Raw genomic sequence first — 232092 nt, forward strand, 5'->3', positions numbered from 1 at the left:
GGAAAATACACAACTCCATCTGTTGAAATAATAATCCTCTATAAAGAATGTATGGTAATTTATTGTCATTTACCACCTCGCTCCTTTGACAAATTTTATGTATTTTGTTTAACACAGATTACCACAGATGGAGCTACTTTAACCTTGGCTAAACACAATTTTCATTTTTTTTTCTTCCGAAGTTACTTATGAAGGTGTGATTTTCTGTGTAAAGGTTAATAATAGGCCGGTCAACTAATATAAGTACAACATTCAAATGTACAGTTTTGACAAACAGATTGCGTGTCGTAATATTTTACATCTTGAATTCACAAAATTAATCATATCTTTTGATAGAGTGAATCGATTTCGATGAAACAAAAACTAAGTAATACCCCAAGTTACGTAGAATTTTTGTATATAAGCATTGTCTGCATTGAATTCGTAGATTTTACGTGAATCCCGAACGAACAAACAGATAAACAGATAAACAGACAAACAGACAAACAGACAAACAGACAAACAGACAAAAATGACAAAAATGATGGAAATGGGTTCTGTTAGTTATCCTTTAACATGCTGGCTATTTTTTTTGCCAATTTCTTCAATGTACAAAAATTACTTTTCTACAGATTTATTATATGTATAGATATAGATTATGTTATCTGACATTGAACTTGTATCATACTTGAAAATAATCGATTTCAGAATTTCAGACATCATCTACCTGAACAGATTTTGAAAGTCAACGTATTTTAGTTCAAACGAAAGTATATTGGGAACATTTATATTCATAAGCGCCGATTTAAATTAAAAACGGAAAATGGAAAAAGCAAAGTGTGATTGATCTAGCAGCACTATGCGAGTGAATGACGGCTATTTCGATTCCCGCGGTCCACTGGTCGAGTTAATACGATACCATTTGCATCGAGTCATCTATTCAAATTGCTTGATTGAGATACTTCGAAGAGTAATTAAATCGATTTCGATTCGTTCGAGTGCAGCATTGATTTTGTAAACATACGATAGACACGAATAGATCTTAACATTTATTTTAATTTCTATCGTAGATTGCATTTAAGTCGGTAGACGTTAATTTATGTTGCTGTACCTAAGTACCAGGTACTGTTACGGAGTGGGTCGGAAAATGGTTTTTAAAAAAAAACTATTTAATTGGCTAAAATAAAAATGTATTGAAAAATAATTAGAATCACAAGAAAATAGAAAGAAAGTTGCCCGACGGAAGTCCAATCCAAAACTGAAGAAATATTATTATCGCTAATTAAAATAACATCGGTTTCCTATTGCATTGACGTCAATGCAATTGGAAACTCAGCAATTTAATTTTATATTGGTAATAGGGGTTATTTCGATATAACAACCCCCCCGTTAAGATCGATCATCACATCTCAAAGTGATGAGAGATGTCAGGATTGATGTATGCTAAATCATGTATGCTAAATCGCGTATGCTTAAGTGGATTTACGTCGGACATTACAATAAACAAAAGAAACATATTTAAAACACCAAAATAACAACTAATTTCAAAAGACATGAATACAACTGTTAAGGATAGAAAAGTTACTCTAAAATAATAATTATTAACTACATTTATCATTATTTAGGATGCAAGGAAATCGAGATTAGAGTTAACAATAAAAGTATTTAAACAATTAAACATTATTGATTAATAAGAGCAATTATTAAAATCTAGATAAATCAAGATGACAATATGAAAAGAAAGAAAATTATAACTTAATTACAAACCATGTGCATTCATTACAAATTAATTATCATGAGTCTTGCCAAACAGAATATTCCTTTTAATAGGGGTTGGCGTCACTCGTAAGTCTTCTATAGACTCTGACTCGTCCTTAGTGACGGGTGCTATTGTATCACCATGAAATACAGTTTGAGAGGTCGGCACCGAGTTATTTTTTGTGTTATGACATTGGTTAAATATTTGAATGCAACATGGGGCATTAGTACGACAAAGTAACTTACGACTCTTATATAAAATGTAAAACAAGGTTAACATCGAGATGCATAAACTAAAAGACAAATAGTGAGTGCTATACATTTGAAAATGAGATGGATTTTCTATCTTATTGATCTCTTCTTCAAAGGAGTTCAAGTGAATACTGGCTTGCAGCAGAGAATCAAGATTATCTAAGTTATTTAACTTTGAGTAAGGTAATCGTTCTAGAGTTTTATTTAACTTAGATCGCTCACAACAATCATCTTGTAAGATGTTGAAATTTGATATTTTATTAGTTACATTTCCAATAACTGTTTCGCCAACAGCGGCGAATTGCAACGTCTTGTAAAAAGCCTTACAGTTCCTAGGCAAGGTCAAGATACCAGTGCCAAACAAAATAACGTCAGAACTTATGTCTTTATCATTACAAGTTATATGACACTTGCCAGGTTCGGATTGTACAAAAATCCAACGATTTATAGTTAACTTATGAAATAGATCAATTGAACCGTGAATAAGTTTTGTAACACAAATGTCAGGAAGTTTGCTAATCACATCACTTAAGAGAATCGTTTCACACGTAGGGTTAGCGATTGCTGAAAACACATTAGTTAACACACACACGTAACACTTATCACTTATTAACTTGCACTTGTCTATGTCTGCGATAAGTGAATAAAACATGCGATCAGCTGTGATTGCTACATATGAGCTAGTTGGCTCGATAAGAACGTAGGTATCTGGTTTCAACATATCGTAAGGAACAGGTAGGGGAATGATCCTATACAGGTCATACACCTGTGGTAATACGAGAGGGATCTTGACAACAATAATTACTTTATTTAAATGGAAAAAGCACACAAGTTGTGAAATGTCAATTAGATTATGTATATTTTGTAGCGTTAAAGGAACGGGAAGTTCATAATGGCTAGGAAGATTATTCCTATGCTTATCCAACTCACTGTACAGTTGGTGTGGACTGAGTACAGTGGGATGCAACACGTTGAGTTTTGCGAATAGAATAGCGTTGTTAATATCTTCGATATCAAAAGACAAAGTCATTATAATAGACTCTAATGAATTTAATAAGGAACTTAATTCAGATTTGATTTCTAGTTTGTTGTTACTATTCACAACTGTTTCTAATATTTTATGGATTGTTTCCATGTTCCTTAAAATGTGGTTTTCGTTTTCGTTGACCTTAGATATCGTGTTGTTGAAATATGATATGGTCGACTTAATAACATGAATGTTATCTTTCATGAGATGAGCGAGACGTTTCTCATCAGTTTGTACTTCGTCTATGGCTTTCGAAAATCTCACCGCGTCTTCAGAATCCAAAGTGCCAAAAATAGTTTTAAGGAGAGAGCCACCGAAGTCCATGAGACCTCTTTTAAAACGCATATGAGGTTTTTCGTCGACCAATAAATAAGATACGGAAGAAAACTTACTAACGTTAAGAATATGACGATTTTTTAGAGCGGATAACGAATTGATACAGTCGGACTGTATCTTAGAAGAAGCTAACGAGTTGCAGAATACATTGAGCTTTTCAAATAAAAATTCGACCTTATCTAAATTAGGTTGTACATGACCTATATCAACATATGCTATAACATTCCAATCACTATTAGTAAACTTAATGTCTAGAAGCTTATCAAAGTAGACGCCAGGACTGCTGACGATAGAAGAAACGTATTCGCATGTGATCGGCGATGACAGCGTCGATCTGAAATAACAATGAAACGCTCATGTATTACGTTACTACTGTTGCGTCACTGGCCGGCTTGATTTCGTCGTAGTGGTGACGTACGTGTTTACGATTAATAAGCAGCGTAACAGAATGGTTGCCATTTAGTTTTATTATTTTGAAAGGGCCTTTCCACACAGGATAAGGCCTTATTTTGCTTGTGATGGCAACGGACATATACCATGTCTCCTGTTTTATAGGACAATGGTTTCGTACGAGAATCATAATAAGTTTTTGATTTCTCTTTTGAGGATTGAATATTTTGGAGAGCCTTCTGACGACTGTAGTATAGTCGGTGATTAAGGGCTCGGATGTAATCCGTATAGGTGTTTGTATCAAGAGTATCGATGCTTGAAGGTAAGTAGGGTTTGAACCCGAAAAGCAATTCCAGGGGTGAGTAACCTGTGGTACTATGTATATTTGAATTATATGCTATCATAGCACTAGGAACATAGAGGTCCCAGGTATGTTGGTTCTCACCGATATATGATCTAAGGTATTCCTTTAGAGTAGAATGACTTCGTTCAAGGTTACCACATGTCTGAGGGTGGTAAGGAGATGCGAACACATGTTTGATGCTGAACAACTTCTCAAGTTGTTTGAAGACATCAGAGCAGAAATTGGTGCCTTGATCGGATATTATTAATTTAGGAATCCCCATATGGGATATGAATAGAACTAAAGATTTCGCTGTTTCTTCAGCGGAACAAGATTGCATAGGATAGGCCTGAGAAAATTTAGTCAAGTCATCTTGTAAGGTAAGTAAGAACTTATATTTGTGTTCATGTGTTTCAGGAAGCGGACCGACTAAATCGAGATAAAGTTTTTCGTTAGGCCGAGATGCTGTAGATGTTATAATCATAGGGCCTTATTCGTTTGTCTTAGAGGTTTATTTATTTGGCAAGAGCGGCAATTTTTCACATAATCCTCGATGTCTTGCCGCATGTTTTTCCACCAGAATTGGGTTTTGATTCTATCAAACATGCGCGATATACCCGGTGGCCAGCTAGAGGTGAATCATGATTATCTCTAAGAATGCTTTTGACCTCGTCAGGGGTCGGATAACGTATAGAATTACGATAGATGTTTACTTTTATATTAGTGTTATGAAATAGAAATGATAAAATATTATAAAGTTTTGTGTAAGATAATCTTGTGTAAGGATCTGTAAAGTCTGATATAGCGAATTCTTTTTCTTCCATATACCAATACTTTATCATTTCTCTATAATCACGAAGGAGGTTAAATATGTCCTTGTAACTCATTTCATCATAGTGGTTAAGTTTTAGAAATAAATGTGTAAATAAATGATTATCATTAGATGTGGAATAGTAAGTATTTAATTCGCGTTCTATGTCGCAAATTTTAGGTTCACTAGTGGAGGCGTCCATGATATCCTTGCAATATGGCACGGATTCATCTAAGTCAATGGACGTCGGATAAGCAATAAGCTTACACTTTGCTTTCATCAATGACTCGTTATGTTCCTGGATAACGGTGTCGAATGACACGTCAGGCTGTTTTATAATTTTAAGAAACTGCTCGTAAGTTTCTGATATAGATGGTGAATTACGTGCGTCTTCTTCGTTGTTAGAAGTCGATGGATTGCAGATAACTGAATCGGAGCCTTCGTTATCCTGTAATACATTTACGGGGAAACGCGATAAAGCGTCGGCGTTTGCATTTAATTTACCCTTTTTATAAACGATTTCATAATCGTACTCTTCGAGTTTAAGACGCCATCTGACGAGTCTAGATCCTGGATCTTTGACATTGAAAAGCCACACTAGAGGTTTGTGGTCAGTAATTATCTTAAATTTACGGCCATACAGATAAGGGCGGAATGTTTTCACGCCAAATAAGATTGCTAGGAGCTCCTTTTCGATAGTCGAATAGTTGCCCTCGGCTTTATTAAGGGTGCGCGAAGCGTACGAGACGGGTTTGTCAGACCCGATTGCGCCCTGAGATAGTACAGCACCTATCGCATAATTAGATGCATCAGTTGTTAGAAGAAAGGGTTGTGTAAAATCAGGATACTGAAGCAGAGGCGCCGAAGTTAATTTATCCTTGAGGGTGGTGAACGCTTGTTCTTGGCTGTTCGACCATTGAAATGTGGCATCTTTTTTCAGTAGGGCAGTCAGTGGTTTAGTGATCTTGGAGAAGTTATTAATAAAACGACGATAGTAGCCGACTAGCCCTAGAAACGATTTTATATCCTTTGGATTCTTAGGAGTAGGGAATTGAGAAACGGCCTTGACCTTTTCGGGATTTGGACATACACCTTTATCGGTGATTATGTGCCCAAGATAAGCGACCTCGCGTCGCAAAAACTCACACTTGTCAGGTTGGAGTTTTAAATTGAACTTTCGGATGCGGTCAAAACTAACCTGATTTTGTCCATATGAGATGTCAAGTTACTACTGTAGATTATGACGTCATCAAGATAAACATATGCATGGAGACCTTGGAGACCAGAAAGGACAGTGTTCATTAATTTCTGGAAGGTCGAAGGGGCGTTTTTAAGCCCAAAAGGCATCCGCAAGAATTCGTAATGCCCTGTACTGCTAGAATTAGTGTTTATTGAGAACCCCGTTTTTTGTGCATCTTGGGAGTTCATTCTGATCTGATGAAAGCCACTGGAGAGATCTAATGTACTGAAATATTTTGAGTGGCCTAACTGATCTAATATATCAGTAATAAGCGGCAAAGGGTAACTCTCAGAGACAGTGACGTCATTCAGACGGCGATAGTCTATTACTATACGCCATTTCTTTTTACCTGAAGCGTCCATCTTCTTGGGAACTACCCAAACAGGGGCGCTCCAAGGTGACGTTGACGGACGTATAATATTTTGATCGAGCATCTTGCGGATTTGTGAGTCCACTTCTTCCTTGTGGCACTCAGGAAAACGGTACGACTTTACGTGAATAGGGGCTGAATCACCCGAATCTATAGAGTGCTCGATCGCGTTCGTAAATGATAGAGGTTCGCCCTCTAAATGGAAAATATCTGTGTACTCAGAACAACATTCTAGCAGTGCCTCCTTTTCTTCGGAGTTTAGATGAGAACAACGTATTAGATTCAATACCTTTTGAGGTCTGTCAGATTCTGAATAGGATAAAGCATTGACGGATTCGTTTATATCTGTGGCAGTATCATATTCAAGAGGCGTTAACTGGACTTTAAAGTCTCGAACTTGGATATCAGAGTTAGTAGTATTTAAAACGGTTACGTTAATCCTTTTATTAGGCTTTATAGTAACAAGACAATTTGCGATATAAATACCTTCGCTAATAGAATGATCTAATAATAGGCCCTCATTATTTTTATAATGTTCAGGTGAGTAATTAGATACTGCGCATTCGATGACCGCTTCGGAACGTGCGGGAATGACGTAAGTCGGTTGAATATAGTTTATGTCCAGGCTCTGTCCGCATATATGAACTGATTGTGAGGTATAGTCAATATTGGCTTTGAAATGATTTAAAAAGTCGCTGCCAATGATACCGTCATACTCTAGGTTAATGTTATCGTCAACTACATGGAACTTAAACTCGTGGCGATTATTATTCAATGTAAAATACATCTGACACGTGCCTAAAGTTTCTGAATAGGTGCTAACATTATTAAAACCCTTTATCTTAGCTATTTCACGAGATAGCTCAGGCGCTTTAGTTAAACTTGACAGTTTGACCAAACTAATACTCGCTCCCGTGTCGATAAGAAGGCGCAACGGATGAATGGAAAGAGAAGTACTCACATATACGTGAGGCAATGACACCTTTTTAGAGTATGAAGATACCTCGTAGACAGGAATTTCGGGATTGATTTTAATTTCCTCTTTAGGATAATGCGGCATAGCGGACTCATTATGAGAAGGAAATTTTGGACTCAACGATACAGGGGCTCTAATAGGAGCTTGTTGAGATGAAATGGTATTTTGACTCGACGAAACAGCGGTTCTCTGTGGAATGTGTCGAGATGAGACAGAGTTTTGACTCAGCGAAACAGGGACTCCTTTTGGAGCGTGCTGAGATGAATTTGGCTTTAGACTCAACGATTCAGAGGCTCTTGGAAGAGTGTGTTGAGATGAAACAGTGTAACGACTCAGCGAAACAGGGACTCTCTTTGGAGCGTGCTGAGATGAAATAGGATTTGGACTCGACGAAACAGGGACTCGCGGAGGAGCATGTCGAGATGAAATATCAGAACGACTCAGCGAAACAGGGACTCTCTTTGGAGCATGCTGAGATGAAATAGAATTTGGACTCGACGAAACAGGGACTCTCGAAGGAGCATGTCGAGATGAAATAGTAGAATGACTCAGCGAAACAGGGACTCTCTTTGGAGCATGCTGAGATGAAATATGTTTTTGACTCAACGATTCAGGGACTCTCGAGAGAGCGTGTTGAGATGAGATATCGTTTTTATGCGATTTATTTATAAAGGTACGAGTGCCTAAATTATCCGGATAACGACGGCACATTTTCGTAATCCGTGGTGTTAGTTTAAAGAGTTTTCAGGGTCGTCGCCGTTCTCACAAGGAACATAATAAGGTGTCGGTGACGGCGCCGATGATATCGGCGGCTCGAATGTAACATGATGCATCGCAGCTGGACGGTCGCGATTCTCGGAATTAAACGTATTACGCCGTTCGCTATTATATTTTCTTTGCGGCATTGAGTAATATCGTGACCTCTGTTTTTGCAATATTTGCAGAAAAGTTGAGACCCCGAGTTATAAAATGATGTTGATGGTTGAGGCCCCGAAGGAGTAAATGGTGGACCTGTGCGCTTTTGTTTCTCCCGGCATTCAGCATCCGAGTGCCCGGGTTTACCACAGATCCTACATTTAGGTTTAATAGATGTTTTATACAGGAGGTTTTGTATCTTTTCCTCCTCGAGAGCCACGTTGATAGCATCATTAAGTGATTTTGGGTTTCTACATCTGACATTATTACTCAGTCGTGGATTTAATCCTAAACTAAAAGTAAATAATGCCAAATCTTCGGTCATAGCGATGCGACCGGATATGTCCTTCTTTAGGGATTCAGAATTATAAATTTCTGATTGAAGATCGGTGAGGCAGCTTTCTACACGCAGGGCAAATTGCGCAACAGTTTCGTTTGTTGTTTGCCTGCACGATTGTAAGTCTAGCAACAAATGATTATAATGCTTCCTCTCACCGAAATTTTGCTTAAGAAAACATTTCAACTGATTAAAATCCGAAAATATTTTATTAGAGCACGCAATCTGAGCTTTACCTTCAAGGCGTGATAGAATATATTTATTTAATAAAACTATTTGACTTGGTGATGCTAAATCTAAGGCATTTTGGCAGTTGGTGAGAAAGGCGGTAAGAGTTTCGCGCTCTCCTTTATAAGGGCTAATAAAATCACAGAGCACCTTGATGGGAAACTGTTCGCTCAACGACATTTTCTTAGAAGAGGAATTTTCGGCTGTTTCCGTAGACATTATGAACTTGAAAGGAAACTATAAAGGTAGACGAGTAGCACGTATAATTATGATAGAATAAGGTTTACGATATGTGATACCCTAGGTAATAAAAATACCTAATAAGAATTAAGAATATTGTAGCGATAACAGCAAAATAATATGTTCTACTCACAGACACAGGAACACGAAGAATTCGATACGCATTTTCTGGCACTGAATTAGCACGATTACTGGAACAGGAGGACTGCGGCGCGATAACTCGCGGCCAGCAGCAGCAGGAACGTCAGGAACAGCGGGGTGGCGGTGTACGGCACACGCGCGTGCACAACGCGTACGTGGCAGCACCACGCGGCAGCTCCGCGTGGCAGGGCGGCAAGGGCGATCACCGGCTCCTTGCGGCGATATCAAGGTGACAGAGCTCGCGTATATTGAGCTCTGGGAGATGGAATTTGGAAATTCGGGACGATCGGCAGGCTTACGCAGGACACTCGTAAGGCTTACTGTCGCGACTCGTCTTTGGAGATGACACTGAGTTTGTCGAGGTGTGATTTCACTTAGAAAATATAGACACCCCGGAGCTGGATTATCTCGTCGGCAACGTGAAGTTCACACACGATAACTTTTTCAGTTTTCAGGACACACACGACCCGTTATGGAATACCAGTGGAACGATTACGGCGATATCAACACTGGTATCCCACTTCTGACACCACTGTTACGGAGTGGGTCGGAAAATGGTTTTTAAAAAAAAACTATTTAATTGGCTAAAATAAAAATGTATTGAAAAATAATTAGAATCACAAGAAAATAGAAAGAAAGTTGCCCGACGGAAGTCCAATCCAAAACTGAAGAAATATTATTATCGCTAATTAAAATAACATCGGTTTCCTATTGCATTGACGTCAATGCAATTGGAAACTCAGCAATTTAATTTTATATTGGTAATAGGGGTTATTTCGATATAACAGTACCCACTGTTATCAGTCATTATTGGTACTCAATAACGTTTTATCTTAAAAGGTGATTTACGAATAGGGGTTTAATAACTTCAGCAACATAGGCATGATGGAATATGCAAAGTAGATAATAAATTCTCTTTTACGTCAAGAGGAAATTGGACTAAACTGTAGTCAGTACTAGAGTTAAAAGGGTTGGAACTTATTAACACTGTAAAATGACTTTTCCAACTTCTAAAGTAATTAAGTCTGTGCTGACGTTAGACAAGGTTTGTACTGACAGTTATATTAGTAGTATACATCGTAATATGTATCAATGCGTTGACTAATTGCGTATTAAACCCCGGTGAGTCGCTCGCGGAGCATCCGCGTTTTTGTTGCATCGCCATTCATGGAGCAGACTATTGCCTATTGTCCTTGGTGAGACGCGGCAGAGGTTAAACGTTCTTTATTGAGCTCTTTGATGAGTTCCTTTGTAAAGAATCGACCAGTTCCCTCGTAACTCAAATAAAAAGTACATGTATAGTCAGCAACTATGTAATACTTCTCGTTTCCCAAACTATTTGTTCGACTCAATAACGTTTTTGCGAAATTAAGTCGTGAGTAACTTTCCTTTATTTTTATGAAATAGGCAAGCAATGGCTAAAATTTGCGGCTTTCGCATTTATCTGTTGCTTTCGTAATCGTAATGAAGTTAGATTTATTTAATGTTTGATTAACTTTTGTAGTTTGTTTTGTTGAAATCAATCTTTGAGCAAAAAGAAAATAAAAGTTGTGAAGGAATGTTGGACTGTCTTTTGTTTGTTGTTCGCAACTTGCTTTGACCTTACCACAACAATAGACGGTATAATTTTGAAGCACAAAGTGACTACTAACAGTAAACCACCATCAGTCATTTAGGTGTCATGAATGGCGAAATATCCATTAAAGATTTCCTTTTCATGGCTTTCATAGCCGGCGTCGGCGTGGGCATCGCAACTCCAGCCATATTGGATTTCACAGTGAGGAAATTCCCGGGATTTTTTAAATTATTTTTCGCTTGCAGCTCACTGTTGCTGCTTTAAAGCGCTTGATATTTCATTCAGCCTTCATTAAACAGAAATGTGGAGTAGTGAGATGCAAAATGTTCGCTCTATTTTGTATGAGTTTTAATATTTAAACAAAACTGACTGGGCCTATTATACCTGCCATATATTGGCATTTTTGCGGACCGTATTCGTAGAAACTTGAATATGTTGACATTTTAGCGGAGATTTATTGATGCAATTCAGCGACACTTTAGCTCTTGAATAATAAGTTTTATTTGATTTTACTTGATGAAGCCTACTGTCGCATGCCAGTTTTGCGTGCGTATTAACATGATTTATAACAAAATTTTACACTGGCTGGAAGTAGGTAGTCTTATATCAATGGCGTAATAATTACCCATACGTGCGTTATAAGTAGGTATAATGACTAAATAATATACCAACTTCAACGCACTATTAAATACGTAACAAAATTATCGTGGACGTTTTAATACCATAAATCATCCTCTGACTCTAAATATCATTGAAACACGAATAGAAAAATAAAATTGCAGCTTAACACGTGCACAGAGAAGTCTTTGAAATAAGATCATTTGCGTCATTGGTACACATGCGAGGATCGCATGCGATCATCTCACGCGAAATCTTCTAGCCTTAAGAGTCAACGAACTCAAGCCTGTTTAACCACAAGGATAATTAAATATTCATAATATAATCAGTGATTACGCTGAGATTCTGGTATCCGGCCAGTTATGCGCCAACCCTATTATTTTCCCAATCACGCATCAGCTTAGGGACAAGCTAAAGACTTCTAGGTGACATCGAAAATTCATCCGTTCTGATGAACCAGCCAGGGTTTGCCAACGCTGCAGAAGGTAAAAAAATAAGAAAAGGCGAATGGTGAATTCGCGACTTCTGCCACTGCATAAACTTAGATTATATTTTAGTCTCCCTCAATGCATGCAGTATGCATGCACTTAAATAAAATACACCATACATTTATTCAGTTCTTTAAAAACCCACTGCTCAGTATGTGACACCGAGGTGGCGCGTCTGACGCGAATTTCTAATTTCGTACAGACTTCAGACAAAAAGAAACAACTTTTAATATGGAACAGAAATACCGAAATATCTAAATACAAGGTACTTAAGGTGTGAATAAAAAATCAATCCTTATACAATAAAAAAATGCAATTTATAGATGTTTAAAAAAAGAGTAAAATATTAGGAAGTTATATTATCACAAAGCATTAAAGGGACCCACCCAGGTGATGGGTAGGAAAGCCTTAAATTTTTAAAGTACATAGATCCTTTATCCTTTGATAATCTATCTAATAGGTATGAAAAGTAAAGCCTGACACGTCTTCAAAACTGGTCAAAGCCCATAGCTATCTAATCTTATAAGAAAGTGTTTTCCTCAACTGCTTTAAAGTCCCAGATCAAAAAATGCAAACGCGATCAATATTATCATTACCGAACATCATCAAATCCCATCAATCAAACTTTAAAGTATGTTTGGGTAGAAAAGCAGAAGCTCCGGCCTACCGCCCTTCCGAGCTTTGAATCTGTAAGCCGAAGTTCCACGATGCCCTCAGCGAAGCCCCGAAGCCAGACGAACAACGGCACGAACAAACGAAGCGACCACGATACGAATACCAGTCGGAAGCGAAATATCGTGGAATCAGTACGTCTCAGTCGCCCGCGCGCACGCGAACGCAAGTTATTCTCTTCGTCACACACTTGTGACTGTAAGTGGAGTGAAACTTATGAAAATCTAAAGAAATTGTTATCAAACATAGCTGTTTAGTGATACTTTACACGAGGAGTTCGTCAATGGATTTTTCTGGCATAGTACAGGTGGAGGTTCGCGCCACGAAATTTGTTTTTGTTTGCGCTGTTTGAGCCGGTGCACTAATTGCTGTTGCGGAGGTAAGCAAGATTTTTTGTTGTAATTGTTAATGGATAGCTGGACTTCGTTTCATTTGTTGTTCGCTTTTATATAATTATTTCGAAATAATTGCTCGGAGCGAGAACAGGTTTAATAATAAGTTAAAAATAAGGAACGATGGCAAATAAACTCGTGTTCGATGTACAGCCAATGGCAACGTCTTCTTTATAGTTATCGCTATTAAAAACCTGATGCATTTTATCCTGTTTCATTTTTATTCTACGTCTAAAGTTGTATTCTTTCGAATCAGTCAGTCATTACACACTTATTTCATTTGGTCACAAATCATTCATGCCATGTTCCAGAGGCTATAAAAAAGCTACCTTTTGCGTGTTTATATCTATCGAGCCGGCTCATCCGCCGACTGGAACCAGTTCTCGGCCAGATGATAGTTTGTTATTATTTTTTGCCCCGAGCGGGTATCTCAGTGGTCCGGTATCGGGGAACAACTACCATCTTACGCCACGCATCGTTCGTCACAATAAGAATATGAATTCGGAATGTCGCTAATGAGCCTCCTCAACAAATATGTAAAATGGAATGTATGGAACTTATCATATATGAACATGAAATGTTATGAAGAAGCTCTGTGGTAAATTAAAGGCATTTTGATGATAATATTCGCTCGGAATAAAGGCTTACTGGAGACGGAAATGTTTAACTTTGACAGAGAAGCTGAGAGGGAATTATTTTGACATTCAAGTTTGTAGGAAACTTGGGTAATATTTTAGCTTATTTGCTTTGAGTTCTTGTAACGGGTTCGTGGTTCATTACTTAAGTCACATAATCATTCCGAGGCTATTTTCTCTGATGACTTGGTAGATATGTATGACTGCGACATATAAAGAGCTACCTATAAGGTATCAGTTTATTATGTAAACATTTGTAAGTATGATAGTCGATTATTACCGTTTACCGTTCGTTAGTTGTGTCATTATGATTTTAATCAATGATTGATATTTTATGCCACAAGGTAAGAATCTTAACCACATCCTCTATCGTTTCTTGTCTATGAACCTATCTGTATGGTCATCTCTGTCGTTTAATATTTTTCAATTAGCCTTGTTATCTGCAGGCGATTTACTAATAATTACCCAATTAATACTTAAAATAGTTATGATAAAGAAATATATCTATAATAACAGTTCAAAGCTAGCTTTGGAACTGCTTGAGCAGATTCGTCGTTTACGCCAATTTACCTTCGAACGTAATATCAAATCCAACAGGATATGAGATACACAGATATCGAACCGATATAACGTGCATGCTACATAACATTTAAATTAAGTTTCCTCCATCCAGCCAGGAGACTTTATGAGATAAAATATTAAAACCCCGAAGCTCATCTCATACGTAGTCCCGGCTAAGTCTGATTGATGCATCTTCCAGACAAACTGAATCCTGGGCTCATCCGATATCGTGAATTAATTATCTAGCGCCAAGACGATCGGTTCTCTCGTATTAATTAAAATTCTGTCTTCGCCCCAGTGATTGGTTTAACTTAAGATAACAAATCTGGGCCCGCCTTACTTAGGCAAAACTATGGAATACTAAACACGGTTTTATGTAATTCAATAGTTGTTAAGCTATGTCGTTGGAACGTTTCCAGTTGTTGACTATATTACGGTAAAACAACAATCATAACACGTTTGGGAATTGTTTTAAGGTTGTTTAATCACGAGTTTCAAGGCAGTTAGTGGCTGGTTCTGCTTAGTGGCTGGGTTTTCCTGGTTTTTATACAGTTTTATATACTCTTCTGCTGACGTTTACAATGTTAACGACATTGCAACTCTTGATAAAAAAACCTACGTTGCAACACCTACAGTTATTTATTCATTCATTTATTTGCCTAGAGATAAGTTTATTATCATACACTTAATCTCATGTTTATTTATGTCCTTTGCTCAGAATGCAGTATTTACCTCAATATCAATTTAAAAATCAATAAATACTGAATATGCAGTAACTCACAATTTAATTGCCATAAAATCAATTATTTTCTCGACTAAATTGCGAAAATTTGTAGCTTGGCCTACTTTAAATAGGCAAAATCTATTTAATGCAGTTTTCGTTAACTGTTGCACTGCATTTAAGCGTAGTTTAAGATCATTAACTTAAATGGCTGTTTCTGTGTTAATAACGTCGACCAAATGAAACGTAAGTACATATTCTAGTTCATCTAGAAATCTATTATTGTCTATACGAGTAATGTTCCTATTTAAAATGTTATGGTCATAAATAGTCGTCATTTGTTCAATACCTTTTGTTTAATACAGCAGTCCTATATTCTCGTATCGTCTTAAAGCAGTGTTTCCCAAAGTGGGCGATAACGCCCCCTTGTGGGCGCTGCAGGTCTCAAGGGGGGCGGTAAGAGACCCAGAAAGAAAATGGGGGCGTTGTGTAGAGGCCTGGGGGGTGATTTGTAATTTTATTTAGCTAGGAGGCCTCTTAAACAACGACTTCTGAACATCAACTAATATGAATTACAAGATTGCACTCGCTACACTCGCGCCTTTCACTTAACAGTGACTATTTTCTAATTTCTTTAGGTATCATTGCGTCCCAAAAATCAAAAACTTTGCGCTCGCTACGCTCGCGGCTTCTTTTCGTTTTTGTTTTCACAGATGTTAAGGTACTGTTGTGCCCCAAAACTAAACAATTTGCGCGGTTTTTTATAACACTTTTTGGTACTTTACTGTTCCAAAACTCAAAAATTTCGCGCTCGCTGCGCTCGCGGCTTTTTCACTCGTCACTGATTTTTATAAAACATGTTTGGGTTCTATAATGTCCCAAAACTCAAAAATTACGGGCTCGCTTCGCTAGCGCTTTACAAGTTTGCAGTGATCTGTCTCCGGTTTCTTTATGTTAAACCAGGCAAAAAGCACCATGAATGATTTCTACACGATTTTTAAGTACCTACTTTAATTAACAATTTTAGTCCGTGATTAGTAAAAGTTTCGTTTAGAATTCCCCGTTAATAAACATATATAGGTCACAATAATTAATTAATTTAATTTGAAGTTATAGTGGTTTTTAAATAGGTGAAAAAATGGGGGCGCTAAAAAAATATTTATTCTCAAAGTGGGCAGTAGACAAAATAAGTTTGGGAACCACTGTCTTAAAGGATCCCAAATTGTACGAGGAAAACGGATAACTCTCGAAAATGGACAGACTCAATGGATATCTGTAATGGATTGAAATATATCCCTAAACTGATGACATTGTTTACGAGATAAACCTCTGGAAAAGCTTTCTGGATATCCTTGTCTGAATCTGCCTTCTTTTCTTTAAGTAATTGAACGCGGTTTATTTTTTTACATTGGCCCAAACCAAATATATAAGATGCTATAAGTATATATCTACTTCTTTGTTATTTAAATATCATTGGCACTACATTCAGTCGCAAACAAACAAAGGGTCAGTTACCGATATTTTCTACGCCAAATCATTGACGCACTAAACATGTCAGCAATAAATCCAGGTCGACTAAATATTAACATTTTTGAAAATTAAAAATTCTCGTTATCTAGGTAACTGTGATTTACTAAAATAATTATGAGCATTTCATTGAATTTTAATGACATAACTGTGTTAAATGAACATGTTCTGAAAACATGATACCTACTTACCTAGTTAATTCTGTTTTCAATAAACACACCTCAATTCATCCGACGTAAGTTCTCAAGTTTTTGGAACTCATTCTTCCAAATAGATAGGCCGAAATAAGGAGATCCTAATTCAATCAACTAGAACTAAGTATAGACGATATCTTGAACTCCGAGTCGACAGAAATAAACAACTAACAAAAGATAAGGACGATTTATTCTTAGGAAGGCATCAGTTCCTAATATGGCGTAAATCAATAATATCGATTTCTTGTTAGCTCTGGTTATCACATCCTGACAACTGAGTCAGGATCGAGGAACATGAGTTACTACGCTGACCTATCTTCGAACGTCATTGATAACGCAGGGTAAATGTCCTGCAGACATCCGGCGAAGACAATGGCAGCCTACCCAGTCACATTCACCTGATAATAAAAAAAAGTTTCTCAGTGACCACTCACGAATATAAACTTTAACCCAGTTATGTTAAAGATCAAAATTAATTGCGAGCTTGTGTAATGTCTGTTTTGTTATTCGGGTACCTATCTGTTTTCATATTTACATGTCTGATGATACGAAAATCTTACATAAAGTTTCTGCTCGACGGGAGGTAGTTCGTCAGAGCAGTTACACTAAAAAGATTACAAATTGTAATCCAATAATCTATCTATAAGAAAAAAATGTATTAGATCAGCTTAATAGATCAGTGAAACCAACCGTATCTACATAAAACCACAAAAAGTGGTTATCCTATCTTAATTCGGACATCTTTTCCCAACGGAAACATTAGGTCTTCAATAAAAAATTAACTTCCCCTAAATTATTGAACCGCATCGTTTGAACGGTAAGGTGTATCTTCCCCTCGACAAATTCAGCGATTTTTGGCTGACGACCGTTGAAACATCTGCATACTTTAGACGGGGGAGGATAAAAAAGCGACCGTTAACAAAAGTGACTAATTCACCAGGAAGAACTAAAAATGTATATTTATTGCCCACTTGTGGTAATCAATTTCCTTGCATTCAAACATTTGAATATTCAAATCAAAGATACGATTGCAGCAACGTTTTTATGTCATTAATTAGTAAACCATAGCATAACATAGATGTTCGTAGTAACAGTTACATAACAGTTAATATAACTAATGATGTAATGGATGCCGTACCCTGAAGGTTGGGACATCATATTTACAATCTGAACGCTCCCAGAATATTTTAATCTATTTGGAAACGTTGAACGCTTACTGATCAGTCATTTACCGTACATTTGCACAATAAATCTAGTTTTTATTTCACCACTACTAGCCCTACTTGTATTTTAGGAACTCTTAAATAAACTGTAAGTGTTTAGATGCTAATCTGAGTCATTAAACTCGGTTCACTGGTTTTGCGTGACGCTAAAACCATTACACTTTGACAGCAGTTACAATTTGCAGACAAAATAAAAACGAAAGCCCTACATCAACGAGTGAAATCCACCAGATGTTTGCAAACATAAATAGATGCTAATCGATACTGGTAACATCCACTGGCTAACGGAAATACTATTTAAAAGCAATGGGAACAGCCAGAACTAGCCCACCTGACGCGGGGGTGGTTAGATATAAATAATGTGCCAATTCCACCGTCCGGCTTTGTCGACACACTTGCAGTACATTGCCACGTTCAAATAAACGTTCTCGAAATAATGCTCCGTTGAATGGAAGCCAAATTATGGAAGTTGTGGTGTTGGATATCGGAAATCTTAAAAGCTTTGGCCATCTGGATGGTCAGGAAACGAAACCTCAAGAAGTATGTGCAGTAGTATTTATGTACTACATCGTAACTGGTCTGTTTGTTTATAAAATGACGTGAAACTTCCTTCACGGTCCTGATGTTATTACCGCAGTAAAAAGCCTTTTTTTACAATAGCCAATATAACTTTCGACGCCTTTTATTACATAGACCATTTTTATTCCGCTTTTGTGGGGGTGTCAACCGCACACCAAAATGCATAATAACAAAAACAACTTTGGACAAAACCATAAACTTTTTACCATATTCTCGTCGGTCATCTGTGTAGGAAGGCCTATTATAATAATGACCTTAATATTCATTTTTAGGGTTCCGTAGCCAAAATGGCAAAAACGGAACCCTTATAGTTTCGTCATGTCCGTCTGTCCGTCTGTCCGTCTGTCCGTCTGTCCGTCTGTCCGTCTGTCACAGCCGATTTACTCGGAAACTATAAGTACTACAGTGATGAAATTTGATGGGAATATGTGTTGTATGAACCGCTACAAAAATATGACACTAAATAGTAAAAAAAAGAATTGGGGGTGGGGCCCCCCATACATGTAACTGAGGGATGAAATTTTTTTTTTCGATGTACATACCCGTGTGGGGTATCAATGGAAAGGTCTTTTAAAATGATATAAAGTTTTCTAAAAAACATTTTTCTTAAAGTGAACGGTTTTTGAGATATCAGCTCTCAAAGTCGTAAAAAGTATGTCCCCCCCCCTCTATTTTTATAACTACGGGGTATAAAATTCTAAAAAAAATAGAGGTGATGCATGCTAATTAACTCTTTCAACGATTTTTGGTTTGATCAAAGTATCTCTTATAGTTTTTGAGATAGGTTGATTTAACTGTAATTTACGGAACCCTTCGTGCACGAGTCCGACTCGCACTTGGCCGGTTTTTTTCATCTAAGGCATAGCGTTGGATTCAATGCTAAGATATGGGCATAATGACTTGATTCTGATTTACATAATTATTTATAATATAACAAAAAATAGTATGATGCATTGTTTTATATAAAACTCGAGCGTGTACTTATTTACCGTGGGAACCCTAAACCATACACCGAATTATATTAACTTTAATGTTTTTATCGGAGTCAACAATTGGCTAGTTATTTCTAAGTGTAACGAGCTCACCAGTGTTCGGAACGAAGCAATGACGCCATTACCACAAGGATACTGTGAAATCACGTAAAACACAGTCATCGCGATACTAGTATAACAGGTGGGACGTGCAATACTGGTCGTTAGCATACTGTACCAGCGTGATATTCGGCAAGACCGGAATTCTGTCGTGTCAAATTTATGCTGTTTGCGACACGACGCAGCAGCAGTACGCAACCATGGCGAAATACACCTCTACTCTAACACCTCATTTATCTCTGTCTCCTCTAATATCAACCCGCGATGATACTTCACTATCAACATTTCAACAACCATCCGATCTCACGCTAATATTATTTCCACGTCCAATAGACATAATCCTCTCTTCATTGCTTTTCAATCTTCGACGGTGGTCTCATTTCCTTTCGTCAATAAAGAATAATGTAATGGTTTACCAGGATAAACTGTTCATTGTCAATGTAAGTTCAATCGAAAGGATTTAATGATAGAGCACGTTTTTCTTTGTCACGAATGTTACCAAGAGCGCGTTGACTGAAGGAGCAGTGAACTTTGCGGAGTGTCGAGGCTCTTCCACACCTGAGGTTTACTCGCACAGCCATTAGTTCCGACAATTTAAAGTTTCAAGATAGATATCACGTGCTTATCACACATTTGGTGGCCGAGGAAACTTAATGACGACACTATTAACTCCACATAGGATGAGAACGTTTATACTACTTTAACTTTTACTTAATAGGCACTCTTTCTAATGAAGCCATTACGACAAAAACTAATGACGCAATCTCTGCATTTCCGAGACTCGCATCCAATAAAAATGTACTTACCTTCATGAAGAATGTAATTGTTTACATACTTATCTTTTAAAAGCTTCCCGCAAGTCATCCAAGCAATAGCCTGAAAAATTGCGTTGTAATTGGTTTTCGATGAGAAAACGTATTATACGAGGGTACGAGTGCTTCAACTGCTTGATTGGCGTAATAATGAGTTCAAGTTTGTAATTAGGGACGAATAATTGCCACGGCCTAATAATGGTATTAATTACGAAGTCAATTCGTGTTTTCTCACACGAACGTGTGATATCATTTTGAGTAAGAAACACAATGTATTTGATATTCATTTGTTTTCGTTGTTATCTGAACAATTTTGATGGATGTTGTGAACGCGTTCACTTGCGTGTTCAAGTAATTTATTTCTGGTAGCCGAGTGGACTTTTACGGCGAAGTGAGTGACTATTTTAAGTGCTCCCGTCATGGCAGGCGGCATGCACTCGGCATCGGCATAGTCGTGAATCGTGACGAAACAACGCTTCACTTCAGCCGCTTGATAATTAACAAATTAGTTCCTCTGTTGAATTAATTTAAACCGAGATTTACTCACAACATCTATGTTAAGCCAATGATTCGCTGTGATATTAATTCCGCAGTCATTGACCACAGAGTTACTTTTGATGTCTCACATAAGCCTTAATCTACGTATCATTAATAATCGTGGTTCACGGATTCATTTTTTTATGACGAACAAGCAGACAAAAACAACAAAAAAACATAGCTATATATCTTCATCAAAGCTAAGTTACTTACAAGGTGATTTGGTGTTGCTATGGCAATGTTGTTCCATAACTTACAAGAAACAGCGGACCGAATGTAGTGCAATTATGCACTGTTAACGGTATAATAATTCTAGGGTATTGTTGGCCAACGCGGGGACTTGCAGCCCGTAATAATGGGACAAGCAGGTGGTACAAGTTTGCCTCTAAATGTTCCGACGAAAAAGCCTATTGTGCTGCATGACTTACTAGACTTAAATGGTTTTTGTGTAAGACGTCTTTAAATGAACGCATTATAGTGTTGAGTTCTTGTACATTACATGATGTTTAAACAGGTGATGCAATGAGAGTGTGTTATTGCTTGTCGTACGATAGACAATTCATTGTTAATCGTAATGCGTAGATTAACACAGTCAATTTACAAAATATTATTTCTAGGGCGCATTATTAGATCTGTAGTAGTAAACAATCATTCTAAATAGGTAACCGCATAATGAAATTTATAATATACAAAAGTTAAATGGCTCATTATTTACGGAAATAAAAGGACCATTGTTTTCTAAAATGACAAAATCCGAAAGGACCAAAACAATGTCAGTAACACTTGACATAAAAAGTGTTCAGCACAATTTTTTTTCACCGAAATGATTGCTTGCGGCCAGGTTTAGTATAATTGCGGGGCTTCTCACAATAAATAGTAGTCATTAGGGCCGCGGGCGAGAGCCATTATGTCACCGCCACCAGACTAACGCGCCAGTGCTCCGAGAGCCTTTGTAACACCACTTACACCTTTCAGAACTACAGGTTTTTCACACTAATTACTCGTCCTTACTCCACGTGTGTTTCACAGTTCTTCACAGTTCTAAATATCGTGTAGTATGCACTGTTTTGTTACGTAAAACTGCATTCGTTAAAATCGGAATACTCGGTTAAGAAATACGTATTTATTCTGAGAATGCGATATCATGAAGGTAAACGGGTCGTCTTGGTAACTGTCACTTCGTCATCATAAAGGCTAATGTCAGCGATTAAATAAAATGCTTTACATTAATTGCAACATCGCTTGACTGTGTGAATGAAAGTGTGGCTTTATGATACTTTGACCCTCGTTCACCTTGCTGACTGGATATTTTTCTAAACGGCGTGGTACTATGCTTGCATGGCTCGTACCGACACATGAAAAGAGGAATGGACCCCTCATTGTGTTTCATGATGATATTACTACAACTCAGTGAAAGCGGTATAAAGTGCAGCATAATGCAACTCATAGTTTATTACTGAAATGAAGACTTGTAATGCAAGCGAGGTGTCGTGAAGAAATGAGAATAATAATAAGTTTTATTGCTTTATGCAAAGTAGGTTCTGTTATTTATTATTATGAGGTTTAACATCTTTGATGCAATGCCGTCACTTGGTCTCGTGGTGCTTTTGATCAAGGTTTTGTACAACAACATAAAAATTTATTGGGTGACCCTTAACCTTTTATTTCCACAAAAGGTGTACTTATCGCTGACTTAAAAAATAAAGCAATGTAGACATGCGATGTGCTAGCGTAGTAATATTTCCGTGTAAGTCTGGGAAATAAAAGAAAGACTATAAAACGTTCCCGCGCCATTTATCAGTGAAGGGAAAATGCATGAGTAAGTAGCGGGCACAAGCCTTTTTGCGAGCTTTGTGGGTAATTGCCAACTTCCCGGTATTTTCCCTCAGCTTAATAAGCTGGCACTTTAATCATCTGAGTATGTGATAATCGTATCGAATCCCACAATTTAAACCTTCTCTTCTATATTACCTGCAATTACATTCTATGTATATTAACGTGTCTTCTGTCGTAGTTATTTAAGACAATACATATTCAATTCAAATCTGCTCTACTGTCTGTTGAAAAAATACTGTCTTGCAAGAAAATTATACCTATACATAATTATTAATTAATGAGAACAATGTCCGACAAAACATGAGTAATGATGACACTCAAAATCGAAGTACTCGTTCATTTTCAATTATGTTACTACTCATAAGGCTGTCTACAAACATACGATTAACACCAAACAATAACATTCTTCGATCCTTATAGAATCGTTGCATTTGAATATAATATGGCGGCTGTCGCGGGTGTCCTGAACAAAGGTAGCCTTGATATGTCAAGGACCGAACTAGACGCGGCGGTTGAGCCTGTGGTTTCTTCATACTACATTAGTTATAATTAACTGTGAAATGTTCTCGGTATATTGCAAAAACTAATTAAACTAAAGTCCCAGTTGTAAGTTGCTCATGTTTGGACGCAATATTTTGCTACTAATTTATTAATATTGCTCTAGATTTATCAGATTAGACCGCGTGGTTTGTATTTAAATATGTAATGCGGACTAATAAATCAACAAAAGTGATTTGCTCTGAATAAAGTTTATTAAATTGTACATTTTTTTCAGCTGATTTGTAAATCGACGACGTAAAATATGATTAAATAGCCAATGTTAATTCAATATGTTGACGATAAAATATCTGTCATGCAATAAAACTGGTATTCAACAGTGTTTTGCAATCCTGCTGCCAGTATCAATATCAACGTTTAACGATCCCAATACAATGTACTAATAAACGTAAATTAAATTAGTGAACAGTCGGACGGTCGTTGACGTTTTCTGACGTCGTTAAACCGCAAATATGTAAAGTTCCCATCGTGGAAGACACAAAAAGATGCATGCAACTAAAAATATTCAACAGAGATGATCTTCCATAAAGATTAAATAAGTACAGAAGTATATTTCGTGCATTTTATAAGTCAACTCAGCAGTTCAGGGTTACGATTAAGTCACGGCTACGTTTTTATAGCTTACGATCACGAAAACTAACAATACTGTGCTGTAAAAACTATCTATTTTGGAATAGACAAACGACTGCCCTCGTAAACATGTCAGCGTTATTACGACACGTCCAAAAGTTGTAAGTAGAATAATATTTCACGCTTATGCTGTGGCTACCTATGACTATATGCGTACGGGTGTATGTATGGATAGATAAATTGATGTTACAAAGCGCGTTTGACCGCGTAACAGGTGTCAAAACAATGCCAGATGGCTTGCAGCTCATTGACCGTATCTATAGTTTTTTTCGGAATATTCGAAACGTGGTAAATATGTATCTTTAGGTGATTTAAATCTCTTCTCTCATTCAGTCAAGGTAGAGAACAAAAGTACGTCTAAAACTAATTTTTACATTATTAAATAGGTATAAGGGTAGCCCAATGGAGCTTTCCAACAGTAAAATAATAAAAACCCTGGGTACCTGCTTAAAAAGCTAAAATGAATAAAATTACCATAAAAATACAATTAGTAGTCTCTGAAATCCACGGCCACAATTTGTTTTTTCGATTACAACGCCTAAATACATATTTATATTTACGCTATAAATGAGTCCCTTTATAATGACACTTTGTGATTCCTGTGAATTCCTTCGCATCCGGACCACCCTGTGACCTTCCCCAAAAGATATGTATCTCCATAATATAATTTTCCTTAAACCTCATACAGTTTATTTCGTATTCTATCATATTAATAGGCATGAGTACTACGTTAAGTAGCGTCCTACATTTTCACAAAAGCTTCCATCCACTCTGCCGTAAACATAAGCTTACAAAATCTGCACCTGCTGAAAACTAGAGTACCCACTGAAATGTTTGATATACCGCATGTTCACACAAAATGAAATTTCGTAACTACTTAAATCATGATTATGAAATTTGACTGAAAATAAAGCTGTGTACATAAAGTGCAGAGGAGAATATCAGCTCGATCGATATACCAGGTAATCGGATTTGCCGGCCGTTCCCCTGACACTCCAGGAAGTGACCCCACTCAACGGAAGAGTGAACTCAATAAGCCTTTATTTTCCCTTTATATTTGTCCCATATTCCTCTGAAAGGAAATGCACGCGTCGCCTAACGTGGTGGCCATGTGTGAAAATTGATTTTGTTTCACTTTTGTTTATGGTAATTAAATAACCTTTCAATTTGCGAATGTTGGCACTGTGTCACGAATTGGAAGGGTCAGTAGCTCTGTGAGATCCATTGTTAAAATCGTTGCTGTTTTGTTTTGCCTGATGACAGCTCGTGAATGGAACCATCACTAATTTTAATGATCCCAAAATATTTTGTCAAGTTATTTTTAGTACATCTCAAAATACAATGAATGACATCACCGTCACGTGTTGGCCAGCCCTCGTTAAACTGGACATAAAAACAAACACGAGTCCAGGTTTTTTTGCAACTTCTACAGATTTTTAAACCATGTCAATTACAAAAACTCGGTGAGAAACTACATTGTTCTTTACAGAACCGGACCTTAATATGGTATGTGTTAATTGTTTACAACAATAACGAAATCTTTTACGGTATGCTTCAAACAATTCACGTTTTGGAAGCTGACTGTATTATATTCTCACGAAACGAAACTGGACACGTTTGAAATAAAATGACAATGCTGTGCTAAGTGTAGTACAATTCGATCAATGGCCAACATAATCAGACCCTGCAAGATGTCATATGACATAAGTCTACATTTGTCGAATCAAGTCCATTTAAAATTAGTTCTTCATTCTGCCGGGTGCCAATTTATATTGGTTCTTTACACAGCCTGATGAGTTAGCGAAACATTGTGTCACAATGTCTTCATGTTTTCGTGATCCCTTAATGGAAATCTTTGTGTACAAAGCGTTGTACCTTGGAATGCAAATGTGCTCAGTATGCGTCATCGACAGGTATGGATCTATTTAATTTTGTAATTGACACCGTCCTAGGTTTAAGTCTCGATAGATTATGGTAATGCTCCACAGGATCATATTTAGCTTGACACAGTTCAGATTAGCTACGGTCCATATAAGAAAACCCAGCTCAAGCTACTCAAAATTAGATCTATCCAAACTAATTGAAGTCTGATAACTAATTTTGAATTCTGACAGTTTGATTTATCCAGGATTCAGGTTATGTCAGGTTCATCTAGATTGAATCTTCAATACATTCGATTAGATACCAGTATTTATGTCTCAACCTGTTTCGATTGCCGATCGCGAGGTAACATGATACGAGTATGTCTATAAGCTATTTAATTTTTTACTTCGAAATTATTATGCTGAATATTTCTTTACTGCTGTTATTAAAAATAGAGAATATTGAAGACTATTAGTTAGGCACATAAAATAGATAGTATATTTCGAATTTCATCTCCTTATTGCAGAGAATATAAAACAATCAGACACCAAAATAAATTCATCTTTTTGATACATATCACGTAACATTATCCTATTACATACGTAAATGTTGATATTATTCCGTTTCTATGTATCGACAAGATATTTCCGTGGAGATTTACGGCTCCTCAATATCACCTGGATATTATAATCTCATTCTTGGATGAAATTTGTTCACGTGCGAGAAATCCCGCCTGACAACGTATCTCGACTCAGACGACGTTTACTTTACTAATGTAGAATATATCCTCCGTCGCGCCTGCCCAAGCGTGATCCATGTCATCCTTTCGTTTCGGTATTAGCTTGCATTTTGGAAGTAAGACGGCAATGTACGGCTAGTTTATCGATATTGTCTAGATGATCAGCGATACGCGCGGGCCGCTCTAACCGCGGTGTCGACAAAATAACTTTAGTTCCGTGGAGAGTTCCCATCGAAGTGAACGTTCCGAGTCGCGCGAAGATACTGCGGCATTGCTTACATAGTTCTGTTAAGTGAACTGATAAAAATAAGTGTTTTGACGAATTTATATTAGTTCAGTGTTTATGTGACCACGTGGCTTTCATATTTTGTGTTACAAAACTTGTTAAGTGTTGAACTGTTCTTCGCAACTTTGAGATACTTTAAGGTATGTTACAGACTTGTTTTGAGTTTATTTATTTTTTTTTATTATAATCTTCTGACATTAAATATTTCTATCATTAGTCAAATAAAAATAGGTGTGTGCAAGTTATATTACTTGTATAACTTCTTATTTTTTATTTGTGTCAACTTTAACATAACCACATACCAAGATAATGACTAACAACAAGGTATTAAAATGCATTTATAAATGACAAATTCGTGTTTCCTTTGACAGGATGAAAAAATATAATTTTACTCTTAAAAAAAACTTAGCAATTACCTATGTATACTAAAATCTGAATTAATTGTCAATAACTTAGTTTATCCTGATACTGATCAAACTGAATCTTAAAGATATTAAATCACATTTATTACATGATTTCAGGTTAATTCACTCAACATATTAAATACGAACTCGTTCCCAATACAGTTTTTGTCGATTTTCATAGATTATCATAACAAACTGTTATACGAAACTGTGGCAAATCAAGTTACGTTATTATGCGCTCAATTGCGTGAATGATTTTAATGAGATTATGTGGTAATTAGTCATCGATTATGTATATCTGTTTTACATATGAGTTTATGTATTATTGCATGATAAGCTGATCTTCGTGTCAAGACGTCAAGTACAAAAAATGCAGCGCAACCGATTTGCGCAAGAAATAAACGCTGATGATTTTTTGTGGACATTTGTAATAAGTTAGTAGGTAAATTCTATTATTAGAATATTACCTATTATATTTATTATCGAATCTAATTTAAGAAAAATACCTTCCTCTCTTTTTATACAGATTTTTACTAATGCAATAAAATATAATATAATAGGTATAATAAAAATAGTTTTGTATTACGTGATAACCACTCAATATTTAACCGGTTTATTTTTATATTAAACTGAACCGCAAGTCTTAACAAATTTTGAATTATTATCTCCGTATACAAAATCGAATTAAATAAGATCTTGCATCAAAATGTTTGATGACTTGTCTATCAAAAGATTACAAGTTACGACACATAGATATAAGAATGTCCGTATGCGATGACAAATCGGTAGTAATCAGGTAATTTTTAATCAATACTCATGTTATTGGAATTTCTATAAACGGATTTAGGTAACATTCTTATACACAGACATTATATTACAAAACGGAACTTTTGTTTACGGGATCAAAATGGTGGGTACCGTTTTATCGTAATCTTAATGGTGTGAAATTTTAGTATTATGTAAGATGCTCTTCCACTTAAAATAAATGTTTATATTCCCATGTTCTTGCCGAATTTCTTATCTAAAATTGTTTTAAAGAAGTATCTTGTAAGGAGGCTCAAAAAAGTTGGAAGGACCCAGTTTAACAAGACAATTTAGGTCAAACTTAATAGCAACCTATCTAATAGTATCTTTAAAAAAGATTTATGTAAAGAAGCCGGGCACCTTGAAAGGGTCGTCCGGCTTATAAAAAACATTTTTCTTAAAACTATTTTTCTTGGTTGAGGAAGATACAGCGCCCGCAGGGAAGAAAACATTTTTGCAACGAAAGCTTATGAATATAAATTTTGAAATGTATCACGTGTAGGTAAGTTTAAAAATAACTTTAGAAAATCTAAAAGTAACTTTGGAAGGAACGCCTTACGACCGTCACTGAGGCGATGACAACCTTGTGAAAAACTTTTCACACCTTTAGAGACCTTTCAGCTTTCACAGCCCCATATGTGCCCGGGGGTTAACTTCGAAGCTTCCTGAACTACTCCACTACATTTTACTACTGACCTACGAAGAATTTTAAATCATTTTCCAATATAGCAACCATAAAAGGTCTACCTTTTCAACCTCCATGATTCGTTCCAAATTACTTTTGAATCTCTTTCGTGTAAACTCCTTGGAGGAGTAATCGAAACTTTTTTATAAAGCTACGCGTTTGAGGTCGAGGTGATTTAACACTTCACTTGCCGTTTATGTTTCCGTCATTAGCTTATTGTTGTGAACTGGGACAAACTATTATTTTGTCACCTTGTGTCTTTGTAGCTATTAAAATAACTTTAATATCTTCACACATACATTTACGACCTCGCTCTGTTGTTGCCGCCGGGAAATGCATGATTTACGTCGTACGGGAATGAACATTCCGGGGCATGATAAAGGAACGTTGTAGGACGTTAAAATTAAGTGTGCGCGGATTAACGATGCTTTCTCTCTGAGAACAGAAGTCATTGCCGGTGCCTGTGAATAGAAACGTCAATAGATTCCAGTAAGCCGTCCTTTGATGAGAGCGCAAAGGAACAGAACGTCGCACATACTAAATAAACATCATAACTTATAATATGAACGCGATAATAACTTTATATTCCGCGATTTAATAATAGCCATTCAACCGTTTTTAATAAAATTGGCGCAGCCGGATAAGGACAAAGGAAGTATCCTTTGCATAAAAAGTATTTCATCCGGCTACCCTTAAATTTCTATAGAAGGCGGAGGAGACCGCGTTGAATAGCCAATATGCATTTTATAAGCATAGCTTGAATAATATTTAGTAAGGTCTTATATTCTTCCTCAAGTATAATTACGTTGTAACTACTTCGTTGCTAGTCAAAGTCTAAAAAGCTAACCTATGTGGTGACACTTGACGTTATGATAATAATTTATCTCAATTAAAATAAAATTATCTCATACACCTTCAAAGATCTCAAAGTCTCATAGGTCAAATAACCATTCTAATGTATGTAAATCTAATAGTTAGTGTTATCAATCGCTGATAAGATAGCAATAACGCACTGAGTGAGACATAGAAGATAAAACCATATTAAACTTTACTTATCAATATTTTCTTTCTCTCGAGATCCTTGGAAGTGAGTGAAAGGCATATCATTGCATTATCTCATTTTTCTTTATATTGACTACCTCTTTATCAGAAACTCTTATGAAACAATAGCATTCTTCGAGTAAGAAGTCACAACAGTAGCGCACAATACTCGTGCGTAGTTTCTCATTCGTACTCTATCTATTGTAATGAGTAACACTCTCGTATGAACTGGCTTCCCATCAATAGAGATGTCAAAGAAAGGTAATGCGAGATAGTTACGCGTCTTACTTTCACAACATTGTCACGACAACTCATACATCGAGTGCTGCATACCATAATCTAATCGCATTCGATTCAAGATAGTTTGCTATCTGCATACAAACTTCTTCTCGAATTACGAAATTTATTATTGCACGATACGTTCGACGTAATCGATACATCGTCACGTTTACATTGTGAACATCGATATAACATTCACCTGGTTTTTAATTCAGTTAATTGAAAACTACCGCCATTTGTTTTGAGACAGCATGATTGATACAACTGCTGTGTTATAACGTTTTATCGTGATTACTCTTTTGTTTCTTGTAAAACTTAGTATAGAAAACAAAAGAGGAACATTTTTATCTAAACTTGTCAAGTTGATCGATAGCTTGGTGTGGGAAGAAGTGTACCTATTTTGTTTCTAAGCTTCAAATAGCGTAATAAAAATAATGAAAACGTCTAATTAATTACCTCTTCAACATTTCCTATCGATAAAGAAAGCAGAGTATACAATGTGTAGATGTTTTTCTTGACGTTCAATTGTTTATAAGCTTTCCTCATTTTAATTGGTTTATACAAGTTGATTAATTACCGAGTCGAGTACTAAATGTCGCGTTGATAAAGTATAGAGAAACAGTAAAATAAGCTTTTTATGACCTGGGAGCAGATGAGTAGACATTTATTAATTTACGTATGGGAAATTTTTCATTTTACGATGAGTACCTTGAATGTTATAAAATTAAAATAAATTCATAAAACATTAGGCAAAAGTAATTCGAATAGTGACACATACTTTTTTCTGAGAAAAATACTTCGGGTTTTCCTATGTTTACCCACCGTGGAAACTTAATGAGAAATAGGTAGTAATGTAATTATTTTTTTATGAGAAATCCACTTACTGTTTGGTTTTACGCTAAACCAACAAAGGTCGTACAAAACCACTGGAAACGGTAAACAAATACATAACTAAGGATCAGACCGCAGTTACAGCCTTATTTATTTGTCTAGATCCGCCTTAACCTCGCTATTCAAGTTTATTAAGAGATAAATTCTATGACTCATTAACTTCGTAAAACTAAGTTATTCAATTAAACGAGTAACTGTTGTCTTCATTTTCAGCAAATTAGATTTTTAGGAAAAATTGCGCAAGTAACGAACTTTTGACAGTAACGGTAAGTATATATCAGTAATTCTTGTTTGTTTTTTTTTCAATCCAGCCCAGCTTGACATTTTTACAATACCTACGATAACGTTATCCTGATTCATCATTATCATCTGCCCAGCCTTTTCCCTATATTGGGTGTTTAACAAGATGCACCTTTTTTTTTTTTGTTGTCGCTGGGCTAAAAATGCTATTACGCATCCCCTTCCCGTCGGGGGACGGGAGAGGGGTATGTGGGACTCCCCGGTTAAATCGTTTCCGGTATACCCACTAAAAAGGCCCAGCGGCACTCCGACCTCGCCTGAGTGGAGGGGGTCTGGGAATCTATGGCGTCCAGTCCCCCACCGGCGATTGCCCGCCTTACGGCAGGCCCCTCATACCTCCCTCTAGTAGGGAAGGGTCCTTATAATGGCCGGAGCGCAGGGGTTGATCCTTGTGATGCAGGCGGTGGCGCCCCCGTGCCTGTCGCCCGCTGATCACCCCCCGGGGCGGATGGGGACGGACATCGTGTTTGTCGTCTTCTGCCCCTTCTTCGTCTGCGAAGCGGCACCGCGAGAGGGTCGTTCTCCCGCATGCGCTCCGCCGCTTCCTTCTGTGACATAATGTCCTCACAGAAGGAGGCTACCGCTTCCCATGCCTCCTCACTTCCCAGCATGGCGGCAATCACGCTGGGAAGCGAGAGGTCGTTCCCGACCACTGTCATCAGGGCGCGGCGGGGTTCAGCCCACGATGAGCACACCTGAAGTGTGTGCTCTGCTGTATCCACCGTGGCTTCGCAGTGGTGACACTGTGGAGTCTCTTCCCTCCCAATCCGGTGCAGGTACGATCCGAAGCAGCCATGCCCGGACAGTACCTGCACCAGACGCATCGAAAGGCACCCATGCCGCCGATCGAGCCATCCGTTCAGGACAGGCCCAACGGCATCCAGCGTCCAGCGCCCGTACGTTGCCGAGGCAAGGTCTTCGGCCCAGTGCAGAGTTATTGCCTCCCTTGCCTCCTCACGCACCTCTTCCTTTTCTATCGGGTCTGGGCGCCGGTTTAGCGCCTTCTGCGCCACCGTCCAGTCGTACACTCTGGCGAGCACCCATGCCTCGAGCTCCCAGGGAGGGGTTCCCGCCAGAACGCACGCCGCCGCGAAGCTCACCGTGCGATACGCTCGCCACCCGCTGTGCAATGGCCCTTTGTGGCCTGCGGATGGCAGCGGCGTTCACTCGACTGGACAATGAGTCTGCCCAGATTGGGGCCCCGTACAGTGCCATACTTTTGAGTATGCCGGCGTATAGACGCCGGCATTGGTCGCCGGGCCTCCCGATGTTTGGGAGGAGCCATGAGAGGGCGCCCGCGGTCCTCATCAGGCGCGTCGACAAGCCGCTGAAGTGTGCTCTGAAGCGCCATCTACTGTCTAGGACTATGCCCAGATATTTCATCTGGGGCTGTACCTCAATGCGGACACCCTCCACATGGATATGAGCGTCGGGCGGTTGGTGCTGCCGAGACCCATGGAAGAACACGGCCTCGGTCTTGTGCAGCGCCACCGTCAGCCCTAGGCGGGAGATTCTGTCCACCACTTGAGAACCGCCCGCCGAGGCCAAGCTGGCCGCCTCTCCAAAATTTCTCCCTCGGGCAGTCAGAAGGGTGTCGTCTGCATAGCAGATGACAGAAGTGCCACGGGGAGGATGCCCTCAAAGCCAGTCGAATCCGATGTTCCAAAGGAGTGGCCCTAGAACAGAACCCTGCGGGACACCGGACTCGACGACGTAACGTCGGAGCTGGGCCGACTTGTCCACAAGGATGACTGTACGGTCCCTTAAGTAGTCAGCCAAAGTCCCCGCAGATACGGGGCACCCCATGGAAGCGGAGGGCCTCCAGTATGGTGGAGTGAGGAATTGAGTTGAAGGCGTTGGCTATGTCGAATGACACAGCCAGCAGTCCATCTCCTGCATCCATCGCCTCCCTCACCTGGCCCTTGAGTCGGGACAGGGCATCAATTGTCGAACGTTCAGCTCGAAAACCAAACTGAGCGTCCGCTAGATCTGGGCCAGTTGTGCTCAGATGCCTGGTGATACGGGCAGCGAGGATCCTCTCGAACATTTTACCGACCTCATCCAGTAAAACGATGGGTCGGTATGCCGATGGGGAGTCCACCGGCCGCCCTTCCTTCCGAAGAAGGCACAACTGGCCCTCCTTCCATGGCTTTGGGAACCTCTCACACGTCAGGCACGCACTGAAGAGGTCCCGAAACCTTTCTCCCATCTGGGAGGCGGTGATGGCCACCACCTTTGCGGGAACGCCGTCTGGACCTGGGGCCGTCTTTTTTCCCCTGAGGCAGAAAACTGCCTTCTCCACCTCGTCCTCCGTAACCGGCGGGACCTCCTCGGCCGATGGAGCCGCACCCTGCGGGGCGCTCATCACGGGTGGAGTGAAGTTGTCCCTGCGCGGAAACAGGGACTGAACAACCCCATCCAGTAACGACGGCTCGAGGGTCTCGGCAACTGGGGGACCGTACGGGCGCAATTTGTTGCGTGCCGCCTTGTAGGGCCTCCCAAAGGGATCCATGTCCAGACCCTCAAGCATCTCCGCCCTCGCGCGATCCTGGGCTGTGCCCATTTGAGCCGTCAATGTTGACTTGGCCTCTATGTAGGCTGCATAGAGGCGGTCCTCGTTGTCGAGGTCGCGAAGGCGCCGCCGCCTGCTTCTTGTGTAGGCCCGCCTGGCTGCCACACAGGCGGCCCGTAGATCCCCCAACTCCTCCGACCACCAATAGACGGCGCGCCTAGGAGGCGGACGATGAGACAGAGGCATGCTAGAGTTGCACACCTCGGTCAGGGAGACCCTTAAATGGGCCGCTGTGGCGTCCACATCCCGGACTACTACAGGAGGGGACAGCCAGTCCTGGACGAAAGCCGCCTCTGTAGCGGCCTCCCGGTCTAGGCGGGAGAGCGCCCACCGAACAAGATGCACCTGAGTAACACCATACCGGATCAATCGTACTGTTACTTCGGTAGCCACGAACTCCTCATCTAGACACACGGCAGTGTGTCCGCCAAGTTCGAGCAAAAAAGGCGACACACCGGCCGTGGGTTATATTACACGAACCATTTCGGGCCAAATTCGACCCCCCTGTAACTCAAAATCTATTTTATTTACGCATATCAAATTTCTAGTATCTGTTGAGACCCCCTCACTTATCTAAAATACAAAATTTCATTAATATACCTATTGTAGGTCTTGAGATATTGACGTCAGAAAATCGCTATTTTTACTATACACTGATTCACTTATTCACTTATTCACTTATTCACTGATTCACTGACTCACTCATCAAAAACCTAGACCACTTCCAATGGTCGTATTGACTTGAAATTTGGCATGGAGGTAGGTCTTTATGTCAAGGTAAAGGGAAAAATCTGAAAATGGCCAAGTGTGAGTCGGTTTCAAAATAATCAAGGTGTTTTATACCCGGTGTAAATTTATACCCCTAAGGAACTAAAACGAACTAAATTTATCTATATTTATATAATATATCTTCGAATGGTACAAAGGTTTGTATTTAGTCAAAGTAAAGTAAAAATCTGAAAACGGCCAAGTGTGAATCACTTTCGAAAATAACGAATGTGTAACTTTGATCCACGAACATAATATAATATATGATAACATGTCATGTCAGTCAGTTGGTAAATCTAGTCATAGTTAATCTAGTTCATTTCTTTGTAAGAAACATAGTGCATATTAAAAAATCTAAAAGATAGTATAAATGAGACATTTCTTTAACTAACTTCATCATAAGAAAAAATAAAATAAACAACCTTACAAAATAAATGAAATCCCACCCAAAACAAAATGTGAAAGACTGCCAAGTTCGATAATATGGGAATGCTTCGCCTATAAAAGAAGTGAGATCTGAATAAGTACCAAGTTCCATGCACATACCTCAGTTAAAAATAGTTACTTTTTAATGATGATTACTTGGCAAGTTTTAATAGAAAATTAAATACTTGATTCATTGCGTTTAGTAGGTTTAAAACAAGGTGTATGAAAACTTGCCAAGTAACATCATTAAAAAGTAACTATTTTTAACTGAGGTATGTGTATGGAACTTGGTACTTATTCAGATCTCACTTCTTTTATAGGCGAAGCATTCCCATATTATCGAACTTGGCAGTCTTTCACATTTTTGTTTTGGGTGGGATACATTACACCAATTAAAACTGACTATGGCTTTAAACCTATTTCCCAAGAAGACCTAGGTGTAGATTGATTCTCTTGAATAATATAACTGTTTTAAAAATAATTTCCTGCATAAACACGAGTTACTGCCGTGTTTATTGTTATTTGTTACTGGGTGCATCGGAAAGTTCAATGAACTCAGTTCTCTGATCATTCATACTTCATTCGTTCCGCGTTGATAGTGAGATTATATGGCTGTTATTAATTCATACAGATTAGCAAATGTTTGCTGAATAATATTGCGAATTAGTCATTCATCAATTCATTAATATTAAATGTTAGCATTGGTTTATTGTAGATATAAAATTAGAGGCGATAATCAAGGTGGCAATGTGGCAATTAACTGCCAGACTATAAAACAACAAGATATAGGTAAGATGATTGGAATTATTCAAAATTAATTTTGGATTTATTTTATCTGGTATCTCAAAAATTAGTACCTATCGAAATGCTTAAAATTTTTTTGATTGATCGATCAATTAAACATCAGAAATTCTATACTCAATGTCTATTCTTTAGTACCTACTTAAGTTAGTATTACAAACAGTTTATTGAACTTATCTTTAACGCACTTGTGATTAATTGCAGTTTTACACGATGATAGCTTTATTGCGCTAGGTAAATAAAATTAATTAAGTATCTACAAAAATCGTGAGATTTTCTAGAACCGATGTTTCACACCCTTCATTAGGTGTGACGGAAAAGTTACCTGGTAAAACAGGTTGTCTCTTGATTTCTAAAACCTTGATACCATAATCTAGTATTTTCTTAACATCTATTTTTAATTAAGAAACCATTAGCTACAAGCCCTTGTGTAAATGGACAATAATGTAATTTACAACAAAGTAAATAATTTAGGTAAAAAGTCTTACTTTTCTAAGAACCATTAATGAACGTTACCTAAAGTAAGTAAATCGATAGCAAGAAATTAGACAGCTTTAAATTGTGACCAGTCTAACAGGATTCCGCTCAATAACATGAATTTGTTTGTTCACAGATAGTGAGCTTACCTATAAACCCCAGACTCAGAACCCCAGCCTCAACTTGGTTAAGCTAGGTTTGGCTACTCAAACACAGCTGAGCTTAAACAGGCCGCCGATAGCAAACTTATTTCCGAAATTGGTCCAACAGTTCAGTTCATGTTGTATTAACCTACATAAAATAATGAGAGATAACACGTAAATATACTGATAACAGTGCAATGTGTTAGTTTTATCTCACACAATCCTGATAAAAAAAGCTATGTTAAGCTTAACTTTCATAATAATAACATTAGAATTACAAAGAAAACTGAAGCAATGGAACGCAAAAAAAATTACAATTTATTTTACGCGATAAAACAAAAGATTTTTCATATAAGATAGAAGATGGAGTAGCTAATGTAAAAATATGTACATTCCCACATCGGTTAGTAACGAGTATGTAAATATTACGTTGTACGAATTTCGTCGTACATTAGGCTCGGTAAGCGCGTGTATTATTTAACTATTCAACAAACCTGAAAGCTGCTCCGTACCTCAAACAAATGTTGTTCATTATGAACACTTTACTCTTTTATCTTGTAAATGTCCAAGTTTGCCGTCAAGTTTCACAATTTTGAGACAAAGAGCCTTGTGAATATTTCATGTTTTTGTTCCAAATGATATTCCTCGGGAGTCAAAGAAATATTTCCTAAACAAAAACTTCACATAGTGTGCGCGAGATGAATATTCATCAGTTTTTACAGCCACTTACCTCCAACCAGAGTCATCAGTAGATACTAGTTAGCATTCAAGTAAACAAGTAAATTGACGTTAATGACCCCACAAACCTGTGTCAACTTCACTCATTTTAGTATGTATTCATTCAATACAAACGGCGCAGAGGGGAAATTAAACACCGTAAATTCTCGGGCCATGTCCCTAAACCGCACCACAAACAAACTTGTAATTAAATTTGCCCCAGTTGTAATACTTTTCTTTTTGATGTCAACAGCAACAACGACTAATTACGATTACACAATGCCATGGACAAAAGATTTCACAGAATAATGTTGAACCACGATTAAATAATAAAAATTACTAAGTATACGTACGAGTAAACCCGAGGAGCTTTAGCGCCACCGTGTGTACGTGATATAACAACGAATTGTGCAAAACGCAAAAAAAGACCTGGGAACAAAAAAAGGGGTTTCCGCACGTCATAAAAGAGGAAACAACACGTAAAATGGTTTTCCGTCGCCGAGTCAATTTCAGTTAAATGCGAAACGTGGAAATTTTGTTTATTTGTTCATTATTCCAGTCAAAAATGGACTCAAAGGTTAACATTGTTGACTACAGGCGTGCAGATTGTTCTTTTGTACAGCGCTGAACTAAATTGAAAAACAGTTAGAGACAGTCGTATTTATAGGAAGGCCGAGTGTTTCTGCGCTCGCCCCAACTTTATTGACTGGTAGAGTGCAGTTCATTGAAGTAAAGCCACAATGTGCGTCCCGACACTCAATAGAATTGCCCCCGCGATGTTGGAGTAAGAAAAGGAAAAGGAAATGTTCCGCCGCGTGAAAGCCTAAGCCGGTTCAGCTTTGAAGAGTGCAGCCAACTGTGCCGACGTAAAATAGCCGTTTATAAAGTGGGGAAGGAACCTCTTAGAGATTGGAACGATTGCGGCTTTGTCGAAATTCCATATGGTGGCATTTTATGAGGGTGGTACAGATTTTTTATTGACGTCTTATTAGATTTATTAGATCAATGTTCTGGCGAAAAATATAAGCTGTTTTCAAGTAAGTTGGTAACATTTATCCATTGTACGCGTCGCTTTTCATTGTGTTATATTCAGTCAACAAGAAAAAAACAAAAACAACTCACAATCGTCGGGAAAAGGGCGACCGATTTCAACGTAAAAACAAACCCTTGTACTTTACCTTATCCTTTTAAAACGCCTTTTTTGTCACAGCCGTCCGTTTACCGCATAGCAGCTTTATGCGTAAAGAGGTAGAATACGCTATTTCCATTGAGGGTAGTGACCGGCCTATCCTCGAATGCGTCACAGCTAATCTTAGCGATCTCTAACACGTCGGAATGACGCGCCTTGACCTCCAACTGACTCATAGTAAGACAATCATTACAACCATAATTATGAGATGATTAAGTAGAATTACGAGCGTTGTTTTAATTGGATTCCATGTTTTTACCTACTATTGTTGGTTTAATTCAATTAGGAATTGAAGACAAACTTGACTATTGTTTTGATAGTTTCTTGTTTTATTTATGCCAGTTTTATTCGTATTATCTAAAAGTGAATGCTGTAATTCCTTCTATTGAAAATGAAAAGACGACAACATCGGCTATTGTTTTGTTTCCTAATAATACACAAATATACGGAACACAATACTACAAAAAATGTTATCTTTAAAATAATAGCTCTTGTTATAATCCTGTTTGTGTCGCCAAGTCACCATTAAGCGAGTAAACGAATGTGTTCGTACCGAGAATAAGCTGGTAAGTGACACCAAAAAACCGTAAACATGTATGAGTACGCATTTAGCATTGATTTCCATGCGTCTTGGAGTTTTCGACCTAAAGGGGCATGCGACCTGCATATTCTCAACATTTTCTTTGCGCAATGTAACTTTGTATTTAGTTTTTAAAGCTAGGTTATATTTATTATATTTACGAGGTAAATATTCATTGCTTTCGTTGCAGCGCCCTAATTTATTTAATTGAAAGTGCATCGTAAGAAAAAATAGTCACGTTGTTGGTGTTTGCCATGACACAACATGCGACATAGAAAGATTTACAGATAAATAGAAATATTTAATCATGTGTACATAACCTTTTAAATATTTATCAAAAAACAAACATGGTGTAACCTTGTAAAAAATAGGTCATGCGATATCGAGTCGTTATCGATATCGATACAATTGATGTGACACACCGCCCTCTATAGTGCAGTGCAAACACATTCGTTTTCTGTTTGCATAGATTATATTGCTGGCTCAACTACAAATTTATTTCGATCTCCATATTATCTTTGTAATAATAGAAATGTTTGTTCATCTTATCTCTAACCAATATCGGGTAAAACAACCAACTGATATTACTTTGTTTTTTCTTATCATCCTGTGAAAGAATTTCCAATATTTTCTGATCAATTTTCTTAAAGCCAAAAATCGTTTAATAATCGAATTTCCCAAGCAATCGCAAACTTTGATGAACGTTCAATCAAATTTTTGTGAGTTCCTTTGTGGTTTCTGTCAGTCCGGAATCTTCACATCCGTAAAGAAGCGTTTGTATTCAAATACTAACTCTGTGATCGCGACCTCAATATTGATCAGGTACGTGATACACGTCTTCATAAGGAAATTTTCACTCGAAACCTTTCGATTGCCATCGGTACCAAACCCTGAATAATCAATAGTTTTCTTTGAATGTAAAGTACCTTTAACGCATCGTGTCAATGAAAGTTTAACATTAGTTAGTACAATTCGCACATGCCTTGAAATAATTATGTGAACTAAGTGACTTTTCCTACCTTTCTCGACTAAAGACAAAGTTTTATTTTGTTTGAATAACACTCACAGTTATCTAGAATTCTAGACCGAGCTAAATTCCAAGAAAATTAACAGCGGAATTGTCAAAGTTTGTGTTCAAAATTATACCTACTGAACATTTCACACGACCTTCGCTTAGGTCACTATGGAAAAAGTAAGATCGTTATGCTCTTTCAGCCTACTTTTATGCGTACTAAAATTTGAGTAAAACATTATTGATATCTTTAAAATAAGCCAATTGTTCGCAGCAAGATCCAACGAAATTAGGGGAAATCGGTAGATTAATTTGAAACTTAGTCTTATGTAATCGTTTCAAAATTACAATTGTTTAAAAAAAGAAATGCCATTAGTAAAATACTCATTATATCACTGTCGGATAGCTGCACGAATAACTAATCAATAACAGTAATTTCTGTACACGATTTAATACAAATATCGCAAAAATAACATACTAATTAGTTCACATGCAACATCATCACGTCTTCTTTCTAAAAGTTTATTAATTCTCCTTTCAAACGCGTTGCGAAAAATTTCTTTGGAAGTGAAGTTCTCCATTTTATGTGAGGGCAAGACGTCCTTTCATTAAGACGGCAATATCTTGGCTCAACAACATGGCGGGAATCCAACGCGCCTCTAATTAGGATCTCACTTACAATCGGCCGGGGCTTGAATAGATACCAATAGTGTTTTATGACGTAAGTGCTATTTAGATAAGGAATCCGAGTGTACCCCGAGATTTAATTTGCCTCCTACTGGAGAATGTTTATTGCTTTACATCCCAATCTATGCGATAGGAATTTGTTTAGAGATAATAAAATGATGTTGGAAATTGACATTGTTAATTTTAATATGGCTGATAAAGGTGAAAGGGACCTTGTCAAAGACCATCAAGATTCTAACTTTTTATAGATAGTTCAACTCAGATTTGCGCGCGGCCCTATGTGTGCGTCGGCTTGTAAATATACAACTTTCATTCGTGTGACAGTGACGTCGTCCGAGGATGACGTGTTCTTATCGCTTTTTGTTATGAGTACAGTCGCTTACGAAAATACTAGTTATTAAGGAGAAACAACATTCAAAGCTTTTTATTATTAAATATAGTTTTTCATTATTTTCGTCTTTTCAAATTTACATTGACAGTATCTAAGAAATAAATGAGGTGAAATATCTAAGATGATTTAAATACTCCTTACATATTTTCTAGCTCAAGGTACGCAGACAATAAATATAATAATGTAAACAAAATGTGTGGGGAATTAAAAAAAATTATATTGCTTCGCATAATGTCGACCAAAATAAGACGGAAATAATGAAACTCGTAAATGAACGTATAAGTCAAATTGATGAAAGGATGTTGGGTAATACTTGTCGACATGTAAGAAAAAAGAAGAATGCTATAGACATTTTGACATGGAGTCAGAATTTATAATTCACCTTGGAGAGTAGCGAATCCGAAAATTCATCATTTGATTTTTTAAGTAGCGATTTAGAATCATTATAAATAAATAAACATTAAATTACGTAATAACTGTTTTTCTTTAAACACCCGTATGCAACCCCTAGATAACTGTATTTGTACCCGACTGTACCTCTTGTCACGCACACAAAGTCACTGTATATGTACAAGGGTTACCCACACATAAGGCCGCGCGCACGACTGAGTTGAACTTACTATACACATAAAACGAAAAGGCAGCTTTTTTATGTTAGACGTATAATAAAACTTTTCTGTCTGCCTACCCACACGGCAATAAAACCTTAGACACATATCCATTGACCCATGAAGCTCACTGTCTGGACAAAACGCGTGTATTGTTCCGTACTAAAACACTTGATATCATGCCAAATATGTATATGAATGGACTCATATCCTTCCACATTAAATGTATTGTTATTTCCATATAGATGAAACTGTAGCCTAACGTTCGTTCGTCGCGAGAAGGATGGGGCGAAATGGATAGGAAAGATAATGCTTCGGATAAATGTGTTGTGTTCATTATTCCTTGTTTTAGTCCACTGTCCTGGATACGGAATATTCTGAACAAAATGTCGCATTGTCATGTTGTGTTGTTCAGATAAAGGAATATGGAATTAGTTATAAGAATAAGTAAATATATTAAAGTAAGATTTTCTTGTTCCACATAAAGAACAGTTTCGTCGTAAAAACAGTAGACGAAAGTTTTTGTTGTTTCTAAGTAAGAAGTCCATTAGCAGTCATTTATAGTATGTTTCTTCGAATAGCTCGGATGTAGGTCGGTTTGGATCTTGAATTAACTTTACCTGATTACGTGACTTCCTTCAGATAATCTGTTACACATTTATGTTACAAACAAAACTGCTGAATAGACTTTAAATTATTTGATGTCAATTACCATTTTATTTTATAGCTGCAATCGCTTCAGTTTGAATTCCTAATTATTAATTAATCATAGTTAATGGTGTTTGGTTTGAACAACAGCTCTGATTAGACAAGGCCACTGGTATACATATTTATTTAGTAAATGTGGACTTAAGAAAAATTTGAAATTTTGAACAAAGCCGTAAGAAATAAATATTCACTTAGGATTTATTTATTACCAGGCTTATTAATTGGAGACTCTAGATTATAAGTGACATTGCCCTTAATAAATCTGTGTCTAAATAAAGTGCTTTGTCTCTACCTAATCGGTTTAATATACCGTCTTCTAAATACATATTATTATGTACTTACCTACTTAACTACTGAGTATGTTGCAGTCTGTTGTAATAAATTTAAAGTTTCCTAAGTAATTACTGGAATCCTGAATTGGCACATTAACGAACTTTGGCCGTAAAATTAACGCTGAAATTGCCGATACAAGCACATAGTAAGTACATATGAACGTTCGTTTAATGAAGGAAAATACTTAGTAGCATTCAGTCTTTTATCGTACAATTCACTAAACACAATTCTTTTTTGTTTCGATTCTCTTCGCTTGTGCTCGCTTATTGTCGGGGAAATAGTATTCCCTTATTTCAGCAAAAAAGTTGTTGATACGCCATTTACAGGACGATTGCTTTTTGTGTAACTTAGAAATTCGTTCAGCGTGAATTGCGTGAAAACTTACTACTGAAAATGTTTCTTAGGAATCAGTTGCTTTTTATGACAAGTTGTACAAGACAACCAGTTTTTCTTTAAAAAAGGACACCAGATATTCTTGCTCCTTGTTCCTTTTAAATATAAAAGGTCCCTACAGAAATAAAGAACGGGTGCGTTTTAATATCACAGTGGGCCCGCTCAGTACCCCCATTTAAATTCAAATATCTCCAAGGCAGCTTAAAAGGATAACACCATAAACAGGCTTCTAAAGAAAATAAAGACTATTATCGTTTATATGCAGCAAGTGTTAGAAAGAATGTGATTAGGAAGTCAGTGTTACCTAAGAACATAAATACTTATTTCTAGGAATAGTTTTATTGCACATATCGACATTTTTATTGTGTCCTAACGCGTCGGAAAGTCTTTAATAGACCGGACAAAAGATTTATCACTGTTTAATATAGTTAATCTCCCATTAAAGTTGTTAATTTCCAAGGAATTCGTGGAACAAGGATTTAATATTCCAACATTATCTAACCTTTACGACCGTTTAAAAACGTTCGGGCTCACACGGAGCTATTATAAATGCTCTGCTGAAATGATCACCGACATATAACAGCAATAAAATGTCTTAGTTTGAAATACCTTATGTTTTATAGCGAACCTTCTCGTCATGATTCCGTGTTTAGGAATATTAATTAAAGTATTACATACGAAGTCCATGTAGAATTATTTCGATGCTAAACGATAATTATGGTGCCAAACCTAACCCAAAAATTATGGTGTGGTATGAAGGGCACTTTCTTTATTTCCCAACAAACTGCTTCAAAAATAATACACTTAGGTATGTACGCATTCTTTTACCCGTGTAGCAACACTTTAACCGCGTTAACATCATACGGGTTTATTATGTTACAAGTATTTGCGGGCTGCCCACGCCACGTTCGAGATGACAGTCAATACTCATAAACTTAAACACTAACAAATGAAGGATAATAAACACGCAAACATAATACCAAGAGTTCGCAGTAATACCTTGAAATTATACAATCCTGAAGCAAAGAACTTATCTTTTTGATGAACTGTATAGTAAGCTTCTAATTATGTTTACCCTACGGGCTTAGTAGAAAGGTATGTACCTACTTAAGAAGGTGGACTAAAAACCATCCTAATACGAGGAAAAAACATTCTAACCCAGAATCCAACCAAAAATAGACGTCAGCGTAACAAACAGTGGTGAAAGATAAACTGTAAAGACCACCGACGATGAAAAGAAACAAATTAAAAGATAAAGATCAAAAACAAAATGAAAGATCGTTGACAGGCTCAATCTACTGTAGAGCGATTGTATCTGATGAAAACAGTTCCAGGTATTACCATTCGTAAATAGACTCTCACTAATCTCTCTGTGATGCTACTTAATGAAACAACTTTTCCTAACAAATCCAGTAGAAAATAAACTAGGTAAACATTCAATTTACGATCAGATCTAAGATAAAAACACAATGGTATGCTTAACTGTTTACAGTTTTTACAGCGTTTGCTAGTAAAAACGAAATATCCGAACACATTTGTCACGCACGATCGGATCCTGAGTGATGTCCTGGAGAGTTGAGACGTGTCGTAGAAACTGTGCTAATGACACATTTTCTCGAGTCGACATGTTCATCCCCTCTTTTAGAAAAACAGGAAAACACGAAGCTATAAAAATATGGGACCTTCAGTAAACATCGTTTGCTAATTACTGACGCTATTCGTTCCCGTGCGATAGGGGAGAAAGCGAATGGCTATCGATTGGACACGATTTAATTTGCTGACTGTAACTGGAAACGTCCTTGCTTCCTATGGTCTGGTTAATCTAGTTTAGTTTTTCTACGTTAGTTAGCCACGGCTGTTCGCTGGTGTAAAACTGTTGAAAAAAACTGTCTGGTGGAAACTGGACGTGTTCTAGAATCAAATATTTGAAGGAACACCGCCGAAGCGAAATTCCAAGCCTTTTAACACAAATCAAGCGTGTGAACGTTATTGGATGTTTCAATTCTGTCAACATAAGTTAGCGTAATCAAATAAATGTTTGTAGCAACTTCTTTGCAAATTCAAGATCAAGTTTACGAAAACATTCGTCGATAAGCAATTACGTGACTTTTCGCTTGGTTGGTAGACTGTGACGTCATTTCTTGTAAGGTACGAACCAAAATGTCATCCTGGCTTACATCACCTTCATTGCGCAGGTAAACAGTGTACCATTGATGATTCATATACGTTTTACGACTGGTAATGTAAAAACGTGTTTTTCGTGTGACCGAAGTAATTATAACCAGGCGCAAATTTTCAAAACTATCCGTGTGACTCCGTGCCTCAAATGTATCGTGGGTAAGTTTCAAACGTGGCATTCATACAAACGGAAATGTAAAGGAAATTACAAATCTTATCATTGCATTCAATAAAGTCGTAACTTTATCTGCTGAGTTTAGTTTCCAATAACGACTTTGGCACGGGTAACTTGTGTTGCCTATGAGACTTTTCCGTTACGGATCATTTGCGTGACGTTAACTATCTATGAGATTATGTACTTGAACTACTTTTTTAAACGATAGACTTAAATTATTGGCATTTGCTGCACGAGCAAAGAAAATATGATTGCACTTAAGTGGATTACTACCGATAGCTACTATATTTTTACTTCAAAGAACCATGGGTTTGATTGAACTTGCAATGAAATGTTAGTCTTGCTTGCATAACCTTATTACAAAGTTAGATGGGAAAGTTCCGCGGCGTACAATTCCGTAATACCGATAATAACGAGTATCGTATGGACTCCATTGTTCTTCTTCATGTAATGATTACGCCGGAATCTCCACTTTTCTTTTTACCTTTTGTAACTGTAATTTTAGATCTCATTATAATGCGTATAAAATAATAAGAAATTCCTCTTATTCATCTATCTTCTTGATTACTTACAAACACAGATGTTGAGAATATATTTGACTATGGTTTAGTCTAAGAGCCCTGCCTCACTAGGACGCCATGGCGACGTCGCCAGCGGCGCAAGTCTGGCTACCTATGGCAGCCAAAGGTCGCCAATTCGAGTGGCCATGGCGTCTCGACAGTCGGTTATTTAAATCAAATAAGTACTATATTTCGAGTGAGCGACACAAAATGACGGCTGACTGGCGACTACACTGGCGACTGAGTGGGGGAGGTGCGCTTTACCGTGAACATTATAGTGGCAACCATGGCAACGTCGCTAAGCTGCCACAGTAGCCAGAATCCACGTAGGGAACTGTAGCTCGTGGCCACGCCTCCAATTTGGCGACGTTGCCAAACCGTCGCCAAGTGAGTAAGAGCTCTGCCTCATTAGGACGCCAATGGCGACGTCGCCGGCTACGTATCCAAATAGTTAGTATTGAAATGTATGGAACCTAACTCACTTGGCGACGGTCTGGCAACGTTGCCAAATTGGTGGCGTGGCCACGAGCTACAGTTCCCTACGTGGCTTATGGCTACCGTAGCAGCTTGGCGACGTGGCCACAGTTGCCACTATAATGTACACGGTAAAGCGCACCTCCCTCACACAGTCGCCAATGTGCGTGCAATTTCTTCAGCGACGATGTAAACAATTGACTGTCGAGACGCCATGGCCACTCGACTTGGCGACATTTGGATGCCATAAGTAGCCAGACCTGTGCCGCTGGCGACGTCGCCATGGCGTCCTAGTGCGGCAGAGCTCTTAGGTTCCATACATTTCATTACTAACTGCTTGGATACGTAGCCGGCGACGTCGCCATTGGCGTCCTAATGAGGCAGGGCTCTAAGGTTCCATACATTACAATACTAACTGTTTGGATAGGTAGCCGGCGACGTCGCGATTGGCGTCCTAGTGAGGTAGGTCGGGCTCTAAGTACCATCTACAATTTTCTCTCAATATCAGATGTTGGTTTAGGAAAATTGAATTTTCTAATCAATTAAAGATGTTTTGGTAGACTGAGAGTTTCCAAAGGATTAACTAGAAGATCAATTTGTTCTGTGTAATGGAAACTTCTTCCAAGTGAATTTACTAAGTTCGATGGATCCAACTTTTATAAAGTATCTCTTACTTCAGGATTTATTTTAAAATCTCCTTCAGTGTAAGGATTGTTCTAAGTTCAGTTTGAACATAAATCCTCGTTTGATAGCTTCTTATTTATAGCTACGTAAGTACGTAAAAATAAAAGGTTTATCTCTACAGATGATATTCAATAACTGAAGAGGCATACATACCTACATAGATGCCATTACCAAATTTGAAACGCCAAATGTTATTGATTACATTCCTACTAAGCACTTATCCATAAATGGTTGCTCCTATATCAAATGAAATCGAACACCAGTCATCATCACATTAAATACACCTCTGAAGAGTTCTCAGGCGTGACAATTATGTAAATTCGAGCTGCCGATACCTACTGTTCATTATGTGAAACAAATAATTCTTCTGACTATATTAGTAATGAGTCGATATTCTCCACAGTTCCTTTGCTTACTTCCTGCATAATTTGTATGCGGAAACGTTGCAAAGACGTCGTTACCAGTAAGAGTACCTTATCGAATATAAAATGTGGTACTTTGGACTGAAATGACGCATTGTGGACTTCTAGTTAAGCAATTTTCCTCTGTTGGGTCATTATTGTGGTTTATATCTGTCAGTCTTTGTTTATCGATGTGTGTATTGTGTTCGTAAATGTTGTCTATCAGTCAACAAGTTCCCTATAATTTTAAACTTATGGTTTTGTGTTTAACACTGATATTTCCTCTTTATGTAGGTAAGCATGAGTGTCTGTGTCTTGTTACACGTACATGTCATCATCCGTCAACTCAGAAACTGCATGCACTTTTATGTTAATAAAATACGGTATTATGCTTCATTTTCATTCATTTGCATATTTATTATTATTTATCGTTATGCATTTATACGACGTACAAAATTGACACTGGCTCGACCTACTTCCAACTAATTATACCCGCAATAAATCATTACCCATTTATCTCGCTACGCTCAAGATCAGAAGGTTATCCGTGCAGTGCCACTTTTCCCGAAATAAATCGAACATTGAGTGGTATCATTATAAATTAACTAATTAAACTGCCCCTAACCTTTTCAATTACACTAATCGATAGGCATTGAGAAATTATGACACCCGGTTGAAGTACCGAGTGCTGCTGCAAAAAAAAAAACGATTTGTTACACAACTCTGGCGCAGCTGCCACTAGCAAGGTTAGACGTTACGTGATTATTAAATCGAGTTTGGTTTCGATTCTTACGATATTATTTGTTGATGGATGCCTTGTCGCGGCGACGTAACCAATCGGTAACTATGTTATGACTGCGCTGATGGATGTGTGAGATAATGTAATGATCTGTGAATGCTATGTGTTGCTCGGAACATGTAATGTGATGCTGACGAGCTGTGATCTGTTCGTGTTAGAGTAGTTAGCAGTTTTTGTCTCCTAGGAAAGAAAAATAACACGTTATCTTATCCTTACTAACATTATATGCTAAGCTAGTAACTGTCTGTCTGTCGGGATTGCACGCCAAAATTTGCTACACAGACACAGATAGGAGCCTGAGAAGGAACATTATTTTAGTGGGTAAATAGTTCTCTTGGGCGCAGGTGGGACCACAGGGAAAAGTTCATTATTAAAATAGTGTGCAAACTCTATTCTCCAAAAATACAAGGATTAATAGAACTTAATTAGAGGGTGGTAAGTATGCGAATGTCTAAATGCCGCCACGCAGATGTTTTGTAGTGACTGTAATGTAAGAGGTCAAAGGACAATGTTTTGTGGATACGTAAACTCGCAAAATTAGTATTAAGAAACTGGTTATGAACCTGCTCAAATTGAGTGTACGACCTCGACAGGAAAGAATTTTGGAGGCTTTAAACTCCAAACTACATCGTTTTAATGTGTATAATCGCAAAAATAAAAAAAAGCTTCCAGATTTGGCGCACAAACGTAATTTACTATGAATGCAACGTAATGCCATAAAAATAGTAACACCTAAGTCCTAAATATCTTTGTCCATCAATGACAACTTGAAGTAACCTTCGTAAATTAATTAACATTAGATTTTTACACTTATGCAAGCATTCACTTGTAGGTACTTGCAGAAATAGGTAGGTATGTGCAAATAGCATCGTAAAAGGAGACGGACAAGTTGAGAAACCTGTCTGGACTTAATAACTTTGAAGTGGTCAATGGTATACCACTTATAATACAGACAGGTAGGTAGATACTTGAGTTTGGAATTGCGACATCTTCTCGTTGACAAATGAACAGTTCTATACAAACTTCAGGCTGTTTGCGTTGGCTCAAGTTTCACTAAACTTTGGCCACCTATAGGATAGTTGCATACTTGCTGTTTGTTGGGGAACTTCAATATAAAGTACTTATAGGCTTTCTTGTTATTATCGCCTGTATTCAAATGATTTCTTTACATAATTATAATTACTAATCGATTGATATCTTTAAACCGACGCAAGAGGGGTGTCATTAGCTGATTGGTATAATTACCACTTTACATTACAGTAATTGGATACTATCTTTACGATACACACTCTTACGGCTGCGTGTGACCGACATAAGTCTTAAAAGCGCCTCCTACCCTAGCTAGAAGCTCAGCTTTTATCGCAAAGTTATAGCTCCAAGCAACTTTTATTGGAGCACTTTCGACTTGGCCACAATATCCAGGTTACATAATCTAATATTCCTTGTTGCAGTGCCACTATAATGGAGTGACAGTTGAAAATGCGGTGGTTCAAGAAGGGCGAGCCGCCGCGGCTACTAGCCGTCACGTCCGACGAACCTCGGCCAACACGCCGCTCGAGGATCGGTAAGACGACCAATTTGTTCAAATGATACGCTTCGATACTTATAGGAAAATCTTATTACTTAGAGTTAAAAAGATATTCAATTACATATAACCATTTTGGATTTTTTTTTAATCGGCAAAGGAGGACCGAGCAGGATACCTGTTTCAATAGAGGAAGTCGCAAAATATCAATTCGCGGAATTTGTAACATTTTTAACATTTAAGTTCTAATCGATTCCTTAAACCAATTTATGTTATCGCTATAAAATCCATTAATTATCGCAATTTTGAAGCGTAAGTATTAAAAATCTGTAGCCTCTCCTCGATCAAGTACCTATGATAATAAGGATAAACGAGGTCAAGCAGTAGCCTATAAAGGGGATAAAGTGTCGATCTCTTCAAAAACAAAGGAAAACCGTAACAAGTAAAGATAGGTATAATTCGGCGCGATACAATTCTCAATGTCTTTGCTATAAAATATGTATGTCTGAAACTCATCACAAAACACATTCATCACAAACTCATTATAGCTTAGCTTCACAATCGATATTTACACACATAAGAAAGGCACATAATCACAGTACGATATTATCATACTGCCAAGTTAAATTCACACGTTAACACTAAATGCGCTAAAACATTATAAAACTGAATGTTGAAACGGCCAATAGTTGAAAAAGCAAATGACAATTTGCGTCCTACCCACGTTTTCTCTTTAAAATAAATATTACGAAATGGCTAGACATTTATGATCGGAAACGCAAGGAAATGTAGCCAAGGTCAGTGACATTTGTAATTTCCGCGGTTTCGATTATGTTCTACTGTTACATCACTTTCAATAGCAAAGATATCGAAATCTATGGTTTTAACAGAGACAGTATGGACTTCGACAATTGTGGTTTTAACTTTCCCATTTCGTATAGGTACTTACCTATAGTGCCTACACAATTACTTATTATGTAATTAGCAATTATGTATTTGCTTCTTCTACTATACCCATCTAAGAACAGAATAGCAAAGATTACTAAATAGTTACTACGATACAAGGGCGATAAATTTTTGGTAAACAATTAATATTAACTCTGCAGTATTTTAAAATCTAAAAGGATCGTTGAATCATCCAATGAAATTCTGTGACATTCATTACCTACCTATCAGTACGAATCAATTTAATAAAATCATTCGACTTAACATCGTTGCCCACGAAAGCCTATACAAAACACATTAAACTGCATAAAGGGTGTTTAAAAGTGCATAAAACGCACCCACGCTGTGAGAGTTGCATCTTGCATTGTGTGGGCTAATTTTATAGTTGTCATTGTTTCCACCCACGATATCTAAAATCTTTGTCCTACAAATTGTCTTATTTCCTCCTGACCGAGTAAATGTAGCTTAATGATATTATCTTAGGGAACTATTTAAAGTACCGTTTAGTCATCCAATGTCTGCTTTTCCTCCATTATCTGCGCCAGTCGAAGAGGTCGCTGAGTCAGTAAACAATAAATATATTTCAGACTTATTAAGTTATTTGCAAATTACTCGTGCATCATAATAACAAATTATTTAATATAAGGAAATTATACATAGGTATAGCAAGTTGGTGGTGTACGCCAAAGTTACGCGTTAAAATAGATTGATGATGCTATATTTGTGTCTACAGAAGTCGGTGCATAGCCTAAACAATATGGTACATATTTCCAACTCATAAGAATCGTGCCGGTACAGAAATTTTCCTCTTCATCAACATGCAGCGACTTCTCAATATACACTTTAACAGTTCTGTATTTATTATGTTCTGAGATAATCTTGAATTTAATACAATGCTACAAAATGCACACTTCATCGTGTAGGTACATACCTATTATTTCAATACCATTTATAATAATTAATCAGAAAATAAATACATTTCCAATAGTATGTTTCTATGTACTTACGCATACATTATAACACGAAGGATAAAGTTTCAAATACGTAATCATGATTATCTAAATTAATTTCAATTCGCTCTATCCTCTAATAAAACGTCATTAATGTGTCTGTGAATGATATACTAATTAGCTTATAAGGTAATTTGTTCAATTCATTTGTATTCAAATTCGGACTAACTGTGAGCGCATGCACCCACTATTTACGAATAGCACGATTTGTCATTGTTAATTAATAGGCAACAGCCTATGCCTTACGTAATCACGCAAATGCCTCATGAGTATGCAATAGATACCAAAGAAAAGGAGAAAATAGGAAGTGACTACTTGACACTTGAATAGATGCGAGAAATGCTAGAATTTCATCTCAATAGGAATGTTGGCTTTACCTTAAGGAAAATATACCTGGATAATGACGTCATTAGGACGCCCGACGGTATTTACGGGCCATATTACTGACGCAATCAGTACGTAATTGACACGTCTAGTTGTCTCCTGTCACTTGATACTTTAACTTAACACTGGAAAGCCAGTTGCCGAGTCTAAGGGAAAGGGAACTTTCCCTAGAGTCTCCTCGATAACATGAATATGTATTACCGTAGCTGTTTACTTGAAAGTTCGAACTTCAGATCAGATTCGTCCGTGAGAATCGTATTGATATACAATTTACAATCCAAGATTCTGAAACTTCGTGACTGACTTTCTAAAATGTTAATTCAACACATTTTATCTTTTCAGATTTATCTCCAGTACGCTACCCCAATCGCAAAAGCAGCAGCAGCTCGGTTGAAACCAACTTCTACAATCTTAGCGATCAGATTATAATCGTTGAAAAATCTCCACATCGATGCCACCGGGCTGCCGAGACTCCAGTTAGTCGGCGCATATCTCTACAAAACGGCCCCGCTTCACCGCAGGAAAGTTATAATACATCGCGCAAAAACCGCGGAGGTTCACTGGAGAAAGAATACATGGTATGTAGAGAAAAGCGAAACCCGTTGCTCGACAAAGTAAAGAACACTAAACTATCTTGCTTCAAATCGAACGGTCCACTGCGGCATGGAGACGACGCTGCATCAACGTCTGGAAGTGACTGCAGTGGCTTCGGACACGTAGAAGATGTCACTAATTGTCGGTATACGCACAATTACGCTGACACTCATATTGAATTCGAAAATCATAACCCCTGGGTCAAAATGCCCAACTATGATGACGATGTCTTTTTCGTCAAAAGTATGACTAGTCCTGTTGAGTGTCAATGGAGAGAAGGCAAATCTTTTACGAACAGAGGCACTCGATGTTACAGCTCCGGCTCAGAGTGTGATAGATATCATGCAATACCCAAAGCTGGCGCTAAGCTTTCTAAATCTAGTGATCAAATCTTTAACGATGACTATGAAGCATACGATGATGCACCAATCGCGCTCAACACTCAAAAAAAGACTGATAAACTTAAGACTAAGGATGGAAAAGATTCGGTGGGGCCTAGTTCCTGTCTATCGGCAAAACTAAGAGCCATGTCTGATAGATATCTGAAGTCATCTACTAACAGATTTCTATCAAAGCTTTATAAGCAAGCGGGTGAACACGACGAGGAAGTAAATGCTAGTAATGATAATATTTTGAAAACAACCAGTGCCGTGAAAAGCCGAAAGAAAAGAGGTGGAGTAAAAGCTAAGCTACGCAGTTTTTCGTATGGCGCTTTGCCTGGCTTAGAAGAGTTCCAAAAAGGTCATTCAGTGTTTCATGATGATGTATATCAAATATCGTGCGATGATGAAAACGTTTTAATTCAAGATTGCGAAGATGCAGACTCAGGAATTCTTGTTAACGAATCGGCAGCCTCTTCTATTTTCGACAGTGACAGGATATCATCTCGCTGTGAAAGTTCTGCTTCTCAGGCAAACACTCTTCTTCCTAGTCATGGTAGGAGTGTATCCGGTGATCAAAGCTACATGAAAGCGAGAACATCGGGTAGAATGAGCAGGGAGAGGAAAGATTGTCCCAGACCAAGGCCTAGACAAACCCAAAGAGCTTTATCACTCGATCGTAAGGAAATTCTTAGGCGTATGCCAAAAAAAGAAAATGATTACGAGGAACCTCAATTTCTACAGCTTACCGAAAAACAGAAAATGCGGCAAAGGGACGCAAGTCAGGATTGCGGCATTCCACCTATTCCTCCATGTAGGAGACCTACAAGAGGTAGCAGGCAAGAGAAATCACAAAACGAGTTTAAAGTTGTAAGGATTATTAGGAACAATCCTTCAGATGAACTCGGAATATTCATTGCCAAAACCAAACTAACGGATGAAGGTCATGTGGGATATCTCGTCGCACATGTAGTACCCGGTGGATTAGCGGAGAAGTACGTAGCACTTTTTAGATACCACTTAAAGTTCCTTATTTGTATTGTATTTAACATTTTATTATTTTTTTTGCAGAGAAGGCACCCTACGTATTGGAGACGAACTGCTCAATGTAAATGGTCGAAGACTTCGCGATTTAACCATGGCTGAAGCTAAAGAAGCTCTTAAATCTGGAGCCGCCGAAATTGACATAGTAATTTGTAGGCAGCGAGATAAGCCAGCAGACGCCAGGCAAAGAGAACTATCCCAAAGGAATATAATATTAATGAGAGAAAGTTCTGTGGATTACGAAAATGCAATTATTTTGGGGAAGGAAAAACGTGCAGACAAATGTGACGTCAAAATAGACCGACGTCGGTCGCAGGATGAGTCGGCGTGTAATCACACAACGCTATCAGCGGCGGACGAGTCAGCCGACAGCGCGGCAGCGGCGCACTCGCACTTCCTCAAGGGTCAGAACGCGAGCTACAGCAGCATGAACAACAAGCTGCTGCGCCGGCAAGTCGTAAGCTATGGTGGCGCCAACAAGGACACCCTAGCGCTCAGTTGTGCCGCGGACGTTGTTAACGTCGACACGCCCGACGGTGTTGAACGGACAAAATGTAAAGACGATAGTGAACGTGAACCACAAACGCCGAACGCGGCAAACTTCTGTACCTTACCCCGGAGACCAAGGGCGCCAACGCATACTTACCACACTATAACATTCGAGAAAGGCCATGGGAAGAAACCGCTCGGCTTCACCATCGTGGGAGGTCGTGACTCACCACGGGGTCCACTGGGCATATTCATCAAAAGCATCCTACCACAAGGACAGGCTATTGATGATGGAAGACTGAAAGCAGGTAAGTTTCGTGCATTTAATTGATTACCTACAGTGTTTATTTTTCAGTTTTCGCGTAAATGTAATTGATAAATAATAACGAACTGCGATAATTTAATAGCATCGAGGAATGCAATGTGATAAGAATAGGAAGCCGTGTTGTGGTAGTTCGTCGAAACGGCATAATAACAAAGCGTTTAGTATCAACTAGCTAGGCTATTGTAACCCGAACAGCAGTGAGTACATGATACCAATGTTTATATGTGCATAATGATTTATCATATTCCTACAATATTGTCACGTCTCGGCTCTCAGTTCAAGTGTTATCAAAGGACTCTGTGGAATAATGTTTCAAACTTTGACCTTTAAACCGGCAACAATTAGGTAATAAATGTCGTACCTATATTTAAATTAAACCCTAGTTACACGTCCACTCGGAAAAAGCAACTAATTTGTTTCAATGTCATATTAATTTCAATAGAACATTAACGTCAATAAATGCAATGCTCTAAATAAAGCATTATATGACAACAAAAGTTGTAAAGTATGAAATAAAATATTATGTAGGTATTACAGTAATTGGTTTTTTCGTCTATATGTATGTACACAGTAATAAATAACATTATTCATAATTCTTTATGATGAAGATTAAGTTTCAACATAAATACAATTTTAGTACCTATGCTTAACATGGTTTTAAATGGCACTGTTAACAAATAAGTTGTGTCCCATTTCATATTATGCATCCTCTTGAACTAAGGAAAAATGTTTGAAACGTTGAATATCACCCAACCAATTGTGGTTGAATTAATTAAATCATTCCAGTTCATTTGGAAAAACCTGGATGTACTTACTGGGAAGAATGTTTAAGACTTTGAAGCGTATTTTCCTGCTTCGAGAAGAAATTTCTTACAAAAAAAATGTATAGGTGAAGGATACGCGGACAATGTGTCGTGCGAAATCTAATTTTAAATGGTTTTGCAAAAGATTGAAGGTAAATTAGTCCCTTCTAAAATGCCCATGTGATTGTTTTCAGGAGATGAGGTGTTAGCAGTGAACGGACACGCATGCCATGAACTCGCGCATGTAGAAGCACTGGCGCTATTCAAGTCAGTGCGCAGTGGACCCATAGAACTCAGGGTTTGCAGACGAGTCAAAAACCCACAGTAAGTAGTTTTAGCTCTGTACGTTTAACTTTCATGTGCAACGGAACTTATAACGCGACATTCATTATATTTCGTCCCTATAGGTAACAGAATAACTGCTACTTAATAAAACTAGCTAAAACACCAGTTCGAATAGGACTTTCTTTCCTTTGCCATAAGAAAGTAAAGTAACATGAATTTTATTTCGATTAACACAGCCATCTGCCTAGTCTTTCCCAAGTATGTTAAAGTCGGCATAAAAAAGTTGTCGTATATTAATTCAACATTTAACTTGTTTTCAGATCAACCAAAGCTAAATCTTGCACAGATCTTCTCAATGATGACGAGTGAAGCTAGAAGGCGCTGCTTCTGCTGAAGACTTTTGTGTACATAGCTCTTACGCATTATTACTTTTGCATGCCGTAGGTACTTCTATAATTTGGTTTATATACCTTCCAAAAATAATCTCACCTTACAAATAGACTGTTATCACGCTATCAAATAGCTTTAAATCTATCATATTTTAAAAGGGGTTTATAAACCATTTTTATGTTAAAACCGCGTATCTAATCGAGTCGGAATCTTTTGTGATCAAACAGCTCTGTCATGAAATCGATATGTCATGGGTGTCGTCGATCCGTTTCTTATATTACTTGATGAATCGTAAAAGTATCTTTGAATGTGCCATTTTAATAGTAGTTGCACATTAAACGCTTTCACTTAGGTTAACAAAAACTTGCTAAATCTGTTTTAAATGAATTCTGTACCTGACTTAATTTCTCTTTTGTTTTTCTTTAATTTAACAACGCTCAAACCTAGTGGATACCTAAACTGAGAAATCCAAAGATAATTAGGTATTTCTGAATCAATAGATTTTCCTACCTACTTTTAAAATGTATTAGATAATTACAGAATTATGTATAAACATGTAGATACACTAGACATAGAGCTCCAGAAGCCTAGATATAAACTTTTGCGACAGATATTCATTAGTTTTGAAAAATCTAGTGACTTAGCGTTAGTCAATACATAGTGTTAGACTTAAAATTCTCTTGAAATTAGCAATGAATGTATTTACGTGCAATAAATTATATCGAAATTATTGAAAGTAGAAATGTGCACATTTGATGTAATGATCTGTCTACTGTGATAGTTTTTTTTTTTTATTGACTTATTTTGAAACACTTTTTAGGTACGGTTGAAAAAGAGATCTGCCACTTGAGACATTAGCCCTCCTATTGCAAAAGCACTCTTTTTGAAGTTTTACATAACAAACTTACTCCAACTAATTAAACCCCATCTTGTAATAAGAGTAGACTAATGTTTCATGAAACCGTTCAATGAAATTATATTTACCTAAGCACTGATCTGTAAACATTTTATATTATTCATGCTCAGTTTAACAAGACTTCGCTCAGGCCTCAGCTTTCAAAATATGCCAGAACGAAATTGATCTTTAATGCTTTCACAATGGAACCGAAAATAGTATGATTTTGCATGGAATTAAGTTTTCATTGACTGTGGGGGCTGAGCAGGACTTAAACTTGAGCAGTTGACTGGTATTTTTTCTATACATTTTTATGAAATATTTTGGAATGAATTAAATTTAGTACACTGAACTTTACAGTGACATAAGTTTTCCAGTGATTCTATTTCTAAATATTTAATCGTTGGGTTAATCACTCGTAGATAGATGGTGAATTGTAATTTTGATTATTATTGTTATTTAGAATTTATCTGTGGTAGAAAAGTGTAAGGCAAACATTGAAAAATAACGTGGAAAGTTAAAATTTTAATCGAGACACTGATGGTAGGGCCATCCGTGTCTCATGTCATCATGAAATGATGAGGAGTGAAAGACAGATAAAGTTTTGAGCGTCGTAAAGCACCATATGTTTCTGACTACGTACGTATATCGCTTTTGACAAGCCATGGTAGAACCTACCATTCAGACCGATACGACAAAAATCTTTAAATTGTTTCAAATGAATCTTCACGTTATTTTTCAAATTTGTCTTACAACAGAATGCTTAAATTAAAATTATTGTATTTTCGAAGTTCGCTCGCGTTTTAACGAGTGATAAACTGTTTCTTAGCTATCGCAATTATTATTGTTATCAAGTAGGTGTCATTTTCTAATCGTTCGAAAAGGCTTATTATTTTATTATAGATAGGTACATATCATCAATTTATAATTGTAATGATTGATCGTTTAAATATAATAATCATAAATATATTTGTTGTTCTTTTATTTCTGTGTCCTCCTCTGTATTATATTTCTAGCCCATATCTGCTGTACTGTACACCAAATATTTGCAAACGGCTTATGTTTAACTGATCACCAGATATAGTAACAAATAGCAGACAAAAATAGTAAATGATCACCAAAATGAAACTCGCATTTTAATGTAAAACTATCACCAAAGTTTTAACACTTTGCTATCCTATTTAAGTGAAATTACTCCAAAATAAATCATGCGCAAGCCAAAAATAGTAAATGATCACCAAAATCAAACCACCATTTAAAGTAAGATTATAACCAAAGTTTTTAAATTCTGCAATCCTATTTAAGCAAAATGAGTCCAAATTAATCATTGTTATCCCAAAAGTAGTAAATGATCACCAAAAGTAGTAAATGATCATTAAAATTATACCAGTGTTTTAATATAAAATGATAATCAAAGTTTTTACATCTTGCTATCCTGTTTAAGTAAACTGACTCCAAAAAAATAAGTTCGGCCTGATACAATAGATGTAATAACATTATGGGGACCCTTTTCCTGCACTAGTGTGGAAAATTGTCTATTGCATGCCTCTAAACAGTGCGATAAGAGTGTGTTTTCGAGGGAGTGTATTGAGAAACACATTCTTCTTCTTCTTTCTCCTGCCCTGTTCCCAATTTTACTTGGAGTCGGCGCAATATGTCATTTTCTTCCATTTTCCCCTGTCACTCGTCATACTGACACTCACGCATGCATTGCAAGCCGGACACATAACTTTATATGGCATCATAATACTTTATTTGGTAATAAGCCTACATTTTATGGCAATCACAGTGACTTATTTAGGCAAAAATAATACATTAATTTGGTCGTCAAGAGTTGGTGATCATTTACTAAATTTGGTGGTCGAATACAATTTAAAGTGAAGTTGTGACTAAAATAGCTGGTACTATTACATTTTTAGACTTTATTTTTCTGGTGTTCAGTAGATATTTCTGGATACAAAACTTAGGGTATAAAAGCATTTTATGGTGGTCATTATATTTGTTCCCTTTGCAAACTGGTGGAAAATAAATTATAATAAATAAAACTTTGTTCATAAAAATATTTATTTCATGGCAGTCATTTAAAATAATACGAATTATTTAAGAATAGTTGAAAATACACTATTGCTAGTTATATCACTCTGACAGCTCCAAGTAGAGAAACTGCTTATATTACAAGACACCTTATATTTCGCATTTACAAACATTAGCAGGTGTATAATTAAGCTCAGTTAACTGATTAGAAAGTACATTCATCCTTCTAAGAATTTCAGTATCAATTCGTGATATTTTTTTTTTAAGTTATGGATATCTGCACAAATTAAATAATTCTTCCTCCCTGTTGTAGTTTTCAGTTGCCATTAAAGAAAATAGCTTTTGTATTTGTAACATATGTGCATATTTAGATTTGCACCTCAGAGTGAGCCAGAGTATTCGAATATTTGCGACCGCACAGCTGTCTTCAATTAACCTAATTATAAAATTAACTTAACCTAGTGTCAATAAAATATCTGTGCTACTTTTGAGTCATAATAAATCTGACCTACTATAGAATCATGAAGTTCATAGTCACCCAAGTCATGCTGTCCAAAATACTTTGCTATTATACATATAAAAATATTTAAAGGTGTTGCTAGTTCTCTTGCATTCTCATCATCTAGATTTAGACCGGCCCTGAAAACAGAAGAAACAGAGGTTATCAGTTATCAGATGCTTAATGAGTAGATGTCAGGAAAAAAAAAACAAAAAAGCATGATACTTCTTAGATACACCATAATTTTTTCTAGAATGATTGAGCAGAATGATACTAGAGGAAATTAAAGTAGGCCATTTTCTACTTGAGACCAAGTTAGAGTAAAGAACAATTCAGTACACATTTACCTAATTTCTGCACACCTTCTACAGAGATTTCTTAATAGAAAACTATCATCGGACTGTGGTGGATGTCTTGCAACAGTTAGTAGCGCATGGAGCCATAATCCTGAAATTTATAAAATTCATATGAAACCATAAATTGAATTAAGGAAAACAACTACATTCAAAGATGTAGATACTTTGTTTTGGTTACTGACACATTTTTTTAGTTAAATAAGCAAAAAGTATTGACCATCTACATACCTGTTCTACGGTCAATAGACTCTCCCGGTTTTATCCGTTGTAAAATTGATAGTATAGTATCCAAGCCTGTTTCTACCACACCATGAGACAACCCAACCACATGTGACAGTGTTGGTTCTGTGCTATCAAACACCTGCATCCACTGTATCTCACCGTCCTGCATGAAGTCTCTATATGTGTCTTGGAATATTGTTGGTAGTTCCGCTTTCTTACGAGCCGCCATACGTACGACGTACATATGAAGGTCTGAGAAATCAGCTATCTGAATATTCTGCCATTCTATTGTGGGTTTAAGCTTTTCAGGTTTTTCGGGTACTTTATGCTGGGAATAAATAAAATAATTTTAACCGATGAACGATTTAATGTTTCATAAGTAGTTTGTAGTGATTATAGACAAATAATGATTACCTCTTTTACAGTGTTACAAAGCTTCTTGCGAGTTTGTGATGCATCTAAATTACACTTGGTAACTGTTGCACATTTGGCGCGCTCCTTTATAACTTTTAGTAAGTACTCTTCGCCATTAGTTGGGATTTCCTTTTCTTCGACATTAGGACTGATTTGGAAACATTGTGTCCCTAAATACTCATGATCATCGTCATTATCCTTTTGCTGATGCTTAAATACGAACTTTTTGTCAGTCATGGTGTCTTAATAGTCTAGTCTATACGTATGTCACCGGCTCATTGATTTACTAAAATATAGTCTTATGATGGTAAAAATATTGTAAATTTTAACAAGTAAAAGAATTGAAAATAATATTATTATTTTAATGAATTTAGTTTCCTTTACTACACGTCAGTGTCAATGTCAATTTGCTTGCTGTCGGCCTGTCAGTCGTGCGCATAGACATAATATAGTTAACAGGACTGCGCACTTTTAACCAAAAAACGAGCCGAGTGAAACAGTTAGTACGGAGGCCGTCTGTCGAATCTTCCTGTTTTTATTACTGCTAATTCCCGCTAATTATTAAAAGCTTATGTCAGTATTTTAAGGTCACAAACTGCGTAAGTTAAAACTTCAATACCAATCTGTGTTTAATAATCTTAGCAAACTCGGATTGGTCTCACATAGCTTAATCTTATAGTCACCCTGTTAGAAAAGGACAGTAGGCCTTCGTGCTATCTGCTTCACTCGGCTCGTTTTTTGGGTATTAGTGCGCAGTCCTGTTTACTATATTACGTCTATGTGTTTCTGTCTGACAAAAGTTGAAAAGTGTCAATGTCGACTTTAGCTCGTTTTGTTTGATGGTTTTGATTTCGCTGAAGCGGATTGGATTCTCTGCCTTTGTTCATGAGAATTTCATGTGTTTTGTAACTAAATAACGCCAAGTATTTTCATTTGGACATAAAACCAAAGGAGTATGTGGACAGTACAATATCTGCTTTAATTCTGATGATGTCTACTTCAAGTAACATTTCGCAGTCTACTTATTCTCCTTCCGAACCAGAAACTCCTCAAGTAATTCATTTTTAAAATTCTGGTTTAGCTATTAATATTATATTGCTATTTTATAGAATATTAACTGTGTAATTTTTTACTGATTTCAGAACACGGCACAAAGTAGAATTCAGAATTTTGACCAGTCTCTTAACCATGCGGATCTTGGGCTGAGCATCGAACAGTCAATGAAGAATGCTCAAAAAGAGATGCACCAAAAACGAATTCAAGCATTAAGGAAGGAGCTTGACTATCTCAAATCTACAGAATGGGAGTTTGAATATGACAAAGGATTTGTCCAATAACAAAAAATCTATTTTAATTTTTCTTTTATTTACCTAGTTGTTAAAATAAAAACCAAACACAATGTTTTCGTATATAAAGTCATTTTTTAACTATTTCTTTTCTAACAATGCATTTGAAGAATATGATAAGGAAATGGAAAACTATTTGGCTGATGAACTTGTTAAACTTGATTTGGAACAAGAGGAAAGCTCAGAGGTTGCAGACGTACAGGATATACCTAGAAATGACTGTTTTGAACGGACGGGTGAGATCTTTCATTTATTTATATAGTTCTAGGTCTTTCATACAGGGGTACATAGTGTACTATGGCCTGTGCATTCTTAGTAACTCTTTTTATCATATAAATTATTTAATATGTGTTCTCTTCCACAATTCATCTGGCTGGCCTCTAGTGTCTGAACTTTTAAAGATTATGAGATTCAATGCCATCTGCATTCAATTTAAAACTTTATTTTCCATGAATTCCTGGGGATTTTTATAGAATAAGTGTAGTAAGTAGTGTCACTCTAAACAGGAACTTTGAAAACCCCAGAAGCAGTTGTTTTCAGTATTTGTAATTGTACGAATAAAACATTAAAATAAATATTAATTTCAGGTCTAATAACATACATAAGTGACGAAGGCAATTATGTTCTTATCGATGGAATGCTTTATTTTGACATTACCGCTTGTTCCGTAAACCTTAACTTAAATGACAAGGTTCTTTATTTATGCTACAAAAAATCCAAAGACTCGCTAGTTGTAGTGAGAATCCTTGAGAACCAAGGTGAACACTGGGGTGATTTTGACTTAGAAGTTCATGAGAATGGCTACAAAGTCATCGAACATGTAATCATTGGTGAAGTACAAATTCGACAAGACCGCTACGTCGTTATAAAGGAGAGTGACCTAAAATTCAGCCTGGATGACGTTGTTGCCACTTTTGTACCTATACAAGGAGATATGTTGGAACTGATGTGTAAGGTTCAGTATGATGAGGATAATCCTATGGATATATCATCTAATATGGTGAGTCTATCCTTTCATTAGCTCGGTTTAAAGATATTTATTTCTCATAAGAACTTACATACAGTTCACTTATAATGAGATACAAAGTACTTCCTATTAAATTAATTATTTACACCTCCAGGTATAGTATCTAGGTTTACATTATAGTGTGCATACATAATTCCTAAGTTTATTTTTAAATACGTTTAGGTTGTTACAATCTCTCATCTCATTAGGTAAATTATTGTATAGCTGTGCTCCTTCAAATAATATCGTTTTCTTCCCATAATTTGTTCGAACTTTAATGAGTTGTAGTTTATTTTTCTTTCTTAAATTATGTGTACTTGTTTTTGTAGGTAGTTGCAAGTCAGTTAAAACTTGATTAGATATAATTTTTTTGATAAGAATGCAAGTGTTATAGATGTATAATTGCTTAAGATTTAGTAATTTACTTTTTTTGTATAATAATTTTGTTGGGGTGAGGTAGTGGTATCGGAACAATATTTTAATTAATTTATTCTGTATCCTCTGAAGTGGGCTTATATTGGTTACAGCAGCTGATCCCCATACCTCAATTAGGTATTCTAGGTGTGATTTGATGAGGGAGTTGTATATGACTGTACGTACTTTTTGTGGAATACACTTTGCGACCTTACGTAATGCTCCTAGTGTTGACGTTAGTTTGGTTCTAGTATGATCAATGTGCATTTTCCATGTTAATTTGTCATCCAGCCACAGTCCGAGATATTTTTCATGATTTGATTGATTTATTGTTTCATTATTTATTCTGAGTTGTGTAAAGTCTGGTATGTTTTTATTTTTTGCCGCAAATATCATGAAAGATGTCTTTGAGGTGTTAATTGTCAAGAGATTGTATTTTAACCACTCGTTAATGAGGTCAAGGTCTTTTTGTGCGTCGGCTATAATGTTGTGGATTGATTTTCCATAGTAAAAAAGACATGTGTCGTCTGCATATAATGTTAGCTTTCCTGTTAAGCCAATTTTATTAAGGTTATTTATGTAGATTAAGAATAATAGTGGACTGATTATTGAGCCCTGTGGACAGCCGTATGGTGGCATGGTTTTGATTGCGCTTGTAGTATTCTTTATTTTAACTACCTGTTTTCTGTCTTGTAAGTAGGATTTAAAAATGTTAAGGGCCTCTCCAGTGACACCTATATTGGATAATTTCTGTAGTAGCTTTTTGTGACTCACTGTGTCAAAAGCTTTTTTTAAGTCAATAAAAATCCCTAACACTAGGTTTCCTTGATCTATGTTGGTTTTGATTTTTGTGATAAGATCAATAGCGGCTGTTTTAGTGCTTGATTGTGTACGAAAACCATATTGCTGTCATCCCTAAAGTTCCCCAAAACCAAAAATATTTTACAATACTCAATTATTCTAAAATAGCCTTTGAAGAAAACAAAATTAACATCTGGACTAGTATATCTAACTCATATATTTTCATGATAGTTATAACTCATAAACATTTTCAACAGGTAGTAGAGGTACTCTCATTCCGACCACTAAGGAGTAAAGTGATATCTACAGTAATAACTTCATGGAATGGAGAACAGGGGAGTTGTGATAAACAAATATTTTTTAACAAACACTGTGTGGTCACTGGCGGTGAACCTCATGTTGGAGCGAGGGTAAGACAAAACAAAATTGCATAATGTGGAACATCAGTCTTAATTCTGTTAACTTTTAAAGTATCATTAATTCAACATTATTATCAATACTTCCATAAACGCTTGATCCAGAGCCCAATATTAAGCTGATTTTGTTATAAGAGATATCATGGTATTTTATGGAACACTTATTTGATCTTAATATCATCTATTCCAGGCTTTTGTAGAAGCTGTTGAAAGTAATCAAGGTTCATTCTCATGGAGAGTCATCAAAATGGACATAACAGAGAATGCAAAAACAATTACTGAAAGCGCTCCCATCATAGACGATATAGAGGAAAGAAGTTTAGCAACTGAAGCACAGAATAACATAGAGGTTACATACCCTCTAAAGTTCGATAATGTAAACTTTCATGAGAAGCCGCAACTAACTCTTGCTATAACAAATAAAAGTAATCAACAAATAGTAATGTATAGATGGATGCTGCTATGCAAAAAAAGAGATTCGCAAATCAGTATCTATCCGCCTTTACCCAACTCGGTTAGATTGATGCCTAATAAAACATTTAACTTTACCATGACTTGCCATCCCAAGTTTTATGGAAAGTTTAAAGAACACATGATAATAACATTCAGAGGTTTTAAAGTTGAGAGATTAATTGAAATTAACATCTCAAGTGACAATATTGATGCAAGGGATGATTCATCAGTGAATGGCAGTCCTTACCGAAATATATCTGAAGTAAATCAGATTATGAAGGAAATGAGAAATGGATATAATAAATCTTATGTACCCGGTGTTCCCTTAAAAAAAACCCCAAACTTTATTTCTGTCAGATTGGGACAGTTTAATATACCCGAAAAAGTGTGGTCGGCAGTCATAGGCAATGAATATGAACAGCTTTCAGACCACAATGCAATTTTAGAGAGGATTGAGACGCGTTTACCTTGCCTATTAAATGATTTAAACATCAGCAATTATATGGACAGATGGCACATTCTTTTGTACTTGGAAGAGATTCAAGCAACAATAAATATGAAAAATTTCAACATGCCATCCGCATTTTTAGTGAGACATCATGAGTATCTGGGTGTTGAAATCAAAAAGCTGTCTGAAAGGAGGCCCTCTATAATTATTGGAGATAAAGTTATTGTAAAAGACATATGGGACGATAAGGCTTCATCGTATGAAGGCTACGTCCACGTTATCAGAGGAGACTTGTTACTAATGAAGTTTCATCCGCGATTCCATGAAAGTTATCAGGGTGGTGATGTCTCTGTAGAATTCCATTTTAATAGGAATACGCTAAGAAAAGCACACCATGCAATTAATTTGGCAATAACTAATCTGGGACCAAATGTCTTGTTCCCATCTCGCTTAGTAACACGGCCCCCACAAGTCCCATTGGAGAAATTAGCCACGATGAAATGGTTCAATGAAAAACTGAACCATTGTCAAATGGTAGCTATAAAAAATATTTTAATCGGAGAATGTCGTCCAATGCCTTATTGCATATATGGACCACCAGGCACCGGTAAAACCATCACTGTTGTGGAGACATTGTTGCAAATACTTACCCTCATACCAGATAGCAGAATTTTAGTAGCAACACCATCAAACAGTGCAGCTAATCTAATTACAGAAAGACTTTTACAATACAGGAACAAATTTTCTAGCTCCATAATCAGACTTATTGCAAACTATATGGTTGACTCAGAAAACATTCCAGAAGTAATAAAACCTTTTTGCGCCACTCTAAATATCGCAAAGGAAAATACCCATAGACCAACTCACACGGTTCATGATGGTATTAATATGAATGTGCCTGCTTCTTACGTAGCGAGATATCGAGTTACCATTGGAACTTGTAACTGTCTCGGGTCACTCCTCCAAATGGATCTACCTAAAGGACACTTCACCCACATAATTGTCGATGAGGCAGGACAAGCAATAGAACCGGAAATAATGATTCCCATGAGTTTTGTCAACAAAGAAACTGGTCAGATAATATTAGCTGGTGACCCTATGCAGCTTGGGCCTGTCGTAGTGTCTAAATATTGCCTTGACTTTGGAATGGACATATCTTTCCTATCCAGAATACTAGAAACATTCCCATATCAAAAAGACTTTGCGGCTTTCGAAAATGGGTTTAATAGCAAGCTGGTGACACAGTTGACTGACAACTACAGGTCTTTGCAAGAAGTTCTTACTTTGCCCAGTGAAATGTTTTATGATTCAACTTTGGTTGCTAAGTTTGATCGAAGTACACCATTTGTACCGAAGATACTTGATGTCGTTTCGGAAATATATGAAATAGCTGACAACACTAAAACCGGTGGTATTTTTGTGCATGGCGTCAAAGGCAATAATGCTAAAGCTGTGGACAGCCCTTCTTGGTATAATCCCGAAGAAGCTTCCATGGTTGCATTGACTGTCTGTAAGCTATACAAGAATAATATACAACCTGACGAACTTGGCATTATAACACCTTATGTAGCACAGGTGATTACTTATCCTAAATTCGAACCAATAAAAATAAAAGCCTATATCTAACTAATGCTAATTTTGCAGATAAAACATCTACGTCGCTTATTCGATCATATGAAATTGCGACGTCCGAAAATCGCCACAGTCGAAGAGTTTCAAGGACAAGAGAGGCCTCTTATTATCATTTCCACCGTGCGGTCCACTGAGTCTCTCATAGCTGAAGATCAGAAACACTCATTAGGTTTTGTTAGAAGTTCAAAGAGGTTAAATGTCGCGATTACTCGAGCTCAAGTGGCTGTGATATTATTTTGTGATCCACATTTATTAAGCACTGACCCCTTATGGAATAAAGTCATAAATCACGCAGTAAAAGAAAACAAATATATGGGATGTCAATTTTTGCCTGCCTGTAATGGGAACAATGAGCAAAATATTGATGACTCAGAATAAGGATTGGTGAAGCTAATATCATCCTCTTGCCCTTATCCCAATTTTATTTGGGGTCGGCTCAGCATGTTTTCTCCATCCATACTTTTCTATTCATAATATATACTGGCTCTGACTACCCATAACGACTGCCGAATGATACGATGTTCACTGACAGCCGGGACGTACAGTTCAAAGTGTTATCCGAAACACAGTCATTGCTGAAATAACTGTACAGTATCATCAAAATTTTGTTCAGTAATTTTTGCCCTTATGATTGAGATCCATATGTACAAATATAGTGTATTTTTATTTCGAAACCACACACAAGAATTCCATTAAATGTTAATAATGTATTTTGAATTTCTTTAACTTGATGCGCATTTTTTACTTACTTGTAATATTGAAACTTCCGAAAGAAACTTTATGCTACTTTAAGGCCGCTGTCATAACGTTTACTTGTAATTTTAGAAGCATCTACATGGCTATGTATCTTAATTTGTGCTTTTACACAAATTGGTTGTCCATGGATTGATAAATAGATTACTTATTCCAAAAGTCATTTTTATTCAAAGACCTAATTTTAATTGTTTACTTTGGTTTAAGATATTGTTAAGCATATTTTTAAATAAAAAATTGACCTTTGTCTGATTTTGTAGTTTTGCTTTTTAATTGATTTGAAATATTAATATACCTATTACCTATGTGTTATGTATGATAATGATGAAGTGATTTGAGTAATGATTTCACATTTAGAAAGCTACACTAGCTGCGCTGAATATGGGCTGTTTTATCCGGGTGCGAAAAGAAGTTTCCCGGGAACACCTACTCCATCCATCCAATATGGTTGAAAATTCGCATTCCATTCATTTGATGTCCCTGAATGTGATCACCACCCGCGCCGCGCCGCACCCCTCACAGAGAAGTAAAATAAACTAAATGATTATATACAGTGAAGTATGGAGACAGCAGTTAGGAACATCAAAGGCATTTAAAAAAATTGAAACACCCCCACTCCCAAATTTCTGGAGTACACCTTAAGAGGTAACACTAAAGCGCGGAGACCTGTCCTGGGGCGCTCCGCCCATAGAGTATAGTAATAGACCCACTTGCCCAGATGTTAGTACGTACGGTAGACTGCACATCAGTGGTAACTGTCATGCACCTTAACTCAATAGTAATAAGTATAGCTACAACTCGCTCCTTAAATTCTTCTTCGACTGATGCTGAGAAGCTTTTACGTAGTTCTGTACCCAAGTGTGACTTCTTATTCAAGTTTGAGCATGTAACGCCGCAAGACGTCATCAATGCCTTCAAAACTCTCAAGGCAAAAAACACCGGTGATTACTGGGGTATTTCCATTAAACTTTTAAGTCATATAATTGACATTGTTGCCCCCTATCTAGCTGTCACATTCAATAAATGCGTTGATGCTGGTGTATTTCCCGACCTCATGAAACAAAGTAAAGTCGTTCCCTTGTTTAAATCAGGAACCAAGTCGGATATTGGTAATTTTAGACCAATTTCAATTCTACCTGCGTTTAGTAAAATATTTGAAAAGTTAATACTCAAGCAGTTGCTCAGTTATTTTAATGTAAATTGCCTCCTCCATAGCGAACAATATGGCTTTACTCGGGGTCGTTCGACCACTGATGCTGGTGTTGCTCTTTTAAAACATATTTTTAATGCATGGGAAAACTCTCAAAACGCAATAGGGGTCTTTTGCGACCTCTCCAAAGCTTTTGATTGCGTTCAACATGACACACTTTTACGCAAGTTACGTTATTACGGCGTTCAAAATGGAGCTTTAAACGTCATAGAATCATATTTAAATAATAGATTGCAATGCGTAGACATCAACGGTGTCAAATCTTCAGGCCTATCAGTTCAATTAGGCGTGCCGCAGGGTTCTATTTTAGGTCCTTTCTTATTCTTAGTATATATAAATGATTTACCGTTCCATTTGAAAAATATATGTGATATAGTATTATTTGCAGACGATACATCTCTCATTTTCAAAGTTGATAGGAATAGAGAGCAATTTGATGACGTGAATAGTGCACTCTCCTTAGTTACGCACTGGTTTACAACAAATAATTTAGTTCTTAATGCTAAAAAAACTAAATGTGTTAAGTTCACTTTGCCTAATGTGAAACACTTAGGACCTAATATTATCCTAAATAATGAAGTTCTTGAAACTGTGAAGTCAACAGTGTTTCTGGGAATAACAGTTGATGCAAAGCTACAGTGGGGCTCGCATATATCCAGCCTCGCGGGAAGGCTTAGTTCTGCTGCCTACGCCGTCAGAAAAGTAAGACAATTCACTGACGTAGACACAGCTCGACTAGTCTATTTTAGTTACTTTCATTGCGTTATGTCCTATGGTATTCTACTGTGGGGCAAAGCTGCAGATATCGAAAACATTTTCGTACTACAGAAACGAGCCGTTCGTGCAATATATCAGCTAGGTAGCAAGCATTCCTTAAGGGAGCTTTTCAAAGAAATAGGTATCCTTACTGTGGCATCTCAATTCATCCTTGCCAACATACTATATATTAGACAGAATATTCATCTGTACACTAAGAAAAGTGATGTCCACAGTATCAACACTAGGAACAAGCATAAACTGTGCGTACCCATTCACAGGCTTCACAAGGTGCATGGAACATTTAAGGGGCTAGGTATACGATTTTATAATAAACTTCCTCAGTCGTTATTAGAATTGCCATTTGATAAATTTAAAGTCCAAGTCAAATCTATTCTGTCGAAGAAAGCCTACTATACTGCGATAAGAGTAGTTGGTCCTCATGTTAAACACCGGACAGCTTCAAGAGTTATCATTGATAGTTGATGTGATTTATTTTAATTTTATACGTGACATTTTCCATTTTTGTATGTATTCTGACAGATTACCACCATCGTACTGTTTTCACGATGGGTTGTTTCGCAATTTTGTAAATGGTTTACTAGCGACTGTGAATCTATTAGTATTAACTGTTTTCTTGTTATGTGGTTGCAAGTCGTCATGCTCCCTTAGACGGTATTGCTTGCGGTAGCGTCGGTGGTCGGGTTGCCTCCCTCCCTCAAAAATGTGCGAGGGGGGCGATGGCTGATCCTCGCGTTATGCTCGTGAACGGGTGCTGCTTGTGGTACCAGGTCGTCTTGCTGACTACATATTTCTTGACCCGTAATATAATGTGTATGACTTTTGATTTGAACAGTAGTCCTAGTTCACCGTTTTCATTGTTTATGTTGTAAATTTGTTTTTTTATATAATATATAAAACACATCGTGTTTCACATGTCGGTAGGTACGCCCAAAACTATACCTATTTTCACTGAATGGAGGCCTTATGTTCTCTCTTTTTTGTTTTTTACACATTATATATATATATTTTTTTTGTAGCTGCTTGAGCAATAGGTATGGTGTGTACTAGCTAACATGATTACATGTTTACTTGCTTTTTTTTATACAAATTTATGTGTATAATTTTGAGTGATATTTTTATTTATTTTTTTGTATACGGTTCAAACCATACAGACAGAATTGTGTTGCTGGGGAGTTTGTTCCACCACTTCTTCTTCCCAGCAAAAACACATAGGAAGTGGTGAAGGGCGGGCGTTTTGGGGGCTGTCTTTTGTAGATTTGACGTTCAAAAAGTGCTGATTTTCAGCCTACTTTGAATAAATGACTTTTGATTTTGATTTTATGATTTTCCTATAAAACTGTTACCACTGACCTGAAGTTCATCATCAGCCTATCGCAGTCCACTGCTGGACATAGGCCTCTCCAAGTGCACGCCACTGAGATCGATTTTCGGCTACTCGCATCCAGCTCCTGCCAGCCGTCTTGCGCAAGTCATCACTTCACCGTGCCTGAGGACCTGAAGTTGACTGTACCTATATTTTAGTGGATATACTACCATACATACAGCTACATTAACTCATGCGTAGGGAATGTGTACCTATAGAGATAGAGATTACTTACATAGGGGTAGTACATGTCATACAAAGCGAAATAAAGTAAATATATGTAGGTATCGCTGTCGCTTCCACCTTCACCCTTAGCGCCTGTATGCGCCGCGCACACTTCACACACAGGGCTCCTCTATCTATCTAAATATATAAAACTCAAAGGTGACTGACTGACTGACATAGTGATCTATCAACGCACAGCTGAAACCACTGGACGGATCGGGCTGAAATTTGGCATGCAGGTAGATGTTATGACGTAGGCATCCGCTAAGAAAGGATTTTGATCAATTCTACCCCCAAGGGGATAAAATAGGGGATGAAAGTTTGTATGAAACTTGCCCACGCAGACGAAGTTGCGGGCAACAGCTAGTACTAATATTATAAAGCTGAAGAGTTTGTTTGTTTGTTTGTTTGAACGCGCTAATCTCAAGAACTACTGGACCGATTTGAAAAATTCTTTCAGTGTTAGATAGCCCATTTATCGAGGAAGGCTATAGACTTTTTATCCGGGTTCGTGTCGTGGTTCATAAGGGATGCGGGTGAAACCGCGACTATGTGGACTTTTTGCTAAAAACATTCTTTGTAAAGGGAGTCACAACTATATTTATTTTTATGAAATTATTTGTGAATAACTTTTGCAGATTAAAATAATAAGAATTTATCGTACAACATCGTTAGTGGTAAAGCTATTTATTACGTTTTTTTTTTCGAAAATATTTACTTTGACAGATCAGTCTGACTGGTGTTATTTTTTTCTGTGGTGTATTTTGTTTGACTTACTTCGTAAACGCACAAGCAGACGTCACGCGTTGCGGATTACGAAAAACATTTATTATTTCTAATCAATTTTGGCTTAAATAGTCCTTATTTTGCTAGAAATATAATGTTTACTACCAAGAAACAAAATAAGTAATACCAGTTCATAGAGCGTCATTATAATTATGTCCAGAATGGAGGCAAATGGTGCGGTTTTGTGTGACAATTTGATTAAGTGGTTGCAGACTCTGGATCTTAAAGCAAAACATGGAAATCCATCAGGTAATTGTTGTTTTAGCATCCTACACTAACATTTGTTACGTTGGGATTAGAATTCAGGCCGTGAGTCCGGTGAATCCCGGCCCACATCCCTATTAGGCGTCGACCACTAAGTGGATAATTTCGTCACTTAGTTCTTGTTTTTATTTCATTGAGAAATCTTTCTCTCGTTTGCGGTATTGCTTAATTTGTAGTCATTTCTGCCATTGTACTCTCAAATGTTAATTTGAAACAATAGTCAAGTAATCTAGTGTATATTTCTGGGAAATCAGAAGACACTCAAGGTATAGTGACAATCTATAGTGCTATTGTAATCTGCCCACATACAGTGACATCTAGACTGAAACTGGAAGTGAGAAATAATTGTTAATGAAGTGAATGTTAAGCATATTGGCTTTATTAATCAGTTTTAAGCACAAGAATTATTCTAATGATTGTGATTGTGACTATAATTACCTTGAACTTTTTGAAATACATTTTATTAGTCAAGTGACATAGTATAGAGTGTGACATTGGAAATGAAGATAAATTCAATTATAGCTTAATCTTTTCAACTTGTATACTACAATTATATAAATAAATAATCAATATTTTACACAATTCCTACACGAAAATCTGTTTAGCTGAATGTTTGTAAAACTACTCAATTGTTTTCTTAATTGTTTGTTTATGTTTTCAGAACTGTCTGATGGGGTGGCGATAGCAGAGGCTCTCACACAAATAGCACCGGAATACTTTTCACCTGCCTGGAATTTGAAAATCAAAACAGATGTTGGACACAACTGGAGGTTAAAAGTTAGCAATCTGAAGAAAATATTGGAGGGTGTTGTAGGTATGTTGTAAATGAAATAATCTGTTTCCGTTTTATTTCATTATAACAACCAAAACAACTTGACAAATTAATGTTGATTTTCTAAGTTTCTTGTGTCAAGTCATAACTTCTTGTAACATCTTAGATTAGTCATTGAAAACTACAAGCATGTCTTCAATGCCACCAATTCACATCTTAAATTGGGCAGGCATGTTGGTAAAATAACTTTAAAAACTTCTATCAAAAATGTACTGAAGTACTATTCAGTAAAACAGTAGATGAGTAATTTAATTGCTAATGTTTTCATTAATTGTTTATTCTTTCAAGAACAATGTTTTATCTTGCACTATTTAGTGTCTCAGTCAATGCCATATTATATATTAGCATAAGACACGAATTATTTTGGGCAGGATACTAAAAGACAACACATTTCCTTGAAACTGAAAACTATTTTAATTCATAGTTGCTAGGCATTTTTATCACATATTTTTTTTATCTTTTCCTTTGTTTAATTTGATAATGAAATGGCAATTTAAACAATCTATGTATTACAATAAAGCTAGTTCTATAGATATAATTCCAATGCAAACCTTTTTGAAGTCAGAATTGCCATAGACAAAAATAAATGTTTGTTGCAGATTATCATCAGGATATTCTAAATTTAAGTTTACAAGAGTTTTCAAGGCCAGATGTAGTAAATATAGCGGAGACTGCAGATGCAGCCGACTTGGGGAGACTGCTACAACTTGTATTAAGTAAGTTTATTTTGGTATCATGGAACTGTTTGCACATAATACTTGTGAAGAGGATGAAGATAACATACTTTTTTTTCTAAACACACTATTTTATACTTTTAGATAATAACGATCTTGTAAACTAAATATTTTCTTGATCTTTGAAGACTCAATCGCTGCTCAATGCTTCCACTCTAAAAAGGGAAAATTTTATGAACAATAAATGTATATTTATACGTCACAAACAAAATTGTAAACAAATCCTTCTGTATTCAGGTTGTGCAGTCAATTGTGTAAAAAAAGAGGAATACATCACAAGAATTATGGAAATGGAGCTATCATGCCAGAGATCGATAATGCAAGCTATACAGGTATGATATATGCAAACCATTCATTTGCAATCAGAAAACGGTTCTATTGTTTGTCTTTTAAGGACACTAGAAACTGAGAAAGTTGCAATTTCTATGTATTAGAATAACTTGTAGGGCACGGTTTGTGGTAATATATTGTTGGCACTGAGCACATATTTTAGGTTTATTAGATTTAGATATTTATTGGGTGCTTTGTATTAGACAATTTGACTACTCTACTTTTCCCCTAAGAGAGATTTGATGGACACATAATTTGGAATTCATTTGGCATAGCATGTATAGGAGTAAATATCTAATAAATCAATTAAAAAGAGTTATAAAAATTACAATCAATACCCTTAATGGTGCTTAGAATTGAAACAATACATGTAGAATTTTTATTTTCATTTTATTTTCACTTATTTTATTTTCTTTTCCTTGTATGTCTGGCAACACACCTATATGTAAGTAAACCACTGATAGTATTGCTATTTCTTAAAATGTTTATTAAATGGCATACAAAATGTTAATGCACTGTATTGTTATAAAAAAGTAGAACATTACTGTTGACCTTGTGTTCACATTTGCAATCTAATTATACATTCACAAATTACAGTATGAATACAGTTATTACACCGGCGTGAGTGGTTTTTGCTGAATGCCACATTTAGCATTTGCAAACATTCATACATTACACAAAGCAAGTATTAAAAGGATAAAATATTTATCGTAAACAAGGACAGCTTACAATTAATGAAATGGGAAAGGATATGATCTATATTTTCCATTACAGTCTAAATAAAAAGCAACAAATCCATTAGAAAGTCAAATAAATAACTTTACTGCTATATTTATTTGCAAAAAAGTGGGACAGCGCGGATTCCCCTCATTATAAGTAATAAAATAAATCTCAAACACTTTATCATCTTATCCATCCGTAACCAATTAGACTGACTTCTTCTTATGCAATGTATAATTTAGTTCAGTCGACCGCCTTCACATGCATTGAACTATAATAGTATTACATTATATATTAGCGTACTTCGCTGTAATGTTCATCGTCGCAAGAGTTTAGTAAGCGTACTTTCTTGCTTCACGTCCAAAGTTGCATGCTCGACACTGAGCGGCAAAGAAATTCAATTTTAGTTACGCTCATTTTTAATGTCCTTGGATCACGATACAGTGGGTGGTGGATACGACAATACGTTATGTGTCTGTCAGTGGTAGAATGTGGCGCCGCTGGCACGTGTTTACTTAAAAGTAAAAGTTACAGTGAAACGATCTGAGTGGTTTGTTTAGAATGTTATTATTTTGTGTTAGGAACTACAGACGTTAACGCTGGGCGTGAATCGTGGCAGTGTGCACTTGGAGTCGCCGGCGGTCGAGCAGTCCGATGCGGAGATGAGAGAGGTCCTCGCGCAGAGGTGCCATGAACTCGACACGCAGGTTTGTTTACCTTCCTCTATATTATTATTGTTTTTAAGAACCGTAATCTGGATTAACGATGTGATTTACAGTGCTAAAGTGTTGCGAAACGGTAATTTACGTTATACTGTGTTGTTTATTTGTACCAAATAACATAATTCATCATTTTGGTTAGATTAATGTACAATTGTACATGTATAGGTATCATAACTTTGTAAATATTGTTTTTGTGTAGTTTATAGTATCTTCGTGATTTTTAGCTTTCTACTTGTTTATTAATATAAGCAGTATGTTTTTGTGAGATTCTGATTTTGCGTGTAGTTAATCTTGATCTGAGTATAAAACGCTCAAATAAGCCTCTGATGTTGTCACTATTGGAGTTTAATTATGGCCATCCTATATAGTTTACTGAATTACATTTCCAGATGTCTATCAAACGATGAAGATACAGAATTTCTTCTTCCTGCTCTGTTCCCAATTTTATTTGGGGGGTTAGCTCAATATCTTTTCCACTTCCATTTCTCCCTGTCATTCGTCATACTGACACTCACTCCCTTCTTATTCATGTACCTTATCTAAAACGCGTTCTAATACTTCAGGACTTAGACAGTACCTAATATCTTTACAAACGAGATGCCTCATTCAATGTTATGATAACCTTTCTGCATTGATAACATGCCGATATTTAATTAACACACTTCGTAACCAAATCACACTTCCAAAAAATTCAACAACGAATTAATCACAATATTTAATAATATAGTCACGTATTGTTTATCACTTTTTCTGATTGTTTAACTTTTATGACGACGAGGAACCAATGTATGGAGTGCAACCGTTTAGATCGAAGCGAACGTTGACACGAACTGTATTCCCAAATTGAATTTGCAATCGTAATTTGAAAATCGAATAATGTTTAAACTCCATGTTCCTTCTGATACGCTTCAGTATAGACTGCAATCATTAAAATTCCAGGTGAAAATACTACAAGAAGAGAAGATGACGTTGCTTAGTGAGGTGGCTCGATTAACTGCGGCACGGGAATCGGCTGTGGAGCCCGGAGACGCGGAATTGGATGACGCGGGCGCATCCCTAGGCCCTGCGCACGCGGGAACGTTGCGCTACACGACGATGCGAGCGCAACTTGACGCGCTAAAGGATGAATTGGACAAAGTTGAGCTACAACGGGATGATCAGCATGCGAGAGCTGATGCTTTGGAACGGGAGTTGGCGTTGATGAAGTTAAGGAATGAGGAGCTGCAGGTCAGTTTGTGTAGAATAATACCTTGTTTTATAAATGGTGAAGTGAGTCTGTATATTATATTCTAAGCTAAAAAAGTGGACCAATTTCTCACCGAAAAGGGCATTTATTTTCCGGATGCCCGAAAAGGGGATGAAGGTGCTGTCACGTGGTGGGAAATAGCTAGTGTATAAAATATCTAGTATAGTGACAGATAGATCTTAAATTGAAACTTCTCGAATATCTCAAATCATCTCTCTGCGCAAATGTTTCGAAAATAAAGGCTTTATTTTCGACTCTCTGCGATATTTTTTGTCGGTCAACCACTTAATCCAGTATTATTATACGAGCCTGATAATTAGCTAAATATTTGAAATGTGCAGAATATTTGCGATGCTCAAGGCCTTGGGCTTTGGGTAATAGTGCGTGTTAATTACACGTGTTAACTGTATTATTTATGACTTACGTAAAGGAAATCATGAACTCCAATACATAGTCAAGAAATATTGCCGATAAAACATTATATTGGCTATTATGGGGTTCGATTTGGTAAGAAAGTGTAGGGTTGGTTTCAAAATATTTGAAAACTACCTTTCTACCTATGGTATATACTACAAAAATGTTTCGTGTAGGTACTTTTCAACTAACTAATTGCAGTTAGCTCAATTAGCACCCATGTTTTTGTTAGAGAATGCTAACCGGATAATACGCCTGTAATTAGTGACACAATTAATTATATTTATGCTAATACACTTGCACCGTTCCGTTACATAACTATTGCATAAACGTCTACAACTATATGCAGTTGTTATCTAATTCAATTAAAATTCAATTATTTCGTTGCAGATGGCAGCTTCCGAGAATGTGGCGTTAAAAGATGAGTTAGATGCGTTAAGAGAAACGGCTGCTAAGGCAGCTGCTTTAGAAGCTACGGTAGCTTCGTATAAAAAGAGGATGGAAGAACATGTAGACTTGAGAAGACAGGTGAAACTTCTAGAACGTGCTAATACGGAACACGTACAGCGTGCTATAGAACATGAGCAAGCCGCCGCGAAAGCTAACGCGACACGGGCTCAGCTTGACATTTACAAGAAACAGGTAAGCAGTCTTCGTAACTGTATGAGTTGATATATATCTATTATAACTCACTAAAAATAAAAATAAAGAACAAAACACACAGTAATTTCTTAAAGAGTATATATTTATTTGTAGAATGTGCAAGGATTAGATAACAGGAAAAAAATATATTTTGCGCAAATTATGTGTGTTGCGCAATCTGCGCTAAAGTCAACATAACTTTGCGCATCTTTTTCTTATAAACTTGTATTCTCATTTTAAAATATTTTCTTCAGGTAATGGACCTAAACGAGAAGCTAGACGGCGAGATAACGAAGGCGGATAAGCTGGAGATAGAGAACAAGAAGCTGAGCAGCCGCGCGGCGTCGGTGCAGCGCGAGCGCGACGCGCTGCTGCACGAGCGCGACACGCTGCGGGACACCGTCGACGAGCTGCGCTGCTCTACTATTACTGCCGGTAACTATATAACACAAGCTGCAGATAGAGAACAAGAAGCTGAGCAGCCGCGCGGCGTCGGTGCAGCGCGAGCGCGACGCGCTGCTGCACGAGCGCGACACGCTGCGGGACACCGTCGACGAGCTGCGCTGCTCTACTATTACTGCCGGTAACTATATAACACAAGCTGCAGATAGAGAACAAGAAGCTGAGCAGCCGCGCGGCGTCGGTGCAGCGCGAGCGCGACGCGCTGCTGCACGAGCGCGACACGCTGCGGGACACCGTCGACGAGCTGCGCTGCTCTACTATTACTGCCGGTAACTATATAACACAAGCTGCAGATAGAGAACAAGAAGCTGAGCAGCCGCGCGGCGTCGGTGCAGCGCGAGCGCGACGCGCTGCTGCACGAGCGCGACACGCTGCGGGACACCGTCGACGAGCTGCGCTGCTCTACTATTACTGCCGGTAACTATATAACACAAGCTGCAGATAGAGAACAAGAAGCTGAGCAGCCGCGCGGCGTCGGTGCAGCGCGAGCGCGACGCGCTGCTGCACGAGCGCGACACGCTGCGGGACACCGTCGACGAGCTGCGCTGCTCTACTATTACTGCCGGTAACTATATAACACAAGCTGCAGATAGAGAACAAGAAGCTGAGCAGCCGCGCGGCGTCGGTGCAGCGCGAGCGCGACGCGCTGCTGCACGAGCGCGACACGCTGCGGGACACCGTCGACGAGCTGCGCTGCTCTACTATTACTGCCGGTAACTATATAACACAAGCTGCAGATAGAGAACAAGAAGCTGAGCAGCCGCGCGGCGTCAAATTAAATTGGGAATAGGGCAAGAGGAAGAAGAAGAAGTTAAGCCGGCAATACAAGGAGCGCTTGAAGTAGTCAGGGCGACAGCTTTAAGTTGTCGACCCCCCGAATCAGTTGCAACTGCTCGGGCGGTTCACTGTGTAGTCGCAGCTTGAAGCTTTCACCCCTGAGTGCTTCAAGCGACCCGTGTATGGCCGGCCGGTCGTGTTTAACGGATCAGGTTTATCACGAAAATGTCTACTGACGATTGTGGTAATTTTTCTTTAGGAGACAACTATCTTATTGATTTGAGTTTTGCCACAGTATTTTTAAAGATTTCAAACCATGGCTCAGTAAATCTGATTCCCATCGCACTTTAACGGATGAGAGATTTACTGACCCCTCAATTCGTGCCCCTAATATATGTTTGCCTTCCAAGACTATTTTTTATAGTGTGTGGCCAGTGACTTCAATTCTTATGTGGATAAATCATATAACTCATCTTCCCCTTTTTTCGAGATAAATCTTATAACCGCCATATTTACAAATTCTAGGTGCAAATGAAGACAACGTGTCCCGGGAGCTGATCCCCAATGACATAAAGGAGCAGTTGATTCGGCTAGAGCACGAGAACAAATTATTACGACAGAACCAAGGCGCTCAGGCGGACACGGCTTCTGTACAGGTGAGTTATCGTCACTACATATCAAAATAATGTACTACCTACAGTATTGCACACCTTAAAAAGGTTAAAAAGGAATTGCGCGATGGTATGTCTGTCTCTTAGGGATATCTCACAATACCGAAGCGAAGCGAAGGCGGATTTTCATGCGGTTTTTTTAAATAAAATAGAGTGATTGAAGAAGAAGGTTTACATATGTATTATAACATCCATTAAATAGTGGGGAAATACTGATATCCCGTGTGGCGAAGCCGGGGCGGGGTATGAAATAAATCTCTCAAGCTCCCCATTGATATATTTTTTATCTAAAGCCGGGTATCCACTTAGGGTGCTTACATAAAGAAACAGGTTACCGGTACAGACAAACCTGTCCGGGTAGGTACCGATCAGTGCAGGTATAATATTTCAATATAATCCAATTGAAACAGAAACAGGTACCTGTTTCTTTATAAGTGAGTGAATAGGATTGTATTGAAATATTATACCTGCACTGATCGGTACCTACCCGTAAAGGTTTGTCTGCACCGGTAACCTGTTTCTTTATGTAAGCACCCTTGGGTTCGCCGTGGTTTGCGAACACTGTGTGCTCCGCGAACGCGAACGTGTACAGTGTACACACTTAGGCTGCAACATTAGTGAACAAACTGCGTTCCCCTTTGAGTTCGCGCAAAAAACCGCTTCCAGGGCGCTCCGCCGTGCTTCGATCGTGCTCCAGTCGCGCTCCGCGATCACGACGTATCCATTATGTTTGGTTTGTGGAGTGGGCGCGTTCGCGAACCACGGCGAACCTAAGTGGATACCCGGCTTAAGGTTTTCTATAACGAGTAATATCAATTCACACAAACATGTTGTTGTTTCACGACAAAAAAAAAACAAAGTCAAAAATTCTTAGCGCCATTTTATATTTTTCGTTTGTTTACATCATTGTAATATTTCTAGGCTATGTTAGAAGACTACGTGGCGAGGCTAGAGAAACAGCGAGCGATCAACCGCGAGGCGAACCAGCGCATCATGCAGTTGGAAGCCACGCTAGAAGCGCCGCATCCTAGGCTGGCATCCGCCATTGAGGATAGCCAGAGAAAGTGTAAGTTACTTTAGTATATACTCGTTGCAACCTGCAGTTTTACTCGCGTTTAAGGGTACTTCTGTACGCGGGCCGATGAATACTAGCCTGTACAATATTATCGACTTCATTTCGAATGCTTAAATTGCTGACACACTTGATAAAATGACACGCCAACCGACGTACCTATAAACCTACTAACGTGCCAACTGATGTACCAAATGACGTACCTACTGGTTGATTAAGTGTATATTAAAACAAACTCATATTCATAATAATTTTATTATTGTTCGGGGATGTGCGTTGTTTGTTGATGTTGAATGAGATGAGAAACTCGCGATTATCGTTAACTTTGTTTATTTACGAAAATCGTTACAAAAATGTTAGTTGAATGCACGCCCGTGTACGATGACGACCGAAAATGCACTAAAAGCTAAAAATTGTGGGCCGAGGCTCACGTGTTTGCGTAAAGGTGTTCGGTTACTCCGAACATATTCCCGACCAGCAAAGATGAGGGAGGCTGGGGTGTGCATCCATTACAAAAAAAGTATAAAGTATAAACAAAAATACAAAAAATATTATTATACAATGTTAAACAAAAATAGAAAAATATTATTCCGAATCGTTATTAAAAACTAATTTACGGAACACGGGTCTGGGTTTGCTAAACTCTTTCATCTCGTGTTCTTCTTGAGCTTGCGATTGGTGTTTGTTGATCCTAGAAGTCCTGGGCATTGGTTGAGCTTCGTTGATCGTCTCTTCCGGGGTTGTATTCCAGCTTCTACATAATTTTCGATATAGGAAAACAGCGCATAAGATAACCACTATCCCCAATACGATGTAGATAACCGCATAGTGATGTATGTCGTGGTTAGACATTGAAGTGATACTTTCATATTTCTGTTCTTCTTTCAACTGTTTTAACTTCAAGTCTATCTCTAAGCAAGTTGTTGTGCACTGTTTCTGTTTCATTTGATTGGTTGTCCAAATTGTCCTCGTATCCTTGATCAATAGTCAGATTGATTATGTGGTTAATCGGTGCCAGGACTGCTGTTTGAGTATCATATTTGACCTTAAATTGACTCTCATAGTGTTTGTGTCCATGTATTGTAAAAGAGTTTGTTGTCATTACGCAATCGCTATCAAGAGTAATGACATTAGCGCGCATAAGTATGTGCGGCGTAATCCGATCTCCGCATATGATTCGCACTTGACACTGCTCGCAACATACATATAAATATGTGTTTATTTTTGTTAATGAAATGAACTGGCTTTTGCACGCGTCACTGCTTGTTTTGCATACATTATTTCTCTCCAGTATGCAAAGATCTTCATCTGACTTCATCTTGTATATCGGTGTGTTTGAGTCACACATGTATGTTGAGCTTCCTCTGGTTATACATTTCTGTAATATTTCTGTAGTTATAGGTGAATAATTGTCTTTCTGTAAGTTAATGGCAACGTAATCTGAAACTGGAGTGATTGCGAGAGTCATGTTTTTTCTGTACAACTTCGGTACTGCAATGAGGTGATAGAGATCATAAGTTTCTCTGTTGATTAATGGTATTTTTATCTCGAATATAAAATACTTGTCTGTAACTCTGGCTCTTATCTTCATAAGTTCGTATATTTGTTTCAAATCTGTGTGAATGTTTTCAATCGGTAGAGTAACGTCGCCTGTTAATAAGCCAGAAATAACATTCAATTGATGTTGTAGTTGTTTTGGTGTTAATAAATGCAGATTTACTCTTCCCTGGTAAACATCAGAAATAGTGTCCAACATCATGTTTTGAATGTTTTTCAGATTTTGAAGCATACTGTTCGCTGCAATTGCTGTTAGCATAAACTCTTGCTGTTTTGTTATTTCGTTTACTTCCGCTTGATAGTGTTCAAAGCTTTATCAAGGCTGTTCAGGTGTTTGTTTATGACTTTATGTTGCATGGCAACCATTTTCTCCATCCTTTTAATTAAGTTGTATTCAGATTCTACTACCGATGTTTGATTACTCCACAAATTCTTCAAATGTGCTTCGTTTCGTTTTATAAGTTCAATGTCTTGGGCGTACTGTTCTGCGAAGCGTTCATCTAATACGCCGAACAGTCCATTGGCGAGATATCCAATGCCGTTGATAAGCCCGCGACGCCGTCTGGAGTGCTCTATGAAATGTTGTGTCAGCAACAGCTGGTTATAATACTGCAACTCCGTGTACTCGTGACTTTGTTGTGGTACAATCATGTTACATTTGTTGGTATTGTTCATGCGATTGCAGGATTGTTCCAGATAGCTTGAATATTTTTTGAAGGCAGTTATTCCTTCCCAGTACGGTGACATATCGTAGTAGGCTACCAACGTCCACTGGTGTCGTATGAGTTGCATTTTGGCAATGGGATCAAAGTAGATTGCTTGATTTTCGTTCAGTTGGGTGATGTTACTTGTTCCGTAGGCATTTGAAATAAGAGTCATAAAGAATGTTAGTGCCATCACAACGGAGTACAATGTAGCGGAAATGCAGTGCCTCTTGTTTCCTTTCTTTCCTGTTTGTTTAGTTTGTTTGTTATCAGTTTTCGTTTCAGGTTCATCTTGCGCGGGTCGAATAGGTAATAAACACAATTTGACTATTGGCCGCTTGATGATCCCATGTTGAGTTTTCAGTGAAACAACACGTACATATCCGTCGCGCCCAGGGTGCAGTTCGACTACTCGAGCCATCGCCCACTTCCCGGCTGGTAAGTTTTCATCTTGAATAATGACCAAATTCCTACTTGAATGTTATCCTGAGGTTTTAACCATTTGTTTCGTGCGTTAAGTTGTGACAAATATTCCGACTTCCACCTCTTCCATATTTGTTGAAATAGTTGATTAGTCAAATACCATCTTGTTCTTCCATCTTCAGGTGTTTCTATGATTGTTACTCCTGCCCTGCCTGTGAGAAAGTGGGCTGGTGACAGGTAATCAAGATCATCAATGTTTTCTGTTAGGGCGCACAAGGGTCTTGAATTTAAACAGGCTTCAATTTGTGTTAGTATTGTGTAGTATTCTTCAAATGTTAATTTTTGTGACCCAATCACTCTTCTCAGGTGGTGTTTTAAGCTGCGAACCGCGCGTTCCCATAAACCTCCGGCACTGGGCCACGACGGGGCATTAAAATGCCATTCAATGTTCATATCAGCAAGTATACCCATGAAGTTGTTATCAAATGTTTGTTGCACTTGTTCGTGTTCTTGTTGTAAAATACGATCAGCGCCCACAAAGTTGGTTCCACAGTCGCTATACATATAGCGTGGGGCTCCGCGTCGGGCCGTCATTCTTCTTAGGGCCGCCAAAAAAGCTGTACTTGTTAGATCTGTTACAAGTTCCAGGTGTATGGCCTTTGTGACCATACAAATAAAAAGTGCAATGTAACCTTTCATCGACCTTGCGTTCCTTGTTTTGTTGCTCTTGATTTCAACGAAACCGGTGTAGTCCACTCCGGTGTGGTAAAAGGGCGGGCTGGCTCCGTACGTGCAGTGGGTAAATCACCCATTATCTGTTGATGTTGCTGTGGGTTGTTTTTGCGACAAATCACGCAGTTTCTCAGACGTTTTTTCACAGCGTTGTTCCCTCCAGGTATCCAATACTGCTGCCTCAGATTGGCCAGAGTAAGGCGAGGACCTCCATGAAAGGTAAGTTTGTGAGCTTCGTCCACTAAAAGCTCAGCCAGACGACTATCACGTGGTATGATCTTTGGATGCTTCATCTCCATGTTCAATGTTGAGTTTTCAAGTCTGCCTCCAATGCGTAAGACACCAGATGAGTCAATGAATGGATTTAAATTTAATATTTTACTTTTGTACTTAGTCTTTGCTTATTGCGTAAACATTCAATTTCCGATCTAAATTCCATTTGTTGCACGTTTTAATTATAAGTAATTTTGCTGCAGTAAGTTCATGTAATGTGAGATATGATGGCATGTCTGTTCGCTTAGGTGCAAATGCACGTAACAACCATGCAATTATTCTGTTTACTTTATTGAATGAGCTGTGTTTATGCAATAATGTTTCAATAATGTTTTCTTCTTGTTCTTTAACAGTACATGATTTATTTAACCTTACTTCTTCTTCTGTTGTGTAGGTTGGGGTCTCTTGTTCTTGATTTTCGAATGTTGTGAGCCATGAGGGCCCGTGCCACCATAAAATGTTGTCTCTTAATTGTTGTGCGTATAAACCCCGACTCGCTACATCGGCTGGGTTTTCGCCCGACTTTACATAACGCCAGCATGTGCTCGGTATTGTTTCAACTATTTGTTGCACTCGGTTGGCGACGAATGTTTTCCATCGAGTTGGTTCGCCCTGTATCCATCCAAGCACGACCATTGAGTCCGTCCAACCATATATTTGTGTTTTATGTTCCGAAAGTGCATCCTGTGTTTTCTTCATAAGTTTTGCTAATAAATGTGCTCCACTCAACTCTAATCTGGGTAATGTTACTGCTTTTTTGTGAGGTACCAGTTTTGTTTTGCGGCCAATAGCACTGGCTCTGTTTCGTCGTTGACTCGTGCGTATAAGACACAAGCAAAGGCTACAAGAGACGCATCGCAGAAGCCATGTAGTTCTATGATATCTTCCTTGCGACTGCGTATCCATCTTGGTACCTCATATTGATTAATTGCGCCGAGCTCGCTTTTAATCTTGATCCACTCCTTCTGAATTTCAATTGGCACTTCATCGTCCCATTTCATGTTTTTCTTCCAAACCCTTTGAAACAACAGTTTAAGTTTGGTTGATAAAGGTGCCATCCAACCTAGCGGATCGAAGACCTTTGAGATCTCCGATAACAGTGTTCGTTTTGTTATTCTGGTGTTGTCTTTAGGTTTGTTTGTGTTGTACTGAAATGTTAATTTATCTTCTGTTGAGTTCCAACATAAGCCCAATGTTTTCGAAATGTTTTCTGTTTTAAATGTAAATACTTCATTGTTTGATTTGTTTCCGTCCTTCTTAATGTTATCCAGTAGCTTTTTCTCATTCGACGACCACTTCCTTAAGTTAAAACCACCTAGTTTCATTAGTGCGTTCAAATCCGAGATTAACTGTTTGCCATCTTCAATTGTGTTTGTCCCATGTACAAGGTCATCCATATAAAATGCTGATTCGACAACTTTTGAGGCTTCTGGGTATGTTTCACGTTCATCGGCTGCTAGTTTTCTTAAAGTCATTATTGCCAGAAATGGAGCGGCGCGGGTTCCATATGTGACAGTTGTTAAGCAAAATGTTTGAATAGGATGTTCTAGAGACTCTCTCCAAAATATTTTCTGATACTTTTGATCTCTTTCATCTACTGCTATAAAACGAAACATCTTCTCAATATCACTCGTAAAAGCATATTTATACTGTCTCCATTTTAAAAGAAGTGTTTGTAGATCAATTTGTAAATTAGGGCCGGTATGCATGAGATCATTCAAACTGTACCCTGTATTTGTTTTATGAGAACCATTAAATACCACCCTGTATTGTGTTGTTAAAGAATCGACACGCTCAACTCCATGATGCGGCAAATAATACTCAGGTGTCTGGTTACTAATTGTTGTCGGTATCATATGTTCCATTGTTTTATATTCATTCATGAAGTTCTTATAGTCCTGAGCCAATTTTGGTTGCCTTTTAAATTTGTTTTCCAAGGTTCGAAATTGTGCCAGTGCAGTTTGTTTAGAAGACCCAAGTTTACTTGTTATGTCTTCCTTTAACGGTAACCTGACGACATAGCGTCCATCTTCTTTTCGTGTTGTAGTTTCGTTGTAAAATGTTATGCATTGTTGATCTTGTACTGATAAAGGAGACTGCTCACTGATCTCTTCTATTTCCCAAAATTTTTGTATCTGTTCAATGTTATGCACTATGTTGCACTGGTATGTTTTGGCGGTTCCACATAGCAACCAACCAAGTTTTGTTTGTTGTACGACGGGCTGAGTTGATTCGTCCCCTTTATCATGCCACTTAAAAGAATTAAAGAATAAACATCTGCTCCAAGCAAAATGTCAATGGGTCGACTAATGTAGAAATCGGGATCCGCAAGGGATATGTTTTCAATAATGTTCCAGTTTGGCTTTTGAATGTTTTGTTGGGTAAGTTTCCAATCAAGCTGTTCATAATAATGACGTCAGTTCGAAACTCGTAGTCACTGTAGATCGAGCGGCAATGAATGTTTAGTAACCCTTTTCCACTATTTTCCTTTTCTCCAACGCCAATAACCGTTCCTTTGCAATGTTGTCTTTTCAGATTTAACTGTTGCGCCGCCCTTTCTGTTATTAAGGAAACTTGCGATCCTTGGTCTATTAACGCTCTCATATCATGATAAGTTCCATCAGTACCCTTAACCTTCAGCATAGCGGTTGACAACAAAACCTCGGCTGATAAGTCATTTTCATTACTTTGACGCACGTGAGGGTTTTGAATTTCATTTTGTTTTGCTACATTTGTAGTCGATGTGTTGTACCCAATATTGCAGGCATCGTGAATAATGGTATTATGTTTCTTCGAGCATTTTCTACATGTTTGAGGTGATTTACATGGATTGCCATTATGACTAAATAAACAATTCATGCAGACTTTTAATTCCTTCACTGTTTTTAATTTCTGTTCACTGGACATTTCCAAGAATCTTTTGCAGTTATAAAGTCCGTGGCCGTTGTTGCATAATGGGCATTTTATTGTAGTTATGTTGCATGTTGATTTCGTAATAACTTGTTTGTCTGCGCTTCCCTTGTTGTAATTAAAATAATTGTTTGCTCGATGGTAAGGTAATTTTCCATATGATGTTGATGGATTTTGTTGAGAATATTGATTGCCAAATTTCTGTGGCAAGGTTTCGCTCTTGCGACGAGATGACTCTAGTGCAGTAAACTTTTTTTCCAAAAAGTCTAAAAAATCTTTGAGAACCGGTAACTCACGGCGATCTTTCAACGAGTCTATGTACTCGGAATGGGAGTCAACATCTAACTTTGATCCAAAAGATGTACAAGTAAAGGGTCCCAGGTGGATATGTCCACACCCAGGTTTGTTATTGCATTAAGGCACTCTTGAGTGACGTCATGCATCTTCTTGATTGGCGCTAATGCTTGATGTTTTAAAACTGGTAAATCTAGTAACATGTTGATGTGAGATGTAAATATAAGCTTTTTGTTGTTGTAACGGCGGTTAAGGATATCCCAGCAAACTGTGTAGTTGTCCGAACTAATCGGCAAGTGTTGGATGAGACGCTCAGCTTCTCCTCGAATCTTACTCTTCAGAAACTGCATTTTTTGCGCCTTAGATAGTGAAGGATTGTTGTGGATAGCTTCCGAAAATAAATCCTTAAAGGACACCCATTGGTTGTAACTGCCGTTGAATGTTGGTACTTCTAAGTTAGGTGTTGTTTTGTCTCTATGTTTTTCCGACCACATTTTAGAGTTAATAGACTTCTTCAAACGGAGGTATTGCTTTTCGTATTTATCGTACAGTAGTTCCAACTCTTCTTTACCTTCGGCTTCCAATTCACTTTCAATCTCCCAGTGAAGACAGTCTATGATTTTCCAGCGTGATTCCAATGTTTTGATCGCATCTTCAAGTTCCCAATGTTCTAATAAAATACCTACGTCGATGTTCGATATGGTACGCTGGAAGGCTCTGTAATTAGCTGTTTGTTTTCGCAGTTTTCGGTTAGCTTATTGTTAGTGTTGTTGGTTTCGGACTTCTCTTCTGTACTCTTGGTTACAGTCTCCGCATGTTCTTCCTGTTGCTTTATAATTTTGTTAGATCAACACTCTCTATAGTTTTGTTAGATGTTGTTACGTTTTCTCCAGCATCCTGTTTTATGTACTGTTCTATGAAGTTTAATGCTTCCAGATAGTAGTTTCTTGTTTCGATAAAGTAACCTCCTGTGAAGTAGTCACTAGAACGATCTTTACACTCCTTCAAAACATCATCATTCTCCTTATACTCTTGAAACATAAGTTTTAATTCTGTTGCTTTCTTCTTAGCCACTAGCTTCCTGCGTTCCATGTTCTCCTTCTTGAAGTTAGTGAAAATCCTCTCGATTAATGTTGTAAGCTCAGCTTGTCTTGTTAGAAGATCTTCCATTGTTATTGTTTGTTATTAAGTTGTTGTTAATGTTAAAATGTTAGCGCACACACCCTATACTGTTATTGCTGATTCCCTCTGTGCCCTGGTACTCGCTGTTGTGATACAAGCACCTCTCAAACCGACTGGTGAGACCCGCTTCTGGGAGGCCAGTCGATTTGATAGCACAAAACACTGGTAGACACCAAAACACAGCAACGCTCGAAGGACCAATGTTCGGGGATGTGCGTTGTTTGTTGATGTTGAATGAGATGAGAAACTCGCGATTATCGTTAACTTTGTTTATTTACGAAAATCGTTACAAAAATGTTAGTTGAATGCACGCCCGTGTACGATGACGACCGAAAATGCACTAAAAGCTAAAAATTGTGGGCCGAGGCTCACGTGTTTGCGTAAAGGTGTTCGGTTACTCCGAACAATTATTTTGACAGCATTTCTTCTTGACCTTATTTTACTACTATTACATAAATTATTTTGACCTGTGCAGCATTACAAGTGGAAGAATTACAAGCGGCCTTAGCAGAGGAACGGCGGCGTGCCACGAAGCTGCAAGAAGCTATAGCGGCCAAAGACGCGGAACTACTCGCTACTGAGGACAAATACAAGAAGTGCCTTGAAAAGGCTAAAGATGTCATCAAGTCGCTGGACCCTAGAGCTTCTGGTACGTTTAGTAAGTTTCAAAATAAGTACAGAATAAGTCGTTTTGTCCTGCCTAAAACAGAAATAGTTTTGTCGAACCGAGTTTAGTTATTCAATGTGTAATTTATTATATGTATGGATTCTCTATGGATACCATTACAACGTTCTCTAGACAGAAATTGGCCGAGGATAGGTGAATACGAGGAGTGTCGAGGGGCACTTCGCCCTACTTCGTAGAACTTTATCTCGCTATATTCCTTTCTCAATAGCTCCGATTAACTTTCCGGAGTATTTCACCTAGAAATCTCGTGAGCTGTGTGTGGAGGACGCTTTAAAATTAATGTTATATTATGATCCTTTTGATTGCAGCTCAACAATCGCTGTCAGATATAACGCTGGGATATTCGCGTCCCGCGGGAACCGTGGCTGGACCATCGCGACCCGAGATCGCGCCTGCGCCCAGTAATAGGACAGAGTGAGTTTTATTATTATTCAATTTTACCGTATTATTATTACACGCATTATATTCTCAAGACTTGTGTAAATTCAGCTTTGCATTTGACTTAACTAAACCATTATCTGCCTAGCCTATTCCCAGACTATGTTAAAATTATCTAGTCTAACACTTTCTGGTTTCTGACAACCTGTATCGACTGCCAAGGACATTCAAACTATGAAGATATAAAATAACCCACGCATTTCTTCTAGATGGAGCGGCTCAACCTCAGAGCCAGGCCGCGCCGGAGCAACCGAACAACGCTTACTAAGCACAGCGTGGTACACTCTCGGAGCTCGCTGTCACCGCGACGCCGTAGACACGCGGTTCACGCTGCTGTCGGCCGGCCACTCGTTCCTGGCCCGCCAGCGCCGGCAGCCGCCCCGCCAGCCGCCCCGCGCCCGCGCCTCCCCCGCCCCGCACGCGTCGCCCGCGCCCGCGCAATGACGTCACCTGATGTTGCAGCCAATGCTGGTGATTGAGTAAGACCTCTTCTATGCTCTGTCCTGTGTAGTCTTCTAAGGATACGGAACTTTGGTTGTAGTTCCTGCCAAACTTAGTGGCGGCAGAAACTATTGGTAGGTTAAATGGCTGAGGTGCTTGACCACTTCAAGTGCCTGTTTGACTTGGAGGTTATGAGGTTATGAGCTGTCATTAAGTTTGGGTGGAACTATACATAAGTAAGCACGTTGTCTTAAAGCAGTTTCAGACTGACGTATTTTGTTTGTCGCTCGGTTTGCCCTACATGCGCGTATTCGGGTGCCATCGCTCGACAATAGTTCTCAATTCTTAAGCGCGTGCGTAACCGCGCTTACAAATACGTTAGTGTGAAACTGCCTTATTGCAGTGTGTCCGATAAACCTTTTCAGTGATTCATTCGTGTAAAAGAGTACTTCTAAAACCATTCCTCGGTGTACGTCAAACGTATTCTTGATTCAAAGACTTTTGTGCATCACATACAACTGTGCCGCAGTGCCCTCTTTACTAACCACCTTACGTGGCTAACGTAATACCTGAGTATAGACTTGAGTGCGCTTCTGGACAGATTATACATAGTAGATATATATTTACATACTGTATTGTATATAATCGTGTATACTGTATTGATAACAAGGGTCAGAGGACGAAGCCTTGAGTGTTCAGGACGGAATCAAACGTAGATATAAAGAATCCACAAGTGTTCCATTTCCCATCGGTTCGTGTGAACAATATGTTAATTACGATTGGCGAGTGTATCTTTTGTAAATAATATTTGAGTGTGCGATTACGCCATTGTTGCTGGTCGCTGGTCGTCCCTTCCATCTTCATTTAATTCTACGTCAATTGGAATAACATATGATTTTTGTATAATTATGTATGAGTGTGAATCCGTAACCGTTAACTGTGGGAGCCTGAAGTTATTGGCTGTTAGTTTTTAAATATATAAAGACCATTATGTAATATAATAACTGTGACCTAAGTAGAAACTTTCTTACAATTATTTTATAATCAATAATGTCTCTTTGTATTAAAAAGACATTTTTTGAGTACTAATTTGCTCATATGTTTGTTAATTTAGATTAAGTTTGAACACATAAAATGTAACCACCTGGTTCACTTAGCCGTTATGTTAATAATTCATTGTGTGTATAAGGATTAGTTAATTCTATAAACCCTTAGTAGATATAAATTGATGCATTTGTGATTTTCTGAGATGGCTAACATTTGCGATAAGACAGCGATTGGTGCACTACTTCGTCGGAATTTTATATAATAAATCACGTAGGAAAGGTCGCTCGCAATGGGATAGTAAGTAGAATTCAAACTTGATAAGCTGTTGCAAATAATAATGAATGTAACTGAAAAGCGATCATAAAAAGCACAAATAATTTTCGTACTTGACCACAATCCATCGTTTTGGTATTCATTTGAGATGCACAAAAACCAAATCATATTATAAAATTATCGCTAATGTAAGCCAACCCAAACCCTTATAACGTTCAATATCTATTTACTCTCATTATTTAAACTTAATATTTTTCTCTTTTCTAAACTTATTCGCAAATGGGACGGAAAAAGTTGCCTTTCGATACAGAAACATTTCTGTCTCGCGGTGCTTCTCAATAGAAATTATGGAAGAAATATTTTGGAATATAGCCAAAAATGACTCCGATTTTATGGAGATATTTTGTATCTGCTTTACTCGCTTAAGCTCTCAGGGTTTACCATAAACTATAAATCCTATAAACGTAAAAGAGCAGGATATTTGCATTTTTTTCTTCTATTAAACGTATTAAGGGTTTAACGTGCAGCCGCGGAGCAGAATGCTATATTTTATGGGATTTAAAGTAATGGTTAAATCCCTGAGCCCATTTCCTCCCGTCCCTTCGAAATACAACGCCGCCAAGCGGACGTTGTGTCAATAAACTATTAACTCGCTGATTTATAATCATCGTTCTCTAATATTACAATACTTTTTTTGAACAATGACAATATTATTTTTTTGTTTAAAATCCTAGGTTAGGTTAATAAAGTGTGATCCTAGAACAAAACTTTGTGCACTATTACAATTTATTTTTAAGATGATAATTATAATAATTTTTATAACATCGTTTTATATCAGTATTTTGTTAATATTTATAAATGTTGTAACCGGAGTCTTGTCTAACCAGAATTTATTATTTGTTAATTTTTAGAAAACTTATATTATCACATTAGCAATCAGACGTCAATTTATTTTATCCGCATCGACTTTTCAATTTGTCTTTTTCATTAATTATATTGGTATTCCTACCAGTTCAGTAATGGAAGTTATTGTATTGATGCGAAGCAGTGCAAATTATTTATTTAATATTAGTATAAAATGTAATTTATTGTTAATGATGACAATATAGTTTTGAAATTTTTGATCTGATGTTTTACTTATTATATAAAAGTGTGTAGAAAAGGAAGAAGTTCTCATAGAAAAACAAAATCCATAACGTGATTTCATAATTTATTTGTAATTGAGATCACAAGCCACTTAAAATTTAACTTATATCACATCAAACCAAACTAAACAATCTATGTGGTCACGGCCTTACGATACACGGTCAAATTTAGTACACAACATGATAACTTAGGGCAACACTAAAATCACTAAACCAAAAATATCGTGTCAAAAAATTCTTAGCAAAAAAGGCAGTCAATTTCTAAAATAATAAAAAATAAAGTATCTAAATTTCTAAGTAGCTACCGCCTAAGTTACCAGGACTTATAAGAGCAAAACAATTGTTTGGTGATAGGTTTGTTTCTGAACTTGTAATAATTTTGTATCTATTACTCTTTTTAGACACGCAAGTAGATCTGGCTCATCACGAACACAGCCCCCGACTACACAACGTTTCGTTTACACTAGCTCGTGACACAGACCGCACCTGGCTTTATTATTTCCGTAGCAAGCGCTTAGCCTAAGGTTACAATATAAAGTCGAATTAGTCGAAGTCCTCATCAGAGTCTGTCTTCAAAACACTGTCAGAACCGGAGCCGGGCTCGCTGTCCACCGCAATCTCACTAAACAATAGAAAAACAACATTAATTATACAGCAAAACATATTAGACAACTGTTAGAAATGTTTGGCAAAAGCATCCATCATGATAAATATTAGTTCGAAATGCGCGCACGCTTCAAAAGAAATTTCGAAGAAATAATTCCGTCAGAATTTCCTGTTGTCCAAAAAATTCAAAACAAAATCCTCACAAGATGAATCGATCAATGCTAAATTAGTGTGTTAAACCTGCGCGTGATTACGGGCATTAGCGATAGTTAACCCTAGCCCTTTTTAACACACGGACCATAATTTCGTACATTCTTAAGTTGGTAAGGGATACTTATGACCAACATAAGGCAGGTAGATAGTTGCGAAACTTGTATGTGATTATTATCTGTTCGCGTATACGAGTTTGTGTATCTTGTTCTCGTACCTTGAGCTTGTGTAAACAAGCTTAAATAATGCGTTCATGCAATATGGAGGGATATTCTAGATAGGTAATAAACTATCGATCGCATTCTGAACATCATTATTCCATGTTGTAAAACCTCCTACAAGATAATTTTTACAAAATAGCAAGAATTTAGTCCCGTTTAATTTTTCGGTTATTTGCGAAATGTCAGTTCGTATCATGTAAACTGCAATATAGTAAATGGATAAGCAATTTTCATGCCCATATGTAAGTAAATAATGTGACGCTCAATTTTGTGGTCGTTATAGATAGGGCTGCCTTCCGTCCGGGTTTCCCCGGATTTGTCCTCGTCTGGAGGCCGTCCGGGGGCCGTCCGGGCGGGGTTTCAAGAAGTGTCCGGGGAAAACCCGGACACTTTTCATGTAAGGAAGCACCTCATTGAATTTAAGTAAATGTTAATATTAAATGGATTACAAATTAGGTATTATTTTGTTTAAAAATATCGTACTCGTTCCGGAAAAAATGCGATTTACCCCAAATGTCCGGGTATTTTTAATGTTTGTCCGGGTTTGGCGAAATTCGAGATGGCAGCCCTAGTTATAGATAAAATCCGATTATTTCGTGTTAGGTAAATGGAGGTTTAAAAAGTTTCTCAATGGCAGAATGAATGATTTGAAAACATAACCCTTCTTGACAGTCGGGTAAAAAGTGACTTGGTTAGTTTTTGTTTCATTTGTTCGTATTGTAACTTGCCTGTCTTTTTCTGCACCAATTAAATTGATCTCTATGATATTTCTGTCAAATAAATAACGATTCATAAATATGGCTGTTAATTTTTGAAAATATAGCTTATGAGATAGAATACTTTGTCTTATAATTAAAAGATTAAAATCCTATCTAAAAATAACTTTTACAACTTTAGAAACAATATTTTCAAGTTGAGCAAAATTTATGCCCATAAACTTCGTAGAGAATCTCTTGCGGTTAACAAAGTGGTCTGGATAAATAAAGTAAGCGCCAGTGTGGCGTGGCCCTTACGCGCTGGTGTTAAATTATTGGAAACCGCTTGTCAACATCAGTTTACTTATAGGGCTGGATATATTACGTCTGGTACATAAAGTGAATGACGGATGGCGTCAAGTCACTTACCCGTTCAGGTCCTTGGTGAGTTGTATGTCTACATTGGTAGCGGTGTCGTTGAGGCCGTTGAGAGCCTCGCAGAAGTCGCTGCCCACGCTCTGAAGGTGATGAGTGTTTAAGTGGAAGCCCTGGGAAGTGGTTAAAATATTATTTTATTTCACATTTCTGCGAATTGACTTGTTCAAGAACTGTAGGGGGAGATTATATATTTATGAACCATGCTATTCTCAACACGAGTCTCTAATGTCGTAGGTGCTAACATACTCAGCTAGGAATAATGTCATGACTTTTAAATATTGCCTCCGTTAAATAATATAGCATTCCATATTTAATCCATTGCTTAATTCCTGTCCTTCGATCACGACGAGTGAGGAGGCTAAATGTATTTCTACCAGTATTATTCATATGAGCATACGTCATGTCGTATTGCAGCTTCGTGTCATGAATTCGCGTATGGAATATGACATTATTGTTGAGTCATTCACGTACGCTGCATCACTGATTAGGTATTTATTGATAGGATTATCATGATGGCATCCTGCAGTTTTACAAGGCACTTGACAGGATAATTAATTATAGTTTTTATTATAAGTATGCACATAGACCGCTGGGTATGCCAATTAAAACTTGTTCTTGGACTAATTGCCGGCCATAGCCCTGAAGGAGTCCAAAGGTTTCTTTATGATTAGGAAGCAGTTTACATTAAATTTCTTGTTGAAACAATATTCTCTTATTTAAAGTTATGCCATAGGCGAGCAAATTGTTTCTATATTACCAATAATATGGTGGTAATTCGACAGCTTTACAATAAATATTGCTACTTATAATTAAAACAATTTGCCTACAATAGCGCATCGTATGGAAACATTCGCAATCACACCAGGCCCTCGCAGGGATGATTCATTAATAAAACAACGTACGAATAGCTGTCTTCCCACATAAAGAAGATGGAAGATTTGTAGCGACCGTCGGCCTTATCAGGCGGATCTGGTATCCAGTATGGGATGGACACCGCTAGATGTATTAGCCCACATGGCGGGTAACTAACTATCGTTATCATCAATCTGAAGATCTGTCATTTCTAATTGGAGTATAAGTGTGATAGAACGCGTATCATTATATAATTACTTCGGAATAATCCTCGTTTTTACATCGGTAGAGCAAAAAATAAAATTCATGCCTCTCGTTATTCACAATTTGTGGGGAGTATGACTATCCACTATAGAGTGGTCACACTACTACAGTATTAGTAATCTTGAGCTTTTAAATATAGTAGCTTGTAAATATAGTACTTATCAAAAGATGATACTGGGAATATTAAATCGTCAGTCTACTTACCTTGAAGGGCCCTCTATCAAATCCACAGAAGGAAGCTTCCATTGTGTAGGACCTAGTAACGCCAAGGTGTCTCCACACGGTGACCCTAGCTGTGCTCTCTCGTTCCCGTTCCACTCTGAAGGAGCAGGAACCCAGAGCGAATGCTGGGGATATCCGATGCATCAAGGCTGGCAGCATCTGCCATAAGGAATCACGAGGTTACGTCATTTGGTCCATTAAAAAGTAATGATAAAGTAAACGGATGTCGTAAAACGTGAGATGCTTAGCTTGCCATAAAGGAAGTTTAAATGCTGGTGTTTTTAGAACAAGGAAGTACTTATTTTTATAAATTAGAAATATAACGTAAAAGTGAGTTGAATTAAAAGTGACGTTCTCACCAACGTCTACGCTTCAATGACAGGTTTTATAAACCTTACAGACATAATTCTGTTGCTGGGGAGTTTGTTCCACCATTTCTTCTACCCAGCAAAAACACATAGGAAATGGTGAAGCGCGGGCATTTTTGGGGTAGTCTTTTGTAAACTTGAATAAGTGACTTTTTATCTAGTTCTCATCATGTTAGCTTACTAAATATTTGACTGGTTCGTCTGGCACTATCCGGTCGTTGCTACACCAGCTCTCAGCGCCCGCGCAGCCGTAGAAGAACACATTCTTCTTCCGCGAGTGACCGTGGTAGTCACAGTACACCAGCGGTGGCTTCTTCCACACGCGGACAAGATATTCTATTAGTCCCTGCAATATTAGTATACATTAACCATTAACTCTTTCAGCTTTAAAGTCTACCGTCACATTAATCTTTAGGTTGAGCAGCATGAGCAGATTCTTCTGACTGAAGTCCATAATTTAGAAACTAGTTTTTAATTAAAACTGTTCGATCTGAACTAACATGAAATCGGTTGTTCCATATATTTTCGCTGTTGCATTTTGATGCAAGCTTTCGACGAGGCAGTATATTTGATATGTATTTCATTCAGGAAATTATATATCTGGTTGGCTGTAAAGTTATCTCACCTTAGTATGATAAATAGAAGGATGCAAAACGGGACTCGGTTTACACCACCGTCGATTTAAATCTTCATTAGTCAAGCCGCATCGATGGCTGCAATAGGAAAAGACAATTTACAGGACGAGATAACCAGGAAATCTTATGAACGACAAGTTAGTGCCGATAGTGCGCCAAGACACGTCCATTGAATTAAAATGACACGACCGTGGGTCGAGAGTCAAGCGTTGTCAGTTAAACATCAGACATAATGCCGCGTTGAATCCGTTTATTTTACAACTTCATAAAGCACCTCGATTGTAGCGGTTATATCTCATTAGATGCGGGACACGAACGCAAGGAAAACTAATACACGGGCGGGTATATAAAATTTATAATTGATTCAAGCTCATATAAGGCTCTCCCATAGCACAAAGAAAACTTTACGGAGTTAGTTTAAAATGACAAGCTATTAACTGAAATGAAATGGGTGACCACGTAGGAATTCCTAGTGACATATTGTCAGGTGCGCCGGCGCAGCTGAGAGCACGCACATGCAATGCTGTCAAAAAACATTTCTCTATGACGAAGTGCTGTGCAGCGGCGACGTCTCCAGTGAATTGGTTATTGACAGACAATTGCGAATTGTATGCTATTCCAAAGACATCTTAAAACACATGTAATAAACATTAAAACTTCCTGTATGAGGATTTTAGTCATTAAATTTATAGCCTTTTGTGTCCCCGCCTGAATGGTTCAATGAGTAGGCCACACAAGACTTGGTACTGATGGGAATGCCTAGGAAAATCCATTATAAAATAATAGTTGGAAGATCAAAAACACAAAATGCGTTAAAACCTTTGTCTTCAAATATACCTCCTAGTACTACCTAGGTACTATAAAACATAAGAAATTATTTCTTATCATTCTTTTTATTAACTGCGAAAAAATAATAAAATGTCCAATACTACAAACCGGGCTGACGGTCAGTGACGAGGAATTGGATGTAGAAATGGATTTTATAGAAACATTCCTGAATATGTGTGATGTCATTTTGCCAAAGATCATCATCTGCTTAGTTGCGTTTTTCCAACTATATTGAGGTCGGCTTCCAGTCTAAATGAAACGGATACAGCTGAGTACTAGTGGTATACACGAAGCAACTGGCCTATCTAGCCTCCTAAACTCAGTTACCCTTATTTAAAACTGGTTCTAAGACTTTCTGTCTTCTGACTACCCGTAATGCCTGAAAAACTGTTAAAATGACAGCCATGGAGCAATTTAAAGAGCCTTGTGATGGAGGAACTCGACTGACGGTATTCTATCCACGGACCGAACACGCCTATTACTTAGACACGAGCTCCCCTCTCTGCCAAAGATTTAATATTATGTTTAGCACTCTTATCATTCAACATGGTATTTGTTTTTTATTGATAGTTTGTAGGGCACAAAAGCCGAGGTAATACATTTTAAAGGTGGCTATATCAAAGAACAGCATCATGAAATGTTCACACAGTGCGGTATGCAAGCAGAGGTCCGGAGCCACAGATTAACAGATATACTCGTCGCAATACTGAATGCTACAAACAACCGACCAAGTTATCAACCTTTTCGTTTTGCGCTAGGGGTTAAAAATTTACATCTCGCATTGGATTCAGATGTCCATACGGGTTTGTTTTCTTTTTGTTGTACCTACATATCAGTTTTAATTAAAGGCAAGTAGAATTACTTTTAATACCAATATTGAGAGGGGTCATTATTTTACCCTTGCAAATTTTTGTGCTTGGGCATATCTTGGATATCGTCTAGATAAATCAATCGATGGCTAAACCAGTTTGTAATTAATACTACTGTCGTGTAGAAATTGGATTCTTATATTTAGTCGGCAATATATCTAAACTTCCTCGTCACAGAATCACGAGACCCCCAGGTGCCGCTAAATGAAAAATAACAAACGTCAATTGTATCATTACTTACAGCTAGGTAGACTTAGTTCGTCTGCAATCTACGACTGTTCACTATATTTCTACCGTTATTAAAGGGCAATTCTTATAGAGTACGTGCCTCTGACATAATCGCATTCGCCAAGGTACCTCAGGAAAAGAATACAAGTAACTGTAATGGTGTTTATAAAACATTATTATGTCATTAAAGTGACCCTGTGATGTAACTCGGAAACTTTATAGTTCCCAGAACTGAAACATTTTATATTCACACCTCACATATCTTGATAAGTGATAATAAGCGAATGTGCGAAAGGTGTCTACAAAGCAGTTCCAGGTAAGGGCACAATTTTATAATTAGCAGCGTATGTTGCATGTTAGTTGATTTAGCTGGAATTTAATAATTTGTATGATTCAAAGTGGAGTTTTGCAATTCTGATTATTCTGTGTAGTGCGCATGGTTGGTGGATATTTTTTCCTGGAGCGGTCGGGCGTTCGTCCAATTAGGAGTGGTTCAGTGGAGTCGCATCATTAGCGGGCGCGGAGGCGGCGCGAGGCGCGGCGCGGGCGCAGCGCGACTCACGCCCGTCCCTGGCTGCGGCCTTCGCTCCGCGACCGGTTGCGCATCTTTTACTCTAATCAGGGAAAAAAATAAGCGTCGTCCGCATGCGCGAATGAAAGCGAACAAGCGAGAAGCTGCACCCCGTCTGCCGTGTTTTATGGTGGATTGTTGCGGTACCGGAGCAACGAACAGGGATGTCGCATGCCAGCACTTAATTACCTCTAACTAAGTTATTTTGCTGCCTTGCCTATTTAAAAGGCTGTATTCTGCAGAGAGAGTAAAGAAAGAGCTCTGCCAATTTTACTAAATCAATGTCAGTTCCTTTACCATTTAGTATCAAAAAACCTTATATCCTGCCTTGATCACACAAGAAAAAAAAATGTAGTTCTATGAAATGTGAAGAGACTTGTATTTAATTAACTGATGTCTGCTATCCACTAGTGCCGCTACAATACTTGGGTGTATTATCAACTTTATTAAGCAGTAACCCTTCGAGGCGCATAGTGACGACCGCGGCTGGTTCAAGGGTCTGCCTGCTCATCTATTTATAGCGCGCTGCGCACCGATGCTATCGGACCTCGGCAATACTTCGGGCTCGCTCGATCCCTGCCCGCCCTCTATGCACCCTTCGCATATCGTTCAGCCAGTAAATAGACCAAATAAACACTAGCATTTTATATTTATTCCACCTATTTATATCATATGTCCATTGTTTCTACCTCAGCTGGAATTCATAGCCGACGGCCAATTGCAGTCCTTGGCCCGAGATCGTCGTTATATTGCTCAAATTGCTCGTCGTCGATAAATAGGGATACTTTACGCTTTGTAAATGGACACCTAGAGACAGTAATAATTTAACGTCGGTAGATACCGGCGGAGACTAGGGTTCAGTTTAGATAAGTCGGCGGGCCCATGGCACACGTCACGCTCATCCGTATTCCTAGCGCGGAGGCTGTTTCCTGTGAGCGGTCCGAGAGCACGCGCAACCACGGGTCCTCGGCGAGCGCGTGTCGAGCGAAGGACGCGACGTTTGTTCGCCTGCTAGGTTGCGCGTTCGACGGAAGGCGAGGTGGAGCGGTCCGCGTTAGGGGACGCGGAGGGCTCGGTGGCGACGCCAGGATTCGCCAGCCGTCGTCGGCAACTCTGTATTCGTGGTCGACACCGGACACAGCGCGAGTTATTTACGATAGTCGCGAGACAATCGGCCGGTCGCAGCGCTTATCCGGTGCCTCCGCGACAATAACATGACGTGGTTATCTTTATTAAATAGCGTTCTATAGAATTAACACACGTGCCTAGCTTGTATTTATAGCCTTGCTGAATCAGTTACCAGGAATGACAGGTACATCCATTAGTTAGATGCAAGAGAATGTGGATAGGTATATTTATGGTGTTACCTTTGTTATTATATCTTCATGAGGATGACGTTCCAATGGTAAAGGGTTCTTTATTGTTAGTGTACAGGTCGTAAATTAGACGAGAGGAGTAACGGCGTCACAATAATTGATTTTATTTGCCGGGTGTTGGCGGAAGCGGAGCAATTCACCACAGGGCGGTTCAATGACACGCCACTTTTCTCCGGCGACAATCCTCACTGTCGGAATGCAGTCACCATTAGCCAGGGAGCACTCCAGCGAGGGTATTTATTATTTTCACAGCTCTGATTAAGGCCAAAAATGTTTTAAGTGCCCACCATGGGCGCTGGTTGCGTTTTTATGAGAATTTCAAATTGCTAAGGTTTTTAGCAAACGAAGTTGTGCGCTATTTGATTATATTCTTGCAATATTGGGATGGTATAATGGCCTCCACGTGTGGATCGTGTCGCGGCGACAGTGATGAACTTGATAAGCGCACATGGGCAGCACCTCTGCAGGGCAGCGGTGAACGCTTCCGCGCCGATCCGCTCCTATTGATTTAGGAGTCGCGGGTGTGATCAGTTTGACGTGCCTCACGACTGCTGCTGATATTCGTAAATAAAACAAACAACTCGTGAATCAAGCTAGTTATTTCTAGGTAGGAAGTAACGACCAAGAATAGTGCCTATCGGGTTAGAGACGGAATTTAAATAAATACATAAGGTACATATGTAGGTTCTTAAAACCGTTTACTAAACAATTCAAATTCACTGATCTTCCTATTAATGTCTACGCAGCAGTTTGGATTTTGTACCAAAGCTTTTGTATTATTAAAATTGCAATACCGTTACAACCGTGACAAGTTGTGATTACTGCACGGTGACTCATTATTTCCAACAGTTAAGTGTTACAATTTGCTCAGGACTGCCTTTACCTTCACGCCCGTTTTATCTAAAGTACTAGACCAGTATGCAATTAATACGTGTTCTATCAATTCAGATGTAGCACTGACTGCATACATTAGCAGTGCTGTAATTAAGGTCTCTATTTCCGAGGTGATTACTTGTCTTTTTAATGGTACAAAATGTAGACTTAACTAGCACATTACAAAGTCCTTCTGGAGAAGATTACACGTTTTCTCAAACACATGCAAGCAACGAAAATAATGAGAGCTAAGGTATGTGAAGGGGTCGCTATGATGAGCAGCCGTAGTCGGTAAGCGAGTGCCACAGAGGGCACGACATAGGAGTGCATTATTTACATAATAGCAACGACTGGGCGGCCTTGGCGCATCGCAGCCTCCTATAAATTCTGCTCTTCCAGTTCGCGTTGTTCAGCTTATCGCATTATATCAGTATCATCTCGGAACGTGCATCGTAATACTCGTAATGATTCATTACGACTGTGCACTGGTTTGGGAAGACAGTTCGAGTTGAATGATGATGGCGATGACTCGTCGACGGGTGTCGTTGACTCGGTCCATCCGTCTATTACAATGATGCAAGAGGCAGAGCGTGAACTATTCGCACGAGATCGGCGTTCTTTGTTAGCTGCGCGGCGGTCGGCGTTCTGTAAGCTGGGGGTTGGTTGCGTGGCGCGGTGCGTACATTGCCCGCGGCGGCGGCGGGCGGCGGCAACCGCGTGCGCAGCATTTAGCGCCGCGCGCGACCCGCTATTATGAGCCTCGCACTCGTAATTCATTAGCTGACTCCGCTCGCCTCGTATTATTTATGACCGCTTAGGTTTTGTACGCGAATACTTTCCTTGTAGGCACTTTCAAAGTTGTAGTCTCTTAATGGCGATACGAGTCAGGAATAATAATGACATCTGAATAGAATATCCGAGGTCAAGGATTTGCATCATACAATGTTCTTTTCACGGCTCTTTTTCATAGTTTACTGCTCAATGCTCGTGATTTATTACACGTCAAGTGTTTGTGCGCTTGTTGGAGTACATAAAATAGTCCCCAGTACCAATTTACCAGATACATTCAAAGCCACCATTTTTCTGCTTTCTCACGGAGAGACGCAAGACATTACTTTTAACGCAAGTATGAATAATACCTGTGGGCACTACTGTCAACTTAGTCACGGGATTATTATGGGTTAACATAGCCATTCCAAAGAGTTGTTAGAATAGTGTGAAATGTCACGGTTTGATGAGGATTGTTTCTAATAAGTTAGAATACACTTAACATTTATACGTTACGTTCGAAAGTTTTGATTGTAAGTTGCACCTATTAGAAACATTGCAAATTAGACAGGAAGATGGTATATGATAATTAAAAGTGGTTATTTCTTGACGGCCGGGACAGGAATCTTGGGCAGGATTGACGAGCAGCGGGAGGTGTCTGCGGATCCCGCGCTCGGTTTCCCGGAAGGTTCTGGATTATATTTTAATTGCCGGGTGTTGATGCTCATATCCTTGGTTAATAATTCAAGGTGAAGCCACCATCATAGTACATAATATAAATCGCGATACGGACGTGTTTGCGCATTACTTGCGGAAACGTCCGTTTTATACTTGACCGCTATTAATTCGCAACTATTATTAATCACGTTGTGCAAAATTTTACGACAGGAATTTATCGTCATCGTGTATGAACACGGACAGCTATGACGGCGACGCTCATAGAATATAATAAGCGTAGTGTCGACCAAGAAAATCTATGTTGAGAGCCTGAGAGCTGAGCGCAATCCCGAGGGAATCCGGAAGCACAATGGAGGCAACACTAATTGTGCAATTGAGCTTTAGATACGCCGCGCGCTGCTGCGTCGGCGCACGGTGCACCGATGTGAACACCATGATACGCCATGAATTTCCACTTTGAGTATTTGTGAAAGACTTTGTAACGGAAATAATATAGTCTGCATTAGCAGTAATCTGAGAATGTTTTCTAGATAGAATGAGGCAGGAATGTGGATAAGGAGATCATGCGATCTTCTGAGCGACGCTTTGTAAGCAGCCATTCATTAATAAATCTTGGTTCATTGATAAATTATGCTTCGGCTGAATGAAGAGAATTTGCAACAACACATAAAACATTGTGATTTAGGCTTATACCAAGACCTACCACAGAAATTAGTTTGATTACAGGGCATTACTCTACCACGATAAATTAGAATGTAGATAATTTCAATTAAAATACAGGTTTAAATTGGTCACGAGTGGTAGGTACCTACTTAACTTTTTACCCGACTGCCAAGAAGGGTTATTACTGTGTGTTCTTATGATTTGAAGCAGTTGCCATTGTCCGTTTATGATCCAGCGAGCATGTCCCGTCTATACTGTTGATCTAGTGTCAATATTTTTACAGTCAACTCAGATAACAAAGAACGGCACAACAGGCTGTTAAACACGACCTTCAAATAAAACACTTAGGACAGAAAACAGAAAAAAATCTACAGTTTCAATCAACAACCCATTAAGGTTCTTATGATATTCATAATAAGGATTAAAATAAAGGAGCAAGCATTGCTATTTGGTCGTGAGAAAGCAGTGATCGGCGCCACAGATGAGCCATTGAGATTGGTTTTACGATATTTCAAAATCACGTTCATAACCTTGAACCTTTGGGGAGGAAATCACACGTCAACACTACAAGATTATGATAACACCCGCAATTTTCTAGTTTCTGCCGCATATTGAATATTACTTTTTCCTAGGTAGAGAAGAAGTAGAGGAAGGCGAAGGGGTTTGCCGAACTAGGCAAAATTAAAAACTAAGTTATGTTTAGGGACCCAAATGAATTTCTGGTCTTTTGTAACGACATGAAAATTATTTGAGAATATTTTAAGAATACTTAAACTAAGGTCTTTGTGTATACGTAGAAGTCGCGGCAACGACTTTCATGCAATAAAAACATTTAGCTGGGTGCAATAAACCTCTTCTCATATTTTTTCACAAACGACTAAGCTGTCCTTCGCTGCAGGCAGTGCCAGAGCCAACAACCTTAATTAATTGCAACAAGGCACAACGTAATATTAATAAGAAACCTTTATCTCTGACATAACCAACAATAATCGTGAAAGTGACATAGGTAATGTAACGTAAACAGTTATAATTTAAATACAAGTTGTAATTAATTAAATAGCTTTAATTAATGTTGTAGTGAGTATCGTAATGTTTATCGTTGCAAACTCCGAATGTGTTGAAAATGATGATTTTACTAAACACTCATGATTAGGGGTTTCCGCGTAGACGGTCCGGGTAAATTATAGTGGAGGTGTGAGGCGTGCCTTCGCGGTCCCTCCAGTCTTCTGACACCTCGGCAGGCCCTCGTGTGTACGTCAATTATAACGGGAAGCGATCTTACAGCCAAGACTGATGTTGTACCTTCAATCTCTAGGGAGTAATTGCTTAAACACATAACCACTGACGTGAGGGCGACGCGCGACGGCGCGACGCGAATCAATGTAGCATTACGCCTATCGCAGGCTATCAAATCTATTAGCTGTACCGGCTACACGTGGTGGCTTCATAATAGAAAATACACGGTGTACATTATATTTTATAACTGTATTAGTATTTTACTAAATTGTATAGTTACTTTATCCCACGCGAGAAATAAAGGTGCTTATATTAACATAAAACGCGTATGGATAAAACAGCGAGTGCGTTGTTACTTAATAATTTATGATTCTGACTTTATAGTCTAACGACAGATTCTAACGAGACCTCGCCTGCATAAACTGAATTCAAATACACGGAGATCCTAAGTTAATAATAACATAAGTCACATAAAGAGGAGTTATGGTGACTTTTTATCTGTTTCTGCAACTAAGAACAAAATGAAATATTGCAGCTAGAATGCAGAGCTAGAGCGACATAGCAGATACAGTAGGTACCTATACATATTATTATTAAGGTTGGTATCATTGAAGTAGATGTAAATAAGATTAAGTAAATTGAAAAAAATCGACAATTAATTGTAAAATTGTAATTAAATGTACTAACTTTATAATTAAATCTATATCTTCGAGAGCACGATGCATCCACCACAGTTATGCTTAATAGACAGTGTCATCATAAGGCACGCCGGACAATGCACGGTGCGCTGGCGCCGAGCTAAGCGAGCCATGCAAATGCTACGGCAACTTAATAGCGACGCACACTGGGGCCAAAAAACTGTAATTGCGTCTCGGACCGGTATGCATTGCCGCGATGTCATGAGTTATTAACATTCAGACTACTAACAAGCGAAATCAATCAAATTCCACTGATAGGTGCATTAATTTCAATATCAAAGACGACCGAGCTTCGATTTTATCTGAAGCTCTGCACTTCAAATTAAGTGCAGGTACTCAATTTTTGCTCCCCGTGACGACGAGGACCAGGAAAAATTGCCAAAGGTTTTTAAGAAAACGATGATTCGTTGTAAAATTTGTGCGCGGTCGATAAATATTTACGCGATCACACCATTTCAGTACTATTAAGCATGTTTATGGAATAACCAAATCAAAAATTGCAATAATAAAAACTGGCTTCAAAATGTACTACAACTTCATAGCAATTCGTTCTGTCAATTTTACGCTATTCCAAACTAGAGGGGGAGCAATAAACATCTGCTGGAAACAAAAAAGCGTAAATGAGATTTAGTTCGTTCAACTTTTCTCAAGATTGATCTAGTGTTACATCGAGGGCCGATAATGACTTATAGAATAAATACATTATTGTGCAAAGGATATCCGTAGACGGGCGTATAATAGGCCATTTTATTATAATCAACAGCGCTGCTTACCTCGGTAAAAAAAAAACTTGTATTGTGTGATATAAAGCTAAGCGTTGCAGACATGCGCTGCATAAGTAAGATCTATTGCCATGATCTATATTTATACTGATCGTAAAGCTGTTTTAGGTGGGAATTAAGTGATTTTTCACATGGTTTCTTCTTCTTGTAATACTGATTAAGAAGCAGGCAATTCTTGAGTTATGTGAGTGTGCGTGGGCAAGTGTTTATTTAATTAAGTGTTCTAATAAAATATTGATTACGTTCAGAAATAAATTTGCGATTTATCGTAGCGTGGTTTTTATTTATGGATTGCCGAGACGGGGGATGGAACAGTGCGAATAGTAGGAGTAGGCTTGCCAAGCGATTTTTATCTAAAATCAGATGACCGCTTGGGTTAGGCTGAGTGACGATCTACGAAAAAATGTCGGAAGAAATTGTACGTGCATTGCTGAAGAACGGGCGACAATAGTACCTGTAGTTTAGGGAGGACTGTTTCAGTAGGTATAAGAAGGGAGCGAATTCTGTATGAGGGAGAACTGGAAGCGTAAATCATATTGTGCCGACCCAAAGTAATTGGGGACATCGTAAATAGAAAAAAACTTTTAAAAAAGAAAGGCAAGTGTCAAATAGTGGATCTGTAATGATGAGGAGTAGTAAGTTAACGCGTATGCTTATCGTTTAAGCAGTAATGCATTGAACTTGGTGTAAAAGAAACTGTGTGCCCGATGGCGAGTATGGTACCATTTTTATACATTATGTTTTTATACTTTTGTAATGATTTTATAATGACTAAAATGTCAGTTATGTTCGAGCTAAGCCGTAACTCCTGTTTAGTAATGCGAAATATTTTGTACCTGTAGCAAAAATTACAAAAAAAGTTGCTGCAATTTTAGTCTTATTTATTACACATAGAAAAACGTGCTAACAAAATGCTTTAACAATTTCTGTGGTGTTTATAGCCACAACAAGGTATAGAATTAAAAAAAATAGGATCACACCATTCAAAAGCTCATTTCCTATGGATAAGTACGATCTAAATCGTTAGAAAACCCGAGAATCCCACGGGAAATAAGAAAAACCGCGGGCAGCTCGCGGAACGATCGGCGAGCAGGTAATAATTTGATTAAGTAATGGAAATTGTGCAAATAAGTAGCGAACCGCGCCAATCATGCAATTTAGTTACGGATTCACTCCAGCTCCATAGGTGCGATCTCCTGCGATGCTCTTTTTGGTCTTTTGTTCCGAGCTAGCCACGCGATGCATTTATTTTTAGATCCCCTAAGGGGTCAGAAAAAATACTTGCGTATGGATTAAAATACATAATAGGTACGGTCTGCAGTCACCGAGAATAAAGGCTTAATTGTACCAGTTAAAAAGAAGAGTCTTTGAGAATATATTTTTATAAGGATGGGATGGTAACTTCATTTTTTATTATTTTTATACTAAGGTTGTGGTTCCTCCATATAGAGCAGGATTAAGTATTCTATAAAGCTATTTTCTGCATTGGTTCGGTATCCTTGATGATGATTCGAAAATTGTAACCACAACTTTATCATGATTTGTTCAATACAATTACAGTGCGGCTACCACAAAACTATTCAAACATATCTAATGGTTTCAAGCCATAGATCGTTTTGATTGAGCTTGAAACTCAACTTGGGGAATACCATTTGTGGAAGAGTAACTGACCAAATAAGACATAAGGGGCCTTACTACAAAAACTTTAAACCCTGTTTTACACTTGTCTAATAAAATTTTGGCTGCAAAATGAACCATATGTCAACGTCATAATTTGACATTTTTTTAGACAAGGCATAAACTGACGTTTAAAAGTTTTTGTGGTAAGACGGTAAATGTGTATCAAACGCAAAGTTTGTGACATCCCGAATTATTAAATTTATGAATGATGTATTTGATTTTCTTAGTTTTCAAACCATTGCTTTACGAGATTTTGTGAGTATGTAGGTTGTTTAAACCAGATTTCTGCAGTAACTCATTCAGAGATCACTATTTATTACTCTGTCATACAAATTGAAAGTATACAGGGTTACTGGTAAGTAGACCGCATCCTTTCATGAGGTGATAGTATAGGTCAATACGGACAAATTTGATCATGGGATACACTGGGCAAAAGTTAACCCGTTTGAAGATAATCGAATTTCAAGATCTTTTCTTTACAAGTCGTCTAGGTACACGTATAAATTTTTATTATTAGCTAAAAGTCTCGTTTTTGCGGATTTTTGTGTGTTTTGTGCCTTTTTGGATAGCTAGATAAATGTAGATGTTTTTTAAGTATTCTGCACAAAAAAATGAAGAGTAATATTTTTGAGAAAATAGCTACTAAAAAAGTAATTGCTGTTCGCTATAATTTCCTCTGTGATTTGTACAGTTTTATGGTTTGTTATTATGAAGTGATTCATCTTCTATCCAAAAACACACAAAAATCCACAAAAGCGAGACTTTTGACTAATGATGACGACTGATCTTGAAAATCGATTATCTCGAAACGGGTTAACTTTTGCCCAGTGTATGCCATGGTCAAATTTATCCGTATTGACCTATACTATCACCTCCTGAAAGGATGCGGTCTACTTACCAGTAACCCTGTATAGTAGAATAATACCCTTTGTAATGTTATTAAGTTGCAGAGCTCGTAAACGTCATGAAATGAATTTAGTTTAGCTACCGATCAGGTACTTAAGCTCAGCCTAGTCGCGGGCCACATAAGGGCATTTACACGTGCCGTTAAACATTTTCAAATAATATCATACGTTAGGGTGCGTCCACATCTGGCGAATGCGCCGCGAATGCGCAGCACGCGAGCCGATCGCGAGCTGTCCGCGAGCTGCGCGCGTGCAGTCACTGCAATAGTTCGGTGCGCCTCTTTAGCGCAACTCACGCAAGGCTCGTATAGAGCGCGTGAGCGGCGCGCGATCTGCGCGCAATCAGTTCTCGCCCTTACAGTTCCGTATATTGGCTCAGTACTATCGAAGATGGCAGACGTCGCGCGCCGCCTGCGCGCCGCTCGCGTGCGGCGCTTAGGTCGCGCGCGAGCTGCGCGCGGGCGGCGCAGAAGCGGCGCACGAACAAAAATGCACGCGCGCAGCTCGCGGACAGCTCGCGATCGGCTCGCGTGCTGCGCATTCGCGGCGCATTCGCCAGATGTGGACGCACCCTTATGTTCTTACCGAACACGACAAAGTTTATAGCTACATATAAAACTGCACGACGTGGGCTGGATGCGATGTCTGCATCCCTACGTACAGCGTTAGATATAGGAGCCAGGCAAAGGTGAGTTGCACTACTCCAAATAAAATACAAGTTTAGTCGTTTCTGGTATGTAGTGCGGTACATTCGTGCATGAGTCATCAACAACACTAAACTTTATATGTGAAGATTCAGATCGTAATGGATAATTTAATAGTAGGCTCTATGTAAATGGCGGACCACTAGCGACGTCCACCCAGCATAATGATCGGGCAATATTCCCAATGTTATTCAGGGACGTCAAGCTAAGGGGACCGTCCACGTAATATTTTATTTTTAGTGTTCATTGCTATTGCGGTGGACTATTACGCGGTTATTTTTAAAACGGCATTTAAACGATAGCGGGTGCATTTTTATCGTAATCGCGGTAATCAGAGTAGTCGCGGTGACCACCGCAGGCGCAGCCATCGCACGCAACTCGAAAACATTAGAATAATCACAACGTTCACGGACGCTATGATTGAAGGCCGGCGACACATCAGCTAACATTGATCATCATTTCTAAGCACGCAATAAACAATTCCTTTTACTGTTTCCTTCATATTTTCAATATTATGGCATATTATATAACCAATTATACTAAACTGAATATTTTACCATGTCTACGTCGGAGATAGTTCCCAAATAATGTTGTCCACAAAAGATGGTAATGATATCAATTAATGTCGTGTCGCGGGCTTGCGCGGGCGCACGGCGATCGCGCATTGTGAATGGCGCATAAATAGTTTTGTTTGAGCGGCATGTGCGGTCTATTACTACCATTATTCAAAACATCGGAGTCATGCTCCCGTTCAATTAAATACTCCCCGAAGCGGAGAAACATCTTCGGATCAAAAAACATTGTATCGTTCGAATCTTTAAGCTTTTTTTTCATTTTGCAGCTATTAAAGTAATACCTTCAGATATTTTTTTATAAAATAATACCGTGAATTTTATTTTATCGACCGGTATCGCCCTCGAATGTAATTCATCGGATGTAAAACAATACTGATAGGTATCGCTCGAATGCGATAAAAAAGAAATTTCAAAAGTGTTTCTGCAGGCTCTAGGGCAATTCAACTTTTGCAGGATCATTTAAGTGCAGTGTCTTGTATTGAAATGAACATTTAAATATCCACGTTTATTTTCTGGCCTAGATTTTTTATTATGCAGGTAAACGAAGGGAATGCTTAAGGCGCACTGTAATAGGCACACGTAGGAATAGCATCTGTATGGTATGGCAATGTCAAAGCTGGAAGGCCGCATGGCGTGCAAAGCAAATAGCGTCCCACCAATTAACGTGGCTTTCAAAGCAACATGTTTAAAGTGGTGAAGCTGCGGCGGCGGCTTTCAAGTGCCCCGCGTCTCCCTCATTTGCTTTTATTTCAGCAAAGATCTAATATTGAACTCAGCTCGCGTTTGTTTGTGTCCACCGCAAGGTCAAATATACACTTAATTAATAACTATTAGCCGCCGACGGCTCAGCTTTAATGGAAATGCCTTCGCTTTGAAGTAGGACATTCTATGTATTATTATTAAAGTGAAAAAGTATTCCATGATTTTTAAGATGATAAAATCAATAAGAGATAATAGTTGATGTAAAATCAAATCTCACCGAGATATTCACTGATATCAGGCATTAAAAGGTAAATGTAAAAGGCTTATTTATTGAGAAACTGTAGTAGACCGTAGCCTCCCCAACATCAGTCACAGACTAGTGGTGAGGGTTTATGTTACTGCTCTCGCTTTAGATTTTTTAGAATAAATTAGTTGCTGATTGAAATGCTCTTAATAGTTGCAGGTGGGTTGTGTGTGATCCTGAATGGGAGATATAACAAAGGACACACTTGAAGCGCGCCGCATCGGATCGTGAGCGGAGAAAAAACTACGACAACGTCGACAACCCTTTGGACAAGCGAAGAATTCGCGTCGACCGCAACAAGAACAAATTGAGCGCGAACTATTGTGCGGTACGATTTGCCGAGATAACTCCCGTGTCGAGGCGCGCGGGCGCCGCCGAGCCGAGCGTCCGCTCGCCGCCGGACGTCCGCGGCTGACGACACCGCACTACGCTCGGGTGGCCCCGATCTAGATGGAGCTGCTCCATTGCTGGATTACTATGTCCCTGTTGGAGAGTTTTGTAGGCGATGAGGTAGTGTACGCGGGGCTAGAGGCTGCGGTCGCAATAGCGGTCCCATGCGATGGTGCGCGCGGGACGCGTCTGTGTTATAAGGGGGGGTCCCGGGCAGCGCGCGATCAGTGTGCCCCGAGTGTCCCGTGTAGCGCGTGCGCACTCCTGCGTGTGCTCAGATCGCTTCCCCGCTGATATCGCTCGACTCTATCAACATGCAGCTCGTTTTGGCCACCTGCTTCTTGCTGTTCGCAGCCACCCTCGGTCCCGCGGCAGGTATGTCATGGTTGCATTCAAATATGGTGTTTCTATTATTGCTAACAAGATAGATAATAAAACTTTAAAGAAGTACGATTGTGCACGATAAAACTTCATTATAATATCATGTGAAAAACTGAAGCTTAGCTGAAAGTTTTGAAAAATCTTGAATCTTCATTATTACATGGTGATTGAAAATGATTAATGTTCAAATTGAATAATGCAGATATTTAAAATGTATGCGAACCAGTTTATAGGACATCATTACGTCACGAGTAATCTTCTCAAAAATTGTATGTAATAAGTGTCAATTGTGTTGTTATTTGTAAACGCGCGGTGTGGCGCGCTTCAGCGCTGCGACACTGACTGAAGTTCTGCTTATATCTATTCTAAACTTAGCTCGTTCTAAATAATAATTTTATTAGTAATGGGATTGTGGTTCATTTTAATCCTATATTTACATTGGACTTGTTTATTTTTCTACTACCTATTGTGCCTAATGCTTAAAAGCTCCTGCAATTACAATCTCATCAACAAATACAAACTTGTACATTGCTACTAGAACTTAAAACTAATTAAATTAAATTCTTGCAGTTTTCTAGCGGAAATGTAAAGTCGTAGTTGTAAGAATTGGAACTAGTAATAACTTATGTAAGAGCTACAATGGCACGGCGTGGTGGCAGCAAGGTGGTTGCTGTGACCTACGGGTCTTCGACCTTCATTGTTCGAGTTTCATTAGAGTACAATAGCTAGTCTCACCATTACCCTTCTAAATAACTAAGATTATATTATTTTAACATAGACATCCAATCATCCGTAGGTAACATCAAAGCTCTAGCGACTACAGCTTTGAAGTTTCGCGAAGATAAAGGAAAAGTCGAGAAAAAGAACTCAGAAAGAAAACTGGGGAAAGAGAGAGCAATAGTGCAATGACCATTGATCAAGGAAATCACAGCTCATGAGAACTAAAAATGCTAAAAACAAATTGTTCGTGTTCTACAGCTTGTTACACGCAATAAAATTCGTATAATCCATCGTAACCGGTGGCTAATATCAACAAACCTTACGAGTCTTAGTACCCGAGGTGAGCCGTAAAGCCGGGGGCAGATCGGCGCGTTTCGCGTGTTGACTCAAGTGCGCCCGCGCCTTCACGCACACACGCACACCGGCTGAACAATGCGACACTGCACTCGCGGGTACCATGCTCCTGTCACAAGTGTACGGACCCAATGCATTAGAAAGGGCACGCTATGGGAACCAGATTTAATTGTATGCTGTAATATGAAAGCAACAAAGATACACTACATAAACAGCATTATAATTGCTTATTAGCTATACTTTATTAGAAGCAGGTATCATAAAATACCATTTCCGGACAACATCTGGCAACTTTACAAAATAACGCACGATAGGAAATGTCGCATAAAAGTGCCAAAATAAACAGCATCAACAACTGTCACATAATGATGTTGAGTCAATGACACCTCACAACGTAGGTATAAGCGTTTATAGGAATGCAGCGAATTACTGCATCAAGGATGGCTGTGCGACGACGGAGTCTGTGAGAAAAGTTGACGATTTAAACCAATCAACATAGTAGGGAGTGATTCCGCTAATGAGGCGTGTCCGCAGCTATCGGACAGGTTATCGACAGGTCGGCAAAAACTCTTCGACGGAAGTCGGTGTTGGGAAAAAATAGTGCGGGGATGCGGAGGGAGCGGCGACAGGTGCGGGGTTCATCGGCCCTCGCCTAGCCGCCGCGTGGCCAGGACATCTAGCGCTGCAGTTCCATGGAATAATATTATGGTGCGCCGCGAGCCCGCCTCCCTATACTTGTAGCGCCCGCACCGGTACCGTAAATGACTCCAGATTATACACAGATAGTCGCCCCGGCCGACTCATGCATTTTCTTAATCTGTATCGATGACTCGAGTTATTGCCCGTATCCAATTCAATCATTGTTACCAGATACCTGCGTTTTACGGCTACAAAAACTAGTTCAATATTTTTAAGTTACCTTGCTTAATACCAGCGGTGAGCTTGAATTTATATCTTTTAAAGATAACATTTGAACTAGAGTCAATTTTATTGTTCCATGACTTCAACCACCAGCGCTTTTACCATAAGTAATTTCAGATGTAATGTTTCAATAATTCAAGTACCCATCATTTACCTCATGCATAATAGCTCATTTCAAATTTTATGTTTAAGTTAGCCAACGCCTCTGTATAATAAACATAGGTGCTGTATTATTATAATATGGCTTTCCTGGAATTTGGACAATGATTTTGAGAATGCGAATACATCATAACAACATGTTTGAGAAAAGATACCTGCCTTATAATATTGTCACATCATTTACATCATTAACTTTTTATTCATATCATAAACTAAGATTTAAAGTAAATTCCATCCCGTCCGGGGCTGATATGCGACCAATATTTTGGAACATTAAATATGGATAATCTCCAAAAGTCGGGTTCCGAAAGCCCTTTAAGTGAACTTTATTGTGGTCCTCTGCCTTAATTTTTTTTGTCACTATAATTCAAAAGTAATGTGGCCGCAGCACCAGGTGGTACGATTGTATCAAATTACTTATCGGACGTGAGCTTTGCTTACTCAAAGAAAAAGTAATTTAGAGGTTTAGTCACCAAATGCTGCAGTAAAAAACTGATGGCTGATACAATTTCTTGCTACAGTGATGGTTTTTGTTTAGCTCTATGTTTTTGTAATTGCGCGGCAGTGGAGGGCTCGTTAGCAATATAATTTCAGTGGAATCACTAGTGTTCGCGGACATTTGTTTGTCTCGTTGGCTGGCCGCCGGGACCAGGACCGGGTCGGCATCGGGTTTGATTACTAAAAATAGTCTGGTAGGTGCATTCCGTAGCGGACGCGAGAGAGGAGTCGCGCGCGCCGTCCTTGGGCTCGTCTCTTGCGCATCGTTCGTTCGCCATTATCTCGATCCCTTTTTTGCCTTCCGATCGTTATCCGACCACGAACAATCCGATCGATGTTCCCACGCATAAGACCAATCAAAAATTTTGATAGACGCCAAAATTGCACTTTTTACTAAACATTAATTTAGAATCGGTAATTTGATAACTATTTTGTGGCTTCAGGTGTTCGAATCATTAATCATTTCTTACAAATCCATAATAAGAATAGACGTAAACCAATTTTCCGTGTCGAGTTCAAAGACACGATAAGTGTTGGCTGATCTATGAGGAGTTGTACTTTATCACGATGTAAATGTTCCCACAGAGTTTATCTAATCGGAGACGGAGACTTTACAATATCCGATAAAGGTATAATATTTAACATTGAACTTGGCACGGCCGTGAAATACACGTCGTGTAATGCATGGAGTAGATGGAGCGTGCGCCGCGAGGGCCGGGTGGTTGCGCTCGATCCGCCAACTGGTTCGCGTTATGTAATGCATTGCATTGCGCACACGCACGCATTGCGCCGCTCGCCGCTGCACTGCCGCCGCCGGCGCCAACGGTTTGCGGTTACACGATTACACAGCTTTTAATCAACGTTTAAGTGATAGAAGATCTGCCGTCGAAAAATTAGTTTTTCTACCTACATTCAGCACTAAGGCGCGTAAAAGATTTGATGTCCCTTTGCATGTTTACGTTAATAAGGAACTTTACGAGGTCGTAAAAAGTAGTAACATGATATTTTACGTTACTTGGAATGTAGAACCGTATACCTGATTCTTTTGGGGGATGAAGGCTATTAAACTATTCAAATGTCTTTATAATTCTCCCCAAATTCACTTTTATGAAATGTGATATTTTATGGCCCTGTTTTTAAATTCTTGCCGAGCGAGTCAAACTTAATCATAGAGGTAGTAAACAAAGAGAGCTTTATAGAAGTTTTAAAGACACTGCAACTACTAGAAATATGCCAATTCTATTTCTTTTTTAATATTAACATCCGCTTCTAGTATTGTTTCATCTTTTTTTGTCAGTTAGTTACAGCCTATTTATCGTCCCACTGCTGGGCACAGGCCTCCTCTCACACGACACGTCGTTTTTTGTCAGTAAAGTTGATTTACTTTTTTCCGCAATTTCTTGCGGGTCGGGTTCTCAGGCAGTATGCAATAGGACTATTAATGTTAGCATTTATCTAACATGTTTTTATCCAATTAATTCATTAAGTCAATAAGTAATGTTTGCCATAAAAACTAAGAGGTGCTCATATCCCGTGGGGACGCGTCCGTTAGAATAATGATGAACTTTTCTGCCTTAAAGAGCCAACGTCCTATGTGGAGGAACTTGGCGTTATTTTTAGAAGCTGATAATGCATAATTTGCAACGACTTTTAACCGGTCTTAACTGGTTTAAGTGCAGTCTCGGGTGATATTAGATGTGGCATGAAAACTGTGCTTTAGAGAAAAATTTTCTTCTATAATTTACTGGAGGTTCCTATGTAAGATGTAGAAGAATTTATTAGCATTGTAATTTTGCTTTTTAAATGACGACGTTACTGCATATCTAAATCCTAGTTTTACGAGTAATTGTTGCGCAATTTGCATTCACCTTATGATAATACTAATTATACATATTAGTCTTCCGGCAGGGAATGTGCAGAGCTCTTTACAAGAAATAAGCTGTAATAAGTAGTATTCTAATGATAATTATACGACCTTTTGCAGAATTCCATGAATGCATAAGTAATAGTAATTACAGTGTCAGTGGAGGGCGCAAAAATGATCAACTCGCCATAAAGAACATTCCCCCGCTGTGAATTGCTCAGGCGTATAAAGCTTTTTATTAATGAATTGCAAATTCATATTTGTTGCCAGAGCTATTAACTATTTCTGCAAAAGTACTATATGGAATACACGAGCTTTCTTTTGTATCAATTGCTTTATTAATGAATATTTTCTCAAAGCTGCGAAAGGCTTGTAAGGACCATACAAATGAGACCGACAATATTGTTTCAAACTTTTCCATTTAATTTATTGAGACACCAACTGACTCGTCAATAACTGAATCAATACAAATGACCATTGATTCTTACTTTTTATATCCATGTAACATCAGTACCAATGAATAGGAGGAAGTTGTTATTTTTATATAAGACGTGAGATTCCTCCACAAGATAGCCCGTAAACGAATTTTAATGAGACAATGGCATAAGGATCGTGGAGAGATACTAATAATGTGGTGTGGATCGTTTTGTATGCGATTGCGCACGCGACGGTTACATCTGCTAGCTTCCGACCGTTGATAGGTGATTGAGTAACGATATCCGCGATATTCTCGGGACGTACGTTGAATTGATTAGGAAAACTACGTAATCGATATATTAGAGAATTAGGTACACATTGAAAGTACCTTATCTTATTAATTATTATCTTCGGCTTCAAGTCAACCTGCATGCACAATGTTGTTAGTTCTTCAACTCCATTGCAGTTACGCCGAAAAATAGTCTGGCCTTAACTTTTCAAGACGCTATTTCATTTCATTTTATTTTTTTATCTTTATCACCCATCCAATCTCAGGTACTCATTTTTATTTTTCAGAGAACTCAAAAGCATATAGATCACTCTGATAACCTTTCATTTCGGGACATTTTTTTGCTGCTGCAGTCTTTGTGTGACTTTAAGAGTTAGTACGGTATCTTCAGAGAGTGCATGTTTAAATTCTTTCTCCAAAACGCGCTATCGTGATTCGCGATCATAAAGAGTCGGCAAGTACAAATCGCGATGTTAGTTTGCGATTGCGCACCGCATCGCGGGCGTGACATTTGCGACGCAGTTTTGGACACCGGCCCGTTAGCGTCCGGTGGATGAGCTTGCCGGATATCCACGGCGACGCACAGTACACTCACCCCTATACAATAGGGGTGCCACACATCTACCTGTATGACTAAGGGTAAAGGCTTAGCCATATGTAGGTATCAATGAAAATTATTAATTGGTTTGCAATTTACACTTAGTTTAAATGTAGAATGCGTACTCGCTTTATGATTTGTGAAGGAAGTGGCCAATTGACAGCCCTGGTCAGGTCGTATTGTCGCGCCTACAAAACTAGTACTATATGGAACAGTGGCATCCTCGTCTTGGAGGTTCCGACGCTATGTGGACGGGACGGGAGTGCCGATGCTCTTCATCAGTATGCGGCGCGCGCGCATGAGTCACGCGACGTGACCCGCCTCCCCGACGCTCATTGTTGCTCGTGTACACTCGTCTCGCTGTCAGCCAGCACTTTCTAAACGTCCCTAACTATCGCCTTTTATGTCCATATATCGCTTTGTAATCGCATACGTCTACGATTATAAGGATTGAATAGGTTCATTAATGCTACCAGGAAATATCAGGATTCCAGGGTCTGACTTTATCCTGATGTCCAAGTATTCTTATCTAGAATGTTTAAACAACGTTTTGCATGAAACGGAATAACGCAAACCACTTCAAAAACGCTACAAATGTCAAGAAACAATGTAACAAATAAATATATTTGTCGTAGGAAGATAGACTTACCACAGAGATTACTTCTACCGCATAAATTGTTCGATAGAACACACCGTGAAAAGAATAGCAACAAAGTAGTGAACAAAGATAAATTGCTGCAGCTATTACAGTGACTGCAGAATGCGGCATTCATCAAGGAAAAGCTCGAACAAGAAGTAAAAGCGAAGTAAGCAAGTAATGCGCGACATCGTTTATGCATGAGGTTACATTATGCATGGATTCCAATAGTAGACTCAGGACCTCTAATAACCGAGTAAAGCTGAGTTGTAGAACTCAGGTTTCTTAACAACGTACACAATATACCATTGAGTTTCTCAATAAACTGTTGGAAAGCAATAAGGATATTTACGGTCATGTGTCCGCATACGTTTCCGTGTATTTTCAGATTAAGTGTAGGATTATTGTAATATTTGCCAACAGTCTTTTATGGCACAGTTGTCATTTATAACTGCTTATTTATTAAAATTATTAGTCGAATGAAGATCTTATAATTTGTCATGTTAAATAATGCAACCATTAAAATCAAGATGTGTCTCATAATGTAGTTTGAGTACTCGGGAATAAATTCGCTCGTATCTCCGTGAGGCTCGAGTGACAAGGCGTCTATCAACCTAAGACCAATTAATGGGCTACCATTGCTAACTAGTATGTAAAGCAGATCAGCGACGTGAAGCTACTTAGTCTAGTCTGTTCCCCTACCGTCTGACGCGAAGCAGGATGCATTTAATTACGTATTATTAATCACCTCGTTGATGCTTGAATAAAGGCGTGCGCGGTCCACGACTGCATGTTAATCTTCGTTTTCTTCGTGGATTGTCTGGGATGGGCTCACAATTGCATTTCGCGGTACGGCACGATGAGCTATATATAGGACCATTGAATGCTATGTCGTTACTTTCTTAAGAAAACAAAATCTTGTTTTTGTTTGTAGGCAAGGAGTCGTGGTCTTGTTTAATATGGTCGTGGTTGTAAAGATGCAGTTCGGAGTATTTCGTGCTCGGCCGAGCGTGAGATTCGCGTCGATGCTTCTTAAAGTGGATGACACTGCAGTTCTAATCTATTTTCATGGAGTATTGACCGGTATCTCCGCTTGCGAGTCACTAAGCTAGATAAATCCGAGTTAATATTCAGTTTCATTTGATGCCGCTTGATTCCTTATAGTGAGATGTCTTGTACATGCAAACGTAGTAATGCAAATCATTGGAAATAATTACATTATTCCCGGCATTTACATTCCCAGCGGAATATCAAGATGTCTGGTTTATTTATAGTGTAGACTTTGAATATAAATAGACAAACATTTATACAGTAGAAGAACTAATTAAGACATAACAGAAAGTCTTTCAATACCGAACCAAATTAGGAAGTAATAAAATTTTGCGGTCAACCGCAAGAAGTGGACACTGAATTAATTATGGCGTTACAGCGCAGCGGGGGTCCGACCGCGAAACACTTTGTCTTGTATGTGATGCACGTACCTGCATTATACTGCAATCGTAGTACGAAAATGACGTGCAAAACTGCGAACTTTATGACAATGAAGTTCAGACATCGTGGCGAACATATTAAGTAGAGGTGAAAAGAGGTGTGGGAATACATTACTGAACAAAAAAAGTCCAGACATGACCACGCGAAGAGAGAAGTTATTGTTCACTCAGAAAGAGATAAAATATCAGCATCGCTATTACGAAGGTATTCTTTGAATTACTCTTATGATAATCTGGCTGAGTAGAGTGTCAATGTCAGAGCACATGACGTGCGATGTAAATCACGAGGTAATGCAGGCGCGCTGCGCGGGCGTCTCATAACCGTCGCATTAAAGCAATGAATGAACTGAATGAGGGGCGCCCCATTATTCCGGCCATATTCATTTTGTGTCAGATCCATTGTCACTTATCTCCATGAGAACTGGATACTAAGTGTCAACGGGTTGAACTGAGAAATGGTTTCGACGCGGAGATGTGTTTTCGTTGTCTTTGAGTGTTCTTAAAGCTGTGAAGGCGTGTCTATTTCTAGCTAACACAAATGGTCTTGTTTCTAACTTTTTGTTCTTACATCAGTTCAGTTTATACCAGTTTATCTTTGTTGCTTTAAACTTTATAATGAAGTCAATTTTCTTATTGTTTCAGCTCAAAGGATAACAACTATACAGCTAGATGGCGTGCAATACTTCATCTCAAGGATGAACCCGTACAGCCCGGAACTCAACTATTTCCTCGCTTATCAGTACTGCAGGTATTTTACAATCTTTCATATTATACTGTATTCAGAGTTCAGTGCAAGATTTGCATCTCCCGAGGCGTTTCTCGTGAGATAAATATTCCTTAATCGTGACTTCGTATGTTCTTATCTGGTGTGTCGTGTTCCTTTAGTTCGAATAATAACATAGGTAGTTAGGTTAACGTTAACCAGGCTTAGGTGTGCTCCAACGCTTCAGCCACCAGGAAGTGCAGGGTCATTTACATTACCGTTACGAGGTTGAGGCAAAAGTCGAGAACAATACCTGTACCATTAAAATCTACTTTGATGAGCCCTTCACCGTGTTAAATACTCAGAACAAAAATTATGAAAAAGAGAACATGACTACACTTGTCTTACTCTTGTATCACAGTAAACAAATAGAAATATTATCAAAATGTATACAGGTAATATAAATGAAACAAAAAAAAACACTCTTGTTTATAATCTTGCAATACACTGCCACTGACTCCATCAATACATTTCGTAAACGTGCCCGTCTTTCCAAGCTATTTCCTCTGAAGTTTGATAAATTATAAGTTTACTAGTCCCGTTGGTTCGTTTCTGCGAAGTAATGATTTCCTATATGAGAAAATGATTCCATTTGTTTGAAAATGGTATTGTGCCGCAAGCGCCACTAGAGAGGTGCCATATACCGCGATCTAGATCCGACCACGTGCACGTTCAAATTGCTCAGAAAGGTCAGTAGCCCCGTAGCTCGGTCACGATGTCCTTCCAACGCGTCGCAGTCACGACCTATTTACGGTTCCAATTGTTAATGATGGTAAAGTTCGACCCGTAATATCCGTATCGCTAAATAAACGGATTTATATGGAAAATAATGGAACTGAAAAATCGATTAAGGTCGCGACAAACTCGTTGTAAAATATGACTCGAATTCGCGTCATGACAAGCATGACGGGATGCAGTTCAGGAGCAGGTGCTGCGTGACGACAAGTTTTATGGTGATGCGTCTCGGTCGCAATAACACCGGACCCGTGGATAATTTACAAACTGCTCCGAGTCGTGTTACGGTTCGCTTTGATCGCGATGACAAAAAGAAACTAACGGTACCGATGTGACGAGGACGCGTGATTGTCGCCGATTTTTTGTTGCACCATCTAAATGGATATACCGGGAATAATAAAATTTAAATTATTAGTCTAAAGACGCAATTTGAGTAAAAAACGCTAATGGAAAAACATGAAATTTCAGAGATATTTTAAGCTGCTTAAGTATTGGTAATGAAGCTTGACGACGTATAGAATTAAAAATAAATTTATTTATGTATGACCGATTTCAAAACTGGATCCATCAAGATCCAAAACGAGATGGGGCAAAAAGAAATATGGCACTAAAGTATGCTGAAGGTGCCTTAATGGACTCGGGCAAATATTTAGCAGTAACTTCGTGATAAATTCAAGTGCAGTATAATTTACGACGTTTTAATTCATAATAAAAAGTCTTCAATTGAAACGTGTTTCGGCTTTCAATTGGGACCGAATTGTTTTTGGAGAGCTTTTACGTGTAATATATCACGGATGATATACTTTTATTGAATTTTAAACCGCCAATTTCATTGCCCACCGTAAATCATTTCAACGACGATAATTTCCGACGAAAGATTAACGGATAAAAACTTTCGAGTGTTCATTGCATTCATGTTCATGAAGACGTTAATGATTACCTTTCGTACAATGGTACTTATCAGACGCATGTTTCTTTTAGACTTTCAAGAATTGTGAAGAAATACGATGACAAACGTTTGTCGCAATTAATATGTGGATATAATCCTCGATATACATAAGAACTAAAAGTATAGAGCATTTACCTCGCAGTTGCATGATGTCGTAGAGGTTTTTAATCTCTCAGAGTTTTCTGAACTTGGGCTCGGAATGTGGTCCCATCGTGGCAAGGCCGTGGCCTGAACGGCCTGTCTTTAGCGAATAAATTGCATCTCGATAAACAGGCTTTGGTGCAACTTGTACTCTGTTCAGGCTAATAGCTGAATACGATTAGCAGCAACGATAGTACACTCTAGGATAGTTATTTAGTAGCAACGCATATATGGTAAGCGCATGTTAATTGTGATGCCGTAAAGTGTTGTGTTACGCGGAACAATATCGTAAACCTCAGATATATTTGATGCCTGCCTTTGAAGCGAATATATTGTGTTAAGTATTTATTGTTAATTGAGATCCCAAAGGAAATCGATCGGTTCCCACACTGTGCTCGTAAACCGCAAGCGGTAACAGTAAATCGCAAAATTAATTGCTCAATCTCGGCTATTTGTTGCCTGAACAACGTAATTGTTACTCCATTCGATATTTCTTGTCTTCTTCATCATAAAGCACATAATATTATATCATGTTTTCTCGTACTCTTTGTTTTCTACCAGACACATAAGTTTTTACGTGCTGATTTAATTGTGGCATTTCTTTTCGGCAGATCATTAGGATTGCAGCTCGCGTCTTTCGAAACAAAGGAAAAGGCTGACTCCATAACTACATACCTTACTAATGCCGGTAAGATGAATGTCAACTTTTTTCAGTCAGTCGTATTAGCTTCGCGTTTCACATTATACAAAGGGTACCTTATATATTTTCAGGTTACAATAAGTATGACTTCTGGACATCAGGCAACAATTTAGGCACTGACATGTATCTTTGGATGAGCACCGGTTTGCCGTTCAACGCGACATTCAACTACATGCGGCGGTTACCGATGGACGCGCCCAGCCAGCACGCAGACGACAGCATCGACCCTCTCGACGTGCCTCAGGGCAGCACCGCGCCACAGCGCACTGCCAGACACGGGTACGTTGTTACTATTGTAGAGAACTACCCACAAACTTCCTAGAGAGAACAAAATGATCACCCATTTCATTCATTCCTTAACAGGCTCACAACAATCACGCTATGGTGTATAAAGACATTCTCGTTTTTCACATTACTATCTATCGATCTATTTCCAAGGAAGCAATAGGTTCCCATGTTGGGAAGGAAAGAGTGTAATACAGTTTTCTTGAAAATTGTCGGTTACGCGTTTTTCCCACGATGCGCTCTGCTGGCTGCGCTAACTTGTTTATAAATAGCGTGGCATTAAAGGGCAATGCTTCTAAATTCCCTGTACCGGTTGTACAATACAATATTGCATAAAAACTAGTCGGTATTCCAGAACGGAGCACGTGATGACGAACGGCTGCGTATCTCTGAAGGCGCCGACCTTCCACTGGGAGCCCCAACACTGCGGCGAGATTAAGGACTTCATCTGCGAGCAGACGCGCTGCTACTACTACAACTACGGCTCCATCCCCGTGTCCTCCGCGCAGGGGTAATGCCAGGTGAGATGCCAGCCGTCTCCGGAGGCCCGCTCCCCGACTAGCCGCGCGCTCACCTCTCTCACATTTAGCGGCTTCGACAGGTTCCGAGTTTCGATTATACCAATTTCATCAACCGGTATCTAACGTGTCTAAAGGACGACATGTTTAACTGTAATAACATCTGGGACACTAGTTTACGATGTAGTCAGTGTGCTAACAATTAAGACCAAGTTTAATCCTTGGTTCTATCTCGATGTATGTTCGTAGCGCGCGGGCCCGCGGGATCAGGCCTCTGCGCCAACCCAACCACCAAACAAGAGCCCTACACCCAGCAGACAACATTTGGCATCTATGACGTTATTGTCTTATTCTGTTTCAATATCATTTATGAATTTATGGTTACATAAACAATTTCAAAATTGACAAAATCTTTTGGTGGGTGGGTGAAGGGGGCTTTGCTTGGTATCTCTTGTTAAAGTGATACTTTATCTTTCATATGTTGTATTTAACATTGCAATTTGTGAAAAAAATACTAATCCCATTAACATAATTGGCCATTTAAAATAATTTTGTTATTAATTTTATCATAACTCTGATATCGCTCGATACATTTGATATCTAGCATTCATTATAGCATGGGTGCATTTTACAAGCGGCTCTCTAACACGAGGGTCGGTATGTTCTGCCGGTAGGAAACCGCTGTCGATGACGACGACGACGACCGCCCACCCTCTGACGTCGTCGTCGCCGCCACCGCCGCGCTCCGAACACCTGCCGACGCACTTCACCCTCAACGACCTCATCGGCAAACTGCGCCCCACCTCCCTGGATGGCCTGCAGTCGCCCCACATCAAGAAACTCGGCATCCTGCCGTCGTCACCACAGATCGACTCGCACTACTCGCGGGCGTCGGACGCTCACGCGCACGAGCCCGAGCCGGAGCAGAAGGAGGAGGCGACGCAGGGCCCGTACGACGACGACGAGGGCATGGCGGGTGACGACCCGGCCGCGTACCTCAGCCACGAGGCGGCCGCGCCCGATGAGGCGCCTTCCACCGCCGAGCCGGACGCCACCGAGCACTCCGTCCACGCTAGCGGCATGCTGGCACCCCCCGCCTACTAGTGTCCGGCCGAGCGGTTCGTTTGTATCTTTTCGTGACAATTAGGTATTGAGTCTACCAAAAGTATTATTTCAATAATTTGAGGCATTTATACGTAATTTTAAGGTGTTTTACTTTAGAAGCTTGCGTGTTGAGGGTGCACTGTACGCCTTGTTGTATTGATATCACGTAATGTAAATGAGATTTCTAGTATCGTAATATTTTCCAGCTTATACATGAATGATTATGGGGATTTCGAAGGTATATTATGGGGCAATATGATTTATTAAACTAGGTTGAAGGTGCTGGCGACTCGCTTGCGTGCGACTTGCCTCCGTCTTCGTAATGTCGAATATCACAAAATGAGTATTCCACGTATAGGTACCTAAACTTCGCTAAGGTAAATAACGTAGAAGCATCAGATCTCCGGTATTTTTGATGATAAACCGTAAAATGTATTAATTTAATGTAAGAAAATTAAGTGAATATTGATTGTCTGGACATATCATTTGAAATACATAGTGGTTTAAGATAGTGTTTATATACGTGACGTACCTAGTTAAGTATATTAAGTTGAAACTCAAGAATTTAAAGAATAGTGATGTAGCGAAGTTAATAAAGTTTATACTTATAAGACACAGATGTTTCATTTTACACAATCCTTAATTGTGCTATGTGGAGACTTATATTTCGATCACAAAATAATCACTCTTAGCCACTCATAACTTTAAAACACACAAACATAACTCACCAGCCATTGATGACTCCCTCGACGTTGAGCATAGGCACGATCTTGAAGACGTACTTGGCTCTAAGAGCAGCGGCAGCGATGGAACAGCCGAACAAGCAGCCGAGAGTTCCATCCATGACCCATGACGCGTTGCTCTCGCCAGGGTGCACGCGAGCAGTCAGGAACACTATCTCACGATCCTGTTAGTATACCGGCCAGTGTTAGCAGTATTTCATAAAAAGTCTCACTAGACTGTGACTTGGCCCTTAAATTACCTGTCTCTAATCAGAGAAACAGATGAATGTCACTTGAATTTAGGCCTTTTTCAATGGAAATACATATTGGTAAGAGGTATTGCGATTTCAAAGTTGATTATCTTCCATGATTAATGATGGGATTCGTTGTCTAGTTTACTACCCACTCATTGATACTCCTATGTACATTTGTCAGCCTTTACGACGCTACACAATAAAGATAAGATTATTTTAGATTAAAGAATATTACTGAGGCTAAAGATTTAGGAATTCAAAACAGAAACTGCAGAATTTTATCTTATCCTTGAAATATTTTATTGTTTACTCAATTTGCGACTACCGAGTAATACTAAACTTGATAGAAAAACAGAACATATCTGGACAATTTATTAAACATAGATCTATATCTTATCAAAATAAAAGATCGAACTAAATGCATAAACAAAATAAAATAGGTATAAATAATACTATTTGTATAAAATATACATACAAATAAGCAATTATCTGGAGCCCGTTAAGAATGCAGAGCTTTAAGGATGCATAGGAGGTAGACACATGAAAATCAGGGTATGACAAGATTGAGCAAATCTTGTCGTCAACAAGTTTAAAAACTCAATTTACCTGAACGTGGTCGCTTTCGAAGCCTATCTGATGTCATAAACTACGTCCAGTATCTACGTAAGGCAGAGTTAATTGATCGATAAAAATTAGCAAGAACTTCGCATTAAAATGTACATCGCAAGTTGTATAACCAGCATCTATGTTCCGTACTAAGTGCAAGAATTTAAAGAATGTTGTTTGTAAAGTATTTTTATGGAGAAAAACAACATACCACGATAGGATTGGAAGGCGTGTCTTCAGCCGAGACCGTAAGCAACGGGACTTCGTTGTTGTTGAGGGAATAGCAGAGAGGCTCCGCGCGCAGGTACGATCCTGACGGCATCTGCAGGCTCCACTGCCATATCCGCGTCTGGTAAACAATGCCAATTATTTCAACAAGCTGAGTTAGTTTGAAAAATGTGCGTATGTGGAAAAATGTGAAGGAAATTCTGCTATCTGGTAAGGACATTGCTGCAAAGAGAGGTCTGTATAAGGATATTTTTAAAGCATTTCGTCTAAGCTTGCTTCGTTGGTTATACCCATGATTTGTGATGTTAATGTGTTTCGACTTATATGAACAATAATATTGTAATACTGTAAAAAGAAAGAAGAATATTTTAATGTAGGATACAAAGTATCTCACCATCATCATAGAATACGTAAAAGGGAAGTGGTAAGCGATGTAGACGACATCGTTGGTGTGCGGGAACTCGATGTTGAAGGTGACAGTCAAGTAGCACTTGTTGTGATTCTTCTGGTTTGCGTAGTGGTAGCTGTTGCGGTAGTAGCAGATGTCGGAGCCAGCGCGCACCCAACCTACGGACAGATACTGCGTGATATAAAACTAAGTTAAAACTCAAACGCTTATGAAGATCAGCATGTATTTGCAATTTAAACTGTAAGTTATTGTAGGATCTGTTAAAATAGAATGTAGATAAGGCATCACTCACATATCTTTGACGGAATAATCACCCTTATGTAGTTTATACAAATAGGAAACATGAAGTAGCAAATATTACTGGAAAAAATAAATACTACAGCGAAGTCAAGCATTTCCATACTATATATGAGGAAAGTAAAGATGATAATGAAATTCAATTATACCTGGTCTTCCCATAACAGCCTCCTTTACTGAATACATGACTGGCTTCATGCCGAAGTTGAACTGGCTGTCAGACTTCTCACAGTTGACAATGTTGAAGATGTAAGGTCGTCCCTGCTGCATGTTGCGAACCTCGAAGTAGAACCATTGGTGACGCTTCGTCGAGTTCACGTCAGGCATGAGGATCAACTCGTACTCTCTCGGACCTACCTGAAGTTACTTATCTTGTAGATACGAATAATGATATTGACAGTCTATGTGCGTCTATATATTTCACTATCGGTTCATCATCATCATCATCATCATCAGCCTATCGCAGTCCACTGACATAGGCCTCTCCAAGTGCACGCCACGAGATCGATTTTCGGCTTCTCGGCACTATCGGTTACCGATTGAAAAATTTGAAATTATACACAGGTGGACATAGAAGTCCTCTATGTGAACTTGTAGTAATTTGGCCTGGTGAAAAGCTTAATGTATCCAATTTTCTAGCCACACATCGAAAGTTACAATTTCAAGAAAAACTATCTATGGGTTTTCATTAGTCTTTAATGATAAAATTGTACGCATTTTATAGGTGAGTCACCGCTTTTCATACGTATATAAATTATTTTAAGCTGTCGTCTTTAATACAATTGTTACCTGAATAGCTTTCCTCAAATTTCCAGATTCAAATCTTGACTCAAAGGCGAGCCGGGATGAGAAACTGTTGACCTTCGTGATCTCCTGTTCATCGGTGTTGGTGAGGCATATGTTTTCCGAACTAAAACTATATCATAAACATAAGTGGTCTTACTACAAAAACATAAACATGTGTCGAACACTTGTCTAAAAAGAGTGTGGCCGCAAAATGGACCTTATTTCAACATCCGTTTTTTTTTTTAGACAATTGTTAAACTGACGTTTAAAAGTTTTTGTGGTACGACGGTAAGGATTAATATGAGTGCTTGCTATACAGAGGAAATAAAATCATCCTGAACCAATTTATGTAGATTAATATGTAGTTACCTTTTTTGTGCCCCAGCGTCAGGAGTAGTCGTTGAACTACATAGCTGGTCTAAGTCATATACTGTATCATTCATATACGCTTCAGGGTTTATCGCCCTGTCTACACAAGATAGCAGCTTCATCCTAAAAGAAAACAATTCAAAAGGATTAAGAGTTATTTTAGTTTTTGCTAAATATTTAGCTCAATCTGAAATGACGTCAATATGGTACAAGACTTAGTTTTATAGCATTTTTATTGGCACTGGTGCTCCGCGAATTATTTCAACTGAACTTTTAGTATTACTAACATTCGTCACGGCATTTATGACGTAAACCGCTAGTTCCTTTAAAATAAATATTTTTTCAATACTCGCCTGCATGCACTTCTCTCCATCTTGTTTAAAGGCTCAGGCTGATTGGTTCCTTGGCCACCCATCATGTCAGGATACGCAACTTTTACGAATGGTATCACACTTTTCACCCTTGTCGATATCGTACAGTACACATTAGCAAACGTACTATATTTGGAAATGTCTTTATGAATTTTCAATGACGAGCACGAAGTTGTAGCTGTTACAGAAATATTAAATAGAATTAGCATTTTCTCAAGAAGGATGGATTGGTTTGTGTACGTCGGGATACTTACAAGCACTCTCGTGGATTTTATGATACTGTAAAAACGAGGGTGATTGCGATGGTCCCAAAACGTTCTCATAGTCAGAAGGGCCTATGACGGCAGTTAGTGACAGGTTGGAAGGAACGCTCCTGTTACCACTATTTTGCGAGAACAGGAAGTCTTCTAATATCGATCCTCGAGAGTTAGACCGACTTTTGACAAGTCTTATTTGCTTATTATAAGAACCAAACTCTTTGAAATAAATAAAATATCTGGAAGAAATCAAACTGAATGTTAGCTATCTATAATATTATTTTATAATTATATAACGGTAATACTTAAATTGCTTTACTTTTTTAAGTCTTCTAAGTCTCTCTCATTGGGATTAATCCAAAGTGCACTCTGCAAACTATCTCCACTCTTTGTAACACCTTGTAAAACATTATGCGTCTTATCTGTATCTTCGGTACTTTCAGTTTTCAATTCGCTTTCGTCAAACTCCATATCCGGGAACTCATCAATGCCTTCTAAATCCGTATCGGGACCATCATCTTCTAAATCTGAATTAACAGTTTTGGAATCCGAATTGGCTGCATCTTCTTCGTCTTCATGACATGGCCAGGAAGCATTGGTGCCTATAAAATAAAAGTCTAAATATAGAAAGCTTAAGAGAGCTTCCATTATTTATCTATATAACTTGTTATTGTAATCATTTTACCTTTTAATATAGGGTTGAGATTGAATGATGCAGGACTGGAGACAGGTACAGGCAAAGCTTGGTGCTTTAAACATAATGTAATAACTGAACACACTCTTGCTAGCAGTCCATCAAACTCAGGTTCATCAGGACACTGTGAGCAGAACCTATGCAAGGTCTGGACATGTTTCTTTGTGCATAACGCTCGCCGCCCAGCTTCTGAAACATAAATGTTGTTTATGATTTATTTTGTTCCTAAGACGTTTTCGTAATTTAAAATGATAAAAAAAAAACAGATTATTAGACATTGTACTACAAATGAAGATTGGTCTGCTTTTAAGCAGGAGTAGTAAATGTATTGCATTAGTTTAGAAACATTTGATACGTACTGATATTGCAAAGGTGCTGCAGGGTCTGGAGTATGTGCGCACATATCTTGAGCCTCATGCGTCCCTCGTAGCGGTCCCACCGGTCGAACACCCTGAGGAGCACGCTACAGAGGCCTGTCTTCACGATCTGCATGCAGCACACCTCTGTGTGAGTACGCACGTGTGATCAAGTGACAAACACATGGCGCATTGGACATGCAAACATACATTTTCAAAAGAAAATAACAGATATATTAGCGACAAAACATATTCCAAGGTTGTGGGTGAAGGTAAAGGCTGCGTGGCGTGTAGGTGTCACAGTATCAGAATTGTTTCTGTGGTGTCATTCGACTGTGACAAATTGTTGTATGCTAGTTGAGAGATTGTGTGCAATCTATTTATTGTCTTTGAACACAAAATACCGAAACAATTAATCACATGTATCACAAAGATAAACATGATCATCGTTTGGAGAACAAATGACTTGGTCACTTAACTATTTTTACTGAAATAATCAATAGCGTCGAGACAAAGCCGCAGTCTTGCCGTCGGGATGAAGCCGAGGCTGACCAACACACGCTCGTATGTTGCTATTACACCATCACGGATCAAAATTGAGGTAGTAACGGCTGAAATCGCAAAAATTACCATATCAGATTTGGGAACATGTTGGAATACCTATCACTATTCCTCTAAAACTCTTATAGTATTGGAGATCTTGTGATTAAATATAAGTACGTATGTTAACATAGTTTAGTTTCAAAGTTTTCGTTAGATATTGAATTTATCATTAATTTGTTTACCAAGCAGTAATTCGTTATTCAAGCGATAATTAAGAGTAAACATTATCATTTTAATGTAAAACTTGAAATATGATTGATCCTTACCATTTTTGGCCAATTGTTTCATAATTACGAGTAAAGGGAATATAAGTTTATTATCCGTAAAATGTCCCTTCAGTATAAGATGCATAGTTCTTACGCAACCAAGCATCCTCACTTTCATCGCAAACTTTGGATCTGAAAGCAATTATAAAATCATATTTTTATGTAAGTTTTTGGAACAAATCAAAATCAATGTACTGAAGAAAAAAAATAGTACTCATTTAAAATCAATATTGGTAACCTCGTGAGCTAAGAGGTGCAAGGATCCATAGTAAATCTTGGATCACCAACTCGGTGCCAGCGTGCCGGTCCCTCTTGTCGTGCATGGTGCCCAGTACCCTGCGTATGATTACTTGTGTGCCTTTTATCTGAATGAAGTCCTGAGCGCACTGATGGCGGGCCAAGTTGTTAGCTGGAATCAAGCGCGGCAGTTAGGGTCCCTACCTCTCGGCGCTAGCGAGGCGATTATCCACACGAGGTCCTGCAGCATCAGCTCGTTACCGACGTTGCCGTCCCGTTTGCCGTGCGTTGTTATCATCGTGCGGATCACCACCTGCGTGCCGTTTATCGATATGAAGTGCTGTGAGCACTGCTGCCTCGCGAGGTTGTTCGCTGAAATTGTCGATTTCGACAAGTTTTGTCATACAATTTTGTACAGGGGGTTTACATGGTTAAAGCAGTTCGTTTGGACATAGTGTTTTATCGATAGATTCGTTAAAGGAAAAGCAATTTTGGTTTACAATGTGCCTGTTGTTTATGTAATTTTTATTCATGAAAATCAATGATGAAATATTATGTTAATTTGATCGAACACAGCAGTGAGGTGAAATGACAATTGAATCGACAATAGCTCCAATATTACACGTTACAAGGCCGTGTTGTCAACTGGTCCAATGTCATCTCATCTAAGTGAGCTCTTCTTAAATGTCACTAGATAGGCCAGAAAGGAGGTACCAAGTAGAAAGGGTACTAGTAAAGCAATCATTGAAATGTCAGTGTTGCTTAATACTTTACGTGCGGTCATCGATATACTTTTTAAATGCGAAAGCAAATGTGCAATTAAAATAAAACGTGTTATAATCGTTATCGGTTAATCTCGCATTTATTTTTTGTTGCCATTTGTTAAAGTTAATGCATGCAGTGCTGTACAATATTTTCGCATTTTTGATTAGTTTGTTGTTTATTTGTATAAATTGTAATAAATCCCAACGTATTTACATTATAAGCGGCACACACGGACATACCCTTCTTAACTGCGGGCACTTTATTCTCTTTGCCAGATTTTTTGGTATCTTTCTTCTTGTTTCCCGATGGCTCAATGGGAACTAATTTATTAAAAATAACCATGAAAGTTTACATTTTATACGTGGTATCTGCTAGTAAAGAACGACTGATTCGATCTTAAACATTTATGGCCTTTCGTACGGATTTATGTCGTAACGGCGATATAATCTGGATGACATAAAGGCAGACGTAAGATTGTTGTCTGGGATCATTTGCTACCGCGCGTTTATCAATTTTATGTACTCATATCCTATCGTGTAGATTTAGCACCGATATCAATATTTACCTGAACATTTTTTTCCTTTCCCTTGTTTCAAACACAAAACTTCCCTCAGTATGGATGTAATGTATGTGGCTGTCGCTGTATCCCTGGAGCTCTGTAACGCAACAGTACATCATCAGTATGAATGGAACAAAATTACTTTAGAAAACAACAAGTTTGTATAATTTATTGAGCAAAATACTCACTTCCAATATAGCGAGCAGCATCTGTATGGCTCCCGACTGTTTGTTCCATAGTTTATCGAGTGTGCTCTGGCGAACATGTTTGTCTGAAAATAAAAGTAGTTTGGAATAAATCAAGGTGTCACAACAAATAATATATTCGATAGTGTTTATAGGCGTGACATTATATTCGTGCGAAAGACAGAATGTAGGGTCGTCGCCAGTGCGTAGAGAGGGCGTCCTCGTGCGTCGGCGCAGGCGCGGTGACCGTGCGCCCGCGCCGAATGCCTGCCACCGCGCCGTACTGCTTCCGCGAGTCTTTTTGTTCTCATATTACAACTGGAGCAGATCATCGGTACCCGAGGCCGACTAGTGGTCTTTCCAAGTATTATTATGGCCAGTAAATATCGCCATTCCGGTATAATTACACCGCTACAAGCTTTACATATGCATACTAAATCAATTTGTTTGTCGAATCGTCAACTGGTTAAATTGAACTGCTATTTTAAAGCAATCACTCGCAATCACTCCAGTGTATTTTTTTGGCTGTTATGTAAATGTTATTGCACGTTTCATATTGAAAAAATGATATTTATATCAGGCATGTGACATTCTTATTTTTAATTAAATAACAATGTTTATGAGCTACGGCAGAACTAGTTTGTGATTGGTGGGTAAAATTAACAGTTGTAATTAATAATATGGTACCTAAGTCCAACATAAAAATTACAAACAAAGAAATAAACTTTTTTTCCTCTTAATCACAACTCGGTTAGTATTCATAATTAAGCAGTTGTACCGCAGTAAATTGGAGCAAGAGATGTAAATTCAAGTGTAAACAGGGGTGATTAGTCTTTGGTTTAACAGGCCCTGAAATGTAGCTTTGTCAAGAGACCTTACATAAAGCTCAATACTAAACTACTATTTTGAAATATCGACATTTTCAGAAAATGAAAACAAAGTTAGATCAACAAAAATATTGGATAATATTTTTCCACTCTATAAACGTTGATTTGTACAATTTATTCCCATGTAAAGATCTTGACCGACGACTACGGAAGCGCATACTTCATTTCAAGTACATCGTTGTTTATATTGTATTAAAATGTGCATTGATGGCCTAGTGGGGCAGTAGTGACAATGACATGCCGTCTCATTGGCGCGGCTGGCGGCTCGCCAGCGGGGCACGCGCGTGGCGGCGACGTCACGCCGGCGGCTGAGCGCTCGGACGCATCCAGTCCAGCCGGCACGACTCTAAATACGCGGACGCCGTCATTTCTAGAATGTACTGACGCCGTGGCAACAGAACTCGAACGCACCGGACGAACCGGCAAAATATAATTTGATTACGCTTCAGGAAAATTGCGTAGCACTCCTATTTGTGTGTACAATCTGGCACTCGTAGCGAATCAGGAAGTCAGCAGGAAGTAAAATATCTCAGATTAATTATTTGATAAAACGATCCTGACGTTAAACATTTTCTCTAGTGATTAATTTTCTGCATATGGTGATTATCATTTTGAAATTGAATGCATCTAAACGCCAATTAATACCAGCACACTTCATTAAGCGCACTGACAGCTATTGGCGATTGGCATCGCGAGTGATCGCTTCAGAATGTATGGCCTTCCTGACACGAACATGGCTTCTTCATTAAAGGGTTATCAGCGGAATAATGAACGGCCTTATAATTGTATACGATACGATATGATGAACTTGATGCATGTTGCAGTGCGCTCAATTACGACGGCAACACTACTAACGCCTGTGCGTGCCAATAGCAAAATTGTAAACACGTCCCTGTCTACAGCTGGCAGATATTTAATAATCTCAAATATCTAGATTGGCATCAATTACGTTTGAGAATTTCTGATACTTATACTTGGTTACTTATAGAAATACTTGGTTCGAGATCCCAATGTCAAAGGGATGCATGAAGGTGGGGCTGGATGTCTAGTAGAAGGCTATACACAATGTAAAAATAGATGTGTCCAAACGGAAGAACTTAGGTGCTTACTGATAAACAAAGAAATAATTACAATGTAGACTAATGATTAAAAATTTTGTGTAGCTCATTAAATTATTTGGGATGGTAGGTACTCGTATGTTTTGTAAGATGAGAATAATAAGATGAACTTATTCCTCTCTAAAGCAATTTATCTATTTCATCGAAAAAATATATATTTTACTGTTTCATTTAGGTGACAGACGACATTAATTCACTCGCTCTAATTAATTATGTTCAAACAGAAGATGTCGTCGCATTTCTATTTATTTTTGATTTTCGCAAATCTGTGTAAACTTGTTGATGCTAGAAACTTCTATTGCGTTAAAATTTTTTCCCAAAGTGTAACTTGTTTTGCATCAAACAGAACTAAGATGACGAAGTGTAACTTGTTTTGCATCAAACAGAACTAATATGACAAAGTGTAACTTGTTTTGCATCAAACAGAACTAAGATGACAAAGTGTAACTTTTGTTTTGCATCAAACAGAACTAAGATGACAAAGTGCCAGTAAGAAGAAAGCCAGAAATTGAATGCTCATCAGCACATTAAGATCTATTCGATTTAAATTAGTATGGCAACACTAGTAGGCAGAATTCATTAAAGTACACGTGTAAGAAGTCATTCGATCGCACATACTTATGACGTTCGTAATACATAACATAAACCAATCTGACATATTCCAAAATCTTCCGTTTATCCTATAACATTAATAGCTTCTTGATCATTGCCAGAATTATTAAAATGGCAATTATATTTTGATGGATAGCAATTATTTATTACTGACACGATATAAATTTTCAGCGTAGTCCAAATACTGGACGCCGATAATTGGTCACATTTGTCGAAAATTTGGCTTTCATTCAACTCGTGTAGTTACATAGGTTGTGATAACAATTGTCTTAATTATTTGGAATTGAATAAGATTTATGGTCCATTAGTGGGCACATTAGCTACTCTATTCCGGAGCTGTGTTTACTTCCTCATGTACCAAACATGCATTCGGGACAGATGAACAATAAATCATAGCTGAGAAAAACTTCCAAAGACTCCCAAAACATTATTGATACCAAAACTTTGGACAATATGGATTATTGTGTTTTTTTGTTTTTTTTTTTTGTGTGTTAATTTTGCTAACAAAATAAAACGATGAACTAAAATTCAAGAAGTGCAGCTGTGAAAAGTCCATAGTTACTAACTAAAAACGCTAAAAGAATACTTGAAAATTCTTCTTATCAGCCGTCCAGCTATACCAACGAGCTCTCGTGTATCGTGATATACCCCGTCGAGGAGTGCCAGTCTGCCCAATGTCAAGGCGAAACTTGATTAACGATACCACAGAAATAGATCTGTTAGACTTTGCTTTATTGCTGCTGTAAAAATATTTTATAATTGATAAGGTTGTAATTTGTAATTATACGTCTACATCTAAGACTCGTATTAACATTCGAATAGGTTACTAAAGATTTAAATAATAACAACCACTTGCGTCACAAAACTAGTCCAAAAATGCTACTGCCTTTTGTCTAGTCAGTAAATATAAGAGATAATAAAACACAAAGACTAAGAACATCGGTAATGCAAATACTTGCAAAGTAGTTCCGTTGTAAAAGCATCATTTTGATTTACGGCAGTGGAAAAGCGAAATGTATCACAAAACATATAGAAGAAATATATTGCTTTGGTAGCAACACTTAATATTCTTTACAAAGCCGTCGGGAAATAGAAGTGTGGGAACCGCTTGGTACTGCTTGCGCCAGTTGTTTGTAATTGAACAAAAGCTGATAAGTTTTGGATATCGTCGTATAAATTAACGGTAACAATTGGTGTAGGGGCACGGGCGGCGCTGGCCGAGGGCCCAATGCACCATACCCTTATTTTACACAGATAGGTCACGCGATGTTACTGCAGTGATGACACCTTTTGAGTTTACACTCAAGGTTTCAGTTTTATAGGCTTAAATACACGTAAAGATGTTCCGTGTCACACCAATTAGGTATTGTGATTTTATAACTGTGTTCAAGTCATGTTAATACGACATGTGTAAGGGGAGTGTAGAGCTTGAAATTACACACGTGGATATCACTTTCTATTTTCGTTTGCCCGATAGTATACTTATGTCAAAAATAGTAACCGCTGGTAAAGTTTTATTACGAGCAATCCCTTTTATAATTAATGCCGTAAAAATACACCAAGTACAATGGAAGTACATTGAAGAACCATCGGAGTCATTACCGTAAGTTTGCGTAGCACGCTACGGATCGTAAGTACATACTATTGTTACCCAGCTACGCCGGATCCGCGAGCTCTCTAAATAAGTCATGTAAGCTTTGATTCTCACGCAATGAACTTCATTCGCCTTGAAGCCGTAAAAATCGAAAGATCCCTTATCGTAATAAAGTTAAGTGATGTTTCTATAGTACTTCAGGTTTTATTTTTCTTTTATTTTGCCGGTGAAGTGTAGTAGGTCGTGGGGTTCACTGACTGAAAGGTGTTTTAGAAAGATAGGTCGTGACTTTTTTATGAATAGATTGCACACAACTGAGATTGTATACAAACTGAATGCGTCGTTGTTTATCTCAATGAAATATTTCTATTATGAGTAATACATACTAACTACTGTAATATAAAGTGTGACGCTAATAATACGAGGTTTTAGAATTATCCGTATAGCAGTTTTCACATCTGTCCACAGTATAACTCTCATAGAAAATCTTCTTAATGTTCGAAAATATAATATTTGGATTGATGTCAACTTTCAATTTCCAGCGGCTTTGAATGTTATTTATGATGAAGACGAGTTTATTATGAAAACAAGTATGTTTTTATTAAAGTCATCAACCGTTTGCATGTAATTCAGATCACTTTGACGTCTACAAGCTCATGTCTAGAAATTCATTTATTTTATATCGGATTTCGTACGACGTTATTTCAAGGCCACGAAAATGTGTTTAACTATGAATATCTATAGGTTTACATAAAAACTTTTTTAAGTACACACACGATTAAAGAAGTAACAAGTTGTTTGTGTTATTATGTCATACTTGTTCTCACATCGAATTGGATTGTATAAAGTGTGGATAAAATGTATATTTTGTTCGAAAAAACGATTATTCTTCCTTGACCTTGCTACTGGGAGTCGTGACCTCAAACGCCCTGTGACTCTGCAGTATTCTGAAGTGAGTATTGTAGGAGCAGTTAAAACAGAGGATGGCAGCTTTTATTATTTGATTCAGATGTATATTGTTAGAATTTTTTAAATTCAACTGAGGATAAGATGCTAGAAGGATACGTATAGTAGGGAGGGGCCTAGCGACGTCAATATTTTGTAAGTTCAAAAAATCTTAATATTAATTGTCCCCAAATCATAAAAACTTGGGCCCAAAAATTTATCTTATCGATCACGACGACAGAATGTTTCTTCAGTAATTATGTTTATTCTTTTACCATTATTGTTTTCAGTGCCTTGGTTTCTTTGTCAAATATTTTTACAGCGATAATTTCAAAAATGAGGGCTTAGAGACTCATTTCGTAAGTAATAGCTCAACCGAGTAGTATACCCGTACCAGTTACAAGTTTTTGTGTGTCTATCAAGCAACATTAGCGGGGAATAAGGTCGGAACATAATCTTTTAACACATTAGGGAACTTTGGATGAGGCTATTGACTAGTTACATTGGAACGCCAACAAACTTAAAGTATTTTCGTTAAAGTAAAAGCTATTAACTCCTGGCAGTCACGCCAATGGTTCAAAGTGTTTAACTTTAATTTCGTTATGAGTTTCTGTCAAAACTTTCAGCCAGTAAACCATTAGTGTTAACACGCCTGCAAGAAATCGGAAAAGCGCTGTTTCTGAACTGTTTGATAAAGACGAACTAATGACAGAAAAAAGATTGTTATAATTTGAAAATACACATTGGGGAGTCGTACTTTCGTCCAGCACTGAAATAGTAATGGTTTCAATGCACTGGTCTGTCTTGTAATTCCATGTGACCTGTGGTCTGAAGATCACACTATACTTTTCGGGATCGATAGAGACGTCTGTGAAAATGGCCGCCTGTACTTAGTGACCTTTCACTGAACTTCAGGTTTCTACAGCTTTTCACAGCCTGGCTTAGAGTCCTATATTTTATTTAAATTGTGTTTCAGGCGCTCTACAAAAGCTAGATATATAAGCTAGAAGCTAGCTAGCTAGCTAGTATTTTTGATAAAAGTGGATATCATTTCCAGTTACGCCTAAACAAAAACAACTGAAGAGAGATTCCGAGAATGAAATGGTAAGTTTACTTCAGTTATTCAAATTGTTATGATTACGAGGAAATGCGAATAAATAGACAATAGGGTAGTTTCCTAAAAAATAATAATTAGTCCGTCTTGTAGATTGTCCAAAATTAAGCGATACGTATTTTTTCTTTTTTAAATTGGATCAGAACTTGTTAAGATATAGCGTGTTAAAGATGAGTGTGACGTCACAAGTTGCTACAATTTTCAGGACACTGTGACGTAAAAGGCCCCCACTCCTAATTTTTGAAGTGTATTATCTTTGTCATTTTATGTTTAATTAAAAAAAGAAAAAATACGTATCCAATATTTTTTGATTATCTAAAAAGCGGACTAAATATTATTTCATTATTTCGACCCTGGACACTACCCTATTTCCCTTCATCATTTACTCACATTATTCTTTCATGAAATATGTATTATCTCACTCGAGACGTCTCCCTGACATTCAAATGAGTGAATCTTTTAACTTTTTTGTTCGTCCATTACCGAGTGTGCCTCAATTAACACTTTTGTATTCTTTTCTATTCGTAGGTATTAGCGAGAGATGCCGTCAAAATCCATTGCTGGGCAGTTTGCCAAGATGCAATACACGTGGGTTTGTGTACCGTTAGCAAAAGAAATAAGCGAGCTTGCGAGTATGGACAATGTTTCACAGAATTATGCATGTGGCATGTTATCTTTGTCATCACAGGCTCATGCAGTCTTTTACTTTTATTTACAGGCTGGGCTTGTTTTGAATAATATTTAAGTTATTTTTAAACTTTATCAGGGATATTACTAACGGTAAAGAGTATGAAGATAAAACTGAGCTTCACAATATCTTGATATGCTTGTTTGATATTACCTTTGATTTGCGGACGCAACACTGCTACATTCAAACCATGAATATTCAATTAATCAAGATACCATTGTACTTCATACGGATAGGCATCGTAGCTTGTCTAGACAGATGAATAAAATCCACTAGATTTGTTCCTCCAAAGTATAATTTACGAGATCTCCCACGTTCGGTGCAGACTAAATAAACAATTTCATTCAACGAAAGGAGAAAGCGAAGATCGCTCTATATTTGAAGTTTATTATAGGATAGGAAGACAACATGGAAAATAGGAAAGGTGATTGTTCTTTAGACCTAAACGGTCTTAAGGACTCTTTTCTTATTGAAGAATAGACCAAATAACATTTTGTTTAAGCAGATCGTACAGGTTAGACGGCAGTGTTCTACTTTCTCAGTGGTATCTGTATCATTTCACCAGTGACAATATAAGTATTGCTCAACTGTATACCAGATGTAGTAAGATCAGTTCGCACGAAGCTACTGCTTTGACCTTTACAATTCAATGAACGACTCGACACTCCGGTCTACGATACACAAGAGAGATCTACTGAATCAGAAGTTAGTTTTGTGTTCTTTTAAACACAATAGGATAAGATCAGAAACTTAAAAGAAATAAGCAGAGCAGAGCAGAGTTGAACTGTCTTATAAATGAAGACGGTGCAACGGTTTCGAGCATATTTTCAATTTAGATGCAGTCTCAGCATTAAGTATAAGAACGAATGAGCTTTGGAAAGCTACACAGTTATTCAAATGATATGCATTGCTTCTATCTAAAGGACATGCAGTATGCATACGGAAGTTTCCATGAGCACTTTAATCAAGTGCACGATATCGAAAATGATGATAACAAATTGAATAGCTCTCTAGTTCCAAAGGTATTAACTAATTAATTAATACTGTAAAGGGATACATTATTTTTGGAAACTGTGGATCCAATTTATTAACATTCATATTGTAAACGAGATAATAAGTGTGCATGAAATTCGAATGTTCTCTGTCATTGCTAGGTATCTTTCCGTTTTTCGATAAATATGAGTCCACCCCATGCCTATAACGGGCAAAACCAATCATCAAGGCACCCTTATATCACCTCAAGCGTGACTTTAACTTACCCTCAGGAACTTTAAATAAGAAATATGGAATTTATTCAGACGCCGTTGAATATTTAAGTACAATATTCATTTACGTAAGGGAAACCTTGAAAATAGTGGACGGGAAGCCAATAAAGTAACAATTTATGCCAGGTGATCCACTTTACATACTGATCAACTTTGGGGTTACTTGCTTAAATAGACTTCGATATTTTGCTTGTCTCATAAGTTGTCATCATGTTAAATGGGTATCGTGTCATTGAATCGTTTCACACGAATTTATGTTATTCCCGAAATTGAATTTCGAAATTGGCAATTCTTGTTATTATGGTACAATGTGACTCCTATCGAATTTATTGAATGTCTATGGGATTTTATTGATGAGTTGGGAGGTAATGATAGCTGTTATCAAGACTTCATGGCTCCCAATAGACTGAACTTTCATGTGCCTAGGTAAAATCCAAATTATGCAGCATGTGACTTGGCAATATCATTTTAAAAAGGAGTCTATATAAAGGAATAGATTATAAAAGGCTGAGTGGACTTCAAAAAAGTATTAAAGGCGGCCAGAAATTGGCAGTGTGCCCAGTATATTTAACAGATCCACATCAATGTAATATTACCTACCATACATAGTCATACGGGTCACGCTTTTGTGGGATAAAATTATTATTTAATACGCCAATTTTTTTTGGATTTTCTTGTAGAAGTTTGCCCTTTCATACGTTATAGTTCCTTTGTACTGTGAAGTGACAAATAGTTAGCAGCCGCAATAATTCCAGAAGTTTATTATGTTAATAATAGTTGGCAAGGTCGTAACAAGTCGCTGGACCGCGCAGTGTCATTAAGTTTTGAGTTTCTTACTATTTGCATGACCGTCACCTTCATGATATAGATCGAATGTCTTTAGATTGTTATACACTAAATCACCATTGTGCCAACACTATCAGAAGTTTTCTAGTAATCGGAGAGGACACAAGTTTTTATAGGTATGATACCAACATACATTGATATACAAAAACCCTACATTCCAATATTTTTATGTGATTCGTTTCTTGAGAAAATAGGGCAATATCAAAGGTTTTATTAACGTGAACGATACCAGATGTTAAAGACAATTTATTTAATCTTCTGATGTCCATAAAGTTCAAGTTAAAAATAGTCTCAGTTTTTAAAATCAACTGATTCATTTTTATTGACGATATCGACGCTCGTATAATGCAGTTTTTATTTGCAATAAAACGTTAACATAAACTTTATTTGTATTGAATGAGATGAAAGGTATTTTTAAGCGAATCCAAGTAATGAAGAACCTAGTTTAGCCGGTTTTTAAATAACAGTACAGCTTCAACCTTTCGTTTATGGATAATTGCTTGATGTTCTCCCAATGGGAATGAACTCGGATGCAAATATCACTATCAACACAACACACGCTTATACACCAGCGGATTTTGTTGAGCGTATACGCTAGGTAATCTTCCCAAAACTGGCTGTCACGTCGGTGGTTCCAGATGGCATTGTTTGAATCAGTCGCTTTCATTGTTTGTATGCGCGCGCATAAGTGCGACAACACTCGATACCGCGCGGATAAGTTACTAGTGTGAAAACGCTGTCAGTTTACTTTTGTTAAGGAAGCGCTACACTTTTTATTTTATTCTTTGTTTACTCACTGGGTATGCCACAAACAAAATAAAAATTGTACGTAAAACGTGCAGTACTAAATTCCCTTTATGGGCACTCAAAACAGTCCAGTCTTAACAGTATGTATAACAGAGTTGCGGCCATTAAGGCGCACCTAAATTACGTTTGTAACGCTATCGCTGTTTTCCAGACACTTGGTATTGATTGCAGCCCTACAGCTTTACATGAAACGTTATTTTCAGGAACTTGGTGAAATTCTCGGACAGTTAAAGTGGAAATATTAAGGAGTTGCAGAAATAATACTTCGCCATAACGCAAGTATGCTATTGCACTCTTGTTAGACTTGGAATAAAATAATAATGATTTCCTTCGATTTACTATGTGAGTTTTCAGAATGTCAAACTAAATAAATCGATCATCCTTATCAAAAGACTTTTCTTAATGCAGTCCTACATTCAGTTTGGTGGGCAATACAACCACTTATTACCTGTCCAACACTTTCTCGACAATCCTGAAGTCGTTTATATTGTATTGAGTGACTGCCTATCTGGCTTCCTCGACACATTCCCGCTCGAGCTACCCGGAAAAATAAACACTCTGGGTCAGAAGCCCTTCACAACTTTTGAAGGTTGATAACATGGTTGATGAAGTCAGTCCAGGAAAACAAACCCCTTTTGGTCAAAACAGTACCTACTTAAAAATTTTTTTGAAGGTCAAAAACTTACCATGTGATGTGAGTCGCGAGTTGATCCTCGCGGTGATGGCTCGCGCCACCTCGGTGGAGTCAGGCGCTCGCTGCTGATGCAGCCGGAGGCGCTCGAAGAGGCAGTCAGCCGCTGCCTCGTCCGCCATGCGAAACGCTGGACAACATATAAATATAAGTTAAACAAGTTTTTTTATAAAGGTTTAGCGATCCGGATTAGCGCGGTATCTAAAAGAGGAAACATTTTTGTTTACTTCGTATCTACTATCCCCGAGTAACATAAGCCATATTTTGTCCGGGTACGAAAATAAATTCCCCCGGAACACCGCCGAAACCATGGGAAATAGCTAGTACATGACATTACCTAAACTTTTCCTCATAACTTTAGACAATTATTGGTGAAAACCCAATGGAAAAACTTATCAGTATTTTTTACTTTATGGTCAACAGTCAGACTTGGTGACTGATGATGTATTAATTAATGTACTTATTTTGATGCAGAAAGTGATAACGTAGTTTCAGACGAGTAGAAAATAATGAAGCATAATCGGACTACTAAGATGTAGGAAAAAATCAGAGGTGTTAGTAAGCTTAAAAACCCTAAAGCTAGAATTCCGTGGGTCGCGGCTTACGCAGCCGCGCGCGGCTTACGACAGTCGTCGGCCGCGCGCGACAATAGTCAACCTATGAAAATGTATGGCGCCGCTGCCGAGGCTCGCGACAGTCGCGCGCGGCCGACGAATTTCGTAAGCCGCGCGCGGCATTGTGTTGAAATTAGTAGATTTTGTTCGTCCGTTCCCTCTAGTCGAAGTGCTAATTGATATCCTTGAAGAAGAAGACGATGACGTATTGCTGTGGCTGTATTATGAAAATAGATTACCAATCGACCCTATTTTTAAAAAGTAGAAATGATGAAGGATACTACCCAATACTGATTCAAAAGCATTTGTATTGTAATGAAAACAAAAGGAAGTTTTGCCGACTAAATAAAAAACAATTCAATTCTGGTTTTACTAAAATTATATAGATGTTACTAAGCGCTAGACCATGTTGAGATGCATACGGCCGCGCGCGGCTTACGAAATTCGTCGGCCGCGCGCGACTGTCGCGGACCTCGGCAACGGTGCCATACATTTTCATAGGTTGACTATTGTCGCGCGCGGCCGACGACTGTCGTAAGCCGCGCGCGGCTGTCGTAGCCGCTATCCACGGAATTCTACCTTAAGACTACGTTTGACTAAATATTCACGGATAATAAAAGTTGTTGAGAGAGTAGCAGTCTAAACAGTCTGGCGGATATGCATTTTAATGGTTACAGCGCTATTTTTGCATGGCTTCAAAATATTGCCGTAGAAAAGGCGATGGCTTCCGCGGTGGCAAGATAATGATCTGCTAACGGCAACTTTGAACTCCTTAGTCAGGGTAACGGGCCAGTTTCAGAATGTTATTGATCCACATGTATTGGCTTTGGGTGGAAAATAATGAACGGACTTTATTAGGATTTCGGATAATGGAGTATGTTGTATTTAACCTGAATTGTTTGGGAGAGTTTTTAAAAAATATGCTATGGAAGGTGAAAGTGGTACGTTTCAGTACTAGGCTTATTAACTGTTTTTAAATAATGCAAATGACCTCAAAACATTGATGTGTTGTAGACAAGGCTTTACAGCAGTCTACTTGAGCATACAATGCAAGTAGCTCAAGGTCATTATCTCCCAAAGCCAGATGTTCGCAGCAGTATTAAAATGTTCTAAAGACAGTTTTAGATGCGAGGAGAAAACATAATGGAGGAAAACGCGTATATGAATAGCTCGTAAATTAGTAATGAGAGGGCAAATAGATCATTCGGGAATAACGATTATGCAGCTCTGTGAAATACATCTTGTTTCGAACTAATCTTGCTAAAGTTTGTTTGGATATAGAGAACGCTTATAAGGTTTGGCGAAAAAGCGTATTTGTTTAAGATTGATATTTTAGACTTAAATGCATATTTTTAATTGAGTATGACTATCCTGATATGTATCAAAATAAACATCTACGCTATAAGAGAGCTTTATAGAGAAATATAAGTAAAACATAGAGGAAAAGCTATTTGTACCTGCAATAAAATTCTCAATAGCAATATAATGTGGTAAGAGGAATTCACAATTCAAATGCGTAACTGCGATCGGATGCACGGGCGCGTTGCATAAAGCGTAAACAAACAAATTGGGGACAAAACGAAAGAGCATACAAACAAATTGCATACATTTGGCAGCTCAACACGAATATTTTACTCAAAATTAACATGAAAATGTGTGAAAGCGATTAAACAAATATTTCATTTACAGTTTTGAAGTGATTGAATGGTGATTTTAATTCAGAATTGTAGTTAATACCCATATAACTGAAAATATTATCCTCTCCGCGTGTAAAATGCTTTTAAAATTATTATTGTATGTACAACCTCTTTGGTTAGGTATGTACATAGCCGAAAAATTGATAGAAGTGTGTTAAAAAAAAAAAAATGACAGTTGTTGTTGAAAAAAGCTTGTTACGTGTGAATTTATAAAACTAAATATATAATTGGACTCTCTTGAAGACTTTAAGACTTTTAGTATCCATTTGACGGCGGAGGGATTTTTATTCCACAAATTACGCATCTGCATTAGGTTACGGGCCAGCGGAAAATCTTTCCCGTCAATATGGAAAATTTTACTACTAAAATTCAAATTGGTCAGCTCAAAGGCAGTGAAAATTGGGCTACATGGAAGTATAAAGTTTCCATTATGTTGCGTGGCACAGAAGGCGCCATGGAGGCAGCAGAAGGAAAGCTTCGGAAGCCGATTTTAGGAACAGGCGATGGTGCAGTGATGGCCTATAACTCAGAGTTATTGAAGTATAGGAAGGCAGACAGCAACGCCCTGCTCATAATGACGAGTAACATGACCGAAGAGACGCTGATGAAAGTCATGAGGTTCGAGACAGCACGTGAAGTCTGGGAGGAACTTCATAGATTATTTGATGGACAGTCCGAAGATCGAGCATACACGTTATGCATGCAGTTTTTTAGCTACAAAAATAGTTCAGAGGATGTGTCGACAATGATGTCTAAACTGAAAAACATCTGGAACAATTTGAATGCCGAAATTTTGAAGACTGATCCGAATATGAAGTTACCAGATATGTTTTTGATTTGTAAAATTTTGGATTCCCTCGATGAAAAATTTTTCAACTTCAAATCCAGCTGGATGCTGTTGAACAAACAGGAGAGGACCATAGACACACTAACAGCACAACTCTGTGGGTACGAGAGGGCACTAGGTGGTCACAAAGAAGAGACTGAAGAAGTGCTCGCCTCTACCTCTAAGCCGCAGCTAAAAGTAAAATCCAGAGACGAGAATTTGAGGTGTAGGTACTGTTCACAAAAGGGACACCGCATCAAGAACTGCAAGGAGTGGATCCAAGATGGCAGACCGAAGAAACCACCTTCACAGTCTACGTCGACGAAGCAGCAAGTGCAGAATATTACGCTAATGATATATACTTGCTCAGAGGATAAAGATGCAGAACATTGGTATGTGGACAATGGTGCCACAACTCACGTAACCAATAGGGAAGATATATTCATAAATTATGAGGACTTTGGATCGAACCACACCGTAACGACGGCAGACGGCACCGTAGTTCCTGCAAAGGAAAGGGTCTGTGGTGGTTGAAACAAATGTTAACGGCAAAATTATGAAGCTTACCCTAAGTGATGTCTGGTACGTGCCAAAACTAACGAAAAATCTGCTATCTATGCTAGCTGCACAGGACAAACTGCGAAACAGTACATTTATTTCCACAACTAAAGAGTGCAGATTGGAACTAAATGGTCAGGTTATTGCAGTAGGTAACAGGGAACATAATGGTGGACTGTATAAGTTACAGATGAAGACAGTTCTACCGAGTAAACCTGTACAAATTAATGCTGTTGATCCATCATGCTTACTCCAGCTATATCATGAGAGGTTTGGTCACCAGAACAAGAAGTACATTAAGGATCTTGTTAAGAGGGAACTGGGGATTAATCTAAATCTAGAGAGTGATATACAGTGCGAAGGATGCATCTATGGTAAAGCACAGCGACTGAAGTTTGGCAAGAGAGAACGAGCTAATATGCCTGGAGAGCTGGTACACGCTGATGTATGCGGACCATTCCCGGAGAGCTATGGCAAACATCTCTATTTTGTTCTTTTTAAAGATGATTACTCCGCGTTTCGTCACGTTTTCTTTATTCGCAACAAAAGTGAAGTAAAGGACAAGCTTAGTCAATTCTTAAAAGAAGCTAAAAACGCTGGACATACAGTTAGAACATTATTGAGCGATAATGGTGGCGAGTTCGACAATAAAGCTGTTCGAGATATTCTTCACAAGCAGGGAATAATCCAGCGACTCACGATGCCATACACCCTGAGCAAAATGGGTGCGCAGAACGAGAAAACAGGACTTTAGTAGAAACCGCTCGATCATACATGCACTCGGGACAGGAGTTTCCACAAGCCTTGTGGGCAGAGCTTATTAATACAGCTGCTTATGTTCTCAATCGCACTGGACCCACTAGAGAAGCAGGGAAAGTACCGTACGAGCTTTGGTATAAGAAGAAGCCTAAGATCTCTCACTTGCGTGTAATTGGTAGTGAATGTTACTTCCACATTCCTAAGCAGAAAAGGAAGAAGCTACAGAAGAAAGCTATTAAGGGCAGACTTATCGGATACGATAACGACGATGGGTATCGCATCTGGAATGGAAAAAAGACCGAAAGATCTAGAGATGTCATATTTAGTCCAAGCATCGAATTGAGAATCCCAACTGCATTGCCAAGTCTTCAAGAAGAAATGAATTTACCACAAATTAATGAACCAAGTAGCAGTGAGACAGAGGGAGATTTCGATCTGATAGACACAGAGGGAGTGATCTTATCGGAAGATGTTCCAATGCAGATAAGTTCACCAATAAGAGAGCCAGAAACTCGTGATAATGAGACTAATGAACGTACTCTAGAGGGAGAGTATGATACAGCTACCAATGACGAGGCTGTATCAGGAGATCACGTTCATGATGCTTCAGAAGCAGATCAAGCAGATGAGTTCATTGACGCTCAAGAGGAGATAAGGGAACCTGAAGTTCACAGGTATAATTTGAGAGACAGGTCAACCCTTAGACCTCCTAAGCGGATGAAGGATTATATCTGCCTCATTGATTCTGATCAGTTTCCTGAGTCTTACGAAGAAGCCTTGGGAAGAGAAGACAGAAATGAGTGGCTGAAGGCATTAAACGCCGAAATGAAATCGCTATTGGAAAACAATGTATGGAGTCTATGTGAACTACCGCCCAACAGAAAAGCATTACCATGTAAATGGATATTCAGAATAAAAAGAAATCCAGATGGTTCTATTGAAAATATAAGGCGCGGTTAGTTGTAAAAGGCTTTAAACAGAAGAAAGGTTTGGACTATGACCAAACTTTTAGCCCCGTAGCTAGACATGCTACAATTCGAGCACTTTTGAGTGTTAGTGCTCAAGAAAAACTACATGTTGTACAATTTGATGTAGCCACTGCATTCCTTAATGGACAATTGACGGAGGACATTTTATGAAGCAACCAGATGGTTATGGTGATGGTTCCAAGAAAGTGTGTCGTCTAAATCGCAGTCTGTATGGCTTAAAACAAGCACCAAGGTGTTGGAACAGCTGTTTTGAGGACATAGTACTAGAAATGGGCTTCAAACAGAGTGATGGTGATTGTTGTCTATTCACTAAGAAAATTGGACAGAAGAAAATTCTGATCACTCTGTATGTTGATGACGGTTTAGTCGCTGCTACAGACGCAGAGTTGGCGAATGGCTTTCTAGAAGATCTGAAAAGGAAATTAAAGATCACAGTCAAACCAGCTTCATATTATTTAGGCCTTCAAATTAAGACCGCAAGTGACGGTTCTATAACCATCAATCAAGAAGCTTATTTAAAGAAGATATTAGAGCGTTTTGGGATGTTTGACTGCAATCCAGTCTCTACTCCTATAGAGAAAGAAGGTATTCAGTCAGGGAAAGTGGTTCCTGCAGAAGAACAAAAGAAGTTTCCCTATAGAGAAGCAGTCGGCGCCCTCGCTTATTTGATGGTAGGCACTCGTCCCGATATCGCTTATGCGGTGGGAGTAGCCTCTCGTAAGCTTGAGAATCCTACAAAGGAAGACTGGAACACAGTTAAAAGAATATTCCGGTACCTGAAGGGGACGATCTCTCTCGGATTGACATATGGAAGTGAGCCTAAACAGCTAATAGGCTACAGTGATGCTGATCACGGAGGAGACTCTACAACTGGAAGATCAACTACTGGCGTAGTATGTTTGTACGCTGGTGCTGCTGTGTCCTGGCTTAGTCTAATGCAGATGCGTAATTTGTGGAATAGAAATCCTCCGACGTCAAATGGATACTAAAAGTCTTAAAGTCTTCAAGAGAGTCCAATTATATATTTAGTTTTATAAATTCACACGTAACAAGCTTTTTACAACAACAACTGTCATTACACCTTATTGTCTTTTTTTTTAACACACTTCTATCAATTTTTCGGCTATGTACATACCTAACCAAAGAGGTTGTACATACAATAATACTTTCCCTAATTGATGAGAAGTATTCAGATGCCTAACGCATCCCAATCTTTTCTTGAAAATCCACGAGCCGAGGTCTGGAAACTGCCTTTCAGCCACTCATCTCTGTCTTCTCTTCCCAAGGCGTCCTTCCCAAAGTAATCAGATTCAATCAGGCCGATATAATCGTTCATTCGCTGTGGAGGTCTCAGGGTTGATCTGTCTCTCAAATTATACCTGTGAACTTCAGGTTCCCTTATCTCCTCTTGAGCGTCAATGAACTCATCTGCTTGATCTGCTTCTGAAGCATCATGAACGTGATCTCCTGATACAGCCTCGTCATTGGTAGCTGTATCATACTCTCCCTCTAGAGCACGTTCATTAGTCTCATTATCACGAGTTTGTGGCTCTCTTATTGGTGAACTTATCTGCATTGGAACATCTTCCGATAAGATCACTCCCTCTGTGTCTATCAGATCGAAATCTCCCTCTGTCTCACTGCTACTTGGTTCATTAATTTGTGGTAAATTCATTTCTTCTTGAAGACTTGGCAATGCAGTTGGGATTCTCAATTCGATGCTTGGACTAAATATGACATCTCTAGATCTTTCGGTCTTTTTTCCATTCCAGATGCGATACCCATCGTCGTTATCGTATCCGATAAGTCTGCCCTTAATAGCTTTCTTCTGTAGCTTCTTCCTTTTCTGCTTAGGAATGTGGAAGTAACATTCACTACCAATTACACGCAAGTGAGAGATCTTAGGCTTCTTCTTATACCAAAGCTCGTACGGTACTTTCCCTGCTTCTCTAGTGGGTCCAGTGCGATTGAGAACATAAGCAGCTGTATTAATAAGCTCTGCCCACAAGGCTTGTGGAAACTCCTGTCCCGAGTGCATGTATGATCGAGCGGTTTCTACTAAAGTCCTGTTTTCTCGTTCTGCGCACCCATTCTGCTCAGGGGTGTATGGCATCGTGAGTCGCTGGATTATTCCCTGCTTGTGAAGAATATCTCGAACAGCTTTATTGTCGAACTCTCCACCATTATCGCTCAATAATGTTCTAACTGTATGTCCAGCGTTTTTAGCTTCTTTTAAAAATTGACTAAGCTTGTCCTTTACTTCACTTTTGTTGCGAATGAAGAAAACGTGACGAAACGCGGAGTAATCATCCTTAAAAAGAACAAAATAGAGATGTTTGCCATAGCTTTCCGGGAATGGTCCGCATACATCAGCGTGTACCAGCTCTCCAGGCATATTAGCTCGTTCTCTCTTGCCAAACTTCAGTCGCTGTGCTTTACCATAGATGCATCCTTCGCACTGTATATCACTCTCTAGATTTAGATTAATCCCCAGTTCCCTCTTAACAAGATCTTTAATGTACTTCTTGTTCTGGTGACCAAACCTCTCATGATATAGCTGGAGTAAGCATGATGGATCAACAGCATTAATTTGTACAGGTTTACTCGGTAGAACTGTCTTCATCTGTAACTTATACAGTCCACCATTATGTTCCCTGTTACCTACTGCAATAACCTGACCATTTAGTTCCAATCTGCACTCTTTAGTTGTGGAAATAAATGTACTGTTTCGCAGTTTGTCCTGTGCAGCTAGCATAGATAGCAGATTTTTCGTTAGTTTTGGCACGTACCAGACATCACTTAGGGTAAGCTTCATAATTTTGCCGTTAACATTTGTTTCAACCACCACAGACCCTTTCCCTTTCGCAGGAACTACGGTGCCGTCTGCCGTCGTTACGGTGTGGTTCGATCCAAAGTCCTCATAATTTATGAATATATCTTCCCTATTGGTTACGTGAGTTGTGGCACCATTGTCCACATACCAATGTTCTGCATCTTTATCCTCTGAGCAAGTATATATCATTAGCGTAATATTCTGCACTTGCTGCTTCGTCGACGTAGACTGTGAAGGTGGTTTCTTCGGTCTGCCATCTTGGATCCACTCCTTGCAGTTCTTGATGCGGTGTCCCTTTTGTGAACAGTACCTACACCTCAAATTCTCGTCTCTGGATTTTACTTTTAGCTGCGGCTTAGAGGTAGAGGCGAGCACTTCTTCAGTCTCTTCTTTGTGACCACCTAGTGCCCTCTCGTACCCACAGAGTTGTGCTGTTAGTGTGTCTATGGTCCTCTCCTGTTTGTTCAACAGCATCCAGCTGGATTTGAAGTTGAAAAATTTTTCATCGAGGGAATCCAAAATTTTACAAATCAAAAACATATCTGGTAACTTCATATTAGGATCAGTCTTCAAAATTTCGGCATTCAAATTGTTCCAGATGTTTTTCAGTTTAGACATCATTGTCGACACATCCTCTGAACTATTTTTGTAGCTAAAAAACTGCATGCATAACGTGTATGCTCGATCTTCAGACTGTCCATCAAATAATCTATGAAGTTCCTCCCAGACTTCACGTGCTGTCTCGAACCTCATGACTTTCATCAGCGTCTCTTCGGTCATGTTACTCGTCATTATGAGCAGGGCGTTGCTGTCTGCCTTCCTATACTTCAATAACTCTGAGTTATAGGCCATCACTGCACCATCGCCTGTTCCTAAAATCGGCTTCCGAAGCTTTCCTTCTGCTGCCTCCATGGCGCCTTCTGTGCCACGCAACATAATGGAAACTTTATACTTCCATGTAGCCCAATTTTCACTGCCTTTGAGCTGACCAATTTGAATTTTAGTAGTAAAATTTTCCATATTGACGGGAAAGATTTTCCGCTGGCCCGTAACCTAATGCAGATGCGTAATTTGTGGAATAGAAATCCTCCGACGTCAAATGGATACTAAAAGTCTTAAAGTCTTCAAGAGAGTCCAATTATATATTTAGTTTTATAAATTCACACGTAACAAGCTTTTTACAACAACAACTGTCATTACACCTTATTGTCTTTTTTTTTAACACACTTCTATCAATTTTTCGGCTATGTACATACCTAACCAAAGAGGTTGTACATACAATAATATAGTCAACGACAAGCCACAGTTGCTATATCCACAACAGAAGCGGAGATAGTGGCTGCTAGTGAAGCTGCTAGAGAACTAGTATGGCTGCAAAGAATTTTTGCAGATATGACAGATCTAGAAGAGATACCTGTCCTTAAAGTGGATAATGAGGCCGCTATAAGATTAGCTCACAACCCAGAATTCCATAAGAGGACAAAACACATCCGTACTAGACACTTCTTTGTGAGAGAAATGGTGCAAGAAGGAACTCTAACTGTTGTAAAGACAACCTCAACGGATCAACTGGCTGATGTGTTTACCAAGGCAGTTCCCAGACCTCGGCTCGTGGATTTGCGAGAAAGGATTGGGATGCGTTAGGCATCTGAATACTTCTCATCAATTAGGGAAAGTATTATTGTATGTACAACCTCTTTGGTTAGGTATGTACATAGCCGAAAAATTGATAGAAGTGTGTTAAAAAAAAAAAATGACAGTTGTTGTTGAAAAAAGCTTGTTACGTGTGAATTTATAAAACTAAATATATAATTGGACTCTCTTGAAGACTTTAAGACTTTTAGTATCCATTTGACGGCGGAGGGATTTTTATTCCACAAATTACGCATCTGCATTAAAAATTTCTTTCTTTATTCTTTTAGGCATGATCAAAAGCTCGTAACAAATGTTTGGCACATGTTTGCATCAGCATGTTTTTGCATGAACACTGTTGTTAATCACTTGCTTTTGTTTCAACGATTTATCGCTGTTGGTAACGTGTGAACGCAGTTACTTAATCTCCCAATGTGTTAGACGCGAACAGTGGACTGAATACACTCTGCAATTACTAAGGTTATATTTATCAAAGTCATATAAACTAATTGCCACCTACTCTATTAGTGTAGTCTATTTAAAATGTGCCTACAAAAGTGGAAGAAGTTAAGAGAAAACAGAAATTGGAAACTATCATGAACATAGCTGAACGTAACAATGTGTTTGTGTTGACATCGTTTAGACTCGTGTGAATTTACCAAACTTTATGTTGACAGGTGATTAAAAACAATGAAAGTTAACTACTAGGAACATACGTGAATGCGTGTTGTCCCTGCTGTTGTCAAATGTGACGGTCTATTTGTAAATAAACAGTGTGTGGTGTGCGAGCGTCAGGTGCTGAGCTGTACGCTCCGCGGCGGGCGCCGGCCGACTGACGGCCAGAGCGCGGCGGGTAGGAAAAGCGCGGAGACGCGCGGGGCCCCCGCGTTTCTCACAGGGAAATATTTTTCCTCTACGCACTCATTAATAATACCCCTTTTTGATATCGATGTTAGGCAGCCATTATTAATTTGTTTGTTGATAGATTAATGACATACTTAATTCTCTACCGCAACAACAAATTAGCATTCTTTCAATCGGATACTTGGCGACAATTTATAGTTGTTTAGATGTATTGATTGGACCAATTTGATCGGTTAATTTATTTTTCAATATCTTCGTCACTTGTTTATTAGTAAGAATAAAGTGATAACACCTAGGGGGTACCTCGAGTAATTTATTAAGTAAGCAATTTATACCTCTAAGTGGCAATAGTAATTTCGCTAATTAGAACATACTTTGGCAGGATAGTTGTGTAAAATACATGCCGAGTAAGATTTAGAAATATATTTGATGATCCAAATATTATCTTATGAACACTTCGTCTTGAATCCGTATATTATAGACTTTAGGCTACCACAATGCAATGTTGACAAGTCAAAATGTTGAAGGTTACTTACATTTTCTTTTGGGTTTGGTAATATCTTGAGTTTGTGCAGAAGAATCAGTTGCTGGATGTAAAAAATACAAAAAATATATTTATTTAATAAAAATAAAAGGGATAAAAACTTCAAGCCATGCTACTACAACTCATTAAATGACATTACGCGATATATTTTTATTCTCACCTGACATTTCTCATTCATTACAGAAAACTTTGGTGTGGATTATCAGGTTTATGTTTTTTGTAACAACATTGCATTTAATTTCTGATTTAAATTATCTTTAAAGTTTTTGAAGCAGATTGGAAATTTTTGTCAGTTTATAACCTGTAAAATGTGGGAGCGTTGTTGCTTATAATTGACTTTCATGTTAGATTACCAGCCAGTGATTTAACAAAATAGGTTTTATTATTTTTCACCGTGTAGATCCAATACATATTGGAAACTTCGTAATAAATCTTTGTACAAATGTTTATTGCAAGCATGGATTTTCAATTCAATAAAAATAAATTGTTCCTATATTAATGCCGCAGCTAAGCAGAATAAATGGTTATTCAAACAAACAGCTAGTCCTTTGATTGAAAAATGACATTCTGCCCAAAGCAGGGTTATGTTTTTACCTAACGTTAAATATCTAGATATTCAAATAAAATAAGAACCATGATGAAATATTTTCATTTAGTTAATGTCACAGACATAAAATGTAAACAAGGTTATTATATTTTATTACTTAGGTACTAATTTATTTGATACCAAAATAAATAACACTTTCACACTATAGTATGTACCTACAAGTTTGGTAAATTAGAAATGTCAGAGAGAGATTAGGTTAGTATGTGGAGGCCATGTAAATGTCAGGTTTGATTAAAATCTGGAGCAAGTAGCCTCAACCGAGGACGGATTGCAAGCTTCCATAGCACATCGTATGGATATCATAAAATTACTTCTCCCGGTGGATTAGCAGCGATGAGGGGGCGTCAGCCTATTACTGAGTAAAACCCATCGTGTTCCTTCATAGGTCTTTTATGTACCAGGGCCGCGGTAACTCTTTCGAACAATCCCGCAGCGAATGCCAAAAGTTGGCTTCGAATGACAGCCTAACTGTCAAATGGCTGATTTTAGAGGGGCAAAGTTATTTATAATTGTACACCACACCTACTATTATCTTATTTGTTTTTGGTAGCTTTGATATTTTTGTTTGTCTGTCCTCAAAATAAACGTAAAGTTTCATAAACTGGATTCAATCACTCCTTTTCAGGTACTGTGAGCCACTTTGCCACATTACCGTAATACAGGGTGCACTTGAAGTATGTATGACCGTGTTCATTTTGCAATATTTTCATGAATATCTTACGTATTTTTCTTCTGTCTCTAAGCTAAATTAGTTACGGTATAAAACATCCATGGAAGGTGTGCCTAATCTATTGTTATCGATATGAGAAGAATTCTATGTCGTATGTGTAAGAATTTAAGAATTCTATGTCAATGATATTGGCGTTCGGGCTATTAGAGGCTTACGGAAACATTTTATTTAAGGGTTCAGTTATCTGAAACTAGGGCAACAGTAAAATATTACATACATTTGTGCATGTAGCCATGTGTTTGAGACCATTGGGTACCTACCTATTGAGCGAGGAAATTATCTTATATATTGGCATACGCATTACTCTTCACTCCCTACAAAAATATTGCATGTAATTATAATAGGAAAAGATATAATAATAATATAATGTATCTCATACAGTGTACGCAGTATACTTGCCTACGCTATTGTAGAACGGCCGTACAATACAGTAACTCATCTTATTGCGACTATAGTAGAATCAATTGTTTTCCTATTCTTTTGTTTCGATTAATCATTTTCAATATTGTGTGTCAATTGTAAAAATATTTATGCTAAGCGGTATAGTTAGTTAATTTTAGTTTTTCATCTGGTTAGACGTTTAGAGAAAGCGATAGCTAGTGGTGTCCTAAGTTCAGTCAATCGCACACTTGTCGAGATGTCGTTAATACAAAGTATACCTGATTTACTTTATGTGATTTTATTTGTTATCAGTTTGAGTTATTTGACATACGCTTTACCTCCAGAAGGCACTGATGTGACAGAAGCTCCAAAGGTTTGCTTATTTTATTTTTATCTTTTCGGTCTTAAAATCTAGGCTAGTGTTATAATAGACACAAAGTAGGTTTAAGTTCAGCAGTTTCTTATAGTCTGTGAGGGCCGTGGTTGTATGATGGCTGGTTTTCAGCTGTGTTCTTGAAAACACTTGCTGTTACAACTCTTTGTCAAGGGCAGTTAGGTGAATTAAACATACTTAAACGCTAATGCCCGTTTTCACCAACAACCTCTTACCGTTTCCCTATCTAAATGCTACTTTTAGTAAGGATCCCTCCCAATTTGACACCTACCTAAATTCATTTTCACCACACTTGTACATGGATCCCTTAAGTAAGTGACAGATTACTAGTTCTACAAACGATAATGCAAAGTCGATATTTTATCGATAAAATGATTTTTCTGTACTTCTTAAGAAATAAACGTCTATCGAGTATATATTACTAAAGCCTGTGAGTTTTTTTTCTTGTGATGTTATTTTAATTTAACTTAAACTACATTACGCTATGTTTTATGCAATAAAACAGTAAAGAGGTTTTCTATAGGTGAATTTTTACCTATGTCATTCGCGCGTTTGTCAAATTGACTGATGTGTATGTGTACATAGAGTGAGGTTAATTTTGGGTTTATTATTGTTGAATAGATAAGTTTATTTTGGCAGAGAAGAGAAAACGAGGATAAACCTTTCTTGCAGAAGAAAAAGACAAGCTAGTGAAATTGCTGACGTCTCATAGAGACACAATATTACACAAAAAACGGATGGGACCACGAACGAAGCCAAAAACAAAGCTTGGATCCAGTCACAAATAGTTTTAATGCGACAGGAACCCTTTACAGGTAAATGTGAATAATATCTGTGTATAATAGTATAGTGTATTAAGATATTGCCGTACAACTGTGTTCCTTGTTTTACTGTCGGCTTCATTGTATTTTTGTTCTCCATGAGTTGATGGATTTAAGTATGGGGTTAAAATTATATATTTATTTAGTTTCAGGTGGTGCGAGAAATTGGAAAGACGTGTAAAAACATGCTGCGCCCAGCCCACCTCAAATTGAATTGGTGCAGGAGGATGATGATAATGTATGGTACATCACATGAGGACTAATATTAAAATATTTGTTTACTATCTTTGTTTTAATTTACATAATTTATTATGTTCAATGTTAGCCTACTTCTTACCTCCAGAGGGTATCCCCTATCACCTAGGAGATAGGCTCCTCCATATTCACCATTTTCGAATCATTGGTATCTACTGCAGTTTTGGTATTTAAGGCCTATTCAAACCTGAGCGATATTCGCTGCCGCTGTGGGTAGAGGTAGATACCGCGCCGGTTTCGCTCAGGTATTTAGTATCAAGTATAGTTACCGGCACGGATATTGCGCTCTCGGCGGAAGAGTGGGGATCGCTTTGCGCACTGTACACAAGGCAATAAACCAATAAATGGCTTCTGCGCAGGTGAAGGTCAGGGCTCAATATCCGTGCCGATAACTATACCGCGGCTAGAGCGACCTGAGCGATATCCACTGCCGCTGTGGGTAGAAGTACATACCGCGCGGCAGCAGCGGCATGCATCCCGAACACCAACAGTAATATTAACGCATACCTACCCACTGGGTTTTCTCTGTCGCAGGTGGTAGCGAATACCGCTTAGGTCTGAACAGTCATATTACCGCATACCCACAGGGTTTTCTCTGCCGTAGACGGTAGCGAATACCGCTTAGGTCTGAATAGGCCTATAGCTGTCCCGGCCACCGCGAAACTACATCAGTGATTACCAGATTTGCATCTGTTATGGTCTGTATATTTATGGACATGCAGGACTTCCTATATTTGAATAATTCAGTGACATCACGACCTAGCAAGTGCATTCATAGCAAGTGATAACCTATAATCTTATAAAAAAGTCATGATCATCGTACTTTTTTCTCAGACATCTGCTCTTTCACGTAAGAACGTAGGTACGTGGTCTTCTAATGATTATTATTTTACATATCCACAACCTCCACAGCTTCTAAACTTTCTAAAAGTTTACGTTTCATTTTTTTTTTTTGCTTTTTAAACATGGTATTTTTGGTGTTACATAACATATAAAGGTACATTTCACTATCCATCGCCAGAAACGGTTCAAAATATGTTTGTATTCTGTAATGATAATGATAGGGGTTGTTTAAGCAGGCATCAATCGGGCTCCCAAGTTTAAGTGAAATTTTTAGGTTAAAATTGACACCTAGGCTTTGGTGAAAATGAAATTCTTATTAAGTGTTCCGTAAATGCTCCCTAAATTTAGGTATTCGTTGGTGAAAACGGGCATAAGTCTAACATAAACCAGATAAACTAAAAATGAAATACAAACTAATTTGTTTGTTTCAGCAAAGAGGTTTTTTTCACTACCTAATGCAAGCTTTTCTCGAACGTGTTGACCTAAATAAGATTGAAGGAAGAAATAATAATGGCAGAGTTAAGAGGCAGTCTAGTGCAAGTAGGTATATTGTGCTGCTAGTTCATCATCATCAGTATAATTTTCAACAATAAGTGATGTCAGATCTTAAATAATTAATTATGGAATAGAATAAACATTTATTGTCCCAGTATGACAGCTAGTAGCAGTAGGTACAAACATAAAACTATAATACCGGAAGCAAAGGACAAATCGTCAGCATAATGATTTGGTTTTTACACAATTTACGCAAATCAAGAACTAAATTAAACAGTCGGCCGATTGTTGGCCCGATAAGTAGGTAATGATTTTAATTAAATCCAGATTCCATTCATCTTCTTACTGATTTATGAGCTGACACAAACTACGGGCCGATCCGCCGATTAGAAGTGATGATTTCCCAACAAAAAAAAATATATACTAGAACAATCGACCAATCTTGCAGAAATTAATCACTGTGTTGTTTTCTAGGCAAATTACAGGACTCAGCCAAGATGCCTGGTTCAAAAATATTGATGCTTATGTTATCGATGATCAGCAATATGTTCACCACAGACCCCGTCGGTGGGGTACATCCAATGTCACCACAGAATGCAAGACCAGTGGTCAAGCTCTTCAAGGAAAAAATTATAGGATTCCTTTTTCCCAAACCTGGGAAGGCGCAAAATTAATGCATTTACTATTTTTATTATAATTGATTACTTTATATTTTTTTACTAACAATTCAGGCCAGTTAAAAAACTATGCCGTTTTGTAATATTATTATCATTCACTAAGTATTAAGTTGATATTGATAATGACGTTTTTCTTTTTGGGAAATGTGTTTTCTCCTGCGGAATTGTGTCTTTGTTCAGGAGTAGATGTACCAAGCAGTGTTTACGATGCGTTTTCAGAAAATGGAATCCTTATTGTAAAGTGCTAGTATTTATATAATTTTATTGAACTCAGCCTTTTTGCGTTTTTTTTTACCGAGATATTGTAAATACATACATCTGGAAGAGTTATTTTATAGCTTAGAGAGTTTTTATTTTTAAAATCAACGTGGTTGTTCGATTAGATTAAAACAATGAATGCAATAAAAGGAATACTTTGTATGCAAAAGTTTCTTTGAATTTTATTCATTTACTATTTTCACTAACGTGTACTTAATACATCGGTTAATGCTAGTCAAATACCTACCCGTTATTATATTCATTTTGACATAAAAAATAAAATAATATATTTTTATATTTAAATGTTTAAATAGAATTAACATTAAATGCACTACAATATTGCACTACAAACACTGATAATTAAAATTGTAAATAGCTCAACGAGACACTTCACATGAATTTCAAGTGCTCCAAAATTGCAAGGCGTATCTAGTATGTGACTTTCTTTGGTGGGCGGGGTCCTACTAAGTATATAAAAGGCTCGTCAGGAGATTAAGACGCGTATTACAGAGAAGACTTTTGTGCCTCCAATATGAAGGTACGTGGATAACCTTGGATTATACTTACTATAAATATATATCAAGTGACAACCAGTGAATTTGTGATCATTCGACTTGTGAATTTGTTGTGAATTATTCAGTGTTCTGTTTTAATTTTTTTATGGTCAACTCTTGCGCTGCGCACTGGGATGTCGTTCTTTTTTATTATGCCAGGACAACGCGGAATTTTCTGTTTCCCAAGTATTTTTAATGACTTTTATGTTTTATGTGAAAAAAGGATAAGGATGATATAATTTTTGTGAAATTATATTTTGAATGATAATGTTTTCATGTGAAATGAAAATGAAAAAATTAAACAGAAAATAATTTATGTGTTACTAGCTTCCGCCAGCGGCTTCGCCCGCGTGGTGTGTTGATAAAAAGTCGCCTATGTGTTAATCCAAGGTATCACCTATCTACATACCAAGTTTCAATCAAATCGGTCCAGCCGTTTTTGCGTGATTGAATAACAAACATACATCCATACATTCTCACAAACTTTGACATTTATAATATAAGTAGGATATAAGTAGGAAGTAGGATTTTGTCGTTGACTGTCTGCCAACCTATCTAGCTATATTTGACAGTCTGTGGCACCGTAGCTCTTAAACATATTAATCTATTTGGATTCGATTTTAAAATGAAAGCTGATATTCTGGCGGTGGTTTCAGACAGTATGTTTCATCAAAATCGGCACAGCACTTTTTTAGTAAATTGTTAGTTTTATTTTATATGGTGAGGGAGTTCAGTTCTTGCACTGGTGAAAACAAAGGCCTAAAAAAAAGACAAAGGTAAGTTATATGTACAAAAATAGTTTTAAAACGTATATTGGTTGATGTAGTGCAGCAAATGTAATCACATGTCTGCATACAAAGTAGCGAATGCTTTCAATAACTGTCTTGTTTACATAAAACAACAATATGTAAATTATACTATCAGAATTTTATGTTCAGTGTATGTACGACTTTGAACTTACAAACAATCGAAACTATAAGTATATGATTCAATTATTACCTAGAGAAGTGCTTTCGGTGATAAAAGTTTGTAAGTGAAATTGTCAAAAAAATATCCAAAACACGTAAAAATATCCATAAACTGGAATAAACACCCTAGAACAGTAAGCATTTCTTTCGCGCAAGTTATCGTTACTATCGATATAATTTCTGAAATCGCACAATGAAAACGTATTGAAAATATTGACCTACTATGGTTGCCACATGAACTGGACACATGAAACTGGACACACGTGTGTCCAGTTGTAGTTTTGCCAAATCAAAATTTTTACATTAATCATTTCGACAACTGGACAGTCCAAAGGAGATGGCCAAAAAAACACCCAGAGTCGACAGGAACTTCATATGTATGATTGGATTCAGTATAATTTGTGGATTTTAAAAAGTATTTCAAATCATCTAAAAACCATGGGGTTCTCTTTTTACAACGTTTTTTCGATCAAGATTTTAGTTCAAAAAAGTTTACTTTTACTGTTTGATGTTCATTAGAAGTTGAATGCAGGCTCGTGATTGGACCGTTTTGCATTGCTAAGTCATTTGTTATATTTGACAATGTCACATGGCGCGATTTTCAAAGACAATTTCTGAAAAAAACGTTTCATAGCCAGTTGTGAAGGTTGCATATAACTGCGAAACCTCTCCAAGTAGGTAAGGTCGGTGCTTAATCGTATCTGGAGTGGTTACATACAAGACCTTTTAATCACTAGGCCAACTCGGAAACCATGGGGTTATTACTATTGGCTTGTAAAATATTAGTTTACTTTGCTTTTTTATGTTCCTTGATGTTAATAATCTTTAAAATAAAAATTAATTCAACATAACCTATTTTAACTATATTATGAAATAGCTCCTATACCCCATGGATTTCAGGCTGGATTTTTTGGCACCATCAAAGGTCTATCATAAGGAACCTATTGGTAACCATTTCATTGCTGTCGAATCTGGGTTTTTTTTCTATGAAAATTTGGCCATCTCCTTTTCACTCGTGTCCAGTTAGTGAAACTTAAATTATGTAATTTTTATGTTTTCGGCGACCTAAACATTTTACCCGAATTCAATTTAAGTAAAGAACAACATTGATTCCTAAACTCCTGAACGGCATTTTTATTTAAAACTAGCCGATCCCGCGAACTTCGTATCGTTCAAACCTTCCCTGGACCTCTACAAACATTTTAAAACCAAAATCAGCTCAATCGGCCCAGCAGCCGTTCTCGAGTTTTAATCAGACTAACGAACAACAATTCATTTTTATTTATATAGAAGATATATGTATTACCGTAAAAAAGGTATTTTGAATTTAATTCTGTTTCTTACTAAAACCAGAGCGACTTAAACCATATAGATGCATAAGCGACTTACTTAACTTACCTAATATAAGCCAGCCATATCATATATTCAACATTCTATTATTTTTTAAGGTACTAGTAATCACGATTTTATGCGCGTTCGCAAGCTGCGCAGCGGGAGGAGCGATAGCGTGGCCTGGTGCCATCGCTGTGTCCTCACCGCTGCTGAGAACCGTTGTACCAGGGCAGACTAAGACCACTGCCTATTCCACCACACAATACATAAATGCGGTAAGCCGACATGAAAGCAACAAATTCTGAATTATAAAAGATCTATTAAAAAGATAGCGAGTGCATGAGCCTTTCTGATACCTAATTTGTAAAAAGTAAGAGAAACCTTAACTTATACCATTTATAGGTATCGCAGCTAGTATTGATAAACATGTAGGTATATTTAAAATAACATAAATGTTTTTTGGCAGGTCCCGGCGTCGTACGCATTCGCTCCGCAGCCTCAATTTGCTTACCAAGTGCCCCAAATCAACAGCTTCCCAGCGGTGCAGTCTGCGTATTACCCCATAGCCAGTCACTCCTACATACCAGCAGCCGCCAACATATTCTACCCTTCAGCACCAGCTTTTGCTCCAGTCATAGGCTCTGGATTCCCAGCTAGTCCTGCTTTTCCAAGCCAACCCGCCCCATCATATCCTGAAGGCCCACAGAGTTCCCCCCCTTCTCAGCAGACCGGCGATGCTGACTCAGCTGTAATAGAGTCAGCAGAGTACAGTGGTGAGCAGCAAAGGAAACAAGAATCGGAATCTCCTATGCCTTCTCAGCCCCCAGCACCAGAACCATCTCAACCTACTCCTCAGTTTCCACCTTCAAATACATTTCCTCACTTCCCCAATTTCCCTCAAAACCCACAGGAATCTGGACAGGGTCCCTCATTCCCACAATTCCCTCAGCTCCCTCAAATCCCAGGTTTTCCTCAATTCCCACAAAATCCCTTCCCCCAGGCACCCCAGGGACCCCAAGGGCCTCAAGGGCCTTCCACTCCACCATCAAGTTTTCCTGCCGCTATAAATGAAGACAAAGGTCTGAATGACGAAGATACAGTAGCTGTGGAATCCGCCTAAAGTCATTCAAAAGTCATCCTACTATTTCAGACTACCTTTTGTGTATCCATCCCAATGTTGTATTAAAACCATTATGATAAGTTAATGTTTTGTTGAATTACCTCTTTCTTATGCCTGGTTGCCCTTTAGTATTTATCAAAATACAATAAATTAAAATACTAATAATAATATTTACCAAACTCGATACGTTCTGTAGTAGTAGCTGATTATGCAATTGGTAGTCTAGTATTTTCTTTTTATGTCCTTATCTTACTTACTTTACAAAATTAAATAAAACCAATAAACAGAACATAAACTGATTTATTTCATATTGATTCACATTACCAGAAACCAGCTTTGCGTTCAGGTAACCAAGTCTGGAAGTCTTCTGCCGTTGTGTTTTTACCGTCAAGTGCCAAGGCAAAGTAGAATGTGTATGGAAACCAATCTGTGTCGAACATTATTGTTATGTTGTAGCCGCCAACTCCTGTTACCGTAGGCACCGACAAACGGTTGGGCATCATCAGTCGAGCACAGACTATTGTACATTCAATACCCGCAGAAATCTAAAATATTATTAGTGTCATCACTACATAGCTACATAGTATAAAACAAAGTCGCTTTCTCGGCCCCTATATCCCTATGTGTGTTTAAACTTTTAACTTTTAAAAGTACGCAATGGATTATTGTAAGCGGTTTTTTAATAGACAGAGTGATTGAAGAGGGCGAGGGAGGGTCGCTAATCCTACTAATATTATAAACGCGAAAGTTTGTATGTATGGATGTATGGATGTTTGTTACTCTTTCACGCAAAAACTACTGAATGGATTTTAATGAAACTTTACAATAATATAGCTTATACATCAGAATAACACATAGGCTACAATTTGTAAACATATTGTTCGAAATACTAAACCTGCGCAGACGAAGTCGCGGGCACCGTGTTAGCTAGTGCTTCAAGCAGTTGAGACCGACTGCTTAAAGCCGCGACCGCGCAGTGAACTATAGTCATTCATTTCGTGTTCGAGCAGTACCGCTAAAGCATGATGAAATTCCATCGGTGACCGCTAATTGCGAGAACACTGCTTTGACTGCGCTAGAGCAATATCGTACCTTCTGTAATTTGACTGCTCGAGCGTTTCGTAGCTTTCAAGCAGTCGACGCCGATCGGTCCGTGTATTTCACTTAACAAACCTCCGTTCGGAGTAAAAATGAAGAACTGGTGATTAATTAGAACATTTTACGAAAATATCGTACCTTCATAATAACGTTTAGTTTAGCAGGAGGATCGGTGTTAACTTCAAACCTTTCGGAGTAAAAAAATGCAGCGCGTCTCTGTTTTCTCATACTTTTATAGCAGTGATTTCCACTCATGAACGTACGAGCACGCCAACCAGACTTCTGTTTTTTCCTTTTCCTCAAAAAGGATTTGTTAATGCCCACACCTGAAACCAGTAGTGGATTAATTACTTAAAAGTAATATTTTTTACAACTATGACTAAATTACGAATGCACACTTACTCGGGCCTGCCTCAAGTAGCATCACATTTTGTGGGTATGGTTTCGGTAAGTGATAAGCTGTGATGAGATTCATAATCCACGTGGTGTAGGGGTACACATCTATATACAGAGGTGGTTCATTATTGAGGCGCCTACGCATGGCCCGCCGACTGCAGGGAGCTCCCCCAGCGGCTATTCCAATAAGCTCATAGGGCCCGTCTATGGAGTGGCTGACGATGGGTGCCCCCGGTCGAACCCCGCACCCTGAGGTGCATAATACGTGGGTCACGCCTTCACTTCCCAGTTTCTGAAATCATCAATTTAATCTTATTGACACTCCTTATGCAACTTGTTCTAGTCATTTCGTCCTCTACATGTCTTTTTCCAAACCGTAGGTATTGGAACAGCTAAGTATTGTGCATATAGCGCCTGTCTATACAATGTCTCCACCCCTTTTCCGAGGAACACGTCACCGTCTGGTGAGACTTTCTATCATCTTCTCACTAGTCAAGTGATATTGAAAAAAAAAACTAATACTGTACCCCTTTCATTCGATGCCGTTTACATTCTCTATGTGTATATAATTTGAGGGTTTTCTTAGCCAATCTTTCTGCATCAAAATCTCTTGGTACAGCTGAAAATATTTTGAACAACATTACCTAAGACCAATGACAACGAATAAAATTATTTTAGGCATCAATTTTAGGCATAAGCTCATTTTCGTCTATTGCTCAAAATTCGAGTAAAACAAAACTTACTGCTGATATAGTCCACTAAAAACACGGCTTTATTTTTTTTCTTTCTCGTTCGTTCACTTAGTGATGGTAAACATATCGGGACCATATAGTCTGAAAGGTCAAAATTCAAGATAATCTTCATCAGTAGATAATCACAAATACGACTCAAAGAAAATACTTACGCGACTTTAGTGGCCGAATAAATTTAACGAGAGCCAGGCTGTTGCCGACTCCGAATCTAAAATGAAAGTTTATTAAATGATGCTGATTGTGAATTGTATTAATACTTATATTATAGCATAGGTATTGTGTACCTTGTACCTTTATCTTTCTCGAGAAGAACAATCATTTGGGAGCTCTTACTAAAAAAGATTAGTAATTGCAATATTATTATATCTTAAGTTTCATCACACTGAAACTTGCACGTTACAGATATTCAACACTTTTATGAACGTGCTTTATTTGCGTTTTGTGAACGTGTTTTATTTTGACAAACTAACTTATCAAATTTTGAATCCAAAGACTCGTGTTTAAGATGTAGGGCCCTGTTTTTATTTAATCATCTCACGTAAATACCTGGTATATTCCGGGTGAGGTGTAATATCATGAGGTGGTATTTCTATGTAGGCGCGTGCACATCGCAAACCAATCTTAATTTGCTCTCGCGATATCCCACAGTCCTCTTCATCTCTCTCATAATCACCAAATACGACATTACCTCTGAAATAAAGGCAGAAAAAACCGACCATTTATCGAAACGACGAAGCCGATGAGGTCAATAGGAAGAGAAGTCTTTAGAAGTCAAATTATTTCCACGTGTCAGTATTAAGTTTGTTATTATTAAAGAAAAATGTCATACAGTTTATAGTTTTTGGGAAGGTGCAGCAGGTCTGTAGCGGTGGCGACGGCGAACTGCTGGTGAACGAGGACCACACGCGGAGCCTTGAGGTGATGAGGCAAGCCTGTCGTCACTGTGGCCAAAAACAAAAGCTGCTTAGCTGTGTCAGACTTACAGGCTTCTGACTACCCGTAACGACTGCCAAGGATGTTGAAAGACAGCCGGTACCTACAGTATGCCCTCCAAAATACAGTCGTTTATGTCCAAGATATTCTTAGAAAGTACATACCTACAAACTTAGAAAAGTCGCATTGGAATTGACTTGGAATCAAATGCACACTAAGCCACCACGACTTAAAAAAACATAAATATCAATTGAATTTTTAATTTAAACAACCATACCGTGTATGTACTGCACAAAGCCAACCCACTTGAATGTATGTTCTTTGAGCACGCCATCTGCCGGCTCCGAGTCGAAGTCATCATGGCAGATTGAGAAGTCACGGATAAGACACAGAGTTGTAGGCACACATACTGGTAACACAGACGTCACAATTTCATTTAGGGTGCGTCTACACGGTGCATGTAGCTGGAGCAAGTTAACATGCGAAAATGACAAGAGCTACCGGGTGAGTATTTTGCTTTGGTACATATTCGAGTCGCAAGATCTGCACGTCTTTAAAATGCATGTAACCTGCGTATGTGCCTCAAAATGTGCAAGCTACTTGCACCGTGTAGATGCTCCTTTACACTGTTTTTGTTAATAACTTAGATTTGTCTATAAAAAAAACTGTAACTATATATATATATATATGTTACTGTAATAATAAATCTAAAAAAATAAAAATTACGACACAAACATATAATACAAAGAACTTCAGGCTTCCAATCGAACATACTCCCGTACGAAGTGAAACTGATCATTTTCTTCCAAACGTGTTGTGTTCAGTTGTTTGTTGATTAGCAAATTGTGTGTGGTAACATGAGTGAGGAATGGAAATTGGCGACATTGTTTTCATAATGAGAGGAAATTACATAGGTACATCGCGAATCTTCTAAATATCTGGAAATTGTCTCAGCCGCGTTTAAGAAAAGAAAATCAAGGGAAAGGGTTAACATAATTTAAAAAAGTGTGCAGAACTAAACTTTATTATTGAGAAATATATGGAGGCCCTTTTTTAATCTTAGCAATAATAACTTTATAAAGGTATTTTCATTCACCTTTGGTGGTAAGAAGAAAAAATATAAACATTAGGTTAGCCAGTCACTCCTACATACCAGCAGCCGCCAACATATTCTACCCTTAAGACTAGCTTTTGCTCCAGGCATTGGCTCCAGATTGCCAGCTAATCCTGCTTTTCCAAGCCAATCCACCCCATCATATCCTGAAGGCCCACAGAGTTCTCCCCCTTCTCAGCAGACCGGCGATGCTGACTCATTCCCGCAATTCCCTCAAATCCCAGGTTTTTCTCAATTCCCAAAAAATCCCTTTCATCAGGCACCCCAGGGACCCCAAGAGCCCCAAGGACCTTCCACTCCACCATCAAGTTTTCCCGCCGCCACAAATGAAGACAAGGGTCTGAATGACCAAGATACAGTAGCTGTGGAATCCGCCTAAAGTCATAAGTCACCCTATTATTTCAGACTACCTTTTGTGTATTCAGACCCAACGCTAAATTACTGTTTTGTTGAATAACCTCTTGTGCCTGGTTGCTATTTAGGTATCAAAATTCAGATAGTACTGTTAAACACTATTGCCTAACTCGAAAAATTCTGTAGTAGTAGAGATGTTTTTGATGTCCTTATCTTACATACTTCACAAACTGAAATAAAACCAATCAACAGAACTTAACTGATTTATTATATACTGATTTACATTACCAGAAACCATGTTTGCGATCAGGTAACCAATTATGGAAGTTTTCTGTCGTAGTGTTTTGACCATCAAGTGCCAAGGCAAAATAGAACGAGTATGGAAACCACTCTGTGTCGAACCTTATTGTAATGTTGTAGGTACCAACTCCAGTTATCGTAGGCTCAGTAAGACGGCTGGGCAACAGCAGTCGAGCACAGACTATTGTACATTCAATACCCGCAGAAAGCTAAAATATAATTCGTTTCATTGGTTGATTTTATGATTGGCAATAAAAATATTTGGTGTTTGAAAATATCGTACCTTCATTATAACGTTTAGTTTAGCTCCTTTTTCGGCATTAACTTCAAACCTTTCGGAGTAAAAAAATGCAGCTTTTTTCTGTTTTCTTAAACTCTTAAAGCATAAATTACCGCTCATAAATGTACGAGAACGCCAACCAGACTTCTCCCTTTTCCTTTTTCTCAAAAAGGATCTGTTAATGGCCACACCTTAAACAAATTGTGGGTTTAATTAGTTCAAAAAAAATATTTTTTACTATAACTATGACTAAATTACGAATGCACACTTACTCGGCCCAGAATCAAGTTGCATAACATTTAGTGGGTATGGATTGGGAACTTGAAAAGCCATAATAACGTTCATAATCCAAGCGACGTAGGGGTACACATCTATATAGATAGGTGGTTCAACATTGAGGCGCCTACGCATGGAGCGCCGAGTGCAGGGCGACCCTCCGACGGCTATTCCAATCAGCTCATAGGCCCCATCTACGGCGTGGCTGATGATGGGTGCCCCCGGTCGAACCCCGCACCCTGAGGTGCATAATGCATTGGACACACCTTCACTTCCCAGTTTCTGAAACCATGAATTTAATCTTACTGATACTTCGTATGCTACTGGTTATAGTTATATCATCCTCAACACGGTGTCTGCCTATGGCCTATACGATGTCATCATCCCCATTTCCGAGCAACACGTAACCGCATGATGGGTTGTCAGACTTTCTGGCTTCTGATTAGTCAAGTGATTTTGAAAAATAAAGAACTAATACTGTACCGCTTTCGCTCGATGCCGTTTACATTGTCTATGTGTATATAATTTCAGGGTTTTCTTAGCTAATCTTTCGAATTCGAAATCTCTTGGTACAGCTGAAATATTTTTAAACAACGTTACTTCTGGCGAAATTATTATTTCAGACATAATACAGGAATGAATATGAATACTACATATGACGACTGTCACCGTTCAATCGGTTGCAAAATAAACATCTTTCGCTATCAATAACTTTTATTTTTTGTACTAAAACACAACATAATAAAAATATACGTATCTATAAAACTTATTTAACTACAAATTGACAAAGTTTGCGCACTGAATAAAATTAATTCCTGTATATTTTTAAGCACGGCTTCGTCTATTGCTCAAAACTTCGTTTGAAACTAAACTTACTGCTGATGTAGTCCACTAAAAACACGTTTCTATTATTTTTCTTTCTCGCCCGTTCAGTTAGGGATGGTAAACATACTGGGGACATATAGTCTGAAAGGCCAAAATTCAAGATGATTTTCAGCAATAGATAATAATCACCAACACGACTCAAAGAACATACTTACGTGACCTCAGTGGCCGAATAAATCTAACGAGAGCCAGGCTGTTGCTGATTCCGAATCTAAAATGAAAGTATATTAAATGATGCTTTTTGTGAATTGTATTTTACTTTTATAGTATATGTATTGTGTACCTTGCGCCTTAATCCTTATAAAGAAGAGCAATCATTTGGGAGCTCTTACTAAAACAGATTATTATTTGCAAGTCTCTTTCTGACCTCGGGACTACAGAGTCCCGGATTTTTGGGAGGCGAACGTGGGGCCGAAGCCAACACGCTGAAGCCCTTTTGAGACAACTTTAATGAAATGGCGACACAAATATTATTATGGATTAGTAGGTTCATTACATTGGAACTTGCACGTTACAGATATGTATTCAACACTTTTAAGAAAGTGTACATGATTTTGACTAGCTCACTTATCAGATTTTGGACCCAAAGACTCGTTTTTAAAAATGTAGACGGATTTTATTAACCTTTCACATAAATACCTGGTATATTCCGGGTGAGGTGTTACATCATGGGCTGGTATTTCTATATAGGCGCGTGCACAGCGCAAACCCATCTTAAGTTGCTCTCGAGATATCCCACAATCTGCTTCGTCTCTTTCATAATCACCAAATATGACATTACCCCTGAAATAAATACAAAAGAAAAAAAACCGGCCAAGATCGTGCCGGGTCACGCTAATTGTGGGGTTCCGTAGTTTCCCGAGTATGGCCCATACTATCCCATCAACTCAGAAAAAATGTATGTGCTCAAAGTACAGCCGCATCTCTACGCCGATGTGACACAAAAACAACACAAAAATAGTACAAACTGTAAATTAAACCACAAGAATAACACAAAACTAGAAAAAGAGAACACATGAGACCCTGTACAGTACAGAGCCTCAGCGCTGATTTTTAAAGAAAGCCGGTGCTGACATGATGACGTTAGGCACCAGGCACCTGACTCCACGAATTGAACAGTTCAACTAGTTTTCACTATTATTTCTATTTTTTATGTATAAAAGTTGAACGTAGGTGACTTGTCCTCTCCCTCCTGACCCTCTTTTTTTAAACTTTCGGGGCGATTACTTTGAAAAATATTTGAGTGAACTCCTATTCATTTTTAAATACCTATTCAACGATATATAACACGTTAGAGTTGGAATGAAAAAGAAAACGCTCACCTCTTCACGTGTAGCACTTTATTGGCGTGATTAAAGATCATATTGATACCAAATTTCAGCTCTGTAGTGACGACGCTAACTGAGACGGACGGACGGACGGCCGGACAGACGGACATGGCGAAACTATAAGGCTTCCTAGTTTCCTAGTTCCTAGTTCGAATGCTGAATTGGTGGATCGAATTGGTTTACGAGGACAGGAGGCCCTTAGAAGTAATTTTAACGCGTCAGTATTAAGTTGGTTAGTTACAGTGAAAGCCTTTTTATCGTCCCACTGCTGGGCACAGGCCTCCTCTCACACGGAGAAGGATTGAGCATTATTTAAGTTGGTTAGTATTAAATAAAAATGTCATACGGTTTATAGTTCTTGGGAAGGGTCGCCAAGCTTGCAGCTGTGCCGAGCGCAAACTGCTTGTGAACGAGGACCACGCGCGGAGCCTTGCTGTGATGATTGAAGCCCGTCGTCACTGTAACCAAAAAAAAATTGTTTCGGCTCGAAAAAGTGACCGAAAATCTTTGTCTCTTGCAATCCATTTTATTTGGATATAAAAACTATCAGTATCACTTTTTTGAAAGTTTTTTTTTTATATTTTTTATTGTAAGACGTATTTAACAACTTACCATGTATGTACTGCATAAAGCCAACCCACTTGAATGTATGTTCTTTGAGCACGCCATCTGCCGGCTCCGAGTCGAAGTCATCATGGCACATCGAGAAGTCTCGGATGAGACACAAAGTTGCAGGCACACATACTGTATCGGTAACACAGACGTCATAATTTCATATAATATACTAGTTTTTTTAATTATTTTAATTGTAGTTGTCAAAAAAGTGAAGGTATAAAAATCATATTTAGAGTTTTTTTTTCTTTTAATTGAGTTACGGTAACGTAAATATAAAATTAATAAATACAAAAAAAAGATACAAACATATAATGCAAAGAGCTTTAAGCTTCGAATCGTACATGCTCCCCGTATGAAGTCAAACTGTTAATTTTATTCCAACCGCGCTGTATTCAGTTGTTTGTTTTGTTAAATTGTATATTGTAACATGAGGAAGGAATGGAAATTGAAGACATTATTTTCATAATGAGAGGAAATCACATTGGTACATCGAGAATCTTCCAAATATCTGGAAATAATTTCAGCGACTTTTTGACTGAATTACTAGGTATATAACAAAACTAGAGTAATTAAATAAAGTATCCTACCCAGGCCCACAAAATTAGAGTAAGTGGCTCAATTGAAAGGGATAACATAATTTAAAAAAATGTGCGGCATCTAAACTTTATTTAATGAGAAATATTATATGGAGGTTTATGAACAATTTAATCTTAGCAATATCTCTTCTATATTCTATCTTCTATCTATACTAATAAAGCTGAAGAATTTGTTTGTTGAGGGAGGGATTTAAAATTGGTAGTTATCCCGTTCACGAAAAAAAAATATACGCCTACGAAGTCGCGGGCAACCACTAGTAACTTTATAAAGGAGTAGCATGATAGAATTCAAAGAAGAAGTTCGCTGGTATGTTAAGGAGGTAGTGAAGATAGAATTCGTGTAGGTCGATTTTTTGGAACGTCAGCTTCCATACGAAATGCAGGTCTCCTTGACAGTAGTACAGTGGCAAACGACTTTTTCGGAACATGTACTTGCGAGGCACGTAGATCTTCATCACGATGCATGCAAGCCAGTATCTTATTGTCTCTCCATCTTCTAATAACTGAAAGGGACAATAATCACTTTTTCATTTGCATATAGCTACTATCTAAATACTTGGGCAGTTTTTCCTGCCAAAAATCTCTCACCCGAGTTTTTCTTATTCATATACTTCTTGTACAAAACGTCGTGGTGGCCTAGTGGGTAAAAAACCAACCTCTCAAGTACGACTGCGTGGGGTTGATTCCAGGTCAGGCAAGTACCAATGCAACTTTTCTAAGTTTGTATGCACTTCCTAAGCATATCTTGGACACCGATGACTGTGTTTCGGAGGGCGCATAAAACTGTAGGTCCGGATGTCATTGAACATCCTTGGAAGTCGTTACGGGTAGTCGGAAGCCAGTAAATATAACACCAGTCTTACCAAGGGGTATTGGGTTGCCTGAGTAACTGGGTTGAGGAGGTCAGATAGGGCAGTCACTCCTTGTAAAACACTGGTAATCGGCTACATCCGGTTAGACTGGAAGCCGACCCCAACATAATTGGGAAAAGGCTCGGGAGATAATGATGCTACTTCTAGAACTTTATAAATAGTTATTTGCCTTGTCAGAGTTTATAAAAGTGTTGAACTTACATAAATGTAAGTAGCCTGTGTTGACTGAAAGTCTGACAATGTGATGTTGGCTCTTTTGCGCAAAAATACTTTTTGAATGACATCAGGTGTACACCAGCCAAACTTGTAGACACTGTGTAAGGTATCTGAAAGATTTGGATTATAAGGAAGTATTCTAAAATACGAAACTTCGATATTTTATGAGGCTTGCTGCCCTATTCTTTTCATTAAAATCCGAAAAAGTAGTCTGAGATTTTCTATAAAATTTTATAATGTTATTGTAACGATTGAGAATATTTAAATTATTGATTATCACAAAAATCGTCAATCTTTATGTTTTGTGAGCTATAGGCGTATAATATGTTAGGTATTACTATTAATTTCGAAAAGTAGTCTTAAGTTAAACGTAAAGTAGACTTTTTTTACTAAAAATTAAACCGACTTCTCAAAACACTAAAAAGCCAAAAGAAAAATTTAGGTGCAGCGGCCTAGAAGTCGGTGTCTAATGGATGTTCCTAAGTTAATTTTGCCGGCCGATTTGAGAACCTCCTCCTTTTTGGGAAGTCGGTTCAATTATTTAGTAAGTAATGTACCTATGTACTTACTTCTGGGTAGCGCGTCGTCATCAACCAGGCCCTCGGTTGGGCCATAATGCGCTGTTCGCAGCGCGTACATCGCTTGGCTCGCAGGAACGGCCTTCCACCCAGATACGGCGATCACTACATAAAATTTAACAGTCTCAAATGATAAACTTGACATAAAACATTACTTCTTTAAGATTACCTACCCATTCGTAAAAAAAAGTCATAATCTTGAATTTCTGAATATCGGGTTAAAAATAGTAATGTGTATGTAGAACAAAAACTATTTTTTTTACGTTTACACAGATTATGTTTGAACCATTATTCGAACTCTTAAGATATAAGTTAATTAATGACTTACCGAAAAATAGTAACAATAATGTTATGTAAGTCGCACAGTTACGCATGATTTTATTTTTAAGAATATCAATTTCTCTAAGCAGCCGAAACCACAACTAACCTATCTGTGACTTGTCTACGATTGTGATCAGTCCTAAGCTACCTCCATACATTGCTTACTATTTGGAAAAAACATTAAATTCCTTTTAGGTTTGTTTGTTAGTTTCTCATTCCTACGATTTGAATGTATCATGAAATACTCAAAGCAAAATGTGTCTTATTGCTTTAGGAAATAAAAGACAAATACAGAAAATTAACTCATATTTTATTTTAAAATAATTTACATTTAAAGTTAGGATAAGTGCCTAAAACTAAAATACAAACTAATTCAAATAAGCGTGTTAATTCATCCCCTTTCAGTTTATCCATTACTTATACTTGTAATACTATTCCTAGAAGAGCTAGATATAAATTGTGGTTTCATCAACGTTATCCAAAGGTTACGTGTATTTGGATCACATATTATGAAGTATATGAACAATACAAAACCTTGTAGTGTTGATGTCAGACAAAAAAGATATGACCAAAGCAAATGGTTTGTAAACGAAAATATGCCAAAAATCCATGTTAGACCCAATAAGAAAAATAAAAATGTTGACACCCTCAACTGTGCACCGACTAGATCCATATCCGTAGTTTTCATTTTTTGATCGGATCCGCGAGAAATTGCATGAAGAACTAAAATGAATAAGGTAACATTAATGCCCAATATTATACATATTGGCAGTACAACACCTGCAATTAAATAGTAGCCATTTGGGTAACAAATACTTCTTAACGCTGATGATTCAGGAACATAGTTTTCCGCATCAAGTGCTAAAGTAACAATAACGGGTAATAAAGGTATACCCCAACCAATCAAAGTGAACTTACACATAAATCTCGACGGCCTACTGACACCTAAAACCCTGACGTATCTAATGAATTGTAAAATGGCCGTGATTAGCATCCACATGAAACTAGACAATATCGAAAAGTGCAACAATGCCCCTAAAGCAATACAAACAGGTCTTTTATTTTTAGCTACTACATACATACCATCTATTTGAGTAAACATAGAAGAATCTAAGTTAAACACTAAAATAAATACTAAAGGTAGAGCTATAGCAGTTGACAACTGTAATAGAACTTTTGTTCCAGCTTTTTTTCTCCAGTTGCTAAAAACTAATGCTGTTATCCATATACCAATAATGCCTATCAGTGACATAAAACTACCAACTAAAGTTATTATGTTCAAAGCAGTGTGATGTTTTCTTTGATGGAAAATGTCATCTTCATTGTCACTATTTGGTATGAGCAGCAATTGACCAAAATGAGTGAGATGGTAACATTCACATACAGTGGTATCATTAATTACTTTAACTACAAAACATCCTTGTTTTTTCCAAGAGCCTAAAAGATGATTTAAAAAGTGTGGTTGGAAGTCCCAGTAGCCACAATCAGTCTTTCCTGTCTGATTTATTTGTTTAAAGACAAGCGGAACAGGATATTCTAAGTTTGACATATAGTCGGGGATTGAGATTCCAACAATACGGCTGTTTATGACATGCTTGTTAGTAGCTAGTTCTTGAAAAATAGCGTCATTATAAAATACCGTGATTATTACATGCAAAAACTCTTTTTTAAAAGAATTGTTATCACTGTCATTACTGATCAGTTGGAGAGTTTCTAAAACGTTTTCAGGTAACCAAGTTGCTATTTCTAAGTTTTCCAGAGAAAGGATTTCTTCCAAGCTAGTGTTTTTGTATAATGGCTTAATGAGCATGTCAGAAAAAGTATCGGTGATTGAATTTCTGATTACCGCTATGCCAGTTATGTTATTATATTCTGGGTACGTTATTTGAACAGCAAATTGAGGCTTTGATGCAATCTGGTATGAGAAATCTGTTAATTCACTAGAATTATTTAAACTTCTTTGTGCTATCAGTTCTATAATATCGCTTACCGAATCTAATATGACATTGGTTGAATTAAGAGTTTGTGCTAAACGTAAATAATTATAATCAAGAATCATCATCCTATCCATGACCCAAGCAATATTATCAATATCCCCGGTATCTACAGATGTTGCATTTTCCTCAGCAAGATCTAAAACACTTTGTAAAGACATCGACAAATAATAAATATCAGCAGGAATTATTATATCTGTATCACCCAGTACAAAATTAAGACCATCAGTTAGAAAATTCGAGGTGTAATCAGGCATCTGCCTCTTTACAAATAAGTAGAGGAAAGCCGTAGTATTTGATGGTTCATAAGTGCTATCACAAGAACCCTCTACAGCTCCCCACAGTCCGCCCAACACATAAGATCCCATGCAACGTCTCTTCACTGGTAATCCATTAGCTTGAAGGCAAAATTGTTTTGGTGCTGAAATGTGACCAATAGGAGTCATCTCCCAGTCTAGCTCAATAGCATCACCTGACGTTGTTGGCAAACAGTAAATTGAACTCGATAAATTTACAAAAGTATAGTTGTACTTAGGTAATTCCACTATTGCTTTATGTTGTAATGAAGAAAATGTGTCCTGGATGTTAAGGCTTTCATCTTTATGTACATCTTCAATATCCACATGTAAATGCAATAGAATCATCATATGATCTAATGAATAATCGAAAATATCCATCAGAAGAACTTTATTAGCTGAAAATATATTTGTAACGTTAGTTATCAAATCAGTTAGATTATCTAAGTCTTCAATATCGTCAGGTAATACATAATGTTTGATAACCAGAGCAAACACATGAACCTTGTTGCCTTTGGGATTGGCTACAATTTTTTCTGTTGCTATAAACGAAAAGTTTATAGTATGCCCCTCACACCAGTACTGAGCAGAGCTGTCGGTAACTAGATCAATAATATATACAATTTTTTCAATTTGGCCCAAGTCGATTTCTTCTTTTAAAACAGATTTTATCTCGATAAATGGAATATCATTCACATCGACCACTTTTACAAAGCCCTTTGCGTCAGAGAAGCATTGGATTCCTTTGTCATTACTGTCATATTTCCATAATCCGGAAGGGTAATAAACTGTTAGAAATATTCGTTTTTGTACTTCGTTGTATTCAAACATTAATTCTGTTTTCCCATAAATGACTTCCATTTCACAGAGCATACAAGGCAGTACCGAGCTAGAATTGATCAAACCCAATACACCAGCGTTGTTTATAATACCCCCGAAAAGAGATTCTTCAATGCTTAAAGGACCACCACCTCGTTCATATTCCTTGCCTGGTTTATTGAGGAAATGGGTGTCGTCAAATGCTTTGAACCAGCACCAAACGTCATCCGGCAACCGAGATATTTCAGAAATTTTCTTAAATATGAATCTTGTTAGTTCATATTCACTATGATACATGGGTTTTGGGCACTTTTCTCGAATAAAATCATTATAGGACATTGCTTGTTCCGATTTTTCAATGCCATAACAGGTTCCGTTATCAAGTTTGAATCTAAATGAGTGATATCCATCGGGACATTGAGTTGGATAGTAAAGGTCATTTATGTAAAAACATAAGCTAGGATATATTTTAGCACATGCCTCAGTTAGCAGCAATCCTAGTTCTATGTCCAGTACCAAACAGTTTTTTGAGAATGATGCGATTACGCTCAAGAAGTCACTTCCTTCAACACGTTGACCCCAGTTCGGCCCTGGAATGGTCCACACTACGGGATGAAATAGTTTTTGTCTCATTGCGGGGAGCCAAAAATATCTAGATGTGTTTGTTGCTTTAAGGGAATTTAATAGATATTCAATTTCTGCAGCAGATAAATCCGTTATAACTGAGGCTCCACCGCTCGCAAAACAGGGTGAGTTCCAAGCGGAGGGTTCACCAATTTGGTAACAGTACGCATTGTTATTTTCCGAGATTTTGTGATATCCTGGTGGGCACGAATTAATGTCGAAATACTTAACCACTTTCAAACATGGTCCGACGTCGTCCAGACTTGGTGTCCATCCAGAATTGGAACAGTTCCTCTTCACTAAGGTCTCATTGCGGTAACAAAGCGGATCCGATTCTATGTTGTTTGCTGTTGGTGTTTGATGCCAAGTCACACTGATTCCAGAATGTGAAATTTCTTCTGGACAGATCTAGAATTCGACGAAAAATCTAGTTAGAAACATAATCATCTCCACTGTCACTTAGTATGTCATCTGCGTTATAATAAGAATGTAATTCCTAAAGTACACATTTTGCTCTACTTTATAAATATTGAAAATATAAAATACTTATCTCACCTGAATTGTATAATGAAAAATGGAAAAGAGTACGAGTATTGTTCGATGCACAAATTCGATCATGATGTCAACGAAGTTCACTATGATATTATATTCATTACTTTTCAGGTAGCTTAAGCTCGGCCACTTTTCCCGTGATCCAACCACGATTGAAATATTTTTGCGTTAGTGGCATTGTGCAGATTACGTTATATTTACTTACTTATACATGGTGTTTTCAAAAATATCTATAACAAAAATACGCGACCTTTACAAAATATTTCGCAATCATCAAAAACAAAAACGCGTTTTTTCAATGTAGGCTGAAACATGAGAAAATCCCCAAAAACACATATCGTTCACTACTTCTTATGTGTTATTAGTAGGAAGAAGTGGCACTACAAACACCTTAGGAACTTTTTTTGTCTTTATAGCAAGAATTTTACTGTCTCTTATAGTGGGAAAATTCTACGTTTATTACAACTGATGCTATTTGTTGCTACCGATTAAAGTTCCATCGAACTAGTAACAAAAAGCTTTCGAAAGAGCTCTTATTTTTCAAATAGGTACTACTTCTTTCAATGCCTTTGATTACGTACGTAGCAATGTGCTTACAAGCAACTTATTTAATCTACTCAGATGTCACATTTTCTATCTTTTTGTTTTTTATCGCGTATTTCTTTTATTATGTGTTTAGTTTAAAGTTAATAGTTAGAACAAAAGAAGAAGTGTGATACTGTTATTTGATTGATGAAACTTTCCTTTTGCAAAGCAAACCTACCTAATATTTTAAAACGTCTTTGTAATTATTTTTTTCACTAAAAGGGCAATTTTGTATCCAAAGAACAATTCATTACTAACTTTCTGTTTTGACACACGCTGTATCATCCTGTATCGGGATATATTAACGTCAGTGTCATTACTGCTCACATGTACACGATATGATATCTTTATGTATTCATTGATTTTACGCCACGTTGTGATGAGCACTTGGCTTTATTTACGTGGATTGCATTGAGTAACAGCGGGTGAATTCCCTTATCGGCTTGAAGAACCATTGAGCGCGGCTTTTAGCTATGTCAATACAATATAAACTTCGTCCTTATCTCTTGTAGACTGTACTACGCCTAATATTAAGTAGTTTCCATAAACAGGATTTCTATAGTGATTTTTATCTTGATAATAAAATGTAACTACTATTTTATCTATGCACTCACCAATTCTGTTATCAAGGTTTATGTTGGTACGGTTTTGGTTATTAATTTTTGCCAGATAACTTCGTAGGCACATCATATTGTTGAAGCTTTATACAGCATTGTTTTGGTTGTGAGTCAGCTTTTAATCAAGCAGTCTTAGGTTTTTGAAAAAGTTGAGTTCTCGTATCAGATAATATACGAGAATACAGATCTACAGCCACAAACCCTCATTTGTATACCGGACGCAGTTCTTGTAAACGACCACATAATGTAATACCATATTATTGTGATCGATCTATCATAGCAGAAAGGACAGTTATTACTAAAATTTCTGATACTATCGTGATAGATAGACTTGAGTTATAAACATAGTTGACATGTATAAAACGCGTGACAAAAAATGTATACCATATAATCTTGTTGAAGCTTATATAAACAATTTTGTTAGCCAATATATTTTTTTTTAATGTTCACGTCGTCCAGATGGGAAAAAGCTCCCATAAAAAAATGCAATGACGCCCAAGCAGTAGCTTTTATATTTGGTAGCAGCATTTTTATATTTAGTATGGAATGGTCAAAGAAATGAATATTCAGTATGTATAAAAATATATCATTTACTTGTTTCAAGATCACCTCAACACAACCATAATTACAAACATCGTGAGCCATACACGAGAGTTTCTAAAAATTAAACGTTTACTTTGTAAGAATTTAAATATTTTCAGCATTGGGATGTTTATTCTCAGCAATTTTCACGAAACATAAATCAATAAATAAATTACCAGGAACTTTGACTTTTTCGCCTTGATGGAAGTGGTATGACGTAATGATATACAGTCAACAAATCAATATATAAAAGAAGCTTAGTATTTAATTTAATTTACAGCTATTCAGATTTATCTGTCTTGAGACCGCCTTGGGGGAGAGGAGGGGGAGGGACGTTAGGAATGGCAGGGTCTTTAGAGGAGTAGTTCAGAATATTGAGATCACTGGGTTCAGGAGGTGGGGTTTGAGCAGATTGTTCAGAAACACCATTACTTGCCAACGGTGCGGCATTACTAGGTTCAGGTTTTTCAGCAATCACAGGCAGACTATGTCCTAGCACATTTGTTAAAGGGCGGTATATTGGGAGGCTTGAATAAGGACTGAAACCAAAAGGATCGTAAGGATCATAGAATCTCACGCCTGGATATCTGTAGGCGAAGGGGCTGAATTGTGGCAGAGCATTGTATAAGGGATCTATGTGTCCTAGTGGAAGTACTTGTGGAGGGAGACCGAATTCGTTGAGGGGTATCGGAGATTGTGTGTTGGGGGGTGGTGGAGCTGGGGTAGATCCTTTGCTATCTGATTCTGGTTTCGCTGGTTCTGGAGTGGTAGTCGGAGATTCCGTAGGAGCAGCCGATGGTTCCGCAGGAGCTTCGGGCGTCGAAACGGGTGTCGATTCGGAAGGTTGAGGAGATTGAGGCACTTGAGGCGGTTGAGGCGGTTTAGGCAGCAAACCTGGTGCCGGCAGCAATCCCTGAAATCATATAGAAGATTTATCAATTAGAGTCATTGCAGCTATTGCATTTACGGCAATTTCAATCTTCAGACAAAAATGCCTGCAAGTTTTATGAGTGTCGTATTTTAATGTTGCAAATGCTTGCTATTGACAATCTATTAGGCATTAATTTTCAGTCTTACGCTAGAAACTCGCCTGTAACATTGTTATATGGTTAACTATTCATGTTGATACATAAATCAAAATATAAAAAATATATTTTAGAATGTAGGTACTATTCTCTACTCACATTTCCAAGCAAATCTCCTCCGTAGAATACAGCAGGCTGGTAGGAAAAGGCGAAGGCATCGTGCAACACAGGCTGGTACACTGGGAATGCCTTACTTGGCTCCAGATTCTGGTTAGACGTGATGAGGGCATTATACACCTTTGGGACGCGGCCGGGCTCCGGAGCCGGGGCGGGCTCAGCCCCTGTTCCTAGCCAGAGCACGCTCAGCAACTGAAATTAAATTAAAATAATGGTGAGTGAGATATTTTTATTAATATTTTATTTCTCTAAAAGGTGAAATGAATAGAAGGGAGTCAGTTTCAGTATAACAGTTGATAGAATGCTTAAAACATGGGAAACATTTGAAATGGGAACCATTTGAGGTCGTCGAGAGTAGAAAGACGGCTGCTGCGATATTTTTTTGGCAACAAATTATTATGTCAATTTAACCAAATAATAATTAGCTTTCAATCATTTCTCCACAAATCTGAAAACTCTAGGTGAATCCCGATTCCATTGCTTCAAGTTTAACGGTCAAAAATGCGAACTCGTTGAACCTAAACATTGTTTCAAAAGTAACCTTTTATTTACTCTGATTGTGATTACTTAATTAATATGTGTGTTTAATTGAATATAAATAAATCAATTATAGTTTTGCAAAAAATACTACAATCGCATTCCTATAAATCATTTCAATCATGAATCACATTCCACGCCTATGTATCAGGTCTGTTAGACAATAATTTAATTAATATGTTACTCTAGGAACGTATAAAAGTCTAGAATCTAGATTTAATTTGTTGTTTCGTCATTTCCGAAATCACTGACCTTAACGCGGCTGAAATTTCCTGAAGCAGTCACGATTTTATAAGGATAATTGCTTAAATTAAAAACCTTGGTAAACTAAAAGTAATTAGGATAAAATATCCTTCCATTCTAAATCATACTTCAAAATTCATGAAATCTAACAGAGCTTTGCGTTCAACACAAAACAAATTGTAGCCATCTTAATCATAAAAAAGCTATAATTATTAAAATAACAATATTAGATCCCATTCCGATATTTTTCCGCAGTAACTTACTTCTTAAACCTATAATTTTCCCTATATTATAATAAGTATCGGAAACCAGTTTATGAACTGCATTAAGTGCCGACTGCAAAGAGAGCAATTAGGTATTACCTTGAACGCTATATTAATGATTCATGTAAGTTCGTAATAACTCTCATGTAGGCTTACATGTTTGGTTCCTACGTTCACCCACTGGGTACTAGTTTTTGTGAACCTAAATCTATAATTGCAGGGCTACATAGTTGAACACTGAGCCTAAAGTGGACATGCCAAATATACTGTGTTAAATCAATCTTCAATGAATTGAACATGATAAAATGTTCAATGAATTGCGCTAATCAGAGATTAATATGTTTCTCTTTCTCTGATAAACTCAGCTTTTTTTATATAAAACCCATGACGCAAAGTAACAAATGAGAGAAGGACTTTATTTCACATGCCCACAACATTTTTCGTACGTCAAGTAACTGAGTAAGTAACAGTATGTTAACAGTAGATATCTATGTATGTATGTAAGCTTCAAAATCACTTACACAGAAGTTGCTCGACGCTGAAACAAAAAAGTAATTTAACCTATTATATTTTCAATTACATTAATTTAAGGTCTGATATGTAATAAAATTATAATTGTGTTGCCGTTCTAATTTTTTAGCTAAGGACAACGAGGTGTATTACCAGGCTACATACCGATCAACAAAAAGGAAATGTTTTATTGATCTTAGTGTTCTAGATTAAGGTATAAGACCTCGATATGTGCACTAAGTCTGAAATTCAATTATATCAATTGTCAGTTAAGATTTTGAGTGGCAGTCGGTTTCATACGTGAATGCGTCGACGGATATTCTAGACTTATTTTACGCTATGCAATTTGCGCTCAATTGCGTTTGTCTGTCCAACACCGATTAATTAAATGGAATAATAAACCTATATTTTGGGTTCTCTAAAGATAAATAAAATTATTCAAGGCAAATCACAAATATTCAACAAAAGGAATTTGCCACCGATATCCTATATTAATTCATGAACATTTGCGTTATCAGTAAGTATTCATAAAACCATAAATAAAATATAGTCAAATGAGGATAACCGGTCATAGACAACTATTATAATAACATAATTGTATACATTTTGTTACAAGTATTATTACTTATATCGCCATATTCATAGCTAATTGATCGGTATGCATTTGATAAATAAATTAATTGCTATTATGCTTTATGACTTTATATTAAGTCCAATAGAGTATAAACGCTTGAATTTAAATCTGTTTGCCTACGTGTTCTGAATGAACGAATAACAAATAAAGTTAATCGCGTGTCTTCTTTGCATTTCATTTCATTTTTGTTTTGATTAGTTAAGTCTTTTAAATCTCAGTCAACATTCTTGTACCTAAAGCCTCAAAAAGTAATTAAATTTTAATGTAATTAGTTAATGGTATATGAGAAGATAGAAGATATGGAAAGATTTCCTTCAGTTTGATGAATATAATCATTCAGAGACATGAAAACAAGAATAGATGTACCTACAGTAGCTATACCTACCCAATACGTTACGTCGATGAAGAAGTATCACGTAACTACTTTGTTGAAGTAGACAACAGTTCTTTATCTAGGTATCACTATCAGGTATTACTATTGGTCTAAAAAAATTGTTCTAATCGGGTAATAATAATGTGGTGGGTGTAATAATAATTTGGTTTCATCCACAATCTTTTCTTGACAATCTCTCCTAAGTAATTGTTTATTTTGTGGTAACTATCTGGTTAATTTTGCCATGTCAAAATTCGTGTTATTGATATTAAGAACACCCTTGGAATTAAGACGATCATTGCAATAATGACAGGCTCTGTTTAAATATGCTACTTGCACATAATTAAGTAGCAATTAAAACAGTTTTGTATGTTTTTTTTTATAAATATTGCAGTGTTTCTACTACATTGATCTCTATGGCGCCCTACTGCCCACAACACACCCATACTGTTTGAAACACATATAAAGTGCACGAGTCTTGTGCAAGAGACATTATAAAAGACTGGTACAAGCAGGGCTACCAGCATCAGTCTGTAATGTAAGTAAGTACCAATCACCAATAAATATTTAATGTTTTTTCCTGGTCTTGTTCAACGTCTAAAATTCTACAGGTTATTTGAATAGTCACACTTGATTAATTGTGAAGATAATTTTTTTTAATAAGTAAAACATGTAGGAATAACGCAAAGGGTAAAAACACCGCAGGAGGTTTTCTAACATTACACTTCCACATGTGTATAGCACTGCACCTCTTGTGGAAGTTATTTTGATAAAAAAGGCCAGGCAGAAAATGAATGTTGTTTTTATAGAAACAAAACTTAAGTATAGGACTTCACTTCAAAGACTAATGTTATTCTCCAGTTTTTTCCACGAGACATTTTTGGCAGCCCTAGCAACACAACTTTGTGACTGTACCTGTGATATAGATCATTTATCAGTAGTAAGATCTGAAGCGTTGGTGTCTTTGTAACTTACTGTATCAAATAAAGTCAAGGGCATATTTAAATGAACCTATAATCAGACCGATCTTAATTATTTGTATTGTGCTTAATTATTTTTAGCACACACCACGTTCTTTGTCGTTTCATTGTGAATGTCTGTTATTCATAATTCTAAGAAATACAATGTGTACTTTCCATAACCGGTACTGTTGGATTGTGTCATTCGCGGTATAAACGCAGACTATCTTTTTTATCTGGCTTGTTAATAGTGTTAATTGAATAAAGTACGCTGGCTAATGTTAAATGACTTATATTTTGGGCTCTGTCCTAGAGCACGCATTGGAAAATTATAAGATTTTCCATCACCACTGACTCGATGGATCATAGGGTATCAAAGACGAATATACATATGTATGTACTAAGGCCCACGCGTACTCTCCTAGAATTGAGTGTATTTCCATCAAAACATCAAAATCTGATAACAGTTGCCAAAATTGACTGTATCAATAACAGAACTGATAAAATCACAAATACATACATTGAACATGTCACGGCCGTCATTACAATATACGATAGAAGAATGGCCGGTCGTGTCCGCTTGCGATCCGGAAACCGAGGCGAGACACAATGCCAGCGCCTTGACCACGCCCGTATACCAAGGTCTAAGAAATTAAACATGAAAAAACAGGCGCCCACTAAAGCGGTCGAATTAGCCCACTGATTATTCTTATTAGGCCGCCAGACACAATAAGTTTCCGTGCTTGTTTTAAGACACAATTAAAATTAGGTTTTAATTTTTAGTTAATCAATTTGATCTAAAATGATATATTAATCGGCTCATTGATCTAAGTATAATTATAGTCATAAAAGTTGTTTTATTTATTCAATAAACTGATTAATGTGATGTTTTTATCAACCTTGTTTTTATTATAAGCTTTCACTAACCTTTACTGTTCTGTGAGTGGGCATTTAGTAATGAAACATATCTAATTTTGTATGTCTTAGGAATACTCGATAACACAATACAAAAGATGTCTAGGTGGTAAAGAAATGATGAGTTTGAGGCCACTTTAATAGGTTATCAACCGAACATGCCAAGAAAGCATAAACGAATTCACGGAAGGCTTTTACAATAATCTGACGTAGGGCAATGTCACATAAATTAATTAAAACAGAAATAAGGAAAAAGCAGCCTTTAAAGTAGGAGAAAGATCAACAGCGTGACATTTGCAACGAGGTTTGTTCACCATTATGCATTCTCATGCAGCTCGGGGTCAACGACCCTGCGCCGGCGCCGATGCGCGCAGGGCTGAGACTAAAAGCCTACAGTTTCTTCTAGGTTCAAAAGTCTAAAGTAGGGCTTGAAATAACTTATCGTATGCATCGAGAATGGGAGTGCTATGCTTAGAATATTTATTAGTTGGAATCCACGATACAAATATTTCTTTTCTTTTATTTTTGTATTTTTGCTTTTGGTTTTTATTTTTCTTACAACAATAGCTTTTTTACACATTAAAATTGCTTTTCAGAAATTGAGGGAGTTTTTCATGGATACAACGGCTTAGGCTTCAAGAAGTAGGTATGTACATAGGTATATTTGAAAATGTATTTTTCTGTCTTAGGATTTTTGGCAGAGTAGATCCTTATCTAGGTTTTTTGAATAGGGAACGAATAATCTATTGCCGAAGTAAACTGGTGTTTATTAATAAAGCTATTTTTACATATTTTGATGAAATAAAGCCTCTGATTATAATTTAAATTCCAATCACATTCACATCAAATTGAAAATATGTGATGCATGTGAAATAATATGATAAAAGAATGTGTGCTATTCAATTTGATTCATCATGGCATGCATGCTTTTGCAATCAAGTTGTCAAGTGTGACCATTACCCTAATGGCGCTTTGTGCATTCCGGCCTGACCTGAATCTGTTGAAATCACATCAAAAACTATGCTATATAGACAGTTCTAGTTTATAGTTTTAAAAGCATTGTTTTGGTTGGTTGAGGAAGGTCATGTGAATTAAAATTGGGTTATAGATGCATGAAGGTGCAGTTGATACACTTTCATAGTTTTTACATCATCATCATCTAACACAAACATTAGGCTTCTCCCATTGATATCAATCAATAGATGAGGAAAAAGTAAGTGATCACCGTATCTAAATGAATCTACAACGATAGGATGCTGGCCTCGAATGAGAGAAGTTGTCTCAGAAGAAGAAAAATTTGTAATGAAAATTCATGCTAGATTTATGTCTAGATAGAAGGACCGAGAAATACAGGACATTTGACAATGTAAGGCGACCATGTAAATAGGACAACAACCTCACTTATTGTGCACTAGAATTCAAACAAGCATCACTATCATTAAAAAATTGCAACAAGTAAGTTCTGAAAACATATTTAACGAAGAAGCTTATGACCGCTAAAGATTTTTGTAACGAAAATTGTAAGGTACCTTCATCTATAAATCTATAAATTACTAGATAAATCATGAAATGAGTCCACCTTCAACAATAAAAATAAAAATTGGAACGCGTATGTCTAGACCCTTAGAAGCTTTTTGCCATATATTCCCTTGCTCTATAGTTTACGATTCAAGTCAGGCTTCTTATGCAACGTCATTCACAATACATGAGCGATCTGATACACAGCCTATACAGAAGTATGGCCCTCTCGCTGCCAGTTGGGAAGATGCCCAGAAACTTTTACGTTTCATAGGGAAGTAATGACGATTTATGTAACCAATTAAACTTTGTTGACCTGAGGACATTGCCTCTATAGGTAAGTGTAGGCGGAGTGGAGATTGTTCTTAAATATAAATCATAGAGTATTCTAAAACTTTTGCATAACTTCAGAAGGAAATGCACCAATTAGGAAAGTAGGTGCCAAAGTAAGGTCTCAATAGATAGGTAATTGAACTCCTTGGTATAACTACACAATTAATAGAGAAGTATGTTGCTTAAAAGCCAAATTATTTAGAAAAGCTTTTTTGCCTTATTAGGAATTAAGTAGAACATTAAATTTGCATCACTTAAGTGCAGCTTTTTAGACTCGAGTTGCATCAGCAGAGTTAAACTACTTTTACTAATGATTTGTGATAATGATGCACTAGGTGGCAACTAATTTGTTAAGCAAATTATACAAATGCATCAGACTTGTGATGAATATATATGACTAGATTGCCATTTGAATATTAAAAAAACATCAATGCCGATAAAATATTCAAATTAGCGAGAAAACATCTACTCTTTCACGGGTGACCCTTTAAGTTACAGGAAATGCAACCACCACTAACTCTGTAACTATGTATGGAAGCATTATGCTTCGTACTTATATTAAAAACTGGCTTCACTATACAAAGGTGAAGGTACATTGCTTAAGTTTAGCCCTATTACATGTATGTTAGTTTAGTGGGAACGGCCTGTGCGTGCATGTTAAGGGCGACACATGATTGCTTCGTAATTGGCTATCTAGACCACGCCGCCTTTCGGTTTAGCCGGCTCAACTTATTGGAAACTTATCGTTACAAATGAGTAATGACATTCAGCTGTTAAACTATTATTAGTCACCAGGTTGAATTCGAGAAATATTTTAGAAGATCATGACTAAGAAAACACGTTTAAAACAAATGGATAGTTTCTAAATGATAATGAATCTTGGAAGAAAACAACAACGAGAATCTTGTATTATTAATGAATTCCACAAGTACTTAAGCTTTCTTTATACCGGTCTAATTAATTAATCTATTGTCATTATCGATCATAACAATTGTCTGTGGCTCCATACACTCAAGCAACTTGATAAGTCGTATCATTACTTAAAGACCTCAATCAATGGTACCAAAAATGCTATTAGACCGGCAATCCCATTCAATGACATTCACGTCACGGAATCGAACCCTCAACAAACAGAGCTCAGCTGTTAGTACGCATGATCGGTTACTTAACCGCCGCAATAAAAGTTCAAACCACAAAACATAAATATTAGGTAACTGATAAATATTTAAGTAATAAAATGCTAATGAATAAGGAGTACTCACGAGCAGTGAGAGAAGCTGGGTCGGCATGTTGTGCGCGCTTCGGCGAATGGTGTTCGAGTGTCGGCGCAGTGGTGCGCTCGCGCGCCTTGCTTGCGGACAACGAACTACATAGTGTATGGAAGTGACATTGCGTGCTTTGATTGTTTACGTTGACGAGCTAATTACCTCGGCACAATCGTCTTATGGTGAGAAGTGTGTAAGTAAAGTTGAAGGTAGGTACACGCTTTTAATAGGTTGAATCGGTTTGTTCTGTGAAATGTGTCAGGTTTTGTTTTAAAGTTTTAATAATGGTAAAACTATGGAATGTACATAAAGCATACATCAGTAAAGCATATGAATAAGTATGAATCTACGGTGCTACCGGTCATCCATAGGATATCACGAGATACTTGCTTGCTTAACCTCACCATATTTCTACAGCAAGCGTGCCTCCTATACTGATTAAGATATACTTATATGAATAGATAAGAAAAGACCAACAGGTTTTCATGAATGAACAAGTCAAATTCGACATGTTCTAGCTAAATAATTATGCATATTAAAATCAGAAATTCTCCACGTTCCATTGGTTGCAGACATCTAACAGGTTGACCGTGACCGATTTTATAAAATACCTATACTTGCGATGATACAGTGTCGTCAAATGTATTATTATATTTGCAGAATATATTACCGCTTCTGTGGTTTAAGATTAGTTTGCGTCAAGATTGGCAGGTTAATTGTGCAATATTTTGAGTGACACTTGCTTTCTTTTGGACAGTTTCAATCTTCTTTGTAATCCAGCAAAAATAAAGGCAAAACAGATGTTTTCTCAGGCTTCTAATGACTTTATTAATGTAGATTAAATCACTTCTATTCTATTTCTTCATACTAATTATGTTTTTCACCGCCAGAATATAAACCATTCAAGTGTACTTTTGGACAAGGTAGTGTCATTTCTAGTAGCATTGTATCTTTGTGCGTGTCCTTGCCAGCGAATGCAACGGCTGTGCTTTGTCCCACAGCGTGGACTGATAAGCTTCGATATACTTACAATTAGCCCCATTTAGGCAATTCGGTGTGTAAGTACGCATTATGTGTGCAAATTTTATAATCCTCTGAGGATATGCTTGGGTCTTACCAGTTCCTTGAAGTTCACAGTAAGACGTCAATTGTTTACTTAAGGAACGCCTTGTAGGTTGTTTTAATTTTTCTCGGTACCTCATTAGTATGTTTAAGTTTTCTGAACTTTCGATTGACTATATTATTTGTTTGTGGCATTCCATGTCCAGTCCTTTCTTTCAATGCACCTTCTTTAACGAGATGGTTGGTTTCTGTTAACCTCGCGGTATTAGCGTTACTATCAGTCTATTGTTTACCTGTTTAAGACCTGAAGCCTTATTTTTGAATACTTGAGGCTTAAGACGTAAAAGCACCACTCATGCTGTTTTTGGTACTTTGATACAGTTTTATATAGTTCGCTTATTTTGGGCACCAAGTCCTAAATTGTCAGTACAAACTTAAACAGTTGGCAGCCATTTCATATTTCATTAAGACACCCTTATATAGCCATCCAGTTTTTGGTTGATCACAATCTCAAAGATATGTGCAAGGATAAGCCTTGTTTTCTTCATATCTTTGCAGTAACAACTTAGAAACGTTCGTAAGGAGTCTAAAGTTTAGATCAAGGTCTTACGAATGGTTACAAAAGCAGTAACTAACTGTTATCTCAGCATTGTTCGTGTTGAATGAGATAATAAAGAAAAGGTTTAAGTCGTTAAATCAGCTCATTGACTCTTATGTTTTTTTAATGTACTTACCTACCTAGCCCAGGTTGTCCTGGCTATGTTCGCAAAAATTTTTGTTTGGTGCTGTTTATTAATTCTACGAAAGCTATTTTACTACAGAAGGTTTTGTCAGTACTCAGTACCACTAGCTTTATTTTACAGGGTGGTCCATAGCGTCCCTCAGTACCTAATAAGGGTGATTTGAAAGTGATATTCTTAGGTTTAGTCTGGTAAAGCAAACCAACCCTTCAGCTTTATTTGTAGATATTAAAAAGAAAATTTGGATGGTATGAGATTTTATAGTTCTATAGTTACTTAGTATAATAACGGTCCGATTCAGGATCTGCCATCGCACTATTATTTAGGTAGGTGCATATAATTTTCTAGATCAAAATATTAGGTACTAGAAAACTAGTTGAATAGGCGCTCTCTTTATTTTTGTTCATGAACTAGGTATCTTGTCTGGTTTGGTACAAATGACTGTTTCTACCATTCCAACACCGTAGAGGTTACATTGTGTTGCTACGTAGTACAAGAAAAGCTGCATAGATGGCGCTTATTATAGAACTTATTAATGAAAAACAACCGAAATAAAATAAGTTCAAAAAAACTTGCATACTGAGGAACCAATTTTCCTAGACTTGGTCGTTTAATATTACAGGTTGGCATATAAGTATTATCTACTTACCCTGTTAGTCAAAATGAATTTAAGGTGACGTGATGCTATGATTAATTAATTTGAATCAAATGGGTAAGTATTCAATAATTGTGCTAATCATCGCAAAAACGTAGGTACAATGAATATCATTGTAGATACCAGACCTACTTCTTGCAACTTCAGCCGCGTCCCGATGAAACTTCGCCTTGCACAAAAGCTCCTGAATAAAATGCCCAATTCCTGGGGTTCGTGAAGGCGTAACAAACAAACCAACTTATTTTCTCATTCATATTAAGATTGACTGATAGGCTGTCGAGTGGGTACACACTGTCAAGAATAAATAAGTAGATGTAAGTAAGTAAGTATTGAAATGATTTTCAAAATCGTATGATTTATTTTCTATCAATTTTCCAAAGCAATCTCAGAGCTGCCAAAAACTTTTATTAAAAACATTGAAATGTTTTCCAATAGTGTATAAAATAGGTAGGTAAGTATCTTAGTTTAACTTTGACTTTGCAGTGCTAACAAAACGTAGAATAAGATGAACAAATATAGAGTAGGTACCTAGGTACCTAACTCAAACTTAAAAAAGTAAGTTTTCTAATCGTATGAGTTCGTGTTCAGATGTTTTTATTTTCTACGACATTTACTTAATCAAATTCAAAGGTTTCGACAGAAAAGATCTTATTTTGTTAGGGCTCGCACCAGCGAACACTTTGTTTGGTTTTCTCAAAGCTGTTGTAACTATCTGTAACCAAGATTTGTGTGTTGTGTTCTGATCTACTAAACGTAGGTATCATCATCATTCTTACACTTATGATGTAAGCCTGTGAAACATGGTATTTGAACATCATTGTTTCAATTTTAGAACACCATAATTACCTTTGTGATCTTGCCCTAAAATTGACCCGAACGTCTCAACCTGTCTCAATTGCCAAAACTGACAACCCAGGATAGACCAAGCGCCGTAGAGTGAGGAGACCCGATCCCAGATAACGGGAACAGGGACGGAAGAAGAAGATGAGAGACTTCTCAACCTGTCAGCAAAATTGTATAAAGTACTTAATTTATTTATTACCGTAACTAACCGTTTTCCCGCGGTTTCACCCGCATCCCGTGGGAGCTACTGCCCGCACCGGGATAAAATATAGCCTATGTTACTCGCAGATAATATAGCTTTCTAATGGTGAAAGAATATTTAAAATCGGTTCAGTAGTTTTTGAGTTTATCCATTACAACAAACAAACAAAGTTTTGCTCTTTATAATATTAGTATAGATAATGAGTCCTTAATACTTTTAAACCTTATAAGTGTGAAACCATCAAGGGTTACCATAATCTTATTTGCATCGCTCGTCAAGTCTCGGGAATTCCGAAACCAAACATTTCTATTAGCTTAGGCCAACTTAAAGGGCCCGAGCGCAAAAACTGCTATGACAAAAAAACTATAACAATGTATTTATGTAGGCCTAGTAACCTATTTGCTGAGACCGATTGGAAATCGCTGTGTTTGTTATTATTTGTGTTATGTAAACTTCTAGAAATGAGTTTCTTGTAACTGGTAACACGTGTATCTTAGGCTGTCTTTTGTACTTACTTCAGTGGTTATGACAAGGTCAGACAAGCTGCATTGTTAGTCATTGAATTAATTTTGCATTGCAGCTGTGAGTTTCTTGAGAATGCATTTGCCATAAATAATATTTGCATTACCCAGCACTGCTTATAGCATTTGATTGGGAATTATTTTGTTTGTGTATCTGAGGATTTAAAGCATGTAATATGAAAACGTACAACATACTTAGGAGCTGTTTCAATTTCAAAATAAATCACTTCCTATGTGGGAGATGATTTGATATTATACGATGTATTGTATTGTATTTCAAATATATCAGACCGAAGTCAGGTTACAAGGCTAGTGCCAATAAAGCTGTTTTACGATGTAATACAGCAAGCATCTGGAACAGTATTGAGTCATGGCCGGTCATTTCAATAAAGCTCTTTATTATTAACTCCATGACACGCTATTGCACAGACAGCCATCAATGTTACTATTATAACTCCAATTGAAGTTCATTAGTGAGGTAAGTTCAGGAATAAGCACGGAATAAGTGTGTTGCCAATTTAAATGGTTGTTGTGTCATAGAAATATGTCTTGGTCTTGCTAGTCTGGTCGTTTTACTCAAACTAAGTAAAACTTACCAATTGTGCTAACATAGGAGTAGTCAAAAATAAAACAAACTACAAATAAAGATGCTTCATAAAATAAAAATGTATTCATTATAAAATATTTACACTTTATACAAACTTATGAATATTCATACCCTAAAATACATGACTATCACACACATTTCTCCCATTCAGTGTTCAAATATACTCGAATGGTATATGGCATGCCCTTCTTACGACTAAAAGTGGTAATTGCGGTAAGCACATTACGAAGAATATTGCGAAAGGGCTGAAGAGAAGGCAGGCTCCCAGCCACGCCATGAGAAACCAGGCCGGGAGGAGTGCTACGTGTTCCAACATTATCTACGCTAAGACGTACGGCCTAGGCGTTTGCCAACACATAATTATAATGCAATATCAAGTAAACGTAACAGCTAAAGTTTCAAGTTCCCCGGACGAAGACTCCGCTCTCGGATTGCGTGCACTTAAGAACGCCACCTGTAACAAGAAAAAGGTTTTTGTTAATAGAGGTAAAGTCCGTTTTAATAGCAAAAAACCGCATATTTCGTTTGTACCTAAATTATTTTATTTGATATTGGTTAAACAAATAATTTTAATGCATTACTGCAGTTGTTGTTTCCGCAGAATGAGTATGACCAATCACAGTAAACATAAATAGCATTTTCATTACACGGTGGAAGTAACCTTATGATGGATTAAAAAAAAATGATTATTACGTATTCTTCATGATAAACATAGGAGGCAGTAACTAATTAAATAAAACAACGGAATATAAAAATTCACACTCCGTAATTGAAGGTGCCTGCGGGCTTGGCTTAGGATCGGTGATAATTTTCCTAAAACCATTTATTCATCTATATTTTTCATGTCAATAGGTACATAAGTCCGTAAAATACGAGCCGCAAATCGTTGTACTTTGATCAAATTTAAGTTATCATAGATGGAACTATGATTATGTACTGTTTACATTTCAAAATTAATCTATAAAAGATTAACTGATAAAAATGTGATAATAGAAAACTACGGTTTTATCAGATTGAGAGCGTGATAGAAATATAATATTAGGTCTATTGATACAGATACAGTCTAGTCTACCAAAAATATATCTAAAGCCGCTAATCCAAATAACGAGACTCCATTCGACAACTTTTGTTTATACATCTGTTCTATCTAGATAACACCGAATTTGTATTACATTTGAATACCGGCTTAACAATAATCCGATACGCGTTATTTAGCACAGAAATAGTTATTATCTCCATGAATTACAGTATAATCCTCAGGATAAAGTCTACCTAATACGATGAAGGCAAAAATAGACGATTCATTTTGTTATTATTTGTAATAGATAGAAGAGTATGAACTGATTTACGCAGGATGGTCACCCTTAAACGACGTGACCGCGGCTAGAATATATGGCTCCGAATTTCAGGTTTTAAACACCTGGTGTCATTCCTGCGTCGAATTAAAATTGATATAGGTAAAATTCTGTCAATTTCAAGTTTAAATTACTGAACAGTTATTTCAGGTTTTATTAACTCGAATTGTTCTAGTGTCCCAATTCCAGGGATGCCTAAAATGTTTTAGGATCAACTAGCTGAAAGATGTTGATGCGATTTAAACTAAAAAGTTCAGCGTCCAGACCCTTTACTGGATTACGAGTTAGGACTTAAGTGATTTCGTATTACAAAGAGCCAAATAACTGCCTTTTACATTTTAGAATACTACGAATTTTGTCGCCATTTAGATCAGCTTACAGTTGATTTTGATAGACACTGTAATAACACGAAATTTCTTTAAGGATGGATGCCCCTTCATGAGCTAACATCATCATTTACCTAGGCTTTTCCCAACCATGTTAGGTTTGGCTACCAGTCTAAACAGATGCAGCGTGGTACCAGTGTTTTACAAGGAGTGATTTCCTATCTGACCTCAATTACCAGGTTAATTTATAAGCGAATAATCAGAAATTATAATGTGAAATACGTCTGGATATTTTATATTTCTCCCACAAAGCCTATCTCGTGTGAATATTCGTACTTCACAACACTGATATCCAACTTATCTCTGGGCACGTTTTAGTATTTACAAAACTCTTTGCTATATAATCATAAGTATAAATATACGAAGATACAGGTTATCTATTTGCTGATAACCCGGGCCAATTGAGTAGGCATTATTTATAGATGTTACATACCTACCTACCAAATTATCTTCAGTACAAATGTTCCAATTTAGGCTTCAAGTTTTTCTACAATATTCCATAGTAAGATGTCATTGGAATCAAAATGGATCTCTTTGTGATCTTCACTGCGTTTAAGAAACGTATGCTTAGTAGTTTCAAAACAATGAAATTACAGTTTTTTAACTATTTGAGAAATAAAAATTCGTTAAAGTAGACCCAAATATGAAACTGACGAAAATTATCGAAAATATTTGTAAGAAGATAAATACATTGGTTGAACTTGAAAATGTACAAAAACAGATGATTCAGACAAATCTCAATGAATGATGAGATGATTTACTTTCTCAGTATGACTTGTAAAAACTCGACGTGCCAAGTCGGAGGGCAAAACCAGTTTAGCATCTGAATGAAGTGTACTTACCATTGATATGATAATTTAGAATCTCAGAATTATATTTTATTGAAAAGTCTGAAAGAAAAATTAGCCGTTCCTGACAACTTATTTTTATCTTGTTTTTGGATTTTCCAATCGAAGATTAAAAACGAGATTAATGGCTACGTCATTTTAAGCCGTGTCATATATTACACGAGAAATTTCTACCATATCCTGCATTACTGAAACATTGAAACGTGCATTGATAAGATTTTTATTGCTATGCCGATAAAGTATACTCGTCTATCGATCAAAATTCATTAAGAGATTATTTTATCAAAAACGGTTTACTTATCTCAATTCAGATAGCTGTAAATATCTGAAAAGGATATCCTTAACTGATATTTTCAGGACTGGAATATGAACCTACACGGATCAATTCAAAGGTCTTTTGATAGTTGGTGTTTTCACAATATGTTTCTGAAAAAAGTTGTACATATTTTTGGATTGTTCTTTTTAACAACCTAGATTTTTAAACCTTTTTAAACGCCTATTGCAATTCTAAATATACGTACATATCTGATAATCCTAAACAAAGTTTGTTAATTTTGTATTTCAGATCATTGAATTACTGCGATCGTTTTATCGCTATCGACATGAAAGGTAAACAGGCGGTTGCGAGAATAGCTTAATTTCGGCGAAATGGTTAATTAAGCGAGTAAATCGGCTCTTAGGGACCAATATTCGATAGTTAAATATAAGCTTTGTGGAAACCCATTTCTTTTTCAAGACCCCGATAATGATAAACCAATACTGGAACCTTGTTGTTCTCAATTTAAGGACTACTTGCAGAAACATATTTTTTTATCATGGTAGGCAAAATTCAATATTTTCGTAAAGAATAATGCTAGGAAAGTAGCACCATCATCGATGTTAATATTATAGTTCAGTAAGCAGGTGGACCCTGCCAATCCCGGAAAATATAGGCAGTGACGAGGCGGAACGTGCATAAAATAACAATTTAAGTACCCCGAATTTGCTGCAGTAGATTTTTGGGAAAATCTATTTAAGGAACAAGGAATTTCGAGACCGGGAAACCAACAAATGCTTTAAAATTATTTATATGTAGCTATTTGAATCAAAATTTTAAGACATCATAAGGCAATGACTGTCGTCGTGATACATTTATTGAAAGTAAAATGGCGTTCCGATGAGACAGCTTCTAGTGCCAAAGAATCTCCTATAATATTTAGGTACCTCTAAATTTGTACAACTAATATAACGATACTAGAGCGATCTACGAACATAGATGTTGTCTTCAACAAAGTCACGCGTCACATGAACGAACATGTGGCAATTTTAGAAAGGATCCGATCTTTGTTGCAATATATTGACGTTTATACAACTAAACCTTTATTTAATATGCTACTCATTTTTTATAACATCTTATCGAAAATAGAGTGAACAATAATTTTATTACAACGTTAATGAGGCGGAAAAGATAAAGTATGCATTACCAATAAGCATAACAAATTCATCCTTACGAATGTCGATTCAATGACGAACAAAGAAAAGAAAATACCAAATAAACCATACCTACCTATTATTATTATTCTCGAAACAGTCAATCAGATACGATAGAATATTTGCCAAAGAATATTATATTTCTGTACCGGTCATCGATCACAGGCTCAGGTCAGAGGCTTGAGGAGTGGACTGGAGCCAATTCTATTAAGTAATAAATTGTCCTCCAATTGAACAAGTTCATTGAACAGAGAATAGACGTTGTTAAGTAACACTTCGGTATTATTATTAGTTAAACTTTTTGTTCGTAGAAAAGTGTCTTAACCTTTAGCTCGGTGGTTCACCCAGTTTGCGATCCGTAGCAAAACTTGAAAGGTCGCTGTAAATATCATTTGTTAGAGACTTTACGAATCGTATTTTTTTGTCGTTTGTTGTTTTGTCTTATAAAGAGCTTACAACAAATCTGTTTATTATTAACTTTAATTAATTTAATATTTTTTTCGATATTACAGCAAGCAATAAAATCGAAAGAATGTTCTTGATACTTTAATTCGCTATCGAGTAATTGCATGTAAGTAAGTAGTGTGCATAAAAACTTTCAAATAGACACAATTGTCTATTTGAAAGTTCATATTCGTTTACAGATTAACGATTGTTTGTCATTAAGTTTAGATTAACGATATAGGTATGTAATTGAACTGAACTGCAATTGGATTATTCTCGTTAAAAGTTGAGTAGGTTCATTGCCTCTTTGTTAAAATTTCTTACGTGCAAATTGAGTCTGAGAGCTTTTCTGTAACAAAATATTTTTTATATTGTGGGATCTTACCATATGTTTACTTAGATTCGTCTTGAGGTCTGACTAATATTTTTTATGGGTGCTTATGAAATTAGTTATTTTTCATTATGTTACAAAGTGTAACAGAAACTTATCAATAAAAGTTGATCACTTAAGTATTGTTTAAGTTGATTACGTGTTATTTGTACTGTTATCAGCGGTCAAAAGCCTGTGGTATCGCATTTACTGCGGTGTAAAAAGGAATTGTTTAAACAACAATTGTCTTTTATCTACAAGGTAAATATAAAAAACTTGGAACAACTGACTGAACAATACTTAAGGCATCTAAAGAAAAAATAATATTGAGCAGTCTTTTGGTCTCAAAAAAGTACCAAATTTTTTTTTCATGCCGGATTTTGTAATGTTTGTAAGTGTTATCAACCGTCTAGTATTTTACGTGAGATAACTTTGAATTGTTATCTCTTTAACTTGTCCTTAATCTACCGCAAATTATACGTCATTTCAATATCAATGTTATTGATAAAAATTGCAAAAGTGTATGAGAAGAAAAAAAATATCTATTGAAATCGAGCTAGTCGAGACTTGCTGTCGTGATTAAAATCATACAAGTACATACCTAACAGGTAAGAACGAGTATACTCATGCATATAAAGTTAGTGGCCTTCATTCTTGAGTTATTTTTCAGCAAAAGAAAAAACAATGTTTGCATATTTACGTAATTTCTATAATTGCACAAACATTAAATACTTTGAAGGATTGTTGCTATTATTATTAAGATAACATATTAGTTACAATCATGATGTTTGCACTGCAATTGTTTAAACTCGGTCACTGTACTAAATTGCGTACACATTATTATCGCGCATTGTTACATGTGTAACGAAATACTCATAAGAATTGCCCACATTTTACAAAAAAATCTCCATAACGGCACATACATTTCTTTATACATACTTTTGACTTAATACAACACGTTTTTAAAGAAAAACAATCATTCAATTAACTGAAAATTTTCTATGTATGCAATATTTTAGAGTAGCAAAGATTCATTTCATTAAAAATATCTTTCATTTCTATTTACTTGTTGGAACTGATGTAAAGACGAACTCACACATATCAGTTTCCTTCACCCACAAAGTTGGGAAACTTGGAACTAAAAAGAACTTTCAACAGTCACACAGAAGTCGGTTACGCTATGAAATCGATTAAATTCAAATATCAAACGACATATTTCCATAACAAACCTTGGCTTTAAAACAACCTTGTTCTTACCAATAAATCTCACACATGATCCATTGCCAAGTTACAACATACTTTACATTTCTATTTCATTCGATATGACCTTCGATGTCGTATTTTATTTACCTGTGAAGGTTCAACTGCTGAGAACCTACGTACCTACCTACTCAAATAGGTACTCAAACATTTAGATACCCGTACACTGCAAACTTTTAGTCTGCCGATAGTTTGTTTGGGCTCAAAAAGTACCAGCGCTTTAACCTACCACCGGTGCTTTAGTGTTAAGGGAGCGACTGCCCTATCGGTCAGATCGGTCAGCTCCGTTAACCCAGTTCCCCGCGCAACCCAATACCCTTGGTTAGACTGGTGTCCGACTTACTGGCTTCTGACTACCCGTAACGACTGCCAAGGATGTTTAATGACTGTTTAGTCTGCAATGTGCGGATACTATTAAGGTATGACGTATGATGTCTCTTCACTATGTGACAGGTCCATTTGCTTGAGTGCGTTGAGGCCATTGAGCATAGAGGTTGTGAGTTTAAGGTCATAGTTATGCAATTAATATGTCTTCTTTTTGTTTAAATTCTTTTGTTTCGCTTTATTTTAGAGCTGGTGAAAAAAGCAATTCATTTTATTATACTGTAGTGATAGCTGAAGATGAAATCGTTTGCGATAAAAGATAAGCAAGAGCATCAATGAGTTGCTTAAATTGATTTTTGAATGACAGGAACATTAACATCAGGTGAATGCACTCCTTATTTTTGCTAGTGATAGAATCACTAGATTTTTTCCAGCTATTTCATGAAAGGAACGCATTAGATTAAAAATTGCGTACTGGATTGAGCAAGTAGGTATCAATTAAGATGCATTTCAAAGAAGACTCGATAGATAGATCGAAATGATTGATTGATCAATATATTGCAGTGATCGAATTTTTGATGGTAGGTACGCTTACTAGAATTCACTAGGTGTACCTAATAAAGCCAGATTTATGAAGTATTTTTAAGACCTACCTAGGTTTTTAATGCGACTTAGTAAATCTTTAAGAGAATACCTTGCATTAGTGATTTCAGTGATCATTGTACAATTCGGTTTGGCTATTTTAAACAAGCTGTTTATTTAGAATCCACTGCACAGTCTGATTATAGACATAAGTTAGAATCAACTAAAAATAAATGTGCTAACTTTTTAGGTCCTGTCTGGTTTTGGTAACTTGAAATAGCAATGTAGTCAGTTCAATTTGAGGCATATAGGTCAACGACTTGTGCACACACATTCTACGGCTGTTTATTTTAAGGGAATTACTAAGTTTTCAACTAATTGACTTGAGGTAAAAATTACTTCTAAAGGAAAAACTTTATGAAGCAAGTTTAGCCTGAGATTCGTACTGAGTACTGAGTAGGTATTTTTATCTGTATTCACAAATGAAGATTATTGATTGATTGATCATTCACGGCCTTTGAATTTTATAATTTAATATCAAAAGCACATTTATTCAAACTTTAGATATCTTAATAATCTCCCACTCGATTGCGAGCATTTCAGTTTGACGTTCAATTAAATATTTTATTCAGTGTTTTGTAAATGGGATTTTCAAACTTATAATTGAGTACACAGTCCTGCCTCAAATATATCCCTAGTCGAGATTTATTGACTTTCGTTATATTAGGTATTTTTATTAGACTTCGAGGAAATTAGGAAACTAATTATAAAGTTGGCTCATTTATTTATCTAGAAATTAATATTACAGGCATAAAGTTAATAGCCTAGGTAATAAAGATATGGTGCCAAGAACGACAAACGTAATACCTAGGTACGAGTAAGTATATAAAGTACATAATTGAATCAACTTTACCTTGAGATATACACAACACACCCGTACCGTGGAATATGTGGTAACGAACCGGTGTAATATTGCCACAGCTTCAGTTTAAAACAAAACAATTTACAACAACCGGTATGCTACAAAATGTCACAGCTACTTAGCACAAATACATACCTAATTATCGGAGATTTTTACACTACACTTTGAGGAAGGAAAATGAACATGTTATTCAAACACACACGTGCTGCTATTTTGAGATAACTTTTATAAATGACCAAACAAAGAGAATATATTTTCAAGCCGGCGCAGTCTACTTAAACCAACGTCACCAAACCGGTTATAATGTATCCTCACGAGCAGTAATTACCTCATGTTTCTTTGTTTTCAAATACAATCCTGCGCATTCATGAAAAAAAGTTTTAAAAACAGAATTATTAATAACACGAGAACTAACCGAAGTCAGGAGTCAGCGCAGGTTGTGTCACCGGCTACCTCACGACACGTGCTTGTCGCATTTCACTGTCACTTTTTAACAAGAGCACTATTCCTTGTGTGTTGTGGTCCAACTGTTCGTTCGGCGTTTGCGCACCGTCGGCAATGCTACGGCGCAGCGCCCAGCGCGGGCGCATGCAACCGAAGGTTTCGACATCAGCGAGAGGGGAAGCGGACCGACGACTAACCGCGTCTCCTTTACACATATCAAGACCTCCATAGTAAAATGAAACAGCTACATCAGCTGCAGAAATGCCTCCGCCGTAACTGGACGACCTTCGAGACCTACCATTATTGCTAATAAGCTCGTCTTTTGCAATCTGTGATTTTTCTTTACGGTTTACTTTGAGACGGAATATTTATGAGGTACGCAGGTGACTGATATTTAGGTCAGGAAGTCCTTCGTTCCGGTCGTTTGGGTACGGATTATCGCCAACGCTAATATTAATTTAATCCCCAGCCCATTTCCGAGACACAATGGATGGGACACTAACTAACGGCAGTTAATGATTTATGTAGACAAGGTCTATTTGTATTAACTAAAGCATTAACAGGTGGAGATACTAAATAAAGAAATAATGATAATTACAAAAGAGAAACAAAACGTCTGAACTGAAACAAAATGCGTTTAATGCTGACTCATACTGTGTCCTCAATAAACTATTCAAGTACAGGTACAATAGTAGGCATGAATTAGAATGTACAAATTCACTATTACAGTGCATTTATTTACTTTTTTATTGGATAAACAATTTAAAATAATACACCAGTAAAAAGGTGGACTACTTATATCAGAAACATCAATCCCACGTTTCTCTCGCCATAATGTTATTATCCGCGAATACGTTTATATTCAACACAAAAAACTCACCAAAAATATTTGTAAACTTAAATGCACCTCAAAAATGTTGTCAACTTGTTCGTTGTAGTTTACATAATACGCTAACCGGCTTGTAAAAGAGGCTATGTGTTCTTGTTATAATTACTTTATCGATACGCATCGCTGCACCCGCCTGTATGAACATAGGCTCGCATGATGCCGCGTTTTCATCTACCATATTGTTTAATATTAATTCTACTCGGATGATCGCGGTGAACACATATTTTAGAAATATTAATACACGATATCTAGAAATCTGTTCTGTCATTTCACAAGATATTTGAGCCGGTTTTAGGATCAGATTCAAAAATGATCTGATAGTGATCGTTTTTTACAATAGTAATATTGCAAGATAGCATGTTTGAATTAATATTACCGACTCTTTATGAAGATTATGTCGCAAAGACCAGATAAACCTGATACTGAGAACTTTATCCTGCAGTAGTGCAGTCTCTTGAGGATAATGATAGCAAACGAGCCGCGGACACAGGAGCATCTATCTTCGTCATCCGCTAAGACGCCACCAATCTTTTTAAAAAGATATCATTTAATTTGAAACGCTCGGCTACCGACAAAAATCGTTAGCCATTTCTTCACCTTGGAGGTTACAGTTGCATAGATCTTGCGTGTTCCATTCGATATCTTTAAATTAATACATTTGTTAGGCAATCATAGAGAGCCTTGATTGGTATTTCAATCCAAATATGCGCTTAAATATTTTCGTGGCCAAAAATAATTTAAAAAATAATGTCTAGTGATTGATAGCCCGGTCAATCCATTTCATTCATGCTGAATGGTATCTGCAAATGATCTATTAATAACGAATGCATTTCATATTTGGTCAGCGGTTTCGGTGGTTGGCGACATTCCAATTCCGGAGTTTTCCACCTATCTCTCGTCTAAATATTTTGATCTAATCTTAGATTGAAACAAAAATATCGCGCTCCGGCTGATTTGTGACCTACGTAATCCGGCCCACTGTGAAATAAATGATGTAAGGAAACTACGATCTGTTGTAACGATGTTTTAAACGGTGGACTTTAAAGCAAAAAATCGCATGATGCACGTTCGTCATCTTCTGTTTATCGTTCATGGGTTAAAACAAAATGCTCAAAAGTAAGGTTAAGCGATTCTAGTCTCTATGCTCATTGCTTGCGTATCAAAATAAAGACAAAAAAATATAAATGTGCTTACATCATCCACAGATATTCTTCGTTTTTGCTCGTTTGCCTCTGTAGTGTCCCGAATTGAGTACCTGCAATGGTAAACCACAGTTATTATCATACGCAGAAAAAATAATCATTTCAACATGATTTAGGTAGCAATCTCTCCTGTAATAACAGTTTCATTAGCAACACTTATCTCTTTGATATAATACGCAAATATTGTGTCATGTGTGCTGCATGGAAAGTAAATAAAATGTAAGTATTGATATCAGAAGAGTTGTTGAAGATACATTGTGGCTGAGGATGTCTAGCTTCTAGAACTATGTTTACAATACAGAAACACTTAGTATGTTAACAATTGTCACTTCATAGCGACTCACTCCATTTAAAGGGATATCTGAATTTTTACCTGTGACCTACTTTTTCGAGAATTGTCATTTGTCATATATACGAGACACCCAAAAAATGGTTTTGAGAAAAGTCAAAAAAGCATTATCCATCCATTCCTTGTCAAACAAATTCCGTCCATATTTCAAATTTCAATGCAAATAAACTGATTCTATATCTGATGCTTTATTGCATTGACGCACATAGCTGCAATACGCGACACAAAACAGCACAAAGTAATCAAAAAAATGTGTTTTTGCACGTTGCATGTGAAAGCGATCGATGACACTGTACAACCAAATCAAACCAAAATCAAATCTAGACACCTATCCTTAAGCATTGTATGCTCGAATGACACAATTCACATAGCACGGAACAAATAATAAAAGACCTCAATGCATTCCCACTGCATGGAACCAACCCTACTCTAAAAATCTTGCTGTGTAAGCAGGATAGCGAGACTTTAATCCAAAATGTCCATTCTTGCGACTTCCTACCTGACAACGGCCACGTAGTCACTTGTCTAAACTCTCGCTTCGTTGCACTTGGCTCTTGCCTCGAATGTTTATGCAAATGCGTCTTACTCATTTCCTATACTAAATGAACAGAATCGTAAGTTCCGCCTTATAAGGTCTCTAAGGTATCTACTTTATGAAATTTTGTTCCAACGTTGTAATCGTGTTTTGCTACATCATGGTCAAAAGTATTATCATCTAAAAAAGTAATGTAATCATCAAATGATGTCATAGCGTCTGTTTTTTGTGTTATCATTGTGAATGCAGTAAACGCCAATTGCTAAACTATTGTTTTGAATATGTCTAGTATTACAATGAACTGATTTATGACAATGATTTCTAGACTTCCAGACGCATCATCTCTGAGTATTACTTTATATTTAGAATTTGTTCAGTCAATGATCGTGTTTATTCTCTTCATTTTTATCTCATGTGCGCCAGTGTTTATATCGTATAGAAGCTTTGTTAATGTTTTCAAGGAAAAAAACAGTATATCTTTAAACTTTATAATCAACAACATCTCTTTTTCCGCAATTTTCCGCTGTTGTAAAACTGTAGATCTTTGATTCTTAAACTATTTTCAAAGTTATAATGGTTAACAAAAATCTTGCTAGCTCTAGCTTAAGAGAAAAATAGCTACTACAAAGTCCAGATGGTTGACTTAAAAGTGAAAACGTTATAAATAGCTGAACTTCATTATGCGGTCCTTAGCCACTAGCTATATTTACATTACCAGTGGCGTATTACAATTCAAATGAGTCCCAAGAAATTCGTGGTTCATTGATTACATCTTGAAGACCAAAGCAAATGCGCTTTGGTCTCTTGTAACTTTTATTACCTATGGGTTTAGATATTTTCGTGAGTGACATTGAATTTTATGTTACTCTAGCTGCCAGTTACAGATAAGTGTTTATCGTTTGTTTTATCACAGTTTTGTACGCAATAACACTGTATTTCGTCTAGAGCTTGTCTGATTGTGAATATCTACTTATAATAAATAGGAAATATTAATTATAAACAATAATTTAAGTCTCAACAAAGCACGTGTTAATTGCTTTTTGCAGCCACCATTTTTTTAAATTTCTTTTGTAGTTATTCTTAGAATTTGAATTTTGACCGTTGACCTTTTAATAGTTCCTGTAACTTTGTCATCTATGTATACAATTATCATCTTTGTTATTGGAAACCAGTTTCTGGCAATTATTATAATTAATAATGAACAAATGTAGATATAATACGCACTTAATGATTCTGAGTTAGCAACATAAAGAACAGAATCGTTTGAACAAAAAATGCAAAATACATTGGAACGGTTTCGTACGCGGAAGGCAAACTGTGATAGCATGACAAAAACATCTTAATCATGTTTCACAACATTTAAATTATTCTTAATTGATAAAAATAATCTCAAGTCATTATTAGTTCGCTGGCACAGTATTGTAAATTCGTGCGTGGAATAATAGCTTTAGTACGTAGCATAGCAAATTCTACGGAGGAGGGGATTATAATCATATAATTACATGAACCTTGGCACAACGACGTGCCAATGGATACCATCATGACGTCACGAAGCACATGACATTACCATATGCAGCAAACATTCGGACAAAAACAACTGCGTATACAAAAGTTGAAAACAGTCTTTGTGTTCATTGATATAAAAAAATTGAAGAATCTTCAAAAACACAACGAGCAAGTTAAAACTATGAAATGTCGCAATATTTAAATTGATCATTTGAAAGCTAATCTCCATATTGATATTTTATGTCTCCATTAACATTTAATGTTACCTAGGTAGGTATGTTAGTTAGGTTTTGAATAATGCATTTTGTAATTTCAAAATGAACCTAACGACAACAAAGAAATCTAAACATTGTCAAAAAATATAAAATTGAACATCGTATGGAGTGTCTATTACTATCAATCGAAACTAGAACTCATTATCATTGAAATAATCACCTTGTTGAACTTCATAGACCAGATTAGAAAGTAGTCCAAAACCAAAACAAACTTCGCAATGTTACACGTATTACATAAATTAAATGTCGCTTATTTTTCCAGTATCAATCCTTGAATTATTATATGTGTGCTGTTTAGATTGTCCTGTACATTTTGATCTGGGTACAGTTGACAAACAAGGCAACCGGTTTCCATTCTCCGCTTGTTAACCTTACTTTTATATGCATAATGTAGTACCTGACGTGCCTCCGACGTCAAGCCCATCCCACACAGCTTTTTTTGTCCCCATGTGGCTTTCTGGTGATGGATTTTAGTATCGAAAAGATACAAAAATCAACATTAAATTTAGAAACTTCAATAACTTGGCTTCTGTGTCTCAATTACTGTTATTGTAGCGGTAAACTTTACACGTGTTATCAATAAGACACAAAATATACGGTCATTTATGCTATTCATAATAACAAAAGTCTTGCTTACCTTGTTGACTACTTTGAGAAATATTAGAACCGACACTGGTTTCACTGTTAGTACGATTTCTGGGGCTAAATAACAAATTCCATGGGTTGTAGCTCATAACTTGTGTTGAATTTCGTGTTTTGGACGCATTTTTGCTGTCAGAATCCATGTTTATATTTCAATTTTAATTTTAATCGAGAGATATTTTAAACTTGTTTTTAATAATTTAATTTTAAATAGTGTTGTCAATGATAGAGTCGCGCACGCCGGTCGATAATACAATATGATATGACACGGTAACGAACTAAGTAGTGAATGCGGCGCGGGCGCTCCGCTCAACTTTGTTTTGGTCCGAGCTTGCACGAAGATACACGGAAACACCCGACTTCTTATTTATGTTTTGTGAACTTTGTACTATTAATAAATGAAGTAGTACAGTAAGTTAATTAGGTTCTATAGCGTAGTTAAATTGTGCGTCATTGTAAACATCTATCTATGTATGTATTGGGTTAGTTTATTTTGCCATTATTGAGATATGTATTGTAGAGATACCAATATATTTTTGTATGTATCTCTTTTTAATTACAAAAACTCAATTTCAACAAAAGCATTGAATTATAATGTTATTATTATTATAACTTTGCCTAAATAGCAAAAATCGAAGAGGTTTTATTTTCTGACTAAAAACTAAAACCAAATTAAAAATAAAACAAATATGTCAAATTATAAATCCAAAGTGACACTTTCCAGTATTGAAGATATCCTTCGTAAATAACAACGTTTCTTTTACTTGAAGAGAGTTAAAAGCCCTCAACATGAAGATTCCTTACCTTGTGAATATGAATACGTACGTGGCGTACTCCACACCCAAGACTATGAAAAACTCCATCGCGGAGGCGTCCCGCAAAATCGTAGCTGAAGACTTCGAGTGGGATACCGGTATCACTCCTGCACCACTAACCTACTACGCAGCTATTGTTTTATCCAAAATGTTCGATAAAGTCAACCCTCTAGAGAAAATCCTTCAAAAGGACATCGATATATTGATGGATCTGTACCCGGCGGACATTCCATTGAAGTTCAGCGTACCTTACATAAAGGTGACGATCCATTAACCACTAATACTATTTGGAACCCAACATTTGAAGTGGCTTTACGTGACGATTCGAAAACAGTGTGTCTTTTGTATCGAATAATGTATTTAGTTAAAAGATTTATTCAATAATTTTATTTTAGGATGAGCAATATTGGAAGAGATCATTCTATTCAAAATTTCCATCGAGAAAAGAGATGGGGACAATATTTTGGAAAGGCAAATTCCTGTCAGCTTGTTTGCAAGACTATTTAGAGTCTGTTAATCCTGACGTCTTTAGAGAAGATGATGCTGTCGAACTTGCTACACTGGTAATAAACCATTTTTACTATTCAGTGAAAATCACACATGAAAGTAATTATAGATTATAGTCATAATTTTTGGTTTCTTGTTGGTAGGTTAGTCCATACATTTACTTCTTGGGACTTAATCAACTACAAATGGTGCGTCAACCAAAGCCGCCCTTACCTTCTGACGCGGTGGAAGATACGTGTCCTTACAGCGTTCCCAAAGTGTACGACCATATCCCGATGGAGCCGGTGCTGGTCAAATTATATAACTTACGAGAAATATCCTTAGTATTCGGGATAAACGACTTACAAGATAATTATCTGACAAGGTACTTTGAATTTTCGCTAGCTGATTGCGAATCCCTCTGCCGTGGACTACAAGATTTGAGACACCTTCGAATATTCCGTATCAATCGCAGCAATTTAGACTGTTCCAAAGTAAAATTGATCCTTCAAAATCTTGTCAAGAAGGAAAGCATTGAAGAACTGGATTTTAATCATTGTAAGATTGGTGATTACGGAATGAAGGCACTCGGTGGTTTTATATTCATTCATAAAAACGTGAAAGTAGTGAGGATTGCTAACAACAGATTCAAGGAAGAAGGCATTCAAGGTATCGCTTATGCCTTGCAGATGAAGCCAGCTGCACCTATCGAGCTTCTAGGTAAAGACTTGTGACTTCTGTATAAATATTTTATGACGTATTTCCACAAAGAAAAGTTTTATCAAAGTTTCTCCTTGCAGATTTCAGCTTGAACCCCATGTCTCTAGAATGTGCGACCATGTTCGCGGCAGCCTTTGTCAGATGCAAGGAAAAACCACAAACTTTAATCGTTAATTCTTGCGGTTTCAGCGGAGCTTCGGCTGAGAAGGTGCACTTTTTTGTTCCCTGAATTATTTGACTAACGAGTATTACCTGCTACTGTACTACTTGTTTTTGTACATTTTAGGACCATGTGAAAAAATTCCCCTTTTTATTAGGTGATAAAGTAACTTCATAAAATGTCTTCATCGTACATTATTGATTGGATTCTTCATATAATGGCTTTCTGGTTTGACACCTGCGTTTTTACTGCTTGTTTAGATGGCGGGCCTTCTCAGCTTAAACCGTGGCCTTACGAGGTTGGATATGGCTGCAAACGATTTGTCTGGCGATGCCGAGGCGACACTTGTCCGTGCTGTTGAACGAAACAGGAAAATTCTCAGAATAGATCTGCGGAGAACTAGTAAGCGTTTTAACCATGATTTAGACACATTTCATAAGTAATATTATAAAGGTGTTTTTTTTTTAAGAATTCAGGATAAAAGGGCTTGGCTAGTTATGACGATATTTTATAGAGTTATAGGCTAGTGGCTGAGGTGGTGATTTTAGACTTTTTATACGTATGGTCATTTATTTCCCTGAAGGTTAATAATAAAATTGGAGGGCCATTAATGAATTTTATAGATGTTTAAAGGTTTCCTTCTTTTATTTGTTTAGAAATCTCAGAAGCGTCTCAAGCTAAGATTGAAGAACTGCTTCATCGCAACAAGAACTTGGTAGGCCAAGATATAGAGCCAAGTGATGACATTCCACCACTTTACCTCAACGAGCCTGAGTATCTCATTTGGGAGTACAATCCGAACAATCCCGATTATATTCCCGGGAGATATCCTTCGAGAGTGCCCGAAGTTTAGATTTATATGGACGACGTATGCAAGTCACTTAAAAAGTATTATAAAAGTAGTTTTTATTTTATTTGTATTTTTTACATTGTACAGTTTTATTTTTCTTTTTATTCTTGAAGCATTAGACGTGATTATGCGATTGTAGTATTATTCTGTACATTCTGTAGTAGTTCCTTTTTGATATTTTTTTACTCGTTTTCTTTTAGAAGAGCTGGTTATACAATCTTTCTGGTGCATTCATTTAATGATGTGCTGTAATAGTGTTTTTATCAAGATGTTTGCTGCTGTAATTAATCATTTTTTGGTTTGCATTATTAAAATTGCTTTGGTTAATTCATTAAAAAATGGTGCTCATTCATTCTGAGTTGTTTTAAAAGCAAACATAGTTATTATGTAGATGCTCACAGAACACATCTATCATAATTCGAATAATTTACATTTTAAGTTATTATTTTTTAAATTATCTGTAATTACTTTAATGAGAACTTGACCCTGTTTGACCTTGTTTGAACTGAAGTCCGGCCTCTTTATCAAATATTTGATAAACTTTTATATTCGTCATACCACAAAATACATAGGTACAGAAGTCAATCTACATACAAAGCGCGTTCGAGTCACGCAGACATAGGTGTCTATGTGTGCGTGTTCACAGACGCGCTGTCTCAAAACAACTCAAAACAGTGCGAGCGCGGCTGTCGTTTTCTTGAGATACGCGCGCCACACACAAGGTAAATAAATGTGCACGCAGCGGCGGCCCTAGCCATTGCGAGGCTACGTGCGGCAGGTCTATGCGAGGCCCTTTGTCTTACGTGAAAAGTATGTGTTGCGAGAGTAAGCTGGTCTTTCGATTTAGCTAAACGTCATGTTTGAGGAAAAATGCTCAATTTAACAAATTAATAAAATTTTATTATTACTACAGCTTATATTTAAACAATCACAAAATTAACAAATATTAAAATGATCTCATGCTTGCTGCGACTTTTCTTAAGACTAAAATCTTTAATTAAAGCAGAGTAATTGAATGAATGAGCAACGTCATTATCGATCGAAAGAATAGCAAGGGCTGAAAGTCGATCTTGTGTCATCGAATTCCCTAAACATGTTTTAAGCCTCGAAAAACTGCTTTTTCGATATTATTATTTTATTATTCGAATTCTCAAGACTATTTCGGTAGTGGGATAAATTTCAGTTAAATTGTTTTCTAATATATCGGGTGTGTCGTTCATAATCACATTAAATTCTATCACATGTACTTCATGATATTCTATAGCGAATTGTAAAAAAAATAACATAATCCATTCAGTGGTTTAGCCACAGGACTCATTTTTCGTTTTCACAATTCACAACATCATGTGTAAAGCAGAGATAAAGTTAGGAGTATCGAATGTTTTGATCAGTTGACAGCTGTCAGTTTTCAAGGGAGAATTTCAGCTGTTTGTAATGACTGACTTCTATATGGTGTTCTAATTTTCGCACATTTTTATTCCATTTACTTTGTTTGAAAAATGCATTTTTTTATTTTTACGTATTTTACTTTTTTCTTTGTGTTAATCGACATATATCAACCAGTATATTAACGCATTTCATTTAATGTGATTATGAACGACACACCCGATATATTTCAGCACCGAGAAAATATTCAGCTCTTCGTATAACTGATTTAGGGCCGTCTCTAGCTCATTTAGTAGTATCGTCCGGGTGGAATCATGACCCAAGCACCCCCTATGTATTTAAAGATTGTGTGATGAGTAGTTCGAAGATCTTGAATAAGAAAGTTCATACGGAAACTAGGAGTTATTTCGGCGGAAAAGGATGAAAAAAATAAAACAAGTGGAAAGTAAAGCACCCGCGAGCGTAGCGAGCGCAAAAATTTTTGAGCATTGGGTTACTAAAGTACTTAAACTTGTATAATAAACATCAGTGCAAGGTGAAGTCGCGAGCGTAGCGAGCGCGAAATTTTTTAAGTTTTGGGATATAAAAGTACTTTAATCAAGTTAGAAGGAAAGGTACTGTCAAGTGAACATACGCGATCGTAGCGAGCGCGAATTTTTTTTAATTGTTTGTTTAAGGACTCTCAAATTAAACTCGGAATTAAGCACAAATAAAAAGAATCCGTGACTGGATCGAGAGCAAGTTGTTTTTGTTACTTTGGTGTTCCAACTTTTTGTCAAATTGAGGACTCAAAAAATAAACGCAGAATGAATTAGAAATATGTATATTTTTTTCTTGGACCAGATATATATTTTTAATTATATTTTTTTTATATTATTGTGAGTTGAAGCGCGAGGCCACCCAAGCGCGAGGCCCTGTGCGATGGCACAGTTCGCACACCCCTAGGGCCGCCACTGTGTGCACGCGTTGTGATACTAACTGTAATTTGACTGTAATATTTTTAATTTTAATAACAAAAGAAAAAGTAATAATGGAGAAACAAAAAAAGTCGTATTAAATTGTTCAGTGGACGGTTGTTTTAATACAACTAAAACAGTGAACAGTCGTTTTTTTAGCCTGCCGTATTACCTATAGTATGTACCTGCTTATTTTCTCATATTTCGATGGTTCGTTTAATAAACGCAGTTGGTAGGTACAGTTAGGTGGGTAGGTAAGCGGCCCGGCGGCCTCTGGCCCAATGCCGTAATAAGTTTTGCTAGTGTCGACCCAGGCGAACCTCCCAACCTACCCTCAAAGATTATTACTAGTAGGAGTTGATAATTTTTGTGATCATGGCATGAGTATGTTGTAAGGTAGACGAAATAAAACTCGCACATCAAGGTGATGGTGGTGATTTTGATTTTTGATTTCATTACATACAAAAATATTTTTTTCGCAAGTAAAGAGTAGGATAAGTATATATTTATGAATAACAAAATTATAAATTGCGGTTTCTAAAAAAGTTCGGTATCTCGTTCAAACGAATTTCCTTTGAAAATGTTTATTAACCTCTTGTAAGCCACATTAAATATTTTATTATTAGGTATTGGTTTACCACTACCACGTTAGTTTTATAAAAAAGTTGACAGCCCTAGCGCGACCGCCGAGTTTAGGCATGAAAAGTGAAGTACATGCATGAGATTGACTTCTGTTGTATTTTATGGTCATACCTAATTATTCATGTAAAGTACCTAATGTAATATAGATAGTACAGTAGCATTAACAGATTACTTGTTAAGTTTCTGTTTGTCTTTTGTGTTGACTGTTATTTTTTTTCACAGTAATTCCGTTTTGTTTGCAATAAAAAAATACACATACTTACTTACCAAGCTAGTCTTTAATTTGTTAAATAATAATAAGCATTGCACACTTATCAATGTAATATGTATTTAAGTATGAAATCCCCTTGCGAATACAGGTACACCGCCTTAGTAGATACAAATGAGCATCACTCTTCTCTTCAATTCAGTTATTTATCTATTGCTCATCTCTATTTTACAACTCGATGAATAAATAACTTCAATAAACCAGACCGTGGCCCGTAAAACAAAATTCCGAAAAAACGCAACGTGCATGCAGGTTACAGTGTTGCAAGTTAGAAAAAACATTCCTCGTGCCAAGGGAGAATACACGTGAGGCCAATCAGTGCTTTCAAGCCTTTTTACTCTGTGGAGCGGCCTATTGTCTGACACGAAGTTCATCAGGCCGTGGCGGGATTTTACGAAACAAGAAAAATATTTGTCACAAAAAATTGAACGAAATTACGTGTTTGCCTAACTGGCGTGTTTCTTCACGGTTATTACCTTGTTGGGTACCGGTAATAGTTGCCTTAATCATCATTTGCTTTCCTCATAGCCTAGGTAATGGAATAGAGTTAATTATGTTGTAATTGTAATTTCTTGGTATTTTTGTCCTCAACTTTGATCTTCACCTTTTTGTTGTGAGACGTACCTAGGCATTAAAGGACGATATTAAACGACTCCTAGCTTTTCCAATAGCCTACACGCATAAGTGTTTACGCGAATGATTCTATTTGAGTACTAAGTATATTGGGTCCCATTTAGAATCAAGGTAAAATGGGTTTATGTCTCAAAAGTAAGTGTAAATATTTCTCATGAATATTATATATATATGAATTCTATTTACATTGTTAAAATACTCCTTTGCCTATAACTGAGTGATAAGACTTTTGTAACAGGTACTTAAAATATAAATTGTTTCAAGCAGCCATTGTTGAATAATAGTTAAGTGTAACGAAATTACCAGTAGAAGCACTATATATCAGTTTTATACGCAGTACGATAGCAATAATGGCCATATTAGCTGAAACTTAAAATTCCTTGGCCTAAAAAGAGCAATTAATTTTAATCAGCAATTGTCCTAGAAAAGTTTATATTGTTGTAGACCATGCTAATTTGTTAACAAGTTTCTCAACACACATTGTTGATATGTTTGGTAAATCCAAAAACATTTTGTTTATTCTAAATCTCTTATTTTCAGTGATAGATATTATTCTAAGAACGGAACGTACGTTCTCTTAATTATTATGTGAATCATTGACAGCGCCTGAGTTTCACGGAACATAATATTTACAAACTGTCCGAAAATAACAAAATATTCCCAAGAAGTTTTCACGTCGTCGACAAATAATTATTTTAAAGAATAACAGCCGAATGTAGGAGAATTACATTGATAACCTTTAGTATTGTTTAACGTTATCTGCATCTGTTTGTGTGGTATTAAGTGGGGATATTTTAGGCATAATATAAAATGTTAATTAAGAATATAACTTTATCCATTACATTCACAAAAGAGCATATGTCTTAGCTATATGACCTAACCGAACATACCAGCTAAAAATTTATAGCCTTTTCCCAACTATGTTGGGGTCGAGTTCCAGTCTAACCGGCTGCAGCTGAGTCACGTGTTTAACAAGGAACGACTGCTTATCTGACCTCCTCACAACAAACTAATTACCCAGGTACCCCAGTACCCCTAGGTAAGTCTGGTAGTCAGGCTGGTTTCAAACTTCTTCTCTTCTTCTGAAGCGACTGCCAAACATGTTCAATGACAGATGAAAGATGTTCAACTATAATTATTCCTTAATTAGTCTCTCTTGTTTTGAAAACATAGACGAAAATTGAGCATCCAACAGCAATTTACCAGTGTGCGTCAATCTGTTTGGCCTAAACACCTAAGGGTGTTTATTATTTTCTCGTTTTCTTGATTTATACACAAGAATTATCTTAATATAACATTTCCACAGATGTTACCGTTAACTTGAGTTTAATGATTCATTGTACTTACTATCGCCGTGTACAACGTCTGATATATTAATCTGAGTTATTAACATAGGTAGTGATCCAGAGCTGTTTACAAAAGCGATCTATGTACATAATAATACCTATGTTTAATTTGCGTGGCTGTTACGATGTGATTGGTTTTATCAGAACATACATAGGTACGTAGAATTAGCGTGATTTTATTGGCCTTACCTTACGTATATGAGGAGAAATAAAGGTCAACTAGAATAATCTTTAGAATAAACAATGTATTGAAGTATTGCATCATCTTTGTGTGACAAAACTTAATGAGTAGGTATTCGCCTAGATTCTTGATATTCATTTTTTAAAATTAATATGTAAAAAAATGTCGTATCCAATTGGCCGTAATTTTTACCTCCACAATGTAATTGTTTGTGCTTAAATATACCACTTAATCCTGTTTCTTCTGACCGCAAAACATGTTACACTTTTCTCAATAGAGTATTGTAATTTGAAGGATGGAAATGGCTAACATTTCATGCATTTCCAATCACCCAAATTCTGTCTAAACGAAGAAATAAAACAACAACTTTGCAGTAGGTATTTCGCCATCAAAGTGGCTATTGTCATATTAGAAAATCGATTGAAAAAGTGGTTATCGGGCATCGAAGAGACATCAAGTGTTCCTTTGTGGCGGCCGAGATTGGCACTAATGTGGTGCGATTGACCTGGCTTGGGCACTCGTAATAGGCGTAGCTTGGATCAACGATACCTATGTAGCTAATGTTATTTTTTTGTCTTCAATGAATGGGTGTGTAGTGTTTTGTTTGTCTACAGCATTGCCAAAGGTGGAGGTGCCTTATTATTTGTGTTGTCAGCGACTTTCTCACAGCTTTCCAATCATTTCAAAATTGGCATATCCTGCTTGCTGTAAAGGAATCTGCTACTGCATATTTGATCAGTACTTCAGTAAGTTGATCTTGAGGATAACATAAGCATATTGAGCCTAGCACTGCAGCTGTTGGCACCTTTCCACTACATTCTTTTATTAGTATGACAACGATATGTACCAGTGGCAACCACAGAATTCTCTTTTCTTTGAAGGTATCTATTTGGCAAAAATTTCAAGTCGTGGGAAAACTAGGTAGATAAGTTCCAACTAAAGGAACAGAGGTTTACCCCATACATGACTTTAAATCCATAATTCCATTCCATCGTGTTTAGTTCAACAAGACACCTATACTTACGGACGTACCTACTTTGTATACCTAGTTACCTACATGTAATACGAAAAGTATTCACAAAAAATTTCGTCTGGCTCTGCGCAATGTACCAACGTGTTATTAAAAATTCTGTGCCACGCAGCTCTTAACTTCGAACACGATAATATGAAGTGGAGCTTATCCAAAATATCCACGTTACTAGCGAGATTTTGGTACAATACATTTACCTATGTACATCAATATGGAATTATTCAAATATCAAGCCGATGCTCAGGTTCACTCCATTTTTTCTCCATTTCGAATATGCAATGGCGTAGAATATCTTAGTGAAGAAGTTACAATAGATGCATGATCAAATACAGCTCAAATCAAAAGGAAAGTGTTTATCCATTAGAACAACGTATTGTCACCCATATTGTGATACGTTAAATACCGATTTACCCCTCTACATTTTTGGATAACTCACAATAAATCGTCTATTTATATACGTTTGTCACATAACAATAAGTCCGTTATACGTCGGTAAATTATGAATAATTCATCGTATTTTAGGTTATGTGGAATGAGCCAGCTGCGCCTACTCGGTCTTGCGCGCAATGTTCCGGGCGAGCAATTCTATGCTCTAGAGATTTAATCGTCTCTGATTGCGCGAGTGTAACAATCAACTTTACGCTTAGGTATCGGATTTTCTGAATAGAAATTGATTTCTGCTAGGCTTTAATATCGCACTTATATAAAGCTATTGATACTTAGAACTATTGTTGAGCGTAGAGACTGCTGAAGATATTAACCTCTGAATAGGTCTTGAGTCGCAATTATCCCTTGCTTGTTGATTTGATTAAATATGGCTGGACTTATGGTGACTAATATGAATTAATTGCGACAAAGGTGAGACCAAATGTTTGATGAGACAAGTACGTTTATGGACCTATGTATGTAATAAAATGCATAAAATATGGGAACTGTTTTATTCATTGGTTTTATTTGACAAGGATAAGAACATTAAAAAGTTTGTTAAATTTATTTCTTCATTAAGCTAAGTGTCTTGAGCTAAAGGAGGTTAAAATGGTATCTTTAATCGTAATGTCAATAACATAAGTAGATAACTGAAAATAGCCATCACTTTGAGCCGGCTATTTTGTTAGATTGATTTTCTACAGCTTATTAAAATTTGTCGAAAGTTCTCACCCCCAGTCCAACGTCGGTGGTCCAAAAAAGTATATGTCCCAGTTCATACCACCGAACACATCGGGAGGCAGGTACCATTCGTAATAGTGGTACTTGAACCGATGATGAGTATGGCAGTAAGTGATGCGAGGCACGCACATTTGAAAGTTGTAGGTTGTGCTCCGAAACATGTCGTCTTCGAAACCCGTACCTCTCAGCAGTATGCACGTTGGAATTCTCGGAACATCTATCCAACCCTGGAAAGTAAATATTCCCATTTGATATTTTCATAGAATACTCCAGTAAGTTAGTAGTTACTTTATAAGCGCAATATGATGTCCTCCTAGCCGATAATCGGCTAGGGCGGCTGTTCTCATGTAAGGAGATTAGCCAACTACGCAGGACATATTATAGTGCACGAGCATTTGCGCAGACACAGGTGCACTCGCTATTCCTTCACTCTCATAACCCGATGGGACGGCAATCCGACACGACCGGTAAGAGATCAGGCGCAGGACTGACATTTACGTGCTCTCCGATGCACGGGTGTATCAAGCACCAGCTTCCAGGCTCCGGGCTGCTTTGTGAAAGTCTTCTAAAACCCACAAAGCGATTTCGGCCCGACTCGGGAATCGAACCCGAGACCTCGTGCTCAGCAGCCGCACTTGCGACAGCTAGACCAACGAGGCAGTTAAGTTAAGCGTTAAGCGCAATATACCACTGCGGGATTGTTCGAAAGAGTTACCGCAGCCCCGGTACATAAAAGACCTACGAAGGTACATGAAGGGTTTTAGTCAGTAAGAATCTGACACTCCCTCACACTGCTAACCCACAGCGGGAAGAGTCACTTGATGATTTCCCATAAAGAAAAAGGGCTTAATACCTATCGCTATAAAGAAAGGTAATTAAGTTACCTACAATAATCGGTATTGTAAGCTCATCATAACTATATATATAGAAACAAAAACAAGTTCTCTATAACAGCCTTTTCACATTGGCGGATTTTATGAAGAAAAGTGTGGTGCTACGGTGTCCCACGGAAAAACCGACAGGATAATCCGCGCGGAAAATCCGCCAGTATGAAAAGACCGTTTAGTTAATTACAATGAAATGGCACTTACTCGTACAATAACTTTTCCCAAAATTTGAAGGTGATCCAGGTGGGTGTGTGTATAAAATATATGACTCTCCCTTTTGCAATCACCAAAATAATATTCACTGTGAATATGTTCTGAAAAGACATAACGGTTATCACAATTTCTTCACTATACATTATCCAAGTGCAAAGATGTCTGTTCCATAGTTTTCATTCTTCATGGCAGACTAAAGCAATGTCTTATAGTATCGTTCCAGATGGTATTGAAAAATTATTTGAGCTGATTTTATAACTTTAATACACTTATTGTGTTCTAAGATCTAGAGCTTGATCTTATACTTGGACATTAAATATGAGGTATTTTTTGTACCCTTTAAGCTCTGAAACTATTGAACCGATTTGAAAAAATATTTCACGGTTGGGAAGCTACACCATCTCTCAGTCAATAAATGGCATTTTTTTATTCGGTAAGTAGTTCCCCCAAGACGCGGGTAAAACCGTGGGAAAACGGACATTGTTAAAATAACATTAAATCGTACCAGGATCAAATTTGGAGTTACTTAGAGTGTAGTCTAGAACTGATGTAAAAAACTGCCAACATGATGCCGAAGTTGCTGCAACAAAGAAAAATGATTGTAAATCGGAGAATAATTATCCAAATCCTATCATTTTTATAACACATAATTATTTAGGTACTTATCGTCCATTAATTTGAAGAAGAATTTTCAAAAGAGAAAATTCTTAAGTTCACCGATAATATAAACTTCAGTTTTTCTTAAGCAACTGGTTTCTATGACTTTTTCACATTTGTTTTAATAAAAATGTACATCTATGGTGTCGGTGAACCTTATTCGACAGCCAAGCGAATAAAAGCCAGACTTTGGCTCACGGAAAGTTAAACTAATTGATTGCTTGTCGCTACGTACGGAGTATCTAGTACACGGTGTGGGTATATCGCGATCTCAAGGCACGCGTGTTAGGAACTCGCAATTAATTTAAGAACATCAATTTGTAGACTTAAATTGAGTATACAATAAACGTGAATTTAAATGGTCTTCCTTCAAAAAAGTTTAACAGACGTTTAGCACGTACCTATTTAAGAAAATACCCCATACAAAATTTTATTAAACACGTGACGAACGTCTTAAGACCAAAAGTGTTTTATTCGAGCGTTCAATTGTTTACGAATAAAATAATAGTTCATGATGACTCACCTGTTACAAGCACTACATAAAATTTTATTAGGACTCGCTCCGAAAAGTGCATCTTACAGATGTTAATACTGACTAAAACAACGAGCTACACCTGAGCGTTTGCGATTTAAATACGACCTATTCGATACAGTCACCGACGAAACTCCCTGTTTACAAATATTTACAAATAACTTAAAGATCAATTACATACGACAACATTAAACAAGAGGTTTTCATGAACATGATCAACTCAAATGCTTATTTTGTAAATGTAAACAGGTTGTAATTCTGAGAAATTAATGTTATAAGGACGTTGATTTCCAAGAAAGCCTATAAATAACACTACTTGTAGTAAGTTTTACGCCAAAATTGTGATTAGCTTCATCAAAGTCAGGTAAGTACCCACAATCACTGTCTTGAAAAGAAACACTCTCAAAATAAAAATATCTAACCTCTGTTCAGAAAAAACAATGAAACTCGTGATCTCCACAGTTGAACTTTGGCTTAAAGTGTAAAGCCAAAAATCCGAGTCTCGGCATAACTTTGAAAACTTCGTCAAAAATGGCTTTTAGGCCTATTAAGGTTCACGTATTTTTAGATTGTCTGTCAAGAGTTGTTTAAACTTGTAGGGGCGGTTCCAACTCTTGAAAGTAATTCAAAACATCTTGCTGATTATGAGAAACATGCCACAAAATATTCACAAAGATGTACAAGATTGAAGAAGAAGAAACTTTTCGTCCCAATTAAGAATGTTAAACCTATGAGTTTTTCTCATTTACAAAATGTATTTTCTGACCCACTAGAGTAATTAACAGTCATTTTTAAGTACCAATAAACTTGACTCTTGAGAAAAAATACGTTTGATGAAGCTGTGAAAGATTATTTCAAATACAAAATATTCAAAAATATTGTTGTACCTGGCAACAAGACATGCTCAAGAAGACTGTTCGTAATTGCAAATCAAACTTATTATAACTTTATATTGACTTCCAAACTTGTGTAACAAAATCGTTTCCGTGTCAACAATTTGAATATATAAGAGAAATATGCTAAATATTTTTCGGCTGAAATGTTTTGATCAGAATTATAAAATAAATTACTTTTATTAGATATCAAGATTCCAGTAAGTCCTCGTATAAAAATACAATTTAATTATAGACCAGTTTATTTGTGGAATACTTTTTATCAGTACTATATCGGGCCTATATTTGACCTGCACAGGACTCGAGCGACACCGCCGATGGAAACTATTGTGGAAATAAAATGCAAACCTGTTATTATCTCCTTCACGTGTATTGAATATTACGTTACCATGGCAACACAGTATAATTTAATGTATTGTATAGATTACGGCCACTAGCTGTGCGGCCAACGGCCATATATCACAAGAAACCCAGCCAGCTATTATTCCTTCTGAAGAACTTCGGTGTACTTTGTCATCTAAGGTGATATAGTAGACAAGGTTTCACCTTAGTAAGTACCTACACAGGACAAATCGCCCTTTGTACTGCGTGATAGATAACTTAAAAGAAATAAAACTAAAGAAGTAGAAATTAGTCTCCATAGAAATGTTTCGGAATTTTCTACAATAGGTACCTTTGCACTAATGGATTTTTTGTTCTTTTCACTCGGGTGTAATTTGTCCAATTTCTAAGAAAAATCGCTGAAATGAATCGAACTTGACACGATTGCATTAGAGTGATACGAATGCATTAATAATTACATATAACTAGTTAATAGGTATCATATCATTAGCCTGAAATCCTAGATCGAGAGATCGTAAGTTGTATTGCACTTTTGATATAAGCCCGTTTCAGATACATATTTCTAAAGCTCAATTGGAGTACAGTACCTAGTATACTTTCAACCGCTTTCACTGTTTAAATAAACTGACTCAACAAGGTCTATATTATTCCTTTATCTTTAAACCAAGAACATTAAGATAAGGCGAGCATAGAAAATTCCAGAACTCAGTATTGTATTTTCAATCCCGAGAGTAACGCAATACCTGGTACTTTGCGTCAGGTTAAAGATTGTGGTCGATGCTGCTGTAGTTTCATTTCTGAAGCCTATTGTTGTTCTGATATTGTTTGTACCGCGGTCCTGAAAGTAAGCGACCGGCGACTGTAACATCCGAAGACTGATACTCGTGTGAGATTTCTGGCTTGAAAGCATTGCAAACCAATAAATACATTTTAATGATTTAATTTCACTTACCTAGTCTTTTTTCAAAATTGCATCTAAACTATTTAACAAGTTCGGTACTTGAGTAATAATTCCTAGCATATTATCACAAGAATTATATATTGAAAAGAAAATAATATTTACAGAAGCACGTGATGCACTGACCTTTAAGAACTTGTTTTCTATTTATTGTAATTGGGATAGTTTTTCTGGAGCAACTTTTTAATGATGATACTAAAATAACTTTACTTTTCATTAACCTCACTCAACTGGTTAACATAAATACAGTAGATAGTAGGCATATAAATACAAAAGATGTTGAGCCTTCTCTTATATTTCTTATTTCAAACAATAATATCTTAACAATAGCTCTAATCGAATCTTATCCGGCCGTGATTGCAACCATCTGACCGATAGATCAAATTAGTTAAGTGTAGGTACTACACAGAAAACCAATCTTTATTAGGACTGTTTACTTTTAGCAGATTTAATTTATCTGTGAAGACTAGATATTAAATATTTTTGTTTAGCTAACGTAGTGTTTCTAAAAAAAAGTTTAAGTAAAATAAACTAAAAAAAAGTTCTTTTCGGTCGCACTTCTTGGACAAAGCAATATTCTTTTAGGTTTTATTTTTTATACTTCACTTACCTACTGCTGACCTACCTGTATTACGCAATAAAACATTCAAGTACGTACCTCGGTCAAGAATCCTGACGAATTTCTGCAATAAATATTTCCATACAAGAGACCCGGAGATAAATTCGGCAAATATATTGTGTAACTTCGATATATTGGACTTAAGAGAATACTTAAAGTAAAACTTATTGCTACATAGTTATTGAATTCAGTGGTAGAAACGTTTTCGAACATAAGTTACAAGTCGTGAAGGGATATCCCTGAAGTACTTAAAGTAACGCAACTATGTTATTTTATTGACGCACGAGTGGTTTTTCAAGTCTAAAAATGTCAATTGTCTTTGGGGATCTTGTGAACTATCTCAATTATTTAAAGGTTTTGTCAGTACAGTAAAATAGGAAACTGGAGGTATAATATAAAGATCTAATAACAGTGCCAAAAGTTCTGCTTACAACTTTTCACACTTTTCATTCTTTGCTTTCTAAATCTAAAGCTGGAATTCAAAAAAACTAGCTAGGTATAATAATTATGTAGTGGTTTAAGAATAAGTTCCGCTGACTCTTGTTATTTAATACGTCTGGAAGAGTACTAACAGTGTGCACATGACTTAGTTTTAATCTGACTTCATCTGTCCACAGTTCGTAGTACACAGTAGAACTTAGATACTAGGTAAGTATGTATGAAAATGGTCTAGTTGTCTTATTTGCAAAGGCATCTTGATAAAAAAATACTGACTTATACCACTCAAACACTTACTACTCAAACAATTGTTACCTATATTTTGCATGACGACTGCTATGCACAACTATACTAAATTATACTAAAACAACATCAAAATGAATTGAGCACGTTGACTGACATGTGATAGTAATCATAGCTTAAATCCATTGGTAAACGTCAATTGGTAATTGGTAAAATTACTTATCCCGTATAATACATGGTACATAATCTCCTCTCTTCCCGGAGTACAAGTTTCAGGCCTATGTCCATTCATCCCAGTATAATTTATTATCTGTGAATCTTCTAACACGCCAACAATTTAGTGCTTGTGTAATAGGTGTGAAATTAATACAGCGTCCTTTCAAACATGAACCTTTGAATTATATCGTTGTTGACAGCGAACTTATCTTCAATTCAGATATAAACTTTCTACTCGATAATAATGACAGTAATAAATGATGGACAGTCGTGAGGAACTAAATAGCTGACAGCTTTGGGTTTCGACTACACAACAGATGTTACTTTTTCTAATAAAAACGCCGTATTGACCTTAAGGTATACATAGAAACCCGCATCTTAAGCTAGCTGAAAGATAGCAAGTCTCAATGTGACTTCAAAAAGTAAAATAGTTCGTACAGCAGTGACTAACAGTAAACGAAAATTGCCTAAAGAATTGAAACCTGAACATTTTTATCAAACTGTTTCTGGAATTTTCGTAATATTTCCAGTATTTTCCAGACTGATGATTAGACCTAATGTTCCTAAATATAGATTTTGATTTATTGGTACATTAATTTCCAGTTTATACAAGTCAGTTGTGCATATCGTGCTTAACAAGGGTCTCGGAAAAGAGGAAACAGTGCGTAATGGGTCCACCGACAGTGATTAAACTGTTTTGTTGTCAGATCGTTGGTTCTGCAAGCTGTCACAGCCAAATGTGGGACAGTTAAATCAATCGTTTGGACAACTGTATTGACTACTAATAGCTTCCAAGTGATGAATTTGAAACTAACTAATGCCTTATAAAGCTGAATAGTTTGTTAATATATTTGATTAAAGTCACTTATTTTAGAAGTTATTAGTTCCCACGTAATGCGAATGGGCAGGCCCCACTACTAAATAAAACTTTTGATATCGAGTCGTAGCACAATCCTTCTTTTAAGTCTATGAAAAATACTAAGCCTACTTATTTTCCGATCGATTTCGAACTGTATTTTCAAAAACACAGGTATTTTAATTGAATAAATATTTCACTGAAACCATTGGAATCAATCTTCAGCGAGCACCTATTAATTTTGGCGAGCAATATAATTAATGATTGGTGAACAACTTTAGACCTCAAAAACTTTATAATTGCGTGGTGACTGTGATTTGCGTACAGGTGTAATAATGTGGGATCTATTCAATGTCGATTGATTTTAACCTTTTAGCTATCTAAACGCTTCCATCCTTAGCATTACACATGTGAAAGTGTTATTTCTTTGTTTAGATATTATGGTGAAATGGCTGCATACATCAATTAATTGAGATGGAAATCTTGCACAAGAATATGTGGGTTTCTTGATAAAACCATAAAAGCTGTTATTCAGTTACAAAATAATGCCTATAAATATTTCAACCCCTAAAAGAGGGAGAACCACAATACGCTGATTTGTGATTGACAGAATTACGATAAGACGAGAAAGAGCTATGGTGTTTATATTTCTTTTTTTCTTATTTTTTGGCGCGTTACAAATATTGTGTGTGACGGGAAAAAACCAATCGAGGAAGAGTGGGGGACACTGTTATTTCCGGCTTGAGGCTTTTCGTTTCGTTTTCACCGGTATTTTATTTGAAAGGGAACTAAAAGGCATTCTTTTACGTCCATTTTTACGATATTATGGATATGGTATTGAATGTTATGTGAGTGTAGCTTCTTGAAGTTACTTCATGGTTTGGGATATTTATTTTTGGAGCGAAAGGAATAAAACGACGCAGTTTGTTTTATTCCTTACTGTAACAATACACTTAACTAATGTAATAATACACCATAAGTTTTTTGGTGATAACTTTGTCGATAGAGACTGCATAGAGACTGTCGATAGAGGCTTTAAATTTTCATGCTGTGCATTATATAAATAGTTTTTTTTTTTAATCATAATATGTTACTATACAGCCCACTGTAATTGGCCATATTTTTTGTCGTAGCAATTTTCTTAATAAAAGTAATATTCGCTTTTGAAGATACTATTTCAAGCACTCATGCAAACTACTTATGACTTATTAGTGTTATTGGTAGAGCTTGGTTTGAAGTCACAAAATGTAATTTTAACTGTTTTAAAAAACAAATTAGCCGTAAAATCCAATAAGCTCAAATAAATTGGATGGCCAGAAGGCTAGAAAGTTAGCAATCACTCCCAGGGGTTAATTAATTTCTTTGCTCAATCCAATATTTTCGATTAAGTACATAAATAGTAATTATGCAAGATTAATAGGCGTGATGTTATTTAATTACTAAGTGTGGCTTAGGTCGAGACATTAAGGTTTATCCCATTTTTATCTGAAAATACCAAAGGCCCTAAAAGGGTTTTGTTTTCTTATGCACATTCAGATTTAGTAGGTACCTAAAGTAAATATAAGATATCAAAGAATGGCTTATTATATTCCTGGTGACTAATAACTTAAAAGTCGACAAATGTTGGCAACAAATAAAATAACTTGCCAGCGATTAAATATTTTCGCGACTATTATAATATGTAAGGTTCAAAATTAAGGGTGTTATAAAAACTAAAAACTAGCAGCTGCGTTTGGGTAGCAAATAAACTATACCAGTCAATTGAAATATTAGGTGAGGAGCTATTTATAATGACTTGGCGACTAATAATGTTAGTTGGGTGGCAAAGATAATAATGTTACCAACTATTTCGTGCTGACTAAAAACCCAGTTTCAGGCTTCGCTTTGTGGATAGCTCTAAATATTAAAAGGAGTACAATAAAAAGGAATAAGAGTTAATTATTAATATTGTGTATCATAATTTCATGAAAACGGCGGAAGGTGCGGTGGTATTATCTCACTTGGCGCACTATGAAGATGGTAGAATTTAATTTAGATTCATTTTATTTAGCATATTGCCATTTATAACCTTCCATTAAAAAAACATTGTATTAAAAATTGAAGTTAGTGACGAAAACGAATCGCTGCAAAACCGACTCCACGTAGTCTTGTCTGCCCTACCCCTAGAGTGCAATTCAAAACCGCGTAGGCGCGGAGGGGCGAGGCGGCCTGCGAGCTGAGGCGCAGGTAGTTTTAACGCTCGCCGCCGCGGCTGAGGCTGGCCGGCTGTGCCGGCCAGCAAGCCGAAGCTGCGGTGGTGAGCGTGAAAACCATCTGCGACTATAAGCTCGCATGGGACCGCCGGAGCCCCGCAGCGCCGGAGCCGTGACAGAAGTCATGCTTGCTGCATGTTGCATGCTTACTTCCATGCTATTCACCTAAATTTTGAAAATAACAGCCGCAAAATATTTTTTCTTCATGCCATTTTAGACTTTATTTAAAGCTATTAAAAAGTCGCACAATATATTTATAATATGAGCTAGTTTATATTTATTCTTCATCCAAACAATTTTAAATAGAACCTGATTTGTATTATTTATGAATGCCCATTTTCTATTTTATTGTCATCATTAAGTTTTCGCTTAGATATTAATTCAGTTGCCAAAAGAAAAACTTGATGCCAGTTTAAATTAAAACGGACCTCATAACTGATATATTAATATGCTACCTTTGACTTATTATGATACTCCTTTTTAGCTGCCAACCCATTATAAATGGTACCCACTCTATTATTTTTTAAAACCTACATTCGTTTTACTTAGTCGCCGCGTTAAATACATGCCTCAAAGAATTTGCATAAACCCGCAGAATAACTGTAGCCTGATAACTTATTGCGAAAAAAACTGTAAATTCTTATTACTAAATGGATTATTGATTAACTGTATTTGAAAGTACTTTTCAGAAAAAAACGTAGTTCTTAAAATGAATCATTTCTTAAGAATGATAAATTGCAATGATAAAATATGTAGATAGATACTATAAAAATATTATGCTCAGCTCCGTCGCAGCGAACCAATTATGAATCTAAAGAAAGTATAATGTCACAGACAAGTCGTAAATAAAACAAACAAAACCATGTTGAGATTAAAAAGTCACAGACTTTATATGCTTTGATATTAAAATTTATTCATGTGAGCTTTCTTTAAGACACGATGCTAAGACAAAAGCAACAGAGTATATTGCGATTTTATACCATTTTTATAAGTTTTAAAATAACATTTTAATCAATCAATTCTTTTAAAGATACAATTTAAAGTTATTTTTAGATGATCAGAAACTAGTATCATTTCGAACTTAATGTTAAAAAATTTCAAACAAGATCGATGACTTTGCTGTTCTTTATAATAAGGTGATATTAAAAGAAAGATTCAATGTACTCTGCCCGAACAATATCAATAAAATATCGTCATAAGAAGAGTGAATATCATTACTTATGGAAATCTGTCTAGGTAGACTAGACACCTTTCGGTACACAACCGATATCATTACAAAAAGCTTGCATACTCATATATTTTTTTGTAACAACATAAAAAACTTAATGCAACTTTTGTTATAAATGTTTGTGTCTATGGTAATGTATTAATCAATTATCGTCATTTGGGAATTGAGTAATCCACCAACAAAGCTGAAAATTAAATTGTACAGTACTCGAGTCAAGTCCCCGGCCGCAAAATAATGTTAAAAGGCAGAATTTCTCACTTCCTCCGCATTTCTGTCAGCTTGTAGTGCCTTTGTAAACTTTCATTTCCTTACACCGGTTTTTTTATATCGGCCAAAAATAGATACCACCACTAAGACATATTCCTGGAACTGTAAAAGTAGCCTCCATCCATAAATAGTCATATCTGCGACAACTCAAATCTTTCCTTTTCCTTTGCCTTATAAGTAAACTTCAAAGAAAGTATTTATAATCGAGTATTTTTACCTGATTGGCATGTGCCATATAAGATAACATGAAATTAGTACAAAATCATTATAAAAATGAGTCCGTATTGAATATCTACCCATTCAAGTTCACCGCGTGATCTTGACAAGTCTTAACGCGCGATCTCTATTGAATTATTCAAAGCATTTTCATGCATACAATTTTATCATTTGTTTGGAGAGTCGTTATTAAAGGTTAGATCCAAAGCTATCGATATCCTTCGGTGCCACTTACCACTGTTTTCCGATGAAGCCAAAATCAAAGTCAAAGTCATCATTTTTGACACTATACAATAGCGTTGGTAATCTGATCATATTAGCTTATTAAACTGAATTTTGGCAGTTTCGCAGAAACAAACAAAATTACTTTTTAGAATCGATTTTAGCTAGACAGGCACTTAAGTTCTAGGTTATTATTTACATCGCGTCGCGAACCGACCAATCAATCATGTTGAAATATTAACAGACTAAAGTTGACAGATACTAGCACCTGCGGTTTTGGGGACTACTTCAATTTGTTTTGAAAATCTATACCTATAGAAAATTAATCTAAGTGTCAATTGTGACAAAGATCATCAAGTTTCACGAAACATCAAGTCTAGACATCTAATTTCGTAGAATACACCTAAATAACTCGTTATTTTGTACTTAAAATAAAAGCGTCTAAAATAAGCAACAATACGAGTAAAGGCGGGTAAGAAATGCAAATTAATATTTTATATCATCTACTAAAAAGCCTT

General features: G+C 37.3%; 13 protein-coding genes and 2 long non-coding RNA genes across 30 annotated transcripts; 7 read left to right on the top strand and 8 right to left on the bottom strand.

Moving 5' to 3' along the window:
* Positions 1 to 1110: 1110 nt before the first annotated feature.
* Positions 1111 to 10123, bottom strand: LOC126054986 (uncharacterized). Its single transcript, XM_049842159.2, has 2 exons — positions 9336 to 10123; positions 1111 to 3686 (listed from the first exon to the last, which is right to left on the bottom strand). Exons 1-2 carry the CDS (start codon positions 9365 to 9367, stop codon positions 1766 to 1768), a joined length of 1953 nt encoding a protein of 650 aa, XP_049698116.2. The 5' UTR covers positions 9368 to 10123; the 3' UTR covers positions 1111 to 1765.
* A 2655-nt stretch (positions 10124 to 12778) lies between these two features.
* Positions 12779 to 58399, top strand: LOC110375837 (uncharacterized). 2 transcript variants are annotated; one of them, XM_021334110.3, is made up of 6 exons: positions 12779 to 13076; positions 49813 to 49925; positions 52568 to 54194; positions 54271 to 55040; positions 56055 to 56184; positions 56466 to 58399. In XM_021334110.3, the coding sequence occupies exons 2-6, from the start codon at positions 49841 to 49843 to the stop codon at positions 56512 to 56514; spliced, it is 2661 nt and encodes an 886-aa protein (XP_021189785.3). In that variant the 5' UTR covers positions 12779 to 13076; positions 49813 to 49840; the 3' UTR covers positions 56515 to 58399. The 2 variants fall into 2 exon arrangements, with proteins under 2 accessions (XP_021189785.3, XP_021189787.3); XM_021334112.3 differs by lacking the exon at positions 12779 to 13076 and adding an exon at positions 26774 to 27021.
* Positions 58400 to 59797: 1398 nt separating this feature from the next.
* Positions 59798 to 61351, bottom strand: LOC110375856 (gem-associated protein 2). Its single transcript, XM_021334129.3, has 4 exons — positions 60956 to 61351; positions 60548 to 60869; positions 60311 to 60410; positions 59798 to 60103 (listed from the first exon to the last, which is right to left on the bottom strand). The coding sequence occupies exons 1-4, from the start codon at positions 61190 to 61192 to the stop codon at positions 59929 to 59931; spliced, it is 834 nt and encodes a 277-aa protein (XP_021189804.3). The 5' UTR covers positions 61193 to 61351; the 3' UTR covers positions 59798 to 59928.
* A 416-nt stretch (positions 61352 to 61767) lies between these two features.
* Positions 61768 to 68476, top strand: LOC110375838 (probable RNA helicase armi). Of its 2 annotated transcripts, none has more exons than XM_049836483.2 (6): positions 61768 to 61908; positions 62098 to 62537; positions 62889 to 63301; positions 64780 to 64932; positions 65129 to 67414; positions 67484 to 68476. In XM_049836483.2, the coding sequence occupies exons 2-6, from the start codon at positions 62354 to 62356 to the stop codon at positions 67847 to 67849; spliced, it is 3402 nt and encodes a 1133-aa protein (XP_049692440.2). In that variant the 5' UTR covers positions 61768 to 61908; positions 62098 to 62353; the 3' UTR covers positions 67850 to 68476. The 2 variants fall into 2 exon arrangements, with proteins under 2 accessions (XP_049692440.2, XP_063899666.1); XM_064043596.1 differs by having other exon boundaries at positions 61773 to 62008.
* A 4088-nt stretch (positions 68477 to 72564) lies between these two features.
* LOC110375858 (protein hook) lies at positions 72565 to 93558 on the top strand. Its single transcript, XM_049836484.2, has 13 exons — positions 72565 to 72837; positions 73514 to 73666; positions 74284 to 74400; positions 74656 to 74750; positions 76050 to 76175; positions 77130 to 77417; positions 78241 to 78492; positions 78747 to 78927; positions 80257 to 80387; positions 81324 to 81468; positions 90025 to 90198; positions 90546 to 90651; positions 90885 to 93558. Exons 1-13 carry the CDS (start codon positions 72741 to 72743, stop codon positions 91117 to 91119), a joined length of 2100 nt encoding a protein of 699 aa, XP_049692441.2. The 5' UTR covers positions 72565 to 72740; the 3' UTR covers positions 91120 to 93558.
* A 71-nt stretch (positions 93559 to 93629) lies between these two features.
* On the bottom strand, positions 93630 to 156615 carry LOC110375834 (cytosolic carboxypeptidase 1). Of its 11 annotated transcripts, none has more exons than XM_049836475.2 (26): positions 156453 to 156615; positions 156285 to 156335; positions 144972 to 145106; positions 134413 to 134495; positions 134231 to 134321; positions 133905 to 133985; positions 133105 to 133272; positions 132664 to 132795; positions 132274 to 132405; positions 131798 to 131941; positions 131430 to 131627; positions 131064 to 131361; positions 130742 to 130983; positions 130470 to 130665; positions 130117 to 130239; positions 129751 to 129877; positions 129111 to 129318; positions 128650 to 128822; positions 128239 to 128376; positions 127174 to 127352; positions 98083 to 98170; positions 97639 to 97803; positions 97072 to 97248; positions 95743 to 95861; positions 95347 to 95388; positions 93630 to 94203 (listed from the first exon to the last, which is right to left on the bottom strand). In XM_049836475.2, the coding sequence occupies exons 1-26, from the start codon at positions 156457 to 156459 to the stop codon at positions 94125 to 94127; spliced, it is 3576 nt and encodes a 1191-aa protein (XP_049692432.2). In that variant the 5' UTR covers positions 156460 to 156615; the 3' UTR covers positions 93630 to 94124. The 11 variants fall into 11 exon arrangements, with proteins under 11 accessions (XP_049692432.2, XP_021189772.2, XP_049692435.1 ...); XM_021334097.3 differs by having other exon boundaries at positions 131064 to 131346; positions 156453 to 156614; XM_049836478.2 differs by lacking the exons at positions 133105 to 133272; positions 133905 to 133985 and adding an exon at positions 132902 to 133072.
* On the top strand, positions 113029 to 127058 carry LOC110375836 (uncharacterized). 4 transcript variants are annotated; one of them, XM_021334105.3, is made up of 6 exons: positions 113029 to 113297; positions 121893 to 121998; positions 124450 to 124526; positions 124610 to 124817; positions 125167 to 125334; positions 126016 to 127058. In XM_021334105.3, exons 1-6 carry the CDS (start codon positions 113237 to 113239, stop codon positions 126443 to 126445), a joined length of 1050 nt encoding a protein of 349 aa, XP_021189780.2. In that variant the 5' UTR covers positions 113029 to 113236; the 3' UTR covers positions 126446 to 127058. The 4 variants fall into 4 exon arrangements, with proteins under 4 accessions (XP_021189780.2, XP_021189783.1, XP_021189782.2 ...); XM_021334108.3 differs by having other exon boundaries at positions 125167 to 125344; positions 126016 to 126156; XM_021334107.3 differs by having other exon boundaries at positions 113030 to 113297; positions 125179 to 125334.
* Positions 156616 to 157901: 1286 nt separating the features above from the next.
* Positions 157902 to 161942, top strand: LOC110375854 (uncharacterized). Its single transcript, XR_010278167.1, has 3 exons — positions 157902 to 158383; positions 160755 to 160863; positions 161293 to 161942. It is a non-coding gene; the product is annotated as an uncharacterized LOC110375854 (long non-coding RNA).
* A 237-nt stretch (positions 161943 to 162179) lies between these two features.
* On the top strand, positions 162180 to 165812 carry LOC110375866 (uncharacterized). Its single transcript, XM_021334139.3, has 3 exons — positions 162180 to 162291; positions 164724 to 164882; positions 165074 to 165812. The coding sequence occupies exons 1-3, from the start codon at positions 162286 to 162288 to the stop codon at positions 165725 to 165727; spliced, it is 819 nt and encodes a 272-aa protein (XP_021189814.1). The 5' UTR covers positions 162180 to 162285; the 3' UTR covers positions 165728 to 165812.
* A 235-nt stretch (positions 165813 to 166047) lies between these two features.
* LOC110375867 (uncharacterized) lies at positions 166048 to 170110 on the bottom strand. Its single transcript, XM_064043038.1, has 10 exons — positions 170060 to 170110; positions 169184 to 169370; positions 168803 to 168914; positions 168520 to 168663; positions 168126 to 168181; positions 167965 to 168054; positions 167749 to 167840; positions 167228 to 167513; positions 166964 to 167151; positions 166048 to 166272 (listed from the first exon to the last, which is right to left on the bottom strand). The coding sequence occupies exons 1-10, from the start codon at positions 170108 to 170110 to the stop codon at positions 166048 to 166050; spliced, it is 1431 nt and encodes a 476-aa protein (XP_063899108.1).
* A 548-nt stretch (positions 170111 to 170658) lies between these two features.
* Positions 170659 to 176799, bottom strand: LOC110375857 (uncharacterized). The gene is made up of 11 exons (XM_049836421.2): positions 176748 to 176799; positions 176312 to 176425; positions 174056 to 174187; positions 173790 to 173901; positions 172755 to 172898; positions 172271 to 172326; positions 172107 to 172196; positions 171714 to 171805; positions 171227 to 171512; positions 170958 to 171145; positions 170659 to 170883 (listed from the first exon to the last, which is right to left on the bottom strand). Exons 1-11 carry the CDS (start codon positions 176797 to 176799, stop codon positions 170659 to 170661), a joined length of 1491 nt encoding a protein of 496 aa, XP_049692378.2.
* A 135-nt stretch (positions 176800 to 176934) lies between these two features.
* On the bottom strand, positions 176935 to 181063 carry LOC110375868 (uncharacterized). The gene is made up of 2 exons (XM_021334141.3): positions 180930 to 181063; positions 176935 to 180782 (listed from the first exon to the last, which is right to left on the bottom strand). The coding sequence occupies exons 1-2, from the start codon at positions 180990 to 180992 to the stop codon at positions 177048 to 177050; spliced, it is 3798 nt and encodes a 1265-aa protein (XP_021189816.3). The 5' UTR covers positions 180993 to 181063; the 3' UTR covers positions 176935 to 177047.
* A 1639-nt stretch (positions 181064 to 182702) lies between these two features.
* LOC110375863 (uncharacterized) lies at positions 182703 to 191593 on the bottom strand. Its single transcript, XM_021334135.3, has 3 exons — positions 191460 to 191593; positions 183895 to 184104; positions 182703 to 183623 (listed from the first exon to the last, which is right to left on the bottom strand). Exons 1-3 carry the CDS (start codon positions 191484 to 191486, stop codon positions 182991 to 182993), a joined length of 870 nt encoding a protein of 289 aa, XP_021189810.3. The 5' UTR covers positions 191487 to 191593; the 3' UTR covers positions 182703 to 182990.
* Positions 191594 to 196127: 4534 nt separating this feature from the next.
* LOC110375841 (uncharacterized) lies at positions 196128 to 210183 on the bottom strand. The gene is made up of 3 exons (XR_002429506.3): positions 209891 to 210183; positions 206581 to 206641; positions 196128 to 196546 (listed from the first exon to the last, which is right to left on the bottom strand). It is a non-coding gene; the product is annotated as an uncharacterized LOC110375841 (long non-coding RNA).
* A 406-nt stretch (positions 210184 to 210589) lies between these two features.
* Positions 210590 to 213490, top strand: LOC110375846 (dynein regulatory complex subunit 5). The gene is made up of 6 exons (XM_021334121.3): positions 210590 to 210969; positions 211106 to 211273; positions 211361 to 211916; positions 211997 to 212124; positions 212337 to 212478; positions 212733 to 213490. Exons 1-6 carry the CDS (start codon positions 210685 to 210687, stop codon positions 212927 to 212929), a joined length of 1476 nt encoding a protein of 491 aa, XP_021189796.3. The 5' UTR covers positions 210590 to 210684; the 3' UTR covers positions 212930 to 213490.
* The last annotated feature ends 18602 nt before the right edge of the window (positions 213491 to 232092 follow it).

Source organism: Helicoverpa armigera, chromosome 3, assembly GCF_030705265.1.
Source record: "Helicoverpa armigera isolate CAAS_96S chromosome 3, ASM3070526v1, whole genome shotgun sequence".
Taxonomy (NCBI): domain Eukaryota; kingdom Metazoa; phylum Arthropoda; class Insecta; order Lepidoptera; family Noctuidae; genus Helicoverpa; species Helicoverpa armigera.

Coding starts and splice junctions, on each gene's coding strand:
- LOC126054986 (XM_049842159.2), bottom strand. CDS start 9,367: ATGCGTATCGAATTCTTCGTGTTCCTGTGTCT. Junction 3,687..9,335: donor TTCTTCGTGTTCCTGTGTCT/GTGAGTAGAACA, acceptor TTGTTATTTCAG/ATCGACGCTGTCATCGCCGA.
- LOC110375837 (XM_021334110.3), top strand. CDS start 49,841: ATGCGGTGGTTCAAGAAGGGCGAGCCGCCGCGGCTACTAGCCGTCACG. Junction 54,195..54,270: donor CCCGGTGGATTAGCGGAGAA/GTACGTAGCACT, acceptor TTTTTTTTGCAG/AGAAGGCACCCTACGTATTG. Junction 56,185..56,465: donor AGACGAGTCAAAAACCCACA/GTAAGTAGTTTT, acceptor ACTTGTTTTCAG/ATCAACCAAAGCTAAATCTT.
- LOC110375856 (XM_021334129.3), bottom strand. CDS start 61,192: ATGACTGACAAAAAGTTCGTATTTAAGCATCAGCAAAAGGATAATGAC. Junction 60,870..60,955: donor TTTGTAACACTGTAAAAGAG/GTAATCATTATT, acceptor ATTTATTCCCAG/CATAAAGTACCCGAAAAACC. Junction 60,411..60,547: donor GTCTATTGACCGTAGAACAG/GTATGTAGATGG, acceptor TATAAATTTCAG/GATTATGGCTCCATGCGCTA.
- LOC110375838 (XM_049836483.2), top strand. CDS start 62,354: ATGTTTTCGTATATAAAGTCATTTTTTAACTATTTCTTTTCTAACAAT. Junction 62,538..62,888: donor TGACTGTTTTGAACGGACGG/GTGAGATCTTTC, acceptor TATTAATTTCAG/GTCTAATAACATACATAAGT. Junction 63,302..64,779: donor TGGATATATCATCTAATATG/GTGAGTCTATCC, acceptor CATTTTCAACAG/GTAGTAGAGGTACTCTCATT.
- LOC110375858 (XM_049836484.2), top strand. CDS start 72,741: ATGTCCAGAATGGAGGCAAATGGTGCGGTTTTGTGTGACAATTTGATT. Junction 72,838..73,513: donor AAAACATGGAAATCCATCAG/GTAATTGTTGTT, acceptor TTATGTTTTCAG/AACTGTCTGATGGGGTGGCG. Junction 78,928..80,256: donor CTGCTCTACTATTACTGCCG/GTAACTATATAA, acceptor TACAAATTCTAG/GTGCAAATGAAGACAACGTG.
- LOC110375836 (XM_021334105.3), top strand. CDS start 113,237: ATGCAGCTCGTTTTGGCCACCTGCTTCTTGCTGTTCGCAGCCACCCTC. Junction 113,298..121,892: donor CACCCTCGGTCCCGCGGCAG/GTATGTCATGGT, acceptor TTATTGTTTCAG/CTCAAAGGATAACAACTATA. Junction 121,999..124,449: donor CTCGCTTATCAGTACTGCAG/GTATTTTACAAT, acceptor TCTTTTCGGCAG/ATCATTAGGATTGCAGCTCG.
- LOC110375834 (XM_049836475.2), bottom strand. Junction 133,986..134,230: donor GAAAGGAAAAAAATGTTCAG/GTAAATATTGAT, acceptor TTAATAAATTAG/TTCCCATTGAGCCATCGGGA. Junction 132,406..132,663: donor GAAACAATTGGCCAAAAATG/GTAAGGATCAAT, acceptor TTGCGATTTCAG/CCGTTACTACCTCAATTTTG.
- LOC110375866 (XM_021334139.3), top strand. Junction 164,883..165,073: donor CCACACAATACATAAATGCG/GTAAGCCGACAT, acceptor GTTTTTTGGCAG/GTCCCGGCGTCGTACGCATT.
- LOC110375867 (XM_064043038.1), bottom strand. CDS start 170,110: ATGCCTGGAGCAAAAGCTAGTCTTAAGGGTAGAATATGTTGGCGGCTG. Junction 167,514..167,748: donor AACGGCATCGAATGAAAGGG/GTACAGTATTAG, acceptor TGATGATTTCAG/AAACTGGGAAGTGAAGGCGT. Junction 167,152..167,227: donor GCTACTTGAGGCAGGCCCGA/GTAAGTGTGCAT, acceptor TACTGGTTTCAG/GTGTGGGCATTAACAAATCC.
- LOC110375857 (XM_049836421.2), bottom strand. CDS start 176,799: ATGTATGGAGGTAGCTTAGGACTGATCACAATCGTAGACAAGTCACAG. Junction 174,188..176,311: donor TGACGACGCGCTACCCAGAA/GTAAGTACATAG, acceptor TTACCGATACAG/TATGTGTGCCTGCAACTTTG. Junction 172,899..173,789: donor CTTCCCAAGAACTATAAACC/GTATGACATTTT, acceptor TATTTATTTCAG/GGGTAATGTCATATTTGGTG.
- LOC110375868 (XM_021334141.3), bottom strand. CDS start 180,992: ATGATCGAATTTGTGCATCGAACAATACTCGTACTCTTTTCCATTTTT. Junction 180,783..180,929: donor TTTTTCATTATACAATTCAG/GTGAGATAAGTA, acceptor GTCGAATTCTAG/ATCTGTCCAGAAGAAATTTC.
- LOC110375863 (XM_021334135.3), bottom strand. CDS start 191,486: ATGCCGACCCAGCTTCTCTCACTGCTC. Junction 184,105..191,459: donor CCCAGCTTCTCTCACTGCTC/GTGAGTACTCCT, acceptor ATTTAATTTCAG/TTGCTGAGCGTGCTCTGGCT. Junction 183,624..183,894: donor GAGGAGATTTGCTTGGAAAT/GTGAGTAGAGAA, acceptor ATATGATTTCAG/GGATTGCTGCCGGCACCAGG.
- LOC110375846 (XM_021334121.3), top strand. CDS start 210,685: ATGAAGATTCCTTACCTTGTGAATATGAATACGTACGTGGCGTACTCC. Junction 211,917..211,996: donor TGCACCTATCGAGCTTCTAG/GTAAAGACTTGT, acceptor TTCTCCTTGCAG/ATTTCAGCTTGAACCCCATG. Junction 212,479..212,732: donor AATAGATCTGCGGAGAACTA/GTAAGCGTTTTA, acceptor TTATTTGTTTAG/AAATCTCAGAAGCGTCTCAA.